At 37.5% G+C, this 288,358-nt stretch overlaps 1 protein-coding gene across 1 annotated transcript; it reads right to left on the reverse strand.

Annotated features, from left to right (window-relative positions):
• Window positions 1-19,200: 19,200 nt before the first annotated feature.
• FAT4 (FAT atypical cadherin 4) lies at window positions 19,201-145,147 on the reverse strand. Its single transcript, XM_063309751.1, has 17 exons — window positions 139,859-145,147; window positions 86,074-86,205; window positions 81,839-82,100; window positions 80,221-80,571; window positions 76,209-77,131; window positions 71,158-71,332; window positions 60,473-60,653; window positions 55,894-56,144; window positions 50,384-54,733; window positions 48,054-48,158; window positions 40,573-40,880; window positions 34,588-34,673; window positions 32,732-32,911; window positions 30,045-30,169; window positions 29,343-29,560; window positions 27,679-27,940; window positions 19,201-22,549 (listed from the first exon to the last, which is right to left on the reverse strand). The coding sequence occupies exons 1-17, from the start codon at window positions 145,145-145,147 to the stop codon at window positions 20,688-20,690; spliced, it is 15,060 nt and encodes a 5,019-aa protein (XP_063165821.1). The 3' UTR covers window positions 19,201-20,687.
• Between the last annotated feature and the right edge of the window lie 143,211 nt (window positions 145,148-288,358).

The raw sequence follows: 288,358 nt of genomic DNA on the forward strand, positions 1-288,358 counted from the left end.
GGTTAGCTCTGGGCTTGATCTTTTATTGAAAACAATAGAAACACCTGGGAACTTCTGATTGTGGTTTCCCACTGGACTTTGAAAATATGAAGTGTGATTCAGAGATGCAAAGACAGATAAAGTGATGTGTTGTATCCAGGAATGCAAGCAGAAACTCCTATGGTGAAATAATCTCTAGAAAATGTGTAAGTTGCAGAAAAGGCTAGATGGTTAAAGCAGACTTATTATTCAGGAATGGAAATCATACTTGTTATTTCCTTGTTTTACCAAAGAAAATTGTAAGGAAACTATCTGGCATTCCAAACCCTCTGAAATAATTGCCATAGTATTGCAGTCCCAATCCAAATTCCCCTCCCAACGTATGCTATCTCCATCCATCCACCCACCCATCAGTGGATCCTTTGGCAATAAAGTGTAGCTTTCCCCCAAATCCAAATCCAGACCAAAAGGGCATAAAGAGTTAACCCACCCACCCCATCTTCATGCTAGAACTCCAGTCTCCTGCACTGAAATGTGTAATTTTTTTAAAAAAGTCAGTGTTTAAGATTTTGTACACAGAAGGTTTCTTTTTCCCATAACCATAATCAAAGTTACTTCATGATCACATTAGGTTCCTTTTATGAAAAATGCCATGTTTTGAGCATTATAGGAGATGAATGTAAAAATTCAGATGGAATCTAAACAGTGAGAAATCAGTTTATATATTTTTACATGATATTACTCTTCCCTGGAATGATGAATAATCAACCCTTGAAATTATGAAACAGAATCTGTGTCTCTCTCTGGTAGCCAGGTATTACCTACACAAAACCCCAATGGGAATGTGGAGGGAATGAACAAAATTGAAATATTTGGGCCATGCCTTTAGGAAAATAAAATATATTGTGAGTTAAAACAACAAATAAAAATAATTATGACTTTTATATATTGCTTGCAGACTTTAGCAATGGAAATTCAGTAGAATTTGAGTAAGAAAGGAACTAAGCACTTGCTATGATATTAAAGGAGTCATATAATAACTTTCTAATAGTAGTCTTAGCAGCTTTTGGATTTTATTGCTTGGATTCCATAGAAAAATGCAATTCAAAATGTATGATTTGTCCAGATTGAATACAAAGGAGGAAGAGTCTCATGGCGGTACTTTTTATCATCTTTGGTGGACTTGTAAGAAAGCTAAGAATTATTGGGATCAGATATACACCTTAATTCAAAGGACTCATAAGGTGAATGTACAATTGAAGCCAGAAGTTTTTCTTTTAGGCTTGATGGACTAATACTTTGAAAGAAAATTTGGGACTTTGTTTTTATATATGACACCTATGATACAACAGCAGCAAGACTTTTGTATGCAAAAATAATTTGTCTAACTTCGTTTCTACCTGGAAACCACTTTTGGACTTTTTTCTTGAAACCAAAAAAAAATGAAGCTTTGACTTTGGGATTTGATGATTAGGACTGTATAAGAATATAGAAATAATGTATACCTTAGTTAAAAATAGAGTAAAAGATTAATGTACAGTAGTTTTACCTGTACTGAAGATGGTCAGAAGTCACTTTTTTTTCTATGTTTCTTTCTTTTTATTTTTGCACTTTTACATTTGTTGTTTTGTTTCTTCTTTCTTCAATCTCTTTCTATCTTTCTACGTTTTATTTGTATTTTGAAATTTAACAAAGTTTCTTTAAAAAAAAAAAATACAAAGGAGGAAGAAGATGAGAGAAACCTGTAATACCAAAAATATCTAACCCAGAATTCAGTTTCTGCTTTCCAACAACTATTAACTTTTTAATCCCAAGATACACGGAAACTCAATACTCATTCCTTTTATTGAACTAGATATCTCTTGTATTTGATATTTTAGCTGCTAGAGAATACTTAAAAGCCCAGCCTCAATATATTACCCAGGGATATGCTTCCAGCTGAAGCATTTTTTGTTTGTTTTACATGTGACTTTGCTACCACCAAATGTTCCTAAAACAAGACTAGATTAAGATATATGCCTTCAAAGAAACTAGTCTACAGGTTATCTTTCTAAAATATCTTTCTATCCTTTCTTTACTTGAATAAAAATATTGAAAAAAATGTCCCCTGTGAAAAATGACTAGACTTCATAAACAGCAAATGGAACAAGGAGCATTGACAAGGACCAGTAGTATCTGCAAAACTGTTTCATTGAAACTCTGAATCCAGATGAAAACCTTTCTCTGTGTGAAATTTAAATGTTCAGTTAAAGCATTGCATATGTACTTTACATTACCTATTACATACAACAGAAAATATTTGTCTGATTTTAATTAGAGCAACATTTCTCCAACATTTCTGGAAAACCAAAATTAGGTCAGTCTATGAAGAGAGAGAGAGAAACGCTGAAATCTGTCCTAGTTGTGGGGTGTAAAAAAAGTCTATATTGTAGAATTGTGAAATTTCAAACTTGCTGTTACAGCTAAGACTGGCATCTGTTACCATGGTCAAATGCAAGATGACACTATAGTAGTTTTAGTTACTATCCTGCTACTAACCCTGACCATTCAGGGGGTGGTGTAGTCTTTATAAATATTATTACATCATTTGTTAATAATTATTCCTTCTGTCATGTTAAAAAAATACGATTTGATAACTTTTAAAGATCTCTGTCACACTGAAGGCTTTCAGGATTCCATGCAATTCTGGAGTACTGTTAGTACCCCCTTGTGCCAGGCAAAGTATCTTCCTATTGTAATACTGGATTTGTTTTACCAAAAATGGATTGTTATCAGCTTAGCAGAATTTAGTTCAACTAGCACAGCAACCAAATACATTGGATTTAAGTGTGGGTAATTTGTACATTGTTTACTCTGGACAGAGAAATAGCCTCATAAAGTTCCCATAGGGAACCAATGGAGATAAATCATAGCTTACCAGAAAATGAGAGCTTAAAAAAAGAAAGAAAAAACTGAAAGGGTATAATAAACAGCAATTAAATACTAAGCAAAGAAGCCTCCCAGGAGAAAATACTAGTGGGTTAAGTGCTCTGTTTTTTGTTTTTACTTCAGAGGAGTTTGAGGGTAACAGAAAATTGCAATAGGTCAGATTAAGAAAATGGATTTGTGAGAAAGAAGTTGAAGATAACTTCATTTAATTGGCAAAATTACGCCCGCATAGCACCATTTAAGATTAGGAATATGGGCTGGTGCTGGTGTTTTGCTAGCATCTCCATAGTAGATATTAAGTTAGCAGCATGGCTAGCAAAATGTCAATACATATTCATTGTTTCAGACAGTATTTCCTGGAAGTATTTCCACCAATAAACAGCAGCCATGATAATCTACACTGTGTAACTTCTGTTGAGTTCTGTTTGAGATGATAATTCAATGTATGAGCAAATACTCAGGTACAGATATGCATGCTGGAGGGAACTCTAGCATTTTAGTACAATTCTGGCATTCAAAATCTTACACAGGGATGGGGATATTTCTAATAATAATCTCCATATGTATATTATTCAAACCTATCCCATAATCAATGCAGTGATCTTGGAAATGTTGTTACTGTTGTTATTGAAATACCATTTTTGTCAGCTTTCTGAAAGTGAGAAAAAATACTCCAGATTCAGATAAAGGATGAGTTGTTTTACCTTTTGATTTTTTTTTCGTGATTTTACTCGATAACATACTCTATGGTCTTTATTTTTAAGGGCTCATATTATCAATTCAAGTAATGATAGTGACCCTTGATCAGATCAGATATATAGCTGATTTGGGCAGAAAGCATTCATACCTTTTAAAAAACAATGATTGATTTTATTATCCATGCCACCAGAAAAACTTTGGAGAGAAACTGTGGTCTGATTTATGCCATGCAGTCAAACTTCCACTTAGTTTCCCTTCACCCCCGGCAAAATTTACAGTCCAGGATTGTAATGAAGTGAATGAAGATTTCCTCCCAAAATGGACACAGATCTTTATGTTGATTGTAACATGATACAGAAAGTTCCCCCCTGCCCCACAAAAAAATCAAGAGTGGCACTTGAGGGACAGCCTCAGGACAAAGAATAATCTGGTTTGATATTATCTCATTTAAATTTACAATTTAAAGCCTCAAATGCAGTTAATATTATAGTGGCTATCCTCATGCAATAATTATTTCCTTCCTTATCACATTTGGTAGCAACTTTGTGTGTTAGATAGAAGTACTGAAATCCTAAACTACAGGAAGATTAATGAGTGCATATGCACATTGTCCTCACTCAGAAATATGTATGATAATGATTGACAAGCTTGAGACACATGAATGAATCAATTGAATTGAAATGAAATGAACACTGATATTTGTCTCATAGATTGCACTTTACTACCACTATATATCTGTTACTATTTATTTATTACTATTTATTACTATTTAAAAGCATTTTTTTTTTGCATGTTATCTTGTTGAAAACCTGCCCTTCAAGAAAATATTCGCAACTTGGTGAACAACAATAACCATCAGAAAAGTAGTAAGTTATAGTTTCATGGAAAACAAAATATACAAAAGTTAATAATTCAATCCATAGCTAACATTCAGCCACTTACTCCTGGAGTTCAGATTCCCACAAAACTCCACTACTCAGTGGTAAATATAGAATTAGCCTACCACAATGAATTTATTGATAACTTATAGAAAGTATTTATTCACTCTTACTCCTTTTGCTCTTTTGCGTGAGGTTTCCTTCTTGTCTGGAGAACATATTATAATGTAGGAAAATTATAGCTAGGAGTCTTCCACCAAATCAAGCTGAAAAGCTGAACTAAGGGTTAAATGTCTGGAGATTTCCTGACAATCCTGGGTATAGAGAGTCACAGGTTATATTTGGAATACATCCTATCAGAAGAATAGGTCAGCTTTAGAACTGGATGTTACACATTAGATCAATGTTTAATTTAACACAGTTTGATGGAGAAATATACTCATAGCCTAAAACAGCTCTATTTGCAGTGTGCATTGATTTCAAAGAAGACTGTGATTTAATATCCAGGAAGAATTTTTGCCACAGACCTAAGTTGTATTTCAAAGACCATTGACTGTCCTTAGATATAAAGTATACAACAACTGTTTGACAGTAAGATGTAGCATGGCAGGAGATCTTGCAAAACCAATATCAAGGAAAGGAGGAAAGCATTTGTGTATTTTTGCCCTACTTAATTTCTAGACTAATACTATAGAAGGATTTTTAAGAAAAATAAACCATCACTTTCCAAAATTAGAAATTAAGTTTTGTTGAAAACTAACTCATTTTTTTCATCCCAAAGTGTTGGTCCCTCTAACCTCAGACTGAAAACTCTTGATTATCATGGGAGAGACAATAGAGGATAAACTGTTGTGCTACACATTCTCACTTGAGATCCTAACAACTTTGAGATGCAAAGTAGTTCTTTGCAAAGGATATAGAACCTGAGACTGAACAGAGTAGAATATCCATGGGGAAGGTGGTTGAGAAAGTGGTGGCTTTACAGCTCTGGAGGAACCTGAAGGAAATGGATTATCTAGACCCCTTTCAGTCAGGTTTCAGGCCCAGTTATGGGATGGAAACAGCATTGGTCGCACTTATGGATGACCTCTGGTGGGAGCAGAATGGAGGCAGTGCATCCATCCTTGCTCTTCTTGACCTCTCAGTGGCTTTCAATACCATCGACCATGGTATCCTTTTGGGTCGGCTCAGGGAGTTGGGGGTGGGTGGTGTGGTGCTGCACTGGTTCACCTCCTTCCTCCAGGGTTGGTCCCAGTCAGTGTTGATAGGGAGCAAGAGATCCAGACTTCAGCCCCTACTTTGTGGGGTGCTGCAGGGCTCGGTACTCTCTCTGCTCCTTTTTAACATCTACATGAAACCACTGGGCAAGATCATCCATCACTACGGGGTGAGGTATTATCAATATGCTGATGATACTCAATTATACATCTCCATCCTGGGTGAAGGAAGTGATGCCATGACCACCCTTTCCGACTGCCTGGGGGCTGTGGGGGCCTGGATGGGGGACAACAGGTTGTGGCTGAACCCAGGGAAGTTGGAGTGGCTGTGGATTAACGGCTCCTCGATTTCTAGGAAATTGTCATATTTAGTTCTGGATGGGGTCGCACTGCCCCCATCCAGTGCGTAACTTGGGAGTCCTCTTGGACTCATGACTCCTGCTTGAAGAGCAGGTGGCAGTCATGGCTAGGAGGGCCTTTGCACAAATTTGTGTTGTGCGCCAGTTGCGCCCCTTCCTGGAGCGAGAGGCCCTTCAATTGGTCACTCATGCCCTGGTCATCTCCCATATAGACTACGGCAATGCGCTCTACATGGGGCTACCCTTGAAGAGTATCCAGAAGCTAAAGGTGCAAAATGCAGACACATGAGCTATATTAGGTACCTCAAGATCAGCACATGTTACTCCTTTGTTCTACAAGCTGCATTGGTAGCCAGTATGCTTCCAGGTCCAATTCAAGGTGTTGGTTATCAGCTTTAAAGCCCTACCTGGCATGGGTCCAGGCTACCTGAGAGACCTTCTCATCCCCATCACATCAACCCATCCTACCCAGTCATGCAGAGAGGCATGCTATGGACCCGTCTGCAAGAGAACTCTATCTGGCGGGGTCCAGGAGGTGGGCATTTTCTGCTACAGATCCTGCCATTTGGAATATCCTTCCCCTGGAAGTAAGGGTGGCCCCCTCCCTCCTGGACTTCAGAAAACAATTAAAGACCTGGTTTTGTCACTATGCCTGGGGCGGGAGGAAGAATAGTCATTTCTGGGGATGGCTAGTTCCTTAGAGTGGCCCTGTTTGGCTTGTGGATTACAGAGAACTTTTAGCCATTGGGTTCCCACCATATTATATTTTGTTATGTATTATATTTATTTTATAGTTTTATATGGTTTTTATCTATGTTTTATTGTAAACCACCCAGAGCCCCTTCTCCGGGGAGATTGGCGGTGATAAATTTGATTAATAAATAAATAACTAAATAAAATCCAAATATTAAGTTAGGAACCCATCTGAATAGTTTGAAAGTGACTTTAATCAACTTATAGTACCTAAATATCAGATGATATTTTTGCTCTTATTGTTTAATATTTTAATTAAAATTTTAATTATAATATTTTATCTCAGCAGTTTTCATATGAAAATCTGAGAAGATTCCATATGTCAAAAGTGTATGCTATTCCTACTGTCCCATGTTTTATTATGTTGTGCTTAATGTATACAGTACTGTTGTCATGTGTTTCCCCTGGAGAACTAGATTAATTTTATGTACATCTTCTTTTGTCCACCTAATACTTAAGGCAGCCAAATTCTTTGTGACATCAAGCAGAATTCACCAGTAACTAATATCATCTATTTGAGGTATTCTATTCATCTTCCCTATACAACTTTTAGCTATATTTGACAATATAATGATATCAAAAGTTTTAAAAAGTAAACTGACCTATCACCTATCTCAAACTTCACTTATTTTGCTCTGTCTATAACAATTAGTATTTATAAAGCTGACATGTGACCATAATAATACAGAATTAATTTCAGCATTCAGAATCCTCCCTCAGTGTCTATCTTCTCACTCTGAAAATAAAATAAAGCAAAATACAAAGCAAAACAAAATATGACAGGCGTTCCCTTGTATCTTCCCTGGGAGATAGAAAAGTAAGACGACTGTAGACTGGTAGAGTGGCTACAAGAAATTCACACTTTGTCCACTTAAGCTAACCCATGAATACTACCTTTTCATGAAAATTTTAGTGATTTTTTTTCTTCTTTGAAAGAAATACCATTTTTCTTTCATGCAATTAACAGAGAACTAATGCAAGCAATTATTTTTTCTGCACAGTACTACTTAAATCCTAAATCCTAAAGATGAATGCTAATATAACTGGTCCTACTCTGTAAGTGTCCCATTCCTCAAGAAGGTATATATTATTCTTGTGTTGGAACATGTGCATAAAAGTTGTTAATTCTTTCTAAATTAAGGTGTCAATTTCAATCTTGATATGAACCTCTTTGGACATCAAGATCATTAAAACAGACTTGTTTAAAAATCCTCTTGCTTTCTGGTATTTATTCATCGGGCAAAGCTATGTTGCCCCCAAGCTATGAAACACATTCCCTTGGGAACTGCATTTGTTCTACTTTCAAGAAAGAAGTCAAGGCCTTTTCAGTTTCAGTTAGTTTTAATAGTGATAATAGTAATCTTAAGAGTTTTAAAAGATTGTAAATGTCTTTCTTTTCTGATTGTTAGTCACTTTGAATGCCTTATGGCCAGAAAGGAAGGACATACATTTTTAAATAATAAAGTATGTTCTTATTGCTTGGGCATCCATGGGGAGACAAGGAAGGAATGATGAAATGTGCATTGCAGTGTTATGGTGCAAACTCTGCCCCTTTAATCACACATAATACTTACGTGTTGGCAGGGCTGGCTCTAGATATTCTGGTCCCCTAGGCAAAGTCATATTCTGGCATCTCCTATGGTTTGGTTCATCTTCTGATTTTGTTAGTAATTTCAAAAAGTCAGGTTTTGAGCTTTATGCTTATGATTTTCAGATCTGGATTTTTTTTTCTTTTTTTGGACATTTTCAGTCTATTTACTGTGAATCACTGTGAACCACAGTCAATAATTTTAATTACATCAGCACCCATTGTTGTCATATGACAACAATTCTGCAAAATTATGTTTAACCCTCAAGGGTTATCATTTTTCTGGGTATAACTTTGATAAGCTGGTAATCACATGACTTGCTTGCTCAGTACCTTCCTATGAGACCTTTGTCTTGCTTCAGAAATATTAACAGCTTCCTGAGGTCCATAGCTGTAATAATAATTTTTTTCATTATTTGCAACATCTGGTTTGTGTGCTGTTCACTACCACTTGACCAACTTGGTGAGTAAATGTTTTTGAACAAAAATAGAAAAAGTTCTAAGGCGACAAGGAAATATTATCAGATTTTATACTCATATTGAGTATTTTGGAAGTCTTTTCAATTTTGGCACCTCCTAAAATTTGGTACCTAGGTGACTCCCTAGGTTGCTTAGGCCTAGAACTTGCCCTAGTGCTGGAGCTTGTGTCATAAAATCACAATACACATTTCATTATTTCAGAGAAATCTCAGCTTGACCTCTGCTTTTTTGACCCTTGGTTGTCATGATCAATTTCTTGTGGTTGACTAAAACAGCCTTCCCTTCTACTTCTGTTACCTAGAAATCTGAGGCAAATTCACATGAAAACATGTATAAAACACAAGGTGTTACTTGCAAGATAGGAACAGACTATACAAAAATTGCTTAAGTGTGATAAATATGCCTATTTTTGTTATGACAGTAACAGCCATTACAAAGACCATTGAGGTAACTAGGAAACTTAATTCTCCTTTCCTTACTGTACTTTCTATATAAATCCTTTTCCTAAAGATTTGTATTTGTAGGGATGGTAAAAAGCAAATAGCAACTTCCAAGAGGGCAATTTTGCTGGAACTCTTGTAAAGAAAGAAAGAATTAAAACGACCTTTTCTGCCTACAGTGATTCTGAGGCAGCCAATTATTGCATCATAATGAACTGAACATGAATTGCAATCTGCTTGGTGTTCCATAGCATTAACAAAACCAGTACATTAACATCAATATATTAGCATAAATTGAAGCAGTGGCATTATAGCCTTCCAATTAACTGTACCACATGAATTGGACCCAGATTAAAGTAGTATGTTGTTCAAAATTGTCTTACATTTTTAAAAATGTAATAGTTCAGTATTCACATTTTGAGTTTGGGAGTTTTCACAGCTTACAGTCTGACCTGTTGATTCTTACTTGTAGTTCAAATTGGATCTTTACAGTTAGGCTCTAAGCCCATTGTTAAGGCAAAATAAAACACACATACTATAGTTCTTTGCCAGTAACACAGCAGGATGCATTCTGAATTGGTCTGCACTATGTTCTTAACTGGTTCCTCTTCTAGTAAACAGACTTCCATGTGTCAGTGTTCCAGAAAGGACACATTAATTGCCTTTATCCATGCAGAAATCAAGTTCCCCTTTTCGTACGGTCACATGATCACTATTCGTGTGCTTCACAACCAGCTTCTGACAAGCAGAGTTAATGGAGAAGTAAAGTTTACTTGTAGAAGTAAAATCACAAGTCGAGGTAATGTGATGTCTCACTTAATGACCAAATGGGAAATGATGTTGTAATCCTATTATGGTCATGTGCTTTTCTACTTAGCAATGGTGGCATTGCTCCATAGTGATGGAGTTGCTGTTCCCAATTGTGGTTGCTAAGCAAAGACAACCTGTACAGAATTCATTAAACTGTACATTTTGCATTTCTGAACCCAGACTGAATGACATGCCCAGTTCTGATACTTGGCTTGTTAACAGTACTTGTGAAAACAATCCTGGAATGTGTGTCAGCATGTATGATGTAACTGCAAAAAAAGAATGCAGTTTTAGGCTGTGTCAACAGAAATCATGGGAAATAATAGCTCTACTTTTTTCTAGTTGGTAAGAGCCCATCTTGGGTAGCATATCAAAGAAACTGGAGCAGGTCCAGGGAAGGACAGCAATAGACTGGAAACTAAGACATAAGAAACAAGACTGAAATAAATGGAATATTAAACTTTAAGAAGAGAAGACTAAGAAGAGTGAAGGTGATATGGTAGCATCTTGAAGTATGTACAAGTATGTCACACAAAGGAAACTTCAAACCTAATTCTCTAGAACACAAAAAGAAGAACACAGCACACAATGGGCCAATGTGTGCTTCCAGGTGTGATTCAAGGTGCTGGTTATCATCTATAAAGAACTACATGGCATGGGACCCAGCTATTTGCAGGACCTCCTGTCTTCTGTGGTTTATGCTTGTTCTGTGTGATCTGGCAGAGTAAGCATGCTTCAGGTACCCTCAATTAAACAGTGTTGTTTTTTGGGACCCAGGAGGCACATCTTCTCTGTAACAGTGCCTGGCTTCTTGAATGAGGTCTCCCCTGAGATCCATATGACTCCCACCCTGATATTCTGGAAAACCTGGCTATTTACCCAGGCCTTGCACTTTATTGTCACCCTCTTTGTGATGTTTTATGTTTGCTGTGTTGTTGAATTGCCATCTTGTGATTATTTTGTAAATATTTTTGTACTTCTTTTGGTTTTTTTTTTTTGTATTCTGCTGTTTTTATGTTATTTATGTTGTGAGCTGCCCAGAGTCAATTGGAGTTGGGTGGCATCCAAATTGAATAAGTAAGTAAATAATGAGATAAGGTTACAGGAAGGTAAATTCAAGTTGAATGTTAGGGGGAAAAAACTTCCTATGCATAAGTACAGTTCAACCATGTAACTCAAACAGATGGTATGGCTAGCTTCAATGGGTATGTACATGTGAAAACAAACACAGTCCTTTATAAGGGATGCTTTAATCTGGATTCCTGCATTAAGCAAGGGATTCAATTCAGTGGCCTAAATGGCCCATTACGACTTTACTGATTTTACATATATATGGATCTGCTTTAGAGGCAATGCAATGATTCTTAGCAGGTTACTTCGTAACAAAGACAACCACTGCAAAATATGCTCAAATAAGTATTTCTGCAGGATATTATAATCCATTATTTTTTCATTCTTTCTCTCCTTGTATATCCCAACAGATTTCAAAATACTTACCTTCTCTGGTACTCATACAGTGGATGGTGGGAGGGAGGGAGAGGAGATTGTAAGATGAGACAAAGTAGTCATGAAACAAGCATTTGACCACATGTAGTTTAATGGTTTGATTTACGGAGGCTTCACTCTGGAATCTGTGTGTGTGGTTTTCTTTTTCTTGCTGACTTCAGTTTGCTGTATCGGTTTGCAATCTTGGCAAACTTTGAGAACATCCCCCCCACAAATAAAAGTAAATGTGCTCAGTAGGCAATTTGCATCTTGCTTCTGTCTAGTCATGAGATCATGATAATCAAGAAACAGGGTCCCTGGAAATCTAGGTCACTTGGATGCAAGTTATTTTTTCCAGCAGCAAGAATAAAAGAATGGCACAGCATCTTTTATTGCAGGCTGCAGCTGTGGAAACACAGAGTCTTTCATACTTTCAAGAGCTGAGTGCCACTGCAAACCCCCAAACACACTCCCGTTGAGTGATCTTATAATCACAGTATTATTTAGATTAATTGCCTTGAAATTGCACAGATTTAGCAGAAAACTTGATTAGGAAACGAAAATTGTTTGAAGAAACAATTGCAATGACAGAGATCCTAGTGCACTTAAAATACATTTTGATTTCCTGTTTCAGCCAAAGGAAGGAGTAAGTTTTAACTGGCCAATGCCTAAAGTTTGCTCATTTGGTCAAGGGGAAGAGTACATGAATCGGAACAAATCTATTCAGATTTGGTGTCTATATTATTGAGGAGCTATTTTATTTCCATATTTAGATTTATAGGGTTTTTTATTGTAAAAAATCAATATCCATTTTTCACACCTTCCCAATATAGACGGTTTTCCTTGCTACAAATTTTTAAATATAAGATTCCTCAACACACACATTTTAAATATAAAACATGCCTGTCTACTACAGACATATACACTTTTAACACAACCACAAATTATATACATTCTTAAGCTTTTTGCATACAACTGAGATACATATCTACGTACAGTATATACTCATCACACTATTCAGAGTAAGAAATGTTATGCAAAGTTTAGAAAAAAGTAAGAAAGAGTAAGAAAAAGGCATTAATAAATAAGAAAAATAAAAGGTAATATAGTTATATTTATACACTAAACCTTTCATTTTATCTCTCCAAACCTTTTCTCTTTGCAAAGAGCCATTGTTTCTATAGATCCATACACCACTTCATGAATTTTGCTCCTTATTTTATACAAATTTCCCAAGAAAATGAACATTCGATTATTATAAATAGATTTAAAAGGAGAACTTTATACAATTTGTCATCCTTAGGAGTCTTTAAACAATAGTATTTTTCTAGAAATTCTGATGATCTGTATTCTGTAAAGAATAACCCAACAGCGATATCTCCAATAATTAAATAATGCTCATTTGTCTCCAATAACTCTGTGAAAGTTCTTTCTCATTTTGATATATTGCATTCAAAACTTCACTGGGATGTTTCTTGGATGTTTAATCATTCACCCAATAGTTAAAACAAATTATTTAAAAAAAGTCATCTGTAAAGTGGCAATACAACACTGTTCTGTCAAGCCCAAATTATGTTAAATATTAACATTTTTAATTGTGGGAAAACCAAATGTGTAATTCATTCATTCAGTGAATGAAAGGTGCATGATAATTGTAAATAACTGTGATAGGTAAAAGTTTATCATTGGATGAAAGATTGATAAATTATACATAGAAACTATGCACCGAAGGCATAATATATATATATATATGACCTATAGTTCTATTTGCTGTAAGACCAGCCCTGGAAGTACTGCATTCAGTTATGTATGATACATGGAATATATTAAAGCTATTAGGTATGCCAGGACACTTAATTATGCTTCTGAAAAATCTTTATATTGAACATGAACCTAATATAAGAATTGAACAAACCTAAACACCAAAGAGAGTGAAACAAGGATATATATTGTTTCCACACCTAGTTAACTTATTCAGCAAATATATTAAAAGACAGCAGAACTGGAAGAAATAATAGTTCAACTCAAAATTGAAAGTCTAAATGTTAACAAATTAAACTATGCAGATGACATCATTTTATTAGCTGAAAGAAACAAAAGAGTTAGAAAAGCTCATTATGAAAATAAAAAATTAAAAAATCTGGGTTAATGTTAAATATTAAGAAACAAAGATAATGTCAATTGAACTTAAGTTAATGACAAAGAACTAAAGAATTGGTACTTTTTTTTCCTGGGCTCCTGAATACATAAATGTATTTTCTATCTCACTGGATAGATGAATTGAATATTAATTGTAGGGGAGAAGATAATGATCATCATATGCAAGATGATAAAAATAAAGCTATTTTTATGATAGCACAGAATAATTAAAGTAATAGCAATAATTTATAGCTGTGAAAGTGGACCCTTAGAAAGACAGAGGGAAAAAACATGCTTTTGAATAATGGATCTGGAGATAGCCGCTAAGAATACTATGGACTGTAAGAAAAAAACAATCAACTAATCAATCAATCATAGGTCAAATAAATACTGACTGCTGCACTGAAATTATGATTAGCAAAAAGAAACATACATACTTTAGACAAAAAATCTTAGCAGACAACTTCGGCAAGTTTCAGGGAAGCAGGAGTATCTACTGCCTTCAAAATGGTAGGTACAGCTGAGTAATTGAACCATCACCCCTGTCAATGTGCATGCAAAGCATGCAATTAATGCTAAAAAGGGGCGGAGCTTTGCCTAATCCCACCCACACCCACTTTTGAAGCCAGAGACCACTGCTGCAGATATATATATTCCTCCTTCAGACACTTGTTGTGAAGCCATTTGAAACAGGTTGTTTTAATTTGTAAAACAATGAAGTGTATATAGAGACAAAAGTTTCATGAATGCACAAAATGTCTTTAGTCTCTTCTCTCCAACTGCTTATATGAAACCAGGAAAACCAGAGAACACTATTACACTGGTTTCTCCTTTAATTTCTGGATCAGTTGCATGAACTTTTGCCTGAGCCAGTGATTCACATGGTATCAGTCACAAGGTATCAAAACAGTTCATACTAAATTGCTTTAGCTAATGATGGCTATGGACCATTGAAAATGGTGGCAGGGAGTAACATAGAACACATTGTGTTATACCACTTAGATAAATGCACATTCAGTTATGTAATAGTTGGAATGAAAAGGATCTTGCTGTCTGATGCACTTGCTGTCCTTTGTGGCTGGTTTCTTTTTAGTATTAAATGTCATTTGAAAGACAACAAATTGCCTAGTGTGTATCCAATTACAGCTATCATGGGAAATCATAAAGTCAAAACAGAAGCAGCTAAAATCATGAGGCAAAGGAAACATCAGTTGAAGTGAAGGAAAAAGAAACCCTTGTCAGACTCAATTATTTAGGGCCTCAGAAACTTGTATTCCACTAGACTTTTTTCATTGTATAGGAGAAAGTAAGGATGGAAAGTGAGGAGTTCTTGCAAAACAACGCAGCAAGAAGTTTTACTATACAAAGGATACTGATATACATGCATGCATGTCCGTCCTTTGTAATCCTTTGCATTTGTATTTTAGGAATATACATGAAAAGGATAGAAGATAACACAAAATGTAACAATATTTTGGAGTGGTAAAAAGGAAGGAAGATTTAATGTTATGATTAAATCTTAATCATAATTGGCACCCTTGGGAATACCAGGAACCCTTCCCAACTCTGCAAAGCATTTGTGTTTAGACGAGTGAATGTTAAATGCCAAGCTGCATATAAGAGTAGAGGAAAAAGCATATTGGAGGCTTAATATTGATAACCTGGATGTAAGAAGCAGTACAAAAATAGATAAAAGAAACAAATGAGTTATAGTATAAACAGTATTGTGCTAATATTCAAAGGGGTGCTTGATTTTGGAAAAAGTAGTCAGAAGATACATCTGCATACACCAAAAGTCTTTTCCAAATCTACTAGTCAGCTTCCCAACTTACAGCAATACAAGGCACCTGAGAATCATGTTGCCTTCTTATTTCAGTGATGAGAATGTATCACCTTGATGATGAAATGCCTCTTCGTTCAACCATCTTGCACAGAATTCTTAAGTAAGCTGTTTTCCAGCTACTTGGCATTGTTTGGCATGGTTCTAGCTGACGACTGAGGAAGGCAATGGCAAACCACCCCGCTATAGACTGCCAAGAAAACGTCGCGAAAGTGGCATCCCCCCAAAGGGTCAGACATGACTTGGTATTTGCACAGGGGACCTTTCACCATTAGGGAGACATCTTGAAAAAGACATATTAGGAATGGTAAAGTTAGAGTTTCCTTTGAATAAAGCCGAACTATTCTGATTTAATGGACTCATAATCTAGTTTTCTGGGCAGTATGAATACAATATGAAAGTGATTTACCATTGTATTCTAGGCTTTTTTTCTTCTACTTCACACTCTAGTTTACAGCCTAATATTCTCAATTTGCCTCCCATCCAACTACTAACCAGGCTTTACCCAGCTTAGCTTCCAAACTCAAACAATGCTGGCCAAATGCTGCCATCTATTGCCTGTGTAATGCAATATTGAGAAAAACGTCATTTTAAAAAAATAATCAGAGATTAATGCACATTCTAGCACATATTTTGGAATCTATTCTGGTACTTGGTGTCTGTATTGGAGTTAATGTAGCAGAATAGATACATTGTACAATCTACTAATTTTTTTCATTGTGGAACTTACTGCTTCCTTCATTCTTAATTGACCATTGTATGATTGGACCTAAAACAGATTCCTCAAGGCCATTCTATATAATGGTGGGTTTTCCTCATTTGCAAATCAGAAAAAGAATTTCTCATATTCACATCACCTTTTAAAACTATTTTTTAACTGAAGTCAATTCTTCTTTGGATGTCTTCTAATCTTTGTTCTACAGAGTCATGTTTGTATTTCAGTTGTACTCATGTTCTTAACTTTTTTCTTGCACAAATTGTAAAATACCATTAATGCATATGATGTATTATGAACCTACTGTAATTATATTTAATATTTATGATAATAAACTATATATTTTGTTTTAGGAAGCTGTACTTTTAGAGATTTTTGAGTAATTACCTTGATCATTTTGTATTTTCAATCCCCTATCTTTATAGACTGAAAAACTGAAATTACAAAAATAAGCATAGATTATGCAGGAAGAGGGCACTGTATAATCCTTCATATTGAACAGATGTAACATTGGAATTGAACCTATAAAACCCTACTAGTATGAGTCCAGAATAACAAATAAAACATGCATTTTTCCTCCAGGTCTAGTGTAAAATGATCCCTCACTTGGAGGCACATCTGAGGCTGGAGAGCACTGAATGTAGCAGATGAAATCTCTCACAACAGGTGGCACTAGCATTCACATATATGTCTGCTCTTTGTCTTTGAAATTAGTGCTACGACAGACAGGTAACAGCTCTGGAAATTTCCTAGAGAAAATTCTGAGATTGGTTCTCTTTAAAAAGAAAAAAAAAAACATTTTTTTCTATGACTTCCAAGGTATAGATCTAATATATCCTCAAGTACTGTAGGAACTTGCCAACTTCCACTTGCATCTTCAATGGGCAATCCAACTCATGAATATGTTTTGCTCATATATGAAGCCAAGATAAAAAGATATCGATGTATTGCAAATGCAAAAACAGAAACACATTTTATATTGTCAGTGCTAACAGGAATATTTTTCCTACAACAAAATAAACTGATAATCCTAGGCATTTTCTCTAGCACTTTGTAAGTGTTATGATGCCTGGGGTTAATTTCAAAAACATTAGTTCAATGCACAATCAATATTATGAGGACAACACTTGATCCAAACAGCAACTTTTAAAACAGGTACAGCAAGCCCTGGACCAATAGAGCGGTTGAGCTGTCCTGCTATTTCAGATGTAACCACTCAGAAATAAATGTACACTGTTTAGTTTTACCAGCTTTCAATGACATAGTAATTAATATGCAGCAGCATCCTGACAAGACATTTTTCCCCAGAAATTTATACCAGAGCAAAGAATATCCTGTTCTTTTAGATTATTCACAATTATACAATGTCACAGATAGGCACTGCTGACAATCACTAACAGCCTGAACTTTTCAAAAGCAAGCTTCAGACTCCTTGGATAGCCAAATGTTTGTCACAGCTAGTGGTGGGCCACTCAAACTCTAAGCAGCCACAGTGCTTCATCAGAATTCTGGCAAAGGTTTGTTCTGGATAAATACTACATTTTAAGTCCAGTGTAGTTGAGTAGGAATAAATAAATAAAAATGTTATGTACCACCAGCAGCAGTGCTCCCTGGTCAACCACACTAACAGAAAGCACATTAGATGATACATCACAACTCAGGTTTTGGATTAATTGTCTGATGCCACATTCTGTGCCAGACACTTGAATGGGACTTAAAAGCTATGATTTATGGTGATGAATGTGTACTACAATACCTGTCAGATGACACAGCTAAGAAATATTATCCCAATTTATTATTGACTTAACTGATGCACTTTATTATGCATGCAAGCATGAATCAAAATAGATTATTTCAACCACCTGATAGTTGTTCAAATAAATTGGACTGAATCCACAGGAAAGGTAACTGAGATTCCTTCCCTGCTTCCCACTGGGAATCCTCACTTATGAAATATGGTCCTGCCCAGCTCAGAAGCTGGTATATTTGTTGTACCCCCAGTGATTCATGACAGTTTGTGATACTGACCCAGGTTGTGGTGTATTAACTTTGCTTTCTATCCACCAATATTTATTTGCATGTGGATGTTACACTAATGAGTGGTTAAATGCCTATTGTCTGGAATTCTGTCATATACCAACATTCCCCAACTTTTTTTCTTTTTGATGCCTTCAAGTCAGTCTTGACTCCTGGTGACTGCCTGAATCAGTCCCTGCAGTTTTTTTGGCAAGATTTCAGAAGTGGCTTGCGTTGCCTGCTTCCTAGGGCTGAGGCCGAGTGACTGGCCCAAGGTCACCCAGCTGCTTTGTACCTGAGGTGGGACTAGAACTCACAGTCTCTGGGTTTCTAGCCAAAGCCTTAACCACTACACCAAACTGGCTCTTCCCCAACTTGTGCTCTTTATATATGCTAGGGGTACCATATTTGTGTTGCAAAACTGCATTAGCATTTTGTTTCCATTACTGCACACACTATATTTTAAATAAATATTTTAATTCTATTATTGGCATGTACATTTAAAAAGCATATGGTATGTTACAATTTTATCAAAATGTGAAAAAATGAATGTTACATAAGTAACAAATGTAAAAAGAGATTTTTTCTTACTTTCCCTGAAAGTAAGAAAACTATTCTGTATAGGAAAATATTGATACCAAAAACAGAATTTAGGTTAAGAAACAGGCAGAAAGAAAGGGAGAGAAAAGATTAAGAAGAAACAATCCACTCCCAAAGAACCCCACATTTTTTTACACAGTATAATAGAAGCTTCATGGAAACATACGGGCATTGTATGAACCCCCCTCCCCGAACTTAAAATGAGGATGTTTAAAATTATTACCTTTTATAAGTGACATTTAGGATTCCCCTTCTTACAGGTCAATTCTTAGGATAAACTTTATACTCAGATATGAATACCTGAGTAAAATACATATATGTATCATACTAATAAAGAATGTTGCATGCAAATACACTTAACGTCCTGCTTTTGTTTTTAAAATGCATAAAGGCAGCATCAGTTAGGGACTGTGCCCTCTTATCTGCATAATGCATTTTAAATATAATAGTTATTTCTGCAGTTCATAGCTGATTCCATATGTGTATCTTCCATACTAGAGTATCTGTACTGCGTTACTAATAGAGCAATCATATCCATCTACTCAAAAGCAATTCTCATTTAGTTTAGATGATTTTACCCCTGGGCAAGGAAGTGGGATTACAACCCGAGCTACAATTTTATACATGCTGAATCTGATGGAACTTGATCCTGAGTAGATACTTCTAGGATTGCACCATAAGTACATTTTTAAAAGTGGTCTTCTGTTCCAAGAGTGCAACAACTTATATTTTTAATAAATATTTTTATTTCAAATTCTTCTATCACAGAATATTCTGCAGTGTAACCAAAAGGTCACTTGAAGGTCCTGTAGGGCAGCAGTGCTTAGAATAATAACCATAATAAGACTTATTATAGTGCTCTATGGCTTTTAAACACTTAGGCAAACAACCCTCACTATGCCTCCTGTGAGAAAGAGTCATCATTTTTATTATAGCCTCTTACTTCTTCAGATGACAGAAATGAAATATCAGCAGGGTGGTTTGTCAAGGCCAAAACCAGTTTTCTGTTCTCACTTTGCATTCAACCACATTATCTGTTCTACAGATTCTGTTGTTTGTTCAATTTGATAATGTGTATCAGTTTCCATGCAAGCTAAAAATACTGCAATTTGGGGAAACAAGGAAAACAAAACATTCAGAAGTTCTCACGCATCCTTGTCAAAAATAATAAAATCCTAAAGTGCTCATGAACTTGAACTGGTTACTAGCACCTCTTGAATAGATAACAGTAATAAGCTTAAGCTTATCATTACTTGAAGTATTCAGATTTGAGCAACTGAGGGATGGGAAATATATTTTCAGTGAGAATACAACATTGTCATTCCTTCATTCAGAATCTGCAAAATTGCTTCTCCCAACAAAACAACATAGTTGATATTTTTACATTTCAGAACAACATATTCAACTTGTGTACAAACATACCCTTCACAACAAAACATTTTGTGGCCATTTTTAGAGCTAATCAGTCTTAATTTAAAAATCACAAACCAAACAAGAAATAAAGGATAAAGATCCAAATGCCACATATAAGATATTTTGCTTGAAAATATAATGCATGCAATAGAAACAAATTCAATCAATTGTAATTAAATTAAACAACAAAAAAAGTATTTGTCCTTCTCAGCAGCAAAATTGGGATTATTTTAAATGTGTTTAACCACTGGCCCTGGCTAAAACAAAGTGTGTCCTTTTCTTATCTACAATGATAAAATGGCTTGAGTATTTTATGCATTTGCATTTTGACAATGTCAGTATGAAGTTCTATACATACTGTTCAGCTTCCCCATCTTTTGGTTGTGTTGTACCATTTCTGCACTCTTCACTTAAATTTGCTGCTGTCTTTTCTGGAAGAGATGCTAAATCTTTAAAAACATCCACATAATGCCCAAATCCAGGGCCCCAGTTCAAAAGGTTGTCCCAGTTGAAGTTCCCTCCTTGTGGTCCAAGTTTTAAAGGGGAAGTATTATCATGAATGCTGGATGCAGGTGCAGGTGCTTGTGCTCCCACAGGACCACCACCCTCTCCTCTGCGGCCTGGATATCTCCTAGGCTTCAGTCTAGCGCCATAATTGTCTTCGTCATCAGCATCTGATTCATTAACTTGTGACAGTTTGGGCATTCTTGAAGTATACACCATGGGCTTTTCTCTATCATACTCCATCTCAGAACATGTAAAAGAGTCATGGGAATCACTGTCAGATGATGATTCTGGGGCTGGAATACCATCAGCTGGATTTCTTGTTCTTGACAGAGGCCTTCTGCAGTCTTCCTCGGAAGAAGATCTTCCATGATCAGCACTACAGATGCTTGGGTTTCTAGGTCGTGGAGTGTTCAACCTCTCCACCTCTTCAATAGAAAGCCCTACAGGAGGACCACTCTCAAGAGAAATTTGTCCTATTGGTTGCTTTAAGCGACTTCCAGGCCTTGTCATCATTTGAGGACTCTTGCTTCTTCTCCCTAGTCTAGTGGGATAATTAAATATACCAGTTTGGCAGACTTCATTGTGCATTTCTAAAGGGCTCCCTTCTCTTATTGAAAGATGCATTTCCCTTGCTGGACTATTTCTGTAGAAAGTGGATGCTTTGGAGAATGGAGCAGGACTATGACGAGAAAGATGGTTTGGTGTAGGCCCAGCAGAATGATTTAATGAAGTTGTCCTTAGACCCTGACTATATGAAGGCTGGTAGGTTAAGCTGCTTGCTCCCAAGGGCATAGGTGACTGCCTGGCAAACCCTAATGGACTGTGCCTCTGAATGGAAAATTTAGGAGTATGACTTCTGAACTGCTTATAGTGCTGAATGATGTCTGCATCTGAAGGAGCTATGCTGCTTGCATTGTCAATGTCATAGTGTTCTATCTCTGCATCTGGGGAAGCTAAAGGAGCACTGGGTATTGTCTCTGTGTTGTGTGATATATCTGTTTCATCAAATATGAGATAAGGATTTTCTCGCTCAATTATGTCAGGTTTGGGGTTCCCTTCGGGTTGCTTCCGGATGGTCATATCATCACCATAGGGAGGTATATTATCAGGATCATCAAATGCATCATTCTCACTGCCCTTCTTTTTCTTTTCCTTGGTTTTCTTATCTTCTTTTGGCACTTTTGCCTTCTTTCCCTTGCACTGATTGCACAGGATCAAGCTAAGTACAAGTAAAGCCAATAGAGTAGCACAGCTGCACACAATGGCTGGAACAGCCCAAAGTGGTAAAGAAAGTTCAGCTGGATAGAGCTGAGGGACACATACAGAGGCACCATTGATTCCTGCCTTGCATACATGTCCCTGGGAACACACAACACCAAGGCACGCTACTAATATTTCACATGTTGTTCCGGTGTGTGATTCTGGACAACTGCAAATAAATCTAGCTCTTTCTTCAGGTTCACAGGTGCCTCCATTCTGGCAGGGGTTAGATGCACAGGCTCCAGGATGGACACATTCATATGTATACCACTGATTAATGCACATTAGTTCTCCATTGCAAGGACTGCTGGCACAGACATTAGGACCTCGACAGCCAATCTTCACAGAGGGATCAGATTTGGATATGGTAGCAAGGCTATGTTGCCCTGTGAAGGGAAGGCTTTCTTCATCATATTTCATGTAGGCAATGCAGCCATCAAAATCTAAGACAATAGAAAGAAAAAAATGGATTTGAAAATTGTAGTTTAATTTAACAACATTTAATTGGCATTCTAATAGATAAAATAATAGCCTTATAAAAAGTAATAATCATCAAATATCACATCATTATACGTCACATCCCACACAAAACAAACCTACTAAACATACTTGCTATGTAAACTCTATTTATGCCAATTAGGCAGAGGTGGGAAATCCATCAGAATAACCTTAATCAAAATTGAATCTGAACATTAAGCACTTATAGAAAGTCAGCAACATGGAATATGCAGGTCCCTGGGTATCTGCTGTCATCAAAAAGGCATTTGTAGTTTCTCAAAACTATTTTAAATTTTCATTTAAATATAGAATAAAAATGAACAAAATGTCATGAAATTTTGGATGCTCTCTTTGAGCTTGTGCAGTTATATATGAGCCGGAAGAAGTTGCCAACCTTTGATATACACTCTGACTTTCTATTTTACATTTAGGGATCAGAATACATTTGGATGGTTATCATTATATTCAAAGCAACTACATCAGGTTTTGAAATATAAAACCACCACCACTTGTTCTCCTGTCTCTTCAGATCATATACACTATTTGCTTTTCCCTAGGATTTTTTTTTCTTTTTGCTTTAACTTAGCTACAATAAAAATGGAGAAAATAACCCAAGTGCGTACTTGCTATTTATTGATTGTCAGTTTGCAGCTAGAAATGAGATAAAACAATTTTACTTATAAGCTCAATTTGGAACAATTGTTTGACAAAGTTTAATGGACAAAAACTAGCTTTAGACAAATAACAATGTAATAAGAATTGTTTATTATTATTAAGTATCAGTCATACTGACCCTCATTTTCTGATGTTCTGATGTTATTTGTTTTGAATAGGTATCTACTTCCTTATAAAAGCAACAAAAGAAAAATGCAAATTCATTTAAAACTGTTGTAATATCTCTGTGTGTAGCAGGCCACATTGCTGTAGACTAGTTAAAGGCAATGGGCAACTTGGACACAGAAACCAGCTGGGTGACTTTGCATCAGTCATTCTCTGTCAGGAAAATTGCAATGGCAAACTCCTTCCAAAAATGTTGTCAGGAAACTGCAGGGACTTGTCCAGGCAGTCACCAAGAGTCAGGATTGACTTGAAGGAATAACAGTAACAACATATATACATACATACATTTGTTTTATATTTTTTTATCCCACCTTTATTATTTTTATAAATAACTCAAGGAACATACCTAATACTCCTTCTTCCTCCTATTTCCCCCACAACAACAACCCTGTGAGGTGAGTTGGGCTGAGAGAGAGTGACTGGCCCAAAGTCACCCAGCTGGCTTTCATGCCTAAGGAGGGACTAGAACTCCCAGTCTCCTGATTTCTAGCCTGGAGCCTTAACCACTAGACCGAACTGGCTCTAATGTATGTATATTGCATTGTATGTGGATACATGAGTAACTAAACTCTTTTTAGGACTGAAAAGTAAATGTAGGTATCCTTTCTGATGGAGACTTTGTGAAAAACTGGTATCTGAACAAAATGTTTCTGATAACAGAAAAGAAAAATTGTTACCTTCCAAAAAGAGTAAATTTGTAATAAAGCCCTTATTTGAACCAATTGGAAAATGCTGGTCAGAGTCCAGCACATCATCCTGCTGAGCAGTATACAACAAGAGAGGGAAAGAGCCCATAATTCAGCTCTTTGATCTCTATCATTCATCTTTAACTCCACTGGAATCCTCTAGCATCTTACTTCCATCAGCTTCTGTTTCTTTGGGAGCAGTGGGTAAATGCCCTTATAGACTCTGCTATTTGAAATCAATTCTGAGTAGGAAAAATTAAGCAGGAAATTTGAAATTATAAAATTTATTTTTCTTTATAGGTGAGCATGTTAAGCAAAGAAAAGTAATTTCATATTTGTGGCTTCCTGGTGTGGTTAATAAATGTCTGTGTGAGTGAGAACTTGAGAAGGGTGTAGAATCATAGTCCTGACAAGACTTTGGCTAAACATGATTAGCTGTGTTGTTTAGACAAAGGTATATTTCATGCTTTAGGATCTATTGTAGTTCAGCTAAGATATTAGCGGTGGTCATTCATCCAGGTTCTACAGTGTAATGATCCAGGAATGGTTTTCTGTCCATCCCACAAGTTGCAAATTATGTTGAGCCATGGGAATATGAACACTATATGGAGTAAAGGTATGAACTGATGAAGATTGATAAGATTACATAATTCTGTGACATTTGTTATTCTAAGTTGACTTTCTGTGCTTATCCTTTCCTGTGATGATAATTACGTGCCTAACTCATTATTGACTCTTAGTTGACCACGTAGATTTTCTTCAGGATGTTCTGTTCCCAGCCTGGCCCTTCATGTCTTCCAGCAGTGTACCCATCACCACTGCTGTCTGTCCTCTTTTTTTTCTTATTTTCCTTTCCCCTTTCCCAGGGTTATAGTTTTATCCAGAAAGCTATGTCTGTCCAAAGCATGATAATGTGAGCCTGGTCCTGTATACTTTCAGTGTGAACTCTGGATTGATTTGTTCTAAAATCCATTTTTGTTTTTGTTTTCTTGGTTTTCCATAGTATTGTCAGGAGTCTTCTCCAATATCAAAGTTCAAAAGCATCAATACACTTTCAATCCTGCTTCTTCAAAATCCAACCTTCACTTCCATATAGTGTCACAGGGAAAACCATGACTGCATGATCTGATCTTTGTAGGTATAGACACAATTTTGGCATCTGAATTTCTTTTCCAAAGAATCACAAACCTTGTGATTTTGACTCTGGACATGTCTGGCTGATGAACCTTCTACAGTGTTTGTACCCTTGGACTTTGCTTGGCTACTCTTAGGCCCACTGTTTTGGACTGGAACTCTTTAAGGCAAGCTTGCTGAACTTTGGGGAATTTCTTTCTGAACTGTATCTGCATTTGAATTTTCACTCACATTTCCTTTGCCACTTGTTTATTTACTTTACAAAACTTATCAGTAAAGCTTGCAACCACCTCTCTATGTGCTTGTGTCTGCTTGGCCTGGGACAGGACAATGTCTTCACAGATGTCATTGTAATATAGTTCTTGTCTTCTTTAACAGCTCTTTGAAATTCTTTGTTAAGTTCCTTCCTGAGATCTTTGTCTTTCTTGGGAGTGGTCACCATGACAGCTACATGCAAATGGGTATTCAATATGCCGACAAACAGGAACTACATAATATTTGAGTTGGTATCTGCATATATCGGATGCGGTGGCGCTGCGGGTTAAACCGCTGAGCTACTGAGCTTGCCGATCAGAAGGTCGGCGGTTCAAATCCCCATGATGGGGTGAGCTCCTGTTGCTAGTCCCAGCTCCTGCCAACCTAGCAGTTCAAAAACATGCAAATGTGAGTAGATTAATAGGTACCACTTCAGCAGGCAGGTAACAGTGTCCGTTTAGTCATGACCACATGACCACGGAAGTGTCTATGGACAAACGCCGGCTCTTCAGCGTTGAAACGGAGATGAGCACTGCCCCCTAGATTCAGACATGACTGGACTTAATGTCAAAGGAAACCTTTACCTTTACCTATCTGCATATATGCCTATATATGACATGAAGATGGCTAAACAAGTTCCATTATATGCTCTTTAGATCTTTCTGAACATGGATGGGGTACTATGCCTCTCATGGACTGAATCAACCCATCCATCTATCATTAAGGCTTCATAACACTAAAAAGAAATGTGATTTATTTTACTGAAGGCATTCATTTGAAGCTATAAAAATAGTTGTCAATTGAAAAAAACAGACAACACTTCCCTTTGAATTATGAATAAAATGAAGAATAATATCTCTAGGTTTCAGAGGTATTTCAAATAGCTTTAGGGATTTTCAATGTGATCTAAAGACATGGTTATGATGTAATTTTTTACTATGCAGTGGGAAAATTGCCCAGAACATTTTTCTTCAGATGTTATGTTTTTGCTCCATTATTTCTGTGCATATTTTGAATTGTTACATACTAATTTTTGCTTTATTTGTTCTACTGATATTTCTGAACATTCTGAAACATTCATACAGTTATAACCCTCTATAAATCTTTGTCATGTCACATGAAGCACAATATAATATTAAGACAACATAGTATGAAAAAATGGAACATAGATTTCTATAAGGCAGATTTCTACAGCTTCTTAATATCAGTCATTATATTAAAAAAAATCCTTGCCCACAAGCTTATTACCTGTTAAAGTAGTAGCTATAATTTGACTAAATAATCAATATATTGCATTACAGTAGGAAAGATAGTTTCATTCACAGCATACCTCACATGAATTGAACTTATTGCTGATTTGATTATTTACATTGTACCCAGTAAAAAAGATGAAGTATGAAAATACAATAGACAAGGTTCCTATATGTAGTAGTAATTCCTTAAAATAGACAATTTTAATATAAATAAATCTAAAACATCTATACTGCTTTTGTTAGCCCTTAACCTGCATATGAAATAATTTCTGTATATTTTAAAATAAACCAGGAAAAGAATGGAATAACACATGTGCCAATTTAATTCAGAAACTGGACTACATTTCTCCTTTTTATTTTCCTTTATTTATGTACTGGACAATTTAATTTTAACAAGCTGTTTTAGCCCAGTTTAGAAGACTGAACCACTAACTATACTGATATTATATACTGGTTAAAAATGACAATGTATACTTCTGGCTGAACAAGTTACTAGAAGTGAGTTACTGAAAAGACTAAGTGCAGTATTACATATTTCAAAACATCATAAAATTGAAAAAAATAATGGATCCATAAATTCTTCTCATTTTTTAAGATATGGGTTAAGTTATAAAGCTTTATGTTTTGTTATACTATTATGCAATTGAGGACTAGTACTATCTCAGGACTTCAGTTTTCCACAGAAATTCTGAGAGGACTGGGAATGATACAGCCAATCTTATATAATTCATAAATGGAGTCTGAAATTCTGGAAGTGGCTTGAAACTCTAGAATAAAAACATAACAGTTATGTTGCATGAGTCAGTCCCTATATTACTGTAAATTAAGGTAGCCTAGTATTAATTACTTCTGCATTATACCTCCTTATCTATGATTGACCATACATACTATTATTTTTCTTTTTACCTGGTTCACTGCTTCTAGAAAACCGGTTAACTGGGATTCCACCAAGAGAAATTGTCAAGACATTTAGTCCTCCAAAATCTTGTGTGACGTGTAGAATGGCTCGGCTATGGAACTTGTCAACCATTATCATTGTGGAAGTCCCATTCTTTTCAATTAACAGAAGATGCCAGTGGCCATCAGAAACATAAACTTCAGGAATACTTCTTTCTACCTTTCCACCTACTCCAGCGTCAGAAACATACTGCAGTTTGCCATTTTTTATCTGTAGTTAAAAAAAGAGAGAGAGAGAAATTTTAAAAAAGTAATAAAGTAGACTTAAATATCTATAGATTATATGTACAATAGTGTAAGTACAGTAGTAATTTTTAGTGTGATACCATAAGTCATTACAGTATAAAGCTACTCCAATTTTTCCACAAGCTATTATGTAATTAAAGTAATTATGCATTCTAGAAATATGTAATATCTTTTACTCAAAATGGTATTGATTTAAAATTTATGAAGGAAGATTATTTCCACATTTTTGTTATCAGAAAAGTGAACTCACATATAGAGTATTATACAAACTCTTAAGACTTTAAGAGTTAATTGTCTACTTGTCTACATTCCTGAGCACACCTACTCCTACTCCCTTTGATTTTTGATTTTTTAAAATAAGTCCACTGGAGCAATGTTTCATCATTTTTCAAGTCACTTGAGGTAAAACCTTTCTTTGTTGAGTTAGTGGAAAATTAAGCAAACAAACAAAAACAATAAATAGTGCACTGGTGAACACTAAAACAGACACAGAAACACACAGTCAAAAATATGTACCTCAGGCAAAGAAAAATAGTAATTAAAAAAATTCTGCTGTGTTTCAAACCAGCAACCTTCTGTTTACAAGGGAAAATTTATAACCATTCCTTATTCCATCATTCATTATAAAAGTAGTTCTAAAAATATTTTTTTAAGCTGATTGTTGGATTTACATGTAAAGTAATTATGTATTCCAGAAATATCTAACATATCTATCACTCAGAATGGAAAGGTGATTTCAGATTTATTTACAAATATGATTTCCATAGGAAGACATGGTAGTTTGTCTCACAAGCTTTTGCCAAAATGTTTCTGTTTGGGCAGAATTTTCCTTAGCTAGCTTAGAAGTGATACGAACATGCAGCAGGAACAGTTTAAGGGCACGGAGCAGATATGACCAAAGTAATCTTGTTAATTAATCACAAATCCATTTCATTGTGTATGAAACCTATCATACAGGTGTCCAGCTAGGACTCAATGTACCTGCCTTTACTGAAGACAAAGTCTGATATGAAAATTGACTTATGTGTTGGATGCTTAAAAGATTCTAAATTTGAACATGATGTCATATTTTATAGGAGTCTGAAAGAGGAAGAAAAGTTAATAGAAGAAAATGTTTCATTCTAGCATGCAAAGTTTCATTAAGAAGATATGCAACAAACATTGTTCCAGCTGCCATTCAAATACCTAGCACATGGAGTCAAGACAAGATGGTTACAAGCAAAATCATTCAGCTGTTTTGATAGCTGGAGTTCTGCCTAGCACTAGTCAACATTCTGGTATTTTTAAACTAAAATTATTAGGATGAATTCAGAACAGATGAAGACCACTTCACAGCAAGCTGCCTGATCAAATCTATTAAGTATTACCTTCACAGTAGTATAGTTGCTGCTTTCCTGAATATGGATTAATACTCCACTTTTACTCCTTGTCCTGAACTTCACTTCCAGAGTATGCATACTTCGAGACTCCATAATGGCATTTCCAGCATTATGCCTCATCATATATTCCCATCTTCTATTTTGCCTCATATGATAGTCAAGATGGCCTTTGCCTTCTAAGGACAAGGCAGTGTCAGCTGTAAGATCTAAAATAAATAAGGACACTTCATTATTAAACTCCTGTCATCGACAGTTTGCTCTCTACCCTTTCCCTGATGAAAAATTACGGATATTATTTTCAAAGACAATACAATTGTTCAGAAAGTAATGATTCTAAGTTGTTCCAACCCCACCCCCCCAAATCTGTTTTTACCTTTTAATAATAAAGAAAAAAAATAGGTTCTACCAAACTTACATTTTATTGCATAACAGCTTATCCTATTTTATCTAGTACTATTATCTTATAAACAGGTTAAATACTAGATTTAAAAAAAATAGATAAAAAGGGTAAAATATCTGCAACTATATATAATGTGTTTCTTTTGAAATTGTTGATTCCTTATACAATTACTTGTATAACATTTTATTTTTTTGTCTGTTTTTACAATGAATTCAATCATTATGTATTCCTTCCATACATAAAATTGAAATGCATATTAGCAAAAAAAAGGAAATAAACATTCTATTTACATTTCTCACAGTGCTTTCCTGTCAGTCCTTCTTTACAAATACACTGCTGCCATGACCAGTGATCCACACATGTGCCACCATGTTGACAAGGGTTAATAGCACAAGTTCCTTCCAGTCTAGGACACCTAAACAAATAAAATGATAATTTAATTGTCCATTGAGCCACACATATGTGCATCCACCTATGCCATTTCTTTATGAGATGGGAATGACACATATGGTCTCTTCTCTCTTTCCTCACTAGTCTGTGACATTTGTAGATTCTATAGGAATTTGAACTTAGATTTCCCCAAAGAGACATTTAATTAACAGGAAAAAGCATGTGAAATTCTTTTTGATTATTTCTCAGGTAGCATGTGCTTTATAATAAACTATTCTCCCTCAGAGGAAACTGTGCCAAAGGGAGATAATAATATCTCTTATTGAAGAAAAAAGAGAATAAAACAAAAAACCCGCCACCTCTGGGTCATCACATATGATGTTACTCAGCAAACCCAGTGCTCAAATGGAAGCCAAGCTAGGTTTATTCTTTTCTTAATACAAAAAATAATATATACACTTTTTTTTCCTGGAAACTGGGTGGGAAAGAGAAAGATTATATTGAAGCTTTTTTCAGAAGATCAATACTCTAAGGAAGAACATATAGCTCAGGTCACAGGAATTAAAATATTGCCTAAGAACCATAATCCATATTTAATACTTCTAATAGCAAAAACTCATCTGTACCGTTCTACTGAAAGTTTTGTTTGTTTGTTTGTTAGATTATTGTCTAGGTTCCTTGACCTCATATGTAGCAGTAATATCTTTGACTTTAATACACAGAATACTGAACCTGGTCCAATAAATAACTAATTCCTAGAACTCTTTCACAGTAGCTCATGGATAAATAACCTCTTGCCTTCCCTCATGTCATAAATCTTCCAGTACTCTCCAAGAGAAATAACATTTATTCAAGACATACTGATGCTGCCTCAGATATTTTTAGGATAATCTCTTGCATATAGTAAATTGTGCAGTAGTTCTAATTCAAAGTATTGATAGGGATTAAATTGCTTTAGTGTAAGATTATGCTCCAGTGATGATAATAGATCAGTCAACCACATTTTAAAAATAACTCTTTCTTTCTCTCTCTCTCTCTCTAATATGAAGTGGGGAAAGAAAATACATTATGAGCTCAAGTGTCATTCATGAGTGAAGTTCCAATGTTTGGCTGTCTATGAAAATGCAATTGATATTGATATCTATACTACAAAGATTTACAGAATGTAATGCCACAAGCTGAGATCATGAAAGACAGAGATGAGATAAGACTTGGACATTCACTTATTCCATTTCTAAGTTCAAGCAGCAGGATAGAAGATGCAACTGGCTTAATTAATCAATCATTTTGAGAGGAGTTGGTACAGGGGAAATACATTCATATTTTTGAGAAATAGGTAAGTGTACTACAAGGATGTAATTTGACAAAGTCTTACCACTATGGGAGAGGCACAGACTGGATTTCTTTAAAAATGCTTATTACTGCATAAATACTTATCACTAGCATAAATGTAATATATTTGAGCACCAACCTTTTGTAATAGCACTTAAAACTTCAGCCGCCCATCATAATTCAGTCTTGCACAATGATACAAATGAAATCTGAGACTGTTCTTCTGATTTCACATTTCCATTTACAGTGAAATGCAGTTGGAATAGTGTGCTATCATTTATAGAGAGAAGACTCATTTCAAGGGAGGATGAACACCCAATCTCCAGTTACAAAACCAGAAAGAGAACTAACATGTTGATGTTATGCACAGCTCTATGGCTGATTTAGAATATTCATGCATACAAGGTTGAATGATCTTTTGGTAATGGTTGAGAGTTGCACTTAAGGGATATGCTGTGGGACAATGAAGCAAAATATGAGCCAGTTTTGTGAAGCAATTGAAGTACTGGAATAGAACTCAGGGACCTACATTCAAGTCCACCCCCAACAATGGAAATTCACTGTCTAACTTTCTCAGCTCATCTCCCTTCCATGGGCTGAGTTATCTGAAGGCAGGGAGGGATGAAAGGAAATAATGACACATGTTATGACATTATAATGGAAATAATGTGACTTATGTACAGTACATACATCAGACATCATGATATCATTGCGGCATTTGAACAATAATATCAAGATATACAGTATGTGTCATTATTTTTATGTTATCCAAGCTTGTAATGGCCCTTTCTGTCACAGCGCTGTTTTTGTGGAAATAAAATGAAGGGAAAGCTTCATGTAAATTGTCTTGAGGTCCTTAAAGAATGGTAGGATATATAGCTTTTATATACATACATACATACATACATACAAGTTTTTTTCCCCAAATGAATGGAAAATAGGCAAGATTTTTGTTTTCTTGAACTTTTAGAAGGTTGATTAGTTTTCTGTAGTTAAAGTGTGTTCAGTTTATTTAAGAATTTGCTGCATTGTTTTTTTTTTTTTGTACTGCCATTTTGAGGCAGGAAATAAAGCTACTCATTTTTGACAAATGTGATTAAAAGGAGCTCAGAGGTGCAAAACAGGTGGGAGGCTGCATACAGTCCCAAGTCCCATATTACTCACCCCTGATTTATAGCATAATAAAGTTACAACCTACAACAAAGCATAACAACTAAACAGCTGTTATTTTGATACTGATCAAAGAATGACATACTGATCTAAGATGCCTTCAGCTGACAATGCTTGGCTTGGTTCTAAGGGACGTCCATTGACTGCAAATTCCATTATACAACCCACAAAATCATGACTTTCCACCTGTCCTTTTCTTTGAAGGACTGGTTCTAGGGATTTGATACCTCCAATGGTGACTCTGTTTGGCTGTACATCTAGAGTCCTATGGAGTGGGAAAAAATGAAATAATCAATGACAACAGAATATCTAACCATTATAATAAGAAAATCTGTAACTTTTGTGGCAAAAACATACCTTATAAAAAGCTTCTATCACTTATAAAATCAAATACACACACACACACACACACACACACCCATATGTATTTCAATCAAATACTAAATTTCTTCTATACATTTACATGGGGAGAAAGCTCCACTGACTATTTTTCAGTCAACATAAATAAACATTGACATTGCACATATGTAAATTTTATTTTTAATTTTGAATGAATTGGGACACTGAATAGAATTGGTGATTTTATAATTACAACAAACCTTTTACCAAGAAACACTCCTACCCTTTCCAAATCTGGATTCCTGGATATACTGCAAAAGATTCACAGTTATTTTGTTGCTATGCAGTGTCCTTTTGAAAGTATCATCATTTAGTTCAGGCATAATTTCTTGGGGACTTTTTCAACAGAAAGCACTTAGATCAAACAAGCTCAGTTGCTTACTAAAGAGTGGATATGTATGAAAGAACAGTTAAATAAACATGACAGTGAGCTTGTTCTTACAGTACAACATGTAGACAGCATAACCATATGGTTATGATATCTTTGGAATGAACACACACACACACACACACATAAAATTCTGGGAAACTAGCAATTAGATATGACATCATATCGGGCTTTTTGTATGATAAATTTTCATTTTTAGTTTTTGAAGATTTGCCCTTAAAATTTTTACAGAGATAATATAAAAGCAAATTGGAGCAGAGAAGATGCTTCTGATACGCAGAATATGAAAATGCACACTAATGACAGCAGGTCTTAGACATTGTTGGAAAGAGAAGCTAAAAGACAGGATGTCCGGAGGGGTGTCAAAACACTCAAGATGGCAGTCACAACCAAGCAACTGAAGCCCCACTCCTTTTTTAAGTACACACATAAACAAGGGCGGAGCTTTGATTACATGGTCTGTCTCCGTCTTGACTTCCTTGATCCCCATCCTGAAGACACCTGTGCTAAAAATGTAGCTTCTCTTCCTGCAGACCTGTATTTAATATAATATGTACTTCTGCCTTTAAATTGCTGTTGGCCTAGTCATGTTTCATCTTTACACAGAGTTTAAGTAAACATTAGCTCTTGGTTTACAAATTCACTTTTCATATGAGTAAGATTATGGACTTTTGTTCATTATTTTTAATCATGCTTGATTAACATCTATCAAGCACCTAGTGGATGTAACTAATTTGTAGTGATGTTTAATTAATACTCTATCACTGAGTACTCCTGATATAGATTATTCATACTTGATAAAATATATGTAACCTTGTTGCTAGCTCAAACTATTAATGCAAAACTTTGTCAGTCATACATATATTTTATCTATTTAAGTGGTTGGTATAAAACAATATCTATGTTTTGCATTGCCTGTAGTAGCTTGATAGTACTTCTGACATTGTCATGACAGGTATTAACTCTACTCATTTCTAAAAGAAAGGAATGGAGAAAAGGCAGTAGTTTGCTTTCTCCAACAGCTGAATTAATAATTCAGATGAGTTCAGATTTGTACCTTATCCTTACTCAAGGCAGTCTTTTATCTGTTGTGGATCAGACCCTATATAGATCAAAGCTCCTATTTGTGAAAACTGAAAGGAAATTATCTTTACCAATCATTAGACACAGCCACATTGCTAACAGTGCAGTAGCCTGGTTCCTGTTCATCAGTGCAAGAGTCCACCGTCAAGGATGCTGCCTGCAAAGTTGGAATCAAGAGTAGCATTTTTGCATTATGTATAACAATAAATCAAGTTCTGATTTAATTTGGTACTAAATATCCATTATTTAAGGAATACAATTGATATCTGGGGGGGGGGTGTCTGTTTCCAAAATGCATTTCTTTATACATTATGGAAAGAAATTATATAAATGTATATATATTATCACCTTTCAACAATGGATGGACTGTTCACCTGATTATTGTATGTATCCCTTTACTCCTAGAAAGCTTCCTATATAATCCTATACTTTAATGATGGATAAGAAGTATCCCATGGTTGTATGAAGTCCTCAAGCTCACAGCTTTCAGTGAATTTTATTGCTGAAAATGGGTGGAACCATTTCTTACCATTTTCAGCAGGAAAAAATGCAAAAACTGTAGTAGAAATCCTACAATATGCTGAACATACTTCAAAATGAAGCATCTCCTCAAAAAAAGAAAAGGAAAAAAAATAGCTTCACACATTTTACATCATTGTCTTGTTGTTCATGGCCTTCAGACTCTCAGAGAATGGTGCAGGACCTCTGATCATCCCTGCCATGCATGCCCATTCAAAGTAAACCCGTTCTGTGGAAATTGTTATTATTAGATGAATGTGCATTATGAAGTTACAGGCAGAAATGGAAAGAGAGAAGAAACAATGGCCATTAATTCAGCATATCTAGAGCATAGAACCTTAATGATTTGATAGGCAGAAGACTGTGTGTTTCCAGGAAACAGATTCATAATGCTTGCCTCAAAATTATGTCTATGTGTTTTTCTCTCTGTGATGAAGAGCACTTGAGGTAGGTAGTTTATACCAAAGACTCCTTAAATCACGTATGACAATTTCAACGCAAATTGAACAGGTCAGACATGCCAAGGATTTTGTTTCAGTGGAAGGATAAAAACATAAAATGAAGCAAGCATTTTATGTTTCTGCTTTTTTTATTATTTTCTAGAACCAAACTAAATATTCTCATATTCTAGCAGTCTATAGCACTCACATGACAAAGAGAAAAATAACTGATGTTAATTTAACACTCCACTGCTTTTTAATTTTTATATCAGTCTATATGGAGCTGTTTAGAGAAAGTGAAACATTCCACTAAGCTAGTAAATAAAAACCATTGCATGGTTAAATCTCGTTATACAGAGATGATGCAGTTAAGATTAAGAGTCTGATAAGGACCTTGATTCTTTTTTGATAGAATGATTTGCCACAGATTCACTTCAATAAAAGATGCAAAAGGCCAAGAAAGCTGATCTGGAGCAGCAGTGGGAACATGATGAGGCTGGGTGTGTAAATATCTATGTTGATTTTTTTAAAGTGAAGTATAATGGCCATATATCTTGCACTTCTCAAAATGTAGAAAGCAATATATCAAATATTAGGATTAAAAAGAAAGAAAGAGTAGAAATGGGGAATATATTCCCTCCTGCATTTAAACTCTTAAAGGCCAGGGGATCTCCTCTATGAGATTCAATTAAATCCATGAATTTATTTTCCTATGTTTTCTGTTATTCAGTCCAAATCTTCCTATTCCAGATGGCATGCTATCACTTAAATGTCTCATTCCACACTGAAACAGGGTTGCCAAAGATGATTCAAACACATGGATCACCATCTTTAATGATATTAAAGCTGTTTTTTATCAGTCCTCCTGGGAGAAAAGAATAAGGGTGACCTGCAACAATATGGATATCCTTCCAAGTTGCTGTTGGCCTTGGGCTACAAACAAGCTATATCAGAGCTTATGAAAATAATTCAGATTCCATACAGTAGAATCCACTACTGAAGTTGAATTAAGAACCTTGATGAATAGCCTTAAATTTGTTCACACCTTGATCTGCTTAATGGAATTCTGCAGTGCCTTCATGCTACTACATTTTACTATATTACCTTCATCAGTCTTAGAAAGTAAACTCAAGAGGATTCTTTATGGAATCTGTCTTTATAGAGCTAGATTTGCTGAATCCCTAGTTCATACCTTAAAAAAACTGTGATTTTTATAGATATTTCCATATTAGAATGATAGTATCCTTTATTAGTAGAATAGTAATTTATATGCATATTATATCTATTCTCTTTTGTATAATCAGGACTTGAAAACATAATTGTGAATAACTGTCATCAATTTTTCCAGAACATCTGGAAACATTAATCTGAATTTAACAACATTTTATTTTCTGTATGATTATTTTAGCTGGCAGTCTTAAAATTTGGTTACTGTAGAAAAGTATAAGTTATGAATATCAGTTGGCTTGCTGTTCATTTTTAGTACACTTAAATTTTCATTCTACTACTCCTACTACTGTGCAAACACTTGTATTTTATCTGGTATCTACTGTATGTTATCTGTATACAGGTCAATGGATGTGATGAAAAACTGAACTGAATGCAACTAAAAGTTAAAATTTGTAGATAAGGAGACCAAACAGAATATACAAAAAAGGGCCATCAGTACAATGAAATAATTACCAAGGTATTTCTTTGCGTGTCTATCCAAATTAACAAATGTGCTTTCATTTATGTTGAAATGAATTATGTTTGAAAAAACAGGAACTTTTTGTATTTCAATTGGACTAGAGAATGTTCAAGAAAAGTGTTGTAATGGTATGTGAAAATGACCTTGGGAGACAGGGCAAAGAGACTCAGCCAAGGGAACAGTTAGATTAAAGGCAACTTAACCCGCAGCAGGAATGTGGATGAGGCAAGAGGCTCAGAAGAGACCCCCCTCCCATTTCTTGGGCTGTAAAGGGAAGGGGGAGAAATGTAATTTTAGACTTGCAAGATTCTGTTAATGTAACTTTGCAATAAAGTGAAATTAGCTCATCTGGCCGTGTTTCCTGTCTGGTCTACCTCACAAGGCTGGCAAGTGTCTACAAAAGACTTTCTTCAGATAGCAATAGTAATATCTGTGAATTTTTATAATGCTAAATGTTCTGTAAAATGTATAAAAGGTTCCTGAAGGAAGAGTGATTTGAAAGTATAGTTTACTTGAATCTGATTTTGTAAAATTCAAATTTCTAGTGATAGTTAAATGTTCTTATTTATTTTTAGTTAATGCTACTGTTTTTAGTAACTGTTTAGTAACTTTTAGTAACTTTTTTACTGTTCAGTTTAATGTTACTGTTACTTATTTTCAGTTAATGTTACTGTTACCTCTTCAGTTATGAGTATGTACTGTGTTACTTCAAAGTATCTCAAACCTGACAAGTTAATGATTTTACCAGTTTCCCCTAAAATTCTAAAAGCTTTGTAGGAAATGACAGGTTTTAAATGCATTGGAGAGTTATTTTATACATTTTTGTCATCTAGATGGTTTATTTTTCATGCAGCAAAATAGATAAACTTGTATTTTGTACTTGAAAATGTAGGGAGGGGGAAAAGATAAAGCACAGAAATGAAGTTAGTTCAGAAGACTAGTAAATGGTGAGTTATTACTGTTTCTTTTTAATATTTTCTTTCGTTAAATTAAACCATGTTCCCAGCTTACAGATTTCTGAAGAAGGATACCAAGTTGTATCAAAATTATATTGTACATCTGTGGGCTGAAATTGCAAAAGGTTGCTGGGAAAAAGAGAAAGCCAGCAACATATTTTCCATTCTCCACTAATTATGGCTAGTCAAACAGAATGCCTAATCTCATTATGGTATTACTTATTTATTTATTTATATTTATTTTATTTTCTATCCCACCTTTATTATTTTTATAAATAACTCAAGGTGGCATACCTAATACACCTTCCTCCTCCTCTTTTCCCTACCACAACCACCCTGTGAGGTGAGTTGGGCTGAGAGATTCCAGGTTTCCCAATAAATTTCACTGGCTGAAATGTATCAGGAAGACTCTTCAGTCCAAACACTGAAACTGAATGACTGAAAAAGAATGATTGTACCATCTGCATATAGTAAGACAGAAACAAACCTATTTACCATGGCAGGAAGGTGAAAGCATGACTTACTTAATTAGTTACTGGGTTACTGAGGTTCTGAATCTTTTTTTCTGTTTGTGTGTGAAATAGTTTAATTACAGAACGAATATGCATCCTTGCTTTGCTCCTTTCTTTATAGAACTGAGAAAGACAACTGACCCTGAGACTCATAGGATACTGTTAAATAGTTATTTTTGCATAATCTGTGAATGTGTCAACAGTTATTGATCTATTGTGAAGATCTATTTCTTCCAAAGTCTTTTTTAAAATATTAAGTCAAAGGCAGACTTAGACTCTATAAAGACTGTGCATAAGGCTGCTCCAAGAATGGCACTGCTATCCTCATTAAGATGTGATAATAAGTTAGTGGAACACCACAAGAATTAGTTATAGGTTACTACCAAAACCGCCTTGTAAGGGTTACTCTTTCAGTATCATAGAGATGGAAAGTCATTGAGATCCTGACAAAAAACAAATACATTTTTAATTGATATGGCATTTAAACTGTCTTTGGTATAATTAAATTTTCTGATTTAAGTATAGCACATCTATTTTGACTTGTGAAATTTCATTTTTTAAAAGGTTTGCTTGGTTATATTCAGCTATATTCTTGAAAAGAATGACATCTCTCAGTTGTATGGATTTTTTCTACTTGTCCCAAAATTTAAAGAATTTTAGTCTCAACATTTTAGAAAATCTCAGCAATATTGTTGAGTACCAGCACTGTGAAAAATAATATTACTATTGAACATAGTGTCCTACACTGTATAAGCGTAATCTTTAAGAAGGACCATATTTATCATGCTGTTTGAGATATAATTTTATTGTTCAATCACACCATCTGGAAAATGTCAGATTAATGGGAAACTTTGTTCACCAAGGGGAAAAAGTTAGCAGTCCCAATTACATTCCATATTGAAATTGGTGATTATTTCCGAATAATCCATATCATGATATAACTGAAGCCATGATGGTTCCTGCCAATACACTATGAAGATTATATGATGTTCTATTCACACATACAAGTCAGGATAGGTTTATTCATTTTAACATCCCGTCAATATGCTAAATTTGGTTCAGCTGTACTATGTCTTGATTTTACACTAAAATGTTTAAAATTATTTATTTAAGAAATTATATCTGTGCAACTTCCTTCTGCCATACAAAGACATGACAGTGCACAATAAAACATTGGCAAATATATTATTGTATGCACAATTGCACTAATATTCTTTTTTTTTTCATTAATGGATATGTTCTGATTTGTTAGACATTTTAGTGTAGATGCTGGATTTCCTACTTGTTTTAGTTAATGAAAAAATCCAAAACTCATAGCACCAGTCTTAGTGTAGCTTGCCTTGTGTATGCTATGCTTTTAAATTATGCAGACTCCTATGGTATACATTTATTTTTAATAATATTAATTATTATTAATTAACGGGGATATTAATCCCTGTTTTAAAATAATAAAATGTGCTGTTTTGTGATATGGTTAACTCAGAGGGAGTTAAATTTAAACATTTTCCTAATAAAACTATTTTTTGTAAGATTGAAGTGGTTGGAGATATAATCCATGAAAAAAATAGTCGGTTTTACAATTTGTTCCAATTTATTATTGATTTCTTTTTTTAAATTAGATAAATGCTAATTATATAGCTTTCAGTTACAAGGGTTTGTGTTCTTGCATTATCCAAAGAATTAAATTTACCTCTTAATTAGACTTTGGTAATTATTCCACCCATAGTATGTACCAATTAATTAAAGCAGGATAGTCATTAATCCCCTTCATTAATTATTCTCATTTTAGATTTTTTTTAAGGAGGCATTTAAGACCATTCTCTGTAAAACAAAGAAGCTTGTCCAGTTTCTACTATAATTCTGCTTAAAAAAAACACTATTTGTACTTAGTACCCTGAAATAAATTGAAGCTTAAATTTTCCATTAAAACAATGCTTACCATTCCAGCCCTCCGAGCAATAACAGTGTGAAATTGTCCATCAGATACCTTCTTTGCTGTGGTAAGTTTATATGTGCCACTGCCAAGATTGTATGAAAATCTCAGCCTTTCTTCTGTTATTTCAAGGGCCAGGAATTCTGCCCGATCGCCAGTCTGGTTGTCATAATTATATAACATAAGAGCATTACTTTTGATAGTTGAAAACTTTATGTAAATATAATTGTTGTTTGGATCCATACTGGGAAATTCCATATAGGACAATTCTTCAAATCCATAGCTATTTACTTCACAATGTTTTCCAAAAACACCTGTAAAAATAAACACAATCATCAGCATCACCATTGTTGTCCAACATTCCAGAATTAGATAATTGTCATGGGCTGGAATTCATATCAAAAACTAAAATATTGGAAATGTTCTAATCATATTTCTTCCAGTTTTTAATATGGGGAAAAAAAAAACAACTCATGCATTTGAATCTATTATAAGGGGATTTTAGTAAGCTCATCTTTTTTCTTAATTATGATTATAGTATGTGAAACAAGTCCACTAACAACTTTGTATAGTTTAAGATACACATCAGGAACAATAATTTCTTTGTTAAATTTATTTAACCTGTTTCCAGTATTCCAATATTTAGTTTAAAAAGGCCTTCAGTTCATGTGAGATTTTTGTTGGTTGAATAGTTTAGCCTTACACTTAATTTATGTGCTCCCTGGTTTTTTTTTAAGGATTTTACTATTGTTTTATCATATTTAAATTGTTTTATGACTATACTTAATGATTATCAGAGGAAAGATGCTATTTAAACAAAAATAAAACTCTGAAATAAAGGTGTGAAGCTGAATTATACAAGGAATGGTTTTAAACACTATTATTTTTTATCTGAGTATTGTAAATATATGCTAATTTGGATGGATAAAGAAATTGATACTAGAAGTGATGACAGCCCTGGAGGAAGGATCTTGGGAAAAGATCCCCCAATCTGTGAAAGCCCAGGTTTCTGGGAATACCAGCTGTGTGCATCACCAAACAAAGTAAAGTTGCTATAATTATTCTTCCCTTGATCGCATTCCAGCTAGACTATTGTAATGGATTTTACATGGGAATGCCTGTTAAGAAGCTTTGAAAGCTTCCATTGGTACTAAATGCAGTGGCTTGCTTACCACTGGACCCAGTAGTCAGTATATCTTCCATTGGTACTAAATGCAGTGGCTTACTTACCACTGGGCCCAGTAGGCAGTGTATCTTCCATTGGTACTAAATGCAGTGGCTTGCTTACCACTGGGCCCAGTAGACAGTACATCTTATAGCATTCTTTAGAAACCAACTTATAGGATAGGAAAAGAGTAGAAGTAAATATTCGGATAAGGGAGAATTGTGATTAGGAGTGCAAAGAAGGGGGTTAGGGGATGCTGGGTCTGAGCAAAGAGAAAGGATAAGAACTGGAAGTAAAAGTGGGATGAGATCATAAAGACTAAGAGGAAGAAAACTGAGCTCCTTCATTGTTTCTGTTCTGATTAGCAAAGGAAGGATATTTTATAAATGATTCTCTTTCAAATACCATTTGTGACAATCGAAGTGAGCCCAACTCACAGAGCCCAGCTCTGTAACAATTATTTTGGGAATGAAGGGAAGCTGAGCCAGCTCAAACCCAGGAATATATCTAAATCCAACAATTCTATTTTATATGAACAGTGGTAATTTAACATGGATTTTAAGTTCATGCAACACTTGCATATGATTACAGCCAGATGCTGTATCTTCTTTTACATTTTCTATACATAGTAGCCTCACAGTCTAACCTAGTAATTTCTGACTTGTTTTATAATTACTACCATGTACAGCATTTGTCCTGCAAAATGTCTTTCTGGCCTTATGCTTACATTTTTTTAAAGGTTATTGTATCTCAATGCTTATAAAGGGATGCAACTGTGGTAGTGATTATATAGTTTGATGCTGCTATATCTTAAACCTGTTATGAGAAATTTCTGTAACTATGAAATTATAGATATTATTTTATTAAATAGAAGTCTTGTAGCACGATTTATGTGCACTTAAGGCAGACATGTTCCTTCTCACTCAGTTAAACTTTTATAGTCCAGAGTAATATAACAAATCCTCTGCTTGTACAACTTGTCTATCAGTTTATATCAGTTGTATAAGTTTCATTCTTCAGCAAAGGATCGTTACCTTGTCTTGGTGCTGGAGCTGGAGCACCTCAATGATGCCATGAGCTAAACCGTGAAGGGCCACCCAAGACGGGAAGGTCATGACAGAGAGGTCAGACTAAATGCGATCCCTGGGGAAGGTCATGGCAACCCACCCCAGTATTCTTGCCGTGAAAACTAAATGGATCAGTACAACCAGAGATATGTCGGTATACCATTGGAAGATGAGACCCCCAGGTGGGAAGATGGTCAAAATGCTACTGGGGAGGAACAGAGAATGAGTTCAACTAGCCCCAGACGTGATGACGCAGCTAGCTCAAAGCCGAAAGGATGGCTAGCGGCTGACGGTGCTGGTGGTGAACGGCGAATCCGATGTTCTAAGGATCAACACACCATTGGAACCTGGAATGTAAGATCTATGAGCCAGGGCAAATTGGATGTGGTTATTGGTGAGATGTCAAGATTAAAGATAGACATTCTGGGCGTCAGTGAACTGAAATGGACTGGAATGGGCCACTTCACATCAAATGACCACCAGATCTACTGCTGTGGACAAGAGGACCACAGAAGAAATGGAGTAGCCTTCATAATTAATAGTAAAGTGGCTAAAGCAGTGCTTGGATACAACCCAAAAAACGATAGAATGATCTCAATTAGAAGTCAGGGCAAGCCATCTAACATCACAGTGATCCAAATATACGCCCCAACCACAGATGCTGAAGAAGCTGAAGTAGAGCAGTTCTATGAGAATCTGCAGCACCTACTGGACAACATACCTAAAAGAGATGTTATTTTCATCACAGGAGACTGGAATGCTAAGGTGGGCAGTCAAATGACACCTGGAACTACAGGTAAGCATGGCCTGGGAGAACAAAACGAAGCAGGACATAGGCTGATAGAATTTTGCCAAGACAACTCACTCTGCATAACAAACACTCTCTTCCAACAACCTAAGAGACAGCTTTATACATGGACTTAACCAGATGGACAACACCAAAATCAGATTGACTACATCCTTTACAGCCAAAGGTGGCGGACATCTACACAATCAGTAAAAACAAGACCCAGAGCTGACTGTAGTTCAGATCACAAACTTCTTATTGCACAATTTAGGATCAGACTAAAGAGATTAGGGAAGACCCACAGATCAGCTAGATATGAGCTCACTAATATTCCTAAGGAATATGCAATGGAGGTGAAGAATAGATTTAAGGGACTGGACTTAGTAGATAGGGTCCCAGAAGAACTATGGACAGAAGTTCACAACATTGTTCAGGACGCAGCAACAAAATACATCCCAAAAAAAGAGAACACCAAGAAGGCAAAATGGCTGTCTGCTGAGACACTAGAAGTAGCCCAAGAAAGAAGGAAAGCAAAAGGCAACAGTGATAGGGGAAGATATGCCCAATTAAATGCAAAATTCCAGAGGTTAGCCAGAAGAGATCAGGAATTATTTTAAAACAAGCAATGCACGGAAGTGGAAGAAGACAGTAGAATAGAAAGGATGAGAGACCTCTTCCAGAAAATTAGAAACATCGGAGGTAAATTCCAGGCAAAAACGGGTATGATCAAAAACAAAGATGGCAAGGACCTATCAGAAGAAGAAGAGATCAAGAAAAGGTGGCAAGAATATACAGGAGACCTGTATAGGAAGGATAACAATATCGGGGATAGCTTTGATGGTGTGGTCAGTGAGCTAGAGCCAGACATCTTGAAGAGTGAGGTTGAATGGGCCTTAAGAAGCATTGCTAATAACAAGGCAGAAGGAGACGCTGGCATCCCAGCTGAACTCTTCAAAATCTTGCAAGATGATGCTGTCAAGGTAATGCATGCTATATGCCAGCAAATTTGGAAAACACAAGAATGGCCATCAGATTGGAAAAAATCAACTTATATCCCCATACCAAAAAAGGGAAACATTAAAGAATGTTCACACTATCGAACAGTGGCACTCATTTCACATGCCAGTAAGGTAATGCTCAAGATCCTGCAAGGTAGACTTCAGCAATTCATGGAGCGAGAATTGCCAGATGTACAAGCTGGGTTTAGAAAAGGCAGAGGAACTAGGGACCAAATTGCCAATATCCGATGGATAATGGAAAAAGCCAGGGAGTTTCAGAAAAACATCTATTTCTGTTGACTATTCTAAAGCCTTTGACTGTGTGGACCATAACAAATTGTGGCAAGTTCTTAGTGGTATGGGGATCCTAAGTCATCTTGTCTGCCTCCTGAGGAATCTGTATAACAACCAAGTAACAACAGTAAGAACAGACCATGGAACAACAGATTGGTTTAAGATTGGGAAAGGAGTACAGCAGGGCTGTATACTCTCACCCTACCTAGTCAACTTGTATGCAGAACACATCATGTGACAGGCTGGGCTTGAGGAATCCAAGGCTGGAGTTAAAATTGCTGGAAAAAACATTAACAATCTCAGATATGCAGATGATACCACTTTGATGGCTGAAAGCGAAGAGGAACTGAGGAGCCTTATGATGAAGGTGAAAGAAGAAATCCAAAAGCTGGCTTGCAACTAAACCTCAAAAAAACCAAGATTATGGCAACCAGCTTGATTGATAACTGGCAAATAGAGGGAGAAAATGTAGAAGCAGTGAAAGACTTTGTATTTCTAGGTGCGAATATTACTGCAGATGCTGACTGCAATCAGGAAATCAGAAGACGTTTAATCCTTGGGAGAAGAACAATGACAAATCTCAATAAAATAGTTAAGAGCAGAGACATCACACTGACAACAAAGGTCCACATAGTTAAAGCATGGTGTTCCCCGTAGTAACATATGGCTGCGAGAGCTGGACCATAAGGAAGGCTGAGCGAAGGAAGGATCGATGCTTTTGAACTGTGGTGTTGGAGGAAAATTCTGAGAGTGCCTTGGACTGCAAGAAGATCAAACCAGTCCATCCTCCAGGAAATAAAGCCAGACTGCTCACTTGAGGGAACGATATTAAAGGCAAAACTGAAATACTTTGGCCACATAATGAGAAGACACCTTGGAGAAGATGCTGATGCTAGGGAGAGTGGAAGGCAAAAGGAAGAGGGGCCAACCAAGGGCAAGATGGATAGATGATATTCTAGAGGTGACAAATTTTCCTTGGGGGAGCTGGGGGTGTTGACGACCGACAGGAAGTTCTGGCGTGGGCTGGTCCATGAAGTCACGAAGAGTCGGAAGTGACTAAACGAATAAACAACAAATAAGTTTCATTAAGTAATAATAGATTATGAAGAATTGGCAAATGGAAATTATTATTACTATCATTATGATGTCATTTTAAAATTGCTTACATGGGAATCTCCTCTAATTTTAGCTCTTGAATAAGAACCTTTTGAAGTAAGTTGGACCAAAAATATATTGGACTTAAAGTCATCCAGTGACTCTTATGGTGAATCCTTATGAAATTTATGTTTAGTCCTTATGAAACTGAGAGTAAAAACAAGGATGAATCAAGTTCGCCTGATTTTGTGGAGCTGAAGGAAATGAAAGTATGGGTTTAATTATGAATGAAAGGGCACAAAGGTATGTCAGAAAGCATGAACTCTGTGGTACTTTGAAGGCATATAAAAGTAGGAATGAATATAAAAGCTTGTTGACACTTGGGTATTAAAGTCCAATTAATACAGAAAAGGGAAGAATGACATATGAGTTTGGGAAAAATATTGGACAATATTCTAACTAAATGTAATCACGGCAAAAATATTCTATCAGGTGGTATGAACATATAAATGGAAATTAGACAAGAGGGTACATTAAAATAATTGGATCATTTAGAAAGACAAGAATGGATGAGAATGGTGACTAGTGAAAAAAATATCTCTTTCAAATAAGCGGTTTAAGGATAAGTCTATTCATATGGCATAGGAACAAGTATATGTTTATCTAAAAACATTGTTGATTTGAATGTTTATGATGAAATGTTGATAAAATTAATGCAGAATACAAGAATGATGAGAAAAGTATATGGATATTGGAGGAAAGATATAAGATGCATAATGGACTGAAGAAGTGAAAGAGGCTGAGGGAAACTGCATCTAAGGAAGTAATTGCTGCAAAAATGAGAATAAAATAAAAATACATGTGTATAGAGAAAAGAATACAGAAAAATAATATAAAGAATGAGATCAAGGTAAAGTTAAGGTTAAATAAGACTCCAGAGTGATTTTGATGGAATTAAAAAAAAATGAAAAGGACTGAAGGCAGTAAATAAGGAGACTCCAATGGGGGGGAAAAGTGATGAAGTGGTTGGCAGAAAACTGAAGTAACGGAGCGAAGGAGGGATTTCTATGTGACTGACGGTGAGACATCAAGAATTGAAGCAAATGCTATATTGATTCTATTGTAATTCTTTTATTGTTGTGAGCTACCCAGAGTCATAGAGAGTCAGTAGCATATAAATTTAGTAAATTAGTATTATTGTATTAGTAGTATTATAAACGTTAGTGTCTAAGAAAAAATAATAATAAAAAGTAGGTCACAGTGCTGTGAGAATGCTGAAAAATGGCAAGGCTGCAGGTGTAGATAGTACAACTGGAGGAATGTTAAATATAGACTGCATTGATATAAAATAGATTTAGCTATATTTCCTTTGCTTTTATTATGCCTTTTATCTATTGGTTTACCATTCCTTATCCTTTCTGCTCTCATGCATATGGTTCCTTATCCTGAAAGGACAAAGCATGATGGGCATGCATTTATGTTTTCCTATTGAATTTGCTAGTTTATGAAATTCCTTCCTAAGATAAATGCTTTTCTTGTAGTATACTGTTTTAGTGGTTTACTGATTGTGACATCTACAAAAATGATATTGTAGTTTTGGAAAAGAGCAGCCAAAGTAATCAAGGGACTGCAACATTCCACAAAAATCGAAAAACTTAGCTTATTAAAAATGGTAAAGATAATGTATAAAATTAGTTTGGTACAGACAAAAATAATATAGGGAAGAGTTTTTCCTTTTAATATTGGACATTGATGGTAATTTAACACAGGATAATTTAATTCACTGCCAGGAGTTAACTTAAAGAAGGGGTTAGACAAATTGATGAGCAAAAGGCTACCATATGGACTGATCAGGATGACTATATTCTACAGATTTAGAATCATATACAGCATGAATCTGAATATTGTTCAGTTGTTGGAGTACAGCAGAGGAACACGCCATTATGTATTGCTTATTAGCACCTGGCCTTGGATTTAGAATAACAAAATGCTTGGGTAAGCTGACTTAATGATTAGGGTAAAAATGGTAGAGTTCTCTGACTAAATCTCAATGAAGCAGAAACAGAAACATTCTTCCTCACCAAACGGACAATGACAATAATATCCTTCCACTCCATTTTGACAGGATCCTCCATTGAAACAGGGATTGCATTCACAATAATTGATAGTGGAGTCACAGCTTTTTCCTGAAATATTCAAGAGATCTAAGATTATAAATCTATTCTATGTGTAATTACATTTTCACTCAAAACACTCTCTCTTCCTCTCTCTCATATTATATCCTCGAGTAGAACAATCACCAAATTTAATCACAACAATCACAAACATTTAATGAACTTATGAGTGGCTCATCTTCAGGGTGCTTGCTCGTTTTGCCCATTTCAATTAAAATGGGAAGGACTAATCAACAGTTATTTCATATTGCAAATAGCAAAGTTTAAATGTGATAGTATGGGAGGAAAGAGCCATGGCTTTAAAGAAAGAAGAAATCAGATCTGTATCCCAGTTTTAAGTCTCAAATAGAAGTTGCACTGAACTCAATGGCATGAGTCATCTCCTCATCCATCCATAGAGTGCATGTATGAGGAATGTGGCAGGAATGGCATTACATCTACTAGTTAGCATGATACAACAGGGAAGGAAAAAGTTGACAGTTAAGACTGCAATGCTATACCTTGTTATCTCAGGATAGGTATTATTGCAATCATTCAGGCTTACTTTTGGATAGATTTGATTTTTTTCTCTAGTGAAACACAGCCAATGGGCTGAACACATATTCAAATACAAAATGAAATTTGAAGGGAACATTGATATACATCATGGCTTTCACATCTCTCTACCCCTACCTGATTCCTCATGAAAATCTACTTCCAACTTCTTTAATTTTGTAAGAGAAAAATATATATAACTACTTGTATCTTTTCTGAAGCAGAAATAAAAGCTGGTAGGGCAAGAACACTTTCCAGCCTTAAAATGGCAACTTAAGAAAGAATTACAAACCCTTGCTGCCCTGCAGTAAAGTTCCTTTCAAATTTCTACTTTTATTTGAAGAGCATTCTATTTCTTTAATTATCCCAAAATCTAAGTAGAAAAAGCACATAACCTATAGTTCTTCTCTTAAGACTTATGCTTCCCTCTCTTTTACCTTTTCACATACAAGTATTCCTTGCTGGGCAATGGAAAGGGCGAAATAGCATGCTGTGAATACTACTGCATACATACACATACATTTTAATGCACATATATGATGTAGATGTATATACTTCTAAAACTGTATGAAACGTTTTAACACACATATAGACATAATCATCTTCCAATATTTAAGTTTTTACAGATGAAGAAAATTACAGTGTTATAATGTAGAAAGATGGTATCTGTGCCAAGAAACAAGTATGATAGTCAGGTAAGGAAATCAGCACCTTCATTAACTACTATGCACAAACATGGTTATTTAACCTCTGGGGCTAATGACTGACAGTTGTGCTGTGGAACTGCTATGCTGCTGGACAAATAATCTGATCTGCTGAGTCTATGTGCAACACAATCTCGTATCATTAGATTAATTAAATCAGTCAATCAGTTTTGAATAATTACTTATGGCTTCAGGCTCAGCAGGCAATGCTGCTAGAATTTACACAGAAAAATGCAGCAGGTGTTTTTTTAATGCCAATAATGATTTTAGACAACATATGTCAATTGCAGCATGCTTTTTAAACAGAGTTGCAGTTCACAGCTCTTGCTGTTTCTCCTTTGAAATGTTACATGAAATCATTTCTGTGAATTAACACATTTCATACAGAGGCTGAATATCCTGATTCTTGTACAAAGTTATCAGATGGACACAGTGGAATTTTGCCAACACTGAAGTTAATTTGTTTCTGGTAAATCTCAGAACTCTAATTTCCAAGACAAGTCTCCAAATACTACAGTTTAATTCTTAAATCTGCAAATGGTATTATAAAACTGCATCTAAACTTCATGTGGGGACACATCTGATGGTGTTCTCCTTACTACAGTAATATATAATATGTCATGCATATGGAAGGCTAAATATCAGACAAAAGGTAAGACAAAGCTATCCCCTCCATGACATGCGTAGTTTCTTTTAAATTGTATATTTAAGAAGAAAGGTTTGTTTATTATGAAACACTCTAGAAACAGATCTGTTGTCTCACCTTTGTTTATGCAAATGAGAGATTGGTCAGGAAAGAATATAATTGATATTTTTAATGTTGATAGCATTTAGTGCTGATTTCTTGAGAAAGAGTGATAATAACATTGGGTGTACGGCTCAATTATCTTTAACAGAATCGGTGTTTTTAGAAAGAAGAGTAACAACAAAAAATAAGCCCATGATGCATACTTCTATTTTCAATTTATAGGAATTGCACATGCAGAAAGAATGTCTTACCTGTATAACCAGTTTTGCAAATGCAGTTGAAGTTTCCTGGGAAGTTCTGGCAGAGGGCGCCATTTTTACAAGGGCTGGACATGCATTCATTTACATCTCTCTCACAGGCTATTCCGGTAAAACCAGTGGGACAACTGCAAGAGAATCCTCCTATGAGATTGTGGCAAGTTCCGCCATTGTGGCAAGGGGATGGGAAACATTCATCGACATCAGTTTCACACAGTGCTCCATCATATCCTGACATGCATCTGCAGGTAAAAGGCTGAAGAGGTTCATTTGCCATGATAATGACTGGGACACTGTCATAGCTTCTTAACTTAGGACTCACGCCTAGTTTCCTCAAGCAGCTGCCTCCATTTTGACAAGGGTTTTGTAAGCAAGAATCATGGTCCACAGATTGTATTTGAACTCCACTTTGGCGAAAGATAATTTCTTTGATACTTTCAAAGAAAGTAGTCACACTGCCAGGATTCACATACTGGTAGTTTTTCCGCTTCACTGCTACCATCAGAAAAGTTTGATTGTTGTCCTCATACATCCCATAGAGTTGTACTGTAGTTCCCAATCCAGTTAACTGGGAGTTGGCAATCCGCAGAAAATGAAGGTAGTGATTAGTCAAAAATTCTTTCAAGGATTGCACACTAAGACGAAGGAGGATGCTGTTATCAATTGTGGTATTACTGAATCCAGAAAAGAAAACTCTAATGACATTAGTAACTGAGTTGTGCAAGCCATCATTGCTTAAGACTGTCAGATCAAATGTTCCATCTGTTGCTCTTGCCAGAGAATTCAAATCACAGGTATTTGGTGGAATATTGAAGAGACTTGTAATTCCTGATGTAAGAGAACATTGAAAGGTGTCTAAAACATCAGGATCCTGAGGTTTTACACTGCCTAATGCTCCTCCAGGGAACAGATTTCCAAAGTAGTGAACAAAGATCTCTACTGTTCTAGGTTGTGATGGGTTATCATTTTTGTCAATTACCTTTATATGAACTGTTCCTGTGGAAGACATCTGAGGGATGCCCGAGTCTCTTGTAATTACTGACAAATAGAAATCACTGATTTGTTCTCTATCGATTTCTCTAGTTGTGGTTAAAACTCCAGCAGTACTGAGACTAAAATAATTGGTAGCTGTGCCACTGCTAAGCAAATAATAAGAAAAGGGGCCCTGATTTGGAGGAAGATCAGGGTCAAAGGACTGGAGTGTCATCACAAATGTTCCTGCCCGATTGTTTTCCATTATTTCTCCTTCAGTGGTAGAAAGAATGGGACCATTGTCATTGATATCTTCCAAAGTTACTAATAAAGAGGCACTTCCTGTTGCTGATGGGGTTCCTGAATCAATTGCTAATACAGAGAGATTGTACACTGGCAATGCTTCTCGATCGAGTTCTGCAGTCACTGTAACTTGCCCTGTCTGTGGGTTAATAGAAAAGGCACCATTGTTGTTCCCATTACCAATAAAATAGGAGAATCTGTTCCAGCTAGGGAGAGAGTCAGAGTCAAAGGCACTTACAAATGTGACATGGGTCCCAACAGGAACACCTTCACTGATTCGTACATTGTAGGACTCCAAATTGAAGATAGGGGGATCGTTGGCATCTAGTATTGTGATATTCACAACAACTTCATCTATATCTGCACCACGGATGCTCCCAGCATTTTTTGCAAGCACCTTCAGAGAGATTCTTTCTTCCTTTTCTCTATCAAGAGGACCTGTGACATAAATCTGCCCACTACTGTCATCAATCTGGAAACCCTTTTTTCTGCTACTGCCAAATATTAAATAGTGGACATCTCCATCAATGCCTTTATCACGATCACTTGCAAAAATTTCTCCTACAACAGTTCCTTTAGAAGCAGCTTCGGAAATCTCAAAATAGTAAAGCTTTGATACAAATCGTGGCACATATTCATTTGTTCCTCTTAAATGTATGTTGACATTAGCAAAGCTGCATTTCTCTTCATCAGGAACATTAAAGGCTTTTATAGTTAAATGATAGTTCTGCTTGGTCTCATAATCTAGGAAGCCTTGAGTAGTAATAATTCCAGTGTTAGGATCAATAACAAACAAGTCACTGTCTGAAGACTGAACTGCATATGCAATCACTGCATTATGTCCAGAATCAATATCAGTTGCATTGAGATGAATAACAGTTGTTCCACTAGGAGCATTTTCTAAAACACTGGGAAAGTACTCTTCTGGGCTAAAAGTTGGAGAATTATCATTCACATCAATAATGTTCACAGTGATGCTACAGTACCCTGTTCTGGCAACCCATCCTCCATCTATAGCACTTACAGTAATCTCATGCTTTTGGCATAACTCATAATCAAGGGGCTTGGCGAGATATAATGCACCAGTAGATGAGTTAATTGCAAAGCTTCCAGCCTCATTTCCAGAAGTAATATTATATTGGATTACTCCATTCATGGCAGCATCGTTGTCCCCTGCTGACATAGTCCTGAGAATCATTCCAACAGCATGACTCTCAGGAACAGTAATACTTATATGTCTTTCAGAGAACTCTGGTGTATGATAATTTTCTTCTGTTACTGCTATCTTTACAGGCACTTCTGATGAGAGAGGGGGATTACCTTTGTCCTTAGCTTTTATTTTTATTAGAAAACTTTTATTCATATCATTCATCAATGAAGATGCTACTGAAATCCATCCCGTCTTACTATCTAAAATAAATTTATCCATTAAGTTGTCATTTGAAATAATGTAATCAATTTCTGCATTCAGACCAAAGTCTTTAGAATCAACTGCAGTTACTTTAATTAGTTTGGTCCCAATGGCCACATTTTTAGTAACAGGGGTAAAATATTGATTGAAGACAAACTGGGGTGCATTATCATTGCTATCCACAATATTTATTGTGACTGTAGTTTCACTCAGCAATGCAGGGCTGCCTCGATCTGAGGATATAACGATAAAACTGTGCCTGTTAAGATTGACATTGTTAGAAGCACTGGAGTTTTGGAACTTTAAAGGTTGCTTACTGCAAATCTCCCCTGTAGATGCATTAATTCTGAAAAACTCTGACTGGGATTTTATGAAATAGAAGACTTGTCCATTAGCTCCCTCATCTGGATCTGTGGCTGATATTTGGGTCACTCTGGATCCAACTTCATTACTTTCAGGATAATCCAAGTAGTAAGATGGTTTTGTAAATCGTGGAGAGTTGTCATTGATGTCTGTCACAAATATGGTCACATCTGTGCTAACCGTCCATCCAGAGTCATGTGCTGAAACTCGAATTCTGTAGTGATCTGTATCTTCTCTGTTTAGAACCCTGCGAACTGTTATATCTCCTGTGTTGGGATTTATAACAAATGGTATATTTGTATTCCTTATTGAATATCTGCTAATTGCGTTTACTCCAATATCTTCATCTGATGTTGTGACTCGTGTAACAGTGTAACCCAAAGGTGCATTTTCAGGTACAAGAGCACTAAATATCTGAGAAAATTTGGGTGCATTATCATTTTCATCTAATACATTGATAAGTACTTGGACAACTGCACTCTGCATGGGAGTACCTCTGTCTGAAGCTCTTACAGACAGGGTGTATTGGGCCACTCGTTCCCTGTCTAAAGGTCTGATGCTTCTAATTTCACCAGTAGTACGATGAATAGTGAAGGTGTTCTCTATATTACCATCAATTATTTCATAATTCAACTGTCCATTTGGACCACTGTCCTTGTCCACTGCAGTTACAGTCATTATTTTAGAAGGTGAAAGGTTCTCCAATACTTCAACAAAGGATGGATCTTGTTCAAATAATGGTGCATTATCATTTATATCTATCACTGTTATTTCCAGTTTTAAATAAGAAGAAAACGGTGGGAAGCCCATATCTCTAGCTTCAATCCAGATGATGTATTTCTGTACTGCTTCATAATCTAAAGGCTGGCTGATTGATAACTGCCCCGTTAGCTGGTCAATCTGAAAGGTACCTCCAAGGTTGCCACTAGCGATATAATATGACAAAGAGTCACCTCTAGATGACACCCCAGAAACAGAAGTGATGAAAGTGCCAATTGCTTGGTTTTCAGGAAACATGAAATTGTGCTGTTTAGTATGAATTTGAGGAAAATCAGCTCTATTTACAAATCTTACAGTCACAGTTGTAGAATCAGTCTTTGGGAGCAAGCCGCCATCATTCACATTAACAGTAAAGGTAATTTCAGATGTTCCAGAAAGTCTGTCAGCCATCATAATTGCTCCTCTTGCTGGATCAATGTGGAATTTTTCAGAATTCTTTCCCGAAAGAGTATAGTGAAGCTTAGCATTAGGGCCAGCATCAGCATCTGTGACTGTCACTGCAAATACAAAAGTACCTACAAAGAATAATAAAAAAGTTTGCATCAGTGCTGTAAAAATGAATATCAGTAATTTAATCAGTATAGAAATGTTATGTTTTAAATAGCACTGAATCATCTCGTATCACAAAAAACAAACTCGAGTGAATATGAGTGAAAAAAATGTTTTAGGGCAGGAGTTGGTGAATGTTTGTGGAAAAAAAATATTCCCCAACATTCAGGGCAGAAAACACAATGGCACTGGATTCTAAGAAATCATATTTATATTCAGCTGCCAGTTATACTGTAAGCACATGCAGATATTGTGTGGTATTTTAAAAATCTTTTTACTGGCTTAACAGTTTCTTATTTTGTTTCAACCAAAGATTGCTTTATGACAATACAACTTTTTTCCCCTTAAAAGCAAACTGTTGAAATTTGAAATGCCTCTGACAACATTACATTAAATCATTTTTGGTCAGGATTTTTAAGCACTTAAGTATAAAAATTAAACTTATTCACTATAACATATATTTTAAAAATTGGAACTACGAAACAATTTTTAAAGAGGGGATGAATTTAATTTTTTCATTACAAAATTTTTCTCCAATAAATATATATTGTAGCACATTGTGAACATGTTTATTACAAGGGACTCTGATCCTGTCCATATGAAATAAGAAGTAATTACCACTACGTTAAGTAAGGGCTATTCAGAGTTAAGCTTATATACAGTAAATATGCAATCTTAATTATATGTAAATACAAAGAATGATAATAAATCTTAATAACAACAAAAATTGAAAAAAATATTAAAATAAGAGAAGAAAATACATTTTTTTTTCTTTTTGACCACTACTTTTAAAACTAGGAAATCTCTAGGATAACCTCATTCATTTTGCCCATGTAACTTACAATGTAGGATAAATTTTAAAAAGTGTTTTTAGTAATTCAAATAGTTTACAGTCTCTTCTTGAATTTGGTAGACTAGAGACATTGTCTGACCATTGCCCATAATATTAGGGGCATTCCTATATGTGTCCATAGATATCAGCCTAAATCCTTTTTCCCAACAATCTTTTGAATTTTAACATTCTTGTATGTAAAATACTCAGGGACTGGTTTAATCATATTAACTTTTTTCCTTATTATCTCCTATAATTAGATGTTCTAGTATCATGCTTCTATTATTATCTTACCTGTACTTGTTGGTGAGGGTATATGAGTGACGTAAGGATGATGCTGAAATTTAGGGGGATTGTCATTGACATCTGCAATTGTGACAAGAACACTTGCTGAACTGGAAAGAGAAGTTGGAATGCCACCATCCTTGGCTACAATGATCAAAGTGTAATTCTCTTTAGTCTCTCTGTCCAACAGAGCACTTGTAATGATCTGTCCAGTGGAAGGGTTGATTGTGAACTGTGAATTTCCACCACTAAGACTATAGCTGCATAAATTCAAGAAGGAAACATTTTTCATACTTACTAGGTTGTGAAATCTATGGATTTATAATTTATATTTGAATACATTCTATAAACTGGTAATCTTCTCCAGTTCCCTATTACAGAGACATTCGTACTAGCCTTATCTCGCCATCACTGCATAAATTGTCCAGGGTGCACAGGACAATTCTACACCTCCCTGCCATGCCGCTTTCAGATATCAACTGTGCTACAACATACAATGTTGCCAGGTTCTGCACAGCAGTGCTTAAAATCCATCAGATGATGACCTCTGCTATAAACTAGGCTTAATGAGCATCTAGTTCACCATACTAGTGCTCTAATTTAAATTAGTTTTCTACATACTAACCTTTGAGCTCACCTACACCCATCTTCCTACCCCTCCTTCAGATTCTTTTAGACTATTTTTATATATACTTTCTGTTTTAATACATACTTTTTAAAATATCTTCTAACTTTTCATAATCTTATTTTAGACTCTGATGTAACCTCTGTGTTTTTAACTGACTGTACCCCACCCTCCTTATACTGGTCTACGACCATATTAAAGATTTGATTTGATTAATTATTTAAATTAATGTTTATATAGTGGAATACAGTCTATATATTGCCCATACAGGTATAACAACTTATTCTGTATATTATTTCATAAAAATAATATAAATAAAATAATAATAATCAGAATTGGGTAGTAGTATAATCATACCTTTCAAAACATTAAGTGCATATAGAGATAGAGATACATATATGGAGTTCAGCACAGTTATAAATCAAAGAATCATAGAAGGTAAGGAATGGAAGGAACTTTAGACATCCTCTAGCCTAACCCCCCCCCCCCCCCCTCTGTTCAGTGCAGAAATCCACTATGATAGCATCATTGGCAGATGACCATCCATTTAAACATTTCCAGTAAGGAGAGCCCACTGCAGCTCAAAGCTATCTACTCTATTGATGAACAGCTCTTTAGATTAGGAAAACAGAATCAAAGAAAAATTACTAAAAAAGTTATTATCAATACTGATAATTATTAAATTTCCTACTAATTTTAATTCAAAATAAGGTATGAAAAGAATAGTAAATGACTAAAATATTCCATGGATTATAAGAATGGTAACAAGCATGCCTTTAGGACAGTAATATATTCAATTATTATTAATGGAAACGGATGACTTTATAATGTAAAACTATTTGTAAAAAAAAGCACGTTAAACTAAAATCTGTGAAGAAAAGCATAGTTCTTGTGGTATAATATGCAAAACTTTAACAATTAAGATAATGCCACTAGCTTTCTATTGCATTACACTCTGTGTTCCACTGAACTGCAAATGGCAACCGCAATTGTTAGAATTTTAAGCAGTGGCTATGCTGAATATAATCCCCCAAGTTTTTTATATGGCACAAACTGTTACTCTTGGGAATTTTTCTTAAAGCAACAATTGGACATGATGTCATTTTTTTAGTTGGCAGAAAACTACAAAGTGAATAATTAAATAACTAAGAACTGAATTCATTTTAATCATAATCCAACACAACCATTTCCCGTAAAATCTACAAGTGCTCATCCTTATAACTTTTTGATGCTACCAAGAAGGACTGCCTGGTTGGGAGACTGTGGAGAGGAAATGTTCGATATGGTGAATGCTCTGTAGCAACACTTCCCTCCCTAAATATATCACAAAATTGATCCCATTCCTTATCTTTATCTTGATTTGGTCCCATTTGCACTCTCAATGGCTAAAAAAAGCTAAAGTGATAGGATTGACCCATCTACAGAACATAAGATTTATTGTTCATGAATATTTTGAGTTTTTCAGATGTACAGAAATATAAGAGTCCTACTATATCAGACCAAATGCTAAAGGAACTTGACTTCCTTCAGTATCTCACTACCATAGCAAGCAGACAAAGGTCTATCTTCTGCAGGTTGCCCAGCAATTCTTGTAAAGTGACATACTATTTTTAAATATGTAGGATACATATAGTAATTGTGGGACTGACAAATGGCTGTCTCAAGAACGAGTCCTACAAGCTATAAAGCAGCTTTTCACAGTTTCTGTAGGAATGAACTTCAGAGTGGAAATATAACCTATGAAATAAATGCCTAGGCTGAATTTTTTAAAGTCACAGCAAAAATCAATAGAATAGGATTGTGCAAAAATTTCTTTAGTAACACCAAAACAAAAAGAACACAGGAAATTAAAGTAACAAAACTCCATTTTCTAGTATTATTTCTGCATTTTCTACTATTAATTCTAGAAATAATTTTCTATAGATGAAATGATGTGTAATTAAAATTTCATTATACCACATTTTAGACAAACAATAGAGATGGCAGCAGTGCTATAGTTTTAAGCTTGTTGGCAAGCAAATAACAGTATTTTTATATTTTAAATTAACCATGCTTTATTCATTTTGTATTTTAAGAATGGGTTAGGGTTAGGGTTAGACTGATTACTATTTTGAATTTGTTTCTTAGAAAAGGATTTTACATGTTTTTTAAAATGAGGCAAGCATCTTAAATTCCATTTGTGTGTTTTTGGGAAAAAAACAAACTGATGTTTATATTGACTGAAATGGAAAAGTGCTTATTCTGGTTTTCTTGAGTGACAAAAATTATTAGAAACAAACATGAAGCTTCTCTGCATTCTATTAAAAATACATAATTCTACTGAGTAAAATGTTCAATCTGCTACTGCCACTTAAATTCATATGTATCCCTTCCCCCTCCCAGTAATAATAAATTACAGAAAGTCCCTAATTTCCCAGGAAAAAAAAAACATCAGTGTGAAAAGAAATGAATAAAACATTGGGCCATAAAACTAGCCTGGTTTATATTATACTGGCTATTAATTAGTATACTGGCTATTAATAAACTTTCTGAACAGCAGGGAAAAAAACCTTCCTAATTTGTTGTGCACAAATTTCTTTCTTCAAAATGTACCAACTGCTGTTGTCAACAATTCCAGAAACCTTTAGTATGTACAGATTATGACTTAAAACATAAACAGTCTATTTATAGTTTCTTATCCAGGTGTTGGCAAGCTTTCTCCCTGGCATGCATGCATGCATTCACGTACTCCTAAATTTTAATGATATTGCACTGGGCATTAACAAAACTGTCATGAGAACTCTCAAATAACTATCAAAAGCAGATGAGGTTTCAGTGAGAATGTGATTCTTGTGGTCTCATGTGAGAGTTTACAATATTATTTCATTGGGGTGGGGATGAGGGAGATCCTAAGTGGATCTGAGAGACAACTGCACTCTTTTGCCAACATCTATTCTTATTTATCATTCATTTATAATTTATTTCCCATTGGATAAAACCTTAAATGCCAATAAAAAATTCATTTACACTATTGTTTTAGTCCCATATATCAATTTAAAATATATATTAGTAATTCTCAACATGATTTTAATGTAGCAGCATGGTATTCACTAAGCCATCACTAAATGCAGGATGAAACCTTGTAAATCAAGAAAAAAATGATTTTCTTAAAAGGTATGAACATAATTTCAGTACATAAGAAATTATATTATCTCTAGCATTTGGAACCTTTGCTGTTTCTCAACTATATTTTTCAAAGAACATTACTACTGTAGATGCTTGTTAAATGCCATTGTAGTTTTCAAGGCAGAAATAACACTCTTTGCCAAACCGTTTCAAGCCTTATCCCTTTGTCCAACTCATTCCAAAAATAAAGCTTATGTTCATCTTATAAAGGTTGCTATTTTAGCACAGCAATTATACTAGTAATTTGATAGAACTAAGCACCTCAAAACAGGGTGAGTTCCATGACCCTAGAGATGACACTAACATGGCATGCTGCTCTCTCACACCATTTTGTAAAGTTGGTATATTGCCATGAATGATAAAAGTATTAAAATTTAGAAATATATATTTTGCATCATTTTATCAGTCCATTTCAGATTAAGGTAAGGTAGAGCAAAACTGTTTAGTGCAATACTGTCCTAACAACCAGGAAACACACTGAGACAATGAACTGGTCTCTAATATTTATTGCTAGTACTTAACAGGAATCCTAACAAACTGAAGAAGCGTGGGAAAAACCCAGACATATAACCCCCAAGGGTTAAGGCGGTCCCAATCTGTGTCTCTTTGAATGGCTGAACAATTCATCAGTGCTACGCATGCGCTTGACAGTCTGGATGGGAGCCCCCTGCTCGCCATCCTTACTCATGACAAATACCAAATCTTCAGGCTATATTAAATCAGTTCAAGGATAAGGACAAAGAAGTCCTAAAAGAACAGGCCAATAAGCATCAAAAGCACCGAAAGAACAGTTCATACCTGATGACAGCATTCACCGAGCCATCAGAATCTGAGGCATTTACTAGCAAAACATCTGTCCCTGTAGGTGCATCCTCTGGAATGGTTTTGGAATATATATTAAAGGCAAACTTGGGCATGTTATCATTGACATCATCTACTTTGACAGAAATAGTTCCAGTACCAGTAAGGGTAGGAATTCCTAGAGAAATAAATAAAAAAAAGGTTTAAAATGCTGGATGTTATGTAAGGTACAGTATTAAAACTGGATATGCCAATCCTTATTCATTATATCACATTTAACATGTCACAATTCACCATGTTATAAAGCTAAATCCATTCAAAGAAGAAGGTCCCTTTTGTTTTAAAGGAGGTCCTACAGCAAAATCATGTAGGAAGTGAAGTGTTTGCTGCCTGAAATTTAAATTAATGGATCTTTACTGACCTGTAGAACTCCAGGTTAATTTGCTGACTGAAACTGTTCACATCATAAGGTTGCATGCCAAGGTTTGTACATTTTGGTTAATGAAAACCATGCTAGAATTTGATGACTCCAAAGTGGAGAAAGGCAGGGAAAGGGAAATTTTGCTCAGAAGCTGCAGAAAATATATTTAAAAGGATAAAGTCATCTCTCAATCTTAGGGGTAGGGAAGGACAGAAATCAGGGAACTGGTTAGAAGGATAAGTAAGTGGCTTGATGGAAGTAAGAAAACAGGAAAGGATAAAACCTTCTCCTTCTTCTTTCCCAAATCTTTGTCCTCTTTGGCAACTCTGTGTGTGTGTGTGTGTATAATCTATACATATATAGAGATTATGTGTTTAGCTATGCTTTAAAACAAAACAAAACATAAAATAAAACACAACATTCCAGAGGAATGACCTGTTGTCCAAACAATTACTTAAACATTCTAAACATATTTAACATGTTTGTTTTCAAGTTTTGTCCTACACTACATTTTCCATGCCTCTCATCACTCTTGAACATATATAGTCAATCATGATTTAGTGAACTATTTAAGCATAGTAAAATAATCACATAACTCACCCCACACTTCTGACACTGAGTATGTTTTGCAGATGGCTGCAAGTCATTGTTGTTAAAACAGTTTTAGACAATTGCTAAAATGCAATAAAATTCAAGGGAAGTTCTTAGATGCTAGATTTTTAACATCTAGGCAGCTGCTCCTCTGTTTTCAGAAAACTATTTAGAACTGTTAATAGTAACAACAAACACGGAACCAAGTCTGGTTCTAGGTTTCAAAAGGGCCCTGACAAATTGCTTTCTAGTGGAGCCTTTCCTTGATATAATTGTTTATCTGAAAGGATTATTAATAATACTGGCCAGGAAGCATTTCCACCCATCACTTTAATCATACATACTGACTGACACAACTTTCTTCTGAGACACCATGGTAAATGCAAAATGAACCATGGTCCACAACTCCTCCATGGTCACTAGGAGACGGGACCCAAAAGAAGTAGTGCTAGTTCTCAACAGACTTCAATGCTGATATTTTATGTTATGCAGGAGTGTTGTTTGAAATTCTAACAACATATGCCAGGTTCTGATTTCTTAGCCTTAACGTGCTTTGTGTCTCAGTGCAATTTAAGTTTCAATATAGCTTCAGTGTTCTGAGTAGAGATCTGTGGAGATTGCACTACGGATCTCTTAACTTAATAGAAATAATTAAGATTACTTAAATAATATAATTAAATAAAATAATTAAATATAATGCCTTTCAGAATGAAAAAAAAAAACTCAGTAAAGTTGGTGCCAGTTCTAAAACATTAAAATGAAATGCTAGCATTTCAGTAAGAGCAAACTATATAGAAACTTACTATTTTATGTAGAAATATTCAATTATAAGAAAGTAATAGAAAAATGTAAACTACTGCGGAACAGTTAATTATAAGTTAATACTTATTATGTTCATTTGATCTATATACATAGAATACAATGAGGTGTTCTTCTGTAATTAATTATATTATTAACCTAAAGTATAGGAGCAACTTGACAGGATAAACTCTTTGATCAAAAGGACCATGTTACTTTGAAACAAGGCTGTAGTCAAATATCCACTGACTAGGATCCCAGAATGAAATTTGTATCCCTAGAAAGCTTTAACATTCCTATGTAATGGACCAAGCTCCATTACCATTGGAAAACCAAATCTTTATAAAGATTCAGTGCTTTATGGTAGTTAGAATTATACACACAAAAGTATTTAGTCATGTGTAAGAGATGAAAAATCAAGCAAACACTTTGCAAAATTAAGTGCCTTAATTTATTTTTATGTTCTACTTATTTGATACTTTCTCCAGGGGAATGAACCCACATTTTCTCCTATTTTCACCCAACTACTACTCTTTAAGGAATACTGGACTGAGAATAGCTTGAAGACACACAGTGAGCTTCCATGGATAGACTAGATCCTGGGTATCCTCAATACTAGTCCAACACTACACTGCACTGGCTCTCATATAACTGTCAGATTCATGTGGCTACCTTATCTGCCTAACTGCTGCAATTTTTTTTCAACTGGTCCTCAAGTGAATGTACTATGTTGAATTATGTACAACTTTGAATACAAAATAGATTTGTCAAATATGGTAAGGCCAAACCATTTGTTGGAACAACAATTGGTTCTATTTTGTAGGTGACTGTCACAAATGAGAAACTTTGGTCTGCCAGAGTTTGCAGAGAAGCCCTAACCATCACAACAGTAATGATCCTTGGAACTGTAGCTCAGCAATATTAGGAAACCACAAGCAGAGACATCCACAGAATTCAACAGTTTCATTATTTGCCTTTCCCCTGCAGATGGCCACAAGTGCCACAAAGGCAGTCTGCCAAGCCTATGACAATAGAGCATGACCACTGAGGCAAGGTTCACACAGCATTTCAACAATCATACTAATGTCAGGAAATAAAAGATTAGGATACTTAATTTAGAAAATGAATAAGCTCCCTTCCTCATTGATGAGTGAATTCATTAAGGTGGGATCCCTCTGTTATCTGCTTGCACCCCTTTTTCCAGAATGTGAAACTGAAGGGCTAGCTACATTGTCTCCAGATAAGCCTGGCATTGCAACATCCATCTGTTCTTTGGGAGTGATGTTTTAAAAAGCTCCCTTTTTTCCCAGGCTCATTGTGTTTTCTTTATTCCAAATCTCTTTAAAACTCAAAAACAAAACAAAACACTGGTGCATGGACCTTAACACTGCACCTGGACAACATACTGAACAGGTATGTTGGTCACTTTGTTTTGCTTTTTGTTTATTTTTCTGTAATACAACTGTCTTTAAAAAAAACACTGTTCAATTGTGTCCAATTCTCAGAGATTGCCTGAACAAGTCCCTGCAGTTTTCTTGGCAAGGTTTTTTAGAAGTAGTTTGCCACTGCTTCCTTCCTAGGGCTGAGAGAAACTGAGTGGCCCGAGGTCACCCAGCTTGCACTGTGCCTAAGGCAGGACTAGAACTTTGTGCAAAATTTTAATTCACATATTTTATTTGATAGAGAGAGATAGATGATAGAAGATATTAGGTCTTCTTAGTACAGACTTTAAAATGTGGTTGGATCATGTCTTTTAAAATATTTTATTCACTCTTTTGAAAGTGTGAATAAAAGATATCACTAGGAAATTTGTTTTGAGAATCCATTAACTAAGACTGTCTTATTTTCAATGACTCCTGAATACCTCACAATTAACTCCCTTGTTTTTGTTACTAAATTATATTTAGTAACTATTGCTGAAGATTATTGTTGACTATTGATTGTTGAAGATTAACTCAAAAATTAGATATTTCACCAAATGACATTAGTTTTATCCTACTGAATAAGAGCTAAAGAATTTGCTAAAGATTTTCAATGTATAATAATCTTTCAAGTCATTTTTATAGATACTGCTAACTTGTAAACAGGAAATTTTATTCAATATGTCTGCTTATTTAGCATCTGTGTCCATAGTATTTATCTCTGTATTAATGGTATATGAAGTTAAAAATATACAAATAATGTGTTCCTGAGATAAACACATTAGAATGCATAGGCTAATTGAAAGAAAAAATGTCTACAATCTATTTTCTGTGTAATGTAAAATAAACATTATTGGCTCAGGGTCTTCACTGCTATATTCCAACAACCCAAATAATAATAACATGCATATTCTAAAATCAATAGTAAGTTTAGAATAAAATAGCAAACAGATAGTATGATCAGAGTTCAACAGTGACAAGTGAAATGCACAGATGTTCACATTTCTTTCCACAGCAGGGCATTGAGAAGGGATGGGTTTAACATGGAAGGACTCACTTTTTTCCTCAACATGATTACGGTCTTTCAAAGGATCCTACCCTCATGGGCATTGTGGTATTTCTTATATTACTGTCCAGCCTCTGCACTTAAAACTAGTGTTCAAATATGTCTGTGTTGAGGCAACCTTTCATAACTTGATATGCTTGGTTGTATAGGGACTAAAATACAAATTGGATTTCTGAAAATTGCAATCATAATACAGCTAAAAGACACAGCTGGAAAAAATACTGCCCATAAAAGATTTGACTATATAACATCATACAAAACATTTTATAAGAGCTCTATCAACAATCTTATGAACAATTGTTGGCAGAGTGGTTAAGATGTGATAGCTTCTTCAAAACAATATCTCTTAAATAATTACATAATGAGATATACATAAGAAGCAGTATTGGGAAACAGTGCACATAATTCAAATTATTCCATTTGATTGATTTCAATGACTTTTAGTATCTTTTTGATTGTTCCAGATATTGGGTGGTGGGACTACTTCTATAGAAAGCTATGAAAAGGACATTATACAATACAGTACAATATATGTAAAAAGAATACAAATAAATATAATATCTACAATCTGACATAGTTTAAAGATTATCAATATTAAGTCAAATAATGTTACAGTAACATTGGAAAGACATACAAAATAGAGAAGTATGATGCAAGGGAAGGCACATAGTAGAAATATGCAAACATTTTAATTTTAACAGAACTCTTTAAAAGGAATAGTTACTTGGAGACCACAGCATGGAATGCACAGGGGGGAAATTAGAACAAGTTTTTTTGGAAATGTGTAATTTGCCAAACCACTTAATGGAACCAAGTAAGCTGTAACAAATCAAGATTGTGAAGCAGTATGGTTTGGGTTTATTTTAAGCCTACAAAAGTATGCCGGGAAAGCATGCTGACTCTAAATGTAACCCTTCGTTATACATAGAAGGACAAATGAAGCACAATATGATTTTGTATGAAAGGCATCACAAACAGAAAGACCAAACCATACTGCTTCACAATCTTGATTTTACAAAGTAAGTGTAAAAAGTTCAAGGTCACCCTAGAAACTATATAATCTGGTTAGCAACATTGTTTAACAAAAATACAGGCCAAAAATTAAGGTTTTCAGTTTAGAAGCAGTTCAAGCATTCTGTCTGAAACAATATTTTGGGTAAAATTCATAGCCATAAGTGGAGATAAAGAACCTATATTTCATTTCTGACCCTAGATGGGGTGGCACTTTCCCATTCAACAGTGGTATGGAATTTGGAGGTCTTCCTGGAATTGCAGCTCTGCTTGATAACCAGGTGGCAGATGTGCCCAGGAAGGCCTTCGCACAGCTTCATCTGGTGTGCCACTTCTGCCCTTTCCATGATCAGGGATCCCTTCAGATACTCACTCACTCACTCCTTTTTTTTTTTTTTACTAATCAAATTTATATGGCCACCCATCTCACGAAAAGTTACTAGTACAACAATCGAATAAAACAATAAATATATAACAATCATTACCTAAAACCATTAATAATTATTAAAAAAACATTAAAAACTATAAAAGCAGAACTAAAAGAGAAAAAGAAAATAATTGGTGACAGGATGTTAATAATGGACCACCTCACTAGTTCACCCATCCCCTGGGGTCCCCAGGCCTGCTGATATAAACAGGTCTTCAAGGACCTTCGAAAGCTCAGGAGTGATGAGGCCAACAGAAGGTTCCACAGTGAGGCTGCCACAGCAGAAAACCCCTGGCGCCTAGGGCCTGCCAAATGTAGCTCCCTAGATGGTGGAACCCATAACATGCCCCCTCTGCTGGATCTAGTGGGACAGGCAGATGAAATCACGGAGAGGCAGTTCCTCAAATAACCTGGTCCCATGTCTGAAGGGCTTTAAAGGTCAATGCCAAGACCTTGAACTGGACCTTGAAAAAGACTGGTAACCAATGCAGCCTGTGAAGCAGAGGTGCAACATGTGTTCTACCAGAAACACACATAACTGCCAGCGCCTCCACATTCTGCAACACCCCCCCCCCCTTATTATAGTCAAAGAGCAGCACACAGACAGTCATTCATGTTCTGGTCACTTCACGCTTGAGTACTGCAATGTGCTCTACATGGGGCTGCCCTTGAGGACAACCTGGAAGCTTCAACTGGTTCAGGCATAGGCAGTGATAGACACACCTTGGTATGCCCATGTAACACCTCTGCTTTGTGAGTTACATTGGTTGTCAGTTTGCTCCCAGGCATGATTCAAGGTGCTGGTCATTGTCTGTAAAGGCTTACATGGTACAGGATCTGATTACTTGAGGGAACACTTAACTCACTTAAGCTCCTGGCTTATTTGATCTGGCAGATTGGATGCACTCCAGGTTCCTTCAATTAAACAAAATTAAATTATTGGGACCCTGTAAGCGCACTTTCTCGGTAGCAGAGCCTGCACTCTGGAATGAGGTTCTCCCCCAAGATCTGAATGGCCCCCACTCTCCTCCTGTTTTGAAGGGCCTTGAAGACCTGACTTTTTGCCCAGGCCTTTGGCAAAGATGACTGAAGCCTCCTTTTGGAGTAGTTTGTTTCCCTTTGTTCCCATCTGGTTTATCATCCTGCCATCTTTAGCCTTTTTTTGGTTTTTCTTGTTTTTCTTGTTTTTAATGTTTTAAACAATTTATAAACTGTCCAGAGTGTCACTGGGAGTTGGACAGTATATACTGATGATGATGATATCAGACAATTAATAAAATAAAAAATGGATGTCAACATTTTAAGTCAAGATAAAAGCTGATGCTTTCTTAACAGCCATTATACTATTTTCCTCATATTTTAAGTTTCACTGTATGGATTATGATATGCTTCTCTTTCCTTGCTATTTTTTCCCCTAATACAGAAGGACAGTGCTACTCCAAACAGTGTTGCATGTATCATAACTCATTACATTTTTAATGCACTTGGGAATTGCATTCTAATTGCTGTAACAGTACTTCTATTAACCACATTTCCTCTTTGTGGCCTACATAAACCAGGAGAAAGAGTATTGGTGGTGTATTAATTATGAACAAAATGGACATATACCAAGCTTCCAACGTTATGAAGTTTATGACTCAATTTCAATTACTAGACTTCAGATTAAGGACTCATTTCAATAATAAGCAACATGGGGTCATCCAAATAAACAACAATACTCAACATCCCTGGCTAATCTGCTGTTCAGTAACATCTGGAAAGCTGCTCATTTCCCATTCCTGGCTTAGATGAATCATAGCCACTAACAGCCATGGGGAAAAGTCATCCCATGCTGATTTCAGCCACATAAATTTTATACAGGCAGACCTAAGAAACCACTCATATCTGAAACTCAGCTTGTTATGACATTAAGGCACCACAAATGTTTAGTGAAAGCTAACTGCAGATTGAGCTCTGCATTCTCTGGAGCAATTCATGTTAACTTTTTCAACACCTGACATGAGTTGAAATCACAAAAGATTATATATATATATATATGTATATGTATATGTATATGTATATTGTACATACACATGTACACACCATAAAGGCATGTATACCTGGATAGACATGCATTTATATATACAGAAACAAAAATATAGTTAAGAGGAGTGTAAGGACAAGAATAGAACTCTATAGATTTTTTTTAAAAAATTGCAACTCTCTTTATTGAGAGAGACTTATTATCCCACAATTCCAAAGACATTAGGAGTTACTGCATGTTTGCCTTCCAAGTTTTCCACAGCAGTCTCAGTGCAAGGAAGTAGGCAATAATTCTCTGAAGATAGTTTTGCAAAATGAAGTTGGACTATTTAAGACATACCTGCATCACAGTCTTATCTTGCTCACAGCTTCATGAAACAAGACGATAGCGGAAGTTGAAAATGCTTATGTAATTGTTACATCAAAAACAACTCACCAAGTACCTGACAGGATTGGCTACATAACCCTCCCATGCAGGGAGCCATGTGCAGGAGCAACAGTTTGAGAACTTACAAAACTCTCTGTGCATTAATGCAAATGGTGGATTTATATATTTGCATACTTGCTAAAGTGCAATACACCGTTTTGTGTAATCCCCCCTACACAAATACATACACAAAGCATATTGAATTCCATTACAGATCATTTTAACTGTGATCCACTTTGAGTACTTTTTAAGTAGGAAAGCAGGAAAAAAGCATTTAAAGGAAAGAATTAATTTACTGTATCTATCTATCTGCCTGTTTATGTGCCTTATTTGATTCACATCAAACAGAAAATAATAAACATTAAGAATTAGTTATCAGATGATGTGTTGATATGAATGTTTATATTCATATGTCAATTCTACTATATCAGTCACAGATGTACACTACTTAGAGAAAGAAAATAAGCTGCAACAAAAGCTTCCAAAGTACATGAAGTAGGCTCTATATAAGGAAAAGTACCTTGTGAAATAACTGCTCTGTTGAAAATAAACAAATGACATTTTTTACAGGTAGTAAAAACCAAAGTCCTTGAGGCAATATCCAGGGCTTGATTTATGTTCAGAGATTGTATGAATGAGTATAATTTTGACAAGCTCCTTAAAAAAAATGTTTTGGTCTGCACAGCTTTGCTTGCATAGTTGAAACTGAGACACATGTGTTTTAAAAAAAACATGTTTAAAGGTATTAAATAAATTATTTTCCATAATACTGAACTACTACTTTACAGACTTTGCATGGAAAAGCTCACAGGTTCAGTTACTGGCATGTCCTCTATCTAATCTGGAAAGGGAAATAAACCATCAGATAGTAATAGATATAGTTGGGGAAAAAAGCAAAGGTTGAGAGCAAAATAAGAAAAGGAAGCCCATAAATCCTTTTTTTTTTTATCTGTTATTTTTTGCTGCTCTCTTAATATTGTCAATTAGTCTATTACAATAAGCTAATTAGACAATGATAGATTGTAATACATTTATGTTATATAAAAGGTGATATAACTAAGCATATTATAATAACCAAGCATAAAATATAATGCAAATTTTTATCTCTTTCATAGTTAAAAAAAAATTAAGGATGTTGCTATCTACCTGCCAAAGGAAAGCAGTACATTTTTCTTCTTATCCTACAGAAAACTATTCAAAATTTAGCTAGCTTTATCTCTGGCTCTGAACTAGACTAAAAACATGGCTTGTGATAGATTTTAGCAATGCTGGAAGGACCTTAGAAATGGGGCAATGAGAGGACTATGCATCTTTGTAAAATGCAAATGAAAACATTTTTTATTTATCATATGATTATTCAAAAAATAAAAGCCAGTGTACTTTCTGCTTTTTGGGTTCTGCTACCAACTAATGAAATCTCTGGAATACAAGGGAGTTGCAATATTTCCCTAAACACACTTCTACAAAACTAAGTTGTATAGTTTAAAAGAGCTGGAGTTCAGCTGCATGAGATAAAAGGATTAAAAAAAAGAAAAATGAATCAGCTTTTCTTCAGTCTGAATATGGAATTGCTCTCAATCTATCTTTTTTTTAAAGTATAACCAAGGTTGGCCCAAAAATTCTTTTTTGTGGCTTCCAGAAGCTTCTGCTTATCTAGTCAAATTTCAGTTTTTTATCATTTTCAAATTCTTATCATTTCTCTCTTTCTCCTCAAAATCCCAAGGTAACATTTTAGCTAAAATCAAGTTTGGTGTAGACAGACTGTTTGGTGTAGCTTCCAATAGTCTGAAAAAAAAATTGAAATAAATACTATAGTTTATTTGATAAACAGCTGAGAAGAGTCCCTTTGTCAGTTTACCTTAAAACTAATGATTAGAATATTTTTTTAAAATATTCAGTTCATTTTATATGAAAATAAGAATTGCCAGCCAATGCCTTATCAATACCTTCCATATCGCAACACAGATTGAGCTCTGTGAAACAACCAATTTGTGAGAAGAGTTCTCCACAGTTTGTACCCATATAATTTCCTGTGAATCTCACCAACATAGCAAAAAGCTATCAAATGTTTGAGAAGGCATTCGGAAACATGATTACATGAAGCATTATATATGTTTTTGTTGCATACATTATGCAGGTCATAATCTATAATGGAGTCCCCCTATTTGTGGGGAGATGGGCGGTGTTAGAAATTGAGAAATAAATAAATAAATAAATTCTGAAGTACGGGACAATATTTACAGTGTTAATATGACTAACACTATAAATTTATTTGGCAGAGTTAGGCCTATGTTGTTTCTATTCTTTAGTGAAGAAATTGAGCCTTGAAAATAAAACAAAAACAAATTATCTATCCACTGTTATAGATATCACAGTATATCAGATTGAAAATAATAATAATATAATAATCACTTGCTTATTGAACTTTTTCATACCATTAAAATATAATAATGAAGGTTATTGGTCTATATTTTGTGTGTAAAATTGAGTTGGCTTACCTGAATCAACAGCTGTGATCAGCATGATATATTGCTTCTTTTTTTCCCTGTCTAAGCTCTGTACAAGGTGGAGCTCTCCATTTGCTGAGAGAGTAAAGGCACCATCTTCATTTCCATAAATAAGAAAATAGGTTAATTTGCTATTTAGTCCTTGGTCATCATCCCTTGCCACAACCTATAGGAGGAATGAAGCACAACATCACTTTGAATATAATGTCTCCTTGTTTATGTACTCTTTATCCAAACATGTTCATGTTTGTGGCCTTACATTGGACAAAAATCCATCCATTAAAAACTTAATTGATTTAAAACAAAATGTATTCAGGATGCAATTAATTACACATATTTTACATATATTATTTTCAGCTACTTATTTGGAAAACACACATTAAACACATATTTGTATGAAAAAAGCAAAGAGTTTATAATCAACATAGCCCCAACCCCTCTACTGAGATAAAATCACTGTAGGCTATGTATAATAATCAGCAAAGGCTAAAGTTATAATGGTTAAATACTGGTGACTTCATGGTCATACTCATAAAGCTTTCTTGGCAACAATATAAAAGTGGCTTGCTTCTTCTGATTCACACACACAAACTCACACAGAGATTTTTTAGTTTACCCTATAACACTTGGACTTCTTGATGGTCTTACCTCCAACTGCTAATCAGAAAGGCTGCGCAAAGATTTTAAACAAGGTCTTTATGTTTGGGACCATGAATGAAGTACCTCTCTTCAAATCATTAAAGCAGCCACATCTTTTTCAAGGCATGTCTGGCTGGTTCAAAAGCAGTTCCCATCTGTTTATGGATACTTTTGTGAAGTAAACTAGCTCTGGTGCACATCCTGGAGGACACAGCTGAGAACTGTTTCGGAAGCAGCCATGCAAGCCTTGCAAGACATCACTGTTTCAATGAAGAATGGCTTACATAAGCCACCCTGAGCCACTGTGTTTGAGTTGGGTGGCTATATAAATTTATTTAATAAACAAACAAACAAACAAACAAACGAACTGGGGAGAGGTGCTTCATTTGCACTCCAAATAGTAGAATATCTGCCTTGCATGTAGAAGTTCCCAACTTCACTTTCAGACCTCTCCTACTGGCACTGAGAAAACTTCATCTTGAATCCCGTCCTTTATTATCTCAGATAAGTGACATCCTAGTTTATGAAGGCAAGGAACAGCAAGTTTTCATATAAGGTAGTCTTTAGAGAGCCAAGCTTGCATAGAGCATGCCTGGGGTAAAAGTGGGCTTCCGATGCATTTGGGGAATACTTGCTAAAACGTGCTGGCATTGTGTCCTTAGTGGTAGCGGGAAATGTTCCATATTGCAATTAAGAGTTGCAATTAAGACTGGTAAACTAATCTTTTTCCAGCAAAGGATCAATACCTTGTCATGGTGCTGGAGATTGAGCACCTAATGATGCCATGAGCTAAAATGTGAAGGGCCACCCAAGACGGGAAGGTCATGACAGAGAGGTCAGACTAAATGCGATCCCTGGGGAAGGTAATGGCAACCCACCCCAGTATTCTTGCCGTGAAAACTAAATGGATCAGTACAACCAGAGATATGTCGGTATACCATTGGAAGATGAGACCCCCAGGTCAGAAGATGGTCAAAATGCTACTGGGGAGGAACAGAGGATGAGCTCAACTAGCCCCAGACGTGATGACGCAGCTAGCTCAAAGCCGAACGGACGGCTAGCGGCCGACGGTGCTGGTGGTGAACAGCGAATCCGATGTTCTAAGGATCAACACACCATTGGAACCAGGAATGTAAGATCTATGAGCCAGGGCAAATTGGATGTGGTTATTGGTGAGATGTCAAGATTAAAGATAGACATTTTGGGCGTCAGTGAACTGAAATGGACTGGAATGGGCCACTTCACATCAAATGACCACCAGATCTACTACTGTGAACAAGAGGACCACAGAAGAAATGGAGTAGCCTTCATAATTAATAGTAAAGTGGCTAAAGCAGTGCTTAGATATAATCCAAAAAATGATAGAGTGACCTCAATTCGAATTCAGGGCAACCTATCTAACATCGCAGTGATCCAAATATACGCCCCAACCACAGATGCTGAAGAAGCTGAAGTAGAGCAGTTCTATGAGGATCTGCAGCACCTACTGGACAACACACCTAAAAGAGATGTTATTTTCATCACAGGAGACTGGAATGCTAAGGTGGGCAGTCAAATGACACCTGGAATTACAGGTAAGCATGGCCTGGGAGAACAAAACGAAGCAGGACATAGGCTGATAGAATTTTGCCAAGACAACTCACTTTGCATAACAAACACTCTCTTCCAACAACCTAAGAGACAGCTTTCTACATGGACTTCACCAGATGGACAACACCGAAATCAGATTGACTACATCCTTTACAGCCAAAGGTGGCGGACATCTACACAATCAGTAAAAACAAGACCCAGAGCTGACTGTAGTTCAGATCACAAACTTCTTATTGCACAATTTAGGATCAGACTAAAGAGATTAGGGAAGACCCACAGAGCAGCTAGATAAGAGCTCACTAATATTCCTAAGGAATATGCAGTGGAGGTGAAGAATAGATTTAAGGGACTGGTAGAACTATGGACAGAAGTTCGCAACATTGTTCAGGAGGTGGCAACAAAATACATCCCAAAGAAAGAGAAAATCAACAAGGCAAAATGGCTGTCTGCTGAGACACTAGAAGTAGCCCAAGAAAGAAGGAAAGCAAAAGGCAACAGTGATAGGGGGAGATATGCCCAATTCCAGAGGTTAGCCAGAAGAGATAAGGAATTATTTTTAAACAAGCAATGCGCGGAAGTGGAAGAAGACAATAGAATAGGAAGGATGAGAGACCTCTTCCAGAAAATTAGAAACATTGGAGGTAAATTCCAGGCAAAAATGGGTATGATCAAAAACAAAGATGTCAAGGACCTAACAGAAGAAGAAGAGATCAAGAAAAGGTGGCAAGAATATACAGAAGAACTGTATAGGAAGGATAATAATATCGGGGATAGCTTTGATGGTGTGGTCAGTGAGCTAGAGCCAGACATCCTGAAGAGTGAGGTTGAATGGGCCTTAAGAAGCATTGCTAACAACAAGGCAGCAGGAGATGATGGTACCCAGCTGAATTGTTCAAAATCTTGCAAGATGATGCTGTCAAGGTAATGCATGCTATATGCCAGCAAATTTGGAAAACACAAGAATGGCCATCAGATTGGAAAAAATCAACTTATATCCCCATACCAAAAAAGGGAAACACTAAAGAATGTTCAAACTATCGAACAGTGGCACTCATTTCACATGCCAGTAAGGTAATGCTCATGATCCTGCAAGGTAGACTTCAGCAATTCATGGAGCGAGAATTGCCAGATGTACAAGCTGGGTTTAGAAAAGGCAGAGGAACTAGGGACCAAATTGCCAATATCCGCTGGATAATGGAAAAAGCCAGGGAGTTTCAGAAAAACATCTATTTCTGTTTTATTGACTATTCTAAAGCCTTTACTGTGTGGACCATAACAAATTGTGGCAAGTTCTTAGTGGTATGGGGATACCAAGTCATCTTGTCTGCCTCCTGAGCAATGTGTATAATGACCAAGTAGCAACAGTAAGAACAGACCACAGAACAATGGACTGGTTTAAGATTGGGAAAGGAGTACAGCAGGGTTGTATATTCTCACGCTACCTATTCAACTTGTATGCAGAACACATCATGCAACATGCTGGGCTTGAGGAATCCAAGGCTGGAGTTAAAATTGCGGGAAGAAACATTAACAATCTCAGATATGCAGATGATACAACTTTGATGGCTGAAAGCGAAGAGGAACTGAGGAGCCTTGTGATGAAGGTGAAAGAAGAAAGTGCAAAAGCTGGCTTGCAGCTAAACCTCAAAAAAACCAAGATTATGGCAACCAGCTTGATTGATAACTGGCAAATAGAGAGAGAAAACATAGAAGCAGTGAAAGGCTTTGTATTTCTAGGTGCAAAGATTACTGCAGATGCTGACTGCAGTCAGGAAATCAGAAGACGTTTAATCCTTGGGAGAAGAGCAATGACAAATCTCAATAAAATAGTTAAGAGCAGAGACATCACACTGACAACAAAGGTCCGCATAGTTAAAGCAATGATGTTCCCTGTAGTAACATATGGCTGTGAGAGCTGGACCATGAGGAAGGCTGAGCGAAGGAAGATAGATGCTTTGAAACTGTGGTGTTGGAGGAAAATTCTGAGAGTGCCTTGGACTGCAAGAAGATCAAACCAGTCCATACTCCAGGAAATAAAGCCAGACTGCTCACCTGAGGGAATGATATTAAAGGCGAAACTGAAATACTTTGCCCACATAATGAGAAGACAGGACACCCTGGAGAAGATGCTGATGCTAGGGAAAGTGAAAGGCAAAAGGAAGAGGGGCCGACCAAGGGCAAGTTGAATAGATGATATTCTAGAGGTGATGGACTCGTCCCTGGGGCAGCTGGGGTTGTTGATGACCAACAGGAAGCTCTGGTATGGGCTGGTTCATGAAGTCACAAAGAGTCGGAAGCAACTGAACAAATAAACAACAACAAACTAATCTTTTCCTATTCTTACTGAAAAGCAGTATGGGAAAGCCTTACGGCTTAAAGCCTTGATCAGCAGTAGAGATCAATATTATGGGTCCATCTGGTGATATAAAGAATGGTGTTGGCATAAACTAGATTTCTCTTTTTCTTTTATAATCTCTTGCTTTTGATTTATTTTGCTCAGTATTTCTCAATCCTTTTTTGCACTTTGCATAGCATTGCTGAACCCCAGCAGGCATAGCAATAGAGGTATGTATACACATGTTTGAAAATGGTACGAAACACCTTATTAAATGGATGCACAGTCCAACTAAGTGGGTCAAATCTTGCTTGACTTTTTCAAGTTAAGTCAAGGTCAGTTAGGGGTTGCTATATGCTATGTCATACACATACATGTACCTGTGTGCACACAGACACATACATACATACAGATACTGTAATGTATACATGCTGATCTTAGTACATCTTACAATCATTCATTGCTAAAATATACTAACCTGAAGAATGATCTTTGGTAATGTTTCTAGATTTTCTGGAACATTTACAGAATAGGGAGACAACTCAAATATAGGAATGTAATCATTAATATCCAGCAGGAAAATGCTGATGATGGTGGTATCAATCCGGGGACTGCTTCCACGATCAGCTGATTGGATCATTAATGAATAGGATGCTTTTTTTTCTCGGTCCAAAGGTTTTGCTATTGTTATTACTCCTGTGACAGAGTCAATCCGAAATTCATTATTTGTATTTCCACTAATTATAGTATAGCGTACTTGCCCATTGGAACCCTCATCTTTATCTGTAGCAAATACTTGGATTACATCTGTCCCTGTCAGAATATTTTCTGCAATCTCAACTTTGTATAATTTTTGAGCAAAGAGTGGGTTATTATCATTGATGTCAAGGATGATTACAACTACATCTGTAGATGAAGAGAGACATGGTTGTCCTTTGTCTGTGGCAATTATAGTCAAGCTGTAATTAGAAACTGTTTCTCTGTCAAGTTCTCCAATCAGCCTTACTTCTCCATCTATAGTTCCAATACTGAATTTGTTTCCTAAAGGATTTAATAAATTATATTCAATGTAGCTGTTTGGACCACTATCTGGATCCATTGCTTGGGCTTTGAATACAATGGTGTCAATGGGTGTATTCTCTGGAATGTATGTCAGTTTTGGAGAGATAAAACTGGGAGGGTTGTCATTAACATCAAGAAGAATAATAGATACTTGTGTTGTGCTTGTATATCTGAAGGCTGGAGGAGAAGCCATATCATGAACTTGAACAATCAGGCTATAGAAAGATTGGCTTTCACGATCCAATGGTTGCTTGATGCTTAGAACACCATTTCTGTCAATACTAAATTGCCCTAAGCTATCTCCAGAAGTAATACTGTAGGACAATTGTGAGTTAGAACCTAAAAAACAAAAGTCAAAAAGAGAGATTTCACAATTCCAGTCATTATGAACATAAAATAATGTATGTAGCTTGTATATGACTGCCTACACTGGAAAATATCTATATCTATCTATCTATCTATCTATCTATCTATCTATCTATCTATCTATCTATCTATCTATCTATCATCTATCTTTTTTAATTCAGAATGCTACTGAAGATGTTTTGGTCCAGATTAGTGAAATGATCTGAATTAGTATACTTTAAGCCAATATCTACTTTGGCAGTAGAAGCTGGAGGTTGTAACAAGTTTATCAGATCAGATATCTAAGATTGTGTTGAATCAGTTGTCCCTTTATCTGCCTACATCTAAAAATAACTTTTAGTGGAAAGGGTTAGCAAATATTTAATATTTACTTTACTAGGTAAGAAGAGTTGTCTATCACATAAGTCAGTTTCACAATCATAAATACATGACATTGATTTTGTATAGGTATCACTGATCATTCAAGAGACAACTCTTTTAATTAGCTCTCTAGAATAAATAAATTTAGAAAATACATCCAAGTCATTAATCAACACTCTTAGCTATCTTTAGGCTGTCTGCACAAAAACAATCAAGAAACATATGAATTCATAGTAGTTGCCTATGTTGAATCCAACTATACGGAAATTAGCTTTTTAGAACTCCTACTGGATTCAGTCTAGCCTAATTTTGTACTGGCAGATCTTGCTTGTCTGACTAGAATTTTGACATGGTGCATTTTCCAATTTTTATAACAAAATATTCTCTACTCTGTTAGATGATATTTCCAATAGCAGAAAGTAGCTTTATCAGGCAAAAGGGAAATTGAGCTGATAGAAGTAACTCAGAACTCATTCTAACCTTCTTCACACATAACCTTAGCTGGTTCAAGTCAAGGCAATCACTCATGAGTAAACTACTGCATCCTGAATAATTGCATTTCAAATTATTGTTGGAAGTAAATACTTGAAATTAGGCTTACATAGTTTCTTAAGCAAAATTAATTTATATTTTTAATAAATTTGATTATTAGGTGGGCAGTATCAACATGATCCACAGAAGTTTGTTTACTGACAATTGAATGTAGAAAATCTGTATTTCATTTCATACTTGTGCCATAGTCAAAAGCTACTATTGATGGTGAGTGGGGTTGACAGTTTATCCTTGGACACACAGAGGTGGGGGCTATGTTTGGTGGCTCATATCTTATAAGCCACCTAGAGACATTGTGTAAGATGGGCAGCTATATAAGTTATATAAATAAATAAATATTTCTAAACCGTAGTTAAAAATAAAGGTAAAAAAAGCTGTATATCCTAATTTCAGTAGGATTGTAGTATCCTTTGCACAACATTGCAGTAAAAGCTGGTGAATATACTACATATTATAAAAAATATGAGATGACATTTTAACTCATAATGAATAATGCAGATACCAATAATTCTGAGTTCAAACGTCATGTCATATTTTTACAATGTGTAGTATATTGAATGGAAACCGATATCCATTACTTATAGTATTACATTCTTATGTTAAAGGCAAAGTATTCAAAGTACTAAATAAATAATGCAGAAATATTATCTGCCTAATATAAAAAAGCTCCAGTCTGTGTTTAATGGATTTTTATTTTCTAACTTGTCTTTTCTAATTGTTCTATTTTTTTCACTTTGTAAGAAATATCAGATACCAAAAGAAACCAGTGTTTCTCTGAAGAAATCTGAAATATGAATTCAGCTTCTAGTATTCAATTATGAATCACTGCTATTTATTATTTTAAACTTTGCAGATGCTTTATCATTTTAGTGTAAGTATAAATGTATTAAAACTTTCTGAATACTTCTTATGCTAACTATAAATTAACTGATGCTTTGTTAAATATTCTCTATTTAGCACACTTCTCTACAAATAAAAATGGTATAATATATTAAAGAAAGGATTCTAAGTAAGTTACTGACATTGAAATCAGACTGAACATAAAGCAGTTTTGTTCAAATACATGTTTAGCCCTTAAATTAGATTAGTTGTAAGCTATCTATGATTATCATCACTGGCTCTTCATTATATTACTTTAAAGGGCAACACTGCTTTTGTATTTTTGACCTGATTTTATTGAATCTACCCAGAGCTCACTAGAAAGGTTATAAATATTGTAAAATAAATACAGGTAGTCCTCGTTTAACATCCACTCATTCAGCTATCATTCGAAGTCATGACAGCGCTGAACAAGGGGGACTTACGACAGGTCCTTGTAGTTGCGGCCATCACAACACTCCCGCAGTCACATGATCATGATTCAGGTACTTGGCAACCAGCTCACAATTATGATGTTGCAGTGTCCCACAGTCACATGATCACCATGTGCAACCTTCACTAACAGCTTCCAACAAGCAAAGTCAATAGGGAAGCTACCAGGAGGACCCAAATGGCGATCACTTGACCGCAGGACCATGCAACTGTGTGGGATTTGCCTAATGACAGCAACTGCGACTGCCAGAACTACTGTCATAAGCTGGTGTGGTCATATGACAATGCGCATTATGACCGCGTAGCTTAGCAACAGAGTTCCCAGTACCAATTACGGCTGGTAAGCGAGAACTACCTGTAAAGAGGAGAATAAGGAAATAAGACAACTCACTCAAACTGTACTTATACTGTACTTTTTGGCAGTGACAGTAGCGGAACTGGCATGATAGTTTTAAAGTTTCACTTAGAGAATATATATCTAGTTTAGCCACCATGAACGAAAAAAAAAGAATTCTTGCCACAAACTGGAAGGGAGAATTTCTCAGTGACAGACTGACTGCTTTTGCCTGGCTCAGTTATTATACTTTTCAGTTAAGAGATTTGGGGAAGAAGGACCAAAAATGACTTCTTTCTGTGGTCCTGCAGAGCTATTGTACTACAGAGTAGACAATATTGAACTAGCAAGTACCTTGTGTGCTGTCAGCACAGAACAGTTAGCATACCTGTAGTATAAATAACCACTGTGTTTGCCATGCCATGTGTACACTGTATTTGTGTTACAACATATATGTGCAAATATACTCCACAATAACACATTTAAAATATGAGAGAATACATACCGTCATCTGCATCCGTAACATTGAAAATAAGGATAGTAGAGCCCTGAGGAAAGTTTTCCATCAAAGATGTGCTGTAGGAAGCCATGCTGAATATTGGTGAATTATCATTTACATCTAGTATGTTAAAATAAACTCTATTAATGGTGGATTGCCCACCTCCATCTTGTGCACAAACCGTAAGGACATAATACCGCTGTGCTTCATAGTCCAACATGCAGGTTAAGTTAAAAACACCAGTAACTGGATTCAAAAAAAATGTCCCATCGCCATCATCTTCACTCACAATGTATGTGATTTCTCCATTTATGCCCGAATCTTCATCAGTAGCTAAGATAGCTGCTACTAAAGAACCTAAATAAAAAAAGGGGAGGATGAAAACAATGTGAATTATCCAATAGAAAAAAAATGGAATTAGAGCTTCTACCATTCTTCAGCTTTTCTAGATCAACAAAGTTTTTAAATAAATGGAAATGAAAGGGACAAAAATTACTGTTCTGCTATAGCTTCATTTCCTGTGCTACATCCCATGATGTTTGAAGTGATGGATTAAAATCTGCAGGAAGAAAATCTGTGGCAAGGGGACTGTTTGCAGCAGAAAGGAGTCAGCAAAAAATGCTTCGGTTTCTTTTGCTCACAGATGCCTCTTCCTTAAAAAAAATGCTTTTTGTAAATTGAAGGACTTTGTTAATACAAGGCCAAAAGCATTTACAGATGACCACTGACTATGGCCTTATAAAATACATTGTATCAGATTTATGGATAAAGATGACAAAAGTGTTCCAGGGTTTATTTCAGGATCACTTGGTCACTAATATGCAATGTCACTGAGGGGAGGAGGAACACAAATTTAATGTAATGGAACAGTCATTTTTGAGGATAACCCCAACTTGAGGAAACAATAGCTTTTCTAATATAGAAAAGGTACATAGAGAGAGGTTGAAAGAGAGAGAAACCAAGCAAGATAAATTGATCTAAGTGTGGGAATGAGATAAAAGAGGATACACATTCAACCCAGTGACAACTGTATTTCCTGTAACAATACCTGTAAGTCCAGCAACAATATTTTGAAAAATCATATTTCAAATTGGCTACTATCATATTTGCAAAGAGCCCTTAGAAAGTATAATTCAGAATTTACACAGCTTTTTTTAAAATAGAACGTGCTGGTTTTTTTATTGCAGCCTTCTTATATAATGAGAAGTTATGAAATATCACTGGCTATCACTGTGCTTCCTGCCTTTGAATTTCTTTCTGTGTTTGAAATAAAGGATTAAATTGTACTACAGAAACAATACATGTCTGTTTAGTATTTTTTATGCTAGTAAAATAATAATAATACAGTGAATTTGGTTAAATTTATTTCCTGCTCCCTCATAAAGCTCAGGCAGTAGAGATTAATTAGCTCAGAAGTTCAAGAAAACAACTAATCACACATCTATCTATCTATCTATCTATCTATCTATCTATCTATCTATCTATCTATCTGTCTGTCTGTCTGTCTGTCTGTCTGTCTGTCTGTCTGTCTGTCTGTCTATCTATTTTCATTTCTAAAAAATTATTCAGCTACCTCAACTAGTCAAAATAGTTGTATTAGTTTAATAATAAGTATTCTGTTTACCTGGAGTAGTATCTTCTGCTATATCAAAGGAATACCATAGTTTGGAGAATTTAGGTATATGATCATTAATATCACTAACAGTAATGTTGATTCTCATATCTGAAGACTGTAGCCCATCATCAGCACGAACAAGCAGAGAATATTTGGAACGGCGTTCTCGATCCAGCCGCTTGGTAGCTATCAATTCACCTGATTCTGGATCAATGTGAAAACTGTCATCTGCACCACTGATGATGGTGTAAGTTACCAGAGCATTTGCACCCTAAACAGAATAAATAAAGACTAAAATGAGTTATATTTCATCTAAATTTTCAGTAAACAACTGAGTTCTAAATTTTATGTTAAAACAGATTGTGAATCATTTAAGTTTTTCTTGATAAAGAAACGTAATCTGAAACATGTCAAGGATGAACTATACCTTTGGATCATACTAGCAGCTGTATCACCCTTGTCCTGGCAACAAAATGGATGAAAACACTGTGAAAAGATGTTATAAAGATATTTTATAGTTAAGCAGGTTCTTCAACACAACACAGTAGTATCGTGGATCCAAATCAGCATGAAGATATTGTGTAACTAAGTCAAGATCCAATCCATGGTCTATTTGATTCCTAGGTGGCTGAAATTTTCTCAGGAAAAATTGATTATGTACAAAGTACTGTAGTGTGTGTAATACAGTATGTACCATAACTGAAAATCATCTTGGAAGTACATACAAAAGGTAAGAATCTTTAAATGCAAGTTTTGCCACTGAAGATGTGATTTTGCTTCCACACACTTATGAACAAAATTAGGTGCTCATCTACCTTTTCTTATATCCAGAGATTTATTTCATAATATAAAGGAAAAACTCACATGACTACAAGGTGCTGTGCTCACCTGTAGTTTATTGTGTCACAATCATACCAGTCTTTTTCCTTGATTTCACAAGGCTGTCCTCATCTTATGCCCAGCCCATGACAGAAACAAACTAAATATGACATTAAGAATACCAGTATAAAAGTTAATATTTTCACCCTTAAAATGACACTTTCACCAAAACTTCAGAGTGTCAGCCTGCCCAAAATCACAATAAATCACAAGCTCCTGCTTTTACATGGATGTTAGGATTTGATGCTAGGACTTGGCAGGAGTTTCACAGACTTAGTTAAAAAAGAAAGTTTACTCCAAACAAGAATTAAGCCAAATGAAATAGATGATGGCCCGTGTGAGGGTGAAGCCTCAATTATATCAACAGTAATTTAGTCATTGCTTTTTCTTCCAATTCTCTTCTGAGATTAATGGAATCTTTAGTTGGCATTGAAACTGAGCAGTTGCTGGATTGCTAAATCATTCTGGCCTGAGAATGACTGGTTCTCACCTTAACTCTAATGCAAGGTGTGAAAACCTACAATTCTTTGTCACCTCTTAACTTAGAGGTAAGGTCAATTCACTTATTGTAGCTATGACCTGAGATATAAAGTATTTGGAGAATGTTGACCAGTCTCTTCTGATCACTAGTAGCCTCACTGACTGATTGAATAAGTACCATTAAGCTAGTGTCAACCATTAGTGATTGTGTATTCTCCAAGATGATCTGTCTTCAATTTGGTATTTTAGTTACTTAATGGTGCATTCATTGTGATTGTAGTCCATCTTGCTGCCAGTTTTTTTTTTCTTTTTCCTTCCACTTTTTCTAGCATGATATACTTCTTGAAGGATCTGGATCTTTGCATAGAGTTTCAAAAATATTACAGTTTGGGTCTGGTCATTTGTGCCTCAAGTGAAAACTCTGGATTGATTTATTCTATAATTCATCTGTTTGTATTCTTGGCTATCTGTGGCATTTGCAGGAGTCTTCTTTGACACCAGAGTTCAAATGCATAAATACTCTTTCTATCCTGCTTCTTCAAAGTCCAACTTTGTTTCCAGAAAGTGTCACAGGGATTACCATTGCCTGAACAATTCTGATCTTTGTAGGTATAAACACATCCTGGCATCTTGATACCTTTTCCAAGGCCTTCACTTCTACTCCACCAAGTGCTAGTCTGTGGCATATTTCTTGACTGCTGGTTCCTTTATTGTTGATCAGTCCTTAAATACAGAAGTAGTCTACCACTTTAATATCTTCATTGTCAATTCTAAGGCTGGTTGTTCTACCTGTTGTCTTTAGCTTGGTATTCTTTATATTTAATCATACAGTAGTACTGTTTTTCCAGTGTTCTCCTTGAACTTCCATTTGTAGAGCTTGCAGATCCTTTGCATTTTCAGCTGTAAGAGTTGTGTCATTAGCATAGCACAAGTAATTGATGTTTTTTCCTCTACTTTTAAAACAACCTTCTTCTTCTTACATTCTTCTTACAATATATATTCAGGTATATAGGTTGAAAAATAAGGGGAGAGTATACAGTCTTGTTTCACTCATTTGCCAACCTGGAGCCAGACTGTTTTGTCATGTTCTGTTCATACTGTGGGTGGTTTGTATATAGATTTCGGACGAGGACAAGTAAATGTTCTGGGACTCCCATTTTCCTTAGGACATTTCATAGCTTGACATGGTTGACACAATCAAAGGCATTTCCATAATCAGCGAAGCATATGTTGACTTCTTTTTGGTATCTTTTGGCTTTCTTAATTATCTAGCATGCATCAGCAATAACGTTTCTTTGTCAGCCTTACCAGGTAGACCAGATAGGAAACACGACCAGATAAGCTAATTCTATTTTATTGTAAAGCTACGTTAACAAAATCTTGCAAGTCTGAAAGTACAATTCTCCCGCCATCACCTTTACAGTCCAAGAACTTAGAAGGGTCCCTTCTGAACCTCTTGTTCTGCCCACTATGCAGCTCACTATGAGTTATGCTATCTCTTAAATGACTGTTCCCTAGGCAGCATCTCTCTGACTCGTCTCCCAAGGTCTTTCCTTCATACCATTACACTCTTGTTCCTCAGTATTTCTTAAAGCCAACTTGAACATCTGACACCTTCCTTTCCATGCAGGGTCTAATCTGCATAGACATCTTTATGCAGTGTATTGTCAAGTGTCAGTCATTCTGATTCTTTCTATATATTGGTTGGGAATGATTTTTTAAAAAATTAATATCTTTATTTTTTGTAACAAAATGATCTTTAATCTTAAAAAAAAAAGAAACTTAAAAGGATTAAACATAAAAACTAAAAACACAAACTAAGAAGGAGAAGGAAAAAAGTGTAAGTATATTTTATAGTTATCAATAGTCATTGGTTTATAATATGAGCAATACAAGATATTGTATCACAGAATATCTGCCATAATAACACATATTGCGGTATCCTTTGATTCGTAGAAAATATTGCCTTTTCCAAAACAGATAGATCACACATTTCCAACAACCATTCCTTGACATCTGAAATCATAACACTTTCCAATTTCTTAATATATTTCTTTTTGCCACCCCCTCCCACCCTCCCATGCTCGATACAACCACAATTCCTGATAAACAGTCAAATTCCAAGGCTTTGGTATATAATTCAACATTGCACTAACATTTTTAACATTTAAACATTTTCCCATAAAACTACTAACATACATTAACACACAATCTCAAAAAGATACTAAATGATGACATGACTATACCATGTGGTTCAGTGAGCTCTCAAATTCCTTACACCTCCTGCATACTGGTTAGGAATGATGAAAGTTCAGTGCAACTGGAAGCATCTGAGTAGGGAAGGCTGGTTTATAGTGAAAGTTAACCACTCTCCACACTGTCATCACATTCTGCCATATGAATATTTATTTTGTATATTTAAAGACTGGGTTTTAAGTTATCTTTAGCTAGTCTTGTTAATCACATCACACTTCAGAAAACACAGGTCAATACAGATATCAAGAAAGAACTCTGTTTCAGAAATTCATAACAATTCCTTTAAATTGCTTCTACTCAGGTGTGCATAGCTTTTTTGCCAATAGGAAGGAAGCTAGACAGAAATCATGATCAGCAAGGCCAGCATAAGAAAAGACAAATAATACACAAAAGGGGAGAAGTCTTTAAGCTTCCCTGTCTAATTCAAGCATTTGGGAGTCTTCAGCTTAACATATTTGTGGTAAATTCTAACAATCTCCATTTGCAATCAAAAACTAATCACACTTCTTGTCCTACTTCCCCAACAACTCTAATTTTTCATTGAGAGTACTGTAGAAAATCAGTCTGGAGATTCAAATCACTGTAATATCAACATGGTTTCACCATGCAAAAAAGTAGCCACTTCCTACCTCATCAGCATCTGTAGCTGTTAGCTGCATTATTTTAGATCCATCCCCTATATTCTCTTCTACAGTCAGATCAAGCATATCTGTAGGAAACACTGGTGGATTGTCATTGACATCCTGCAGAGTTATTTCCACCTATGGTAAAAGTAAGGAAAAACCAGAATTAATTGAATAAATGTATGTGCTACCAATTATTTATGTTTATACTATATCAATTCACATAAATAGTGCATCATTTAATCCTTTAAGAAGTTTCCCAAACAAAAATAAGAAACAAGACAGTGCCTATTAAAATTCCACATTGTTATGAAATCTTCCAAGAAAAGCCTCTAGCCCCCATAAAGCTAATTTGACTTGTTGATAGTAACTGAATATAAATGGTCTTAGTCTAGTTTACATTGGACATGGTCCACTGATTGACTGTCAATGTAATCCCCAAAAGTTGGCCTCTGGAGGACAGCTGCCAAGACCTAGGGCACAAGATCACTCAACCATTAAATGCTGCCTGACATAAAGACGAGGTGGTGTAAAATTCTTTCTGACTATTTATATATTGGCAAGTATCACAACTAAAACAAGGAATGCAACTCTTAGCATAAAAATGGGACATTATAGACTCTGCTGTATGGAAGAGCTTGGGAATCTTAAAAATTAGTATCAGAAGCATGTCATTTGAACATCCTTTTGGAACTACTCCTTCTCTCTTCACATTTAACCCAAACATATTTTACTTTTCACAAGTTCTGTTTATATTCTTTGGAGACATTAATAGTAGCATCTGAAAGATCTGCTGAATCTGTTTACTCTTTCTTCCATGTAAGCAAGTTTGTTTAGTTCTCACAGTATTGCTGATGCAGCATTTAAAAGACTTAGATTTCCATTCTTAGGTAGACACATACTAATTATCTTCCAATAAAGAACAGACAGACAACAGCTGGTTTATATCTATAGTGAAAGTAAGACAGTCTCAGAGGGCCCTAAGCAATAACTAGTCACCAAAACCTGAAGACCACCAAGGAGATAATGGCATAGTTGTGATAGAGCTGCCTTCAGCAAAGATAGAAAGCAAATACATTAGTAAATGAATAAGAAACCAAGTAAGGAACAACTCAAAAGTTTAAGAATAGAAGTAGACAGACTGAAAAGTGATTTTATTTCAGCACTTCCATCACTATTCACTTGAGATTTTCCTCAACCTGATTTAAAAGACGTGAGCTAAAATGACACAAATATATGTATCAGCACTCATTATCTTGTAAAATAATGTTTTTATATATTTTAGCCTTCAAACTAATTTATATACTTTCTAGTATGGGACACATACAGTACATATGACCTATAAGACAATTGATCAGTAAATTGTCTTATGAATATATAATTTATTTCAAATTGAATCAGATCTCAGTGGTATGCAATTAATATGAATTTAGTAAATACAAACTCAATAGGAAAATACATGTATTCCTTAATGCTTAATATTTTTATTTATTACTAATCTGGATTTCACCTTTGCTCCAAGGAGCTCAAGGTGACATACATATTCCTTTCTCTATTTTAACCTCATATTAACAATGCATGATATGTTAGACTATTATTGTTGACTGTCCAATGCCCCCAAGCAACGTACAGATAGACATACTGTACAGCAGTACCAAATGCACCACACCTGCCCTAGTTCATGTGCAACCTTCCTACCCCTAAAAAACTGCCTAGCCATAAAACAAAGTCTTTGGTCCAATCGGTTTGAATGTGATGGTGAGACTTTTTTTGTGGGAGGAGGGAAACATAAACACCACTGGACAAATTAAATGAGATACAACCCTCATTAGGCTTTATTCTCATATGCCAAATTTGTATCTGAAGACTTTAACAGGTTAAATCTTTTGAAGTAAGAGTTTGCCTTGGCATTATGGAATTTAATAAAACACTCCTAGGATGAACTCATGTATTAAACAGCTGTTCAAAGAATTAAATTGCCTGAGAGGTTCATTTAAAAATGAACTGCTATTTATAGTGATGATTATTTTAAAAAACAACAATCCATAACACATGATAAAAGAAAGCTAAAGCACTACTATGTGTTATAGTTACCAATCAAGTTTTGTCCTTTAAATTAACACAGAGTAAGAAGCCTATTAAATTTCAACATATCATGTCTTAAGGTGCAACAGCTGTGAAGCTCTTCAGTTTGTTTATTCATATTATAATATCATGCATAACTGATCACAAAATATCACTGATATTTTACCAGCAGGTTCCAATTTCACAATATCCCTTTTACTCTAAGGCATTTGTAACAAACACATTGTTATTATGTGGCAAAAATCCATAAGTACACAGGGAATTAACTGAAATAAAGGCTGACTAACTAGCACTCAAAATGATTTTAAAAAGGTAAGTATGAATAGCAGATGAGTGTAATGTAACTTTAAAATATAGTTAACTTTGTAATGTACAGCAGCACTGGAAGTCACATTTAAACTTTCAATTCATTTGCAAGGGAAACAAAAACCACTTCAGGTCATTTTGCTTTTTAAAACTTTTTGCTTTTTAAAAGACTTTCTCATTAGGCATTTAACTTTGCCTATTAATTAATGGGTGGTATAATTACATTAAACACTGCTTGGGTGGGTGGATATACATAGGTTAGCCTATCTGATATTTTATTTTCTATCAAAATGTAAAGCTTTAATTGCTGCCATTAAACTAAATCCCTTTTTCAGGAGTTCAAAGTGGCATAGACAATGCTCCTTTCTCCAGTTTTTATCCACAAAAGCAACAACATGGCATAGGGCCTTGTTACCTGAGGGGCTGCCTGGGTCCAATGGTATCTGCCCAATCAATTCAATCTTGCAGGGTTGGCGTGCTCCAGGTTCCTTCAATTAAACAATACCATCTATCAGGACACTGGACATGTGCCTTCTCTGTTGAGGTGCCTGCCTTTTGGAAAGAAATTTCCCCTGAGGTCCAGATCGCCTCCACCCTGCTGTTGTTTAGAAGAGCCTTGAAGACCTGGTTGTTCACCCAGGCCTTTGGCAAGGGACAATGAAGTCCCTTAGCTTCATTCCTGTCCAGTTCATCAGTCTCAACATCTTTTATTTTTCACTTGTTATGAATTATATTTTTCTTGTTTTAGTTGTTGTGATCTACCCAGACTCATTGGGAGTCAGATGACATATGAATTAGATAGATAAATAGAGAGAGAGTGTGTGTGTGTTAAGATTAAGAGTAACTGGCCAAATTCACTGCTTCCATGGTTGAAGGCAGACTTGAATCTAGGTCTCCCCAGGGCCAGTCAACACCTTAACCATTACTCAACACTGGCGCTTGGGAGCCTGAAAAAAAAATATTGGTAAATAAAAAGATAACATTATCACCAGAGACCATGAAATAAGTATTACTTTCCAACAGTAAATTGCACTAAATTCACTATCATATATGTTTGATCATCTTTCCCGTTAAGTTAACAGAGTTTGTCTGATATTCTCCAGTGAATACGTTCCAGGAATGGTTGTTCCCTAGACCAGATCTTCCTGAACTTGATGCTATCAATACATATCCACAAGATCAGATGTGCACAAGTCTTCCTCTGCTTTTAGCCCTTTTATTATTTTTTTGGTTTTCATGAAATTTAAGCACCAGGTCTCTTGCTTAACTTTGCTCTTGTCAGTCGTATCCTGCAGACTTTTAGTATTAAATCTACTGTCTAGTTAAAGCACACTTGATCATTTTACAGCTCTGACCTCTGCTTCTTCAGCCACAAAGCCAAAGGCCCCATCGTTTATCATCTGATCTGTCTTTATCAACTAGCACTTTCAAACTGTCACTGATAATTTATTCCAAGGGAATAAAATATACTCCTTACAGACTTTCTAATTACCTAGACCAAATTTGTTGACCCTTTGTTCTCCCCAAATTATTCTTTATCCTTGAAGATTCTTGTGTGTGGCAATATAACTAAGGCAGCAAACCTATACTAGGACAATGCTTAGCAGTCAGACTAAGTTCTAGTCTCCAAAGTTACATTGTAACCTTACTCAGTGGTCAGTCACAGAACACAGACATACATTGTTATTTATTCAGCCATAAAAATGCAGTGTTTTTCCCAATGTACAAAATTAATTTTCTAGTATCTTTGAGTATCTAATAGGGTAAATAAGACACTGAATACTAATTATAAGTATGAAATGCACAACCACAAATGCATTGGATTCAGGGAAAATCAAAGCAAACCACTCATATGACAGAGTTTTTTTTGTTTTTGTTTGTTTTGTTTTTCCTTTAAAATCATTTTAGTCCAAAACAAAACTCTCAAGGGTTGAAAAATTGAGGAAGGCCAAGTAGACCTGTTTTTCCAGTTGCTGTTTCACTTCACCATCTGCCTTGTACAACTGGAAAAAATAAGTAATTAAAATGAGATTCCTTTTGTATAGTACCACTGTTTTAAAATTCAGTCCTGAAATCTCTACTAGGATATACATTTAAAAAATAAATAAAATCCAAATCTGGTACTGCTCTTCTAACTCTCCATATCAATATTTCCATAGTTTGCTCTGCACTGAGCAAAATGGTGACATTCTCCACTTACGAAGTAGAAACAATACTCTTTCTCTACAATGTTTTCAACTGTCTTGTGAAAGCAAGAAAAAAAGCCGCAGATATGCTGAGCTAGCTTAAATGTGGTAAGTACAGTTTGCACTGGCAAGGCAAAACTCTATTTGATAATTCTTTCTTCTAACCACAGTGGTCTTACGCATGTGCCTCATCAGAGACTTACAGATGGATTGTGACTCAAGTAGAAAAAGGCCACCAGATGTCTTACATTTATTTGTTTGTTTATTTGCATTCTACTGGCATTCTGTTAGGGAAAAAGACAGTGTCTACTTAAATGGGAGCAAATTATTATCATTCCCTTCCACTTGAAGGCCTAAGCATCCACAGAAGAATAGAAGCCTGGCAGTTTCTAGTCAATGTACTTTTGCACAGAGTTATTAGAGGCCTTCAAGAGGCTAAGAGTTCGCATAGGGACGAACACAAGATAACTTGAGATACCTATACAGAATGGGCTGGATTAAGATTGGAAAAAAGATGTCCAAATCCTCACTCAGTCGATGCTTATGTTATCATAAATGGTTTGGGGCCCAAGGGCCTACAGAATCTTTCATATGTGTTCCTGGGCAAACTCCATAAGGCCTCTTCTTATTCTCTGTTTACCACAGGCAAAAATCCTTTCATTCTCCAGTATAATTTGAACTGTCTTCCTTCTGCTTTACTCATTTCTTGTTTCTTGCTATTGCCTCAGTTGTCTTAATTTATTTTATTTATTGTTCTGAATTTAGCTGTTTATTATTTGTCAGCTCCTTTTGCCATAATTATTTGAATAAAAACAAACAAAAAATAGGATGTTGAATTCTATTTCACTTATCCCAGTAAGCAGAATGTGATTCTACAAATTTGTTGTTGTTTATTTGTTCAGTCACTTCCGACTCTTCATGACTTCATGGACCAGCCCACGCCAGAGCTTCCTGTCGGTCGTCAACACCCCCAGCTCCCCCAGGGATGAGTCCGTCACCTCTAGAATATCAGATTCTACAAATACGGAACTAAAAATCTTCTCTTCATCCTCCATCTTCTCCTTCTATTTTATTATTATTGTTGCAAACCAATATTCATATTAATTAAGTAAACAACAGCAGCAAACAGAGAGATAGTCACATAAAATGAACTTGGTGCAAGAGTGAGGTTGAAATGAAAATGTGATGGTTATAAAACATTTTTTTTTAAAAAGCAAAACAAACACAAAAGATGAAAAACATGAAAAAAGACTGTTCTAGCCTCACTCTCTTTCTTTGCCCCGCTTTTTTCCCAGCCACTGATTGCTAGTTAAATAGTTTTATACTATACTTTGGACATCTGTGATTATTGCTCATTTCTATTTGGATCACTTGGGATGCTTATTTATTTTTAAACAGTTTCTCTTTTTCTTCAAAAGCCATATTTGAAGTGTCTACACTTGACTTGCCAGATAATATGTTGTATATAAGGGAACCATTCCTGCTAATATTTGGTTAGACTCCTGCTGTAAATGTATACAGTCAGTTTTTTCATTGCCATATATTCTTCAATTTTAATCTCCCAATCTGGTATTGACTAAAAACTAAACATATGGATTGTTGCAGCCTGTTCTTTATGTGTTCTTTGAAATCACTTCTGTTGCCAATCACTCACAATTTCAATGAAGTTAAAACTTCAGGAAATCTATTTTTTTTTTTTTTTAAAAATGTAGCATCTTCTTTTCAAAGACAGTATTTAGAGTTCAACAGTTTTGGATCTGGAATGTTTTTTTTCATTGCATCCAAAACTTTCATCATACATCTGTAGCCAAAATCTATTCTGGTTTATAAATGATCCATGTATGAGATATGAAAAAGCTATAAAAACATTTTCACACCAAAATGCCAAATGTTGGCAATGCAATCTTTATTTTAAGGCTATACCAAAGTTCTATTTGCTCAAGAAAACAGTAAAATCTAATATTAGTGATTAAAATGATTGAAAATAGGTGTTACAATTACATTTGTAGACAAAGCACTAAACTGTTTTGAAATGGGAAAAATGTGCTGTTTTTAGAAAAGCCATTTAACTTTGTACTTCCATGAATTTTAAAAAAAATGTAATACAGAACAATCACTCATTTGTGACGAGGGAAACCAAATTATTAGTAGATCAACAATATTTTCCTTTAGAAAAGTGTAGAAAAAGATGAACATCATACTATTATCTGCATCACTTCTTCCAACCATACTTTCCATAAATATGCAGGCTTGGGTGCAGGGTGGGGTGGGCTAGGGAATCCCAGTTTTGACACACTGTCTAATAAAACAAAAATGAGATCCAAAGACTGATCCAAACCTTCCTATCCCAGTGTATACTTCCTGATTTGAATCCCCAAACAAAGATGGACTTAGTATTTCCGAGCTTGGCTTCCCTGATTGAAACAAACTCATTTATAAGTGTAAATATTCTGTCAAATCGGTTTGTGCAAGGGTTTATATGGCAAGCAGGGGAGGGAAATGCAAAACACACAGTAAACTTAAGCATCGTGTCAATTTAATGTGAGCCAGAGATAAAGACAAGCTTTCCCTGAAATCTTGTCTAAGTTTCAGGCATGGAGCAGGCACTGCTCCCCCTCTCCCCACAAAATACAGTACAAGGATGCATCACAAAGCAGCCAGAAGCATGTGTTCCTGCAGCCTGAGCATATCTGTTATCAAGAAGAATGGAGCAGTGCAGGGGGGATGAGTGGGGAAGCCCTAAGAATGACAGGCAAACTGGGCAATCAGCCAAGAACCGCAAGAACAGCCACAAGTGTGGATAAGTAGTTAGCAATACTCTTGACACTGAAATGCCTTTGAAAGCCCACTGAGTGTGTAGTGATATAACAAAGAATGGAGTTACAGTATGTGTTTCTCATGTTGCTTGAAAAGCAGGAACTGAGTAAGTTCTTTTTCCTCCCCAAAGTCACAGCCCCTCATACTGCCCTGTTTAGCTCCCCTTGAAATTAATACAACTTCATAATTGTTTGAATCATTTGCCAAACATTCCAGAGAACTGCTGCCTTTTATGCAGCATAGGGAATCTCAAAGGCCTTTTTTTTTAAATTAAGAACACAAATGAAGTCAGTGGAGCTCTTGCTGAACATAGCAAGGAGGAGTAAAAATATATGGGATTATAAAGATCAGTCCATGAATGTGTGAACACTGGGGAAATGGATGTGTCTCAAACTGTATGGTGGAAGAAGCAAAAGGGACAAACTGGAAATCTAATGCAAGATTTCCCAGGTTCAATTTCTAGCAGAGATGCTGGTTAGATTGGGACACTATTCTTATCTAAACTTCTGAAGAGTTGCTGTCCAGTGAGTGCAGGCAATGATAAACTGTGATGTGTGTGTGTGTGTCTAACTTTTTTCTATGAATCATTAAGAATAATTTTGTCACTATCTTAAGACTTTTTTTTTCAGAAATAGCACTCATATCTGAACATGATTGACACTTCCTTATACAATAATTCTATTAAACCATTTAACATGTTTGAAACATTCTTGGGAATGGGGTTGATAAAGACTCTCATTCCTCTTAGAAACAAATATGAATCTTGGTTTTTCTTTAATGCTTGTTTTTCAGGCAATTAAATCTGTATTTGGTGAGGAGGTGAACTGCTGCTTGCAGCAACTATTACCAATCATAGGAGATAAACCTATAGGATTTCCTGAATCCTTAAGTAATATGTGTTGCATCTCAAAAATGTATACATTTAAAAATATATGTTTTCTGCATGTTAAAAGAAAAAAGAAAAAAGAAAGAATTATTTTAGGAAGAGATGTGACAGAAATTGTCAGAGCCAGCTCATTTTAAACACTTTCAAATTGGATACATTCTAGTCTGAATACAGCAAAATATTGATTTAATAAATCTCCATTTAAAGGATGCAATCAATCACAATTACTATTAGACTTAAACCTGAAATACTGTGTTTTCAAAGTATGTCCAGATGATTATTGGTCTTTAGGCAATTTGCATAATGGCATTTTTACATATGTATTATATGTAGCAGATATAAATTGATGCAAATTATTTAAAAATATCAATTGCATCATTACAAACATGAAGCCAATTTACACAAATGGCACAAAGATATAAATTACATTGTTATACAAATGAGGCAAATTGACGCAATGACTCTTACTATGTGTCAGCCCTTCCAGGTAAACCAGACAGGAAACATGACTAGATGAACTAATTCTACTTTATTGTAAGGCTACCTTAACAGAATCTTGAAAGTCTGAAAGTATAAATCTCCCGTTCTCCCTATTTATTGCTTTAGTGGTCAGGGTGGGTCTTTCCTAAGTTTAGACTGTTACCCTCTTGTGGACTTCCTTTCCTTTTATCTGATTGTTCCAGGCAGCATCTCTTCCTTCTCTTCCCCAACGTCCCCTCACATTCCTTCATACCTGGAACTTGGATTTAATGTGCATTTGGTTTTAGATGAACCTCGTTCCCCCAAATGATCCATTATATCAAAGCTTTATTGTAATAAATAAAATTTATTCTCCTGGAACTATATTACTTATCTGAAATTTATTTACCCTTTTCTCTTTACTGTATATCTCCTTTTTCACTTCTGTATGTATCTTGGTTTCTTCCTGTCAGAGTACTTAGTAAAAATCACCTAAAGTTAGTTTTATCATACTTCCACCAACCTGATATGTTTGTAATCCAGATGTTTAAGCATGATTAAAACATGTATTTCTCACACTGCTGAATCAATGGATAATTAATATTTAGTATACTAAATTAAAATAACACTGTAGTTTCTAATGGTGTTGAAAAAGTTAACTTGCAGTTTAGGTGTGGTATTATTTAAAATAGCACTAATACTAATTTCTCTTTTCTTGAAATGCTGCATTTCTGAGGATCATGTGGATAGTTTGTTTCCTTATCTGCATGAACTTAAGTTTTAGACACTTTCAGCTCATGGGCTTCAATGTTTTCAAGAGAAGAAGTAAGTAGACCCTTGTACAGATCTTCCCAAAAGGAATCAATGGGATTTTTTTGTATTTGGCCAACTATATAAAATTACTTGAAATAATGATGTGGAGAAGGCATACAACCATTTATTTTGAAGAGAGTACCTATTTAATTTGTAATTTTTCACATTATTTCTGAAATGTGTCCATTGACTTTCCTAGGGTCTATATTTCCATTTTAATTCTTCAAATTAGGCTATTGAAACAAAAAAGGTCTATTTAACATCTTTGATATTTTAATCAATTAACTTTTTGCTTTCCAATTTCTTCACACTCAAAAAAGGGTGGCTTTTATATTTATTTTTATTTTTATTACTATATTCATATTATATATTGGGCTGTACCAAAAATGTCATGACAATATACAAAATAGTACTAAGAAATATTTAATTAAGGTGGAAAATATGGAATAACTGAACAATTAAAATTATAAAAAGATATTTTGTATTTGTATTAACTTACACATTTTAAAAAAAAATATCCCCACCCAATTCTTCAATCTTCATCATTATTTAATCACTCTAGAGACACAGTATACCAGTGGTTCTCCTTTTGCTTTGCATACTAGTCATTCCCAGAGCAAATTTATTATGTAAAAAAAGACATCCTAGCAGTGAAATGTAATAGGCACTAATGATTTTTGTAGACATCTTAGTAGATCAGTAACAAATTTTATCAATGTCAACCTTTGAAAGAAAGCTACGATTATACTTGAAAAAGAATGCTGAGAAATTAATTATGTGAATGAAGGACATGTTTGGTATAATTCCTGCCCTCTCAGGTATTTCGGTTTTAAAGTTACTTCGCAAAGTGAGAAAGTCTTAATATTAAAATAGCATAAAAAGTCAGGGCTGAGGGACTGTAACTGGCCCAAAGTTGCCAAGTTAACTTCCATGGTTGAAATTTCCATGTTCCTAGTTCAACACCTTCACCCAACTGGTTCTAAGGGCAGCTGCAAAATGTGAGCTGCTGCTGGAATCTTGTTTTTTACCTATATATTTAGATACATATATTCCTTCTTCTAAATTGCATCATAACAGACTAGAGTATTAAAATAATGATGATCTGACAGCAATCTAATATAATTTTAAGAAGTATGAAAGGCTAATATTAAACAAAATCAGCTCAAATTTGTGTACATTTGTGTGCATGGAAAATAAGAAGAGAACTATTTGATTACTATTTGTGGTTCCACTCAGCCATAATAGAGGCTCTTCTAATTAATCAGTTGAGAATTCATGGAGGTTGGAGGACAGAAGAAAGCAAAATTATCAAGAGATTTAAATGTTCTCAATTATATAGATTAAAAGGAATAAAATATATAGCTAAATCTATATTTCTATCCACATCTATATCTATCTATATAATGTATATATTTATATGCATCACAAACACAAATATACACATACTCATGCAAACACACAGACCATTCCATTGGTCACAGAAGACTTTTCAGATATTGGCTGTGATTACCTTCATATTTCATAATAATTATAGCAAAGTTATTAATATACTGTACATTAAATATATCCTATGTTTCTCTTTCCTACTTCACAGCGTTTTTTTTACTTCTATATTTTGGAAGGTAATTTAATATATAAACCATTTAATTATGAACAACAACATTCAACAAGTACAGATGTTCTATGGCCATTGAAACAGGCAAGGGGTATTCCCATTCTCTCCAGAATCACTTTGTTTAACCCTTAACCATGAAAAAAATAAAGAAATGTAATCTAGTGAAACAGCTTATTTACGCTGTAATTCTTCATAATTATTTAGGATATGGCAACTTGAGAGCAAGAAACAGTTGAAAAGAAGAAAAATCTGTATGTTATCCAGTTTAGATCACTGAAACTTTAAATAAGTCATTTTGTATCAATAGCCTCAGATTACACATACCATCCTTCAAGTTCATGTTTGCTTTTCTGGGGAAGAAAAGGAAAACAAAAAAACAAAAAAGGGGGTAATCAAAACATGCTACAGGAGGAAAAAAAGCAAACTAGTCAAACCTGTCAAAATTAATGAGGATTGAAAGAAGGAAAAAATGCAGTTCTCCATTCAAGATTGCCATAGCCTTCAGGGTCTATATCAAGTTAATAAATGCTATAGAAAATCAATATTGTTCTTCTGATTGTAGTATTTATGTTTTATAATTTATTATTTTTAATACAGCTGGGAACCTTATATTAAACAGTGGAATCTTGAATGTGTCTCTCGGTATTCAGTCTTTAGGACACTACCTTATAAACATTCCTTTAACATTTTATAATGTGTCTTTGTGTGTATAAAATCACATACTATAAACATCAAAGGTCAAAGAAAAACTGAAAAAAAACCCATTTTGATTCTAAACCTGGTATATGAAGTATATTACTTGCCTAATTTTCTGGCTCCTGGACAGAACTATAACTAAGATGTTTGACTTGTAATTACAGTATTTCAGAAGGAAGTACCAATGAGCTTAATGAGAACTAAGGTTCAAATAAACAAGATTACAGATTTAAGAGTTGCTTTGTAAAATAACACTTTTTAAAGTAAATTATGCAAAAAAAAAAAAGGACATTGAACAGAATTTAACTTCACTGAGCATGAGTAATGTTTAGAATTATTTTTGAACCTGGAAATTGAAAAATGCCTCTCATAAGTGTTGTATATATATAATGCATTTACAAAGTAGCTCCTTTTAGGTGTTCTACTGAAAGGAGGAAAGGAGAAAGAAATCAACAAAATCTTAAATAATGGATGCAGTGTTTTTGTCTAACAGGTTTTTTGGGGGGTGGGGGGAATGGAGTTAACTGCTTCCCATACTTTCCTATATGTTGTCAATTTGTAAATTGGCATCAAATATTTTTCCTTCTTCATCAAGAAATCCACATTGTTTCAGAAGGATAAAGACAAGATCTAGTGATTTATAATGAATGAAAAACATTTTAAGTCTTCTTTTTTTTTGGCACCAATTCAAAGAAAACAACTACATGTAATATATGATGGATGTAAAAGAACAGTGACAGAAATAATGAAAATATCCTGAGTTCTATAAACTCCATCAGTAGCTTCCCAGGTCCCAAATATGCTCTGAAAACTCCTGGAATATATTACTTTAATTTCTGTCCCTCAAACAGCATATCTGAAGAGTTATGAATTCTACTAATTGGAAGGTAAAGCTGTCAACAACTGGGTTTCCATATAGAGCCAGCTTATAGAGAAATGCTATCAATGTGTACTAACATACAGAGTGCCCCTTCCCACACAGCATGCTTAACTAAGTTATTTGGGTGCAAGCAGATAAGCATGTTGTGTGAATATGCTACCCCAGATAACTTTCCCACTTACACAGATAAAAAAACCCACTTACATTAGTTATACCTAATCGCTTATCTTCTCAGAACCCAGTTTTTGTGACTTCCCAAAACTTGAATCATTAATAAAACTTCAAGGAGGATTAGATTGGATTTGGTATATCCCAAATCAGTCTGAATCAATTTAATTTAGTTCAAGATTCAATATTTGTTCAAACAAATGCATACCTGTAGAAATCATTTTTTCTACTTTTTAAAATTGAACAGTTGTGAGATCTTTTTTCTAAATCTGATCCACATTTCTTTAATTAATTGCTAAATATTGTTTTTCAAGTTCTATTAATCATTTTTTTCAATATTTAATTTGAATTTAACAATATTTTAACTAACATTAATGAGAAAGTCATTTATACATTTGCATTAATCATGCTTTTATTGATAGGCTGATGATGATGAACTGTTTTTAGTTAGGAGAAAAAGTTCCTTGATAAATTATTTAAATTTCTACTTATAGTACTTACGTATAGGTAGATAATTGCTTCAAAAATATTATCAGTGAAGAACAAAAATAGAAAATTTGTTATTTCTCTTGGAAATCATAATTTAGTGATCCAAATAATGCTACATGTAAAATCACTATAATGTTTAAGTATAGACCTCTATAACACAACAGCTAATATTTCCAGGCACTTTTTTATTAATTTGCTTTCAGTATTATTTGTACCAATAGAAGAGAATATCTGTAGCTCAGGGTTGAACTGTGAAGTTCTTGGTTTTCTCTGAGCTTGGCTGTTTGCTTGCAAACATTTCATTACCCAATGAGATAACATTATCAGTGTGAGTGAGAGTGGGCTTTGCTGCCTGTTTATATGCAGTAGCTTGCTATGCCAGTTTTGGTGGGGGAAAACTCCTTAATCTCACAACACATGGATAGATTCAACCACAGTTTCAACTGGAAAATCCTTAGCATTTTTTTTTAATTGGGTGGTGGTGGTGGTGCTTTGAGTCAGTCTTGACTTCTGGCAACTACTTGGACAAGTCCCTGCAGTTTTCTTGGCATGATTTTGGAAGTGGTTTGCCATTGCCTCCTTTCTAGAGCTGAGAGGGAGTGACTGGTTGCAATGGTAGGTGGGAATGACCTTGGGAGGCAATGGGAAGAGCCACAGCCAAGGCAACAGCAGGATAAGAGGCAATTTAACTTGCAGCAGGAATGTGGGCATGACAAATGTCTCAGAAGGGACCCTCCGTAGTTTCTTAGTCTGTAAAGGTGACAGGGCAGAAATTTACTTTCAGACTTGCAAGATTGATGTCAGCCTTGCAAGGCAGTCCAAACAGGAAGCACCCCCAGGTGAACTAATTCTACTTTATTGTAAGATTACATTAACAGAATCTTTATTACTCTAGTTGGGTAATGAAATGTCTGCAAACAACCAAGCTCAGAGTGCACCAAGAACTCCACAGTAATATTTGTAATACAATAGCACTCTCTCAAAATGCACTGCTTTCTTCACAAAGTTGTTCTGATATTCATGAACATAAAACAAATAATTAATGCCCATGATTTCAAATTACAAATGAAAAGAAGCAGTCACAATATTTCAGGATACAAATGTTCAAATTATGCCTGAATATTAGTTTGACCTGAATATCTATTGTATCAATTCATACTATGAACTCTGCATGCATCATATTTATATCAACCTGATTGTCCGTGGTACAGTCAAAGACTGTTTTAGCAGGGCATTTTCCTCTCCCCACAAAGCAACAGATATAATACTGAAAAGGTGATTTTATTTGATCTTTCAGGCACAGAAAAATCAAGCATAAACCTGATACATAAACACCTTACTATATCCCATCCTACACTTACAATATCATTATCCTTTATCTTCTTTGATTAATTTCATGCTTTTCACTGCCTGGCCAATACTTGTATATATAGTCATCAGTCAGGCAGAGAAGGCATGTTACGGATCCCATCCATGAAACAGTGCCGTTTGGCAGGGGCCTGGAAGAGGGCCTTTTCTGCCGTTGCCCCTGCCCTATGGAACATTCTCCCCCCAGAGCGCCCACTCTCCTGGCCTTCCAGAAAGGAGTGAAGACCTGGCTGTCATGCGCTGCCTACCTCTGAATAACGTTCAGACACTGGTTTGCAAAGCAGGCTCTGGTTTATTTCAGGGTAGGTACAACGTTGGTAGAAAAAAGCTGAGAGTGACAGGAGCGCGCCGGTGCGGGGTTTAAATACCCCGCGCCGGTCAGCGCCCCCTCGCTCTCGGTCACGTCACCCCCCTTTGTCCCATGCGTTGCCCTGCCATTGGTTGAGGGTTTCCAGGATCGCCCATCCTCAGGTTTTCATTCTTCTGCTGATTGCTTTCAGCTGGGCGATCCCCGTTGTATTGCCGCTGATGGCTTGGGTGGCTCCGTGATCCGTTTAGCTATTGTTTGTTAGCCGTTAGTCGTTGTGGGTTGATGGCTACTTAACTTGTACCCCTTCACCTATTTCCTTGTCATTGTCATGAGTGCCATTGCGCTGATGACTTTAGCTCAACGGCACTCATGACATACTGCCCCCTTTCCGAATAGTGTTCTCCCCCGGGTTTCTGGGTTTTCCCCATGGAGCTGTCAAAAGGCCCCTTTTTTTTTTTTTTTTTTCAAAGTTCCCGCCGGAGTAGTTGTCGCCCCTCCCTTTGCTCCTCCCTCTACCACGTGCCTTCCCAGGGTGTGTCCATGGTGCGCACGCTCGGGTTCTGACCTGGCGTGCGCATGCTCCAGCCACACCCTGTTTGTTTGGCTCAGTTCGGCGAGGCGAGAGGCGTGGCTGGTCGGGTGCTTCTCAGCTCCAGGTAGGGCCCTTCTTTTCTTATTTAGAGTGCGCCGCCTTTGTTGTGTCTCTTGGGCGTTGCCCCCAGGTTGCCCTGTTGACTTGCTTGCCACTCCCCCGCGGCCGGGGGGCGGGGGGAGGGTGCTGGCGATCGTTTGTCACCACCCCGTGGGCCCGGGGCGGGGGGAGTGAGTCCCGGGGGGGGGAAGGTCCACCCAAGTCGCGGGCTTGGGGGGGGCCCTTTCTCTTGGGGCACGGGAGGCGGGGGGAGGCCTGCGGCGGGGGGTTTGGTTTTGCTGACCTTGGTTGCGGTTTGTCGGGGTATGCCCGGTGAAATGCTCTGGTCAGGTCAGGCGCGTTAACGTTGTGCGCCGCCACCCATTCCGGGTGGGGGAAGTGTTTCCACCTGACCAGATAGTGTAGGGTTCCTCGTTGCTTGCGGGAGTCGAGGATGTCCCTTATCTCGAAGTGGTGTTGCCCGTCGATCATGAGCGGTGCGGGCTGTGGCGTGCTTGGGTGCCATCGGGAGGTGGTTGCCGGTTTTAGGAGGCTGGTGTGGAACACCGGGTGGAGCCTCCGGAGGTTGTGTGGCAGGTCCAGGCGTATTGCTACCGGGTTCACTATTTGCGTGACTCAGAACGGCCCGATGTACTTAGGCCCCAGTTTTTTCGAGGGTTGGGTTGACTTTAGGAACTTGGTGGAGAGATAGGCCATATCCCCCGCCTGGAACGTCGGTTGTAGGCGCCGGTGCTTGTCGGCCTGCTCTTTGTAAGCAGCCTGTGCCTCCTTTAGCCGCCGTGATTACTGGCCATGCTTCCGCGATCTTCCGTCCCCAGTCGCTGGCGTCCACCTGGGGTTCCGGGGGTTGAGGTAGCTCCGGGATGGGGACGAAGTCGCGCCCCGAGACTACTTCGAACGGGGTTTTCCCCGTGCTCGTGTGGACGGCGTTATTGTATGCGACTTCGGCGAACGGGAGCAGTTCAGCCCAGTCGTCTTGGTGGTAGTTCGTATATGATCGTATAAATTGCTCTAAGGTGGCATTAAGAACCTCAGTGGCTCCGTCCGTCTGCGGATGCCAAGCCGTAGATAGGGCCTGTTGGGTCCCCGTCAGCTTCAGGAAGGCCCGCCAGAATTTGGAGGTGAACTGTGTGCCCCTGTCGGTCACCACACGTGCGGGACATCCGTGTAGCCTGTACACGTGGATGAGGAAGAGTTTGGCTAGTTGTTGTGAGGATGGGACCGACGTGCAGGGGATGAAGTGGGCCTGCTTTGAGAAGTAGTCCTTCACCACCCAAATAGCCGTTTTCTTCTGGCTGGGTGGGAGGTCCACTATGAAATCCATAGAGATTTCCTCCCATGGGCGGGAGGGTTCTGCCACCCGTTGCAGTAGCCCCGCGGGTTTGCCTGGTGCCCGTTTGGCCCTAGCGCACGTTGGGCAGGACGCCACGTAGGTTTTTACGTCTCGCCTGAGCGCGGGCCACCAGAATTGGCGCCGTGTGAGGTGTAGGGTCTTGAGGAACCCAAAGTGTCCCGCTTGCTTGGCGTCGTGTGACCTGTGCAAGATCGCCTGGCGTTGCGAGTCCGGGACGTAGATTCTGCCTTCCCCCCATGCTAGGTCTTGCGCCATCGTTACCTTGTCGGGGTTTGCCAGGAACCAGGGGTCGGTTTTGAGGGCGGCGGCGAGGTCCTTGCGCATTCCCCCTGGTAGTTGCGGTTGGCTTCTTTCCGTCGCTGGTTGTCCCGCCGTCGGCTGCGCCGTAGCGTCGAGCTGCCTCCGTGCGCCGCTTCGGGTGGTCACGGCCATCCCCAGTTGCGAGGCGGATAGGACCGTCCCAATGGTGTCTGGGGCGGGCTCTTCGTCTTGGGGTAGCCGGGAGAGGGCGTCGGCCAGGAAGTTCTTCTTGCCCGGCATGAACTTCAGTTGGAAATCAAAGCGGCTGAAGAATTGGGCCCATCGGACCTGTTTTGGGCTAAGGCGTCTAGGCGTTCGTAGGGCCTCGAGGTTCCGGTGGTCCGTCCAGACCTCGAATGGTTGGGTGGTTCCCTCGAGTAGGTGTCGCCACGTCTCTAGTGCCGATTTCACCGCGAAGGCTTCTTTCTCCCAGACGTGCCATCGCCTCTCTGTCTCGGAGAACTTCCTTGACAGGTAGGCGCATGGTTTCAGGAGCCCCGTGGAGTCTTTTTGTAGCAGGATGGCTCCCAGGGAGAAGTCTGAGGCGTCGGCTTGGACCACGAACGGCCGTTCTGGGTCCGGGTGCGCGAGGATTGGCTCCGTCGTGAACAGCGCTTTCAGCTTGTCGAATGCGGTCTGGCACGCGGGAGTCCAATTCAGCACTGTGCCTGGGTTCTTGGCGCGTCGGGTGTCCCCCACCCCTTTGGTTTTGAGGAGGTCCGTTAAGGGGAGGGCTATCTCAGCGAACCCCCGGGCGAATGACCTGTAGAAATTCGCGAATCCCAGGAAGCTCTGTAGTTGCCGTCTGTTGCGGGGCCGCTCCCAGTTTAGCACCGCTTCGACTTTTGCGGGGTCCATTTCGATGCCGTCCCCGGAGATTCGATACCCCAAATAGTCTAGGCGCTCTTTGTGAAACTCGCACTTTGTAGGCTTTGCATAGAGCTGCGCCCTTCTGAGCTTGTCGAGGACTTGCCTGACTAAGGTTACGTGTTCCTCGTGCGTTTTTGTGTAAATGAGGACGTCGTCGATGTAGACCAGGACCCCTTTAAACAGATGTTCATGCAGTACCTCATTGATGAGCTGCATGAACACCCCAGGGGCCCCCGCGAGTCCGAAGGGCAGTACCTTGTACTGGAACGCGCCTAGGGGGCAGTTAAACGCCGTCTTCCATTCGTCCCCCTCCCTGATTCGGATGCGATAGTACGCCTCGCGAAGGTCCAATTTGGAAAAGACTTTGCCCGTGGACAGGTGGGCGAGCATGTCCTTCACCAGGGGTAAGGGGTATTTGTTGGACAGGGAAGCCGCGTTTAGGCCCCGGTAGTCGGTGCAGAGCCGTAGGGTCCCGTCTTTCTTCTCCCGGAATAAGACGGGGGCTCCGACCGGTGAGCATGCTGGCTCTATGAATCCCCTGTCTAGGTTTTTATCGATGAACTCCCGGAGGGTTGCCATCTCCTTCGGGGTCATCGAATAAATCTTTGGTCTAGGTAAGGGGACGTCGGGCAGTAGGTCAATCCGGCAATCCGTCTTGCGGTGGGGGGGTAGTTGGTCGGCTTCTGCCTCTCCGAAGACTTCGGAGAAGTCGGCGTATTGTTCTGGTAGGTCTGCTGTGGTAGCGGCATTGTCTTGTGTGGTCGCCTCCGCTCGTCCTACCGTGGGGTTGCTTTTGCCAGCTGGTACTGGTGCTCGATACTCGCCGTCGCCGAATGTGAAGGTGCGGGTCGCCCAGTTGATCCGCGGGTTGTTTTTCGCGAGCCATGGCATCCCCAGGACTGCAATGGGCCGTCCGATGGGCGTGACTACGAACGATGTGCGCTCGGTGTGCGTGCCCATTTGCAGGGTGACCGGCTCGGTTTGTAGCGTGGCTGGTTTCCCTCCCGCTGTAGAGCCGTCCAGCTGGTGGAATGCCAGCGGCGTGGGGAGGGGGAAGCAGCGGAGGTCGAGTTTGGCGACTAGGTCGGGGTGGATGAGGTTTTTTGAGCACCCCGAGTCCACTAGTGCCGCGGCCGTGGTGGCTCCGTTGCCGGCAGAGAGTTGAATTGCTGCCAATATTACGGAGCTTTTGTCGTTTCGTTGAGGTGGTCCGCGTTGCTGTCCCACCGCCTGCCTCGCCACGCGTCTCAGAGCAAGCGGGGAGCATTTCCCGCCGGCTGGTCGGGGTCGGTATTGTCCTCTTCCCCCCAGTAAGCGTCCCAGCCCTCTTCCGGTGTCGCTGTGGCCACGGTCATTCGGCGGTGAGGGGGCGGCCCCGGGTTGGGTGGTTTGGGGCTAATTTTCGGGGCGGGCTTGGGCGCGCTGGTCGGCGGTCGGTTGGCGAAGCAATCCGCCGTCTTGTGCCCTAATTTGCCACACCTCCCGCAGGGCTCCCGGTTGAACTTCTTTTTTGGGTATATGGGGCCGGCCATCCCCCCGTGTGGTGCGGGTACCTTTTTCCCGACATAGTTTGTGTCTTCCGTGGTTGTCATCAGGAAGGTGCGGTGCGCGTGTTCGGCTTTCCCCGCGAGGTGGATCCACCCGTGTAACGTTTCTGGGTCGTCGCGGTAGAGGGCCCATTGGAGAACGTCGCGGTTGAGCCCCCTTTTGAAGATTTCCAGCAGGGTGGTCTCAGACCAGTCGCAGACCTTTCCCGCGAGGGCTTTGAACTCCAGGGCGTAGTCAGGGACCGTGCGTGTGCCCTGTTTAAGTCTCTGGAGTGCGCTTTTCGCCCGTACTTTAGCTAGGGGGTCTTCGAAGTAGGTTTTCATCTCTTTGATGAAAGCAGGGAAGGTGGCGAGGGCGGGGGAGCTGGACTCGTACAGTTGGACGTACCAGTCCGCCGCCCTGTCTTGGAGTTTGATCGCCACGGTGGCGATCTTGTCGGCCTCGGAGTCATAGGAGTGTCCGTGCCTCCCCATGAACTCCCTAGCGTTGGTCACGAAAAACGAGAGTTTTGAGGGGGTCCCATCGAAGAAGATGGGGAAGTCCTTTGGGGCCCGGGCGTTTTGTGCGGCCCCGCCTCTCGCTTCCCGGGGTGTGGTGTCGGCCGCCTGTGCCGTCTGCTGGCTCTCCGCTGGCCCGTGTGGGTTCGGTGCTTCGCTCGGGGTGTGGGCTTGTGCGGGGACGTCGTTGGGTGGCGCGGGGGGCATGAGCGCCTGGAGCATGGTCCGGAGTTCCGTCAGCTGAGCCCGCATGGCCGCGAGTTCAGCTCGTGCCTCCTCGTCCACAGCCCGCGCCGCCGCTGGGGCCGGTTCCGTTGGCGCGTCCTCGGGGGTGGGTTGCCGGTGGGGTTCATCGTCCCTCCGCCGCGGGTCCGCTTCCTCCTCCGTCTGATGGGTGTCTCCGTCGTCCTCCTCCGTGTCGAGCATCGTGGGGCTGTCGCTCCACGCCCGTTGCTGGGGTGCGATGTGGGGCGCGGGGTCCTCCGCTGGTTTCGGAAGTCGTGCTGCTCCCTCCCGCGTTCGGGTTGCCTCCGTCGCCATCTCCCCTTGGGGTTGGAGCTGAGGCTCGGGTCGGGTGGGGTGGGCGTCCATGGCTCCGGGAGTCCGCGGTGCCTCTGGCCTCGGTCGGTCCTCCTCTGTCTCTTGCCGCGCGGCTCGCCCTCCTTGCCCGCGTCGTTCCGGCCTCATCTTGCTGGTCTTCTCGCCGTCTACTCCTCCCGCGGCTCGTTGTCGTCCGGTGGGGCTCGGCGAGGCTGAGTTTATGACTCTCAGCTTTATGTCATGCGCTGCCTACCTCTGAATAACGTTCAGACACTGGTTTGCAAAGCAGGCTCTGGTTTATTTCAGGGTAGGTACAACGTTGGTAGAAAAAAGCTGAGAGTGACAGGAGCGCGCCGGTGCGGGGTTTAAATACCCCGCGCCGGTCAGCGCCCCCTCGCTCTCGGTCACGTCACCCCCCTTTGTCCCATGCGTTGCCCTGCCATTGGTTGAGGGTTTCCAGGATCGCCCATCCTCAGGTTTTCATTCTTCTGCTGATTGCTTTCAGCTGGGCGATCCCCGTTGTATTGCCGCTGATGGCTTGGGTGGCTCCGTGATCCGTTTAGCTATTGTTTGTTAGCCGTTAGTCGTTGTGGGTTGATGGCTACTTAACTTGTACCCCTTCACCTATTTCCTTGTCATTGTCATGAGTGCCATTGCGCTGATGACTTTAGCTCAACGGCACTCATGACACTGGCTCTGCCATCTCACGTGGGGTGTAAGGAGGAGCAACCAACCCTGGGGGTGGTTAGCACCCTGAAGATGCTCCCATAAATTCTTTTTAACACCTCTGTCTTGGATTGTATTTCTATACTTTTATTAAGAATACTTTTTATGGCATTTTAATGATTATTTATTCTTGTTTTTATTGTAAACTGCCCAGAGTCACTCCTTGAGTGAGTTGGGCAGTGAATAAATTTGAAGTATAAATAAATAAAAATAAATATGTCACCATTCATTCAGATACATTGGCATTCTAAATCTAATCGGCAATAACATATCCCACTGTCATTATTATGAATGCTTTGTCTCTCTTATACTGTAACTAACATTACTCTCTTGTGTATGCACAAAGATCTTTAAGCAACCCCTTTTTGGAGTGGATATTATGTTTGAAAGCAAAATTTATCTGCTTCTCAAATTACAAGTCCTAATTTTAGAGAAGGACCAACCAATAATGAAGGGCTCATAATGTCGGTTTTGCTCTGTCTGAGTTACAGGTATACACATATTCCTTTCAGGATAAGCAATATTATGCAAAGAGCAGATAAGAAATCACATTACCTCAACACATGCACAAGAAATCCATGCTTGAAGAACTGGTAGTCCATTTAAATTTCAATTATGATAATCTACAGGGATACTGATAGACCTATCTTAAAAAACAAACCAAGTAATACAGGAATTTGGTGTAAAAATGGGCATATCAACTATCTTCTAAGGTGCCAAAAAAGAGGCAGAAGTTTTCTTACAGACATGACAAATGGCAATGGAATTACAATCCCTGCAGCACCCTTAGGCAATCAGTAGAATCTTAGGAGAGTGTTCTCCAGTGTAGCATCATCTTCCTAATTGAGCAGTCCTAGATTGTTACTACCAATAAAAGAGAAAAGAATAAAAAAAAAGAAACAAAAAACACTTTCACCCTATAATAGCTAAACATTACTCTAGGCTGCCTCCACAGGGTGCTGTGAGGATGAAACAGGGACAGTGAAATGAGGATATGTGCCTTAAAAATGGGGTAACTGGAACATGAGGATGAGCACATACCAAACAATAGATCAGATTGCCTCCCTTGCCACAAACAGTAAGGACTGTTACTGTTACAGGGTTGGTAATCAGGTTTGGTACACTTTAGCCAGCATGCATCCAATGCTCAGTTTTATCCCAAGGATGCTCATACTTTCTATGCACTTATGATCTCTAATCTAGCCACTACTTTTCAAGATCACATACTGTTGTCCACATCATACTAACTAGGAAGTATATTTACTAAATACTTTGCCAGTTCCCTCCTCTTCTTGGACTATCTTGAATCTGCTAAAAGGAGGGTTGGAAGACTCTAATATCAGGATAGTTGCAACCTTTGCTCTCAACCCTTCCAAACAGATTTACTTTTGAATTCAGTCAGTATAACCAGATTATGAATGCAACCCTATGCAATTTTTGAATAAGGTAAAATGAAGTATCTTTCCCCTTTAACATTGTAGACTTACGTGCTGACCTATGACAGCAATAAAGATTTTATTGATAGATAGGACTTAAATGTAAGCAAACTGTCTTTCAAAAAAACATTTTAATTTGCTTGTTTTATAAATTCACGAATACTTTGTTTAAGCTGTGAGAAATAAAACCCGATTTGTTTAACAATTTTTTATGAGGGGGAAAAAAAGAAGGACAACACAAGGGCAGCTTAAGCACAGCTTGTAGTCAAATGGCAAACATTTAGCCCATCTGCAAATGTTACCAGACTAAATCCTGAAGACTCAAACTTAGATCACAAGTGTTTACTTCATTTGCAAGCACATAGCAGCAATGGGAAACCTACATGAGTATTGGGCTTGGAGAAAGAAAAAAGATTTTTTATACACGAAAAAGAGCATGTATAAACAAATGAACAATAAGCAAACTAATCCAAAATAGAGATTGAACCTCATGGAAAAATAGTTATGAAAGGAATTGAGGAAAGCTTTAAGTACATCTAAAATTTAACCATTATCATCATATAATAACCACTCAGTCTGGCTTACACTTGCACCTAAAAGCCTGCTTGTGACTGATTCTTTTCTTCTCAAATGTTGGAAGACTTCACTCCATTCTGGAGTAGGTTTCTTCTTTCCTTCCCAAGGGCCACATTGTTCTTTCCTGGGGAAGACTCAAAGACAAAGCCTCAGACAAAAACCTCTGTGACTATTTGGCATCAACAGGAGGAGAGGAGTTGTGTTTACACAGGACTTTAGCCAAATGTTCCTCCTGAGTTTTACTAGAAATAAAGCTATAAGGTTACAGACACTTCTGTGCATCTTCTGATTCAACATGAAGCTCTAAGGGCTTACCTGGTTAGAGGTGCCTGTTACAACAGACTGAATATTATTCATTGTAGCCAGTCCAACCTCCCATTTCTCCAGGCTTTTTAAATATGCATCTTATAACTTGCAAACTAAATGGGGAAGTCTGTGCTTCCTAACACATTCTTTAACAGTAAGGTCTGTATAACTGTATTAAACTGAAAAGAGTGAAAAATGGTTTTTTTTCATATTTCACCCAAATGGATTTCAATATACAATTTATATGCTGTTCTTTTAAAGAAGTCCAGTTCCATAGTAATTTTAATGAGAATACCAGTATCCATAAGTTTTTCCTCCTTTGGGATACTGAAGTTATGAAACTATTGTTAACTTTGTATTAGAATCAGAATGAAGGTATTAATCAGGTAAAGCAATAATACAAATTGCCAAAATTAAAAAAATAAAGGTAGGAAATTTGACACTTGTCTTCCATATGTAATATTCCTTTCCCCCAAAGACTTAGCTGGTGGCTATTTTAATGCATTTTAGGACTCAGATTATAATATTTGGATTTACTCAAGTTTTTAATGGTTTGTACTTTAGACAATATTAGGAAGCTGATATTTAAGACATTGGAATGTAAGTTGAAGTTTTGTTATAGAACACATTCCTAAAATATACTTTCCCTAAACTTTATTAGGAATTCTACTTTGTTACTGAATGCTCTTGAGAACCACTATGGAAATCAGGACAAGCAACCAAACCTCTGGACACCATGTTATGAGTGCCCCTCTTCCAGAAAGTATCTACAGGACCTTAACATTAAATAAAAGTTTACAAAACTGTTCTTGTGTTGTATCCATCTGAAATACTTGGAAAATGCTTTATGATATCACACCAGTTTGTAAATTTTAAAATAGTCATGCCAGGGACCTCCGCATTAGCTGTCCATTTGAATTTTCAGAACTTTGTTGATGGCATATGTTATTAGGGTATTGCAATATGAACAAAGCTAAACGTAATTATTCTGAATATTAACCAGTAAGCCTGATACAGTTGAATTTTCTAAAATAATTTAGATTTTAACTAACCACGTGAAGTTTGCTACACATGGTACAGCTAAATGTGCAGCATTTGCACAGCAATAGAAAAGATGATTTACTGAACAAACTATGAACATAGTGTGAACATGAACATATAGCTTAACTCTTTTTGGGGGGGGTTTCTTTGAACTTATTTTTTAATCCTGTATTTTATTCTCCATTATTCTGTTTCTTATTTTGTGGGTATTTTCAAAATCAGAAGTACCTTTAAATAGCAATCTATAATTCTTGTGCTTTATCAGTGCTAGGAGATGTTATACAAATGGATCTCGATTCATAGTCTGTTGTTTTTCTAAACAGATTATAGGATTTTTCTCTGCTCCGTAAGAATTCTGAGTTGAGATGGATTTTCTCAGTGAACTTTATAGCTTGGGTGGGTATGAATTTGTAACTCCCAAGTCCTAATCCAGCATTCAAGCTACTATTGTTGGTAATAGCTGTTTTGAATATCATTTGTGATTTCATGATGTTCATATCATTACATTGTACCTGAATTAATGAACAATTCAATGTACCTGAATTAGTGAAAATTTTGCTTTTTGTCCTTATACATGTCTCTTTGGATAAACTGTCATATTTAAAAATAGCAACAATAATTCTGTATTCAGTCCACAACCTATTATACTGTCCATGAAGTTTTCTTGGAAAGGGTGCTAGAATGGGTTGCCATTTCCTTCTCCAGTGGAAGGACTTTTCCACTGGAAAAGACTCACTGGAAAAGACCCTGATGCTGGAAAGCCTGAAGGCAAAAGGAGAAGGGGATGGCAGAGGATGAGATGGTTAGATAGCATCACCAATGCAATGAACATGAATTTGAGTAAACTCCAGGAGACAGTGGAGGACAGGAAGGCCTGGCATGCTAGTGCCCATGGGGTCATGAAGAGTCAGTCATGACTTAACGACTGAACAACCACAACCTATGTGTTGTTTTCACTACTAATGAATTGTCTAATGATCTAAAAATCATACAGTTCCAGTGGAATATTTCATTTAGCTGCAAAAATAAATTTCCTTCAATGTATCAGGCTTTCTTGTGAATGGCTGTTCTTGGGAAGCCACTGAAGTCCTGCTGAAGAAAGGTTAACAATAAATTATATTTAGAAGTTTATGTTACAAAGTATAACATGTAAATTAATGGATTAATTTCAATTAACATGTCAGAACTACTACTGATAGTAATAATTATGCAGCAATCTAGTCAACCTCTCAATGTTTTTATCACTGAATTTGTACCAATTATATGATACTGATTCCTTCACTTAATATCCTGTCATTGCTTCCTTCAGTCCACAGCTGCAGGCATGAATAACCACTTTCCTTCATTTATTTTGTTTGGCTCAATTTTACTTACAGGCTGTGAGTAAGAACTGGCTGAATCTTCTCTTATGATCTATTAAAAGTATCCCTTTGTATTTTTCCATATTCTACCTATGTAGAATATGTAGAAAACCCACACAATAATATGTGATAGTATAAACTATTATGTTTTCCACATTCACTATAGAGTTCGATGTGACCTTAAAGTGGTTGTAGATCCAGATGTTTATTATATACAAAACTGAATCAATGAAAAATTATGCTTATACATGGGAAATGGATCCCAAGTTTCACTAGAGTACTTCTTGAAATCAGCTGCTCCATATTTAGAAGCTCCTATCAGATGTCTAATGAGACTGCATATAAACAGTTTATAGCATATGCCTTTCTTTATCCCATTTTCACACTGTCAAAGTCACCTTTAGAACCGTATCACTAATAAATGTCAAAGTCTTCATGAAGAAACATCTGCATTTGATTTATTCTTTCTATTGCTAACATACCATCACCACCACAATCATAACCAGACAAATTTGGCTGGACACACTGCCCTTTTATTACATTATTACGCTTCACTGGCAATCCTTATGACAACATAATATGCAAACTCAGGAACTCTTAAAAAAATTAACAGCAAAATAGTACTGAGCATTGTTCAGGAAGATTCCATTTGGTTATAGATACTGTCTGTATTTCCTGGAATTGTTTTTACACTAATTTCTTATTTAATATTATCATTACAAATGTGAACCTTCAACAATAATACATTTAAAGAAATATATCAACTTTTACTCAAAAGTAAGGAATATATTCAACTGGCGCTAACTTGTGATTCCTAAACTAACATTTTTTTTAATTTTGATTTCAAAAAGTATAAGATTATACTAATCTGTGCAAATGGAAATAATGAATACATTAGACATTTTGTGGTCACAGTTTTTGTTTCCATATATCAGAATATCAAACATTTTTTTAAAGAAATATCAAGGATTTTTGTTAACTAACAAATAATCTATAGGTGTGTCTCTTAAAACCAACCAGGTCATTCCAAAAAAAGGACAGGCAGAAAAAAAAGAAAGATAGGGAGAGAAAAGCAAATTACTATATCTAATTTGTTACAAGTAATAACAAAAGTTTCCCAGAAAAACACAATTGTTCCTTTAGTGCAAACCCATTCTAATCCCATCTCTGGGGGGAAGGGGGCTTTAGTTGCTATTGTGGCAGATTAAAAGTGAGTACAGCAGTTAGAAGCAGGCAGAAGGCTTGAACAAAGTTTATCAAGACAGATGAACATTCAGCAGAGACTTCTATTCAGCCTTAAGAGTAAAATCATTCAAACTTTGTTCTGTATATGGAAAATTTCCACAGCAGGGAAGAAAGAATGTGACTCAATTTGTGCTAAGCCCCATTCCAAATGGAGACCTTAACAACCTAACACCACTTGCAATTGCATGGGAAGAAGAGGAAATACATTTTTCCCTTAATAGTGTTTTATTTCCTGCAGTCACATGATTTTTGCAACCTAATCCCCAAATGCAAATTCTGTTAAGTATTTAAAGTACAATATACTGTTACAGTAAAGACAGAACTGTGGGGGTAAACAGATTGCAACCTATGAGCCACAGTATTCCAGGAAGAGACACTCAAAAGTTAACACTGGTACAGAATGCAATTATCTTTAGTTCTTTAGTTCTTTATTTGATCATTTATATAATTGTCTAAATTTGAAATTCAGCATGTATCTGATTGGGCCTGGACTAAGCTGGAAAAAGCAACCTCATGTATCGTGTTTAAGTATCATTGAATTGAAAGGTTCTACTTGAAGCCTAAAAATGGACCAAGATATTTAAACTTTTTCATCAGTAATCTACTTCTTAATATATACCCAGAAGCTATCAACATTATTTATTTACCCAGTATTTGCAAATGATATACCTGCCTCCCCATAGGTTACATTATGTGCTACATGAATATTTTAGCAGCCTTTGCTGTCTTGGTACCTGATATGTCTTGAGTGGCTTTTATATAAGGTATAATAAGACCTAGGCTGTTTTTTTACACTATTGTGTATCTCACTGAAATCAGTACAGATTTAGAATTCATAACTTAGTTCAGCTCTGCATAAAAATGTGATTAGAAACAGCATGTTTTAGTAGTTAGATTTAACTACTAAAATATAATAAATGGTGTAGATGAAAGATTCATAGTTGGTTATGGAATATTGTTTTATAATAATCATAAAAGAAAGATTACTGTATGTGTGTGTGTGTGTATATATATATATATAGAGAGAGAGAGATTTTAATGTTTATTTAAATACTAATCAGATATAAATGAGATTAGGACTGAGATAGAAGTAAAAATATTATTTCTGAACAGTGATCTGAAGCCTAATATACAGGTTGATATACTGTGTAAAATAATGGCTTAATTTTCAGTAGTTGGGACAGGACATACTTTGGGGCAAGACATACATTTTTCAGTGGAGTCCTTGGTGCTCTCTGAGCTTGGTTTCTGCTTGCAGATGTTTCATTCCCTGACTAGGTAACATCATCAGTGCGAGTGAGTGTGGGGTTTGCTCCCTGTTTATATACAGTAGCTGGCCCTGCCAGGGTTGGTGGGGGTGTGGTGGTTCCTTGATTAAGTTATTATTTTCTGTTTGTTTGTCTGGTGTTGATCCCTGCTTATGGGTGTTGGTTGCTTGAGAGGATGAGTACCAGTGTTTCTGTTTCCTTAGCTTTTTTATTATCTCTTTTGAATTGTGTGGTTTATCTCTGTGTGTTTATTAATGGCTGAATGCCAAGCTTCCAGGAATTCCCTAGCATTTTTGGATTTAGCTTGGTCTAGGATGCTCAGTTTTCCGGTTGAAACTATGGTTGAATCTGTCCATGTGTTGTGAGATTAAGGAGTTTTCATTGTGTCTTCTGACTGCTAGTTGGTGTTCATGGATGCACTCTGCTAGTCTTATTATTGTTTAGTCAGTATTATTGTCCCATGATTTACATTTAATCTATATAACAAAAGATCTCTGGCTATTATCTTTAGAGCAGAAGGTAAACCAGCAATATCACTGGCATCAGTTTGTTTAGACTGGACCTATTTCAATGTTTTACTACTTTGATTATTGAAAGGTTGCTGTAACAAGTATATATAACTGTACCCAAATAGTTTCTGACCCCTTTGGTTAGTGAATCTCTGCAATAAAAAGATTGGACTGTTTTTAATCAGTATCACATCTTCAAGGAAGACAGGTGTGATACCATTTCCTTGCAGACTAAAATTGATGAAACTGTTTTCCTTTGGTATATCACCTATTTTATGTTTTTCCAACAAACACTCATTTCACTATTTTGACTTTTTTGATTACTGGAATTGCATTCTGAAAATTAAAATTAAGCCATAGTTAATTTTATAACTGAGTGGCTGAGACAGTTGCTCAGAAAAGTGTTAGATTATTTGTTAGCAGAAATCTGTCACTAAGATTGCCTGTAAATATTTACCGATTAAATTCATAACTAGCCTTTTCATTAGATACAGAATAGCTGGAATAAAATCTTACTGGGAAATAAGTATTGGCGGATCAGAAGGTTTTTTTTTTTAATCTTCAAAGCCACATTAAAAACCAACAATGTATCCTAACAGTCAGAAATCACGCTGAGACGAGGAGTAGGTCTCTAGTGTTTTATTACTGCTACATTAGACAGAATCCTAACAAACGGAAGAAGCGTGGGAAAAACCCAGACAGATAAACCCCAAAAGTCAAGGCGGGTCTGATCTGTGTCTCTTTGAATGGCTGCTTAACTCCTCAGTACTACGCATGCGTTTTCCCCCCTGGATAGAGGCCCACTCCTGCTCACCATCAGTACTCATGACATCATGTCAAGATTCAGAATAGGCTGCATATAAATATGATGAAAGAATGAATGAATGAATGAACAGATAAAATTACACTAATCATATGCACCTAGGAAAAAGTTCTAATTAGCAACAAACTATTGTAGAAATGCTACATTTATCTCTATATGTACCTGCCAACATTACAGAAACAGAAATAGAGATATTAGTTCAGTATGCTGTACGTATGCAGGATGCACATTTTTATTTACTCAATATTATTGTAACCTCATTGTCAGAATGTCTACTATGTCTTTAATGCCCTAAAGGGATAGCCAAAAAGTCATTGAACACTTCCTTTTTTGTTTGCATTAGGGATTGAGAACCCTTTTTACCTAGTTCTGGAAGGTCTTGAAGGTCATAATACAACTATGATGAGAATAAAAAGGTAGCTTAAGTCAAAACAAAAGTGACTTCTAAAGTAAGCAAGGACATCAGCTGCATCTTCACTTTTCTGCAAAAATGAGCAAGAACATCAGTTATAAGCACACTCCTTGGCTTTCCTATGAAGATAGAAAGACATTCAATGTGTCTTACTTCCAAGCAGCTCATAGCTTCCTTACAGAAAATGCAACTCAACTGTCTATAGTACCAAGCAAATAATAGAGCGCAAGAGCTTTGAAAAGATCTTCCCCCATCCCACCCCCTTTTTTTTCTGGCCAATAGAAACTTTTTAAAGAATGCACATTATTCTGTGCTTTGTATTAATTTCTATTTGCATAGTCCAATCCTATACATTCCTGCCCTAGGCATGAAAGCTGGCTGGGTGACCTAGGGTCAGTCATTCTCTCTCAGCCCAACCCACCTCACAGGGTTGCTGTTCGGGGAAAACAGGAGGAGGAAGGAATATTAGGTATGTTCGCCGCTGGCAGAGCCAGGTCTTCAGATTCCTCTGGAAGGCCAGGAGCGATGGGCTAGCCTCACCTCCAGGGGTAAGTTGTTCCAGAGGGTGGGAGCTACTGCAGAGAAGGCCTGTCTCCTGGACCCCACCAGACAGAATTCTCTTACCAACGGGGTCCACAACATGCCCGCAACATGTTGCTGGATATATGTGTGCTTACTTCCTTATTACTATATTTTGCCTCATTGTAAACTGCCCTGAGTCCTTGGAAGTGGCATTATATAAGTGAATGGCATAAATACATACATATATTTTGGAAATTATTTATAGAAGTGAAACTGTTTCAAGGACATGTGCAATCTACATCTTATGGGCTATGATTCCCAGAATCATTCCCTATTGCTAATACAGGTAGTCCTGGCTTAACATCCATTCATTCAGCAAATGTTCAAAGTTACGACAGCACTAAACAAGGGTACCTACAATGGCTCTTCATAGTTGCAGCCGTCACAGCATCCCCACAGCCATGTGATTGTGATTTGGATGCTCAGCAACTGGCTTGCAATTATGATGTTGCAGCATCCCATGGTCACGTGATTGTCATTTGCAACATTCCCTGCTGGCTTCCAACAAGCAAAGTCAATTGGGAGGCCGGCAGGAGGTTGCAAATGACAATCACAGGACTGTGAGATGCTGCAACTGCATTGGATTCACCTAATGATGACAACTGGGACTGCTGGAACTGCTATCATAACTCAGCGCAGTCACATAATGTCAAGCAGTGTACAGTAGCTTAGCGACAGGGTTCCCAGTCACAATTACCTTTGGTAAGTGAGGACTGCCTGTACTTGCTAGAGCAGTTGAATCCAAAATAACTGAAGGTCACCAGGTTGCTCATTATAGCTATATGTACATTTATTTAAAAGAAAAAACATGCAAATAAATATATGGTATAAAGCTGCTGATGAGGGAACCAATGGTGCTCAGGCTAGACAGAAGCATTGTTTAAACACTGAGTAGTCCATTCTAAATGTCAAGGCTATGAAAAGAAATGTTAAAGGACCACTGACTCAAAAGGGCAGGAAGAAGATGCTTAGGATTTAAACCTGGGGGTAACATATATCCAAATACTTACATACTGTGCTATCTGTGTCCTGGAATGGCAGATCTTTTGAATATATATGACTTCTTTCTTTTTGGCTATTAAACAATTTCACTAAGTCGTGTCAAGTCAGTGAAACTTTCTCTAGTTAGCTACTAAATGCAGGGTAATTCCTGGATAGCTGAAAGTTTTAGCTATGTCTAGAATGAAGTCTGACAATAAAGGGCAGAATTATCATTTTAATTATAAAAAAAATCCTTTACACTAATTCAGCCATCTTCTGTGATCACATTAGAAACATTTGGAAAGACTAAGACAATTTAAGAAGTTTTATTCAGAAATTGAAAGGCAGAAGGGCATGTAGCCATAAACTTATCTTGTAGGCCTTTTGTTCTAGTTGAAAAGCAGTTCAACACATACAGTGTTATTTTAACACTAAAAAAAAAACAACCTGTACTTATGGCTAGCTGGCTTAGAGAAATATAACTATGCAAGTTCAATAACTTTTTATATATTCATACAGTGCCTGCTCAACATTCCTAAAGCTTTCATTTTGGCATATGATGGGCCTTCTGCAAACACATCTGTAATCTATTTGGGGCTTTGCTATGGGGACCATAAGCTAACCCTAGAACATTGGGGGGGGGAGGGAGCTATGAAAATAAACAATGTCCCAGGCTTAACATCCAAACAGACCAAATAACAATTACGCATTTGTATTACTGTAGTTTTACCATCATCCTTACTATACATTTACAGATATTCATCAGAAATGCGTATGTCATTCTAGGACAGGAATGGGGAAGAAGCAGAGAATTAAAAGCAGAGAGTAATGTTTTATTGTAAGAATTCCACATTAAATTTCAAAGATTTAAAAAACACACACACACAATATAATTCCATGAATACCTAATTAGAAATCCTCCTATAATTAGACTTTGGTAAAGAGGATGCTAGCCTAACTTTCTTACACAAAAATCATGGAGTTTATGGAGTTGTCCAAATTAGGTATCTGCAAATCAGTCAGTATCAGTATGACATGCCCTAAAGAATTAATTGTAGCATCAATTTTTTTCTGCAAATTAGGCAAAATAGACAAATGAAACCAATTAAATATATTTCCACAAATATTGTTGCTTTTAATTCTCCCTAACATATATTCTGTACTATTTTTATTAGTATATGAAATGTGAATATAACTTGCCCCATGATACACATTTTTAAAATGTAACTTTTCTAAATACGTGTTTAGTATGCAACTTTGTTTGAATTCAGTTAAGCTTCCAGACATTTTGTTAGAATCTCTAGCAAACTCTGAATTGCACATCCACTCATACTGTAACATGTTCCACTTTTGGCAGATCATTTTTTTTTTTTTTTTGCTTGAAAAGAAGTCTAGGACAGATTTCTTTTACATCTCTACAACAGATGTCAGTTACTATTATTATTTTCTGTTTCAACCTTATAAAAAGGTTAATGTATGGTTGAATTACCTATTATTTTTGAAGATAAGTTTGAAAACACTGCACAATAATTTAAAAAATCAAAAAGAGATATAATAAAGGTGTCATATACTGATAATTGAAAAATGAATAAGAAAGGAGTCCCTAAAAAGTGAACTAATTAATTCCTTTGAATTTAAACTATAAATCTTCTGTTTTCTTTCTAGTCACTGAACAGATAACTATCACGATTCATTTATTAAACAGACAGAAACCAAACTGTTTTTTTGTCAAAATACTTTTTTTTCCCTTTCATCTTTTGCATATAGTTTAAGACAAAATGTTTCTGAGTTCATAAGGCCACTATCCCTATTGTGTATGAACCTAGAATCCATAGTGAGTACTGATAACATTTGTGGATCAAACTAGAAAAAGACAGTTTAAGAAACTCTGATGTTTCATTGGTTGGCAACCTGATCATACAATGCACACCATTACACAGCATCATGGCCCTGCCATCAAAATTAAAAATGAAGCAATGTCACAAGACGTTGTTGATTGTATGAGGTTTAGATTTCTTTTAGAGAACCCTCCAAATATTTTAGACTTCGGGTATGCAATTTTGAGTTCTTTCAGCACCACTCTGCTGTAAAGCAAACAATTGTTGAGCACTCACAGTTCTAGATTTCTACTGTTTAAACTATATAATTTGCATACTGTGAAAATTCAGAAAGACTGTGATCATAAAACCAAAAAGCAAAGTACCAACTTCTTTTTAATCTTCATAGATGTCACTAAATTAATGTAATAAAAACAGGTACCTGGCCCCAAATCATATGCTTTGCTTTGTTTGTGAGAAACCATGAGGGTTGCGCCCAACAATCCCCCTGGAACAGCAAATTCCATGAAATGTGGGCTGCTATCAAGAAGGCCAGTTGCCTGATCCACAACCCTTGTATCTCATGAAGATGATAGACCTGCAGCTCTCACTAAACACACCAGATGGATGAGTAAATGTGATTCTGGCAAGGTGTTGCCTGATATATCTCAGTGCTGTGCTGTACAGATCTGCAAAGGTGATAGTCAGCACTTTGAATTGGGCCTGGATGCCTACTTACAAGCAATGCAGCAACTTCCAGTTAGATTTACTGTAACTTGCTGGAGTTCAAATTGATAGTAGAATACATAAAGGTGCATTTTTGGAATCAAATCTTCAATAAAATAATAGCTCTGAAATCATTAATTGAAACAATATATGTAAAGCCTGACCCTGACATGGAATTAAAAGTGATTTAACTGCATAAAGCAAAGATTAGAAACTTCTATAATATTAACAGAAATCATATTCATTTATTAAAGAGTCATGGTATAGCATATATTCCTGGAAATAAATTTATTTTATCCAGAGTACGTGCTTCTTTGAACAGAGAAAGATCAAACTAGGTATCATGCTCAAACAAATAGTTAAAAGTCTACTGATAACTACTTGAGATGTACCATAACTTTATGTAGAAGGCATAGGGAATGGCCTTGAAGGACAGGAAAAAGAGCCCCTCCCAAGGAAACAGTCAGATAAGAGTGGTTTGAGCCTGGGTGAAGAAAATTATTTGAGAAAACGTCTCATACAAGCCTTCCCTAGTTCACTCACAGATAAAGTGAGGGAGGGGAAAGCACATTTAGACTTGCAAGATTTTGTTACTGTAGCTGTTACAATAGAAGTAGTCATGAGCTATATGACATTGGTTTCTTAGTCTGGTCTACCTTGACAATTTTTAATATATTAATACAGCCTCTATAAATATGTAACCTTTTTTTAGCAGCACAATTCAAGAGATGATTAACCAAACAGCTATTGTATGCATATATGTGGAGTCTATCATATAGGCTTGCATTACACACGTTTTTCCTCACTTCAAAAAATTATCTTGTCTACTGAAAATAGTTTTGCAAACAAGTCTATTGGGTGTCTTGAAAGCTTTAAATATTAAATCTTACCAAATTTTGAACAGTCTGCAGTTGAACTCTACCCTTCTTGATTCTTGATTTTCTTCACAGAGGCTACTTAGAAGATTCCAGTTCATAAATTGGTTGGTTAATTCATTTGTTAGTTATGTTTGTAAATCAGGTAATTAGTAGCAACAGTAGTTTAACTAGTATGCATAATGCAGTACAGAATACAGCCTCAAAGTCATGTTCTGCAACCTTCTGTAGGTCTACCGTGTTTCTTGTATCGATTCCTCTGTGTCAGCCTTCCCTCACCAACTTATTATAATTTATTTCAAGATTACTGACAATTATGTTCCTGCAACTGTGAATAATTAAAACAAAACCTAGCCTATATGCATCCAAAAGATAAAGATTAGTTTACTGTTATTGGGAAATATGAGCCAGCACATTTGGGCTGCAGTTAAGTGCGACAAGCTATTTTTGCTATAGCACTTCTGGTTAGAGCTGGGGATTTTAAGGAAAGGAAGATATCGTTTTACAACTGAAAGAAAAAATATTTTCCCTAAGGAGAAAACAGAGGATTAAAGCTAATCTTAGTCTCCAATTTTACTTGACCTTTAAAAATCCTATAGTAATTTCATGCATACACACATCTTCACTCTGTAATACATTTACTCATAAAACATCTAATACTCAATGGAAGGAAGGAAGTCTATCATTTGTTATAGTAAACAACATGTTCAAAACCTGGGTGTGGGGATTCTTGATTTTCTTCACAGAGGCTACTTAGAAGACCCCAGTTCTGAACTTATTTCTGTCAGAAACAAGAAATATTTTTCATGTACTTATAGAAGATGATAGCTCAGCACTGAACAATTGGAATTAAACATTTTTCTTATTTTTCTTTGCCTGACTTTCTGAGTTTGTCCCTTATTTTCACTGGCTATTTATGAAAAGGATTTAACTGCAGAGATGAGGAATAAAAATGAAAACTAAGTCTGTTAAAAACAAGGATGTCAGAAATCATTTTATTCCCATGTCAACTCAAGGGAATATCACAGCTGGACTTTGTGTAATTTCCTAATATGTACACTTTCATGTTTCTGTCCTATTCCTGAATTATTTTGTCATTCTTCTAATCTAAGCCATAAAACACATGCAACATAAGAAAAGACAGGAAAACCTATTAGGAAGATCATGAACATTCCTTTAAAGAATGAACATGAATTAAGAAATGCCAACTTCAAGACTTTATAGACAGTTCAGACTAAAATAAAGTATGAAGACATAAATGACACCTACTTAGTACAGAATCATACAATTTGCAGTTATTAGTCTTTGGTTTTAGCATGCTTTTTCAATGTATTGTACAATTAGTAGCACACATAACTTCAGCTTTCTCCAAATGGTTACACTTCATACTGTATGTCTTCCATCAAGGCCAACCAATATATCCAGTGGTGATAAAGTTATAGTCTAGCATTTGAAGTACACAAAATTGCATTCATTCTCTACCACAGTAAAATACTGCCAACAAATTATGCTTATATACAAAACTCCACACACCTTATACCCACTTAAAAATGGCTCTTCCTCTGAGTTCTGTGTTTCAGAAGGTGCCAGTCTACACTGTAAGCCAAGCAGGCTTGTGTATGACTAGAACTAGGATGTGACATTCTGAAGGAATACTGATGCTATAAGCTAGACAGGAAAGTTGAAAAAAACATCTGGGAACAAGGCATGACAAGCCATTTGTTGCCAAGAAAACTATATGGACGTTCCTACTAAGTTACCAGGAGTTGAGCTTGATTTGATACCAGATTTTTTTTTTGATGTAGCCCATTTTGACGTTATATTCTTTTGCACTGTGATGGTGCTAGGGTTGTCAGGGATTTTACACTGTCACTGATGCGAGTGTGCTCAAGCTAAACACTAATGCTGTAATGCTTTGCATACTTATCAGGTATATATGTCCACATAGTGACTCTGGCCAGCTTACAGCAGGTAAAAACAATACAAACCAGAGTATAAAACACAGCAACACATGCAGGAGCCAAGAGACCAAACCAGTCAAAAGAACATAGCATACCACAGGCTCCACTAACACTCAACCTCCATGCCTGGGAACATAACCATATCTTAAGGGCCTTCCGAAAGGCTGGCAGGCTTCGGGCCAATCTAATCTCAGGGGAACAGTGTTGACAGTAGATCTCGACAGACTACTGATTAGCTATTTGGAAAAATGTCAGTTATAACATAGTACCGCACTGAACAAACATCCATACCCCAGTGGAATAGCAAGTTGCCAATTATCCTTTATGCTTGTGACCAGAAATTTGTGTGATTTTGCTATGGGGGAAGAAGCTATTGCTCTTTCTAGGAGCCATTATACCTCCTGACCATAGTTACCATTGGGCTGCTGGAGGACCTGCCACCAAAGGGCTACATAGTTTTTTTTAAGCCACAGATTGTTAAACTTCCTTTTACATTATATCCTCAAAATAACAGTTCCTCAGTCTATTTTAAGCTGATAATCCAGACCAATTATCCCACTGTGACTTAAAAAGCCAGTTTGGTCTAGTGGTTAAGGCAATGGGTTAGAAACCAGGAGACTGAGAGTTCTAGTCCTGCCTGAGGCATGAAAGCCGGCTGGATGACCTTGGGCCAGACTCTCTCTTTCAGCCCAACTCACCTCACTGAGTTGTTGTTGTGGGGAAAAGAGGAGGAGGAAGGAGTATTAGGTATGTCGCCAGTTTGAGTTATTTATAAAAATAATAAAGGTGGGATATTAAATGAACAAATAAATAAAGTATAAAGACTAACCCTGTTAATTACTATTAACTTAATAAATTAATCTCTTCAGGATAATGACACTTTTTAGATTATATAGCTTAATTTACATACATGTGTTAAACATACTTGGACTAAATTACAACTGGAATTAGTACCATACTCACTAATCTGGGAATAAGCTCCACAAAGTGGGTTTTAATTCTGAGGAGACATGTATAGGGCTATAATATTATATCTTTAACAATGTTAATCCTAGTACATATCTTCTTTTTTGGGGGGAAAAAATTGTAAGAAGACTTGAGTGCTGTGAAGTTTGTAATGGGATACAAGGCTTTTCACCTTGAGGTCAATATTTCAAATCCTTCTCAGGTCATTACTCATTCAAGGCTGTTACAACTTGACAACAGAGGATGTTTTACTTGACAACTGGAGGTAACACCCACGTTATTTCCAAAAACTTCAGTGCAATTGAATTAAGAGTATAATAAAAAAATTCCATCAGTGACTGAGGCAAACAGCAGCAATAAAAAAGCTAAGTTGCTGAATACAGAAATATTACCAACTGAAAAAATAAATCTATTGTTTGCTTTTAGATCAAGAAGGAAGGAAGAAATTCTATAATCAGTGAAGAGATAGTACCAATAGATACTCTGTAGTCTGTAACAATAGTAACAGGGGTATATTATCTTTGAGATAAGTGGGATATAGACAAAAAGTAACATCAATAGAACAATGACCTTGCATTCTAATTTTGCTCTTAAATTCATATTATTGAGAAATGATTTCATTAATACCTTGAAATACAATTTCACCTATATTCTAAAAGTATAGTTATCAAAACAATAATCCCAATTGTAAAGATGTATTGAAAATTTATTTTTTATTTCAATGTAACTTAATTTCATATGATTAAGGATTATATCTGACAGAACAATTAAGGCAATGACTCATGAGAAAAAAAAACCACAATGAATGCTTATAATTTGTTCCTTTAAATTGCTGATTGTAAGACTGAATGCTATTCTAAGAGTGCAAGAGGTATGCCTGGGAGTACCACATAAGTTTTTATGTAACATTTCAAGAAATGCTTTATTTGTGCTCTCATTATGTGAATATTCTAGACTAAAAAGGAACCATTACAGTGGCTATACATCTCCTATATATTAGCTAAATTTTGTGTTCCCACAGTGAAAACAAGCAACAGCTGGTGCAAAGCTGAACACTGTTGTTGTTGTTGTTTTCCTTTTTAATTATTTTTTTAAAAATCTAAACTGATGATCATTCAGTGAAATAAATAAATGGTTGTTGTGGCTACCAAGTGTATTGAGAGTATTGCTATGTTCATTAGTTAGGGATATTCCCATCAGGAAGTGTCTTAGATGTCCACAACAGCATGGAAAGAAGATTCCATGCAAGAACATTTACTGATGGAAATGCAGAACATTACTTCAAAACTGCAGGGTCTAGCTTGGTGCATGAAAAAGGAAAGAGATGAAAGAGATATAAAAAAGAATAGCAAGACAAAGAAGAAGGTAGGTATCAGAAAGAGAAAATGGAGTATCAGAAAGATAGAGAATGGGATACCAGGTAATTCTGAAAGGAATAGCATCTTATTATCCACTCTGGTATTACTAATATTGCTCTGATATTGCTAACACATTATAATGTTCTGCACTAACCGAAGAAATTGGAAGCATAAAATGGCATATATTGTAAATAAATTAAATAAATTTAACATTAGAATTAAAATTCAATGGCCTGCAAAACTGTGTGTTAGTGTTTGGCTGATTTTTGTTGCTCTAAATAATTCAGTATGGTCTCACTGTTCATAAGACATTTAAATATGATTCACCCCATGCAGTCAAAGTAAAGTTTTTGTCATAAAAAAGTTTATAAGGAATTGTTAACACATTTGGCCATTCTTTATCTGCCACTATTACCAGATAAAAGAAGGACTGTGCTTGAAGTAAATAATGGCAGACACCACTTTGCTTGAAACAAATTATTAGCTTGTGCAAAAATGAGACCACCCTTGATGTCCATGTAAGCAATAAGGCAGCTGTCACCTTGGCCTTTGAAATAATTCAAAGAGAGTTACAGTGACAAAGCAGCTTTTATCAGCAACACTTTTGTGCCCCCTGGAAAAAAATGCTGTAGATATACTGCTGACACACCCACAAACACACAGTTAAATCAGCAGGACCACTCATTTTAGGGAATTACTGTGTCAATCAAGATACACAGCTGTAGCACAGATATATTTCTTTTTTTTTTAACACATAGCTATTTAAGAATGACAATCCATGCTAGGTTTACCTTTAGCTGAAGTTTTGCAATGCTAGAAGTATTTAAAAAATAACAACTCTTAAGTCTCCAGGAAATATTTTCTCTATAAAGACAAACCTCTTTAGTTCACAATGAAGAAACAGCAATACAAATTTCTTTGAAAGTACCACAAATAACTAATAACTGTGTATTCTTGCTTTATTCTGTTGTGACCAAAATGTCTCTTCTGAAATATATCTTTGATCCTGGAATCTTTGCATAGAATGACATAACATTAACTATCACTGTGTTTAATTAGCAAGATCACTTGAAGGTCCAATGAATTGTGCAAATTTGACCCATGACTGATTACTTTCAGAAATTACCAAAATATCCATGTTTTTACATTGATTATATCTTTTACACTGATTTCTAAATAAATTTTAGCTGTATGTCAAATACTTCTTGAATTGCGGTCATTATCTATGTGGCATCACTCATATGATATTGGGCAGCAATTCAGCGTCCAGTTCTCCTTGAAAAAAAATACATAGAGACAAATTAAAAGCAAGAGTGATAAAGCAACAGGTTTTTTTTTTAATCCACTGGCTCATGCTGATGGTATTACAAGAGAATTTCTGTGCTATGAAACTTAAACATATCTAAACATTTTTATGGGCAATTGTTCTCATACTAAGTTATTACTATTTAGCCTCTATAATACAAGCCATTATTTCCTATTTCAGAATGATCTGTCACTTTCAACAGTGTAACTTCTTCATTAGCCATATATACAAAGGTTGTGGCATATTGAGTTGTAACTGACTTCTTGAAAATAGAGATGTTCCTTGGGGAAAAAGATAAAAATTATTGAAGGCATGTTTTTGCAAGATGTTATTGCAAATAAACAGAGATAATTTCTCAAGATTACTGATCAATTTTATTTTTTCAATGTTTTCTTGCAACAGGTATTTCAGAACTAATAAAAGAACAGTGGCTGGTTTCCTATGACTACTGTAGTATATGAGTTATACACTTAATACTATTTGCATATTATGTATCATCAATGCTGTATGAACAGCCCATTAATTCTGGCATCAAATGCAAGTAAGAAAAGGTCTTTATTCATGGGAATTGACTTAAAAGTCACCTTTATCCTGGGAAGTTCTATAGCTATGTGAACACAATAGAAATAAATAAAAATATTGGCTTAGTTCATTGAGATATGAAGTGTGAAAAGTGAGATACTGAGGGTTTTTGACACTGTTATTTTCCATATATAGTAGACAGATGGATTCATTTGATTAGAAAGAAGGAATGCCCAAACTAACACCAAGTGCCGATATATAAGGATTTATAAGCCATAGATAAGAATAAAGATTAAGTTATTTAAATCTATGAAATTTGTATGTATGAGTGTGGAAATTAATTGTATTTAGAAACACTAAAGTGAGAAATGTATGCGAAGGAAACCAGATATGTTTATGGATGAATTACTGTGGCTAACATGGAGTAAAAAATTGGGTAACCAACAAATGTTGCAAGGAATATTTTATAAAAGCTTTTTTATAAAAGAACATCTATATTTATAGTTTCTCTTCCACATTCAAAAAAATATACTTTAAAAAAAAATTGGACAGATTACAGCTTTTTTAGTATTTCTCTTTTTTTCTTCAGTTGATTAACTGGCATATTTTATTTTAATGATTAATATTTCTCCTGTCGGAATGCTAAATGACATTTCCACTAAGAAAGCAGAAGTCTAGTTCTGGACACTAGAACTATTGTTCTCCTTTCAGATCTTTCTTTTAAATCTTGCCTTGTTTTGCCTCAACAAACCAATGCATAATGCTGCTGCACATCACCCTCCCTAACCAGGACTGTCAATATCAGGTTGTTTAGTCACCAAGTCTGCGAGAAAGCCAGAGTCAGTCTTCCCATGAAAATCAAGTCAATGACCTGCATCTCTTGCTCCTGTGAACCAAAAGATGGCTATAATTTTTCTTTTTCTCTCATCCCAACCCCAGTTTTCACATGTTGCAATGGTTCCCTCAAGTCATTAGCCAATATAAAAATGCATCAGTTCTTGCAAAGTTAAGTTCTTTCTGAATGACTGCATTGTGGCTGATTAGGCACAGTTTTCTTATTTTGTCAAATTAAATAGAGAGAGACAATAATATAAAGAGAGGAAAATCAGGGAATGTTAAGGTATTTCTTCACTCAGACGATGTTCGCCTTACTATCTAATCAAGTGGAAAGAGCCTTTATTTTCTATTTTCTATTGTGAAAAAGTGCAGCAATAAAATGTCTAAAAGATTTTCCAACACTTTTGTTGTCCAAAAAGAGCAATGTTAGTCAACTGCTTTCTGATTTAAAATAAAAAGATAAAAAGAGAACAATTAGAAAGAAAGAAAAATCAATTTCTGTAGTAGTTCGAAAATTCAGACAATTGAGACTCATTACCCAACAGCCTTTTCACTTTCCAAAAGTTTGCACTTAAAAAAAAGTTTGTAAAGAGGTTTGAATAAGGGTTACTTCTTTGTGGCCATAGAAACGTTTTAAATGATGGAAGATGCAGTCCACAGAACTTCAAACGATTTTATTAAAGCATCGCTAATTAGCATCTAGAGTTTTAGTGTTAAGGCCAAAGGAGAGAATAGCACTCCAAAGTCTAATGACCTTCTAAGAACTTTTCTTTAAAAAACAAAACAGAAAACATACCTTTTTGTAGATAGTAAGATAAATATTGTTTAAAAATCACATTCTATTTAGAGATATTAACAACCTTTAGATCATATGTATCCAAATAAACTAGTACTGTTTTTGGGATGTAATATTCTATAGTGTGAGATGAGGTAGGAGGAGATAATGAATGAGGGGTGGAGAGAATGAACATTTAACAACCCAATCTATTAACTAAATTACCCATTTCATGATCTCCAGTACTATAAAACCTGAACACAATAGAAGAACAATCCAATGAAAGTGGAATGCTGTTTGGCTCCACTGATTTTAATAGGAGAAGACTAAGCTGCTGCTTAGCTTTCCCTTTGAAATTGATGTAATAAAAAATTATTTGCTAAATAGTAAAACTAAAAACTTTTGAGCTTCAACTGTAAAATGAATGTAGATCTTCTTAATTAAATGGTCTATCCCCAATTTGGGCTTGACTGTATGATGGATCTTGTCTCCTGCTATAAACATATCCGATTACTTGGATCAGCAGGATCTGCCCTTTTGTGGCAGCTCCACTGTTAGAAACACACCTATCTAGTACAGTGGTTCTCAACTAGCTTGCCATGGCATACAGGTGTGCCACAGGCTTGTTTCTAGTGTGTCACAAGATTTTTGTCTTATTTCTTAAATCCTAATAAAATTGTATAACTTCCCCTTGAACCATGCCTTACAGAGTATAACCTATATATGATTAATAATTTTCTGGTGTACCAAAGAACCTCACATTCAATATTGTGCCTTGGATTTAAAAAGGTTGTTAACCACTGATCTAGTACAAAAAGGTTGAGACAGCCTTCTTCTGTAAGAACTTATTAATTTAATTTAATTTAACCTTGTGAGTCTGTGTCAAAATTGCTTCTCTGAAAATTGATTAATTATGCATTACCATTTAAATAGGGTGAACATATTTGGGATGCAAACATATAGATCAAAGCAAGGAGGTTCAGAAAATTCTAACATTTTGCTGCCATCCCAGTGGTCATCTGAATTTTAGTAGTCCAGATGTAATAGCCCTACATTTAAGCCTGTTTCCAAAAATTATAGATGGGCTTCTTTGGTTCTCTTTTACAATCATCATAACTGGATTTTTAATCCTGATAGTCAGAGTTTGCTACTTTGAAAAATAAGCCTATAAAACAAAATTCCAATAAAACCTCCTATGACTGAATAAACAGTACTAAGTAGTAAAGTAAATAAAGAACCTGTAAACAGCCAGGTAGACCTATTTTCTCATTTATTCATATTTATTTATACTTATTTACTTATTTATTCATTCATTCATCCATCCATTCATTCTCATCAGGCTTTTACATAGTTTCATCTTGATTTTTTCAAAACCTGTACAAAATACTTATAACTGATCATATAATGGTTATGCTAATGCCCATAATCCACAAGTAAGAAACAGACTGGTAAAGACATATTTTGTAAGGTACTCTAGGAATGCCTTATATTATTTACATAAAGAGTGAAAGGACATCAGTAAAACCTTTGCTTGTTTTGTTCTAAAAGACTATTGTTTCTTGAAAGGTTGTACTATTAATAAATACATAATGAAAGGAAAACACTTATCTGCATTGTCTACAAGAATGTACAGTAGCTTTCTAGAAAACTACCTTATATAATGATAATGGAAAGACAAAATCCTGATAGCCAATGTGCATCCAGCTTTAGAAATCCTTTGGCAATATGGCTTGACGTTACTCAGAGCAGATGCTCCATTCTTCCAGTTACTATGTTGTTGCCAATTCAGTTGTCTCTTCCATTATGGTCAATAGAAACCATTACATTGCAGGCAAAACCTGTGAATCTCTTTCATTCTGTGCTGTTCTTAGGCTTGGAAAGGGCAGATGAATAGATTGTAGAACTAAAAGGAGAAGCTGCAGCAGCGTCCAAGGGATTTTGGTGCTGTACTGAGCTTCCATAGCATATGGATCTTGACCAAAGTTTATTTATACCATCAGACCCATATCATTTATATGTACTGCATATTGTATTATACAGTCTTACAAAAACAATTACATTACTTATTGAAACACTAGTGAGCAACGTGAGCTCCTTTTATTGTGGTCTCTGTCAATATGAAGTAGGAAATATCCCTCCCAAGCCTTATACTGTAAACCATAAAAGTAGATTTAGCTTAGTTTTCCAAAGCAAATAAATTTCCTTTATCTTCCTCTTCTTTCCCCCTGCCCCAAATTCATTTGCTTGATGCAACCTCAACCCTGTGACCCTAGAACATCTCCCAAATACTGCAGGTTCTAGTCACCAAAAGACTATCCATGCTGATCTTAGAGACTGGAGCAGAAATATTACTATGGAATTTATTAACCATTGTTTAAAAACATCTGTAACACTCCACAAGTTTGCACATTCTTTCCTGCTTCTCATCTCCAGCAAATACAGCAAATGTATGGTTTTATGATATTGTTCTTGCTATTGTTACTAGATGCTATTTTTAAAAAAAGTTATTAATTTTTCAATAGAGCATCAGATCCTTGAACTGTAAAACAGTGACAGGTAATATACAAGCATCCCACAATGACTTTGAAGCATATAAAACCACTCATGATCCAACTAAAAAATGTAAATTAAAACCATCACTATTCCCCAGGCTATGTGGCAACATTCAAACCAAACAGAACCTCAGTCAATCTTCTCCAAGTTCTTCTCCAAAGAACTGAACAAAGTTCTTTAATACTTGGCTGAACAATCAGTGGACTCAGTAATGAATATTTTAAGCCAAAGATCATAAAAAGAAATAATTACATGGTAGATCTATTAACAGAGATCAAATTCTCAAGGGTTGTTCATATACACAGTAAATATTTGTCTGGGTATATATTGCATATGGGAGATTTACTTGCCTAGAAATATAAACCCATCGATATAGTATATAAAAACAAGCACTGCAAATAGAAGTTTTATACATTATGTTGTAGATTTCCAAGAACATGGTTATTTTTGAAATAAAAAAGTAGTGAACCCTCCACATATAATCCAAATGGTATGTTCAGGCAAAGCTTCATCGTAATTTAATCTGTCAATTTTGATAAAATGATCTGGGATTCTTAAACTGAAGTAAGAAAAACCCAGTGGTTCAACTGGCAGAATACTTTAAGCTTCTGCAGATTTTCAGGAAGGCAAGTGAAAAAATTTTGAGTGCTTCCATTGTATTTTAATGAGACATTTGTAATGCCATTTTATTTTTTTCCATGATTGGTCTCAAGATTTACTATGAGGATATTGCAAGAGTCAAAAAACCTTGCAATAAGGCAGAGACAATAAGATGTGTTTACTGTTCATACAATCATGACAATTAGTTATTTTAACAAATCAAATTAATATAGAGAAAAAAGAGTTATTTCTTTTACAAACCCAAGCTGAACATTGATTTATGATAGTAATCACTCTTTCTGATGAGGAAGTTCCTATTATGGGAAATATACCTGAGTCTCAATGGGCCCATCCTAGCTCAAATATTTGAAAACAAAGAATTGAGTTTTCATGAGTTGCTCTTTATTTATGGTACCACTATTTGAACTCTTGAGAACTTAGTTGTTATTGTTTTTTCTGGAAAATATAAGTTATTTTGTAGTAGATTGCAAAGCATAATGAACATAAGGGGCAAAAAGCTAAATGGATAACTATCTTTCCAAGAAATGAGCCCATTTGGATGTTTGAAAACTTCTTAAGAATAACATAAAAGACCATCAGTATATATCCATTTAACTGAAAGCCAATGAGTGAGATGGATTTTTTCTCTTCTCTCCAGCCCTCCTGTATGTTCCCAACTCACGTTATGTTTTGTTTTATTTTAAAGAGCTGAACTTATTTCCAAACAAAGTGCTAGGCTGCAGCAATTCACCATTTTTATTTCCATAATGCCTCTGAGACTTAACATTGGAGGGTGGTGTTCTGCTTTGTATCTTATTGGTTTCTCATTTAACTGTAATGCAAAAAACATCATTAAGACTACTAATATTAATTTGCTAAAAATTCAACCTTAATTATAAATATTTTTCATGGAGTCTAAATTTCAAGGAAACAATGTTTGTCCTGCCTTTATTCATTAAAGCAGGGTTGTTGTGCCCTGCTGTTAAATAAAGTCACAGCAAAACAATGGATTCTAGAATTTGTTTTTATCTCTATTTATTTCTGTAATTGTTCTGTTACTATTTTACAATTATTCTACTGCATAGATGCTATGTATGAGTAGCCATATACACAGAACTCATCAGAGAAAAAATAACAGTAATAATAGTAATAATAATACATATTTATCAGTTACTGTCACCCAATGTCCTTTTGTCTGAGGCCAAGTATTTTGGCAGGTACATGTATTTCTCTCTCTTCTCCCACACACTCTAACTTTTGCAAAGCAAGTATTTTGCTCCCTATTCCTTACTACAAATTCATTAGACAATCCAGTGCTATAAAGTCAGGTGGTGTTTTATCCCTGTCAAGGATGTCATTTAAAATAGCTTAGTATTATTGGCTCTTGTTTAATTGTATTTAATTATAAGTTGCGGAACTGTTTGAAACTTTTACCTCTCTGACAGATAAAGAACACTTGTGCCAAACTACATGTTACATACAACTGTGTGGGTATTTTCCCCAACTTTTTATAAAAATGAAAACAAAGGCTATAATTGAAAACAGCCTTCTGACATTTTAAAATGCTTTCTTTTTTCTCCTCAGAGAAAAATGTGGTATTGAAAACTTACATCATTTTTCTGTGGCAGGGTAATGTCTTTTGCTTTTTAAAGAAAAACAAAATTAACAAACTTCCTTTAGTTAATATAACTTATTTCCCTACTATAAATATCAGCCCTTAATTATCTTGCTTCTTCTCTCCTATAAACTGTCATTCTATCCACTCAGAGATTGATTTAAACACATATGCAAACATATTTTTGCAGACTTCAATCATATTACACATACAAATACACAGACATGCACACACGGCAGGAAAAAGGAGGTAGATATGGATCATTTCCAACCTAATTTAAAGATGAACCCAGTTTATTAATGTTATCCTCCTTAGCTTATTTTGCCATCTAGTGATGGAGGGTGGACTAGAACTACCATACCTATACTTTAAAAAATACAACAGAAAACTAGATGGCAGCAGAGACTTTCAAGGTTCTATACCTCTTTGCTGCCATCTAGTGGTCAGGTGGATTTTGTAGCCCAGATCTGATAACCTTAGCGCGGACACTAAGACGCTTCAACAAAGATAATGGAAACATCAAAGAAAAGAAGTTTCAAAAATATCAGTAACATACCAAACATTCTCATTTACTTCATGGATGACAAAATGGCTTAAGAATCAGATCATTTCAATCAAAGAGATCTTATTGTATGGATTAATTTTCATAGGTTTTGACCATTACATACTTGGCAAAAGTAAACCAGTTTTTTGAATATAGCCCCAAATGACTCTAGGGAATACTTGCCTTGTGACTAGCATATTGCTATTACAGGATTCCAGGCATTTTACCAGAGAGAAAGGAAAAACAGAGAGAAAAGCTAAATCACAGAGGAAAATATGCAAATGAGTTAATTTGCTGCTTCTCACTGATCAGGAGTCTAAAGTTTTCACTTTGGAATATGGGTTGAGAAAGATGCCCTAAACCCAAAGCTCCATAATCTGAGAAAAAAGCTTAAACTGCTACATTCAAACCTTAATTCAGCAAAGGACGGTCTGACAACATTAAAAAAATGAACACATTTATTACCATTTAGAGATGAACTGAACCTATATTATGTAGGATTCAGTCCCACTGAAGTAAGCAAAGGGCTCATACTTGTATTAGATTGCACTGTTAATAATATTCCAACGGAATGCCAGTCTTTGGTATATTACATTCCCCCACCCCTTATTCAAGTCAATATTAAATGAAGTCACGAAGAGTCGGAAGCAACTGAATGAATAAACAACCACAAAGTATTTAGTGCAAGTAATACTGACAGAAATCAACTGCTTTTATGTTGACCTTACAGGGAAAGAGTTATATCTAGGACCCAGTAAAAACCAATCCACATATAAGTCAAAGCCAATAAACTATTAAGAAGTAAAGACAATCCTGTCCACCTGTAGTGGAAATATTTCTTTATCATTCATACAGCATGAGGCTTCATGATGGATTACAAAAACACCAGTGGAAGAAGTAAAATGATGAAACCAAAAGAACACCAGGGAACCTAAATTGTTATATGAAAACTCCAAGGAAAACATCAATCTTAATCACTGCAGAGGTATGTTTTTTTTTTATCTGGTCATCTTCTAGATCACCACAGAAAGTTTTTGATCTTGCATACTGTAAAGTTAGAGTAATAAGTTGTATACAACTAAATTACACATGCATATACAGGGGTATAGTTCAAGACTAAAGGTACCGTAGAGCTAGGCTGCAGAAATCCTAGCAGTAAATCTAGTGGCCTACAGATTTTTGCAGCCCAGATATGGTAGCTCTAAAGAGTACATTCAGTTTTACATAATTAAATTTTATTCAGTTACTCATGAATAGATTCCATGCCCTCTGCCTAATGGAGTATCATTTGCTATTCCAAATACAGAAGAACTGGGTGGGGGGCAGGGGGTGGGGAGAAGAGGGAGGGGACCTTCTTTGGAATCACCTTCTTTCAATTACTGCATAGAGTTGCAGTTGTGTGCTGTTTCTTATACTTAAACTCCTTCAAAATCAATGAACGCACATATCACTTGACTAACTCTTCTATTGTATGTATATCTATATATAATTACAAGAAGAATATGTGAGACATTAGCAGAACATTCAGTTGTGTGACAAAAAGGAGAATGTTCCCAATACAGCATGTTAAACAAACCTAACACTTCTGTTGTAAGCAGCCAAAGATAACAGCTGAAATCACTAAATCGGATTATTTTTCTGCAGCCGAGTGTAACCAAAATAATTTCTATAACTTAATATTATAGCCATCATAGCCTGAAATCTTTGTTTAAGACATCATTAGAAAGGTCTCTTGTTGAAATAAAGACAGCAGAGCAATCAATGTCAGTTAATAAATGCCCTCCTAGATAAAATTGCAGAGGAATTGTTCTAAATGGATTTGGAAAATACATAAGAAAAATAATGTAAAAAAAAAAAACAGTTTATAAGTTACTTTACCTGTTTGATCAGGAAACATATACTCTTCAGTGACTGAATCTTTCAAACTAATCCTGTTACTACATGGTTCTCCTACTTTAAAAAAGGGAATTATGAACCAAAAATCCTATGAAGATAGTTGTAGAATCTTTTCTAAATAATAATATTTATATTATTTGAGCCTTTATCCTAAAGCACACTGTTGCTAAGAACCAAAGCATGGATGAAACCCTAACCCTAACAGAGATATTAATATTGCCTGCTTCTTCACAGGGCAGCTTAAAAAATGTGAATTTCCTGCTCAAACACTGATATGGTTCTTCATATCTGCTTCCTCATTTAGTATCTGTTGTGAAACATTCTTTTCCAATTGTGTATATGTGCATCAAAAAAGTATTAGTACCATGTATGGTCCAAGAGCACAGTAGCTTCAGCAGCTACAAAGAATGGATGTGGGTTTTGTTCTGTACCACCTTACTGTAGAGATTTTCAGTGAAGCTGCTCACACTGCCATTTTCCTGAAATTAGCATCAGGCAGTTTCAGCAGGCTCCTCTGTCATAATGTCTAGAGCAGCCTTTTGAAGGTTTAAATAGGTCTCTAAGTTGTACTCTGATTTCAAAACATGAAAAATCAAACATAGATCAGGCTGCTACCTTTTGTAGTTAAAGTCTGGCAGCTTCGCTGTTGACAGAATATTAAGTAAAGTTTTTTTTGTTGCTATAAAGAGCATCAGTTGAAATTGATGACAATGAAACAACTATTACAGGCATATAACTCCTGCCAAGGAAGACAGGGAATAGGGGAAGGTGACAGTCTTTGGAGGTGGCATTGGGGAAATGGCATTCCTTTGTAATGAAATTGTACAACTCTTACAAAATCAGTATATTAGAGAAAGTCAAGGAACATAAAGAAATAAAAACCCGTATGAGTTCCCTCTGGTTATATGTCAGTTCTGAGGCTCGGTTGATCAAGTTACTTTTGCAGAATCAAGTAGCACCTGGGATGCATTTAACATATTATTAGGATTGGAATGCTATGCAGACTTATACAAGATTAAGTCTTATTCAACTCAATGGGACTTTGTTCTGGAAAAGCATGTGTAGCATTGCCAATATACAATAAGAACAATCTCACTCAAACAACAAATACTAAATTTGGGGAATTATATAATCAAATCATTTTTCATTCAAAACCATGTTTTACTGTTACAGTATAATATAAGGTTGAAATAATATAGTTATTTTGTTCAAACATTTCTTCCTTGCAATAATCTATTATTTTCACAGGAACTTCATTAATTATTTGAATAAAATAACTCTGATGCTTCACTTAATGCACTCTTTTCAATACAGTCAGATATAATTTTATCAGGATTTAAGTAGCAAAGCAAATTAATAATTCTATACAGTTCTATGCAAAAGCTAAACCCCATTAAATTTAGTGGGACCAAGCCAAGATAAATGGATATAAAATTACAACCTATCCTGAAATGTAAAGCTTATTTTGCCTTTGCTGCTTTGGTTGAACTGGGCTGAACTTGTAGGTAAAGTCAAACCAGTTGGTGGCATTCTTTTTTGTTACATTATATGCTAGTCACTTTGATCACCTTGATTGACCAGACTGTCACCGGACAGAATCCTGCTGGTTGCAACTCGCTAGTATTATATGCTAGTATTCACCAAATATATAAAACATAGCAAGATTCCTTCCAATAACAATAGTTAAATGACTACTTAGCTTAAAAATGCATTGATTATAAAATCATGCAAGAAATTATATGGTTAGACTTCCATAATTTCTCTTCTGATAACCAAAAAGGAACAAAATAAAAATAAACTAGACAAATTAAGTTAATCTAATTTTACATTAAGAATGTAAGTCTTCTTAGAATCTAACTTGACTTCTGGTGACTTCATGGACACATTTGGAGAAAAAAATCCAAGTATTTATTAGGCAAAAGAAAAATTACTACCCCAGAGTAAATAATCCTGTTATATGTACTAATATCCCAAACAACATATCCCAACATTTCAGAATTCTACAGCTTCAAATACTTCATCCAGAATAATAGGTTTCAACTGGTATCAAGACTATGCATATAATAACAAATATACTGTATGTCATGCTTGCTTCAAATTAAAAGGCAGCATTTTTTCAGTCCAAAACTCTGTATGTTTATAAGGAGGTGAGTTTCACTTGATTGCTCCTAATTAAGTGAGACTGCAGCCTTAAGGCATTATTCCTTGGCAGCAATTTCTGTACTGTCCAATTCTGTTTGGTTTCAGAGCTCAAGTTCTGAGACCATCACAGAAGCCGATGAGTCATTCTCCACTTCCGGCATCCCCTGCTGGCTGAGCGTTCCAAGATTTTGTGAGCAAAAACATAACAAGTCAGAGTACTGTGCAGAAATGAGGGCTCAAACAATGTCAAAACGGAAAAAGAAAAGCCCCACCTTGGTTGGCATTGTATTTTATTTAACTATGTCTAAGACAGAGCTCACTCTAACTGTATGAAAGATTATGTGAACAAATACACCCATGATACAAATTACCCATTAGGAACTTAGTACAACATTCTGAAATAATAATAGTAACAATAATGCCCTATGTAATGTTTTGAAACCCATGTAGTCTGAACTACTAATAAAAGAATCACTCTGGTATTCAGTGTTTGGCTTCTGTAACTCTCACCCTCTCTGTATTTCTTTGTAAAGCTGAATATTGGCAAGGCCAGAGAAATAGAAACGGGAAAGAGCGGTGAAGGGAAACTCATTTGGAAGAACCAGCTAAGTTTCCCTGGGTCTCATCCAACACTGTATTATTATACAACGATCAGAAAGAAAAAGTCACAGTGTGGTACAACAAGCAAAAAAATCTGTATTTAACAGGTTAAGCTGAAATCAAGCCTGAAGTGAGATTCTTTCCCCTAATTGCACTTGGCCTACACTGAGAAATGTCAGGTATGAAACAGGTAATGCAAATTGCAGGCCAATAGAGATAGAATAAAAAGAGGAACTTACACTGCATGCTAATCACTTAAATGGGTCAGACAAACACAAAAATCCCCAAAGCTATGCTTTGTTCAACTCTAACAGAACCTTTTGGACAAATACTAATTAGGCAGAAAAATCTTGTTTATATGCCATCAGACAAGTTGCTTCTGAACAGTGACAACACCTTGGTAATTCTAAAGAAAGTAACATCTCTGAGATTAAAAGTGTTCATGCAGAATTAGTAAATGCTGCATGCCATGACTGTTTAAGTTGGTAAGAAAAATCAAACACCAAAGATGTATTTTGGAAATTGAAAACTCTACGGAGAGAGAGAATGGGAGGATAAGAAAGGAAAGGAATGAGATAAATAAAAGACTTTACCTTGGCTTTCTGGGTCCGGGGCAAGGCCGCAGATGTTTCCATAGCGTAAACGTCCACCAGATACAGGTGTGCTCCTTGCTCCCTGTCCAAAACAGCAGCCGTCTGGATCACACCAGTGTGGCGGCCAATAGTAAAGAGTCGGCCAAACTTTTTGTCCTCACAACGTACCGATACAATGAAATACTCCACAAGAGCTTCTGGCCCTCTAGGACCAGCTGCTTCTATGGATATAACATTTGTCCCAATAGGTTCACCTTCTTTTAAAATGGTAATATATTTTGGCTGAGTGAAAATAGGCCCATCAAGTCCTCGTAGAATTACAGTCATCTCAGTGGTTGATTTTCTTCTCTCACGACCAAGGTCTGTGGCTGAAACGATGAAGCTGTACATAAGCTGGGATGGCACTAAAGCTGATGACACTCTCAGTTCTCCAGTGTAGCGATCCAGAATAAACAAGTCTGTGACCCCATTAATTATTTCATATTCAACCTCCCCATTTGCCCCTTCATCAGGATCAGCAGCTACAATTGTAGTTAGGACTGTACCAATGACAACAAAGGGATCTACAGCCAGAGCATTTGGGGATACAAAAGTTGGGACATTGTCATTTTGGTCAGTTATTAGAATAGTCACATTCTTCAAAGCAAATCTTCTAGATTCGATAGGCACAGCCTGATCCATGGCTTTGACTGTTAATTCAAAGAGATTAGCAAATTCACGGTCTATTTCAGCACTGGTATATATTGTCCCTTTGACTTCATCTATATGGAAATGGTTTCCCCTTGGCATCTGCTGAATGATTGTGTATGCCAACTGCCCATTAATATCTGCATCAGGGTCATGAGCTGTTACAGAAATGACTGAGCTCCCAACAGGAATGTTTTCAACAATAGACTTAAAAATGTCTCCAGCTGGAAACATGGGTGGGTTGTCATTATAATCCCTGACATATATTACAACTGACATGGTAGAAGACCGAGGAGGCCTTCCTTTGTCTTTTGCTGTTATATTTAGTTTATACAATGACTGTGTTTCAAAATCCAACTTTTTTGAGAGGAAAATACTGGCAGTGTTGGGACTGATGCTAAATGTTCCATGATTATTCGTTCCTGTAATGCTATAATGAAGGTCAGCATTGTCACCTGAGTCTGAATCTGTAGCAGTGGCTGAAGTTACAAGTTCACCAATTCTCATGTTCTCCAAGATATCAACAAATAAAGTAGTTTTAGGGAAGGATGGACTATTGTCATTTTCATCCAAAACATTGATATTCAGGGTAGAAAGTGAGCTGAGGGGAACTGTCCCAGAATCCACTGCTTGGATGGTAAGGGAGTAAAATGCAGTAGCTTCATGGTCCAGTTTCCCAATTAAAGTCACCTGGCCAGTGCCACTATCTATTGCAAATTGGTTTTCTTCATTTCCTTCAATTATAGAATAGTGGATTAGTCCATTATTACCTTCATCAACATCTGAAGCAGATACCCTTAAAACCTGTGTTAGGTTTGGGGCTAATTCTGATATTGTTGCTTGGTAGAGTTCTTTTAAAAACTTTGGCACATTATCATTGATATCCTTCAAGCACACCTGCACTATTGCCTGATCTCTTAAAGGCTTTGGCAACCCTTGATCTTCTGCAATAACTGTAAGTGTAAATACAGCAGCTCCCCTTTGTCTCATCAGGGATTCTCTGTCCAATTGATGGGTACTTGTTATTTCCCCACTTAGAGTGTTCAATTCAAAATCAGGCTGCATGTGTGCAAACAGATATGTGACTTCCCCATTAGATCCAGAATCTTTGTCAACAGCACTTATTTTACCTACAAATGACCCACCTTTCTGTTCCTCTTCATAATAAAAAAGATAACTGGTGCTGTTAAACAGTGGTCTATTGTCATTTACATCTTGCAGAATGACAGTAACATTCACTGTGGCACTGAGTGGTTCTACTGCTCTGTCAGAAGCCACAACCATAAGTGTATATCTGTCCTGAACTTCACGGTCTAGTTCACTTTTTATATACAGCTGGCCATCTGGAAATATGCCAAAGGCATCTCCTGTATTTCCTTCAATTATGTTATAAGCTATTTCACCATTTGTACCTGAATCCTTGTCAGAAGCATGCACGCTAAAAAATCTGGAATTCACAGGCTCCAGTTCAGAAATAGTGACTTCATAGGAAAGCTGGTCAAATACCGGTGGGTTATCATTTACATCGTGTACAGAGACGGTTAAAATGAAACTAGAGGAAAGCTGGGGAACTCCCAAATCTGAGGCCATAATCTCCACTTGATAAGACCCATCATTTACATCAAGAAGCCCTGTCAAACTGATAGTACCATTTTGTTCATCAACACTAAATAGATTCTTGGGATTTTGCTTTAGGCCGTAAACAACCATGCCATTCACACCTTCATCAGGATCAACAGCTTTGGCTTGGAAAATGGTGTGCCCTGTATTCCAGTTTTCAACCACATTCACACTTTCCACTGCATGAAGAAAATGGGGGGAATTGTCATTTAAGTCTCTAACTGTTATATTGACCAGAGCATCCCCAGTTATTGTTCCACCACTTGCCACTACCTTCAGCTGGTAAAAGGCATGCTCTTCCCTGTCAATAATACTGGCAGTGGTAATCAAGCCAGTCATTTTGTTAATTTCAAACATACCCTTTTGGTCACCTGTAGTGATAAGATACGTGATGTTGATGTTGAGATCCATGGTGTAGGCAGAAACACTGCCTACATGATAACCCAGGGCAACGTTTTCAAATACAACAAAGCTGTATATTTCCTGGCTGAATACTGGGGGGTTATCCTGAGTGTCCAAAACAGTGATTGTAACTATTGCCTGGTTCTGTGACTGCAAATTGCCACCATCACTGGCTACTACTTGTAGTTGGTAAGCAGTTTTTTCTTCTCTGTCTAGGATGGTTTTGGTGGTAATGGCCCCTGTCTGACTATGAATCTGAAACCTGGAAGTGTCTCCTGCTGAGATACTGTATCTAACTGTGCCATTGAGCCCTAGATCTGGATCACTGGCAGATACAGTGACAACATAGCTGCCTGCAGGTTCATTTTCTTGGATGTGGGCAAAATACTGGACAGGGTAGAATAAGGGGCTGTTATCATTCACATCAAGCAAGCTCACATTGACCTGAACCACTGAGGAGAGGGCAGGATTGCCCAGATCAGTGGCCAGGACATGCAGTGAGTACTCTTCCTGTTCCTCCCTGTCTAACTGTGAGATTGTGCTAAGTCTACCTGATACAGGATCCAAGCGAAAGGCCCCCCAAGTAACTATTGAAAAACCACCTGAATTTCCCCCCATCTCACTCTCTTGCAAGATGAATCGCACAGTCCCATTATCTCCCAAGTCACCATCCACAGCAGCGAGGACCAGCAATTCAGTTCCTGGAGGGGCATTCTCTGCTATGGACACATGATATCCGTCTGGCTTACTAAACTGGGGCTTTTCATCATTAACATCCAGGATATTCACTACCAGTTTTGCATAGGAAATTTTAGGCTGCACACCTTGATCGCGGGCACTGATGTTCAGTACCACCTGTGAAACTATTTCCCGGTCCAGCCCACCAGATGCTGCCATATCTTGACCAGAAATACCTATGAGAGGTGTAGCCATGACTGCATCAGAGATCTTAGTAGTAACTAGGCCACTGTGTTCACTAATACAAAACCAGCCCAGCTCATTTCCAGAAACTATGCTGTACTTCAGGTTGGCATTAAGACCAGAGTCATGATCTGTAGCACTTAAGCCCTGCACATAGCTGCCTGGTGGCACTTCCTCACTAATATTGACTTGGTACACTGACTGTCCAAAGACAGGTGGGTGATCATTGATGTCATTCACAAAGATGACTAGGCTAGCCACCGAAGAGCGGCTCACTGGGGCAGGAGCAGCTCCCTCTGGACTCAGAGAAGAAGGAACCAAACCAGGGGATGGAGGAGAACTTCCAAAGTTGTCAGTCACAGCCACGGTGAGGTTATAGGTGGGGATGCGTTCCCGGTCAAGAGCAGCTGCCACTTTGATGAGGCTGAGGTTGGGGACTTTGCTGCTCTGTACCTCAAAATGGCGCTGCTCATTTCCACCCAAGATGGATACAGAAATATTCCCATTGGCTGCTGGTGAATCAGCATCACTCACAGTCAGCAATGCCACAACTGTGCCAGGTGCTGCATTCTCATCCACAGAGGCAAAACGGGAGGTGGCAGGGAAATAGCGAAATTTGACCCGTGGCTCATTATCATTCACATCGAGCAGGCGGATTAGAGCCTCAGCACGGCCACTTAAAGCTGGTACTCCTCGGTCAATAGCCTGAACCGTTAGGGAGTACTGCCATTGAGATTCATAGTCCAGAACCTCCCGGATGCGGATGACCCCACTTTCAGGGTCCACTTCAAACGGAATCGCCCCACCTCCATCTCCACCAGCACTCTCTGCCCCCTCCAGCCGATACTGGATGTCTGCATTGGTGCCCTCATCAGCATCTGCTGCTGTCACTTGAAGAACACTGGCCCCAACAGGGGCATCCTCAGGCACTCGAGCTTGGTAGAGAGTCTGGCTAAAAACAGGTGGGTTGTCATTGATATCCTGCACAGTGACATTGACTTGTAGGAATCCATGTCTCTGTGGTACCCCTTTGTCATCTACCTGCAGCAGCAGCTGATAGGCAGAAGTAGACTCTCTATCCAGCCCACCACGAGAGACCAAGTGCAGGAAGGCTCCTTCTCCACTTGGGTTAAGCGTGATGTTGAGTCGGAATCGGCCCTCTTCATTGCCACCCACAATGCGGTATGAGCTGTGGTCCACACCATTGGTCCCACTGTCCGCATCAGTAGCTGTGTCCAAGATAAGCTGTCGGCCGCTACCTGTGTCCTCTTTGAAAGTCACCACAATGGAAGGTTCTGGGAAGACAGGTGCATTGTCATTGAGGTCTAGCACCATGATGCGCACCTCACTGGGATAAGTCGGCTGGCTGGAAAGCACAACAAGGTCCATCACATCACTGGTCAGGCTCTCACGGTCAATAGTGGCAAGCGTGTGCAGCTCTCCGGATGTAGCATTTATAGAGAAAAGAGCATGGTGCTCACTCAAGCGATAGGTGAAACCTGGGCGGGTGGCAATGGTGCCTATCCAGGTGCCTAGTGGCTGCTCCTCCAACACCTGGAAAAGCTGCCTGGGCTCAGTGGAGGCGTGAAGGGGCAGCAGCAGGAAGCAAAGGCAAGGAAGCAAAATGGAAGAAGCGCTGCCTGCCCCCGGGCAACCCATGATGCAGATGTGGGACAACGTGAAAGGTGAAGCAAACCCGTCTAGCAGCCAAAGTCCAGGCCAGTACGCAAAGCAAGACAAGCCAATCCAGCCAGGCCGAAAGTCCAGTGAGCGTCAGGCGCGCAGCGTCAATCCACATCACCAGAAGCGCTCAGGTGGAAGAGAGCGGCTGTCAATGCCTCCACCACCGCGGGCATCTCTCCCCCTCTGCGCGCGAAGGCCGGCGCAATGCGAGGAGTCGGCGGAGGGTCCGGGATCCACTGCTGCCTTCCAACAAGAGGCGGGCTTGTCCCACTCCCCCTCCTCAAGCTACTTGTGAGGGCGGGGAAGCGTCTGCATGCCCAAGAGCCCCCCACAGCTCCGAGGTCGACGCGAGAGGACGTGTAGCAGGTCACTTCAACAAGATGCCCGAGGCAGCAGAGGGAAAGGGCCGGCGACGGAGCAACTTGGCTTGAAAAAGTGCCAGTCCTTGAGCTGAGCTCCCTCCAGCCCCCGGGCTTTGCTCGCAAGGCAACTGAAACCGCCTTCGAAGGGGAAGAAATGCAGGCGATCCCTCCTTCACTTAGAGCTGCTGCTGCTGCTGCTGCTGCTGCTCCGCTTACTTTTCTTTCCCCGCCGCGCCGAAGCTTTAGCTGTCGCCGCCGCCGCCGCCGCCGCCGCCGCCGCTGGTTGAGACTTTTGGGACCTGCGCGCAGCCCAGGCTGCTGCCGAGCATTGTTAACAGAAGTTCCCCTGGGCTAAAGCGAGCCGCTCTTCCGCACCTCCTTCGGTGGACCAGCTCCGTTCCGGGTTGGGCTCTGACGGCGAGCCCCTTTTGCAGATTCGCTGAGCTCAGCGTTTTCTCTCGGAGGAAGGGGAAAAAAAGGAAAGGTATAAAAAAAAAGAAAGAAAGTGAAGGGCAGGGGTGCGAGAGAGCCAGAGAGAAAGGAAGCATGAAGCGGGGAAGAAAAGCAACGGTCCTTTGCGCTGCTAAAATCAGTTGCCCACTTTTGTAATTCCGAAGGTTGCTTTGGAAGACATTAAATGCAGCCCCTCACTTCGGCGTTGCAACCCCCTCTGGACCCTCGGAGTAGCTGCTCGATTCCGCAGGAGGAAGAGAAAGGAGGGGAAGTCTCCTGCCCGCACATACCGCACAGCAGCCAGCCGGGCAGAAACTTTGTACGGTACTCATTGAGCTCTTCCCTCTCTACTTTCAGAGGCGACTCCCCCTCCCCACGCGGGTCCGCGCTATCTTCATCTCCGCCTCCAATTGGTCTGTCATCTCCCACTCCGCCCACCCTTCTTTTCAATGAGTCGGGGTAGGTCGACTCTCCGCCTCTTCATCTCCTCCCTTCGAGAAGCTCTCCCCTCTTTTGACCTGAGCTCCAATGGCTCTACAGGGTGTCAATCAAAAGAATTGGCGGCGGGGGGAGGCGGGGCGGAGACGGGGAAATCTGTTCTGCCAGGCTTTTTGGCAGCAGCGCGGCTGGGTCGCTGGGGAATCTGTCTGCGTTCCTGCTCAGATGTCAGCTTTGCGCAGAGAGAAAAAAGGAAAGGATGGGGGTGGCTTAAATCCACGTTGAATGGCCGCAATCAACAATAAGTCCGAAAGGGATTATTAAGCAAGCATGTCTGGGAAGGCGCGAGGCGGATTTAATTTTAACTATTTCATCTCCTTTGGAAGGGGTGGATTGTTTTCCATCCTCCCACAGGACCCTCACGAGGCTGAAAATTTTGGCTGCAATTGCCTTCCTGCGCAGAAGTACGAGTTTTGCCCAAACTGGTTCCTCCCAGATGTGCAGGATTTCAAGTTCCCTTCATCCCTTCAGTGCATACACTCCTCTGTCAACTTTTCTTGCCTCCGGACAAGGATCAGTGTTTAGGAGAAGGTTTCTCATCCTGCCCTTGGTGGAGGGTCCCCAGTGGTCCTATTCACAGATCCCGACTGGTCCAGTTAAAAATCAGAAGGCCATGGCTGCTTATTCTTCCCTGTGGTTCCCTCTGAGCTCTGGGCAAAGAGCTGTCCACTCAGCAAAGGCTATTTTCTTGCTTGAAAGGTGCTGCAGTTTGGATTCTCTGGTGAGGGCAGGGGAGAGGAAGACAGCAGGTGATTGTCAAGAGCTTCTTCTGTCACTGATGCTCTTTAGAGCATCTTCTACCATACCTTCTCCTCAGAAGGTGAAATGAGTGTTGGGAAGCCACAGCAAGGCATCAGGTCTGCAGCCAAGTGAAGGGAGAAGATGGACAATGCTTCTGCTGGTGTTCCTTCAAGTGGGTGGCCCCACAGCAGGTGTGATGCCAAAGGACAGCTGCTGGTGGCAGTTGAGCACTCCCTCTTTCCCACAGTGCCACTCAGTGGGAGAGTGGAATAAATAAATTTAAAAAATGCACCTGCTCTTTTGATTGTCACTTGACCCTTAAGGACAGAACTAGCTTTAATGAATTGCAGGGGACTCCATCATGATCTATGGAGAGGTAGCAGGTAAAGAGCAGCTTGATTGCTCCTTTGAACTGCCAAATGCTTGCTGCTTTTGAAGGAAGAGGAAAGGCATGGGGTCAGTAGTGCTGTCCTCTCAACCCCCCCCCCCCCCGCCACCCAGTGTGACTGCTACTGCTCTGAAGCAGCTGGTCAAAAAGGCTGCACATTTAAATCCCTTTATTTCAAGAAGAAAGATTTAAGCATATTGGAACACTCCACCAAGCTAATCTGACTGAAAATTCTCCTTTGGCTGGTTCACATATTCCCTCTCTTATTACTGTGTATTTTCTGAAGTTGAGCCCAGCTGAGACAGATACTCGAAATGAATTCAAAGAAAGATCTTTAACCAAACATAGATATGGAAGGATATCAGGAACTCAGTGGAAATTTCCAGATGTGCTCTTGACCATTGTTGGTTGCAATCAGTGACCAATATTATTGTGTCTGTGTGAACATACACATATCCCCATCATTTTTGAAACTACAAATATATTTACAATTGCAACTAAAATGTGTGTGTGTGTGTGTGTGTGAGTGTCAAACTTAGAGGATGAAGCTATAAGAAAGAACAAAAGAGAATGGAAAAATAAAATAGACTGAGCTTGGGGCTTTATCTTTACAAGAATAAGAATAAGGTCCTTATTGCATAGAAAATGCTGTTGTGGAATAAATTTTTGAAGGAACCCTAACTTGAATTGAGGGGGAGGGAGAGTTCAAAAAATAAATGTTAGGGGTACAATCTGCACCTACAACTTAACATCACAGGAGAGGATGAGAGACAGAACTGGTGCAGTATCTTAGGATAGGTGATTTCTTAGTACTTGCTGATTATGTCATAGGCTGCTGCCATTCACCACCACAATTCCCCACTTGAAAGATCCCCCCCCCCCTGCAGTTTCCTTCCTCTTCCTTCCAGTTTATTGGGACTTTTCTGGAACAAGTGGGAGAACAATAGAATAAGAACAATTATTCTACCCCTGCAAAATTCTTTGGTTGTGTTTGTCTGGAATGGCCCTTTATTTATAAAAGCGCAGTACAAATCAGCAATTGTAAGCTAGATAGAAATATAGTTTCACATGTTTTCAATCTCCTTTGCAGATTTCTAGGCACAGGGTCTAATGGTGAGCAACTCAACAGTAGGTAACGAGCGCCCTCTGGTGTTCTTATGCCATTAAATACTGGGATTTCTTCTTTCGACTGTCCAATTTGGTGTCATTATTTAAATATATGTCTCTTTATTATAACGAGCTTTCCTTGAAATTGCCTTGGGACAAAATTAGTTGGAGGAATAGCCAATTTTGGAGATGGTATCATTTCTAGAATAACTTCAAATTGTATTCAACCAGTGGCATAGGCATCCATGGTGCAATTGACAATGCATGTAGCAACATCATGATCCAAATCTCCTGACTTACGGTACATATTTGTGATTGGTGTCAGGACACAAGTATGAAAAGCCAGGATGTCTGTTTTGATAGCGTGACACCAGATTCATCATTTTCTTGTCATTGTGGTTCGTACATACTAAACGCCTGTGGCTGCTGGTTATTTCCTGAAGAAGCTTCCTGGCAATTTCCAACAATCAGAGTGCCAGCTAAACAAACAAACAAACAAACAAACAAAATCAGGAAATAGCAGCAGGCAAAATATCTAAATAAATGGAAATGCTAGTAAAATAAATATTTGTGAAGCAGTGGGGTTTTTTCACACGCATGATAGTAAAGACGCAGGGTCCTAAAGTCTAGGTAGATTATTTAGGAACTGAAGAAAGAAACTTCAGCCAAAGTAACCCCAGTTTTACGTTTAACTTAATCAAATCCATATCTATAAGAATAAATAGCATTAACTTCGATAGAATCCTTCATCTTCCTTCCATCATATATTTGGAAGGGGCCATACAAACAGAAACACACATTCAATGTAAGTATTAAAGTACATGGCTGAGGATCTACTTAAACGCATTCAGCAAATCTACCACCACCTAAGTAATTTGTTCTCCTTGTCAAACTCCTCTTTTTCTGATGTTTGTATAACCACGATTCCATGTCTGAAAACCGGACAACAAAGAAAAGAACCTGATCCTCTTATCTGTGACAACCCATTTTGCGTTTGTTTTCGTCAAATTTCATTAGATAAAATGAAATATATATGTTGTTTTGATTTCCGTTTCTGTCTTCTAGTCCTAGCTATCCAGTTCAGGATTCTGTTATCTACAAATGAGATAAGCATTTCCTGCACTTCATTGTCCAAAGGAATTTAGAAATAACGTTCCAGTTTGAAGCACAACATTCTTCCTTAGACTCTTGTATAGATTTTGACCTCAGAAGATTCTAAATATAAAATTATGCTTCTATAATAGTAGAATTTATTTGGATGGGGGCGCGGAGTATATACTGTATATGTAATTATTAAATATTTAAACATTTTAAAAAATGGTTTGATATTCTGAGATTCTGGAGACAGCTGAAGTTATCTATGAACCACATTTAGGACACTGCTTAGTTTTATTTTTCTATTTTGTTTTAATATAAAAAATTACAAATTTTGCCCTTTTCGTTGTTTTCCTGTTAGCTTCCAAATTATTGATACGTAAATCAAAAGAACATGGGAATTTATAAAAATAAGTCTTCTGGAACAAAATTAAAATACAAAACTACACACCTGATAAGCATTTTCTCCATGAGAAAATGGCAACACAAGACAATATCATAGGACAGTGTTTTTAAAATAGTGGAGAGGTTTCCACTGATTTCTGGTTTACACCTTCTGTTTTAGTTTATTGTAAAATTGTTGAACAAAACAAATCAGCAAGTTTGATTTTATTTATTATTATTTCTTATGCAGACAAGTACAGCAAAATTAAGAAGTTTGTTTCATTGCAGTATACCGCCTTTATAAGCATAACTGGTGTTCCTTAAAAGGTGCACTGTTATTCTTCCATTGGTTTCTACAGACAGAAAGATAGTGCTGTTTTAATGTAGGAGGGCTCTGATGCAGACCAAAACTTTGTTCATGCAAGTGAAAAGTTACAAGTAGTGGATCTCCCAAGATTAGCAGATGAAGAGTCCCCTGAAATAAGATTTTCCATCCACAGAGAAGTGATAAAAGTAAACTACCACTGAATAAGTGAGTTTAAAGCCAATTATATCCCATACTGTACATCATCCTTAGAGATGGTACGTATAGCCAGGTTCTCATTAAATGGTTTGTAATGGGGTTTTAGAAGCAAGAAACTAAGGATCTGAAACATCTACAGAACTTCCCCACCACCACTACCTTAGTTGGCCATCAGGCAACCGACATTTGTAACTGGTTCAGGAATTAACATTAATTTTATATCTTTCACTCTGAGTAGGTCTATAAATCTTTGTCAGCAAAGGATAATTCTTTCTGCCAATGAAATATGTGCAACAGCAAAAATGTGTTAGCTGTCTGATGTCAAAAGAATCCTTTTGTTATGTTATGACAATCAGAAATGCTTGCCTCTGAGCTAATAGTCCATTCTGTTTAAAGTGCCTTCATACTATATCCCGTCTTATAGGTAAAGGTAAAGGTTTCCCTTGACATTAAGTCCAGTCATGTCCGACTCTAGGGGGTGGTGCTCATCTCTGTTTCAAAGCCGAAGAGCCGGCGTTTGTCCGTAGACACTTCCGTGGTCATGTGGCTGGCATGACTACACGGAACGCCGTTACCTGCCTGCCAAAGCAGTACCTATTAATCTACTCACATTTGCATGTTTTTGAACTGCTAGGTTGGCAGGAGCTGGGACTAGCAACAGGAGCTCACCCCGTCACGCGGATTTGAACTGCCGACCTTCCGATCAGCAAGCTCAGCAGCTCAGCGATTTAACCCGCGGTGCCACTGCATCCCTATCCCGTCTTATATCTTCAGGGAAACAGAATGTAATTTTGTGAATTAAAGCTATCTAATGGGCCTTTTTCTAAGAGCAAGGGAATAAACCACTAATAAATTCATGTTGTTGTTTTTCATTTTAGCAATTGGATCCAACATTTTGTCATATGAAGGCAAAACATAATGGAGTATTTCTGAAGAATGGCAAGAGAAAAGTGTTAAAGCAAATCCAAAGAACCATTGACTGCTTCTTCCAGATGAGTATGAAATGCCTAGTTTTTTCCCCCTCCTTCCTAGTTGTGGTGTTTTCCCAAGCTGCAATGAAAGCAGGAGATCAAATTACTATCAAATTACTTACTTATCAAATTACATTACTAGGAGTCTTGGCTGGAAATGCTTTGGATGAGTTTGCTCAGAAAACAAAGGGATATCACAGATCATTAATCCTTGTAAGTCTCTTTTCTTTTATTTGGCATCTGGCATAAATATAGGGCAGCAGCAGAGCCTTGAAGATTAGACTCTTTCAGAATCAGAAAGAGATAAATACATAACTGCAAAAGAGAAAAACTTTGATGTGAATTTGATTATTTTACCACCTCATCTCCTACAGCCTGGATATTACTGGTTCCTTTGCTCTTCTTGAGTCAAATGTCCTTTATAGAAATAACTCACACTTTTACCATCCATGTCTTTTGTAAGCAAAACAATACCATTTCAATAGAAGAAAGAAAATAAAATAATGTGTTAAAAGAAGATGGTCATGCAGAAAAGGACATTTAGGGCTGTTATCCCATGCAAACTCAGTTCCATTGAAAGAGACTTACTTTTAAATATGCCTAGGCTGGCATATCCCATAAATGAAAGCCATTTCAACTTAATTTAAAAAAAAAATCAGACAACATTTTCAGTACATATTGGGAGATATCCAGCAGTTCTTCAAGAAAATGTTCAAGTGCTACAGATCAGATACATGGATTTTAAATTACCGAGTCCGTTAATTATTATTTTTAGTTCTTTTAATTAGAAAAAAATTAAATGGGAAGCTGGCATATCACAAAGCAAGGCACAGCCACTACTTCCATACTTATTTACGGGAATGTTTATGCAAACCTACCAGGAGAAAAATAAAGTGTTTATCTTAGACAACAGCAAATAAAAACAACCAATAGAAGAGAAAATATGTAGCTCAGGGTTGAACTGTGGCATCCTTGGTGCTCTCTGAGCTTCTTTGTTTGCTTGCAAACATTTCATTACCTGGCTAGGTAATGAAATTGTGAGTAAGTGTGGGGTTGGCTCCCTGTTTATATACAGTAGCTTGCCCTGCCAGTGTTGGTGGGGGTGTGGTTTTCTCCTTGATAGTTCCTTGATTGGGGCATTGTTTTCTGCTTGATTGTTTGTCTGGTGTTAATCCCTGCTTATCTGGGTGTTGGCTGTGGAGAGGATGTGTTCTGGTCTTTTTGTTTCCTTTTTAGCTTTTTTATTGTCTCTTTTGAACAGTGTGTAAATGTGGTTTATCTTTATGTGTCTATTGATGGCTGATTGAATGCCAAGCTTCCAGGAATTCCCTAGCTTTTTTGGATTTAGCTTGTTCTAGGATGCTCACAGTTTCCCAGTTGAAACTATGGTTGAGTTTGTCCATGCACTGTGACATTACCGAGTTTTCATTGTCTTCTGATGCTGGTTGGTGTTCATGGATGCGCTCTGCTAGTCTTCTGCCTGTCTGTCCTACATAGTGGCTGTTAAAGTCCTTACATGTACTGTATGTTGTAGGTGACTCCTGGTTTTTCTTCTTGGGCTGCTAGGCCTTTTGCTTTACTTAAGATGTTTTGGAGGGCTTTAGTTGGTTTCTGTGCTAAAAAATGCCTGACCTCTCAACCCACTTCAGCACAACCAGCACAAGCTATGAAAAGATAACACTATCATATATCAAAAACATCTCAGAAACAACCAAGAGACTATTACAACCACACAACATCACCATAGCACATTTGAATAAAATGTATATTATCTTTTATTTGGATACATTTTAACACATATAATTAAATAATGCCTGTTTGCATCAGTAATAACTTGTACATCAATTGGAAATCCTTTTCAAACCAAAATGGCCACACCTTTAGCTGTCATCAAAGTATCTGTGAGGTAAACCTGTCCCACCCAATCTTTTATTAAAAGATTTATCCTGTTGTATTAAATTTTATAACCTGCACCATTTAACAAATATCTAATAATAAACTTTTCTATGTTTAAATATTTAACATATGTTCTAGTATTTAGCATTCAAATACCATTCTATTACATATATCTATATGTAATAGAAAAATGGTATAGAATCTATACTTAAGTATAGAATCTATACTTAAAAGAAAAAAAGAAAAAATGTGATTGAGTATAATAACAGAATCTTAAAAACCTCCCAGTTTCCTTCTGCCCCACCCCACCTCCCATACCATATAAAATCAAGGCATGGTTATTTTGAATCTTTTTCACACTTCTTCCTTTCTCAGAGCTGAAATGTCAGTTTTGTCTCTTTTATCTGCTACTAGCTTCCACCAACTTTATCTCTGTTTTCCTCTACAACCCCACAGAATTAGAGATCCTAGAAAAACTTACTTCAAGAAATGGAGCCAATCCAAAGTCCTTAGAAGCTATCTTTTGCATTTATATCCCTACATTTCCTAGGCCCACACCAACTGAGAGAAAATTCAAACCCAATAAAGACGTCTTTGACTAAGAAACACTTTTCCTCATGAGTAAAAACTATTCTGGGTTGAGGCCATATTCATCAGGAAGAATTCTTTCTAGATGGGCTTGAATTACTGTAACTGGGGTCTTGATATAGACCTGGACTAACTTAGCCACGATCCTAATTCCCTGGTATTTGAATCTGGACTAACTCTGACTTACATTCTGATTGTGCTTGCACTCTGGTGACCCTTCTGTGACTGACTCTGATTTGTTAATACTTGACCACATTCCCACTTCATCGTGTAAAGCTTTGCATTAATATCAGTGGGGTCCTGAGGGAGGTCAGAAAAGGCAGGGTATTTGTTGCAGCAGCACAACTGAAGCCCCTCTTTGTGTGTTTGAGTACACACTGCTGCTTAATATTACTGCAGCATACACCTTCACACAATGTCTCCAGGATCTGAACATGGCTGGATTCTATTTTGCCAATAGAAATGAATTCAGTCTTAAAAAATGTTCAGTGCAATTGTCCATCACATTATTATTATTATTATTGTTATTGTTATTATTATTATTACCTTTGTAAATATATAACTCAAGGCAGCAAACATACCCAATACTCCTACCTCCTATTGAATGGTCCCATTTCTTGGTTATATTAACATCCATGCATTGCTTACTTGGCTGCCATGTATATTTATTTTGTATTTTAATTGTTTTAATTGTAATTGCTTCAATTGTTTTATAGTTTTAATTGTTGTAAGGTGCTCAGAGTCACTTGCTGAGATGGGCGGCTAAAGATAACAAATAAATAAACAAACAAACAGTTTTGTAAGATAGGTTGGGCTGAGATCCTATAGGACATAACATGAATCTGAATTCTTCAACTTATACCTCGTATGCAGCTATAGGTATTATGGGTCTGCTGACAACCCATAGCATGTTTTTCTATTTTTGCTTGTTGCGGGTCTGTTGTTTCCCTTCTGTATGGTTGAGTCTGTTTAACTATATATTGTTACCATGTGCTTCAGCCAACTTTTTTTTTTTGAAGCTGATTGCTATACTTTCCAGTTCACAGGATGTTATTTCCAGAGCCATCAATAAGGAAATTGGCATTGGACCATGTGAGAGATATGCCTAAACCACTACATTCAATGCTTCTGAATTTCATTAGCTACCATAAATTGGTGGGTGGCACCTAAAGAGGATAGATTAGAAGAAATTAACTTACATAAGGAGGAAAAGCCTGGGAAGGAAGGCAATCAGAGAAAGTAGTTTTTTTGTTTATTCGTTCAGTCGCTTTCGACTCTTCATGTTTTATAAAAAAGATAATGGTCTAGAGAAATGACAAGATGGTGAATAAACGGCTTTACAACTTTGAACAACTTACCAATGTTTATCACAGCTATATGTCTAACACTTAATTTTTCAAAGATATAATGCCTGGGGAGGACAAAAAATGCAAAATCTTGAGCCAACAAAGATAGCTCATCTTCCCTGAGACACTAAAAGAGTTTGCAGTGTCTGCCCTCTGAAACTACTTGGCGTATTGCAAAGGGGAAGAATTTAGCTTTCAGGAGACAAATGAAATACTTTAAAAGTGCAGGCAACAGGTAGAACAGAGGGAAGACTGCCAAAGACACATGGAGCCAATCAGGCTGAAAACAGCTGTGTAAGACTTGTGGATGCTCATCAAGAGAGAGTTGCTGGTTCACCAAGACTAATGGCAGGATGGACAACTGAGAGAGAAGATGCATCCAAACAGGTGTTGGTGAAGTGCTTGTGTGCATGTGAACATTCCTGAGAGTGGGAATTTAACTTGAGAATAATGGAAACACAATGACATGAGGCAGATTATCCCAGCTGTTCTATTCCTTGCAGCATCCTGAGTTCTCCTGTCCTGCTGTGTTTCTATTGGTCTCTCTTTGTGTAGCCACAAAGATGATTCCTTCCTTGTTTTTATCATTAATGACCAGAGAGAGAATTCTGGTCCTCCTAGCTTCTGTAGAGGCTGAAACTTTTAGACTTCATATTGAATGCTTCCCATTTTCTTTTTGAATCTTTTTTTTTAAGTTGTTCAGGAGACTTGCCATTCCTCTCCCCTTTAGGGAACCTCTTTGCATCTTTAGTTCAAAGCCTATAACCCTGTTAGACACTGACGTGTTCTGTAGATGTGTGTCCTGGGAATGGGAATCTATGATAGTTAAGGATATGATAGGAAAAGCAGGTTTTATCACTATAACAGAAAAGGGATTTATTTTCAGGAAATACAGTATATTATAGGAACAGGCAAAAAACCATATCAAGAGGATAGTGAGAGATGTTTTGTGCAAGTGTGTCTGGGAAGAATGGTAGAAGGAAGTGACCTTAGATTAGCAACCTCTTAAACAAAGAGCAGGCAGGCTGGTAGGCAAAGTAGAGGCACAAAGTATAAGCCTTCTACCTACTCTAATTCCCCCTTATGGTCAGTTGATCATTACATGCTGATGAAAAGGTCCATTGATTTGAACCTCCATCAGTAGGAATAAACCCAAAGATAGGGTTAAGAGAGAGACAGAGAGGGAAGGAGAGAAAGAAAAAGTGGGGGGAGAAGCTATCAAGGGCTAGGAAGAATGACAGTCAACAGGTGTTTTACCGTCTTTTTTTTGGGGGGGGTATCTATGGTCTTATTGCAGGAGTTAAGACTAGGCATAGCAAGGCATCCAGATTTTGCTGGACTTATAGATATGGCATCACTCACCATTGGTCATGCTGGCTGGGCTTGATGGTGTTCAAATGAAGGGACATATATTGCTGATTGCTACTTTACAGGACTAATTTTCCTTGGCTTTTCCTCTATCCAGTAATATTATATGTACTGCTGTTTCTTTTAAATTGTGAGCCACTGGGTGAGGTGATCCAACAGTTCGGGGTGAGGTATCATCAATATGCTGATGATACCCAGCTTTATAGCTCTACCCTGGGCCACCTGCATGACTCCATGGACATCCTGTCCCAGTGCCTAGAAGCTGTAGGGGCCTGGATGGGGTGCAATGGTCTTCTACTCAACCCAAGCAAGACTGAGTGGCTTTGAGTATTTTGGCCTTCAAGTGAAAAGATGTTTCCATCTGTTGTCCTGGATGGGGTGGCACTGGCCCCAGATAGACCCATTGCACAATCTGGGGGTCCTCTTGGACTCACGGCTCCTGCTGGAAGAACAGATGGCAGTAATGGCTAGGAAGGCCTTTGCAGACCTTCGGGTTGTGTGCCAGTTGCGCCCATTCCTGAACTAGGAAGCTCTGCTCACAGTCACCCATGCCTTTGGGACCTCTTGACTGGATTAGTAATGTGCTTTACATGTATGATGGACTACAGTAAAGCAGCAAGTTCTCAGGAAGGAAGGAGCACATTCCAAGGAGGGGGGCAAGACAAGAGACAACATAGTCCTGAACGGGATCATCTATATGATGTAAGCAAATAAAGAACTGGACTTTGGCTGGATTGCTTCTGTGTCATTCTTGGGCTGGGCCTGACAACATGGGCCTGCCCTTAAAGAAAATTCAGAAACTTCAGCTGGTGCAGAATGCAGCTGTACAGGTAGTAAACAATGTCGGATATTCGACACATACAACGCCACTACTGCGTGAGCTGCATTGGTTGCCAGTGTGTTTCTGGGTGCAATTCAAGGTGCTGGTTGTCACCTTTAAAGTTCTTCATAACTTGGGTCCAGGTTATCTGAGGGACTGTCTTCTCCCGGTTGTTTCTACCCATCCAATTCTATCCAGCAGGTTGGGCATGCTTCGTGTCCCATCAGCCTAGGGGTGTCAGTTGACAGGAATTAGGAGATGTGTCTTCTCTGCCATAGTCCCTGCCCTCTGGAACATTCTCCCTCCAGAGATTAGGATGGCCCTGACCCTGTTGGCCTTTTGTAAGACCTTAAAGACTAGGTTATGTGCCCTGGCAAAACACATATACATTTTGTATTTGGTTTTAATTGATTTTATGATTGTTTGCCACCCAGAGTCATCTGCTTGAGATGGGGGACTATAAAAATAGAATGAATGAACAAATAAATAAGATAAAGTTAAAATACAAAGCAGCCAAGAAAACCCCAAATTTAATCACCAATTCAACCAAGAAGGGGGTCCCTGTACACGCTTGGGGCCCTAGGCCAGGACACAAAATCAGGTCTTCAGGGCCTTATAAAATGCCAGCAGGGCCGGGGCCATCCTGATCTCTGGAGGGAGGATGTTGCATAGGGCAGGCACTACAGCAGGAAAGGCAGGTCTTCTAGGTTCCGTCAACTGGCATTCTTTGGCCGATGGGAGGCAAAGCATGCCCATCCTGCCTGACTGGTAGGAACAACAGGGGAAAGACGGTCACTCAAGTAACCCAGTCCTGAGCCAGATAGAAGAGAAAGCATATGGGAAAACACTATCAGAATAGAATATACGGTCCACCTTTTCTTAAGCTCTCTCAGAGAGAGATTGTGTGATGTGAAACCCTTTCATGTTTAAGGGTTTTGCATGATTTCTACCACCACCCTTGGAAGGAGGTGAATTTCTCTATTTTACAGTGTATATCCTATGTGGTGTGTTTAATTACAGTGACCCACAGGCATCCTGAAGGTCACTGTAACTATATATGGGAAAGTGTAGAGGGCTAAAGAACTAAACTTGGTTCAAGGACACCATTCCATAGTATTGGGGAACAGGGGTGAAGGAAGGGGGAGCCTTGTACCCTGAGCTAATCCTATCTCCCTCTATAGTGCTTTATCCTGCAGGAGTTTGCTCAATGCTTGGAAGAATAGAGAGCATTAGAACTGCACTGAGAAAGACGATGTATTCATTTAATTAATTTATATGCCACCCAACTCCCAACAAATGTTCCCCAACGGTGATTGCATGATTTTAAACAGGGCCGTTGGGTGGCATTATGCAGATGCAATAAGGACGGAGAAGTATTGATGCTTCACTGCCCTTATTGCCACCAGGTAGGCCTTAATAGCGGCTCTAACCAGTGTTTGGTCGGATTCAGTCTTTGTCTTCCTCCAGCGGCACTCTAGACGTCTCTTAATCCTCTTCAGAACCCTCAGCTCCTCCATAAACCACGGGGAGCATTGGGTACGATGAGGTAAGAGAGGTCGCACAGGCGCGATCCTGTCCAAGGCCCTAGCCGCCTCTCTATTCCAGGCGGTGGCTAGGACCTCCACTGGACCATGCAGCAGATCATCGGGTATAACCCCCAGCTCCCTCTGAAACCCAACCGGGTCCATCAGTCACCAGCGGTGGACCAATCAAATGGGTCCAGCCTCCCTGCGGAGGGGGGCAGCAGAGGAGAATCTCAGGGTCACCAGGGCGTGATCTGACCATGACAATGGGGATAGCTGTAAATCTCCCCTCAGGTCACATTGCCACTGCTCCAACAAGAAAACTAAGTCCGGGGTGAGGCCACTGTCTCGAGTCAGGTCCCGAATAATCTGAGTCAGGCCCATAGCTGCCATGGTAGCCATGAACTCCCGAACTGCCTCTGAGGCACGTCCCAGGGAAGGCAGATTGAAGTCCCTCAGAACCATGAGTCTGGGGAACTCCACCGCCAACCCTGAGACTGCCTCCAGCAGCTCAGGCAGGAAGGTTGCCATGCAGCAGGGAGGCTGGTACAGCAGCAACATTCCCAACTGCTCTCAGGCATCCAACTTGAGGAACAGGGTCTCAGAGCCAGCCACTTGTGGCTCAGGGCCCCTGAAGGCCACCAGAGACTCCCGGATGACAACTGCCACCCCTCCTCCCCTGTCCTGAGGTCTCGGCTGGTGCCATACCGTAAACCCAGCCGGGCACATTTCCAAAAGGGGCACCCCCCCTTCAGGGCCCAGCCAGGTTTCAGTAATATATGCCAGGCCTGCCCCGTCCTCAGTGATCAAATCACATATGAGGGGGGCTTTGTTGTTAACAGACTTGGCATTGAGTAGCAGCAGCCAAAGACCAGGGCCCCTGTGAATCTGCTGACCAGGGCCTGGGTCTGAGCACGGAGGGCCAGAACACGTCACTGGTAACAAACACCGGGGCATCTTCCCAGAAGATGGCCCACCCTCTGGCTCCCTCTGTAATGTCCCCTACCTGACACCACCTCAATAGAATGACCCGCCCTACAACCCCCAGAGACTCCAAGTCCACCTAGCCCCACTCCTGCACCTCGGAGTCCCCAGCTTGGAATAGAGGTCCCTCCATCCACTCACACACCCTCACATATACACAGTTATCCAATGCTTTCTCTTTCTGAAAATATAGACTTGTTTTTATGCAGAGGGCCTCGGCAGAGGTTTTTGTTATTAGTTTGTTTTACTGATGATGCTCTATATGCATTCCCAACGTGTAGAGGAGTTTTCAGAGCATCTGCAAGACAAAATTGCTCAGATCCGTTCTACGTTAGATTCCAAGAGTGAGGCATGGTCTGTGGAGATACCCAGGGATCGTACTTACCATGTTATCTGGGAACAGTTTGATCCTGTTGGACCTGAGGAAGTGGACAGGATCCTCCAGGCAGTAAATGCCACCACTTGTCATCTAGACCCATATCCCTCCTAGCTGGTGAAAGCTGCCCAGGACGTGACATGCTGCTGGGTCTAGGCGATGGTCAATACATCCTTGAGGGAAGGGGTGTTTCCAACTGCCTTTAAGGAGGCACTGGTACACCATCTCATCAAGAAACCATCACTGGACCCTACTATACTGGATAATTTTCGTCCAGTCTCCCACCTCCCCTTTTTGGGGAAAGTGGTTGAGGAAGTGGTGGCATTACAGCTCCAGAGGGTTCTGGAGGAAACGGATTACCTAGACCCCTTTCAGTCAGGTTTCAGGCCTGGATATGGGACAGAAATGGCATTGGTTGCACTTATGGATGATCTCTGGCAGGAGTGGGATGTGGGTAGTGCATCCATCCTTGCTCTTCTTGACCTCTCAGCAGCTTTCGACACCATCGACCATGGTATCTCTTTGGGTCGGCTCAGGGAGTTGGGGGTGGGCGGCATGGGTCTATGCTGGTTCACCTTCCTCCAGGGCTGTCCCAATCGGTGGTGATAGGGAGTGAGAGATCTGACCCTTGACCCCTCTTTGTGGGGTGCCACAGGTTTCGGTTCTCTCTCCTCTCCTATTCAACATCTACATGAAATCTCTGGGTGAGATCATCCATCACCATGGGATGACGTATCATCAGTATGCTGACAATACTCAATTGTATATCTCCATCCCAGGTGAGGTAAGTGATGCTGTAGCTGCCCTTTCCAGGTGCCTGGGGGCTGTAGGGGCCTGGATGGGGAACAACAGGCTTCAGCTGAACCCTGGTAAGATGGAGTGGCTGTGCGTTAAGAGCTCTTCTGTATCCGGGACTTTGTCATCTTTGGTTTTGGATGGGGTTGCACTGCCCCAGACAGACCCGGTGCATAACTTGGTGGTCCACATGGACTCACGGCTCCTGCTCAAAGAGCAGGTGGCAGCCGTGGCCGGAAGGGCTTTGCACAGCTTCATGTTGTGCACCAGTTACACCCTTTCCTGGATCGGGAGGCCCTTCAAACAGTCACTCATGCCCTTGTTATCTCCCTTATAGACTATTGCAATGGCCTCTACATGGGGCTACCCTTGAAGAGTATCCGGAAGCTTCAGCTGGTTCAGAATGCGGCTGCGTGGGCTATTTTTGGCGCCCCTAGAAGGACGCACATAACACCTTTGCTACGCGAGCTGCATTGGATACCAGTTTGCTTCCGGGTCCAGTTCAAAGTGTTGGTTATCACCTATAAAGCCCTACATGGCATGGGACCGGGCTACCTAAGGGACTGCCTCTTCCCTGTTTTATCAGCCCGTCCCACTCAATCGTGCAGATACGGCATGCTACGGATTCCGTCAATAAGAGAATTCGTCTGGCGGGGTCCAGGAGGCAGGCCTTCTCTGCAGTAGCACCCGCCCTCTGGAACATCTTGCCCTGGGAGGGGAGATTAGCCCCATCGCTCCTAGCCTTCCAGCGGAAGTTGAAGACCTGTCTCTGCCACAGGGCTTGGGGCAGGGAGGAAAATTGCCATACTTGGGGCTGGCTAGTACCTTGAAGTGTCCCTCCTATACAACAACTGAATGAGACTGTAGCCATCTGGATTTTATTATATTTGGTAGTTCTGTGAAATTGTTTTATAAAGTGTTTTATATTGAAATTTTATTGTGTATTATTGTTTTATATTGTAAGCCGCCCAGAGTTCCTCCACTTGGAGGAGATGGGCGGTGACAAATTTGATAAATAAATAAATAAATAAAAATTATAAATGCTAAAGAAGAAAACTCTAACAAAAAGGAAAAGGAAGAAGGATGGTTTGTGAGATTGGTTAACAGAGAAGACCTTATGGAAAACTTCCATAAGAAAACTTCCAGTGGGCTGGATTAGGCCCATTGCCCAGAGATTTCCTGTTCTGCCCTATATCTTTTCTGCAAAAGCATATTCATTCACTAGAAAGCAAATGAAAGGAAAAACCATGGTGAAGTGAATCACAAGCTTTTCACACAGCAGCAGCACTTAGCTTTCTGTTTGCATTTGGGCAACTGTACAGAAGTGAAAAAGAAAAATCTTCCAGTGCTCTCTCTAATGAATAATCTCCACCTGGCCACCATCAGCACTCCTCCATCACCGCCCAAAATAAACAGTCTTCATGAGTCTTCATATTTTTTTAAAATTTGTATTTTAATCTATAACTAGTATTGTATATTTTAATCCAAGTACTTTGAAAAAAAATGTTAATGTAATTGAAACCTGCAATGTTCTTTAAGTCCACCAGGGGGCAGGGTTGACCTATTAGCTCATATTTTTCCATTTATAATTGAATCCATTTACAATTAAATGCTTTGTTTGTAAAGTTTGAAATGTATAATATAAATACATAAAACTGATCAATCTACTCTTCTTCTGCATCAGTAGTTAGATCATAAACCTGAATAATCTTCATATTAAAGGGTTCTCTACAAAAACTAATTCATCTCATTCTGTCACTGACTTCATTGTACCCAAGGACGATCTTTGCTGTATCATTCCTGACTATGAAATCAGCGCTGCTCCTTCTCTGTTTTTTGTTTCTTAAGTAAACAGTATGATCTTCTGACTGAAAGTGTTCAATTCCGGTCCATTTAAATTCACTGTTGCCTAAGATATTATTGTGAGGTCAATTTATTTCATCTTTCACTTTGTTGAGCTTTCTCATGTTCAGGCTTCTTGTTTCATGTTCCCACTCTAATTCTGTCTTTCCAGTTTTGATTTTCTCTTCCTCTATGGCAACATGAAGAACTAGACATCCTGAATGCTTGGATCTCGCCACGTCATAAACAGCATTGCTACTCCAAAAGATCCTTGAATATTTATAAAACAAAAGGCCTACAATTTCAGCATGAGATACTGCATTTTAAAGTAACCAGCAGTCAAGAAATTGCAGTATTCATTATTGGGTAATTCTGTAGACTTCATTTTAGAGAAAACTAAACATTTATATTGCTTATGTATGGAAGTTCAAATTCCAGAAATTAACTATTACAATGACTTCATATTAAAGGAAAAAGTTCTGGTTTGAAATTTCCAGTGATAGTATCTCAAGTTGCTGTCAGGGAAAATCTGTAAGCATAAGAGACATTATGATGCTAAGTTTGGATGTGAATCTAATTTACAGCAGCTCCATGTGTGCTCATCAGAACCAGAAACAGAATCTGAGACAAAAGGATATTCTAAAGTAAATATGTCCCCGTTCAAACAGAATGAGGGATGATACAAAAGTGTCTTGCTGCAAACTGAGTTGAAAAAAGTTACTGGTTCAAAAGTTATCACTGTTAAAGGGACAATAGGTAGAAGACAGTCCTTGTCAGAATAGATGTGGTAACCTGTTGGATCCCAGTCTTCTGAACTCCTGCTGTACTGAGTCCACAATAGTAAAAGTCCTTTTAATCATTTGCTTACTTCCCAGAGCCACTAGAAAGCACATGCATTATTTAGAGCAGGGTCAGGCAAACTCTAAAGAGAGAGAGAGATGAAAAGGTAATGACTCCCTCAACTCAAACTTGACTTCAACACAGGGAGACATCTGTCTAGTTCTATTGGAAGTAATATACAAGTAGTTGGCCATTGATTTCTTCCAGGATACATATATATTTTTAATTGCCTTATCTAGACTATGGATCTGGGATTTCCTGGTTGTCTGCCATCAAAGTATGAATGCAGGTTTTTTTTTCCCTTCAAGAAAAACAAAGACAAAAAAAGCAGAAACGGTCCAATTTGGGAACAGGTTGGAGTGCTGTAGATGCAACTCTTAAACCCCTTCTGCCCTATCAAATCCCCAGAGACCAAAAAAAGAAGTCTAAAAATGTAGCAACCCCCCCCCCCCCCATTTTGGGAATGCTTTAAAGTCTGCACTTAAGTCTTCCCATCAGGCCACATATAGCCTAGAGGTCATGTGCCATCCAATTTTTATCAAAAGGTCTTTTGTCCTGAGCACACTATTGCTAAAGATCCAAGTACAGAATGTAACACACTAATTGCAACCCTAATAATATTATTACATTGCCCTCTTTATTCAGTGGCTGGTAGCAAAGATACATGTGTTCTCAACAGATAACACAATATTGGATGATTTTTTCCATCAGTTTTTTCATGATTTTTTTTCATTTGGTATCTGTGAGATAGATGATAGACAGACCAACAGACAGACAGACTTGCTGCACATTCATGAACATATTGGCTGTACTATTACAATTCTCTTGATATCTCCTGCCTCTCCACAAATTTCACTTCCTATATGGGTCTCTTGCCATTTACATTATATATTAAAACAGAAATAAATGCCAAGGGCACATGAAAATGGAGTGTGCATGTTTGGTTGGCTGCAATATTTGTTTGTGTACACATGCTTTTTCTTGACCCTTTTATATAAGTAATACTGTAAGTGACAACTTAGTAAAACCAGTGTAGCATTTGATGTTTTTTATTGTAAAAATGAATTGTACAAAAATTATTAGCATGAATATATTTGAATTGGTAAGCCTCGTGTCGTGCAGAGTGGTAGGCGGCAGTATTGCAACCGAAACTCTCCCCATGACCTGAGTTCGATCCCAGCGGAAGCTGGATTCTCGGGTAGCCGGCTCAGGTTGACTTGGCCTTCCATCCTTCTGAGGTCAGTAAAACAAGTACCCAGCTTGCTGGGGAAGGTGACGACTGGGGAAGGCAATGGCAAACCACCCCGTTATAGTCTGCCAAGAAAATGGCATCCCCCCAAAGGGTCAGACATGACTCGGTGCTTGTACAGGGGCCTTTCACCTTTCACCATAAGCAAATTGACTCCAGTAAGTGCTTTTGGTACCTAAAAAGTTTCTATTTATTGCATAACATTCACCAGTTGATGATCCTATGTGCACAGCAAATTATGTGGGCCATATAAACTCTAATTTATATTTTCATTGCTGCACTTATATGCATATAAATGCATACAGTATAGGTTCCACTTATATTATTTCTTTACCAAGTTAACCACCTGCCAATTTAAACTGCAAGTTGCATTCTGGAGTGCTTTAATAACATTGTTCCAAGAGACATCATTGCTTAAGACTGTTTAAAATAGTAGTGTCAGTATATAATTTCTTATGCACACATTTTTAGTTTTTGGCTTTACCTGTGTATAAATCCATATAGAATTGAGATAGAAAGCTACAATTCTATACACATTTGCCTTAATTGGATTCACTGATCCTAATGATTCTTCCTTCTAAGAAAAGATGTAATAGTATGTTGCATGGATGCATTTGGTTCAGAGAAGTACTAATTAACAAATATTTATCTGGCTGCAGGAAATGTCTGCCTCTGCTCTGAAGTAATTAGCCTTTTATGCTTAGATATTAAAAGATAAATAGCATTGTTCCAACCCATTTTGCAACATAATGATTGTGCCTCGGTAAAGATGGCATATAAATAAGAGTTTACTCTATACAGGGCTCATTTCCAAATATGATCTAACACACTGATTCTCAAATACCATTCATTCATTCCACTCTTGAATCATATATATATGTGAGAGAATAGATCTTCTAAAGAGTGAGAATAGATGAACCTAACTGTCCATTGCAATCTTATTGTTGGTAGGTACTGTGTGTGTGTGTGTGTGTGTATGCAATACTTACCAACAATAAGATTGCAATGGACATGTAGGTTCATCTATTCTCACTCTTTAGAAGATCTATTCTCTCACATTCTGTTAAAACTATTGGATTGCTATCTTCCACTGTATTGACTTTTTCTTGTTGGACTACAATTTTCATTATCCCTAGCCAGCCTGATTGGCTTGGGATAAATAGGAGTTGCAAATGGTGAAGGCCATTTCTAGCTGTTTTTTTCTAGCTAGTATGTTCTAGCTAGTACATTTCTAGCTAGTACATTTCTAGCTAGTACATTCTAGTTATTTTTTCGCTGTACTTGATGTATATCAAAATCTTCCATGCATATGTGATCATAAAATATTATATGTTTCAAAGAACCACTATGTGTGTTAGAAACTGACCCAATATCTACATGCTAAATATGGCATCTTTATGAACACATGAAGGCATGATGACTATATATGTGCAGTTCTGTAAGATTCAACATTTTTTAAAAAGTGAAAATGGCAGGTGCAGAATTCTGGACATCCTTTTACTCTTTCCTCCAGCCAATTAAGTCAGCAAAGAAATTGAGTCTAAAAGATGTATATTTCAGCAAAACAAAAATCTGAAATGTACCTTCAATGCAATGCTGACAGGACAGAAAGGTAATGGTTTGGGAATAGATGGACTTTATTGAATATTATTAAAATCTGGAGACTGGTCCCAAAGTTACAGTGCATGCAAGGAGACTTAGGAATACTTGTGAACTAGAAGTGTTCTGCAAAATTCTGAAAACAAGAACTTAAAGACTCTTAGCTGGAACCAGGAAACACGTGGAAGCTGTTATTTGTAGAGTTGAATTTCTGAACAGAGGTGCTTCAACTTTTGCATGTAACTGTAAATAGAGCAGCTGACCTTCTTAGCCTTTCTATTTGTTTTCTTTTTTCTTTGAAGTACTGTAAGTATGTGGCGTTTCGAAGTGGATTGACACTGTCATTTGTTCTTTTCATTTTCTTTAAGAATCAAAACCTAATAAACATATTTCTGAAAGGGGAAGCACCTATCAACCTAAACACAAGTAAGAATAGTGTTTGGATTAGATTTAAGGCATAAAACAGACCCAGCTGAAAAAGAATGGGCCAGATAACAAACCCAGATGTTGTATATACAATGTACTTGTATAGACTGCACGTCTAAAGAGAAATTTACTCTGATTTACTAGAAATAACTGTAGTGTTGCATTTTAACAATTTTATTTGTAAACCACTGATTCCATGGGGAGTGAATATAATATATAAGTCACTCAGTTAATGAATTAGAAATCTGTATTTTTTCTAGTTCAGAAAAGAAAAGGAAATATTTGATGAATTACTACAAATAATACATGGTTTTACAATAGAGTCTTACATGCTGTGTGGCTGCTCTCATCCTGACCTTGAAATGAGACCTTTATTGGAAAAGTAATATGTGAATGCCAGCTTTAGTTTGTGCATGATTCTGCTAAAATAGAAAATCTTTTTTTTTCTCTTCTCCTCTCTTCTGCATTTTTACAACATCTGCAGAAGTCACATTGATTCTTTTTAATTAACCTTTGATTTGTCCATATTAAATCACATGAGCAGCTAAGCTGAGCACAAAATTGGATTCATCTATATATTCATGCAAAAACATAAAGCCTTTAATTGCTTGTCCTTGTCCCTCCTGGCTTGGGAATCCCACCTCTTGAGCATTTTATGAAACTAATATAACAGTAGAGGGTGCTCATGCCATTTAATTTTTAAACAGCAGCTCTACTGGCAAGTATTATGCAAACAATGATTTGATCTAAAGATGTAGCTATGTATCATTATCATCATCATCAAGTTTAATATTTATATATTTATCATTATACTCTTATGAATTCTCTAAAAAATCTTTGAACCCCTTGATATTCCTATACTTCTGTTTAAAGTTAAATAAAAAGAGTTATTTGTAACTTCACTTACAAGAAGTTCACGGATTTCTTACAACATACTCTCTTCTTATTGGAAAGAAAAGCATAAACTGTTCATTTCAGTAGTAGTAATAATAAACTTGATTTCTGTTTGCATACAAGAATCTTTAATGCACTTAATTTTTTTTAATACACATAGAAGAGTAAAAAAATTAAGAGCTAAGAGAGCCAAGCAAATTAGGAATTATCACAGGAAACTAAATGGAGAATAAATTCAATAATCATATATACTGTACCTCGTGTGTGTGTGTGTGTGTGTGTAACAATACATTTAAACTTTGATTTACTGTCTTATCTCTCTAAATACAAGCTGAAACTATTTTCTGTCACCCCCTCCCAGAACATTTCTGAGAACACTTTGGAATTAAGACTACAAGCATTGAGCTCGAAGAATTCTGATGACCTTGTAGTTGGCCAGTTTTTTCAGCTTACACAGTATGTATACACTATATATAGTACCCTAATGAAAACAGCTGCCATTATTCAAATTTCCATTAAGCAAATATATTCAGACTTCCTCCTAATCTCTGGGTTGAGCAATAGTTGTGTGATGTTGTAGACAATAGTCACATGACTGTCTGCCCCTACTTGACTTTAAGCAGCCTTTGCTTCATTTGCTACCCACAGCTAAGGTTATTTTGTTTTTGTTGTTGTTTATTCATTTAGTCGCTTCCGACTCTTCATGACTTCATGGACCAGCCCACGCCAGAGCTTCCTGTCGGTCGTCAACACCCCCAGCTCCCCCAGGGGATGAGTCCATCACCTCTAGAATCTCATCCATCCATCCTTGGTCGGCCCCTCTTCCTTTTGCCCTCCACTCTCCCTAGCATCAGCATCTTCTCCTTCTCTGTCCTGTCCTGTCTTCTCATTATGTGGACAAAGTATTTCAGTTTTGCTTTTAATATCATTCCCTCAAGTGAGCAGTCTGGCTTTATTTCCTGGAGTATGGACTGGTTTGATCTTCTTGCAGTCCAAGGCAGTCTCAGAATTTTCCTCCAACACCACAGTTCAAAAGCATTGATCTTCCTTCTCTCAGCCTTCCTTATGATCCAGCTCTCACAGCCATATGTTACTACGGGGAACACCATTGCTTTAACTATGCGGACCTTTGTTGTCAGTGTGATGTCTCTGCTCTTAACTATTTTATCAAGATTTGTCATTGCTCTTCTTCCGAGGATTAAGCGTCTTCTGATTTCCTGACTGCACTCAGCATCTGCAGTAATCTTCGCACCTAGAAATACAAAGTCTTTCACTGCTTCTATATTTTCTCCCTCTCTTTGCCAGATATCAATCAAGCTGGTTGCCATAATCTTGGTTTTTTTGAGGTTTAGCTGCAAGCCAGCTTTTGCACTTTCTTCTTTCACCTTCATCATAAGGCTCCTCAGTTCCTCTTCGCTTTCAGCCATCAAAGTGTATCATCTGCATATCTGAGATTGTTAATGCTTCCTCCAGCGATTTTAACTCCAGCCTTGGATTCCTCAAGCCCAGCATGTTGCATGATGTGTTCTGCATACAAGTTGAATAGGTAGGGTGAGAGTATACAGCCCTGCCGTACTCCTTTCCCAATCTTAAACCAGTCCATTGTTCCGTGGTCTGTTCTTACTGTTGCTACTTGGTCATTATACACATTCCTCAGGAGGCAGACAAGATGACTTGGTATCCCCATAACACTAAGAACTTGCCACAATTTGTTATGGTCCACACAGTCAAAGGCTTTAGAATAGTCAATAAAACAGAAATAGGTGTTTTTTTCTGAAACTCCCTGGCTTTTTCCTTTATGCATCGGATATTGGAAATTTGGTCCCTAGTTCCTCTGCCTTTTCTAAACCCAGCTTGTACATCTGGCAATTCTCACTCCATGAATTGCTGAAGTCTACCTTGCAGGATCTTGAGCATTACCTTACTGGCATGTGAAATGAGTGCCACTGTTCGATAGTTTGAACATTCTTTAGTGTTTCCCTTTTTTGGTATGGGGATATAAGTTGATTTTTTCCAATCTGATGGCCATTCATGTGTTTTCCAAATTGCTGGCATATAGCATGCATTACCTTGACAGCATCATCTTGCAAGATTTTGAACAGTTCAGCTGGGATGCTGTCCTCTCCTGCTGCCTTGTTATTAACAATGCTTCTTAAGGCCCATTCAACCTCACTCTTCAGGATGTCTGGCTCTAGCTCACTGACCACACCATCAAAGCTATCCCCAATATTGTTTACTTCCTATACAGGTTTTCTGTATATTCTTGCCACCTTTTCTTGATCTCTTCTTCTTTTGTTAGGTCCTTGCCATCTTTGTTTTTGATCATGCCCATTTTTGCCTGGAATTTACCTCCAATGTTTCTAATTTTCTGGAAGAGGTCTCTTGTCCTTCCTATTCTATTGTCTTCTTCCACTTCCGCGCATTGCTTGTTTAAAAATAATTCCTTATCTCTTCTGGCTAACCTCTGGAATTTTGCATTTAATTGGGCATATCTCCCTCTATCACTGTTGCCTTTTGCTTTCCTTCTTTCTTGGGCTACTTCTAGTGTCTCAGCAGACAGCCTTTTTGTCTTCTTGGTTTTCTCTTTCTTTGGGATGTATTTTGTTGCTGCCTCCTGAACAATGTTGCGAACTTCTCTCCAGAGTTCTTATGGGACCCTATCTACTAAGTCCAGTCCCTTAAATCTATTCTTCACCTCCACTGCATATTCCTTAGGAATATTAGTGAGCTCATATCTAGCTGATCTGTGGGTCTTCCCTAATCTCTTTAGTCTGATCCTAAATTGTGCAATAAGAAGTTTGTGATCTGAACTACAGTCAGCTTTGGGTCTTGTTTTTACTGATTGTATAGATGTACATCACCTTTGGCTGTAAAGGATGTAGTCAATCTGATTTCAGTGTTGTCCATCTGGTGAAGTCCATGTATAAAGTCATCTCTTAGGTTGTTGGAAGAGAGTGTTTGTTATGCAGAGTGAGTTGTCTTGGCAAAATTCTATCAGCCTATGTCCTGCTTCATTTTGTTCTCCCAGGCCATGCTTACCTGTAATTCCAGGTGTCATTTGACTGCCCACCTTAGCATTCCAGTCTCCTGTGATGAAAATAACATCTCTTTTAGGTGTGTTGTCCAGTAGGTGCTGCAGATCCTCATAGAACTGCTCTACTTAATCTTCTTCAGCATCTGTGGTTGGGGCGTCTATTTGGATCACTGTGATGTTAGATGGGTTGCCCTGAATTTGAATTGAGATCATTCTATCATTTTTGGATTGTATCCAAGCACTGCTTTAGCCACTTTATGATTAATTATGAGGGCTACTCCATTTCTTCTGTGGTCCTCTTGTCCACAGTAGTAGATCTGGTGGTCATTTAATGTGAAGTGCCCCATTCCAGTCCATTTCAGTTCACTGACGCCCAAAATGTCTATCTTTAATCTTTGTATCTCACCAATAACCACATCCAATTTGCCCTGGCTCATAGATCTTACATTCCAGGTTCCAATGGTGTGTTGATCCTTAGAACATCGGATTCGCCGTTCACCACCAGCACTGTCGACTGCTAGCCGTCCTTTCGGCTTTGAGCTGTCTGGGGCTAGTTGAACTCATCCTCTGTTCCTCCCCAGTAGCATTTTGACCATCTTCCGACCTGGGGGTCTCATCTTCCAATGGTATACTGACATATCTCTGGTTGTACTAATCCATTTAGTTTTCACGGCAAGAATACTGGGGTGGGTTGCCATTACCTTCCCCCGGGATCGCATTTAGTCTGACCTCTCTGTCATGACCTTCCCGTCTTGGGTGGCCCTTCATGGTTTAGCTCATGGCATCATTGAGGTGCTCAAGCTCCAGCACCACGACAAGGTAACGATCCTTTGCTGAAGGTAACGATCCTTTGCTGAAGTTACGATCCTTTGCTGAAAAAGTTATTTACAAAGGCTTAATGCTGCATCCAATAAAGAATCTTTAATCTATGTGGAGCATCTAGTATAAACTCTCAGTCTCAGATAGTGGACAGAAACTTGTCAGGATAATTGACAAACATGAGCAAAATGAAAAAGGAATAATTCTCTTTTCCACCGCCACCTCAGATATGGAATAAATGCATGAACACTTTGAATAGTGGGACCAAACTGTTAATGGCACATTTTACTCTGATTTACTCTTTGCTACTATCTAATAATCATCTGGATATTTGCAGCCCAGACTTGGTAACTCTAAGAAAGATGCTAGCTAATGCATTATTGATTTATTGATTTATTGATTTATTTCTTTATGTTTACCTGCTCTTCAATTAATTTTTTTTCCCCAGTGCTCATGATTGCATACAATTAATATAACAAGAATCTTCATGCCTACAAACTAGTTTATAATCTAAGAGGCATGGCAATAAAAATAGAGGTAGGGAAAGGAGAAGGAAGAAGAGGAAAAACATAAGGACACATTTTAAAACTTAAATAATACTACATATAATTAATGTTTGGATTAGAAGCAGCTCAGGGAGAACCCCAGTTCAGTGACCCAACTTCCCATTTCCTTCTTTATCTTCTGAGCAGTAGCAAGGATTCTGACTGTATGGAAAAGGTCCTAATTAGGGCTACCACACCTGTGCTGCAAAATACAAACAGCCATTAGATAGTAGCAAAGACAAACAAACAAGCAGAAAAGCCTGTGCTACAGCCATTTAGTGGTAAACCACAGTTTTAAACCTCAGTTATAGTAGCCTAACCCCATATATAAAATTGTTAACATATGTGCGAGAGAATGGGGTTCTTCAGATATTATTGTAAAATACATAGAATGAGAATCCCTTCTGAATATTCATTATACCTGCATTAAAACAATGCACCCAAAATTAATAAGTGAGAATTAATTGGAGCCCTTATTAAAAGCTGCCAGACCTGTTCAGTTTGGACATTGTTGTAAGTTTGTTTTTATAGTGTAAGCATTCAGAATAGTGGGTATACCCAACATTAAGAATTCTGCATGACTAGGCTTTTTGATTGCATGGAAGCCTTTGTGCATTCATCTGAACTCCTGAACACCATAATTCTTAATATTGTTCTTTATTTTTACTTACAAGAATAATTAGCCATAATATATAAATATCCACAAATAATATTTCTGACAAAAACATCGAATTTGTTAATTGCCTTCATACCCAGAAAATTGATTGATCATTTCTGATTTATTGCATAAAATAGAAATGCAAACTAGTCAAACAGCAAGGCTTCCAAATGAGTCCAGTCATTGTCAATGTAGGTTTATTGGAACTGCGAGATAGAAACACAGATGCAACAGATTATGTTGAAGGCTCTTGAACAAACTGCTAACTGGAATCTTTTAGCTGATATCTAAAAATAATAATAATAATAATAATAATAATAATAATAATAGCAAAAAAAATAAGCCTTTATGCTAAATAACCAGAGAGATTCATCAGTCAGCACACGGGATTATGACATATACTTCAACACATAAGAAAGAGATACTGAATTTTTTGGCAAATATCACAAAAAATAATAGATGGCTGCATGTGGCTGCATGAAAGTATCTAAAGGAAGGCTGGAAATGGCTGTCATTGTGATATAGATACATGGTTTTAGGCAGAACATCTGAGAACAATGATTTCATGCACAGCTTGTGAGAAGCATTATGCAAAACTCCTAACCATGGTTGACAGTGTCTTAGCACCTGTACGTCTGGCCATTTCTCTGGTATTCTACATGATAGGTACTGTACTGTTCTCTATACTGTAGTTTCAAAAAAGTAGAAAACTTACCTCCATATTCAAAACAGGCTATGAATAATTGCTGAAGAAAGATTCGAGCAACCCTCCACCTTTGTTTATATTCTTTGAAGGAACAGATTCATGTCCATGCCTTCTTTCTCCAGCTAGACAATTGTAAATACTTTTTTTTCTTTCCCAGATAGAAGAATGGCTGGTAAGGTACAACAAAGTCTTATAGTCCAAGATTTGGAATTATTAAAAGAAGAAGAAGATGTGGGACATTGATTTTACAAATCAACAAATAAATAAAGTGAGTTTAAGTCTCCACTCCATTACAAAGCTCAACTACTTCACAGGGTTGTTGTTTTGAGATGTAATTTGTAAAATAGAATGGAATTATATATATATCACCTTCAGCTCCTGGATAAAAGGTAGGACATAAAACAGTTGAATTATCATCTTTGGTAGAAGAGCAATGGCATTTGATCTTGCTACATAAATAAATCAGATTGCAGCTTAAGCCACCAGCTAATAGGGTATATTAATGTATAATTTTTTGAAAAGATGGTTCTGACATGAATTTGATCTGGCTGGAATGTGATTTACAAGTAGATATATGGCTGGCTCCAACTCTGTTGGCCTTCAGAAAGGCAGTAAAAACTTGTCTTAAATATAACAGGTATAACCCTAGAGTGCTCGTCGCATACATGGACTGAGTTATCATCTGCCCTCTGGATTCCATTTTTATCTATAATTACTGTTTACCTGTAAATGTATTTTTAGATATTGTATTTTTAAATAGTGTAATTGTATTGTATATTTGTTGTTTTATTGATTATTGTTGTAAACCGCCCAGAGTCCCCCTGGTGGGAGCAGATGGGTGGTGACAAATTTGATAAATAAATAAAAAATAAATAAAATAACATTTCCTAAGCCAAAAAAAAAAAAAGGTTTGCAAAGTCAGATGATTGATCAAACAATTTTTAAAATGCAGGCAAGTAGATAAGAAAGTAGGTCGGGGGAAACTGGTGCCTGGTTGTTGCCATATAATATTATAATAAGCAGATGTGATATGGTATGACATATGATATTAATAAGTAGGAATTATAATAAGTCGTAAGGAAAATAATCCATTCTAATAGTTTTAGTGAGGGTGGTGAATGCTACATGCTTCAATTTTGCTGTTTTCTAGCTACTTTTGCACACTCCAGGGATAGTTACCCTGAAAGGAATCTTTTTGCTCTGTTGTGATAAAGTGGGCAAAGGGAAAATTTGGAGACATGAATGGAGATGCAGCTGCTCTTCTCTGCTGATTCCTTCTCAGAGTGCCATATGTCAGGATCGCAAGCATGTAATATACTATTGGTCACTACTTGGGGAGAGCAATGTGAGAGAAGCAAGCAAAAAAAAAAGTCAAACTTTTAAAATAGCAAGAATTTGCACACAAACCGAGGAAATGATACCAAATGGATGGCTCAGTGACTCAGTAGGGAATGGTCTGCTTTTTAACACACTTTCAAAGTACTTCTCTTCTGCCAGTTGCCATTAGCTTTGGATATTAAGGTTTGTGGAAAGCAAACAAACCATCATATTTGCAAAAGCTTCTGGCGACTAAAAACCTCAGTTTAGAAGTGACTTTTTATTTCTGTATCCTATTGTGCTTAAAAGGAATGAACAGCTGTACCCAGGGTAGAATCTTCTCCTTATGGGGGTGGCTGTCCAATCTGCTTTAAAATGGTGATAATGAAATCATTTCTGAAGAGGTGACTGCTCAGCTCAGCAAACAAATAAGAACACCCAAAAGATTGAATAGGGATTGGCAGCTAATATCTCCTTCTTCAAGAAGGTACTCAGGTAAGTGATATCATGCTTGAAAAGTATGGGTTGTTTTTTTTTTTAGAAATCTTTCAGATGGAGTTTAAGCCTGGTTTTATATTATATGTGCTTCCCCAGCTCCTTTGGGATATTATTGCTGGGAAAGAATAGTATTATATTGATGTTCCACAACATCCCAGTAGACTTTGGCTACTAATAATGTGAGATCCTTCTAGTGGAATTGCCTGAGCTGGATATCATAATTGAACTCTACAAAGGTTCTTCGCATATAGGTCTGCAAATGCCAGGTCTGTGGACTTTGCATGATAGTCAATAGCTTCCTAAATCTCATTTCAGATTCAGCTGCACACTGATCAAAATGTGCTGCAAGATGTCGAAATTTGCAGCACACAGATCAAATTTGCTTCAAATGAAAATTTCTGATTGATACATAACCCTAATTAGCATATAACCATTTGTTACTGATAATATTGTTAGTTGTAACATTGTATGCTGACCTATTATAAAGAATAAAACATGTCTATAATAAAAAGGTATTCTGAAACACTGACACAAAACTACTGTATTTCCCCTTTTCTCCTTTGACTGCTTAGCTCAGAAAACAAATACCTCAATATTTTGGTAAATATGCTTCACCCTACATCAGAATTCAAATCTGAAATCTGTGATGGACATACAGTTATGAGTAGCATTGTGATTTAATTTAATCATAGCTATTTTATTCTCTTGGTTTAAATGGGGTTTATTCTTTGATTAATTCATTGATTATGTCTCATCAAAGCAGTGTTGACTCTTAGTGGCCACACAGACCTTCTCCAGAACTAATCTTATAAAAAAAGGAGATCTGATTCCATATATAAAAGAAACTTCATCCAGATTGGACATCAGATATGATTTGCCCTGTCATTGATGAACATAAGCAGGGTGTAACACATTGAATAGACACAATCCAAGACTTCATTAATTTTCATTAAAAATGCTTGGGGAGCTTTCATCAACTGTTTTATTTTCTTAGAAAAAAATAGTTGTATGTAATAAAATAATAAAATAAAATAATAAGAGCCTCATGTGGCACAGAGTGGTAGGTGGCAGTATTGCAACCAAAACTTTCCCCACGACCCGAGTTTGATCCCAGCGGAATCTGGATTCTCGGGTAGCTGGCTCAGGTTGACTCAGCCTTCCATCCTTCCAAGGTCAGTAAAATGAGCACCCAGCTTGCTGGGGAAGGTGACGACTGTGGAAGGCAATGGCAAACTACCCCGCTATAGTCTGCCAAGAAAACGTTGAGAAAGCAGCGTCCCTCCAAAGGGTCAGGCATGACTCAGTGCTTGCACAGGGGACCTTTCACCTTTCACACAATAAAATAATATGTAATAAGACAATGAAAGAGATTGTAGCTGTACTTATTCAATAAAATAAAGATATTTCTGCTATTTGTTGAAAATTATGGTGTGTTCAAAGCTTAATTTTCTGTGGGCCCTACATTTGTATCCTCCACCTGAGGAAAAATAAATAAATAAAGGAAAAATCCTTCTGCTTAAATGTATGATACATATAAATTGTTTGCTAATAAGCATTACCAGATCAGACTTTATGTTATCCAAAGTGGACCTTTGTAATCGTTTTTTTTTCATATTCTCATGAATTTACAGCACATACATATGCTTATAACATGGACATGAAGTGAATATACCTATAGCCCCTTCTTGGGCCAAAGGTCTCTAAAACTATATTCTAAAATGCTGGTGAGACAAAGAATTGAATGATGAAAGGACAAACACTCAATTTATTTTAATTTTAATTTAACTGCATGCTTCATAATTTACAAATGTGAATTCTTATAAGATGTTTGAAGATACTGTTCTAATGGTGTTTGTGATCTACTTTTTTCATTTGAAAATGTATTTTTCTGTTGTTGTTTGCTTCCCATCATATAAGAATAAAACTTACATAAAACTATATTAAAAATATTTCATAGTGATACATCACAACAAAATTTGCACTGATACAAATATTTATAAAGTGTATTAAAATATATAGGAGAGTCAGTTTGGTGTAGTGGTTAAGGCATCAGGCTTGAAACTGGAGACTGTGAGTTCTAGTTCCACTTTAGGCACAAAGCCAGATGGGTGACTTTGAGCCAGTCACTCTCTCTCAGTCCTGGGAAGAAGGCAATGGCAAACAACTTCCAAAAAACCTTGCCAAGAAAGCTAAGAAAGAATAATAAAGAAATAGTCACCAGGAGTCAAGATTGATAAGAAGGCACCCATATATATATATATATATATTGAAGGGTTATATATGGTAATACTACCTTATGTTTACCCTGAAATTAATCTCTTCCTTGTTCATTAGTTTTTGTCATAGCCTCCCTTATGGGCTCCAGATTATTTGGACTGCAACAAGTCTTTAAAATCTGTTTCTGAGTATGGCTAACATAACCTAACTTATTTTATCAATCACTCTACCAAGCACCAGTTGTAGGCTGTTTGCCCTCCTCTATCTCCTCTTCCTTAGGAAAAAATGTATTTCATACAGTAATTCTATTAGTAGAACTTTTAAGATTGCAAACGTATTTGTACCTGCACACCTATTTAAATCTTAAATGGGGGTTACCATTTAAAAATTGCAATTCTTTGAACAATAAAACTTACTAGATAAACTTACATAAATATAGACCTGATCTGGATTATATTCTATACTATTTGTTTGTCTTGCAATTTTTGTTCTTTATGGCGATGAATAAACATTGATGATTATGCTATCATAATCATGTATTGGGATGCAATATAATAAGACATTGCAATTGTGAGTGAATCTGAGATTATAGTCAATAATGCTGGTAGTGAAGCTAATGCATTGATTCATTTATTTGGTGTCAGTAAACCTAATGAGATCTTAACAGCTGCACATGAACAATAATTATGTGAATTTATAATTTGGTTGAATTATCCATAAAACATTCATACAACAAAATGAATAAAAAATCAACGAACAACCACTAGGCCATAACAATAAAAATAAAATGTAAAAGATGGCCCAGTAATGAATATCACTAGTACACTACAGGAAAGCTCAGTTTTTCATAACTTTCTGAAAGCCTGATCTCCATGGGAAATCATTCTACAACCCTGGCACGGCCACCAAAAAGCAGCTTCTTCTAGCCTTGGCTCACTTCACCTCCCTCAAGGGTAGGACCAGGAGGAGTTTCCCCTCCCTTTAGCAGGTGGGACCAATACAGATTGCAAGGGGCAGCCTTCAGGTATCCAGGTCCCAAGCCATAAAGGGCTTTAAAGTTAAAAACAGCACTTTAAATTGTAACTGGAACTGAATCAGTAATCAGTGCAGGACCTGCAGTATTGGTGTTACTTGCTCCCAGCACTGGGAGCCCTTTAACACATGCGCTGCTGCGTTCCAGTCCAGTTATCATTTCCAAGTCATCTTTAAAGTCAGCTCCATGTAAAGTGCATTGCAGTAGTCTATCTAGATGGTTATAGGGGTGTGAGTCACTGTGGCCAGGTAACTGACATATCAGCCAGCACTGGGCAAAGGCCCCCCCAGCTATAGTCTCCAACTACTGTTCAAACAGTAGCTGTGAATACAGAAATTGTAAATTTGCTCCTTCACAGGTAGTGTCTCCACATCCAAAAAAAACACTGGTGTCTAGATAACACCAATGTACAAACAGCAATTCTGTCTTGTTTCTGTTCAATTTTAGCCTGTTCTGCCCTATCCAGACCCTTACATTCACCAGGCACTGACATCAACAGCATCTCCTCTATAGCTTGGGGTGCCAATGTATAATTGGGTATCATCAGAATATTAATGATACCACACCTCAAACTGTCATATGACCTTCCTCAGCAGTCATATGGCAAATGGTACCCTAGTCACCATTAAAGATTCGACTCATGAGAACTCAAGATTTAGAAAATCTGAATGATTTTGTTGGCAAAACCCTGTGCAACTTTATCACAGCAGCAGGACAGATTTCTATAATGACTCCTCCCTAAAAGAGAGTTGGTTGTCCTAAATAAAGCTGATAACTCTGTCCTCCAAATTCCACTACCAGTTTGGTCTCATTTTGATCCTGAATTCACAGGTCCCAGTAACAGGAAGAAATGCTACAAGAACATTTAAGCATCATTGACTCTTGAACACTGGAGTGAGTTATTTGCCACTGGTAGGAACTCACTTCATCCTTCTTCTCCTTTGGCTTTCCCCATTCTCTGCTGAAGTTGATGCATCATGATGCCTTGCCACCATCTCACCATCAGAGCAAAGCTGTGGCTTTTTTATAACCATAAAAAAACATATGACAAAGCCAAGAGGAGGATTGTTTGTTGTATGTCATTGGTCAGTTGGAGGGAGTATTGGTCCACTTATGAAGACCACTGTGCATGGTAAGATTGACAATAGTGACACCATCTTAGTAAAGGGTAAAGGTTTCCCTTGACATTAAGTCCAGTTGTGTCCAACTCTAGGGGGCAGTGCTCATCTCCATTTCAAAGCCGAAGAGCTGGCATTTGTCCGTAGACACTTCCGTGGTCATGTGGCTGGCATGACTAAATGGAACGCCATTACCTGCCTGCTGAAGCAGTACCTATTAATCTACTCACATTTGCATGTTTTTGAACTGCTAGGTTGGCAGAAGCTGGGACTAGCAACGGGAGCTCACCCCATCATGCGGATTCGAACTGCCGACCTTCCAGTCGGCAAGCTCAGCAGCTCAGTGGTTTAACCCACAGTGCCACTGCATCCCTGTATAGACACCATCTTAGGGTCGCACAAAAATAATTTTGAGGATTTGGGGCTTAAAGCTATTGGTGAGTCACAGTTCCCTGAACACAGCAATGTTATATAGTCAAAGGGGTAACAATTTTTGGAATTGGGAATCCTGTTTCCCGCCAAAGCAGAACAAAATTAAGGCTTTTGATTTTTGTGTGGTACATTTATTTGACCTGAAAAGTCAGCCAGCATTTTGGTCTTATCTAAACACATTATATCTTATGCTCTTCCAATGAGTCATTTGTGTAGTGATGGACATATACTTCTAGCAATCCCCAAGACATTTTTTTTCAATCTGCAGAATATTTTGTTTTCCAAAATTTCTGAAGTTGGCATTTATAGATATCAAATTTTATTCACACGAACAAAAAAGATGCTAAGTTTATTGAACCAACATATGTTTCTTGATGATCTTGTTGGTAACAGCATTTTAGCTTGAATTTTGTCAACAGGAAGTATTGCAATGTAAGAAGAAAACTGTCTAATTTGTGACCATAAAAATATGAGGGATATCTGTCTGATTATGTATATATACAGTAAAGTATATATATAATAAAATAGAAATGAAATTCTTTTTATATGTAGTTTAATAAATCCTAGTGTGTTATGAGTTACTGTTAGTTGTAAAATGTATTTATCACTGCTTGGAACTCCATTCATTCTTCTATCTGCCCCACCCTGCCAAGTACCTGAGGCCTTACATCTTCTACTGGAAGTTCATGCAGCTCACTGATTTCTCAAGGAACAAGTGGACCTTGCTAAAGTTTCCTTGGCATGATGGGAACATCACCTGCCTGTGTACTTGTCTCTGGGGAAGTTTGATTGAAATTCCTCCCTATACTGGCTCTTTGGCAAAGGAGGGTGGAGTGCACATTCTTTTTCATAAATTTCTCCAGGAAGGGGGAAGGCACAGTAGTAGAGTTCTGCAGGTATGAGGGTGGGCAGAAGAATGATCTTGAAGGACACATAATGAGAGAGTTCTCACACAGTCAATAAAAAACAATATATAGTGAATATGATCACCGCAAAAACAAAGGACAGATGGCAACCAGCCAGCACTTTTAGATGAGGACATCAAGCAATATATTATGTAGAGCTGGAGGAAGAAAGAAATGCAAGAATGGTTGAATATTGTTTGTATGTACATATAGGGCTTATTCTTGAATCACAGAGGCTGCTGAAATTCTTAGGTTATGGCTTCCTATTTTTCAATTTCTTGTAAGCTTGTGTAAATGGTTCTTGTCTAGTTCTTGGATGAAATTTGACATAGATTGTTCCTTCTGCACTGGGAGTCCAAGTATACTCCATCTCAAATTCTATACTTCCCTCATCTGAGATGGGTGCTAATGGCAGGACAGAGGTATGAAAAAGGAAGGAGGCATTCCAGGATCAGGAAAGAAGATTGGAAACCAGGGCATGTCTTCAGTCTGGGTTGGTAACCATATGTGAAATAGTAACATCTGAGTAGAGGGATGAGCCAAGTAAGCATATGCAAATAAGTTGAGGACAGGCAAATTGTTTTGCTGGTAGTTAGTATAGCAAAAAGCACATTTGTCCTCTCTATTTCACCATTTAGCTGTGGATGTAGGACAGAGAATAGACTTTTATGTCCAATAGATTAATTTTAGCTTTTCAAGAAAGTGCTATAAATGATGGACCTTTGTAAGACATGAAATGATTGGGCAAGCTGTGGTCCTGGAAAGCTTGTTGAATTCTTGTCAATAACTATGACAGTCAAAGTTAGCTTAACTAATAGATGTTAATACTATGAAAGATTTTGTTAGGCTCTTGGCAACCCACTTAACTAGAAAACAAGATTTACTTAGAGTTTCCATTAACAGAATTTATTGAAAAAGGAAAGGAAAAAGTTACATAAATTTCAGCAATTGAATTAATAACATTTAGAATCCAAATTAATCTTTCAGGTTGCTAAGCAATTCTTTTTCAGACTTTTATTCATGGCTTCTGTGTGAATAGGTGAAGAGGGTCTTCTCTTCATTGATAAGCAAGGCACATCCAGGTGGTCAGCATGAGACTTCTTTCAAGCTCTGAATATACCATTACAGATTCATAGATAAAATTATTTCTTATGCTTTATTATGTGTGTGTGTGTGTTTAAAATGTGTATGAACTGCATTTGCCATTACTCCCAGTCACTAATAGCATGCTGGCTGGGAGTCATAGACCTTGTGATACATTATGATCACATCTCCATGCTGATAAATTCTTTCCATCTCATTTCAGAAATGCAGATAATGAACTAGATTTTGTTTTTTTAATTGTAAGCAAATAATTAAACATTAAGATTTATATACGTAAGATTTAAAATAACATATGTTATTTTAAAAGCATGTATGATATAAACTGAATGTCGTGGGGTATGGGCTGGTCCCCAAACACATATATACAAGCAGACAGATTGATAATGTTGTTTTTTTTCCTTATTTTCATTCTAGCCCATTATTGGAGAGGGTGAGCACACAGAACTGGAAACATCAAGAGAGGTATATATGTATAGGTATCAAAGTGTTTCTTCTAGTTAAGAACAACATAGTTTTCAACTATAGTTTTCATAGTTTTCAACATAGTTATCAACATACCTTGATATTTCATGGATATATATGGATAGTCACTGATCATTCTCTTGCCTGATAATAATGAAGTCAGAACTTAATTAAATTAATTAAGAAAAAAACCCAGTCCTGAAAAGCTAATTATTAATAATATAAACTGTCAAACTGAAGAATATCACAGTTTCATCATTAATGAGCTCTAGCACAGGCCCTGATTTAAAATTCCATTCTATAGTCATGAATACAATTTGATGAAGCCAGAAATCCCCACAGTATCTGCATACATTTAATTCAATTCAATTCAATTTAATTTAATTTTCTGTGGTGACTACTCTGTTGTCAGCTGCAGAACTGTGATCAGTTCATTAATTTCATTGTTTTTTTCTCATTTTAATAATACAAGCATTTTGTTCAGGGCCAAAGTTGGCCTGGTGATAAAGATGTCTGCAAACATCCTTGCATACCTACAGTATTTGCAAGTAGCAACCATGTCAACCATCCAAACAGGCCTGATTGGAAGAATTTTTTTTCTTCCCAATGCAAATTATTCCTAAAGGTAATGATTTGCTCCATTAAAATAAAAATGAGAACCTAAACGTGGGCAAAGTTAATGTAAATCTATGATGTAACTACATTTGGAATATCATGCACCATTATGAGCACTTCACCTAAAAAAGAATATTGTAAATTGTAAAATGAGAAAGATACAAAAAATGGTCACCAAAGATTATCAAGCAAGTGGAATAAACTTCCCTGTGAGGTAAGCTTATACAGTTTTTTTTTTTAGCTTTAAAAGTGAAGATAGAGTGATAAATATGAAATTATGCATAGTTTAGAAAAAGTACAGAGAAAGTACTCCCTTCCTCTCATAATGGTTGACCTGGAATATTCAATAATGCTAAGTGGGAAGTTGATCAGGACAATCCAAAAGAACTACTTTTTCACATGATACTTATTTAAAGCTGTCTTTCAATTTTCCTATGATTTCTCTCCTTTTAAACTAGGTGAGTATTAGGATATTCCACTCTCAGGTAGCTTTAGAATTGTGTTTTGTATTTTGAGCTTCCATTATTGTTGCAACATGGATGCTGTTGTTTTTTTTCCAGTTACATTTTCCCCACACTCTTTAATTTTCAAAGCTGTCTATACTTTCTGATATAAGAAAACCCTGTAGGAAGACAATCCAAAAAGAACTACTTTTTCACATGATACTTATTTAAAGCTGTCTTTCAATTTTCCTATGATTTCTCTCCTTTTAAACTAGGTGAGTATTAGTATATTCCACTCTCAGGTAGCTTTAGAATTGTGTTTTGTATTTTGAGCTTCCATTATTGTTGCAACATGGATGCTGTTGTTTTTTTTCCAGTTACATTTTCCCCACACTCTTTACTTTTCAAAGCTGTCTATACTTTCTGATATAAGAAAACCCTGTAGGAAGACGTTGCTCATAAAGTTTTCCCATGAGGTTTAAAGGAAACAGAGTGAAACTGGGGATTGAAGACCACCACATAATGAAAGAGAAGCCATTCATATATTGTATATTGCTCAAGTATAATGTAGTGGTTAAGACATTGACAATGGACTAGGAAAACTCAGGCTGAAGTTCTTTACCATAGAGCTCCCTGTGTAATTTGGGCCAGTTAGCTTCTCTAGCTTCTTCTCCAACCATATAGAGTTTCATTTTTTTTTCTTCCTAATATTTTTTCCTGTAGGTGCAGGGTCCATTTTTTCAGATCAACCAAATGTTGATCTGTTGGTTGCAGCAGGAATTAACCAACCAGCTTGTCACCCCAGCCTGACATTGTGGGCTGAGAGAAAGAGACTGGCCCAATAACAGAGAGTAAAATACAGTAATTAAAATTTTAAAAAATCACAGCAGAATTAACAAATATATTAAGAACAAAGAAGAAAGATTTAAGAACAAATCAAGATTCTAACAACAACTTTTGCATATACTGGGTTAAAGAATTGCTTTTACGAGGATAAAATGAAGAGAGGGGAATCTTTGTCTCTGTGCATACTAATTGGGGTATATAATTGTAATAAACAAGAATACAAGAACTCCCTACCGTACTTATGAGAAATACACTCATATTTTCTTCTGTTTTCAGGAGGAAATAAAAACTGTCTCTTTTCCATCAAATTAAAAAAAAAAAACTTAACAAATCACAGCACTAATTTAACATTTGCTTCCATGTGTAGCAATAGCTATTGTTTTAGAGTATAAAATTGTTAATGGCTACTAGTTTTAAAGATTATATATTATACCCAATAATCAAAGGAAATCTTTACAGTACCATTCACTATATCTCTCTATGCCTCTATATTCGTAACTATACTTGTTTCAACTACATACATGCAGCAAATCATATATTTTTGTTCTTTAATTTTCTCACCACTCTGTTTCTCTCTCTGTCTCTTTGTTTTTATCTGGAATGCTTCTCAGTACCAGTTACTCATAAACAGGAGTGGAAATATGCTATAGACATAGGTCTTTCATATGGCTTTCACATAACTATCAAGTTGGTCATTATTGGAACAAAATGTTAACTTATATAATCCTTTGGCATCATCCAGCAGTACTCAGATTGATTGATTGATTAATTGATTGTTGCATTCCATCACATTATATATGTTTTTTCTTCTGGGGTAACTCAAAGAAACCTATTCACTATATCTTTAAAATTACAAATATGTCAAATGGTTGGACTGAGAGATAGTGGCTGATTCAGAATCACTCTGTAATTATATAGGGACTTGAACCTGGTCTCCTGATCTCCAGTCCTGTGCTTTAATCACTATACCGTAGTACTGTGTTATAGTGTTTTCCATAAAAGGGGGAAAAAAGCTATCCCTTATATATCGTAGTCTTGGTCTGGATCATCAGTCTATCAGCATCTTAAAGAAAGTTTTTAAAAAAGAGAGGTCTGCTTTCATCATCACATCTTCTTCCATGAAGAGTTGATAAACTCTATCAGGCTTTCAGCTGATTAAAACTAAAAACTAAAATTTCACTCTGCTGTATGAGAACACCTATATGTTGTGGCTTGTACAATACATACCAATGAAATTATTTACCTGATTTTCCTCAGGTAGGTAATTTCCTTTGGAAAAATCTGCCATAAAATATGTGCTCTTTAACAATATAGTGAATGTTCTGACTGAAAATGTCTCCTGTCCCCCTCAAAGAAGAAAAAGGAAAAAAATCTCACTACTTGTTTCTCAAGGATTTATTTTTCTATTATGGCTCCCAGGCATCTTAATAAAGAGAGTTGGGATCTTTGAAGCACATGGGTGCAAGCACTCCTGAAAATTTGAGAGGGTTCAGTAGCAGGGGAGAGAGGAGACCTCTTAGGCTTGTTCCACCCTCTTTGTCCCAATGCCCAACTTATGTCCAGAGTCATTGGTAGTTGGGCATCATATGAATTAATGAAAGAAAGAAAGAAAGAAAGAAAGAAAGAAAGAAAGAAAGAAAGAAAGAAAGAAAGAAAGAATCAGGAGACAGGTACAACATGATTTGCATAGCAGGTCATTAAAACAGAATACCATATATTGGAAGAAAGACAGAGTGGAGTAGAATTGTACTGTTAGTTATATCACTCTCAATTGAAATAGGAGAGCTCCCTACCAAATGTCCATTTGCATTCGCAGAGGCATTTCATATGTGCTAACATACATGAATGTACTGTATATACTGTAGGTTCTCATTAAGATATAACAGCTTTGCTTAACTCTATAAGCATGGATAATTCTATACCTTTATTAACACTTTATCCAGCAGAGACAACTACCTGATGACGATTGATGGATCAGTGGAGGGTCTGTCCAAAGGAACCACTCTAGATCAAAGAGAAGACAAGAGACCACCCACTTGTGCTCTGAATGGCTGCTTCTCATAAGAAGACTGCAGGGTAGTGATCATCCCTTGGGTCTGATGGGAAAGCCATCAAACTCTCAACTGCAGCAGTGCCTTTAAGGACACTGAGCTCGACTACCTCATTTTCTAACCGCAATTGGATTAATAATTATTGTACAGTTAAAAGAGGTCTTCTAAACAACAAGTTTGAAAAACTACTGGTGAGTAAAACTTCATTCCAACATAGAAAAAAAGTTAACTAGCAGTTTAAAGAACTTAAAGAATATAAAACAAATGGCAAAATGCTGACTAAGAATTTAATTTAAGAAAGTTTTAAATGGATTAAGGGGCCAGACAAATTTGGAATATTAGGACTTTTGCCAAGATTTTTGAAAGATTGAGTAAACTAAACAAGATTTCCATGGGAATACCATTTGTTTAGTCTACCAGGAACAAGAACATTGGTTGAAAGAAAGTGAAGCAACAATAAATCCTGAGACTTTGTGAATATAGAAATAGGCCACTAGAGGGGACTAAAGTTCCAGTCAGGAAAAAGAAGTGAAATTGGTAAAATGACAGATAAAGGTATGATACTTGAGGCATTTTAAAGGATTTCTGAAGAACTGGGAGAGAAATTTATAGTAAATCTGGCAGCAATAATCTCTGTACCTGTAAATGTATTTCTTGAAGATTATAAAGAAGATGTGACAGATAAAAATATGTAATAATTTATGGATAGACAGGATAAAGAGGGGATTCAAATCCTAGCTGATGGAGAAATATTGGGAAATAAAGAAATGGAGGATTACAAGATAGAGATGACAGTCAGAGTGGCAACACAAATGACAAATCAAGAGATGAAAAGGGATCTGGGCAAGGACTTATTTCTGGATTTACAAGATAAGGTTTCTAAAACCTTGAAAAAATATTTGAGAAGGGAGAAGCAAAGTCTGCATGGAGATTCAGCCTTATGACAGCAACTTGATGAGCTAAAGACTAAGATTTTCAGAGCAAAAGAAAGGAATTTAAATTTGACTTGTTTGATAAGCATTAAAATATGGAATATTTTTATAAAATTCTGAAAACCTTTTATGGACTTTTTGCTGACATTTGGACAGAAACATTTTTTTAAAAAAAATCTGTGAATGGATAGTGGGGGGGGGGTATGGGAAGAAATGAACCATGTATGTAATCTCACAGAGGCTAGGGAACTATTAATTTGCCTGTACTTGTTGCAAGAAAGATCGGGAGTTGCTTCTTTAAATATTATTTTTTTCTCCTCTCCTTTCTTTTTTCTTTTTTTCCATTTTTTTCTTTTATTTTCTGATTTCAGGTTGCATTATCTTTTAGCATTGTAAAAATCTTTAATTAAAAAGTATTTTTTTTAAAAAAGAAATATCTAGTCTCTATTACAGTTGTAATTTATTGCTATCTTAACATCTATTAATTATCTTAATATATATTGAAGATTTGGTCTAAAATTTTGTCTAAATAAGGCTATTGTTGTGACTCAAATGATCAGCCATCAGATTATTTATATATATTGCAAGTACTTTAAAATGACTGAATTTTACAAATAGCTGCATTAATTTAGCAATCCAGTGGTCCATTTCATTTCATATTATGAAGTTAAGTCAGAGGTGAAGCTGCAGCACTTATATTATATGGGCCTCTTGGCCTACTTTCAAAAGCTTTTGGAAAACTATTAGTTCAAACCTTTGTAAAAGAAACTTGTGTGTCCCACAAAAGGAAAAGAGAAAGAGAGAGGGGTAAAAAAGAGGAGGTTGTAAATTCATCCCTATTTTGATGATAATAGTGGGGTAAGATCTACTATTTGCAAAGGAAAAATGTCAATACGTCATTTTACATATTTTGACTATACTGAGAAATGAGTTAACTCAGAACTTGAAGTAGGCTTTCATATGATGAAAGGTTAAATCTATTTCAAGACAATCTGCAACTTCATGGACACACTGACACAGTTTTCTTGGCAGCAGCGCTGAAGTGCTTTGCCATTGTCTTCTTGAAGCATCTTTTTAAAACGTCCCAAACTAGTTTTACAAATCAGGTATTCTCTGGTAGCTTCCCATACAAGAACCAATCAAGCCCAGCCCTGGCCCAAATAAAGTCAGCCAGAAGTTGCCAGTTATTGAGACTTTCATATGCTGAAAATAATACAATGAGACTAATCTTATTAACTTTCAATATTTTTGTATTTCATGTCATTTCTGTAATCATAAGAAATCTTTTAAAGCAGAAGCTGGAAACATTTAAACACGTTTTTTTCTATCCTAGGAAAAATCTGAGGACCCATATTAAGGAGAGTGTTTGTAACTTATGGACTGTTCTTGTCATCCTTCATTAATATAGCTGATCTCTGAGTTTATTATTAAGTTCTTTAAGTTCTGTCATATGTGAATATCCAATAAATCACAAGTCTTCATCTAAATATTTACACTTATGAATTATAACTCAGCAAATGCAAAGCAGAAAGATGATGATATTGTGTGCACATTTTCCAATCTCTCTCTCTCTCTCTCTCTCTTCACAGCTAATTGCAATTTATGACTTCTCTGGAAAACAGTTCTAGAGTGACCAAATTTATATCTCCAAATGGCAAGGTGTTCTGTTTTTCAGTTGCTTGATACAATAGGCATCCTGTGCAAGCAGAACCACAGAGTTATTTTAGGAATGAAATTAAAGTGAGGTTTCCCTCTTTTTAGTTAGCAGGGAACAACATGTATTTGAAGTCAGAAAGTAATTAAGCAGTTTGGAATCTCAACAAACTACAAAGGTTACCACCAGCCCATTGATTTGGAGAAATCTTATTCAGCTCTTAATAGCACAGCTTCTTCAAGTTTGATGCTGCTAACTCATGGGCACTGTTGTCTGAAAACAAAGGTCAGTTCTGACTACGCATTTTATATATTGAACAAATGGCAAAAGGTTTGTTTATCTAGTTTTAATTATTCAATATATGGGTTAGTTTTTATCATTTTGCATTAAGCATTTGTGGATTAGGATTACACATAAAAGCCATAAAAAAACCTCCAACAAATTATTGTTAAAATGTCAATTATGCACACTTCGTCAACTGTGCCTTTTTTTTTTTTGGAAGCCCTAAATTAAGATAAAAATTTCCAACCTCAGAAGTTGTCTGATGGTCAGTATTCCACAATTAATATATCTTTATCTCAAGTTTATGAACAAATGAGTAGATATTGGTAAATCTTTGTACAAACCAGACCAATTTCTCAGTTCAATACAATGTAGCTATTAACAGCATTGATGGGACCTTGATATACCTGCATGCCACAGAGATAATAAAGCAAGAAAGCTAAATAAGTGGAAACCTTAATTCAATACCACAAGCACTGTTGAATAATTAGACTTTCAAATACAATGTTTTAAAAGTTAAACACTTAAATTCTGCCTGGATGAACAAAACTCTCAGGTTTTTTTTTCTTCTACAGGCATAGTTGAAGTTCTTTGGAACTTCTTTATGAAGGCATTTGTTCCATTTGCTTATTGATAAAGAACATAATGAAATTCTCACCCATCTCTTTCTGAAAGTCTGTCAAGAAAGTGACACAGAGAATAACCACAGAGGGCTGTTCTCTATGTGTGTGTGTGTATCTGTGTGTGTGTGTATACATGTATGTATATAAAGGTGGGCTGTCTGCCAGGATTTAGCAGCTGAGTATGAGGGGAATGAAATCCAATGTCATGCAAATTAAGTGCCTGGGAAAGCCGCCTGGTGTTGCAAAGACAACAGCTGTTCTGTAAGCCCACAGGGTGGGGATGTGGTGAAAGGACACACAGTGAATGGCTTTTCCAATCTCCACAGCATTATATCCATATGCCATACATGGAACCCAGACAGAGCAAATCATTCTGCGTAATATGCAGTGCACTTTTAAGACAGGGGAAAGCATGTGGTATCCCTTCTTGTTGACTGATATTAACAGTAGGAGTTACATTATGCTAATAGGCATAGGAGAACAACAAGAGTCCATTTGCAGTAACATGGATTTAATCTGAGGGAAGGCTAAACCACCAGTAGCAAGCCCTAAAATGAGTGCTCAGGTACTGTAATGCATTGCAAAGTATGTCATTTTATCAAATGCATCCCTAGCAATATGACCCTTAGTTTTGGAGATCTTTATCTGAACATCTTTCCAGTCTCTCTGCCAGCATTTGGGAGATATATTAATATCATCTGGAAGGATATAATTAAAACATGATATTTTCTGATACAGCCAGCTAATAGAAATTCATATTTTTTTTTATTACAATTGTAGCCCTCTACATAGTCTTGATAGAACAAACAAGAAGGGGAATTCTGGGGTTAACTGGTCTATTATATGGTAATTTCATAAAAACAAAACAAAACTGAGTATCAGCATGAACATAATGTGCGTTTGTTTTCTAATGTATAAACATTTCAGTATAGATCTTTCCCTGGGTGCATTTGGTGAGAGAAGTTTTCTATTTTAAAATTAATAATTAGAATATTTTTTTTCAAAAATAATTGAAAATAATTAATGGAAATACCAAGGGAAAAGAGAAAAGAGAATACCAAGGGAATTTTTTTTTGTAATTGAAATGAATTGTGTATTAACATCTGAAAAGCAGCAACAGAATTTCTGGATTCATTTCTGACATTCTTTGAAAACACATGAAATAGCATTTCTACTTCCTGAGCCAGGGGGTGGAAGCAAGCAGAAAGTCAACAAATACATTTGTACATCCAAATGGATATTCAGAGTAATAGCAACTCCTTAATAAGCCTCATTTTCCAAACACTCTGTACCTTTTCTTTCCTCAAACATATTTTAAAATGAAAACATGAATAAATATTTTAAAATTTATATTTCAGTAACAGTCATATTAAATGGAACATTACTTCATTCAAACTTGTAAATATTACTACTTTATCAAAAAATAATTTGTTGTACTCTGATTTTTTAAAAAAATCATTGCTGTGATCCCCGCTTGTCATTCTAAAGTTATGCCACATAACTAACAGGGATACCATAACAGACAGGCCAAAAATCAGAGAAATAAAATTTTAAAAATAATTGGTTACATAAACATCTGTCATGAATTTCCCCAATTATCCCAGAGTGGGGTTTGGCTCTGACTCAGAGAACAGAGTTACTGTATTCAGATCTCTCTGGATTACTAAGTACAGATGTGGACCTAACATTGATTTGGAAAAGGAGCAGCAAGGGGCAACTAAAATGATCAAGAGGCTGGAATAATCCCATTTGGAGAGATTACAACATGCATATTTAAAACTATGGAATTGCTAGTTCAAGCTTAGTGGAGGCTTACAGATACTTGGATATGACAGCAGATATAATGCCAAGAGATTTAACCCTTTACCTTCCATATTCTGATTTAAACTGGCCTCCACTAGTGAAAACTTTTTGCTCATCCAAAACAAAAAGTAATATGTCACCACCTGAGACTGAAACCTTCTTGATTAAGGAACAGCAAATATTCAAGCCCTTGTACTTTCCAGTGTCATGTTCTTTGCTGGGCATCCTGCACCTGATATTTATTTTCTGAAAATGGTTCACAAAATTGCTAATTGTGTCTATGGAGCCTTGCCTGCTTTGATCCTAAATTCCAATGTCTTCCTATGTTTGTGTGTTGGCCTTAGGTTGCCAGAGAAGACTGGATACTTCCTTCTTATGAATCCTCTTGTTTTTCTCTGTTCATGCTATATCTTTTCTGAAAGAGGAAGTGAAAAGAAGTGAGTGATATAGTATTACCAGTCACTTACACAGAACACAAAACAATACAAGTCAATGACAGTGTATCAGCAAAAGACCAACACATTGACAGCAGAAAAAAAAGGACAAGGACTCCTGTCCTTGATTGATTGATTGATTGGATTAATATCATACTTTTCTATCAAATGATAATGTTCGAATTTCATTAAGGTTCCAGAGAAGATCTGCTTTTTAATATTTAATTTTTTAAGCTGTAATTGCCACGAAGGGTTGTATTAGTTGGGGATCTGCTGGACAGGAACAATCACTTGCAAGTTACATACATCCAGAACTTTAAGGGCCTCACATGGTTTCCTTTCTCACCTGCTTCATAAAATGTTAGAGCAAGATATATTTAAATACTATAAATGAAACCTTGTGGACTCCATGTAGTTAAAAAAAAACATGGTGAAAATATTGTTATTGTTATTGGAACAATTGAAGTCACATACAGTACATCTAAAGCTTCAACCCTGCACTAAAGTATGGTTTTTATTGTGTGATAACCCTGACATGTTCACTGACTATGTAAATAATATTGTTTTCCACTGGAAAACCTTTTGCCTTTTTTTTCCTACATACACAGAAAGCAAAATCTGTTCAGAGAGGAAAAGCAGAGTGGTAGCACGAGGAGCCATCCATTAGTAAGCATCCCAAATCACTGCTTACCCTAGAATTGAACTCCATATATAACAAAATGTGCATCTCATCATAGACAGTCTTGCCTTAATTTCAGAAGAATGTGAACTTAAATGTACAGCCTAATGCTCATTCTACTAAATGATTGCATGCAGTGGAACGCACATTTCTATAGACTTATAATCCATATAAAGCCACCTTTCTTTCCAAGTCTGTATTTCTTTTCAAGATTCTGCACTGTATTCAACTGATGCAGTTGGAAATTAAAATGTGTCATGTTTTATATTACATTGGTCATTTATTATGAATGCTGATATAGAATATTAAACCAGGTGTGATCAGTCATTGAAGCTGTGATGTTCATTCTCCATGGCATCTTTCAGAAATAATTCCTGAACTCCAGAGAAAAACATTCAAGATTCTATCTTGAAATTCTGGAGACAAAAATTAAAATTCAATTCACTTTCATATTACAGCAGGCTTTACAACCATGAGCACTTTATATGGTAATAATTTAATTAGAAAATTCTCCATCTGTGTCAGAAGGTTTCAGCCTACATGTGTCCATTGCCCCTTGTGCTATTCACTTTGTTTGACAGCCAATTTATGATAAATAATTTATATTCTGTAGATTCCCTTTCAACATGTTAAGAATTAAGAACAGACTTTTAAAATCTTGAATTACGCATTCACTTGAGAACTGATGGATTAGACACCCCTCTCCCTCAAACCCTTTCCTTGTCATGTTTCTCTGAACTGTAATTTGAAGGAGATTTAAAGCTAAAGCTTTCTAACAGATGATTTAAATTGGATTAGATTAAATGTAATATAATGAAGCCCCTTTTCTAGCTGCACTGGATATTTTGCTAGAGGGAAAGTCAGAGCTATCTCTTACTTTCAGAATATTAGCTGAATCATTCACCATTCTTCACATGCAATGAAATGACAGCAGGATGGAAACAATTATTTCAATTTAACATACGAAATATTATTTCTTGAAAGCATGGAATATGCATATAATATATTCCTGTGATAAATTACAATGCAATGATTTTCATCATCACAAAGACAGCATTTTAAATCCATTTAATCAGGATGTATGTAATGCCATATTTCATATGACAGTGAGAATGATTCTCATATGATCTATTCCAGACAAATTAGTTTCCATTCCAACCATTAAAAAAAAAAAGATAAAAATCATTGCTGGAAGCAGCTAAGCTGTAATTTCTGTGAGATCTTAACTAGATTCTCAATTTTCACAGTATGCTGCTTCAGAGCTATATAAAGTCAGCCAGAAGGAAACCAATGATCTAAGCGTAGTGCAGCGTAGCAGTCATTAGTGTTCCCAAATATTCATACATGTTGAAGGTTGAAGTGTTCTCTGTGTGCATGTGCACATTCCTAAGAGACAGAAACTGACCTGGGCAATGATCAGTGAAACATGTTTTCTAAATATAGCAGAAATAAATTTATTTTAAGAGGTACGTTACAGGGATAGACGAAGCCTAGTACATAGCTAGCTATATCCTACCAGGAGGAGACCCAAAGGCCATGTGACCTGTGCATATGTGCCTGGGGGAGGGAGAAAAGTCAATTGACTTCAGATTAGCAATTTCATAGCCAAAGACTAGACAAAGTGGTAGGAAAAAATACAGAATAAATCCTAAACTATTATGTACACACTACTAACCCCTTGTGTTCAGTAGTCATTTGGTACTGAAGAATCAGAGGCACTAGATTTAGACCTTCAACACACCTTCTCACTGGTTCATGAACTGATCCACATGTTCAAAGGCTCTAATGAGTGGATTCACCAGCATATCTTTCGGTGGGCAGTACTGGTATCTGTGTAGGTATCTCCTATTCTGCAGACTTCCTTCATCTTTCTGCATAAGTGGTTCAGTGTCCTTTCTCTTGTTCCCTCTTGGCAATGTGAGATAGTCTTTATGGTAAAAATCTTTTTTTGGACTTCTTGGAGCATCTGTGCTGTGATGCCTCAATTTCCCTTTCTGGCTGTGTCATGCAGTCAATTTCTGAGCTGTGTCATGAAGTCAATTTCTCCCTTTTGAAGCTTACAATCTCACAGAATCATGGAATTATGGAACTGGAAGGTATTACAATGATCATCAAGCCCAACCAATTAAACTATAACTGATAGGCATCTGTCCATCTACTTCTTAAAACCTCTAGAGATGGATAACCCACAACTTGCATAACTATAGATCAGGCTGTCTTTATTTAAACAAAATCTATGTAGATTCAACTTACACCTATTATTTATGCTCCTAGTTTCTGTGAAAAATAGTTCATGACCATCTTCCTTATAAAACCCTTTTCTGTACCTGAACAGAAATCAGTGTTCTTTTCTCCAGATGGAACATTCAAGTTCCTTCAGCTTGTTCTCATAAGGCATATTGTCAAATCCCTATATCATCTTTGTCACCCTCCTCTGAATCTGTCCATGTCCATCCAGAAATGTGGTATCTAGAATTGCACACAGAATTCCAGGTTGGATCATAACAGTACAGAGTAGACAATGACTTTGTGCATCTTAGATTCAATGCTTCTTCTACTGTAGTGCAACCCAGAACTGTGTTAGCCCTTCTTGCCCTGTTGGTTCATTAAGGTTAAGATTGTTGTCAATGTCCACACCACAGTGCTTTCAAGCTATCAAATCTCAAAATCTTTATTACAGCCTTTAGGCCAGATAACATTTCAAGCTATGAATCCCCTATTGTATCAGTGTTTGTGTCCTATATTTTTTCTCACTAAATGTAATAATAATAATTATATATATACACATGCATACATGCATACATAAGCACACACACACACATATAAACATACATACACATGCATATGCATACACATTCACATACCTGTTGAAGAACATTATCTTCCTTTTTAGTCCAGCCTTTCAGCGTGAGTTAGATTGCAATCTCATCTATCATCCTGGGTGTTAGCCAAACCTCCAATTTAGTGTCATCTGCAAATTTGGTAAGTAGCCCTTCAATCCCATTTATACACATCATTAATAAAAATATTGAATAATATTTGACCCATGGCATATCTCTACAAAGCCCAACTGGTTACTGTACAATATACCAAAGGGTATATAATTCCTGGGTTTACAAGCAATCAGAAAAGTTTTGACTTTTTTGGGTTGTAGATTGGGTTTTGATATTGATGCTCATGGATATTTAACTTTATAGAAATACTTTACGCTAAAAATAGGTGACAAAATGTTTTATTGGAAGTTCTGGGTGGAATCTGGAATACATTATTTAAATCAATTACTTTGTAATGACTATGTTAAAGATTTTTCTTGACTCTTAGTGGAATTTTGTCCTCCTAATTCACAACAGTGGCCAATCAACTCAAGCATGTTTTATAATTTAAAACTCAGTTCAGACTGGATGTTTGGCTGCATCTGAGACACCTAAGGTTTTAATACATTTAATGGAGTCAATTTTGAAATTAAACACACCTCCTTTTTGTCTAAAAGAGTAAAGAATAAAGAACATTTTTAATGTTTAAAGTCAATACTGAGGATATTTATGGCTCAGGGATTTATTGATTTATTTATTCTGTTTGTATGCTACCCACCTCCAATCAATTCTGGGCAGCTCACAACAATAAGTAACATAAAAACAGCAGAATAAAAAATTAACCCCAAAAAGTAAAAATAAAATAATTGCAATATGTCAATCCAACAATAAAGAAAACATTTAAGAATTGGAATATCCTATAATGGAGCATAAATGGTTGCAGGTCTTAAGAATGTTGAATATATATATATAGGCAAATTCAACATTATTATACAATATATATATATATATATATATATATATATATATATATATATATAATTTCAAGTTTACTGGACTTCCCAATGAAAGTATTGAAAAGGATGGATGTCAGATTTTCTCTGTTGGTAATATAAAAATAATTGAAGGATAATTGACTCATATGATTTGGTTTTGTGTGTCAGATCCCCCCGATCAAAGGTTTTACAAAACCCATTATCAGAGGATCTATGATCATTTCCTTCTCCAAGGCGTGGACTCCGTGTCGCCAGATGGGAGGGGGTGTGAAGTTGGAGTGTGAAGTGGTTTATTATGGCTATGGAAGACATCAAGGACATGGGGTTGAGATATGCCAGGAACACCACCTGGATGGGAGGGTGGGGTGACATGGTTTCATGGGAAAGGGGACTAACTAAGGGAATGTAGTTTTTAAAGTTAGGTTTGAGCAGGAACTCTTTATTCGCAGCTTGCCTTCTGTACGGTTCATTATGCTTCATTAAAACAGTTAAAGGAATCCCAGCCTTCTGTGATTGTGTGAATGCTCAAATGATCAGGTGCTGACACTGTGAATCACTGACATTTTTTTGGAATAATATTTTAATGTACTGTACATAAATAGAGTTTCTGGAGGGGTTTTTTGTTTTGTTTTTGTAGTTTTTCATGTATTCCTTTTCTTTTTTAATATTGTATTTCTTTCATATATATATTTGTAAATTGACAACTCAAATGTCCAGCTATTAATGTTGACTCTCTGAGTGTAGTTAGCCAGCCAGTTGTGGAAACACCTTATTTTAGTTCCATCCAAACCACACTTTCACAGTTTGTCAGTGAGAATGTCCTGTGGAACCATGTCAAAACTTTGGTTGGGCGGCTGCTGGCTGCAGTGCTGCTTCCCTGGGACCAGCAATTGGAAAATTGGACTGCTAGGTGTGTGGAGCAGCTGCAGCATGTGGATCAGCTATGGCGCACTGAGCAGTGTTCAACCACGCAGCAATGGAGGAAACCATGCTGGCAGTGAAAGAGGAGGCTTTTAGCTGGCTGGCATGGAAAGTGCGAGATCTGATGTGGTGACAACAGAGGCAACAAAGGTAATTTGGAGACTAAGCTCAAGGGATTTTGGGGGGTAGGGAATGGGCAGCAGCAGACTCAAGGATGGGCTGAGATGTCGTTTTCAGCTCTATCCTTGCAGCTGTGGCTCCCCTCCCCCCAGCCTACCCATGCAGCCATTTTGCCTTCTCTGCGGGTCGGAGAATCGAGCGGAGGGACTGGCAAATCTGCAGACTCTGTGGACAGATGGACTGGAGTTGTGAGCTCCTGCCATTTGAGTGAGAGTGGATTGGAAGGGGAAGGATGAGGGTTTAAGGTGGAGTGGGCTGTTGTCTGGAGGTGCTGAGTGCTAGAAGAAGCAGAAGCACCCTGGATTGATGGCCGAAAAGGAGGCTGTGTCTGGATGTGTATGTATGGTATGGCAGGGGGGCTGCAGGCTTGGACATGGATCAATTTAACCAGGGGGAAGGGGGAGGTCTTGGAGCAATGGGTGCAGGTAGTATGGGAAAAATTTGGCTGCAGACGAGGGCAGGCCGCCCACAGGGAATGGCCCAGAGGTACAGTATATTGTTCCTGTGGCATGTTCCAGCTCCTCGAGCTCACTCCCAGGCCCCAGTTGGCAAACTTCAAGGCCCTGGGTTGTTGGCTGCTGCTACTGAATGCCAGGTTAGTTTGTAACAAGGCCACCCTCATCCATGATTTGATCATGGATGAGAAAGCTGACCTAGCTTGTATTACAGAGACCTGGCTGGGAGATGAGGGAGGAGTTCCCCTTTCTGAGATGTGCCCAGCTGGTTTCCAGGTGGGGGAAGTGGGGTGGCGGTGGTCATCCGGGATACATGGGAGGCATCCAGGGGCACTGCTCCTCAGATTGCCGGGTGCAAGACCCTATTTGTTAGGTTGGGCTCTAAGAGGGATCAGTTGGGACTGTTGCTGTTGTACCAACCTCCCTGCTGCATAGCAACCTCCCTGCCTGAGCTTCTTGACTCTTGACGGGTTGGCAATGGAGTTCCCCAGGCTTATGGTCTTGGGGGATTTCAACCTGCTTTCCTTGGGGGCAGGGGGAGAGATAGCTTGGGAGTTCATGGCCACCATGACAGCCATGGGCCTGTCCCAAGTCATCCATGGCCCAATGCATAATAGTGGTCATTTGCCTGACCTGGTCTTTCTGTCAGAGCAGTGGCCTGAAATTGGGGGAGGTATTGGTTTTTCCCCTATCATGGTCAGATCACTTCCTGGTGAACCTCCAATTCTCTGGCACCACCCCACTCCAAAGGGAGGCTGGGCCTATTAGATCGGCCCATCCCAGGTGACTGATGGACCCAGTTAGGTTTCAGAGGGAGTTTGGGGTTGTTCTGGGAAGTCTGCTTCATGGTCCAGCTGAGGCCTTAGTGGCTGGATGGAACAAGAGAATGGCCACAGCTTTGGATTGGATCACACCTGAGTGGCCTATCTGTGCCCATGACTCCCATGGCTCCCCATGGTTTATGGAGGAGCTGAGGAGGCTTAAGAGGGCAAAGAGATGCCTGGAACACCACCATCCAGAATCAATCATGTGTCCTCTCCTGGGCAGCCTTGACTAGCCAGGAGCAGGGCTGCAACTAGGGGACAGCAAGCAGAGCATGTGCCCCAGGCACCGCGCTGGGGTGTGTGTGCCAAAATGAGTGCCAGGGGGCACCAAAATGGGCATTGAATCCATGTTTTCCTTGGGTGACACAGACCCTAGTTGTGGGACTGGCCAGGAGGAGCACGGATCTAACACAGAAATAGCCAAACTAACAGCTACAAGAACCCTGTTCACTTCCTCAGGTTCAACCAGCTCAAACTCCTCCCAGATAACCATGCAAAACTCAGACCCCATAGCCCCCACTGGCCTAGCATCAAGGCTGGAATTCAATGCAGAACAGATGCAAGTGACTTTACCTGCCAGATGTTCAGCATATTCCTCACAATGGCCCTGAAGGTAGACCCCCGAATTACTCCCTCCAAGGAGAGTCTGGGCCACCCAAAACAGGCCCCCTGGGTGGCTATCTGCAGATACAATAAGAGTGGAGAAATAACCACATTTTGCCACCCTTACCACCATCAGGTAGGCTCTAATAGTGGCTCTAGCTTGTGTTCAATTGTCTTTGCTCCCCATCTTCCACCAGTGGTGCTCCAGGGGGGGAAATGCATGCATAGTAGAGGAAGCTTCAGCTTGTACAGAATGCAGCTGCCTGGGTTATAAACATTGTTGGCTACTTGGCACATGTAACACCACTGCTTCAGGAGCTGCATTGGTTGCCGGTGTGTTTCCGGGTGCAATTCAAGGTGCTGGTTGCCACCTTTAAAGCCCTTCATGGCTTGGGACCAGGTTACCTAAGGGACCGTCTTTTCCCAGTTGTTTCTAGCCATCCAATCTGGTCCAGCAGACTGGGCATGCTTCAGGTCCTGTCAGCCAAGGAATGTTGGCTGGCGGGACCAGGAGACATGCCTTTTCTGCTGTGGTGACTGCCTCTGGAACATCCTTCATCCTGAGATTAGGATGGCCCCGACCCTTTTGGCTTTTCAGAAGGCCTTGAAGATCTGGCTGTGTGTTGGAGCCTGGGGCCCCAAGTGTGCAAAGGGACCCATTTCATGGTTGGGCTAACACCAATGGCTTTTAAAATCTCTTGGCTGTATTTTTACTTATATTTAATTTTTGGTATTGTTTTATTGTTTTATTTTGTTAGCTGCCCAGAGTCACTGGTTTGAGATGGGTGGCTATATAAATTGAATTAAATAAATAAATAAATAATACTATCCTCATTTTACTGTACTACACTAATTGACTGTACTATTCCTCATTGGGCCTGTACTATCCTTACTTTCCTTTCATGAGGTTCCTGCCAGCTACAATTCCTTTGCCTTTAAGGTTTCCTTCCCACTGCATCTTCCACACTATTTCTCTTGGTTAATAAGATCAGTCTTTCTAACATCCATAATTTGTATTTAATAATTTTTCACCAAGCTTTATGTTAAAGTCAATAAATCTAAAAACATGTGGGTGCTTGCACCCAACATTTCCACCACTTTAATATCTATAGTCAACTGCTTAGTAAGACCAAATTGCAGATAGCAGAAACCCAAGTGCCACTTCAACTTTGTGAAAGATAAAATTATTACCAAGACGAGTAAAAAATTATTTGATGTCTTGTGTTTGGTAGAATTAGTCTTTAAACTGATGTCTGGGTAACTGGCATTATAACCACTTCATTTTTTTAAAGAATAAAGTTATTTGCTTTAATAAAACTTTATACACCTCTTCTGACTGGTTGGTGGTCTCTAACAGAGTCCTACCAAGATATCCCTTATGTTAGCTTGCTTTTTTATCTTAACATAGATGCTTTCAACAATCAAGTTTCTCGTGATTGACTAGTGTCCTATTTGATACATACAATATTTCTAATCTCATTTCTGCTGAAACAACAGGTAAATTCATTTCTAACACAGAAACACACCACCTCCTCTTTTGTGTTGCCTATTCCTCTGAAACAAGGTATACCCATCAAGCCAAATGCTGCCCTGGTAGGATTCATCTCACAATGATTCTTTAATTCTCATTACGTCACGTTTGCTTTTGACTTTTAATCTGCGGAACTGCAGAAGCTCATGTCTTGTTTGATTCTTCTTCCTCCTCCTCCTCCTCCTCTTCAATCTTCTTAAGGTTATTATCCTTGTTGAATTCCTTGAACTTGTTTTCTTGAGCAGTATGCATTATTTATTTTCATCTGAATCATGTATGAAAATCTAACTGAAATATATCACAGATATTTGTTTTATGTCAACAAAAAAACTCAGTTGTCAGAATGAGGAAAAGGCAGCCATTTCAAATGGATAATTGCATCTTTCTCCATCTCTCTAAATTCTTCATGATTGACTCCACAGAGATTTGCTCTATGGTAACTGGACTGATAGTAATTTTAAGCACTGTGGAATTAATCAATTTTATTTTGACTAATGCCCTGTTTGATACATATTTCTAATCTCATTTCTACTGAAACAACAGGATTTAGAATTCCAATGTAACAGGAATAATGAATCTAAGCAGCATTCACTAATGTGGATAAGCCAGTGAATTATTAATGTAGGCGCTTCTGAAATGTGTGATTCATAAAAGACTTACAAATAACTCCCTTGCACTTAAAATAGGTCAATTGTATGACCAATAAGTAGTTGGATTTTAGTTTTTCCAGACTCATTGAAATCAGGGAGACTATTTAAACTTAATAGGAACACATAATTTCAAGATATATTATGCCTAATTATGTAATATCTTCAGGCTACAGCCTAGAAATACCTTGGGCCTGAGAGCTGCTATCTACATTATCTTTCCTATGTAGTTCATATTTTAATATATTTATTATTATAATATCATTCCTATTTTTTCTAAAGAAGAACCCACAGAGAGAATTCCATTCAAATCAGAACTTAGAGAGTGTTAACCCTTCTCATTTCAGTCCCAGTCTGGATGGAACGCACATTTACAATTTGTATTAGCAAGAATGGATCCATTCATTTCAGTGAAATGAAAAATGAAGCAGATAAATCAAGCCATTGCTTCTGCTTAATGCCCCTTTCTAGACTTTTTAAATGAAATTGCTTTTTTTCCATTCCTCCTTTCCCTGTAATGGCTTTATTTATAGAGTGCTCTGATTTCCATTTGGGTTTCTCTTGTAGCACCACCAACTTTTATGGTTTGCACACCTCCCCCACTCCTGCTTGGAATGAATTTTAAGTCACATAGTCCCTGAGACAGAAAGCTTTCAGCTGTGCAATTTGCAATAGGATCAAGTGAGAGCAGAAGGTGACAACATGCTGTTGCTTAGCAACATGGTTATACCCATCCCCACCCCCCATTATTTAGGATTAAACTTTCCTCACATAAACATCCAAGCAGTTTAATGTAACAATAGGACAAAGAAATGAACCTCTGGATGCTTTCTTTCGACAATAGTTAACATTTCCTTGCTTCAAGGTGCTCACCCATACTTGCTAAGGAATGAAAAAACACTTTGTAAAAATTTCCTGAATATGCTTTGAATATATACATGCAATAGAAGAATCAAGAGATTTTCCTCGCTTTGCTAGAATGAAACAAAATGAACAAATAAGTTCACATATGACACGTATTCTCCTCTTCTGCTCAACAGATGTAAAATCTGAGCTCTTGAGTGTGTGGCCCTGGCTGAAGAAAAGATTTCCTTCAAATATGCCAGATAAGAGATCTTAGCTTAAATTTTTTATCACCTGAGATCAAAGCAAAAATGAATTTTCCACCAAACTGTTAAAAGCTACAATTTTGTTGAATGTTGCAGGTTTTTTGTTTCTGAATATGATCTGCAAATGTTGGCAGCCCTTATAATTTTGAGGAATATACTGAGGAAGCATACTTTCATGGATGTGTATTATTTCTCTTGTTTTTACTGCCATCTATTTGATCTTCATTTCATATGCATTGGAGAAACCACATCAAAAAATAAAATAAAACAGAACAGAATTTAATTATCCATGTTCATTGCAGACTTCTTTTGTTTTTTGTTCCTGTTGTCCAAAGCTATCCCTTTGTGTTTTGTTTTGAATTATAGATTAAATTATAGATTTACAATAGTATGCAATGGGAATATGTAGGTCTGAGTATGTATATATGTATATATGTTGGGTCATGTATTTATACATGTTGGGTATGTATTTATGTATATATATATGGTATGCACATGGAACAGTAGGTCTGAGAAATCAGAGAAAATCAGAGAGAAAGAATTCTGCTATTTGAATATTTAACAAAAGAATGAAAAGAAAAATAGTTTTCTGAAAATATAATTTTCTTGCCAAATTTAAAATCCATTATTAATAGTCCCAACATACTTAATAAATGCAGATCATAGCACAGATTATCCCCCATCCATTCTCATTTTCCTCATATTCTGGACTACCTGTATATGACATCTATTTTATTTGTATAAACTCCCCATCTAGAACCTGGAAAATTAGAATTCTAAATTGTTGAAGAACTCTACCTGAATAAAACAGTATCTCTCTGATTCTAATTTTCTAATGTATAAAACATATTTACAGCAGTGGTAAGTCCTTTGAACAGTAGAGAATTCCTCCAGCTGCTTCTGGGATTGGCTGATTTTTAATTAAAAACTGGGACAGAAAATTGACAGTCTGAAAAGCATACAATTAAATGGAAAAGACCCACTGTAATCTCTAATCCTGAACTCCCACTCCCTTATACTGCATTTATATTTAGAATGTAGTTTCTCATATTTCTGCCTAATCTGAAACCTGTTACTCATTTTTTTTATTTAAATAAAAAACTTGTAAAGTTATTGGTGCAATAGCATTTCATTGTAGAAATTAAATATATAATTACATTCAGTTTATTTAATATTTTCCTTGGTAATATTTAAAAGTTCAGATTAATGGCAACTTTTGGAGGGACTGCAGGCCAGTATACAGCCTGCATGCTGGTTTGCCTGTTCCTGACCTATGGAATGATCTTTCTTTTACATCCAGATATCTCTTTAGAATACAGCTGGATATATCTAAGTGACTGAAGTAAAAAAAAATTCCTCTGTATTTTAAAGAGTTATAATGATATATCAGTTGTACTACCATGGAACATTCATACACCCATATCAGTTCTGGGACCAGTGTACAGGAAATAGGAAAGAGAAGGCTAAAGGTTAATGAGGATAGAGTAAATAGACTGTTTTTAGTCATGAAAGCATTTGCTGTCTGGAACTACCCTGGAACTCAAAGGAAGCCATTTGAAATATCTTACAAAACAGCAGCATTATGATGGCTATAAGACTAGTCATTGATAATGTTCAAAGGAATAAGATTTAAATAATTACTTACTAAATATAAAGAGACGAAAATGAGTTTTTCAAGATCTACATTAAATAGCACGTATTCTAAAGAACATTTAATGGGAAAATGAAGTTATTAGAGTAGAAAAATGTAAAGAGAATATGGACATGAACATCTACATATAAATGAATGTTGGATCATTTGGCCTTGGGTTTTCACTCAGTTTCAGATATGATTATAATTCTTATAAGTTGGAAATATTCATACTGACTTCAGGAAACATGAAAGGCAACAAAGTCTATTCTCTTATTTTTTCTGTTCTCTTTCATATGGCATATGAAAATCTTTCTCAATTTTGGGGGAGGAAATTTCTGGGGTTATGCATTTGAAAGGATTTTGCATCGACACTCAGCAACAGTTCTCTGCAAATTTTGTGCAATCCATACCTGAATGTTGAGAATGGAATGGTATATTGTGATCCTAAGTGCAAAAGCTGGGTTGCAGTTAAACCTCAAAAAACCGAAGATTATGGCAACCAGCTTGATTGATAACTAGAGGGAGAAAATGTTGAGGCAATGACAGACTTTGTATTTCTAGGTGCAAAGATTACTGCAGATGCTGACTGCAGCCAGGAAATCAGAAGACATTTTGGGAGGAGAGCAATGACAAATCTCGATAAAATAGTTAAGAGCAGAGATATCACACTGACAACAAAGGTCCGCATAGTTAAAGCAATAGTATTCCCAGTAATAACATATGGCTGCGAGAGCTGGACCATAAGGAAGGCTGAGAGAAGGAAGATCAATGCTTTTGAACTGTGGTGTTGGAGGAAAATTCTGAGAGTGCCTTGGACTGCAAGAAGATCAAACCAGTCCATACTCCAGGAAATAAATCAAGACTGCTCACTTGAGGAAATGATATTAAAGGCAAAACTGAAATACTTCGGCCACATAATGAGAAGACAGGATACCCTGGAGAAGATGCTGTTGCTAGGGAGAGCGGAAGGCAAAAGGAAGAGGGGCTGACCAAGGGCAAAATGGATGGATGATATTCTAGAGGTGACGGACTCGACCTTGGGGCAGCTGAGGTTGGCTTCGACTGACAGGAAGCTCTGGTGTGGGCTGGTCCATGAAGCCACAAAGAGTCAGAAGTAACTGAACGAATAAACAAGCAAAAATTGTGATCCTGGATCAAAATATTTTTCTGCTCAAAACATGTACAAAAAAATCATGTATTTAGAAATGTATGGAGTAAAATGTATCTATTAAAAAGGTATATTTACAAGTTAAATAAAATGAATTTTCATGTGTGTGTGTGTGTATGTATCATTAATTGCAGAATAATGTAGACATTTAATGGAACAGGTTAAAATGAATTCATAAAAAGCTGCCATGCACCAGATACAGCCTTTGTACTAATCAGTACAAAGTAGCAAGTTATATTTCCTTGACACAGGTGGCAGAAAATTCCAAAATGCTTCTTGTATTCCAGCCAGTAGAAAAACAAGTGATTAATGATAAATTAAGCTACAAGTAACCTTTTTTATTATTTTCCTCCTATCTAAAATTATATGAGATTATCACTTAATTATAAATAATAGTAGGATGGTCCTCAACTCTTCTTTTGTTTTGGATACTAAAGGTTTTTCTGAGTTATTTTCTCTATATTTATTTTAAATTTGTATTAATATTACTTATCATATAGTGCAATCTCAGATATGCAGATGATACCACTTCGATGGCTGAAAGCGAAGAGGAACTGAGGAGCCTTGTGATGAAGCTGAAAGAAGAAAGTGCAAAAGCTGGCTTGCAGCTAAACCTCAAAAAAACCAAGATTATGGCAACCAGCTTGATTGATAACTGGCAAATAGAGGGAGAAAATGTAGAAGCAGTGAAAGACTTTGTATTTCTAGGTGCGAAGATTACTGCAGATGCTGACTGCAGTCAGGAAATCAGAAGATGCTTAATCCTTGGGAGAAGAGCAATGACTAATCTCGATAAAATAGTTAAGAGCAGAGACATCACACTGACAACAAAGGTCTGCATAGTTAAAGCAATGGTGTTCCCTGTAGTAACATATGGCTGCGAGAGCTGGACCATAAGGAAGGCTGAGTGAAGGAAGATAGATGCTTTTGAACTGTGGTGTTGGAGGAAAATTCTGAGAGTGCCTTGGACTGCAAGAAGATCAAACCAGTCCATACTCGAGGAAATAAAGCCAGACTGCTCACTTGAGGGAATGATATTAAAGGCAAAACTGAAATACTTTGGCCACATAATGAGAAGACAGGACACCTGGAGAAGATGCTGATGCTAGGGAGAGTGGAGGGCAAAAGGAAGAGGGGCCGACCAAGGGCAAGGTGGATGGATGATATTCTAGAGGTGATGGACTTGTCCCTGGGGGAGCTGGGGGTGTTGACGACTGACAGGAAACTCTGGCGTGGGCTGGTCCATGAAGTCACAAAGAGTCGGAAGCAACTAAATGAATAAACAACAATCATATAGTGGTCAGCATTTAAGGAAAAAAATATTTGAATATATATTTGTCATGTCACATAGCAGGAGTATAAGGAGACATAGTAAAGTTCACACACAAAAAAATCAGATTCCATTTTAATTAGATAAAAATGTAGTGCTCTCAGCAGTAAACATTATTCTATTGCCCTCTAATGCCAACACATTACTATTCATCAGTCAGAGCTTAGCAATGCAGAAATCACTATCTGTGGCACTTTCCTTGTTCTGAATGTTCTATCTTCAATACTCTCCCAGACCCTGTTGCAATAAGGGGACTCATTTGCTGATCTGCTAAACTCTGTTCATTTTTGCATAGTGGAGAGAGCAGATGTAAGAAGAAAAAGATTGAAATGATAATAATAGCTTAATAGACTCCATTCTTCACAGATTTGTTTGATGGAATTAAATGTGGATGGCCTAACTGTGAAGAAAGTAAGTAGATTACAGAGGAACAAGATTCCCTGATTTTTCCTACTTTTTTATCTCTGTATCAAGTCAATATATATGACATTGCTTTTCTATAATTATACACCAGATCCTTCTGGTGCTTAATTTTTAAAGTACTATCTAAAATAAATGCTTAAAAATGTCTTTTGCTTTTCTAGTAGGATTATTCGCACATATATGCCTTACATGAATTTTAAAAGCTGTGCCATTTTAATGACACTATATTTATTTTTAGTATTATTTCTATATGACATATTTTATTCCATTTTTTCCCAGTAGATTAAAGAAGCAAATGTGATATTTCCTTTCCTTATCTGTCTAGAATAGCTTAGGCTGACAGAAAGCAACCAATATATCATTAATGGGACTTCTTAGCAAGTATGAAAAGAATTGTGTTTGTAATGAGCTTCATAGCAAAAAAGTTTGAACCATGCACTTCATAGTTTCATTTTTTTTAATCACAAGATAATATATTATTTATCTGTACTAATCGTTCCCTTAAAACTATTGCTCATTATATACTTATAGATCAAGATTTTTTATATATAGCTAGGTTTTTGTTACTTTAAGAATTTCATACTTCCCAAACTTCACTCTAGTAAGACCCCACTGTAGAACTACTGTCTTTGAACCATCACATGTTTAATTTTATCAAATGAATCTGTGAAGAATTTCTACTGGATAATTGTGAACAGTGAACAAAAAGGCAAAACTGAAGCTAGAAAAAGATAGGAACATTAATCATTCAAAGTCTATTTACTTTGAATGAATTTAAATCTCCAAACCAGATGGATTGCATCCTAAAATACAAAAGGAAACTCCTAATAGTTTGGGCAAACTTTTTTGTTTGGCTTCACACCAGGTCTTAGCTGTAAATTGTAGCTTCCTAGCCACTAAACTCCTTATTCAGTCCTTGGGTTGATTCAGAAAAAAGAAACAAAAGAAATGTCTTAGCTAGATTAGAATCTTTATTGCACTGTTTATACAACAGTTGATTGCCTATTGCAATGCAAAGAATTCAGAGCTTTTACATATAACTTTTAACTATGTTCCAAAGTTTAAACTCTAGGCTTTTTCTCCTGCCCATCTGTTATAATGCAAACTCAGCTGGCCTTTTGATGGCCTTGGGAGAAAGCTAAGATGTTTTCAAAATGGTTCTCTCTAAGCTCACCAGTCTTAGCCCTTAAACTTTATGCATTATGCACATTATGAAATCTTGGAAAATGAGTGAAATGACAGATGACTGGAGTATGTTATCCTATCTTCAGAAAGCTGAGGCATTGGGGTAGGGGTTGTAGCAAGGATGATACAGAGACCCATAAATCAGATTAACGTTAGCATCTGGGAAGGTTCTAAAGCATATGAAGAGTAAGCATTAAAAAAAACTTAAATGCAGTAGCTATGAAAAGGCAGCAGGGTTTTCACAAGGACAAGTCTTTTTCAAAATAAGATATATGTCATTTTTTTTTAATCAAGTAATTTTCTTAGTAGATAGTTGAAATGCTGTTGGGTTCACTGAAGCATTTGGCAATCTATTTCATGACATTCTGATCAGAATGGCAGATAAGTGTGGCCTGGATAAAAACTGGCTCAAAAATCATTCTCAATAACTGTTCATAAATAATTGCTCAGCAAATGAGATATTAAATAAGTGCTATAAGTGTCAATCCTGAGACTGCACTCTTCAACAGTTTTATTAATAGCTTAAATGAAGAGGAAAATCATCAATTTTCAGGTGCTAATAAAATTGGTGGGATAACCAGATAACAGACAAATAAAAATAAGAGGTTTTTATTAGAGAAATGGGTTTAGAATTAATAAAGGACATGTAACAAGTACATTTGAAATACATTCAGAAATAGAAAATACTGATAGGCTTCAAAACTATGTATTACAAGGAGAGAATAAATCTTGTTAAACTCAGTGGGACTTTTGAAGAGAATGACAAGATTGGGCACAAAACCTCAGAACAATAGAAAATCTATTATCCTTATATTTTGATTTTGCAAGAAGATAAGCTATAGCCTTGAAAATCATGTTTGTGTGTCCCATTTCTTTCTTTATCTTCATAAAAACTGTTACAATGTATATTTACAGTAAGTTTATATTGATTAATTATATGCCATCGAATAATGGCCTTATAGATAGATTTTCCCCATGACACTCTGACCCTAATCCTGTCTTTCAGTTTTTCCAATGGTGCACCTATTGCAAATGTAACTGAGTCTATCCACCTTGTTGCTGGTCATTCATTTCTTGTCTTTCCTTCCACCTTTCCCAATTAGATCCTTATCCATAGAGCTAGGTCTTTGCACAATGTGTCCAAAGTATGATAATTTGAACCTGGACATTGTGCCTTGAGTGAAAAGTCTGAGTTGATTTGTTCCATGATCCATTTGTTTGTTTTCTCAGTTGTCCATGGTATTCTTCTTCCAACACCAAAATTCAAAAGTGTCAATACTCCTCTCCTGCTTCTTCAAAGTCCAACTTGCAGTTCCATAGAGTGTCACAGGGAATACCACTGCCTGCACTATTCTGATCTCTGTAGGTATAGACACATCATGGCAGTTGAGTATCTTTTCCAAGGCCTTCATGGCTGCTCTACCAAGTGCTAGTTGACAGTATTTCTTGACTGAATCAAATTGGAATTTATCCATCTGACTAACCTTTTTAACAGGCATAAAATTTAATTTGTTAGTCAGAAAAGGAGTTGTCAAATTTCTTCTGATTTTTTTTTCTACCAGAGATTAACACAACTCTCCTCCTTCAAATTCACCCATGATAATAGCACTACATTTGCCCAGTATAAAAAATATTTTACTATTCCCTGTTGTAAAATGCTATCCCAGAATTAGTGGGTTGCTGTGGTTGCAGCTATAGAACATTTTGCTATAGTAATAGTAATAATAATAATAATAATAATAATAATAATAATAATAATAAAAAAATCTCATTTACTTTTGCCTTGAAGCAAGAATAGGACTATGTAGATAAAGGAAGAAAGCCTGTTAAATCTTCCTTTTAAAATGAAAATATGTAGTATGAGCAGCATTGAAGATCCACATTGCGGTTGATAAAATGTCTAATAAAAAAGATCATCCATATGTTTATGTGGAGCAAAATAACAATATGTCAAAGCTAAATGAGGAATCCCCAGCAATAGGAAACTGATCCATACCAACAATAGTTCCAGCTTCAGAAATTTCAGTCATGTCACCATCAGTTCTTCTAATGATAAAGTGTATCATTCCTTTGAAAGCTTTGATTCTTTTAAATAGTCTTTATTAAATTATTTACACAAATAATACAAACATAAAATGACAAATCAACAATAAACATTAAACGCAAAAACAAGAGAAAGAAAAAAGGAAAGGAGAAAGAAGAAAGAGAAGAAGAGGTTTAAAAGAAAGGAAATGGATTTACAACTCCCTAAGTAATACAATTTTATACCTTAACTAAATAATTTCTTTTCACAATTCACTAATTTGGTTACAATAATTCTACAGTTCTGTTGAGATTATATAAGTCAAATACATAATATTTACATCTTGTATTATATTCATATATTTTACACATTTGCGTTAATTTTTGGGTCGATTCTACATAGTTGAAGAAGGGGGTCCAGTCATTTTGAAAATCTTCCACATTTTTATCATTTAGCTGGTCTGTTTTGCCATCTGCACCAGATCCAGGGATTTAAATGTCCATTCTTCCATTGAGGGGGACAATTCTTCCTTCTACTTTGATGCATACGTAATTCTAGCTGCGGTGATCAAATATCGTAAAAGTTTTCCATGTTCATGTTCCAAATCCTTGTCTATGATGCCCAATAAATAGAGTTCCGGGGTTCTATTAATTTCTTTAGTCAGCATTTTACAAATTATATTGTGTATAGATGTCCAAATTTTTTTCGCCTTCTTACAAGTCCACCACATATGATAAGATGTTCCTGTTTCTTTTTTACACTTCCAGCAGACATTTGAAGTATTCTGAAACATTTTGGATATTTTGTCCAGAGTAATGTATCACATGTACATCATTTTGTAAAAATTTTCTTTTAAATTATAATGTAAAGTAAATTTCAGCCCTTTGGTCCACATTCTTTCCCAAACATCATAGTCAATGTGATATCCAAGATTTCTCTCCCATTTAATCATACATTGTTTAATTTGTACATTTGCCATTCTTATTTGTAATAACATTTTATATATTTTGGAAATCATGTGGTCATTGTTGGCATAAACTAAATTATCCCACCAGGTTAAATCTTTTGTGAATTTGTAACTTTGGGCATCAATTTTAAATTGTTCCTTTAATTGAAAATACAAAAACCATTGGCATGGATGTCCTTCATTTTCCAATTCATCTCTTCTTTTCATTTTATATATAGCCCCTTCAAATTTTATTAGGTCCAAATATCTTAGCCATTTGCAAATTCCTGTTTTTTTCTCTCCTACTATCCGCTTCTTGCGGGGAAATGCATAATGGTAGAATGGGTGTTAGAGTAGATTTATATTTTTCCCAAATTCTAAGAAGGGACTTTCTAATACAATGATTATTAAATACTTTATTTACTTTCAATTTGTTATACCATAGGAATCCATGCCAGCCAAATTTCAGACCATGGCCTTCTAGATTTAATAATCTATAATTTTGCAAAGTATTCCACTCTTTTACCCATAATAATCCACATGCTTCATAATATAATTTAAAATCTGGAAGACCCCAGCCTCCTCGTTCTTTAGCATCCTGCATTTATTTAAGTCTAATCCTTGGTCTTTTCCTTTGCTAAATGAACTTTGATAGGTCTTTTGCCATAATTCAAAAGTTTTGTCAGTTAATAATATTGGAATATTTTGAAATAAAAATAACATCCTTGGCAAGATATTCATTTTGATTACAGAGATTCGCCCCATAAGTGATAAATTTAGTTTTTCCCACTTCCCTAAGTCTTGTTGAATTTCCTTCCATATTTTTGCATAGTTGTTTTGGTATAGATCGTTAGTTTTAGCTGTAATCTCTATCCCTAAATATCTGACTTTTTAACACTAGAGAATCCTGATTTATTTTCTAATATATTCTGAATATTTTGTGATGTATTTAAGTTTATCATTTTCATTTTTTGTTTATTTATTTTGAAACCAGCTAATTCTCCATATTCTTGTAGAGTTTTTAATAAGTAGTCAAGAGATGTTAGTGGATTTTGTAGGGTAATAACTAAATCATCTGTGAACGCTCTTAATTTATATATTTCTTGTTTTACCTTTATTCCTTCAATCTGATTTTCCTTTCTAGTATTCTCTGTTAAGACTTTCAAATAGTAAGGGGGAGACAACCCTGCCTGGTACCTTTTTCTATTACGCATTCTTGTGTTGTATCTTCGTTTATCACAATTTTGGCTTTTTGGAATGTATAGATTGCTTTGACTGCCTTTATAAATGTGTCACCAAAATCCATAAATTCCAAGGTTTTAAGCATAAAATTCCAGTTTAAATTGTCAAAGGCTTTTTCTGAGTCTAAAAAGAGTAGCATAATCTGTTTTTCATTATGAATTTGGGCATACTCTATTATATTTATGATAGTCCTTATGTTATCTTTTATGTGTCTTTGGGGTAGGAATCCACTTTGGTCATGATCAATTATTTCTTGTAATATGATTTTTAATCTTTCAGTTAGAATTAATGTAAATATTTTGTAGTCATTATTCAGTAGCGAAATAGGCCTATAATTTCTACATAGTGTTGGATCCTGTTTCTCTTTCGGAATTAATATAATATTCATCTCAGACCAAGATTGAGGTATTGGATTTTCTGATACAGTCATATTCAATAAATCCTTAAATGGTAGTAGTATTTGATCTTGGAAATATTTATAGTATCCTGCAGAAAAACCATCTGGTCCTAGGGCTTTGCCTGTTTTCAGTTTTCTAATAGCATCTATAATTTCCTGTGTTGTAATGGGGTTGTTAATTGTTGCTTTTTGATCTTTAGTTAGTTTCTTTAAATTGTGTTTTAGCAATTAGTTTTCAATTTTGTCAATTGATATTTCTTGTTTCTTATATAAATTTGTAAAAAAGTTATAAAATGCCTTCTTAATTTTTTCATTGTCAATGAAAATTTTTTCATTCTTCTTTTCTAATTCTTCCCCATTTTCTCGAATTTTGGTAATGGTTTTTTTTTTCCTTATCTTTTCTTAATTTATATGCCAACCATTTACCCGCTTTATTAGCATGTTCGAAGTTTCTTTGTTTGATATATCTCAGTTTCCTTTCAATTTCATCTGTTGTAAGTATTTTTAATTGTTGTTGCAAAATTTTTATTTGGCAATTTATTTCCTCATCAGATGGCTTTAATTGGAGCTCTTTTTCTTTTAACTTAATTTGATCTAAAATTATTTGAGTTTTTTGTTGTGCTTTCCTTTTCAAACACCTATTTTGATACATAAAGAACCCTCTCATATAGGCCTTACTAATATCCCACCCAGTACCAATACTTACTTCTTTATTTAGATTCAAAGAATTCCTTTAGTTTCTTTTTGCAATCTTCTACAAATTCTTTCTTTCTCAGCAAAGTTTCATTTAATCTCCACCTATTATTTTTTAGGTGGAGTTTTATGTTCAATTGAATTGGGTTATGGTCTGAGAAGGATCTGGGGAGGGTTGTTACATCAGAGATTTTATTTGCCAGATTTTTAGATAGCCATATTATATCAATCCTGGAGAACGATTTGAATCTATCTGAGTAGAAGGTATAATCTCTGGCCAAGCCATTTTTATGTCTCCAGGCATCTACAATAGCCAATTTTTTGGTCATATCAAAAAAAGACTGAGGTAATTTTCCTTGATTTTTTAAAATTTGTTGTTCAGACTTTCTATCAATGATAGGTAAAGTAACCCCATTCCAATCTCCCATCATAATCCAATTATTATAGGGTAGTTCAGAAAGTACATTAAGTAAATTTTGATTTAAAAAAATCTGATTATCATTCGGGGCATATACTCCAACCACTTTAAGGCTTGGCAGTTCCACTTCTATTATTATATATCTTCCATTTTTGTCAGCACTTATCAATTTAGAGTTTAAATGAGACTTTGCATATATTACAATTCCATTGTTTTTTTTTTTCACTTGCTGCTATAAATTCATTTCCTAATTTCTTGTTTATCAAATATTTATAATCCTTTTTAGCAATGTGCGTTTCCTGAAGACATATAATATCTTGTTTCAATTATATAAATAATGAAAAAAAAATTTCCTTTTAACTGGGGAGTTGACTCCATTTATGTTCCAGGAGAGGCATTTTAGTTCATTCATTTGAGAGAAGTATTGTAAACTCTTTAGAGCTAGAAGCTAATTCTTCTACACTGGGGTCTTCAGAATCTAGACACTTTCCTTTACTTTCTTTACTTTTAAATCTGTCACTCCCCTCTGCATCTGTTTCCAGATCTTTCTTATGTTTTTAAAGAAATTCCGTGCTTTTGAGATAGTATTCAATTTGTATCTTCGTTGTTTAAACATAACATTAACTCCGTCCAGAATTTCCCATATGAAGGGAATTTTAATTCTTTTTAAGACATCAGTAAGAAAAAAGTATTGTCTTCTCTTTTTAAGTATTTTCAGTGGTATGTCCTTCAGCATCATGATTTCCTCTCCTTCAATGTTAATTTCTTTACCATAAGAGGCCTGCATTATCAATTCTTTTGTCTCTTTCTTGCAAATTCAATTATTATGTCTCTTGGTTTCCTATGAACCTTTGTATATTTTGAGTTAACTCTCTATATATTTTTTCTATATTTTCTTCTAATTTTTCTTCATCCCAGTCAATTAAATTGGCAAGCATTTGAATCACTATTTCTCTAATTTCTGGCTCTTTTTTTTCTGGTACTCCTCTAAGCCTAATACAGTATTCTTTTTCTTTTAACTCTAACACAGTTAAACGGTCTAATTCAGTGTCCTTTTCCCATTCTAATTTCTCCACTCTTTCTCTTACTTCTTGAATATCTGCTTTTATTATTTTGTCCATTGTCTCTAACTTATGATCTAATCTTTTCTCAAAGCCATCAATTTTCTCTTCCAATAAATGAGTTAAATTTTGAGTGATGTTTTGAATTGTTTTCTGTGTAAAGTCTTCAAACATGGCTTTCAACCATTCACCTTCCCCCGCTTCTGAGCCTCTCCTAATCTGTCTTCTTGTATTCATTTTGTTTTGTAAATATCCTTCTTAATTTTTTAGCTTATCTTAACTATTAATCCTAATACACTATTTGTTTATATGTTACAATATACAATATACAATATCTATTTCTACTTATACAGTACAAAATATGCTTAAGTATTTATATAAAGCTATAGTATATTACAATGTGGCGTGATGAATTAATTAAATAAATCAGTTTTCCCCTTATCGCAGCAAGGACTTATAATAAAGATTTCCCCCCCAATCGTAAAGTCTTTTTTTCCCCCCTACTTAGGAAGTTTCTTCTTTTTTCTTTATTTAGACAGTAATTACTGTTCCTTTCATCGAAGTGAAGGGGGTAGCAGAGTTTGCCTAGAATACTAGGCTACTCACGCAGGCTCTACAGTTCTTTCTTCCTGGCTTCCCGGCTGCTCTTTTACGGCAAAAGTGAAAGTGACAAGAAGAAAGTTGAAGCTTTCTCCTGCCGCTCCAAAGCCGCTGAAGCTCTTCGTCGGCAGAGCTCTTCTTCCAGTGCTGCCTCCGTGGTTTGCCTGTCTCTCTGACTCCGCAAAGCCACCTTCGTCCTGCGTTGTAGATGAGAATATTCTCGAGCTCTCACATGGCTCGTCCTGCCACCATACTCCTTCACCCCCCTCTCCTGAAAGCTTTGATTCTTGATTAGTATACAGTAATAAAGTTTAATTAACTTGCAGCTGAAAATGTCTTTGGAAAAGGGCAAAATTTTTCTGATTCTGTATTGGGATAAACCATATTACAACACATAAAAACTATTATGCCAATTTTAAATATTATGTAGGAATGTAGAAAAATCAAGGGTTCTTTTTCCACTATTGCAAAGTCCTGTCAAAGAGGACTCCACAGCAGTAGGGATAGGACCAACAGTCTGCTATCATCTGTTACTTCAATGGAAAAAGAATGTAAAGAAATTAATATACCTTTAGGAATGTTACAATAAAACAATATATATTTTGGAAAATTATTCAAAAATACATTAGGGCAAAGATGTGTTTAAACAAATCTTATAAAAGGAGATAAAGCCAGTCCTGAATCAGTCCTCTATCTCCATTTAGTGACTATCTCAGTGACCATTTGCAAATATGACAGTAATAAATGGTAGTAAATAGTGGCAAAAAAATATTTTCCAAACATGGGTGCACTTAAGCCCAAATTTCTGCACCTGAATACAACACATGCTGGCATTGCTGCAAGAGAGAACTTTATCTGAATGAGATGGAGCAACCAGCGATCTTCGCAGTCTTTCTCTCTCTCTGTCACCTGGTTTGCTTAGCAACCATTTCACTGGAATGAACTGTGGTCAAACAAGGAGAGACTGTAATTGTTTTAAAAAACATTTGGGGTAATAATGGAAGTGTCATGTTCGCCGTTCCAATGTTGCTGGTACATCGTAACGTTTCGCATGTCATTTCGCTGATACGTGTTTCATCTGGGAAGGGAGGAGGATTCCATCTCGTGGAGTTGTTATCTGTTGGCTGCTGGGTTGGAATGTGTTTGGGTTATCTCATGTGTTCAAGGTTACTTTCCCAGGATAGCAGTTGAAACGGTTACCAGCACCTGGGGGGGGGGGGGAGTTTGCAACGGCAGGGCGAGTGGAGGGAATACGTTTTGAGCCGAGGGATTTTAGTTTGTATTTGGCGCGCTTTTACTCATTCTCAGCTTTCTCTGTATTTGTATACTATTCTTCTAATAAATCAGATATCATAGGCAATCATTACATAAAGCTGAGAATCCAAAAATTTTTTCCATTAGCCCCTTTCCAGATTTATTTTGTGAGGGGAAGTGCTAGCGATGAGCAAACCAAATCCACAAACCATGGAAAGTGAAGAATCGAGTGAGGGGGAACCCGACTCTACAGTAATAAGGACAGAGAGAGTCCCTCCTTGAGAGACTTCAGACTTCGGGAGGGGTCGAGCTTCAGCCTAGGAGATGAGGAGGTTGGAGGTAAAAGAGCCCCTGAACCAACCGGCGAGTCACCAGGCGAGTTGATCACCTGGGATGAGACACAGGGAACCCTACCAGGGATGTCAAGAACGTCTTGGAAGCAGCGGTACCCGTTGTCCCCAACCATGGTGAGGCAGGACGGAAAGGAGGATTCCCAAACCCCTGATCATATAAAACTGGTGGAGGCTAAATTGGAGTCCTTAGAATTTATGTCTCGGAAAATGTCCATGGACTGGGGTCCACGGGAGAGGAGGAGAGAGGAGTCCAGTCATAGGTATTCGACTCCTTCTTCGCCCCCACCTTCCCCAGAGGAAAGGAGTAGGACCCGGCACCGAGAGGAAGTAAGAGCACCGAGGGTGAGAATTTCAAGGTCCCATCCTTGAGAGTAGAGATCCCTGGGGCTAGGAGGAAGCCCAATCATCCAGCTGTGGCGAAGGGACCGCCCGGAGTGGGGGTAAAGGACTTTACCATTAAATTTGATGGAGATCCAACTAAGCTGTCATTTTTCCTTACCAATGCAAGGAGTTATATGGACGAATGGGAACAGTGTTTCCGCTCAGAAAGAGCCAAGATTAATGCCATTGCCACTAAGCTCAAGGGGCGGCCGGCCGATTGGTACGTGCAGTTATGTCAATCAGAGGCCCCTGAGCTGGAGGAGTTCGAGGAATTCCTGTGGGCACTAAAATTACACTTCGAAGACCCGTTAGCTAAGGAAAGAGCAAAACGGGCATTGAGGGAGTTGTGCCAGGGGCCACGATCGGTGGCAGACTACGCTCTGGAATTTAAGGCTTTGGCTGGAAAAGTGGAGGATTGGTCCCAATCCACTTTAATAGAACTTTTTAAGGACGGTCTGAATACGGAGGTCCTATGGTGGTCGCTTGGCCGAGACGACCCGGATTCCCTATATGAGTGGATACAGCTGGCAGGGAAGGCTGAGCATGCCCATGAAACTTTTGCTCACCGGAAGGTGATAAGATATGCTAGGCTCAGCAAGGGTTCCCGCACTGCTGCATCCACTGGAAAGTCCAGCCAATGTGCTTGGGAAGAGGAGAGAGAGCACCGCTATGCGAAGGGTCAATGCCTCCGATGTGGGAAGGAAGGTCACCGAGTGGTGGCGTGCCAGAAAGGAAAGACCGAGGAACATCCGGGAAAGACCGAGGAACATCCGGGAAAGTCGTCAAGGAAATCTCCCTCTTTACCCAGGAAAATGAAGGCGGCTTTGGCTGAGACTGAAGTGGAGGAAATTCCTTATTTCGGGGACGAGGGGGAGCCCAATATACTCCAGCCGGCGGGAAACGCCAGCCACCTGCTTTAAAGGGCGCCTCTGGGCAGGTAGTAGAGGAAGGGCGCGACCATGTTTCAGTGAGTGGCAACTATCCCACATTGACAGTGAAAGTGAAGCTAGGCTCCCGCACAAGAACTGTTGAAGTGTGGGCTTTGATCGATTCAGAGTGTTCGCGTTGCTTGATGCACCCTGACGTGGTTGCTGCTTTGGAGTTACCCAGTTTTCCACTAAAACGTCCCATGATTTTTACCCAGCTGGATGGTTCTACAGTGGGGGGGAAGCCAGTCACCATTCCACAGGCATGGTGGCGTTGCAAATGGGCAGCCACCGTGAGGGGCTGCCATTTGTAGTGGCACATGTGGGGGGTCCTTTAGTCATTCTGGGGATTCCTTGGTTGGTCCAGCAAAACTCATATATAAATTGGGTGCACAGGACTTTGACTTTTGGGGATGGTTTCTATCAAGCCCCTGGGGAGGACGACACTCTGCAGGCTGCAGTGGGGAGGGCGGCGGCAGCAACCCTGCATTTCGCTGCCACCCCACTGGAGGGCTTGCCGGAGCAATACCAAAGTTTTGCAGATGTGTTTGATGAGAAGGAGGTGGACCAACTCCCACCTCATCGAAAAACTGACTGTGCAATAGAGTTGGTCCCAGATACACAACTGCCCAAACCAAAAATCTATGCCATGACACAAAAGGAACTGGAGGTGCTGCGGGAGTTTGTGGACAAAAATTTGGCCAGGGGTTTTATTGAACCAGCAAATTCGCCAGTGGGTGCCCCCGTTTTGTTTCGAGCGAAGAAGGATGGGACATTGAGACTTTGTACAGATTACCGTGGATTAAATGCGGTTTCGATATTAAACAAATATCCTTTGCCAATAAGAAAAGACATGTTAGCACATCTGGCCAAGGGGAAAATCTTCTCTAAGCTGGATTTGAGGGAAGCTTATTTCCATATCCGTATACAGGAGGGGGATGAGTGGAAGACTGCTTTCAATTGTCCTCTGGGCTCTTTCCAGTACAAGGTTTTGCCGTTTGGTTTGGCGGGGGCACTCGGGGTGTTTATGCAATTGATCAATGAAGTGTTACATGAGCATTTGTTCAAAGGGGTACTGGTCTATTTGGATGATGTTTTGATTTATACTGAAACGGTGGAGGAACATGAGCGCTTGGTGAAACAGGTGCTTAGCAAACTGAGAAAGGCTGAGCTTTATGCTAAACTTTCTAAGTGTGAATTTCATAAGACTCAGCTTGACTATTTGGGGTACAGGATTTCGGACAAGGGTATTGAAATGGACCCTGCGAAGATTCAAGCTATTTTGGAGTGGGAGCGCCCGCGCACTCGCAGGCAGCTCCAGAGTTTTCTTGGCTTTTCCAACTATTATCGCCAGTTCATTCAGGGGTTCACAGAAATTGCATTGCCTCTCACTGATTTATTACGTACCAAGGGGCTGGGGGACACACGAAAGGTGAAAAACCCAGGAGCATTGCTCAATTGGACACCTGAATGCCAGTTGGCTTTCGACAAACTCAAAAGCCTGTTCACTGCTGAACCTATTCTGCAACACCCTGATCCCACTAGACCCTTTGTGGTTCAAGTGGATGCTTCCGATTTCTCAATTGGAGCACTCTTGCTGCAGGGGGATGCTGCGGGTTGCCTGAAGCCCTGTGCGTATTTGTCCCGCAAATTTTCTGAGACGGAAAGGCAATGGCATGTTTGGGAAAAAGGCTTTTGCAGTCAAGGCTGCTTTGGATGCATGGCGCCACCTCTTAGAGGGGGCCAAATGTCCTTTTGAGGTTTGGACTGACCATAAGAATTTGGAAGTGCTTAGTACTCCCCGTAAGCTCAGTCCTAAGCAAATCCATTGGGCTCAATTTTTCAGTCACTTTGATTTTAAATTGAAGTTCATTCCAGGCAAGAAAAATTTCCTGGCTGATGCGCTTTCCCGCCTGCCCCAGGATTCGGTCCAGGCACCTGACGTTGTGGGTACACTGTGGACAGAACCCCAGTTGGGTTTGCAAGCTGTCACTCGCAGTCAGACTCGGGCGCAGCTGCCCTCAGCTTCAGTTTCACCGGCTAGGGGAAGAACGTCGATTCCTTCGCAATTGCAACAACAGTTTCTCTCAGAACTGAAATCTGACACTTGGTTGCAAGAGAATAGAGACAATGTTACATTTGACCAAGGCTTCGCATGGAAGCAGAACCACCTCTATGTCCCTGACAGTTTGCGAAGGGAGATTTTGAGTAGATCTCATGATGATAAAGTGGCTGGTCATTTCGGCTTTGTGAAAACCCTACACCTGGTGCGCCGGCAATTCTGGTGGCCTACATTGAGACGTGATGTCAAAGAATATGTTGCTTCTTGTCCTGTCTGTGCCATGTCAAAACGGAAGGGGAGCAAACCGCAAGGCTTGCTGCAGCCGGTGGCCAGTCCCTCCCATCCTTGGGAGGAGATCTCCATGGATTTTATTGTTGATTTGCCTCCTAGTCAGAGAAAGACTGTGATTTGGGTGGTGAAGGACTACTTTTCTAAACAAGCCCATTTCATTCCATGTGCCTCCATTCCGTCTGCTCAGCAATTAGCCCATCTATTCCTAGTCCACATCTACAGGATTCACAGGAGCCCCTCCCGCTCAGTCACAGATCGCAGAACACAGTTTACTTCTCAGTTTTGGAGGGCATTTTTAAAGCTGGTGGGCACTAAGCAAGCATTGTCCACTGCGTCGCATCCGGAGACTGACGGATCTACAGAGGCTCTTAATTCAACCCTTGAACAATTTTTGCAAGTGTTTGTCAACTATCAGCAGGACAATTGGGTTGATCTCCTGCCTTTTGTTGAAGTGGCTTACAACAACGCCGCCCATCAGAGCACAGGGCACACCCCTTTCTGTACTGTTTTTGGCCGGGATTTTGTTCCCATTCCTGATCTGCCTCAACCCACTACACTGCCTGTTCTGTTTCTGATTGGGCTGAGCACCTGGCCGATTCCTGGCCAGTAACAAGCATTGGCAGATGCCCAGTCCACCTATAAACTGCATGCTGATAAGAGACAGGCCCTCCAACCTACTTTTAAAGTTGGTGATAGGGTCTACCTTTCCACCAAGTTCATTAAGTCTCCTCAGCCCTTGAAAAATTTGGCTCCTAAATTTGTTGGTCCTTTTCCCATTGTGGGAGTTGTGAACCCTGTCACATTTAAATTGGATTTACCACACAATCTTAGACGTTTACATCCTGTTTTTCATTGCAGCTTGCTCAAGCCTGTCAACCACTCCGATCAGTGGCATCTGCAACCTACACCTCCTGCGCCAATCATGATTGACGGTCAACAACATTTTGAAGTGAAGGAGATCCTTGATTCTCGCAGGCTTCGTGGCACCTTGCAGTACCTCATTCGCTGGAAGCATTTCCCCCACCCTGAGTGGGTGGCTGCCCGCGATGTTCAATGTCCTGTTTTAGTTAGACATTTTCATCTGGCTTATCCTATGAAACCTGCTCCTTAGTATTTTTGGGGGGGCAGTATGTCATGTTCGCCATTCCAATGTTGCTGGTACATCATAACATTTCGCATGTCATTTTGCTGATACGTGTTTCATCTGGGAAGGGAGGAGGATTCCATCTCGGGGAGTTGTTATCTGTTGGCTGCTGGGTTGGAATGTGTTTGGGTTATCTCATGTGTTCAAGGTTACTTTCCCAGGACATCAGTAGAAACGGTTACCAGCACCTGGGGGGGGGGAGTTTGCAACGGCAGGGCGAGTGGAGGGATTACGTTTTGAGCCAAGGGATTTTAGTTTGTATTTGGCGCACTTTTACTCATTCTCAGCTTTCTCTGTATTTGCATACTATTCTTCTAATAAATCAGATATCATAGGCAATCATTACATAAAGCTGAGAATCCAAGTACCTGCTTGTGAGTCTGAGTCTATTCGGATAGGCAATAATTACAGGAAGAGATATGGAAAAAAACTGTGGGTGACAAGTATTTGATTAATATGTCCTCTTGGGTCATTGGGGAGAAACTGCTCCCACTGCCCCACTTTCAGGAGGTAAAGGAAGCTGAAGTCAGGGTGTGCTACTTCTCAGTAGCAGTGCTGTTTCTGTGGAATGGTCTCCTGTGGAAATCAGGCCAGTCCTCTCCCTGATTGTATTCAGAACTGTTCTGGCGGGTGTTCTTATTAGATTGGGTCATCTCTGTCTTACATTTTTAGTTGTATTGGTTGTTCTTGACTTGTTACTTTATTCTTTTACGATTTTACTTTATGCTGTTTTTATTTGTACTGTGGGTGTTTTAAATTGTCCCTCCCATATTACATTAATAAGCAAGATTATTTATTTTTATTACAGCAGGATAGAAATGTAATAAACAAACAACTACAAACATGCAAATTTATATTTACAATATGACTTGTCCAAGATTATTATTTTTAAAAATGTTTACTCAGAAACTAGTCAAAGCAGAATAGTACATTAATCCATGCTATGCATGGGCTAGATTTTGACTGATCGAGTTATACTTACTATTACAACTTTCTTCAATGAATCTTGGGAATTGTAGTTCTACAAAAATACTAAAAATCCTACCTTCCACTACTCCTTCAAAAATCAACCCAACCCAATAATTATCTTTATTTTTATTAAAATGGAATATCTTTGTATGCAGAGATATGCTTTCAAAGATAAGTTACTGTTAAGACAAAGCAGTATAGATATGCTTCATGGACATCTCACCGATTTCTTCCCAGGTAACTCCTGCAATTATATGTCAAGCCCTGTTTTGATTCCATTTTTCCCACGGTTGCACTCTTATCAAGTCTCAAATGCAAACTCGGTCAATCCAGTGTAACTTCCTGAGCTGGAACAGGAATATGTATTTGGATGCCTGTAGTCCTTGGTACCACAGTTTTCCTTAGAAAAGATCTACAGGGTAAAAGAGAATCTATGAAGTAATAGCAGCAGTGGAAGGAGAAGATTCAGCCTAGCACAGAGCCAGTATGAAGGAGTATTGGCAGTAAGAATATAACTTTTTAGTCTTGTCAGGTAACATTGCCCTATTGGGTTCCTTTGCTCTATCTTTGTTTTTATGTATACATCTTTTCATCCATTTTTAGTGTCAGAAATAACTGAAAAGCAGGGATTTTAAAACAAATGAAGCATAAGTAAGCTCTAAGAGTAAATTGTTGAAAACTAATATATGGCCAGCCCTGAATCTGTTTCTCATATTTTCCCCTTTCCCTTGACTCAGAAATCTTTCTGCAATAGCTCCTGTAACTATTATGCTCCCTATTCCATTTTTTCCAGAGTTTGTTGGACGTTCCATCACCCAGAAGTTAGAAGACAAATCTGTGCCACAGTACTTTAACAGTTCCAAGGATAGCTTACTGATTTCAGGTTCAGTGGAAGGCAGAGTATCCTTCACTTTTGTAACTATCAGTCAGTTTTCCATATAGAATAATGGGATGCCATTGTGTCTTTTGCTTCAGGCAGCCAAATGGCTTGGGTGTGGGATGGCTAATTATATGATAATTGCACTGAAGGAGAACCAACCCTGTTGATGACTTCTCTTCATAAAAAGGGGATGGAATGGTAAAGAATATTAAGTCTGTTGCTTGGCAACCAGACTACAGCCTTATTCAGACCTTCTCCATAAGTACATTAAATTGAATTGAACTGACAGAGATTTCCTTCTGAGTAAATATTCAATTGATTGGTCTGCAAGAATCCTTAATATCAACAGTATACTATTGTTGAACTGAATATTGAAAACATGATACATTCTTAAAACACAGAGAAAACCATTTTTTTAAAAAAAGGAAATGTTTCAGTAGTTACTTGGGAAAAGAGGCCAATACTTGAAAAGTTGTTCAAAGCAACTTGTTAAAATTCTTTATGCAACACCTGCCATCCCACAAATATGATGCATTTCAAGCATGAATCTTGTATGCCTTTGTCCATTAGAGGAAGTTAAAAGATGCAGAAATGACATATATTTCTACATTGTTCTATATATTTCATGAGATAACTTCCTATGAGAAAAATGATGATTTTTTTTAAAGTGCCACCAATCTATTGCTTTGGGGGATAGCTGGAAAAATCCTTTGGGTATACATCCAAGCATCAGTGGATTTGCATTCTAGAGATGTGTTTTTCTTACTATAAGTCTCAGAAGCATTTACTGCAATCATTCTCAGAAACAAAAGTAACCAGCTTCAGAACCCAATGAAGATGGATAGGCCTTCTCAGGAAGACTTTTTTCATATTTTATTAATAGGCATGTTCAACTGCAATGGGAGTGAAGAAATGGGTCCCAGGCTGACACTCTGAGCCATTTCTCTGAAAAAACTTAAGGTTACAGTTTTCATGTGCCTGTCAGTCTTATTGCTGTGGAGACAGATTCAGGAAAAGTCAAGCACCATAAATGGTACAGTTGTACCTGAGTTATATCACTTATAAATCTAGACTGGTATATACTGAAAGGCATATTCATCATTCCCCTCTCTACTACTCACTGGATCTGTTGGGAAAAAGACAAAGGTAATTATCCAGGCTATCTCAGCAGCCCACACCACTGCCTTGGGCATCCTAACTAAAGGGGCATCTGCTTGGCTTTCTTTGTCTTCAGATGATTGGCTTCCCTGCAGGGGAAACTACTGCTTCTTTAAGAGGGGCTTTGAAGGGAATTGGTCATATACTTTGCCTAAAGCCAAAAGAGGTTGGGGAATTGATTTAATGTCACGTTATTCTCACTATTTTAGAATGAATACTAGCCAGCCTTTTTTTCCAAGCACAGAGTTCTTCTTGACAAAGGATTCTGTTCACTATGACAGCTAAATAATTTTTAATGATTACTGAGATATTCCACAAGTCAGTACTATAAAATTTCCTGGGGTCTGACCAGAATGGCCTGAGTTTAAATTGCTGCTTATCTATGAAGCTCACTGGGTAGCCAAGTGTAAGGACCAGGTTTGTTGAGATACCAAATTATCCTCATCAGGCTATATTGTGGTCTTTGAAAGAGGATTGAGAAACAAACATAGTAACACCACTACTAGTAGTAGTACTTATGATTCACCTTAAGACTTTGGCTGGCTTCATATAATATGCGAACTTGTGGCAAAACCAAATAGAGTATGCTAAGATGAGTATAAACTCAGGATTTGTTTCTGTAGCAAGGATGGATACAGGACCTAAAAATAGTTCAAAGGGAAAGTTTATTCAGTTGCTTATTTTCTATTATGATGTGTGACACCATCTATCAATATTTTAGTGCCCTTTTGCTATATGCTCTAGTATTTTCTTTTTTAACTTGAGAAAGTATTTTATAGACCATATGAAATAAATATTCAGTGCTGGTGCTATTTGCTCATATTCATGCTTCATGAATGGTAAATGCTGGTGATTAATTTTGCTTTTAACATTTGAAAAGAACCCAGAATGTCTGTGTCATTCTTTATCAATGGGTTTAATCAACTGCAGCTTTTCAAATAATGCAAATCAGAAGGCTAGAGTACTTAATTCCAAAATGTTCATGGGGGAGATGTAGTGAATTCATTTGCTCAAGAGATAACTATACTATTTAATCTAAACAACCACTTTTAATTCCCCAATTGCATGTCAGTTGGTCATAGTGATTCAGTGACAACAGGAAGAACTTTGGACATTAGTCAAAGGCATCCTATTTAAATGGATGGCTGATGAACTTCCATGAAACCGTCTGGTTCTTAAAACAACCATTTGAAACCCTTCTAAGAATCCCTCTTGCACTGGAAATAATGGGAACAGCAAGCAAAACGCAGACTTATTTCAAAACAACCTTATGTTTAAATAATTATATGGATTCCTTGGAATGTCTTTATTTTAAAAGGCAGCATATGCATTTTGAAATAAATGAATAATTTATTTTTCATTATGATCAGGAATAGTAGTTTTGGTTGGAAGTGTTGCTGTGCTACTTTCTTCTTGTTCAGACAAGATCCGTCAAAGATGTACTTTAGATGAGAGTTGAAAGATAAACTTACATGGAATCCAAGAGACATATGACAAGTGGCTAAGACAAGTGGCTCTTGACAAGAAAACTGTCAACCTATGTGGTGACTTGGCTAAAACAATTTATGACAAAACATAGGTGGCAAGGGATCTGTATATGGCACTCAGTGGGAGAAAAAAAACACTGAAGGGTAGTATTTAAGTAAACATGAAAAGTGAGCCACTGGGGAATGGAGATTAGAATTAAATCATGGTCTGGTGATTTATTTGCAAAGGCCAAAAGGCTCATACATCAGGGAATGTGAGTGCTTCTGATTTAATTATGCGGTGAACATTGGCTGCTGAAAGAGTAGCATGGCTGTTTATTTAAGATGGATTTTGATGCAACTGAACAAGAGTGTCATGTATTCTTCTTTTATTCTACCCAAAACAGAAAAAGAAATGGTGGGATGGGATCATCTGAAGGTGGTATGCAAGAAGCTATTCACATTATGTCATTACTCCAGCTAGAGTTTGCAGCTGCTCTAACAGCATTTTACTACAGTGTGAAAATACCAAGTATCTGCAGAATTCCTCACAGCAGAAATTCTTTTAAGTGGTGCTTCTTTTTAGCTTCTTAATTATAGGGCACTATAAGAACATTGCTATGCCATTAAGTGAGCATCTGTTCTCTGTGCTTGTATATGTTTTTTATTTTCCTTTTCCTTTTTCATAAACAGAAAATATTTGCCACTTTCTGTTAAGAATAAGGCTATACATATAGCAACCAAAAGGTCTGAGCACCAGCATTTACAAGCAGAATAGGTTTTTAAAGTAGCAACACTATTGACTGAATCATTGATTAGAGCATTACAGGGGCTTTGTTCAAAAATTAATAGCTATGACCTTCAAACCAAGCATACATTTGCAACATAGTGGGACAAACATCCACTTTGAGCTGGTACCAGTCACTACAATTCCATAAGAAAAGGGACAATAATAATTCAAAAATGTTTTTGCTAGAAAACTTCCAAATTCTATGGTTTAAATATGCAGGGGGAGGGAAATCAGTCTGTAGGAATAAATGGATGGACACACTAGGTTGTTCTAGGGAAGAGGCCCCCAGAGAGCACTTTGTTCAAGGCCCATTCAAATCTGGCACTGGGTTGCATAATATCCCATTTTATATACATTTGCAGCACTTTTATGATTTGAATCTTCTGTTCTCAAAGAGAGAAATAAACTAAAGTGGGAAAATATGCAGCTAAGGGGAAGGAAGAATGGGAGAATGCTCAACTTAAAAAGAGTAAGTGTTATAAGGACAGAAGATGATTTTCCGATGTTCACATTACTCCCACCTCACTCCCTTTGTAGGGTATGTTGATTGGGGTAACAGGTGGAACGTAGCCTCTGAAAATAAGGTATTAAAAACAATGAAATGTTAAAAAATAGAAAAGACTACTTATTTCCATGTTATCACAAATACATATAAATAAAAGCCTGTGTACTTTTAACAGCATTCCAAATTGTCCTCACTGGATTTAAATAAATAAAGTCTTAAGACTTGCCTGCTGGAGAAAAAAGATTATACTGTCCTAGAGCAAACATGCTATCCTTGAAATATATTTGTACACTAATTACTTAACATGGTGTATTATGAAAGAACATGATAATCCCTAAGAACTTTGCTAGTTCTCTTCCATTTATCAAATAACACATTTATAGAGTTTTATTTTTGTTTTAAACTGAAATAATGTATTCGTCCTTTTGGGTTAATAAATGATATGCTAGATTATTGCACTTTAGTCCATATGGGTCTGAAGATTTAAAACCATCCTGGAGCTTTGGTTTTACAGAATGCAACATCCTGAATGCTCACCAGCTGTTATCACTGGAATCCTGTGACACCTGCATTGGTTGGTCATTAGTTTCTGGGGTAATTTAAAGAGCTGATGTTAACCTATAAAGGCCTTTATGCCTTGGTGCCAGGCTACCTACCTAAGGACTGCTTCTCCCTATAGAAATGAACCTGATCATTATGATTGTGTCAGGAGAAGCAAATGATAGCTCCTACTTTCAGGATTTGGGGCAGCCTGACAGTCAGAAACATAGTTTTTTAGTGGTGACACCAGCCCTTTGGGATGGCCTCTCACTTGAGGTAAGATATGCTCCTACCTTGGGTCACCTTCCTGAAGACGTTGAAGACCGAGCTCTTTTGGAAGGCATTCAGGTTGTGATGCCTCTTTGTTTGGTATTGCTAAATAACAATGGAAACAAGATATGAAGAAAATGTACTATAAAATAAACTTTAATTTGTGCAACTGTGAATTTTCAACTGGTGCTTTCAGCATCCACTCATTGCATAATTCCTTGGTCTTTGACCTTAATGATTGGAGGATCTTGGGAAGGTAGGATCTGTCTCTGAATTAGAAAACTTTGTTCCAAGCTATGTTAACAGAAGGATTCTGCTGCAGAATTCCTAGTCCACAGCCAGCGGAATGAATAGAATTTCAGGAAAGCTGACTTATCATTAATTGAAGTGAAATCATATAACTTATCAACTAAAGATGGAGTGTCCACTCATATGTCCATTAAATTCAGAATCTATACAACTGCAGCTTTGATGCATGCCTTGACCCACAGGCTCCATGGCTTGTAGCTCTGTGGAATATATTCCTGTTTCTGTAAAAATAATTTTCCAATTATTTATGGCAACATGGTTTGTGTGGATTTCAGAAACCAAATTGTTGGTCATCAATGCCCTATATCAGGCATGGGCACTCAAAGCCCACAAAACAAAACCCTATGTTTTGTTTTGTTTTTGATTGGGGCTATGTGACAGAAGAGGAACATGGTTCAAATTGCCATTCTGCACTTCAAAGGAGCTATGCTAAAACTGCCTGACTAGCACAGCTGTTGCCAAGCCAGAGCAGTCTCTCCTTGCCCTTCACAAATCTGTGCTCAAGCAACATAATCAGCCCACCTGTTCTCCCAGCTCCACAACTTGAACAGTACAATCAGCCATGGTTCTGACAGGAAATGCCACAGAGAGACAGCCCAACTATCCCAGCATGCTGAGAAAGCTGCGGTGGAAGAGAATGAACAGTCTAGTGCTCCTCCTCACTTGCAACCATGTTGACATTCTCAGACAACTGGTTAGGCACACCCAGCCCTTTGAGAGACACAGATGCATCTGTATCTGCCTGGTTTAGCCAGACTCTGGCTTTTTCAAGATGTAACTATGTCTATAGCTGACCAGTTGGTCCACCCAAAGCCCTCAGGGTAAAAAGTTAAAGCTACCTGGGGAGTGGGAGGTGTAGGCAGACAACAGAAAAAAATGGGGAATGGGGAAAAACTGCAAAAAATAATTAGGAAGTAGAAGTGATGCTGAAGCACCTTTGACAGAACAACTACTACTGTTACAAGAAGTAAGGCTGAAACATCCTTTGCTGGGACATCAGCTTCAGTAAGCAGTAATGTGTCTGGAACTCCCCTTGGGTGTTCCAGATCATCCTGATGCTCTGCAACCACCCTGCTTTGAATTCACCTCATAATAAAATAAAAATGTCTGTGCAGGAAAAAAGAGAATCCTTTAAATGATAGCATTGTTTAAATTATTAGATTAAACTATGGGAGAGAAAATTATCAGAGTTCTTTGCACACTTCTATCAAATTACAAAATACATGCTACTATGAATCTTAAAAAATAAATAAATCACTGATTAGCCTGAGTAAGCAACAGTACAAAAACATATTCTGTAGATTGTTAAAGAAGCTACCTGTCACAGTTAGTTCAGGAATTTAGTTACATATTTTATCAAGCCTGCAGGGCAGTATTATTTAGAGATTTTTTACTCAGTCATCTATCCAGTCAGAAAATACTTTTCAGTCATTAGTCAGCAAATCACATCAACGTTTCTTTTAAACCGGCAATTCCTAATACTTTACACAGACCATTGCATCTTCATTAAAAGCTTATTCAGACCATCACATAAGCAAACTATGTAAAAGATTTTTTTAACACAATCTGTGCCTGCAGGTCGAATATTTATCAATGGGTCTTTGAAATGTAACTCTTTTGAATAATGTATTATGTCTACTCATTAACACTAACTCAGCACAATAAATTTACCTGTAGAATAAATGTTATTATATTAGGTTTCTATGGACAATCTTCAGTACACACATAGGTCATCAGTAGTCCATAGAACAGATTAGAAATTACTGCTTTACACAATTTCTCTGCATTGAATGTTTATTTTGAATAACCAGCATTTCTTTTCTGCTTTTAATAATTCCATCCAGAAAAATATTAGTGGATGATATTGTTGAGATGGAAAGCAAGAAATGAACCCATACATCAATGACTATATGAAGGCTGAAAATATATGTCTTATTATTGCATGTTAAAAGGGACAAGGGCATAAGAAATTGGCTGACGCACATGGCAGCAGAAATGTTATCCAATTTGAAGGACAAAGTGAAACTCTAGCATAGATCAGAACCGTTATGTAGCACCTTAAAGCAAGGGACCTCATGTATGATTCATGATTTGAAGCAGGATCGCACGACTATTTCTGTGTTAAGCGACATGTTTGACCTTGGGGTTGTATGCTTGGCTATTCTCCAAAAACCACTTGGTGAGTTGAGGACAAAACTAAGTTTCTTTTAATTTCAATTTAATTAGATTTTTTTAAAAAAATAGTTATTATGACTACTTTTCAGTCATGTCTGTATTTTTCCTTGTGTTACATTAAAAATTATAACATTGGGGTATTTTTGGATCTATGCTAAGTGGGTTCAGCATTTCTGATTGAATGGGAAACCCTGCCCAAATTTAGTGCACCTATAATGCAGTCAGGAGGAATGGAACTTCTGCTTCCTACTCATTATCACTTTATGTCCATTGCAGCCTAGGAAACAGAGGCTTATGTATATACAGACTTATTTATTCCAGTAAAGTCCAAAGCCATTTTTATGTTAAATGCAAGAATTTTGGAATTTGGTCATGGAGATTCGATGAACTCACAGTTGGGGATGATAGGGCAATTTTGCATCTATTACCACAAACTGAGAAGTCTAACAATAAATGATATAAAGTGTAGTCCAATGCTAAGTGAGAACAAATAAAGGAAAGAAAATATACTTGTGCATATGTTCTGTTTCAAAGTCAGTGGGCTGGGAAAATGCCTCCTTTAGATTTTGGTGAATGAAGACTATTTAGGTTAAATTGGCTTAGGCATTCAATAATATTGCATTATTCTTAAAATGTGAAAAAAATTAAGTGCAGTAAATAAGCAAATACATGCCTCTGAATAGGTCATGTTTTAGGAACTTTCCATACTTGCACCAAACCATGATACAAACATGCTCTGGAAACATTTTTTCTAACATGTTCCTATCATGTTACCTTCATCTTGTCTCCACTCTATGAGTGAAACAGTCTTAAATCATCCTTATATTACCAGTATGAAAGTAACATTTCCCCCATAATTTTGATAGTATTCAAGGTCAGTCCCAGGTGTATAAAATTGGTTACGTTTTATTACCCAATGCCTTGGAGGTAAATCAGGGAACTGAAACTGACTGGGAAACGAGGCAATACAGGCAGGATAGGGATCAGCAATGGGTATAACAAATTTCATGCTGCTACAGTTTGCAGTCAAGTCAAGAAGAAATTGATGGCAGTTCAATTCAGCAGTTTGGAAAGGCTCTTTGAATGCCATTGCTGATTACTTCCTTGATATATTTCTGCTGATAGCTACTTTCTTTCTTATCAATTTAATAGTCTCTGTGTATAGATTTGTAAGTAGTTGAGACTATTTCATTGGAAATTATACTTGGCAGGATGTGGCCTTTAAACTCAGCCAGCTTTTTAAAAAGGTGTTTTATATATTCAGATAAAGCAGTTGAAAATAGTAAATACTCTTTGTGTAATTTTTATTTATTTTATTTATTTTTTGTAGACATTTGTCATTTGTTACTTAATGGCAAATTCATGTAATATTTTAGAAAACCTATTTAGCATTAACAAGCCTCACATTAGCTATTTTTATAAATACAAACCAATTTTATAAACATAGCTTTCATCATTCTTCTTGACAATTGGCTTATCCAAATTATGTTTAAATATAGTGAATAAAACAGTAAGAGCCACTTTTATAAAGAGATACTTCTGCTTTAAAAGGAAAAAAGCATGGGCTAAATTGGGGCTAATGTTTTGTAAATTGTCTGGAAGAAATTCTTCAGGCACTGCGTAAGTGTGAGCACAGGACTCTCATTACTCATAATGTAGGGTACTGTTTCTAGGTTGAAAAAATCTGGGTGATCACTAGTTGGCAGCACAATGACTCTTGTTGCCAATTAGTGCAAAACAATATAAGAAGGTAGAGTGAATGGACTGAAAAGGGAAGACCAAGAAAGTCATGGCTGGATGGAATTGATAACATCTTCAAAAAAAGAGTGGTAAAAACAATTCAAGAAGAAAAGGCAATATAAGAATTGGCATAGTGTAATGGAAACAATAATTTGTGAGGACAGATAACAATGGAGATGTAAAGTGAATGATATTAGTGTAAACTGATTTCAGCTATTTCTCTTTTTCTTCTATCATGTCTTTCATTCTTTGGCATACAGTTCTTTTCTGTCTTTTGCATAAAATTCTTGCCCAGTGTAATTAAAGCATGTAGGTATATATGTAGTTGATGGACCAGCTGAATAATGCTGAAAAAACTTGCAGATTTGGAGATTATATTTCAATCTAGTTCTCCACTGGAATTAAGGTCAGTTCCCTCCTTGAATGTTGAAGAGAATAGAAAGAGCGTTGCTCTTTTATGGCTCCTTCTTAGTGGGCGCGACTGCCGTCTGTGTTTGCTGGCATGAGCTTTTACAGATATAACATATTGATTGAGTTTGGCATCAGTGAGCAAAGATATCAAAATATTGAGAAATTTTACCTCTGGTAACAACATAATCACTCAGTAGAACACCAAGTAAAGAAGAATTCAAAGAGAAAAAACAGTTATTCAAAGCTAACTAGAAGTCTTATTTGTAGCCACTAAGGATTCCATTAAGCAAATTTCTACATCAATTTCTGAACAATGGAATGAAAACAAGGAAAGGTGGTTCAGTGGGGTGTCTTGCAGGGCAATTGCCCTGGGATTATACATGGAGCAACTTTCAAAGCAAGGTTTGCTTCAAAGCAAGGTTTGCTTTGAAATGATTACATGGCTTGATAAAATAAATTTGTTAAAATTCAGTTTAGTTTCCCCACACACTATTGTTTACTCTCCCATTGACTTCAGTGAAAAATAATAGGCATAGGATGCAGTAAGAAGAAAATGGGAAAGGACTATAATGAAGATTCTGCCCACGAGCTCTCAGCATCTTAAAAAGGTGATCCAATTTGATTGATGACAATGGCTTGTAAGAATTGCTGTGATAAGCTCAGACCATAATGAAGGGAAAGACATTTGGAAGTATTATTTTTCAACCATGAACTCAGGTTGTCAGAGTGATTTTAATTCATGTAGGTGCAGACTCAGAAAGCTTTTGATGTTATAATACAGTAACAACATATTGGAGCATGTAAAAGCACATTGTTTTCCTAATTCTTAGAAAAATATGTCAGTGTCTTCTAACAGGGAACTTATCCTAATTATTCAGTTTCCTTTCAAAACAATCCAACAACCACAATACAACTGCAGGATGTAAGAGCAAAGAAAGGATGCCCTTCTTTGCTTTAAAGGACCAAGACCTCATCCAGGATAGGTTGAAAGCTGATGTTCGAAGACACTTTCTTGGGAATTAGCAATAAACAATATTGTAGGTTTACTTCCCAACACACATAAAACTGAATTGTATAGAGCATCATACTTGGGGGCGGGGGGAGAAGTTATGAGGTTACATTCTTCCTAGAGGATGAAATTAGTTGAATGCATCTGGATCAATTTATCACTAATCGAATAAAATAATTACCCCCATAGTGATTCATGCCCTAGTAACTTCTTGTTTACATTACTGAAATACATTATGCCTGGGATTGCCCTTGAAGATGATTCAGAAACTTCAGCTGTACAAAATGCTGCTTCAATAATACTGATCAGAACTAGGCAACATTTGTTTATTTGTTTCTTTGCTACAATTGTTATGCTCTTCTAATCCCAATAAGCTTCTAAGACACTTATAAAATGATATAAACATTAAAGCAAAAACAATAGCAAAAAAAAAAAACAGTACCCCAAGGAACAGGCAGCAGCATCATACCCATTTTTTATAATCCTCACTAGCTTTCCATTCATTGCCACTCTTAATTCAAGCTGCTGGTTTTAACCTATAAAACCCTTTATGGTTTGTGACTTCAGCAGACTATATATGGTGCATTAGCTTAAGAGCTCAGCAGTTGCAGGAAGAGATATGTAAGGATCTATCAGAATAGTATATACTGCCCAAGCTCTCAGAGCTGAGACATATGGGTGTTACATTATGTCATGCCCCTGTGTATGTGCTTTTACATGACTTGAACCCCATATACATAAATATGCTGTATTGAAAGGTAATCAGTAGTAGCTCCTTCCTTCCTTCCTTCCTTCCTTCCTTCCTTCCTTCCTTCCTTCCTTCCTTCCTTCCTTCCTTCCTTCCTTCCTTCCTTCCTTCCTTCCTTCCTTCCACTTCTCAGGTACTTTTTAAAAGAATATGGCAAGAGAATGATCTACAGTGAGAAACTAGTTAATTCATGGCAGTTAAAACTAGATGCTAAGATCCCTCCTGAGTAAAGAAAGTTATAATTATTGCCTATTTTGTATACTATATATCTTGGAACACACTTAGCTAAAACCACTACTACTACTATTTAATGCTGATCTTAACCTTTTATACAGTAATGTGTTTCAGTGGTATTAAGCTGTAAGTCATTTGCCACAAGTGAAGCTACATTGATAATATATCAGGAAATACAGTATGCTAGGGTTTTTTTTTAATCAAGTACTGAAATGAGAGCTAATTTATTGTCAGACTTTGGTTCTACTTTAGATTAAGTAACTAGGCCACCTCTCTCCAGGTGATAGAAAATCAAGCATAAGACTTTAGACAATGCCATGCTACCATGTAGTATAGGAAATCTCTACTTTTATGTGCCTCTATTCAGGCAGCGTGATTGTTCACTTCCTTAAATAAGGAAATGAAGTTAATGCTGTTAACTGAAGTTTGCCAAAGATAAATTATTACAAAATGACCTGATCTAAATAAAGATTAAAAAGCCCCTAAACGACATCCTGTTTGCTTTATGAAAGAGAACAATTCATTCGTAGTCAGATGTAGTATAGGAATTAGTCAAGGCTATTTGGAAAATATTCTCTTAGAAAAAAAATCGAAGTGAAAATATAATAGCTGTTTCCTTCTGCTTTGATTTCCCCTTTCTTTTCATGTGACCCAGGCATTATGCTTTGATTTCTCCATACCCAAGTTTGATTTTGTGGTATAATGTTGCTAATTAATGTACCAAACAGGTCCATCACTAGCCTCTCTTTGTTGATCTGTCTCTAATATTGTTCTAAGCTACAGGCTGATCTTCTGTTGATTTACTGTTGATCTTTTCCTATGACGGATCCCTTCTCCTACCAAAGGTATTGCATTTTTGCGTGACAAGGTTCAAGATTTACATTTTTTATATTTATTTATTTTAAAAAATACTATCTGATTTATCTATTATTAAAAAAAAATCCCACAGGAGGATTGTAAATGTGAATATGTATAATCTCTCTGGGATGGTATAATACTAAACTCAAAGTCCTTTTGCAATTTGAGTTTTATAGTTAGAGAGAATTTCTTTGAAATTAATAGCATTAAAAGCATAAGAACACAAGTCATGCAGGATCATATCATTAGCTTATTTAATTCAAGATTCTGGACTAAGAATGGCCAATCAGGTGGACACATGGAGCCCATAAATATAGGACCTGAATGCATTATGACTGTCTTGTACTGTATATATCCCCAACAAATGATACTGGGATATATCTATCGATCAATATGGCAGGTAAAATATAACTATAAAATATAAATTCTAAAGTGATAGATGAATGTAAGCAGATACAGTCATAATGTTTCTCTCATTTACATAAAGTTAGATTCAGGGTTTTGCTCTGACTTGATATGATTCTGAACTCAGTATGACATAGGACAATTTGGGGTGTTTGTTAACTCAGTTGAAGCTTGACTTTGTCCAAATTGTTCTGACTTATCTTCAAATCCTCTATTATAGCTCCACTTCTGATATATAGTTTGCAAGCACACCACATTGGAAAGGGCAAGGTATCATATCACATACCAGAAAAGGTGAGTTTCTTTTAAAATAGTACATTTGGTATTTGCTCTTTTAATAGTTTGGTGAAGAGTATGGGATTCAGGGCTTCACAAGACTGTTCTTAAATCAGAAAGACCCAATCACAGCCTTTCAGAGGTTGTCAAGATCATAGGGAGAATGCTCCATAATTTGGAACAAATTAGAAATAGCTACCCTAACCCTTCACCATGCCAGCACAAATCAGTTAACCTTCCAAGCTAAGGTTCTGGTTATAAAGCAGGTTGGCTGGTTCCTGCCCAGCCCTGACCTGAATACGGACCCTTTAAGGCCAGGTTTCTATATTTTATATAATACTGAAATAAAACCCACCAGAAACTACTCTTTTCCTATCTCTTTCCTTTAGACTACTGTTCATACAGCTAAAAAGGTAAAGGTTTCCCTTGATGTAAAGTCCAGTCGAATCCGACTATGTTTGGAATAAGAGAGCAGATAAAACTAGTATTTAACTAAAGAATTTTTCTGAAAATTCTTAATTTTCAAGAGCAGAGTTCCTGTTTTGCCTATTTCAGTTGTCAACTTTCAGAACAGTGCTAAGTTGGAATACATTAACTTTACAGATAGTACTGATCACTGGGCCCTTGTGCCTCTTTGCTTTCATTGCAGCTACTTTTCTATTGCCTGGAATTCCTTTTAAAAATCCTTCTCTTCTATTAGCATTCCAAGATAGTGACTGTCAGAAAGGATGAAGTGTCTATACTCTGATATGCTATTGTCATATGATGTTATTTATTATCAGTATGTTTAAAACATTTGTTTTAACATGATGGAACATATTCACACTACAGTTGTGAAAAACACATTTTAATGAGCTAACAACTTATCACCCATATGTAATTGCAGCAAAATGATTTGATATTCAAAATAGCTTCAATTTATTTTCATTGCTGATCATAGTAATTATATCTAATACTGATGTCATGATTAACTTCCAATTTTCTAGCATGGATGCCTTATAATGGACCTTTTCTCCTTTTCCCTTTTTTATGTAAACTCAATGCAGGAAAACAGGAATGACATAATGTCCATTGTCTTACCTTTAAAAGCTAGCATAGTATAGTAGTTAATCTCTTGGACTGGCATTGGGAAGACCCAGATTCTAATGCAGCCTCAGCCTTAGAAGCAGACTGGGTGATTCTAGAAGTCACTTTCTCTCACTTCATAAGTTGTTGTGTGGACAAAGAGGAGGATGGAGTGGTATCTATACCACCTTGTACTCCTGAATGAAAAACAGGATATAAATCTAAAAAAAAAAAAATGAATCTCATATAACCTTCCAGAAAAACACTTAGCTGCATGTTTAGGGAACATCCATTTAGGGAATAGCTGCATGTTTAAGGAACATATGTGTCATGAGTGCCGTTGAGCTGAAGACATCAGCGCAATGGCACACATGACAATAACAAGGAAACAGGGGAAGGGGCTCAAGATAAGCAGCCATCAACTCACAAAGACAAAAGAACAAGATACAATGGCTAAACGGATCGCGAGGCACACCCAAGCTGTTAGCGCTAGCGCAACAGAGATCGCCCAGCTGACAGCAATCACCGGAGGAATAGGGAAACCGATGATGGGCGATCCCGGAGCGCCAGCGGGGCCTCGCAACCCCTCACCTACCGGCAAGACAGCATGTTGGACAAAGGGGGGGTGACGTAACCTCGAGTGAGGGGGCGCTGACCGGCGCGGGGTATTTAAACCCCGCACCGGCGCGCTCCTGTCACTCTCAGCTTTTTTTCTACCACTGTATCTACACTACGAATAAACCAGAGCCTGCTTCAACGGAATCAGTGTCTGTGTGTTACTCGGAGGTAGGCAGCGCATGACAATATGCATGTACAACAACATAAGCAAGGTTCTACACAACTGAGTTAGGAACTCAGAGATTCTACAGAATAAAAGTTTTAAGGTAGAGGTAAACAACCTGTGGCCAAAGGGCCTCTAAATTCCCTGGAAAGTCTTGGACGTGGCCCAGTGAACATGTTCATTAGCTGCCTCTGAACTGTAATATCTATTGTGCAGAAATGAAAGACTATTAATTATATGAAGAGTTATCATATGAACTGTATTCAAATAACTTGCTTTTCTTTTAATTAAATTTTAATTAAATCAAATTTAATTTTATCCTGGCCTTTGTTATCCTGATTCCATGGCTTATGTGTGTGAAACTGTATGTCTAAATTATTCCTTTTATATATAGCATATTTAAGATACAGATGTTGTAGTGGAGCCAAAAGGCCACTTAACAGGTATGGCTTCAGCAGAACTAGTTCTGCATACCAATTAGGGGAACCTAAGAAAAAGATTAAGTTATCCCTCCCTCTGCACCAGAAATATATGATGGAATCAATAATTTTCCATAAAGGTTTTCTTTTAATATTTCCAGTAGGTTGGTTACATCTCATAAATTTCATTTAAACACTCTGCTGCATCCTTGATCTAATTTCACTGAGGTTGTACAATATGAATTATGACAATAATTGGATTTAGAACAAAATGCTATTTGATTGCTCTAAAAAGTTGGCATTTCATCTAGTAATATATATAATTTGTAATTCCATAGAAAGGATAGCGTAACTGGAACTATATATAAAAGAAAAGAATTAAGCATTTGTGACTAGAGCGAATTCAGAATGATTCCCTGCAGGCTAAAATTTGATTTCTTAGTACAAACACTGTTTCTTGTTGTTTACAGAATGTTTCTTTTTTTCTTTGTGCATATATGTGTGTGTCGTGTATAAACAGATCAATTTTAATTCAATTCAAGCATTTTAAATAAATAAATATATTGTTTACTGTGTTTTTATAGTACTATTCCATTGAGAAGCAAACTGTTGAGCCATGTAAAGCAATAGCTACGTTTCCCCCCCCCCCTTTACAGAATTAACAGCCTGGAAAAGAGATGCAGAATGAATGGGAGAGAATAGGAGCAGGTGGGGAAAAAAACTGCAGGAAATATAAGACAAATATAAACAGAAGGACAAGGGAAGGAAGCAGATTTGCAGAGAAGAAGTCTAACCATCAAGAAGAAAATTTGAAAAACCTCAATAACATAAACCAGCTCCTATTTCAAAGATGTAATTGCCCAGAATCCATCTGGAGGGAGGAGATGGGGGGTGACAAATTTATTATAAATAAACAAACAAACAAATAAATAAATAAATGTATTATGAAGCAAATACAGCACATTAAAAAAGTTAAATAAGAGCAGCTTTACTGCTTAGTGCTACACTCCAGATGTGTTGGATTTCAGTTCTAACCATTTTTTGCTAGCTGGCATCATGTGAGAAAAGAGTCATAGCATGCTGAAAACATCTTTGATTTTTTTTCTTGGTTTGTTTGACTGTTAGCCTGAAGCCAGTTTAGTGGCCTGCTAGGACCAACTGAAATGGAGCAGAGCTTATAACACAGCTGAGAAGCTGGCACAGAAAAAGATTATCTTTAAAATAGCTTCAGTGAGCAGGCCAGAGAAACACAGGTTATTGATCTTACACATTCAGCCCTCCCAAGCATAAAGAATCACACACTTACACATATTAGGTTAAGAAGTAAAAAGAATCTTACTGACTTTATTATTGTTTGTGTTCCACCCATCTTGCTGGAAAAGATGAAGTTCCTTTGTTCTTCTTTTCTTTCTAAGTTCTTCGTTTTGCTCTAAACTCTCAGCCCTATAGCTGCCAAGAGCTCCATAGAAGAAAGGGGAATTCCAGGCCCACCACATGGTGCCCAGAATGGAGGAAAGCAACACACGTCCATGTGTTTCCTTCTCGTGGAGAAGAAGGAAGAAAGAAAGAGGAAATGGGAGTGGCAACAAACAGTTTCCTCAGAGTTGCATTGTGAGACAACTCAATTTACATGTTAATTCACATGCAAATGAGGCATTGCCAAAATTTCCAACATAGCCATCATGAGAATCCTAGAAATAGGAAGTTGTAATTTAAACTGAAACAATAAAGAAAGAAGTAGTCTGACTGGGGACGCGGTGGCGCTGCGGGTTAAACCGCTGAGCTGTCGATCGGAAGGTCGGCGGTTCGAAACCGCGCGGCGGGGTGAGCTCCCGTTGCTCGTCCCAGCTTCTGCACACCAAGCAGTTCGAAAACATGCAAATGTGAGTAGATTAATTGGTACCGCTTCGGCGGGAAGGTAACGGCGTTCCGTGAGTCATGCTGGCCACATGACCCGGAAGTGTCTATGACAACGCCGGCTCCAAGGCTTTGAAACGGAGATGAGCACCGCCCCCTAGAGTCGGACACGACTGGACTTTACGTCAAGGGAAACCTTTACCTTTACCTTTTAGTCTGACTGATCCCAAGAAAATAAGTATCAGAACAGCTTATCAGATAACCTTGGGTGATTTCCCAAAAAGGTAAGGAGGGTCATACCTGGTTAGTAGTTAGACTGAAAGCCACCAGGAAATCTCATTATATAGGCTGGATTTGGAAACTAAAAAAACATTCCAGGAGGAAAACCATTTCTGTATTGCTGATGTGCCCAGAATTGGGTTTGACTTGTCTTTTTAATATCACAGTGCCAGACCATATGCAAGTTCACTCTGAAAAGGGAGGTGCATCTTTGTGCACCTCTGTTTGTGTACCTCCTTCACCCAGCAAATAAAGTAGCACCCCACACTTCCTCTCAGTGCGTCACCCTTGCTTTTGCTAAGAGTGGACAAATACCCCTTGCTCAGGATGCATGCAAAGATGCTTCTCCCATACATTACATATATTCAAACATTACAAAGTGTCTTCATGAAGCATCAGTCTAACTGGTAATTAAGCTTATTACTGTAAAAAAGGTTTAGCATTATTATTTTTGGCAGGATGTATGAGATATATCATGGACAACTGACCACTGAAACTTTTCCCATCATTGTAGCACTTTCTGCATCTCATAACTTTATTAAAAACACAAATGTTTTTCCCTCACAGTATAAAGCAGGAGATGTCTTTGGGAAAACCCAGAGAGCAAATTATGCTGAAAAATTCTCACCCACCAAATAATAATGACAGCCAGGAAGAAAACAAAACTTGTTTATTGTGTTTCACAAATGGGAAAAAGAAATCAGCTGAAAAAAACATTTTTATTTCTTACTTACACCCAGTGGGACTATGAAAAACACAGGCCTATTTCTAAAAATTGAGTCAAACAGGTGTGGACATTACTTTAAAAACTATACTATTTTTATAGCAGTTGTATTCAGTTGCTGACACAAGCTTTTTTACATTGTATCATGTACTGATTTTGGCTTTAACTCATTCAGCACATAAAAAAGGAACTAAAGCTTTTAGCCCTCTCTCATCATTGACTACCATATCACTTCTGTGTTGTTTGCAAACATCTGACACCCAGCCCTCATCCCCCAAAATGATATATTGCTGGACTTGGAAGGAAGTTGCCCTGATTTATATTATGCTTTAGATCAATGCATGTTCCAGGATAATCAGACCAAGAGCAGACATGACAATTGTATGACAGCAGTTAACACGCGCATTTCTGGTATACCAGTAGCAACAAACAGAAATTCACTTTACATTGCACATACCTTCTAGCTGGGGATACATGGACAACAACATCTTTGCTTGCAGGGTAGTCTGAACACTAGAGATCCTAGTTTACACAGATTATTATAAGCATGCTTGGGATAAAACTGACCTTGGTTGTGGCTTTGCATACTGGTCAAATTATGCTAAATCTAAGCAGTATTATTCTTACCGTTAGTAGGGATTGCTGCATGTGGCAGATAAGGATACAGATAAGGTCTTGGGGAAATGGATGAAGAAACTTTAAGATGTGCTAATGCTCAGAGAAATGTAATGGTATTATGAAGTCTATGGTGAGGAAAGAGTGCTGAAAGAAGCAAAAATAGCTGTGTATAAGGCCACTTCAGTGCACTGTACCAATAAAAATACTTTAGTACTCTAGCCAAGGAAGAACTATGATTTACTAAAGACACATATTTTCAAACTTGAAAATAGGGAGGCAAGTTTTTTTAGAGTACCTGAATGGAGTATAAAGAGTATATCTTAAGTCATTTAATAGGCTTAGTTGATTGTTATTTGAGGAGTTACAACATAAGTAGCATTTGCCATAAATGGTAGAATGCTAATATGTAATACTGTATATTCACTTAAAATACTTTTTACATCTAATTATGACCCAGCATCCCTAAATGCTTTATATGCTAGTAGGTTTAATATGTATATAATTTTCAAAATTATGAATCCATAATTATTATTAATAAATATTAAAGTACACTAAATTAGACTTTCAGAAAATTGGAGTATTTGAGTAAATGTTAATGGAAGGCCATTTTTGCATCTATATTCCATACCTCTATAAAATCAAATTTAGAATTGAACAAAAACTATTTCACGGCTACTACAAAACTCAGCAAGAAATTGATGAATTCAGCTATGAGTTAAAATATGTTATTCAAAATGCAACATATGGACAGATGACATGATCTTGTACTACAAGAGGTTCCCTTCTGAACAGGAGTTATTTCAAAATTATCTATTTATTTTAGAATACTTGATTTTTTTAAAAAATAGATGTTCATGTAGTGCACAAGGACAACAGAAATGGATATGATTTGCTTTTATGATTGCCAAAAATGGATACTACAAAGTTGGAAAGAAACCCATTAGTTATACAATGATCTGAATAACATTTTTCTTTAGAGTCACTGGGAGTCAGATGGCATATACATTTTATAAATTATTATTATTATTTGAAAGAATTTTTGTCATGAGTATGGATGGTGAGCAGGAGGAGGCCCCTATCCAGGGGGGAAAACACATGTTGGCATTTCTTTGTTTTTGCTCAGAGCAAGCCACTCGGTTACCATGGTAATTGAGTACTTTCTTACGTATCAGCAGGGTGAAGAGGTAGAACTTAATTGTCCTCAGTTTGGGTGTTAATAGCTGCATTGCATGGGGGAGGAACTTGCCTGGACTTGTTTTAGTTTTGCTTTTGTAGCCTGCCAGCCCAGTTGCTCCTCCGGTCCTCTCTGAGCATGTGTGAATGCACAGCTTGTAAAATATGTTTTTATGCTTTCTGTAAATAAATTTATTTTTATAGAAATGCCTGGTGTGTATTTTTTCTGATCTCTTGGCCAAAAGCTTTCCAGCACACTCTGACAGGTTATGAGCCCAGTAAGAAACCCAGTGAACCCCCAGAGAGAGCAGAGAGATCAGCTCCACACCTCATGCACATTTTAAAGGCAGGTAGCAAAGACCTGTGAAGGTTTTCTTTGGAGCCTCCTGGAGTTTTTCCAGCTACTGCTGGTCTGCATGACAAAGAAGCCAGCTGAGGTGACTTGCAAAAGAAGGAAGAAGCCATGGCTACCTCCCAGTCCTCAGCAATGCCTCTTGAGCACCTATCAGAGACCAACTACTTGAATTGGGCCCTGAAGATGGAAATGTATCTTTGCAGAGAGAATCGTTGGCTGCCAATTGGTGAGCAAACTCCCCAAAATGCTGAATGGCTTAGGCAGGATGAGCAGGCTAGAGCCACCATTATCCTGGGAGTTGAAGACAATCAGCTAGTGCACGTGAGAGGCATGCAGTCTGCACAGCAACTTTGGGATGCTTTGAAAGACTTGTATGTAAGGGCAACAGCAGGGAGTAAAGTTACCCTGACAAAAAAGCTGTACAAAGCCTACCTAGGTTTGTGTCTTGCTCCTTAGCAAAACAAAGGGGAGTGTTGGCATTTCTTTGTTTTTGCTCAGAGCAAGCCACTAGGTTACCATGGTAATTGAGTACTTTCTTAAGTATCGGCAGGGTGAAGAGGTCAAACTTAATTGTCCTCAGTTTGGGTGTTAATAGCTACATTGCCTAGGGGAGGAACTTGCCTGGACTTGTTTTAGTTTCGCTTTTGTAGCCTGCCAGCCCAGTTGCTCCTACGGTCCTCTCTGAGCATGTGTGAATGCACAGCTTGTAAAATATATTTTTGTGTTTTTTGTACATAAATTTATTTTTATAGAAATGCCTGGTGTGTGATTTTTCTGATCTCTCAGGCCAAACGCTTTCCAGCACACTCTGACAATGCATGCTTTGAATTGTCCTTCAAAGAAACTCAGAAGAAAACTGTCTTGAGTTTTTGAGTTTATCTGTCTGGGTTTCCCATGCTCTTTCAGTTTGGTAGGATTTTCTGTCTACTAGAGCAGTTAATAAACACTAGAGACTAATTTCTTGTCTCAACATGGTTTTTTGCTTAAGGCAGGACAATTTTACAGAATTCCCAACTTGAACATTGTTTATAAAATTGGACTACATACAAGTGCTTATCCATTTAATTACCCTTATCTTTCTTCTCTAAACTGAATAAATGTTAATCATGACATACATACTTACATACACCAAAGACTAGTCTTGATAGTATAGGAGATCTCTAAGTTTTTGCAGTCTTTTTTGCCCTTTTCTCCTTTATACCTTTACATTTGTAACACATCTGCAACTGTGTATTAGATAAAAATACTATTTGACTTTCAAGAGAAGGCTCCAAATCCATGGTCCATAATGCTATGAATATTCAGATTACCCCATTGCTAACTATTTTCACTATAAATAATGGGCAACTATATTTTATTTACATCAGATGTAGTTTGTCACTAAGGGACCAAATTACCAATTAGTTAAGTATTTCAATTCTAACTTAAGGAGTGATTTATAGGACTGTCAAACTTATTCTTGTATAGCAGGATAATAAATAGATAGATAGATAGATAGATAGATAGATAGATAGATAGATAGATAGATAGATAGATAGATAGATAGCTAGCTAGCTAGCTAGCTAGCTAGCTAGCTAGCTAGCTAGCTAGCTAGCTAGCTAGCCGGACTGGTTTGGGTCTTTGATGGGAGCGCCAAGGCAACACTCTGAAAAGTAAAATAGGCCAGGATAGAATCTATATTTGTCTTACATTTAATTTAAACGTAATTATAGTTAAACCAAATTAATTTACTTCCTCTAAAGATTATTTCCTGGGTCCTTGTTGAGAGTGTTCAAAGGACCCTGAGGCTTATGTCCAAGATTTCACAGAATTGCATCCATACATCTCATTTCTCAACAATGTTGTTTGAGCTGCTAATTTTTTTTAAATATGTATGTGCCAGTGCTTACAGTATGATTTTGATGAAAACAATGTAAAGATGGTCCATTTATCTTATCTTTTCATTGGAGGAAAGATGGCTGAAGAATTTTAAAAGTGAAAATAACCCAAAATGGTATTTCTAACCTGGGTGCTTTCTAGATATATTTGGGAAGTTGTGGTCCCTTTGAATTCAGAGATCATGGTTGAATAAGGCTGGTCCAGAAAATCAGACAAAATATTTGGGTACAATATCCTTAAAAGGCCACATTTAACATGCACAAATAAGACTGAACAAACATTGCTCAACTCAGTAAAACATTTACAAATCATCAACCATTTAAACTTGAACTCATGTGTTAGTTTCCTCTGTTACAGCTCAGCATATTGCATTGCCAAAAAAATGTGTTTTCATTCATATGTTGAATAGGTTGATAAATATCAAAGGAATATACTTGGCAAATATTCATTTTAGGGGTTTCCTCAAAGGAACACAGTGAACTAAGAACCATGGTATTTTCTGCTAAATTCCTTCAGTAGAGTTTAAGGACATTAATGCATAATTAGTGTATAAATGAGAACTATATACTTGTTTTTCAGTTGGCATGGGAAATGACAAACGTTTAGCTATATTATAGACAATTTTGTGGCCAATCTAAAGCAGTAAAATTGGGCCATCCACAGGCAAAATAAATTTATTTTACTACTTTGCAGAGTCCTGCAAATATTTATAAATACTAGCTTGTACATTTTAAAATGGAAAACTTTTTTTTTTTTTTAAATGACAAGCACTGAGCATGTTTGGTCCCTCCAGGAAGCACAGAATGTGTTATCCTTTTCTCCAGAACCCAAGGCTGATAGGGAAACGAAGAAGCAGCAAATATTTTTCAGCAGAGTTTGACTGGACAGTATGTCAGGTAAAGTGAGTGAGAAAAGTGATGTCACAATAAGTCAAATCACGACAACTAAAGTTAAGATAAGGAAATGGTAACCTGGTTCATAGATTCATTAGGACAATATTAGGACACCAACAAGCCCTCTGAGTTTATACTAGCTAGAGCTTTTCCATTATTGTAGCCAATGGAAGGAAGTTGTCTCAGCAGAGAGCTGAACTCATCTGAATAGCTAGATAAGGCTTGCTCTGAATTGTCCTGCTTCCCTGAAAGAGCTACTTATGTTTTAAAAGAGCCCTTCACAATCTGTATCCAGTAGCATCTGTGAGATGAAAATGTCATTTCTAAAGTTGTAAGTGGTATTATGACAATAGATATGGGGTCATGGAAGGAGGGGCTTTGGATTATTAAGAAGGGGCTTCCAATCTTTTTGACAGTGGTAGTGTTATGGAGATCGCTGGTAAAGAAGGAGGGGGCCCTTTCCAGGGGGAAAAACACACACACAGTGTAGAAAGACTTGGGCTCTCAGCCAAGAAGATCAGAAAGGTTTAGCGTTCTGAAGTTTTTCCCTTAGAGTTTACTGGTTCTGTTCAGTTTTGGCAAGATTCTGTCAATAGGGTAAAACAATAAAGACTAGAGCTTCATTTCTGACTCAGTGTTGTTCCTTTGCCTTACTCCTGACAGGTGGTTACATCATAATTTCCTTCTTTCCATAGATACCCTTTCTAATCTTCAAACTGATAAATTGCAAGTTCATTTTTCTCTTTTTTTCAGCAAAAAGCCCATAAAGGGTTTCCAGTCACTGATAAATGTATTTGTTGATCTTTGTCTAATCAGACAAGCTAATTTTGCCATTTCTGCTAGTTCTGTCATCTTCATCAACCATTGCTCCATTGTGGGTATTTCATTTCAGATTCCACTGTGAATCTTTCCATTTTTGTGCATATAATAGTCCTGCAGCAGTACTCAAATATAAAAATAATCTTCTGTGGCTGTTTTCTAACTGACTGTGCATTAATCCTAGCAAGAAAAGCTCTGGATTATTTATGATCTTTTCTTTTTCTTTTTCTTTTTTCTATTTATTTCTATTTCTATTTTCTTTCTTACTTATTCACTATTCTTCCTTATTTTCTTTGTTTCTTTTCTAATAATTGTACTGTTTTTATCTTGTTAAATTTATTCAATAAAAATTATTTTAAAAAAAGGAACAAGGGGCTTTGAGGACATAATGCAAACAATTGCTTTGGGGCCAAGATATATAGTGAGCCACATACATGACCTGGTATTTGAAATTAATTCACAAATAAAAGATAATCCCGAGCATTATTAGTATTTTGTGTTTGGTCACATCGTTCTATTTTTGGGCCCTTGAATTCAAAGAGGAGTTAAAGAATTGCACTAAAATAGTATGCAGTAAGATGAGTGGGGGAAGTCAATGGAGTGATTAATTCCTGAAGTGACAATTGAAGGCAAATAAAGATACCTTATGAAAACATAATAGAACACATAGCAGAGGGAGGACACAAAATAGCTCAGTTAAACCTCAAATATGAACTGGAAAACACACTAATTTTAATAACTGGATTAATACAATTCCTTTTGGATTGTCATCAACTCTTTTAAATTATAGGTGGCAGACATGTTTTTTTTTTTTTCAAAAAAGGGCATCTTACATGAGTACAGTTGTAACGCTCATAAAGGATAAGGCTGGTAGAACTATATGGATTTTTGTAGAGATGCTTTGAGTCAGTAAAGAATTAAGTGAAGCCCTTCCCTAAGAATTGTTTTATGAATCATCATGGCTCCCTCACTTTGTGAAAGAAATGAAGTAGCCACATTGCTTAACTTTGGCCAACTTCTTTGATTGTTCTGGCTACTTGGAAGCATCAAGAAAACCTTTAACTGTGCTGTGCAGGAGCCTCTTCTAGCTATCGGAACTACCAGTCAAAGTGACATAAAGCACTTCTTTGAGGCACAGCATATTGCCTGTTCAATTCAGTGACAAGAATAACACCACCTCCACTGATACAAGTCCAAGCCACCTTTCATAGGCTTATAGTTAACCTAAAATTACCAGTCAGTCAATCCAACAGCTTTTTCTTAACCTATTAGAAGCCAAATTATCTTCTAAACAATTATCTACTACTAACCGGTCAAAGCAGATGGAGGAAAAGAGAAAAGAGTCTTCATTTTAATCTTGATGGATGAGCATATTTCTGTTTCTGATTATTACCTTTTAAAATCCTTGGCAAAATAAAATTCACTGCATTTTATACCTCTCCCTCATTGACTTCAGATATAGGGCAAGTTTTTCTTTTATTCTTTTTATATTTCTGTTGCCACATGAAAATGTATGCATTAGTTTCCAAGTTTCCATGAAGTCATCTATTGTCTATGTCCATATGTGGATTATACATACAGAACTCCAATTCTTAAAATGCCATAAATATTCTCAGTGCAAACAGGAAACTGGAAAGAAGAAGTAAACAGAATCCCCAAGCATAATACAGACAAAAAAATCTCATAGCCCGACAAAGACAAAGACTAAATGGAAAGGAAATAACTCTTACTGAACTTTGACTGAGTGATCTCACTAGTCCTGGAATTTGTAACTGTTCAGAGACTTGGGAAATGGTTTCTAAATTACCCTCTACCAGAGGACAGGATGTCAACGGTGTCATCAAGCCTGCAGTGAAAGCCCCAGCTGGAAGAAGAGAGAATCTTTTACTAACACCTCATTCCTTCCAAGATTTTCTTCATCCTGAAAAACTTTTCCTGCAGGGCCAGGAAACCCATGACTCTTGCAATAATATAACTTCCAGCAGCCCAAGCCAGTAAAGTGAATAATGAAAAATCCTAAGAGTGATGGTTTAGCATCCCTTGCAGAGAGAGACACAGTATCAATTAGGCCAGTGTGCCAGACACCTTTTGTCTTTAGTTTTTAAAATATTTTTACAAACACATGTTCAAATCGTTATAGTGAATTAGCAATCATTTTTCCCACAAAGAACAGAACTGCTGTTAATGAAATCAAAGTTATTCATGGTTGTGGCTTAATATCTGGGAAAACATTCCTCCAAAAGAAATTCCATATATTCTATCTGATAGGTATGTAATGACACTGAAAGCCTCCAAAAAGTTAGCACCAAATTACAATGTTTAATGTGATGGAAGAAGAGAATGATTAAATACATGAATTTAATGAAATGGAAATGAAATGTATTATGGGTTCTGATCCAATCCTGACATGAGACTCAGTCCATATTGTGCCTTGATCCAGAAAAAAAATGCGTCCTTATTTTATATGTTCTAGTGGATATTATTGTGCACTTCTCCATGAGCTGGGCAATAAATGACAATGTCCTATGCTAACCATTGTTTCACAGAATTAAAAATGCGAATGTTGATATCAAATTTTCTCTTTGCCAGAGCCACAGCTGATGGACTGAGGTGGCAAAAGGTCAACTAAGTAGACAAGCATTTGGACAGACAATTTTCTTTTCCTTCAGGTTATTCTAGTTGTGGAATTTCATGGGTGTAGAAAAGGAACCCACCCTTACAAGTGTTTTTCTTTCTGGCCTTCACTGCTGTTCTTGTTCTTGTTGTTGTTATTTCTGCAATACTGTTGTAATTCTCCGTAGCACCCCATGGTGGTCTTTGTATTGTAGAAAATAAGCAATATGGCCTTCTGTCCAGTTGTACCAGATGACATATACATTTAATGCAGAGAATTCAGTACAAGTTTTATTTTCTTTCTGTGATAGAAAATTCTGCAAATAACTACAGCACAGAAGACAACAGAGGTGGCTACAGATAAGTAGTTGGACTACAGATATTGTGTTATGCTACTCTTCCTCCTATGCATGTAGCTTTGGCTGTAGAGATGTATAGATTGATGTAAATTCAATGTATTATACTGACTACCTTGCAGGACTAATTTCTGCCTCAGTAGGTTTTTAATTAAAAATCAAACATAAATTTGCTAGTCTCTTGAGCAGCTGAATGACATTGTACTTACTATTTAAAACATTGTCTAAAGAATTACATGGTTCTATGGTCAGTCCACAAAGTATGTAAGAAAAATGCAGATTCTGAAGAAAGTCTCAGTTGCTGTTAATATGTGGACATTTTCCCCAAGAAATATAAAAAGGAGCCAAAAGGTTAGGTCATTTCGTTGGAATAAAAAATGGGTGTCATGTTCTCGTTCTAATGTCTGGTTAACATTGTAACGTTTCCCATGTCTTTTTCTGTTCCGTGTTCCTTCACCCGGGGGTTTTCCATTCCTTCGCCTTCCATTGTTTTGAAGGCTTGGAATGCATGTTTGGGTTTGCGCTCCTGTTCAAGGTTACTTTCCCAGGCGCGTCTAACGCTTCTGGCACCTGGGAGAGGGAGCGTCCTGACGGGCGACGGGGCGGGACCTGCTCACAAGCAAGGCTTTTAAGTTTGTATTTGGCGCGCTTTTGCTCATTCTCAGCTTTCTCTGTATTTGCATACTATTCCTTTAATAAATCAGTTATCTTTAAGCCCGAGCTTGTGAGACTGAGTATTTGGGTTTAGGCAATCGTTACATAAAGCTGAGAATCATTTTATCCATTTTCCGCTAGCCCCATCCAATCATTGGATAAGAGGGTACGCTAGCGATGACAGAACCTCAACTTCGCGCAAGTGAGGGAAGCGAAGAGGAGCGGGAGGCGGCCAAAAGCCGGCCAGCGCTAACCTCGAGAGCGCAAAGAGCAGCACGTCGGGAGTTGCGAGATATCCAATTGGACGAGCTGCTGATATCCATGCAGGAGAGTCTCAGGAGTGAACATAGAACGGTTATGGAAAGAGCACCGGGGAGGGGGTCTCCACAATTGTCCTGGGAGCACGAAGTCCCCTTGTCACCGAGGGTGGTGGTAACCAACCAACCCCTGGAGGAGCCGGTCACTCCGGCTCGTATGAGGGCATTAGAAGATAAGATGGATTTAATAGTGACGATCCTCAAGGATCTACCCAGAGAGGATCTACCCAGAGAGGCAGAGCCCACCCCGGAGGATTGGGAAGAAGAGCCGTCACAGTACCCCAGGCACAGTACCATGTCGACCCGGGGGAGAAGCAAGACTCGATCAGCCCGTCAAGGGGGGGAGCGAGAGGCAAGACCTCCTAGGGATCGACCACCCATGGGGGCTCGGCGCACGCTGACATTCGCGGCACCGCCACAGCCAGCTGAGCCGGCAAGAACCTTCCCACCATTTGGAGTGAAGTTCGATGGGGATCCCACAACGCTCTCCTTCTTTATTACTAATGCCAAGCATTATATAGAAGATTGGGGTCGAAACTTTCGGTCTGAACATGGCAAGGTCAATTTCATTGCCAACAAGCTGAGAGGAAGGGCAGCGGATTGGTATGTGCAACTATGCCAAGCTGAGGCAACTGAGTTAGAGGACTTCGATGACTTTTTGTGGGCACTTAAAGAGCATTTCGAAGACCCCCTAGCTCAAGAAACGGCCAAAAATGACCTGCGGAAACTCTACCAAGGGTCCCTCTCAGTTGCCAAATATGCATTGGAGTTTAAAGCTTTGGCAGGAAAAGTGGAAGACTGGTCTGAGCCAACAATCATCGAATTGTTCAAGCAGGGGCTTGAACCCGAAATCCTTCGATGGGCTCTGGGCAGAGATGATCCTAAAACGCTATATGGGTGGATTCAGTTGGCGGGAAGCGCAGAAAATGCCCTACGAACCTATGCCCATACCAAAGAGCTTAGACAAACACGTCTCGCTAGAGGAGCGCGCACATCTGGACTTGCCAGCCGCCCCAAACCGAAAACCTGGGAAGAAGAGAGGGAGCAACGGTTCTCCAAGGGTCAGTGCCTCCGATGTGGGAAGGAAGGGCATCGAGCCACGTCGTGCCCGAGACGCCGTCCAGAGGAACGACAGACGAAACCCACGGTAAAGACGCCTGCTCCTGCTCCACCGCGAAAACTGAAGGCAGCCCTCGCGGAACTGGACCCCCCAGACCTTCCCTTCGGAGAAGAGGAGGAAGAGTTGCAATTCGAGCAACCGGCGGGAAAAGCCTACCACCTGCCCTGAAGGGCGCCCTAGGGCAGGTGGAAGAAACCGGGCGTAACCATGATTCGGTGAGTGGAAACTTCCCCACACTGACTGTTAAAGTTAAACTGAGCTCAAAAACCAAAACGGTGGAAGTGTGGGCCATGCTAGACTCGGGTTGCTCCCGTTCCCTAATGCACCCTGATGTCGTAGCGGCTCTGGAACTGCCCACGTTCCCTTTGCCAAGACCCATGATTTTCACTCAATTGGATGGAACTATGGCGGGAGGGAAAGCAGTCAATCTTTCCACGGGACTGGTCGCCTTGCAGATGGGCTCCCATCAGGAAAAGCTGCCATTTGTGGTAGCTCCAGTGGGGGGTCCTCTGGTAATCTTGGGGATGCCTTGGTTTGTGCAACAAAACCCTTTTATCAACTGGCTGCATAGAACTGTGACGTTTGCAGATGGATTTTACAAAGTACCCGAAAAGGACCTACTGGAGGACATGGAGGGTGGAGGGGTAGCGTATACCACTGTGCAAACGCTTCAACCTCTTGAGGGACTACCCAATCAGTACCAAGATTTTGCTGAAGTATTTGGGGAAAAGGAAGCGGATCGTTTGCCACCCCACCGAAAAACGGACTGTGCCATTGAGTTTTTACCAAATGTAAAATTGCCTCACCCAAAAATATACCCCATGTCTCCCAAAGAGCTTACCATGCTAAGGGAGTTCATTGACAAAAATCTGGCTAGGGGTTTCATTGAGCCGGCAAATTCTCCGGTAGGAGCTCCTGTCCTATTCAGGCCAAAAAAGGATGGGTCATTAAGGCTTTGTACCGATTTCCGCGGGCTCAATGCGGTCTCAATATTAAATAAATATCCTTTGCCCCTGATCAAAGATATGTTATCACATCTGGCCAGAGGCAAAATTTTCTCAAAACTGGATTTGAGAGAGGCTTACTTTCGCATTCGCATAAGGGAAGGGGATGAGTGGAAAACAGCGTTCAACTGTCCTCTTGGGGCTTTCCAATATAAAGTCTTACCATTCGGTTTATCTGGGGCACCTGGGGTTTTTATGCAACTAATCAATGAGGTCTTGCATGACCACCTATTCAAGGGGGTACTGGTATATTTGGATGATGTATTGATTTATACTGAAACCATGTCAGAACATATCCACTTGGTGCGTCAGGTACTGGCTAAATTGAAAAAAGCAGAGTTGTACGCAAAACTGTCAAAATGTGCGTTTCATCAGTCACAAATTGATTACCTAGGGTACCGGATTTCAGCTCAGGGCATTGAAATGGACCCTGCAAAAGTAGAAGCTATCGTGGCATGGGAACCTCCCCGTACCAGGAGACAATTACAAAGTTTCCTTGGATTCTCTAATTTCTATCGGGCATTCGCCCAAAATTTTGCAGAAATCGCCCTCCCCCTTACTGAACTGTTAAAAACTAAAGGACAGGGGGATACGCGACGTTCAAAGAACCCAGGCGCACTCCTTCAATGGACTCCAGCCTGTCAGCAAGCATTCGAAGCGCTCAAACAAATCTTTACCACAGAACCAATTTTACAGCATCCAAACCCCTCTAACCCTTTCGTTGTACAAGTCGATGCTTCTGATTTTTCCATAGGAGCAATTCTATTACAATCTGACCAATCTGGCGCTTTAAAACCCTGTGCCTACCTCTCTCGCAAGTTCACAGAAACAGAGAGAAGATGGCATGTTTGGGAAAAGGAGGCTTTTGCTGTAAAAACGGCTTTAGAGACATGGCGACACCTATTGGAAGGCACTTCAAACCCTTTTGAAGTCTGGACTGACCATAAAAACCTGGAAGCTTTAAGCACCAGTCGGAAACTCAGTCCCAAACAGCTGCGCTGGGCTGAGTTTTTCAGCCGCTTTGACTTCACTCTTAAATTTATACCAGGCAAGAAAAACTTTTTAGCTGATGCACTCTCGCGCAGACCCCAAGATGCTGGCCCAGGGCCAACGGTCCAAGGCACCGTCTGGACCGACAAACAATTAAGTTTGGCAGCAGTGACTCGCAGCCAGACCCGAGCGCAATCAACTCCGCCTCCAGCCGCTCTGCCTTCCAGCCGCCCACCGCCCTTGTCAATTCCCTCCGATTTGCAACAACAGTTGCTTTCCCACCTTAAAACAGATACTTGGTTGCAAACCAATAGACACATTTTAACTTTCACCGATGATCTTGCCTGGCGCAACGATCGTCTCTATGTACCCGAGGCAATGCGGAAAACCATACTCCAGCGCTGCCACGATGACAAGCTAGCTGGACATTTTGGCTACGTAAAAACGTTGCACCTCGTTCGCCGCCAATTCTGGTGGCCAACTTTACTCAGAGACTTGAAGGAGTATGTCACTGCGTGCCCTGTATGTGCGGCGATAAAGCGCAAACCAGGCAAACCCCAAGGTCTCCTTCAACCCGTTGCCACTCCATCTGTCCCTTGGCAGGATATCTCCATGGACTTTATCGTTGATCTACCCCCTAGTCAACGCAAAACTGTCATTTGGGTCATCAAAGACTTTTTCTCCAAACAAGCCCACTTTATCCCATGCGCTTCTATCCCCACCGCGCAACAGCTGGCACGCCTCTTCCTCATCCACGTGTACCGCCTCCACGGTATCCCCGCCCGTTTGGTGAGTGACAGAGGCACACAATTTACGTCACAATTTTGGCGGGCATTTTTAAAACTTTTGGGTACAAAACAGTCGCTTTCCACCTCCTGGCATCCGGAAACGGACGGATCTACAGAGGCGGTTAATTCTACATTGGAACAATACCTCAGGGCTTTTGTTAACTACCAACAGGACAACTGGGTCGATTTACTCCCATTTGCTGAGGTTGCTTACAACAATGCCATTCATCAAACCACTGGTCAAGTTCCCTTTAAAACAGTTTTTGGACGTGAATTTGTTCCGATTCCTGAACTTCCTCATCCTCAACCGCTACCAGCCACCCTTGCTGACTGGGCAGACTCTCTCAAAGACTCATGGTCTAATATTCTACTCGCTCTCCGCCATGCCCAGGCTACCTATAAACGCCATGCCGATGCAAAGCGTTCCCCAGAACCATCCTTTGCGGTCGGGGATAAAGTCTACTTATCAACTAAGTTTATCAAGTCCCCACAACCCTCTAAGAAACTTGGTCCTAAATTTGTGGGTCCTTTTCCAATTGTTGCTCAGCTCAACCCTGTTACGTTTAAACTTGATTTGCCTCACAACCTTAAACGTTTACATCCTGTTTTCCATTGTAGTTTACTCAAACCCTACCTGTCGTCGGACCGTTGGCATCCGCAACCCATTCCTCCACCTCCCCTCATGATTGACAACCAGCAACACTTCGAAGTGGCATCTATCCTCGACTCCAGACGCCAGCGCTCTGCTTTACAGTACCTCGTCCGCTGGAAACATTTCCCTCATCCTGAATGGGTTGCTGCTCCAGACGTACACTCTCCTCGTCTCGTAACCCAATTTCACTCTGCCTATCCTGACAAACCGGCTCCCTAGTTTCTTTTGGGGGGGCAATATGTCATGTTCTCGTTCTAATGTCTGGTTAACATTGTAACGTTTCCCATGTCTTTTTCTGTTCCGTGTTCCTTCACCCGGGGGTTTTCCATTCCTTCGCCTTCCATTGTTTTGAAGGCTTGGAATGCATGTTTGGGTTTGCGCTCCTGTTCAAGGTTACTTTCCCAGGCGCGTCTAACGCTTCTGGCACCTGGGAGAGGGAGCGTCCTGACGGGCGACGGGGCGGGACCTGCTCACAAGCAAGGCTTTTAAGTTTGTATTTGGCGCGCTTTTGCTCATTCTCAGCTTTCTCTGTATTTGCATACTATTCCTTTAATAAATCAGTTATCTTTAAGCCCGAGCTTGTGAGACTGAGTATTTGGGTTTAGGCAATCGTTACAATGGGTGGTAAAGAAATAGGATTTGTTGTTTATTCGTTCAGTCGCTTCCGACTCTTCGTGACTTCATGGACCAGCCCACGCCAGAGCTTCCTGTCGGTCGTCAACACCCCCAGCTCCCCCAGGGACGAGTCCGTCACCTCTAGAATATCATCCATCCATCTTGCCCTTGGTCGGCCCCTCTTCCTTTTGCCTTCCATTCTCCCTAGCATCAGCATCTTCTCCAGGGTGTCCTGTCTTCTCATTATGTGGCCAAAGTATTTCAGTTTTGCCTTTAATATCATTCCCTCAAGTGAGCAGTCTGGCTTTATTTCCAGGAGTATGGACTGGTTTGATCTTCTTGCAGTCTAAGGCACTCTCAGAATTTTCCTCCAACACCACAGTTCAAAAGCATCTATCTTCCTTTGCTCAGCCTTCCTTATGGTCCAGCTCTCACAGCCATATGTTACTACTGGGCATACGATTGCTTTAACTATGCGGACCTTTGTTGTCAGTGTGATGTTTCTGCTCTTAACTATTTTATCGATTGGTCATTGCTCTTCTCCCAAGGATTAAGTGTCTTCTGATTTCCTGACTGCAGTCAGCATCTGCAGTAATCTTCGCACCTAGAAATACAAAGTCTTTAACTGCTTCTACATTTTCTCCCTCTATTTGCCAGTTATCAATCAAGCTGGTTGCCATAATCTTGGTTTTTTTGAGGTTTAGCTGCAAGCCAGCTTTTGCACTTTCTTCTTTCACCTTCATCATAAGGCTCCTCAGTTCCTCTTCGCTTTCAGCCATCAAAGTGGTATCATCTGCATATCTGAGATTGTTAATGTTTCTTCCAGCGATTTTAACTCCAGCCTTGGATTCCTCAAGTCCAGCATGTCACATGATGTGTTCTGCATACAAGTTGAATAGGTAGGGTGAGAATATACAACGCTGCCATACTCCTTTCCCAATCTTAAACCAGTCCATTGTTCCGTGGTCTGTTCTTACTGTTGCTACTTGGTCGTTATACACATTCCTCAGGAGGCAGACAAGATGACTTGGTATCCCCATACCACTAAGAACTTGCCACAGTTTGTTATGGTCCACACAGTAAAGGCTTTAGAATAGTCAATAAAACAGAAACAGATGTTTTTTTCTGAAACTCCCTGGCTTTTTCCATTATCCAGCGGATATTGGCAATTTGGTCCCTAGTTCTTCTGCCTTTTCTAAACCCAGCTTGTACATCTGGCAATTCTCACTCCATGAATTGCTGAAGTCTACCTTGCAGGATCTTGAGCATTACCTTACTGGCATGTGAAATAAGTGCCACTGTTCGATAGTTTGAACATTCTTTAGAGTTTCCCATTTTTGGTATGGAAATATAAGTTGATTTTTTCCAATCTGATGGCCATTCTTGTGTTTTCCAAATTTGCTGGCATATAGCATGCATTACCTTGACAGAATCACCTCACAAGATTTTGAACAATTCAGCTGGGATACCATCGTCTCCTGCTGCCTTGTTATTAGCAATGCTTCTTAAGGCCGATTCAACCTCACTCTTCAGGATGTCTGGCTCTAGTTCACTGACCACACTGTCAAAGCTATCCCCAATATTGTTATCCTTCCTATTCAGGTCTTCCGTATCCGAAGACCTTTTCTTGATCTTTTCTTCTTCTGTTAGGTCCTTGCTATCTTTGTTTTTGATCATACCCATTTTTGCCTGGAATTTACCTCCGATGTTTCTAATTTTCTAGAAGCGGTCTCTTGTCCTTCCTATTCTATTGTCTTCTTCCACTTCCGTGCATTGCTTGTTTAAAAATAATTCCTTGTCTCTTCTGGCTAACGTCTGGAATTTTGCATTTAATTGGGCATATCTGCCCCTATCGCTGTTGCCTTTTGCTTTCCTTCTTTCTTGGGCTACTTCTAATGTCTCAGCAGACAGCCTTTTTGCCTTCTTGGTGTTCTCTTTCTTTGGGATGTATTTTGTTGCTGCCTCCTGAACAATGTTGTGTACTTCTGTCCATAGTTCTTCTGGGACCCTATCTACTAAATCCAGTCCCTTAAATCTATTCTTCACCTCCACTGCATATTCCTTAGGAATATTAGTGAGCTCATATCTAGCTGATCTGTGGGTCTTCCCTAATCTCTTCCCTAATCCTGATCCTAAATTGTGCAATAAGAAGTTCATGATCTGAACTACAGTCAGCTCCAGGTCTTGTTTTTACTGACTGTATAGATGTCCGCCATCTTTGGCTGCAAAGGATGTAGTCAGTCTGATTTCGGTGTTGTCCATCTGGTGAAGTCCATGTATAAACCGTCTCTTAGGTTGTTGGAAGAGAGCGTTTGTTATGCAGAGTGAGTTGTCTTGGCAAAATTCTATCAGCCTATGTCCTGCTTCATTTTGTTCTCCCAGGCTTACCTGTAATTCCAGGTGTCATCTGACTGCCCACCTTAGCATTCCAGTCTCCTGTTATGAGAACAGCATCTCTTTTAGGTGTGTTGTCCAGTAGGTGCTGCAGATCTTCATAGAACTGATATATTTCAGCTTCTTCAGCATCTGTGGTTGGGACATGTATTTGGATCACTGTGATGTTAGATGGCTTGCCCTGAATTCGAATTGAGATCTTTCTATCATTTTTTGGGTTGTATCCAAGCACTGCTTTAGCCCCTTTACTATTAATTATGAAGGCTACTCCATTTCCTCTGTGGTCCTCTTGCCCACAGTAGTAGATCTGGTGGTCATCTGATGTGAAGTGGTCCATTTCAGTCCATGTCTTTAAACTTGACATCTCACCAATAACCACACCCAATTTGCCCTGGCTCATAGATCTTACATTCCAGGTTCCAATGGTGTGTTGATCCTTAGAACATCGGATTCACTGTTCACCACCAGCACCGTCAGCTGCTAGCCATCCTTTTGGCTTTGAGCTAGCTGCATCATCACATCTGGGGCTAGTTGAACTCATCCTCTGTTCCTCCCCAGTAGCAATTGACCATCTTCTGACCTGGGAGTCTCATCTTCCGATGGTGTACCGACATATCTCTGGTTGTACTGATCCATTTAGTTTTCATGGCAAGAATACTGGAGTGGGTTGCCATTACCTTCCCCAGGGATCGCATTTAGTCTGATCTCTCTGTCATGACCTTCCCATCTTGGGTGGCCTTTCACAGTTTAGCTCATAGCATCATTGAGGTGCTCAAGCTTCAGCACCATGACAAGGTAACGATCCTTTGCTGAAGAAAGAAATATGATAAATAAATAAATTTCAAACCTTTACAAAAGTGAGTCAGAGTTTTGGTTGGTGGGGAAGAAAAACACTAGCAGGATTTTGGTTTTGCTAATGTTTGTCTACATCTGTTGTTCCAGGAGTGAAAAGAACTCCCAGAAAGAGCCAGGGTGGAAATCTTCTAAGCTGAATATTTTTGTTTATTCATATTTTGATGGTAAATGATTTTTCCCCCCCTGAACATCTACTTAATGCAGGGAAGCACTCCAATATTTGGCATTTACCTCCTCTTCAAGTATGTCACAGAAAAGAAGTGGAAGTCTCAATTCTAGAGTCCTTTGTAAAACCAGTAAATAATATACTTTTTTTTTTTCAGAAAATGACATTAAATTTAAGATTGCAATTTTGCAGCTTCCTACACATGAAAATTATACTACAGAGTTGTTTCTGTTGGTGAGAAATCAAAGTGATGAGGATCACTTGTAAGAAAGGAAACTAGGAGAAGCTGAAACTTATGTATTGATTCCCAAAAGCCACACCGTTTTCTCATAGTTAACATTTTGCAGTATTTCACTGACTTGCATTAGCTAAACTTTCTGCCAATCATTGACTTCAGCACACTCACTGTATTTATTTTCCATTATTTAAGCTAGGGCTCTGTGCCCTTGACATCTGCTGCTGATTTGCTCCTACACAAGAAAAAGGGTTTTGAATCTCTGAGCAACAAAAGGACTCTGCAGACTCCACATTTAAATATTGTCGAATTTGGCTCACCTTTTCTCCCTAAGTTTCAATGTGCAAAATAGTTGCTCCACTGAAAACTTGGTAGGCTGCCAAGATTTCTTGGGCCAACATGTTGGTGCCACGTAAAAGGAGTTACAACTGAGATTTAGTATATAAAAAATATTGCAGTAACAGAATCACCAAAAAAAAAAAGAATAATCCACATATACAAGAGATTTTGAAAAGTAATTTTCAAATTCTTGGTAATATCTTATCCAGGTACAATTTAAGTCCAACCCTATTTAGTTATCAAGACCAAGAAAAGTTAGCTGTTCAGACAGCACATAGATACTCACTGGAAATAATTTACTTTTACCTCATCAGTGTCTTTTTGTGCCTTTTTCCTATGCATAGGTTTTCAAAAGTTGCTTTCTATTTAGTTTTATCTGCTATTTTCTTCAGTCAGAAGATCAGGGAAGATAATAAATTATATGTAAAATCTCTAAATATTATATGCTTCTAAGCAGATCATCTATACTAATATTGTTCCAGGTTTGCTTGATTGTACTCAGATAAAAGCACAACTTGTGCTGATGTACTGAACAAGGGACAGGGAGTCACACAGTTTCTACTACTTTCTGTGAAAAAGGGCTCCATTCCTGCACAGTGAATGTGTTTACAGAAGACAATAAGAAAAGGTAGAGATAAGAGAGGTAATCCACAGTGAAAGGCACATAGTTGCAACTAAATCTTCAGTCTCTCTTTAACAGACAATTACTTATAAGCTTATTTTCAAATTAGTAAAATAATACATTTAAATGTATTACTGTGACATTAGTGAAACAATAAAATAATGGTAATGTTATAAAAAGTGAAAATATTAATGGTGTGTGTATTTCCCCTTTTTAAAAAAAAATGTTAATAATTTGCTGCACAGGTATGATTTGGTTATGCAGACATTGTAGACATTCTTTATATATGCTGGATATAAACTTTTTTTAAAAAAAACCAATGGTACAGAATTTTTACAGAATGCCTTATATAGTGGTAGTTTATATAAGGGTTTTTATTGAAAAAATATGTTTACTCTTACTTTGAAGACTTTTATAAACATGCATATGTACATACCTATCACACTGTTTCTTTTCAGGCTAAGTAATATTATGCAAAGAACAAGAATGGAATGAGAACTGGTAGGCCAAAATAAAACAAAAAATTAATGTCATGCTATTATATGCGAGCTAGGATCTCTAATTTAGAGATTACCTTGCAAAACAATATATTCTTTTCCCACATCCACCAACGCAGAGGAACGTGCAGTACACTGACTCAAACATAGGATGTTTAGATGTCTCTTTTGTATCTAAACCAGATAAAATAATGGGGAATGATGTATGCATGCACACACAAATATTATCTTTAATATTATAATTAAGGATATTGCCATTTTTAATTCTGTAAAACTAAAGTTCTGATTGTTAAACACAGGAGAAATATAAAGTGCAGCCCAATATAATGGGACAGCAGTTCATAATAAAATATATTCCTATCTATTACCAATGTTATAAAAATGCATTCATATATCAGAACTGTATTAATAATCATGACTTTAAATCAATGATTAAATGATTTTTTTAAGGTCAATGAGATTTCCATATGGAAACATTACTCTTGAAACTATTTTTAAAAACCAAGCTACAGACTGGAACAAAGGGAAGAATTATTAAGCTATATGATACAATGAATTGTAAAGAAATTATTCCAGTATGCTCTGTCAGATAAAAGTAAACCTGTTAGTATTTCCAAAACTATCATTTAAAAGAGGTCATATTGAACCATCAGACTGTAATCAGGGCTTTGGAAGCACCCAACATTAATACTTATACATTTAATCGATTTGTGTGACACAACTCACAAGTTTTGTTACACACTATATTCCAATACTGTGTTTAAAAAGAGACTTGTTCAGCTTTATTTGTTCATTATTAGTCTGCTCCATAAGTGCTATGCCTGATACAATATATTTCACCAATGAATGTTCAATGACATATGCACCCTACTTTTCTTGGTCTGTCTGAAGAGAAATGGTCAAAAATATATTATGCAGCATGTAAAGGCAAATAATGTGTCTGAAGAAATGCATGTTTTCTTCCTTCTTTCCCAAAAATAGATTCCACTAAAATTAGAACCTGGCAAATGTATGTTTTTATGAGTGATCATTGACATAGTTACTTGGAAGTAATGCCTTTTAAAATAATGTTCCTCTTCTAGATTCCAAAAGTGCCAGAGAAGCTATCCATCTCTCTACTACGGGAGATGTTCCCCATGTTAAGATGTAGGGAACAGGAAGGGAAGGGCTGGCAGTAAATCCAGTATTTCCTCTCTCTCAAAATACTTGGTGCTGTCAGAACTAATAACATTGTTTATCCATGATATACAGTACATGGAGTGCAAGTAGGTAGGTAGGTCTTAGACGGATATTGGTTCTAAAGAAATATGCTTTGAAAAGAGGCTGGTAAAATACAAGCTGTCATGCATGACCAAAGTGATGTCTTTTAATAAAATATTTAACAATAAAATCAATGATGTGCCATAACTTTTAATCAAAATATTTAAACTAATGCAAAATACATCTGTCTCTTGTTATAAAGGAGAGCCAGAGGGTCCACAGCTGTATTCAGGTTTGAAGAGCCTTGGGCAAAATGTTCTCAGGTGTACTTGTCTCTTTCAGTGGGCCCTGGTGAATTTATCGGCTACAGAATTAGCAGCCAGCATCAGTTCTAGCAGCCTTTTTATTTTCCAAACTTTTATTTTATTTTATTTTATTTTATTTTATTTTATTTTATTTTATTTTATTTTATTTTATTTTATTTTATTTTATTTTATTTTATTTTATTTATCAAATTTTGTCACTGCCCATCTCCCCCAAAAGTGGCACTCTGAGTGGTTTACAATAAAGCTAAAAAGATTAAAATAGAATAAAAACAAGATATAGTATGTAACTTATAAACATAAGGTATAAAATAGTATTCAGGATGGCAATTAAAAGTTCTGATTCAGATTTATAAATACATGGGGACCACTTCAAATGCTTCACAGTCATGCATAGTTGGTTTCCTAGAGTAGTTGGAATTTAAAGGGATGATTCAGCATGCCGGGCCAGAAAATTATTAAAAGGATATTAGGCAAAGATAATGGGTATCCTAGTTTCTGACATCAACTGTGATAGAGACAATTAAAATGTAATATGGGTATTGCTGCTCTGGATCTGGATGCAACACTTGCCCAGAAATAGCTAGCCATGTGGATATCATCTGCACAGAGCTGAGCTCTTGTCCTGCCAAACCTACACATCAGCTAACAATGCTCACTAGTTGAGAGGTGGGGGCAGGGATTTGTTGCATACGGTTGCTTCTCATTTTGATTCAGCAGTGTTCTACAAACCAGCTTATGAGGTGCCACCAAACAGTCTTCAGCACAAATAACCATGTACTTCTGCTTTTGGACCTTTTAAAATGTTACTTTTGCTCAAAGAAAGCTGTATTTCCGGTCTCTTTCTCATTGGCATGACATAGAAAGGAATTGTATGCATAATGCCTCCATGAGGCATGGGAATAATAATCCACAAAGTAATTCAGGCACTTGATACAACATTCAAAGCTTTATTCTTAACCCGACGGACATGAACCCTGAACCCGGCTTCCAACTCATTGGGAATAGAAATTCTGACAGATGGCAGTGAACAGAAACATCCGTGTTTCTGTTTGGTTCTGTTTGTTAGACCAAGATTATTTCTACGGCTTGATCTTACATTATTTTCTTCCATTTTAAAAAATAACTATGATAGTTTATGATCTCTTCACATTACCTGCTGCTTGTGTGGAACTGAATACCCCTGGTTCAGATATGAAATGAAGCAGGCAATGTGTTTCTTGTCCCAAACTCAAAGTTTTGCAAATGTGACAGACAAAAGATGAACAACAGTTTTTAAACATAAATTATAATGTGATTTTCAGTAGAACATCCATGCATTAATATCAGATTATGACAATTAAAAATACTTTATAATTCAGTATTTTGTGCTAAAGTAAAAAATGCCCTATTTTATTTTATTTTATTTTATTTATTTATCATATTTTTATCACCGCCCATCTCCCTCATATGGGGGACTCTGGGCGTTTCACAATAAGTTTAAAATTAATAAAATCATAATAATATTAATCTACAAATATCTATATCAATAAATAAATATAAAATGTAATGAGATCCAAGTAATGGTAGATCTCATACCACCCAGAGGGGAGCAGCATTGGCCTTGGCAGGACTAGGGAGCCAACCAACCCCAGGAGTGGCTCTTCATCTCCCCACTCCAGGCATGGTGACAAAGCCAGGTCTTCAATTGTGTCCAAAAGAGAGGAGGCTAGCCTCACTTCTGGGGGAAGGGTGTGCCAAAGGGCGGGAGCTGCTGCAGAGAAGGCCCACCTCCTGGACCCCGCCAGATGGAATTCTCGTGCAGACAGGGTCCGCAGCATGCCCTCTCTGCATGAATGGGTGAGACGGGTTGATGTAACGGGGATGAGACGGTCCCTTAGGTAACCTGGACCCATGCCACGCAGGGCTTTTTATTTATTTATTAATTAATTAAATTTCTCTGCCGCCCCTCTCATACACAATGACTCTGGGCAGCTTACAAAGAATAAATGTAAATATATAAATACCAATACCAATATATAATATATAATATATAAAATTCAAGATGGGCAAAGGTCTTATCCTGGCACCATCATGGGGCCAACCACCTCCTTGAATAGCTATCACCTCTCCCATCCCAGGCCAGGTGGCACAACCAGGTTTTATTCCCTTTCAAAAGGCCGGGAATGTGGGGGCCTGTCTTACCCCAGGGGGTAGCTTATTCCAGAGGGCAGGTGCCATGGCAGAGAAGGCCCACCTCCTGGACCCTGCCAATCGGCAATCCCTCATGGACAAGGTCCATAACATGCCCTCTCCACCTGACCGGGTGGGATGGGTCGATGTAGCAGGGGTGAGGTGGTCCCTCAGGTAACCTGGACCCATGCCATGTAGAACTTTAAAAGTGATAACCAACACCTTGAATTGGACCCAGAAGCAAACAGACACCCAACGCAGCTCGTGCAGCAACGGTGTTATATGTACCCTTCTAGGGGGTCCTAAGACTGCTTGCGCAGCCGCATTCTGCACCAGCTGCAACTTCCAGATACTCTTCAAGGGTAGCTCTATGTAGAGCACATTGCAGTAGTCTATGCAGGAGATGACCAGGGCATGAGTGACTGTTTGGAGAGACTCCTGATCCAGGAAAGGTATAGCTGGTGCACATTAAAACAGATTTTAATCCCTAAAATCTGAAGGCAACAAAACTGCTTGGCTCTCTGTTATAAAGTACATAATATTTTTTCATCATTTCTTAGTATTAATTCTATAAAAAACATTCTGAAGTACTAGAAGTATATTTTATAAAAATATAAGAATACTTCACATTTCTTGCTGAATGTGGTTACAACATTTTTACATGTAAAGACTAGTAATGCAGTTTTCAGTTAGTCTTATTGCCCAGCATTAGTTAACTTGATTAATGGCTATTGGCATCTGTACAAATGATATTCATATATTTCTAGATTATCATACTTTAATTTTTGAGAAGCTTCTTCCTTTAAATTAATCAGATTTACAGTCAAGATAATGAGTGTTCTTCATGAACTGCAATTTTTTTTGGCTAACAAAATACCCAGATATAATGAACCTCAGAATTTTGGAAGAGCTATTTCTTATGAGTTATTACAAGATCCACATTCATAACTGTCATAGTTCTGGCTGCAACTCATGTTGATTAATTAATTGGCTTTCTAAGCTCCACAATCACAGATCTGAGGGAGAACCTCTCCCATTATATAGTTTCCCAAACACTAACGTCTGTTGAGGAGTCCTTCCTTGATATCCCACTGCATGATGATGCATTGCTCAGATGCATTATGTGGGAGCCCAGCAGCCAGTATCATCCCATGGAAGCCAGGCTAATGCTGACTTTGGTTATCTTCCAGTGCTGGGAGAATAAATTACTTCTTACTTTTGTATCTACAGCCACTATGTCTTCTGTTCATAAATGCCTTTCTGTTAGTTTCACTTGTTTATTATGGTTGTTTTAAATTAATATATAGTTTATTTGTTTGCACGTTTCATCATTTTTTACTGATTGTAAGCAACCATGGAGGGACGCGGTGGCGCTGCGGGTTAAACCGCTGAGCTGCCGATCGGAAGGTCGGCGGTTTGAAACCGCGCGGCGGGGTGAGCTCCCGTTGCTCGTCCCAGCTCCTGCTCACCTAGCAGTTCGAAAACATGCAAATGTGAGTAGATCAATAGGTACCGCTTCGGCGGGAAGGTAACGGCGTTCCGTGACGTCATGCTGGCCACATGACCCGGAAGTGTCCTATGGACAACGCCAGCTCTAAGGCTTAGAAACGGAGATGAGCACCACCCCCTAGAGTCGGACACGACTGGACTTTACGTCGAGGAAAACCTTTACCTTAACCTTTACCTAAGCAACCATGAGATCTTCTGAATAGGATAGGAAGTTGGCCACAAATATTTTAAATAAAAAATAAGCAATAAAACTGACAAAAAAACTGACAAAATGTTCCATAAAATCAAGCCATGCCAGCACATGTTGTGTCCACTTATTTCTTCATTCCCTAATATCCACACACTAAGCACATTGAGTCTTTGGTTGTCACAACCTGAACATCAGGCATAGATGGAAAGTTGCAGCTTACAGCACTGTATAGATATTTCTTAAACAACCATTGCAATAAGCCTGGGTGTTCTTAAGAGAGAGAAGATCTACAACTTATAGCAGCCAGACAGAGAGTTTGCTGGTGAAATTTATGCAAGGTGTTTTCATTTTATGGCTTCAGCAATGAAATAATATTATTCCTTTTGTGTTAGATTTGGACCTTTGATCCACAGAGGCTAAGTTTCAATGGCAAACCTGGAGATACTTTATTTGGGCAGGTAAACAATAGTAAATAAATTATTCTCTTTGCTTAACTCTTGCCAGATGAAACAGGGACTCAGAGTAATATTTTACTGACAGTGGCCATAAGCAAGTCAGGCTTGTTTATTCCAAAGATAGGCTGAGTCTATTGGGCCATGAATTATAGATGAGTAAAGACCAGGGCAGAAAGTGTGTGTGGGGGGGAATGGGAGAAAGAAAGAAAGGAAGGAAGGAAGGAAGGAAGGAAGGAAGGAAGGAAGGAAGGAAGGAGGGAGGGAGGGAAGGAAGGAAGGAAGGAAGGAAGGAAGGAAGGAAGAAAGGAAGGAAGGAAGGAAGGAAGAAAGAAAGAAAGAAAGAAAGAAAGAAAGAAAGAAAGAAAGAAAGAAAGAAAGAAAGAAAGAAAGAAAGAAAGAAAGAGAAAGGGGGAGATGTTCCCGGTTGACATATGACCTTCTTCTCTTGTTTCCCTAGCTAATGAGTGACATTTACAGCAATGAGAATCACACAGTACAAAAATCCCACATGGGCCCAAGAGTTTTAGTTGTTGATGATTTAGCACTGCATTGTCATTGCCACGATGCTTGTACAATTTGCTGATGTGGCATTTTGCATTCTCTTTAGCTTTCAGAAAAGCTGGATTTGCCAGCTTATTTGCTAAATGGTTCCTGTGGTTTGGTCTGTGTATGCTTTGTATCAAAAGAATAAACAAAGAGTGCAATGGTTCCAGCTGCTAGCAAGCAGTCTATGTTCTAATAGCCAGGCAATCATTGTCAGATCACTGCTGCTACATACACATCTATACTTTCTGCACTGCTATTTTTTATATCCATAGTGCATAGCAGTCCTAAGCACCTATGCTTCTGTCTATTATCAAGCCAAATTATATTGTCCTGCCAGGACTGTGCATATATAAATTTGAGAATAAAATAAATATTTTTGTTTTCATTGTAATAAATTAGAACTGCTAGGAAGAAAAGGCTTGCTAAGGACACATGCCCTGACCGTTGCTTATAATACTTCCAGATGTGCCTGTTTCAGACATTGCTGGGACAGATTATGAATGTATATACTGTACATGTACTGTACATATACATATACATGAATATGCCACTGCCAGAAGAATCAAGCAATTTGCCCATATCCTTATTTTCATTCTTAAAGTAAAAGAATAAGATATAGGTGAAATGAAGTGAAATGCTGGCAATGAAGAAAGAGGAAAACTAGGAAAAGGGATCAGTATGAGATGGTCCAGGGTAGAAGTTCTCTATCTCTGCTCTGTAGATTTAAGAGTAACAATTAACAATGGAAGGCTCACAAGGATATTATAGTGATTAAAGAAATCACTACATTGCAGGAACTGAAATAGCTGAATTTAAACTAAATATTCTAATATAAACAACCAGCAAAAGAAGTATTCAGGTTCAGCAATCTTAGAATATAATTAATAATTTATCAGGCCTAATATCTAATAAATTTGTGAGGAAGTTATATTCAATCATCTAATGCCAAGAATATAAACCCAATGGGAGCAGAGGTGGTTGAAATGGTTTTGATTTCTATGTTAATCTGTCAATCAACCTATTTATCTCTATCTCAGTGCTTTTGGCAATGATTTAATTTAATTTAATTTAATTTATTATTTATTTATTTACTTTATTATTGTTAGATTCATTCTGCTTTGAACTTGGAAGGTACTAGTTTTCTTCCTTGCTTCATTCTATTTCAGCTTGCTCTTGAACACCAGAATTGCCAGGTTCTGTGTCCACCTACTTCTCTGTAAAGCATTAAATAAGAATTATTTAGTTGGCAGTCTCTTTACTCTTCACAATAAACATCTTGTTGCAGGACAGTGTTGTGTTTAAGTCAAGACAGAATAACTCATTTTTTTTCCTTATTCAGATATACTTGGGCTTGAAATTTTTAATACTGAAATACAAATTGAGTTTTACATTCTGAGAATGGAACAGAAGTTAGTTTCAACAAGATAAGAAAAAAAGATTGGTGATTTTACCTTAACTTGACTTGAATAAATAATATGCATAAAGGTTTTCTGTTTGGCATTTATATTTATTTTGTTTAAACAGAATTTCCTACACATGACTCTTATTCTTATTTTTAGAAAATCATGCAGTAATATTCTGATTCTGTCTGAGTGACAGTGCATATGTTCACAAGAGCAGGGCTGTGCTGAAATTAGAGTTTAATATGCACTTAAATTAGCATTTTTGGAAACCAGGCTCTTTTCAAAAAGGACTGAACCTCATTGAGCAGTATTTTTCTTTTCTAGAATGCAATGCCTTTTATCTTATAGAAATATTTTGTTATAAATCTCATTGGTTAATGGTTTATGTATATGAAATTCAGTGTGAATAAAAATATATATCTGACCTGTAGGTCAAAATTTCTATTAGCTGTAAAGGTTGATATAGATTGAATCTGGTACCACAAATATTTGATGAGAAATACTAAGACAACACCTATTGCTTCTACCTCACTCTCTTGACTACATGCAGTTACAGTTCTGTCCATACATAGTACAATAAGGGTAGTATTAAAAAGAACAGAATGAAGAAGAGAAATAAATGAAAACCAATCATTGAGTCTGGATTAATATAAAGGCAGAAATGGGATGTTTCTGCTTATTTCATGAGAACCTGAATTTGTTCTTCAACATGGAGCAAATGATCTAAAGCAGGTAGAAGCACATAGGCAACTTTAAGATGAAAAAAACTGAACAGGATTGCACTTAGATGAGGAAATCCCAGGTTTGAGGAAATCCTAGTTCTATAAACTAGACTGGGAAGTTGATAAAAAAAAAAAAAAATTGAATCCATATCATTGCCTGAGGCTAAACTAATCAGTATCTATCCATAACTTTGTTTACTTGATGCCACACTGCTTTCATTTGAGGACATATTTAAAATTATACTATTCTCTGTGGCTGTTAATAGTGAATAATTGTCATGACTGCTATTTCATTGTTAATGCAAATCTAAGTTTGTGTCTTAGAACTTTTAGGCAGAAATAGCTTACTAAAGTATTCCATAATTCCACTCAATGGCTCAGTGTCATGAAGAGATTTTTTTTAAAAAAATGCTATCTACAATGAAAGAAACTACTGTATGTCAGAAGTACTGATTCTTGCTTTGCTTTGATATAATTTTGCAAAGTACACAGAATCTCCTGACCTATTTTCTTACCTTCCCTTTTCATGTTTTCTTTAGATTTTGCAGGTACATATCAGGAAGCTATCTAACCACAATAAACTAAAGCAGAAAGCAAGTGACTGGCCACAGATAATTGCTAGGAGAAATGTTTGTGCAGACAGAGAAGATGCAGTTTGTAAGAAGAGACAAGATGTTGCTGTATATACAGAGAAGTGTGGTAAAGGACCAATGGCAAGGATCAGTGGCACTGCACACAATGAAGAGATGCTAGCAAGAAAAAAAGGAAGCTTTTCACTCTTTACCTCTCAGAACAGTGGAGTATCCCCAGAAGTGCTTTCTGTATCTGACCCTGCCTTCAGGAGATCAGCAAAACGCTAAGAGCTTCTAGACTCTAAAAGGACTTTGCAACGGATGGTGAGAGTTTACCATCAGACTACAGAAATGGAACCACACCACTTTAGAAACATTGTTAATAAAAATATTTCCCCATGCCCTCCTTCCCTCCTTCCTTTCCCTCTTTAAATTTCCCTTCCCTGAGCTTGGAGTGCTGAATTTTGTAATAATATACTAAGCTTCAAATAAAGAAGCAGTGGTGTATGGAATATGGTCTGATTCTTACTTTTAATTATGTACAGGTTGCATGAAGAATATAAGAAGTGTAATATGTGCCGAGCCTTGTAGAACAAAGTGTGTGATTGTTTGGATACAACACATTCAAAAAGTCTTGGCAGAGATATTCTTGGAGGGTAGGGCCAACTGATGGGGCTGCTAAATATGGAAATCCAAGGATTAACTAACAAACCTACAAGGCATATAAGGTACCATGAAAGGGATTCCTAGAGGACCGATTGACTGACACATCCACAATAAATGTAGGAAACTCAGATGGGTGTTTGACAACCCTTGCAGGAAATGTAGAATATCTGGAAAGGGATATATCGACTGATTCAATTCCCTGAATGGAGAGGAAATAAAGTATACAAGTAAACTCTGAACCAGATTGGGCACAATGTAATTTCATTAATACATGAAATACATTATATTTGCATAATAAGTTTAATTCTTTCATTTAACTGCTTTTGTTTTAGGTGCGGGGGGGAGGTTTGAGGAAGAAAAAAAGTTGGTTTCCCTTAAGAAGCTGGTATATGGTAGTGCTGCTTTGAGAAGCCAGATCAAGTCAGATCAAAGGAGTTTAAGTTGCTGTCTGTCTGTCTTGGCAGAAGTGTCAGTGGTACCCACATATATGTGCAAAGGACTGTCAAAAGCCCTTGAAGAGCGTGCTTTGACACAGCTTGGTAGTACTTGGTATCACTTCTAGACAATGAAAAGAGCATAATCTGAAAGCTCTTACAGCTGAGCAAGTTTATCAGGCAATATTTGGGATTTCTATCTTGGTATTGCCAGTTTGCAGAAGGATATTCCCATGAATTTGAAAGAAAGAGAATTCCATTTATGTTTCATATTGTGCTCACAGAAACAGAACTGTGAATAAGGAATCACTTGAATAATGAAAGGTTTTTTCATGTGTCTATGTACATTGCATGTGCAATGAAAACACAAGATCCTTGAATTAAGGCCTGAAATTGACTGCTTTCAAAATGTAGAATACCATTTTTTTTTCCATTCTAAATTTTTAAAGCATTCCTGACCTGATAAAACCACTTTTATTTTCAACACCATTTTTGGAAAAAAGAACAGTGTCTTGAATTTAGCATTTGCTTTGGGAAAATTTGTTTTATTTTTCCTGCATCCTTGCCTTACACCATATTCTTATGACAGTGAAAAACACAAGTCATACTGCACAAGGCAGAAAAGAGTTGATCTATCTAACACATTCTGCAAAGCCATTTAAGGGCCCCTCAAGGACAATCCTGAGCATGGATAATTATTATCAAATATTTCTAGATGTATTCTACAATGGAACAGGCTAGGGCTGACATTCTCAATCTGAGCAGGGTGGAAAAAACTGCCCAGAGCCCCTCTTTTGGGGGAGATGGGCGGTAGCAAAATTTTAATAATAAATAAATAAATAAATTATAGTGTGTATATCTTTGGGAGAGAAAGGAATAAAAGCTCTGAATGTATGCATAGTTATCGAAGGAATGAAAGCTCTGAATGCATAGTTATCGACTCACCTGTGGCAATTCAAATTTTCAAACATCCTTGTGCAAAAAGAGCTATTCATTAATTTCTAAATCCTTGGAAAGACACATTATGCTTATGCAGATAAATATAACCAGTATATTTGGGATTTGCAATAGGATTTTAAAGGTCATGAATTACATATCTGGTGGAGGAAAATATTTAAAAATCCACAGGCAATAAATGAGCCCACCTGAGTCCATTTTTTTATGGTTGCAGCCCCAACACAAGAACTACAGTAAATTTAATCTCTTTATAAGAGGCATCTAGAGTCAACCATTTAGCACAGGATTTGGAGCAGTTTTATATGGCTCAAACAATACAATAAGGTTCTTTAAGGTTTATTTTATTATCTTCAAACTAGAATATCCTCACATGCTAATCACACAAGGGATGAATGTTATAAACCCAGAAAGACAACTGATTAATGTAGAAGAAGTTGGTTCACTTCTGGAACCATTGCATTGCCGTTGCAAAAAACTTCACCTTTCTGGTATATTACTGCAAATGTAAAAGCAGAATTAGTTGTCTTTAGAATATTTGGAGGACAGAGAGAGAATCATCAGGTCCAAACTCTCCCCCCTTCATATTTCAACATACCATCATAAAATCTCTAGCTTTTATGCTTAATTATTGTCAATTGATGGGAAATTTAAAAGTCTGGCTAAGTGGGCAATAAGCCAGTCATGCTTAGAAAGTGGCGGTTTCTCTACTCTGGAATAGCCTAGAGTATTGGGACCCCAGCTAGACATAATAAGTTCAGATAAGACAGCCACGTATGTGATTCTTCCTTCAGCATGCCAAACCTTTCTTTATGCTTGCTAAGCAATGCCAGTGTAGGACTTATATTGACTAAACTATTGCATCACCATCATAATTTAACCTAGAGTTCCAAATTACTTACTTGGAGATCTCCCTTCATTTTATTCCAACAACAGCAACCTAGGTTGGTGTGTGTGGGTGTGAGAGAGAGAGAGAGGGAGGGGGGATGGAGAAAGGGGGGCGGACTGATCCCAAGTCACCCAGTGAATTTCCTTGGTTGAGGATTGGATTGAACAGGTCATAGTACGTTAACCACTTTATCACACTCATCTCTACAAAATAATAAAACCAGTATCAGAGTCAGGTATGTATAAATCAGAAATCATGTCTTGGAATGTGATTAAATAAGCAGAGGTGTAACAGAAAATTCTCAGTAAAACTGGATTTATATGTTAATCTGGTTATAATTGTTCTTGGTTGTTGGCTGGACCATCTAAAATACAAAACAAATAAAATCTTTCTCTTGTATGGAATTCTCCTGCTTTAAGTGGTTTCATCAAGCCCCCCTTCCCCAGTGGAATAATTGAATAGAAGTGCTGTCCACTGCAAATTGTGTAATTAGTGCCCAAGATCACTTGAAATAGTATAAGTTATTTGAATTTATATATTGCCTTGATTCCTTTTAAGGCAAATCTGGTGATGCATGATTGTTATATATCCAATCTGTTTTGCTTCTCCTTTGCAGTGCAGACTTCTTCTTTGGCAGATTTTTGCCTGAATGTTCAGATAAAATACTCAGATTTAAATTTACTTAAAGTAAATTTAACTCCTAGGGGAAAGGGATGTATTTGAAAATATACAGGGTCTGCAACACTAACTTCTTCTGTCTTTACACAGCAAAAGTTCCTTGTATTCACAGTACTGCAGAGCTCTCCTCAGAAACTTATTCTCTATTTAGTGGTTTCTGGAATGATCTTGATTATGCTGTGTGGTTCCATAATCTGTCTGGAATATGCAGGGGAAAAAAGAAACAACCTCTACAGAGAGCTACATCCCTTTGGAAAGTGCTAGAAAACAAAAATAAAAACAGCAACTAAAGGCTTTAACCAATGAACTTTCTTCACGCTCACATTCATCTTGTCATGGATCCACTGGGAATGGAAAATCCAAACTCACTCCCAACTAAAATATAACCTTTGAAAATACAAAAGAAGGCATTCATAGTTCTTCCATTTTGTCCTGACCACATAAGTAGCCTGACTTGAATTACAAGATGCCAACGGTATGGAAAATGGTAGGAATCTTGACAAGTTATTGACTTTTTAAGCATTATGCTATTCCCTTTGATATTCTAAATGCCACCAGCATCCAACAGCAGCAGCAATTAAAAATTCCATAGTCTGAGGACCCTTAGGCACGAAGTCCATAGACAGAAAGAGTGACAGAGAGATTAACAATAATATTCAACCTAAGTACTGGAAAAAATAATAAAAACTTGTCCTCGTTGATTTCTGAATTGTATGGCAAAATATGTTGTATTGCACTTTTTTCAAAATTAATATAGGAAATCAAACACTATATCAGACAAATTGTTTATTTTATGATTGCCTTCATTTTTAATGATCTGGAAAAGTAAATATTTAACTAATACCTTATCCTTGTTCTGAAGGAGAGATGAAGGACCTGTGGCTCTCTAGATAATTTAACTGTGGCATTTGCTGTCATCAGATGTGGTGGGGGCAACCAATTTAGACAGTTCTAAAAGGAGATTGGGCAATCATAGAGGATCAGGCAATCCATGGCTCTTTATTACTTCTGAAATCACAGGCTGCATACCTTAAATACTGGTTGCTGGAAGAGAACTGTGGGGTTTACCACACATGGAGAATACTCTGCCATTGCAGTTTGACATTTGAGCCATGCTCAGACATTTACTGTTGCAAAACATTGATAGTGAGCTATAAATTCTGAAATATTCTGTTTCCATGGCATCCTTTAAAAATGAAGGTCTGGAGTTTCTCTTGTCTTTCTCTCACTGCCTCTATAGGAAAATGCACACTCATCCACTCTATGTGAGTCTTTTTTTTTTAATTAATTGACTGCCTGTCACATCCCCATACCCCAGTTCATCCTTTCCCAGTCAAGCCCAGAGATGAGTTTTAGAATGGATGTTACATTATCTTGTAGGCACAAGATTTGTAGGAAAAAATACACTAAAGCAAGAATGCTGATAATCTCATTAGTCAAAGAAAAAATCATAAAAAGCAAACTACTGTTTTGGAAACCATCAGACAAAAGCAGAAAAACACATGGAGACCAATTCATGGACATGTGTGCCAGGGAGGAAACAAGCTTATAATATTTTTTTGTTTCTCTCTTTATTGTTTATGAATTCATGGAGCATTGGAAGCAAAGGAAGTAGCTGCAAACATAAGTGGCATGTTTGAGATGGGAAGAGCAAGCACTGATTGGCTGATGTTCTCTGGTGAATGGGTTAGGGTGTTCTCCTTTCAGCTCAGCTAGCGGCCACAGTTGTACCAAGTTGTGATTTGGTGAAGGCCCTTTTAGCAAGCCACAGACTACATAATAGAAAGCTAAACGTGCTTGAAAATCACATAGGTTGGAATCAAAGAAGCAACGTCATGGTAGCAATACAGATCATTGAGGATAATTTCCATACTGAATACGCTATTGTGGTTAGAACTTTATTATGTATTCCTGTCCTGCATAAATATTGTTTTCTACTATGGTACAAAGAATGCTGGAGTACACTGGTCATGGAATGCTCCAGTAGGGTTTGTCTGATGTCCTTTTATTATTGAACCAAAAACTTCCAATATCCATTATGCTATCTTTGCAGGTCAAACCTGTTGGTAGTTGTGTCCAGCAACATCTGGAAGATCATAGATTCCCCTGCTTTGAATATCTACTGTCTTTTGAGATGTGTATACCTTTTATGGTTTTTCTTGTATAAATTGTTTCTGGATTGTTAACAGAGTATTCTAATTCAGTGCATTAGAAATGCTTTAGAAGGCTCAAGATATTCAAAGCAAAATACAATGTTTTAAAAGACTCCACTCATAATGCAGTGAAGATGTGTTATGTTGGAGATGTGTTATGTTCCTTCTTGTTTTAAAAGCTCTACAATTATACCAGTTCCTAAGAAATCTTCCATCAGTGAGTTGAATGACTACAGACCTGTTGCATTGATGTCTGTAGTTATGAAGACCTTTGAGAGGTTAGTGCTGGCTCATCTGAAAGCTATCACAGATCCTCTGCTAGATCCATTGCAGTTTGCTTATAGAGGAAACAGGTCAGCAGATGATGCTGTCAGCATGGCTATACATTATATTCTGCAACATCTTGAACCTCCAGAGTCTTATATACGAATCCTTTTTGTGGACTTTAGCTCAGCGTTCAATACTATTATTCCAGGAATTCTTTATAACAAATTGGTCCAGCTTACTGTGCCTGACCTTACCTGTAGGTGGATAATCAGTTTTTCTAACAGATAGGAAACAGCATGTGAGGTTAGGCAAAACTATATCCAGTATTCGGTCAATTAGCAGAGGTGCCCCTCAGGGATGTGTGCTCTCCCGGTTGCTTTTCTCCCTCTATACCAATGACTGTATTTCAAAAGATTCTTTTGAAGTTCTGAAATTTTCAGATGATACAACTGTTATTGGTCTCATTCGGAATAGGGATGAGTCAGCATATAGACGGGAGGTACAACAAATGGCCCTGTGGTGTAGTTATAACAAGTTGAAACTGACTACGCTCAAAACTGTAGAGATGGTTGTGGATTTTAGAAAGAATCCTTCTAACTCCCCTCTTCCTACTATATTCGATAGCCCAGTATGAGTAGTAGAGTCCTTTAAGTTTTTGGGCTGCATAATTTCTCAAGACCTGAAATGGATGCTTAACATCAGAACTATCATCAAAAAGGCACAACAAAAGATGTTCTCCCTGCGTCAACTTAGGAAGTTTAATCTATCTCAGGAGCTTTTGGTACAGTTTTACAGAGAAATTATTGAGTCTGTTATCTGTTCTTCTATAACTGTCTGGTTTGGTTTTGCAACTAAGCAGGACAAATATAGACTTCAACGGATAGTTAAGTCTGCAGAAAGAATTATTGCAATCCGCCTGCCTTCTACAGAAGACCTGTATAATGCAAGGGTCAAAAGGAGGGTGGAGAAGATATCTGCAGACCCTTCGCATCCTAGACATAAACTGTTTCAACTCCCACCATCAGGATGGCGCTACAGAGTACCGTATGTCAAAACATCTAGACATCAAAACAGTTTTTTCCCTCATGTCATTGCTCTGTTGAACTCCTAACTAATGTAGCATGATATAATGATTGATGATGTATGGTAAGACATAACTGCTAAGATGTGACCGGTAATGCTCTGTTAAATGTGAACATACGTTAGACAACAGATGCAGTACATTGTCCCTTAATTCTCGCTTTAAATATGAGTGTGTGTTAGTTAATAGCTGTAGTATTATTTCCTTCATTTTTTTTCTTTCTTGATTGTATAGTTTCAGTAAATAACATTATTACTTTACTATTGTTTATTTTTGATGTTATGTACTGTAAATATATTGAGAGCTCTTCCACCGAAGTCAAATTCCTTGTATGTCTAATCATACTTGGCCAATAAAGTATTCTATCTATCTATTATCATGAATCATGCTATAAACATGGAAGAAGACAGAGTTATAAACCAGCAAGAAAACCATGCAAGAAAATTGTCTTTATCCAATTTGAAGGCAATGCTGCTAAATTATATCTGCATTATGGATAGCCCTGCTGATATATATATATTAAGATTCTAAGGACACAGACGCGGTGGCGCTGCGGGTTAAACCGCTGAGCTGCCGATCGGAAGGTCGGCAGTTCGAAACCGCACGGCGGGGTGAGCTCCCGTTGCTAGTCCCAGCTCCTGCTCACCTAGCAGTTCGAAAACATGCAAATGTGAGTAGATCAATAGGTACCGCTTCGGCGGGAAGGTAACGGCGTTCCATGTCGTCATGCTGGCCACATGACCCGGAAGTGTCTATGGACAACGCCAGCTCTAAGGCTTAGAAACGGAGATGAGCACCGCCCCCTAGAGTCGGACACGACTGGACTTTACGTCAAGGGAAACCTTTACCTAAGGACACAGAATCTTCTATGTTACACAGAACATAGACCAGTATATTTGCTGAACGTATTTTTGGACCAGCAAACATAGAGATAAATGTTGTAAGAAGACATTTCATTGTGACATGATATTAGCCTCATTTCTGTCACCAGATAAAGGAAAAACTTGTGGCTGCTATAGAGATGTACTGTAGGCTTTCATGTTGTTGTTCAGATTTTGACTACAGTACTGGAAAGGATATATACTCATGATTTTGGCAGCTAGAGCTTCTGTGCCTGCTCTGTGCATGCAATCTGCTGAAAACTTTAGAGGTTGCTCTGCATTGTCCACAGAGCTGCAGCAGTGGCACATAAGAAAGACTTAAAACATTTTTTTAAAAAAAATAATCCTCTTCTTCACAATGGTGGCCCATGAGTTCCAGTGTTCCCAGGTGCCTAATATGGTCCCTGCTTCACCTGATTTTTTCAATGTAAAAAAATAAACTTGATTTCTAAAAAACAAGTGGAGATGGCACAATGCAAAGTATTGGTATTCAGCCTTTTAAAAAACAAATTACAACACCACTTCTGAATTCTCAATGGGCTCCATAAGCTTTTCTTACAAAATAAAAATTATAAGCATCTGCAGCTCAGGGCTGTGTTTTGCGCTTTGCCTAACAAAAAGGGCAACAGAGCTGGAAGAGTGAGAAGTGTTCTGTGCTAGGAACTAAAAGTAGGTTTGCAGAAAGTACTGGCAACATAATGGCTTATAATTGGACGCCATATGCCACATTTAACTTTTTTATTGAATTAATCAGTTGTTAAAATTTGCACAATACAGTGGATCATACATTAACCAGCTGGTCTAGTTTTGTACAACACATAAATATTAACCAAGATTATTCATAAAACGAATCAAGGTTAGAATGTTATGTAAATACAGCTTAACCTGACCTGCTTAAGCATATTATGTGAATCTATGTGATCTGCCATGGCTGCCATGATGCTCACCAACCTTAAAAGGTTAGTTAAAACCTAACATGTTCCTAATATTCCAAATGAGCCCACCAGTCCGCAAAAGTTTATTACATGTTTTTGATGTCTAGTTTATTACATGTTTTTGAACAGTTATTGTCTATCTCAAAGTTATTTTTAACCAGATTTTCTAAAATTTTAACTTTTAGATAGGTAGCAAGCAAAAGCATTAAAATAAAACCATCATTTTATCCCATGTGTGATGCACTACCACACTGGCATATCCAAATGCCAGTATCTGCTTCTGCATCTCCAACTGAGGATAGTACTGCATGACGAAGTAAACTTTATCCACAAATGTTTACACAACAATGCATTTGTAGAATAGTATAATGCTAACTTGTAATACAGTGAAAAGCTGAATAAAATAAAAACACAAACTGTGGAACCTAGCTAATGTCTGTTTAACTTTTCCCTATAAGTTGATAGAACTTTAATGTGCTTTACAGGACCCTAAGATTTCCACTGTATCATCTATATTGTATTTAAAATATAAGTATTATTTTATTTAAATATATTATATTTGTAGTACATTTTCATTGTTACAGTTATAATGTAGTAGCATTATTTACAAACATATATCTATTTCTGTTCAGATGTTTATATGTGGCCCCAATCTACAGCACATCATTTAAAATGTCTGCTTCTTCCTTTTAAACTTTATATACATGTCCCTTAATGCTTATATGCTGCCATTTTTAAAACAGTAGAGAAAAGAGATAGAATAAATATTTTCCCCTAACAAGCACTGACTATGGCAGTTGCCGCATGCTGAGAAACAAGGAAAACGATTAGATTTTCTGGTGAGCAGTGAGACCAATGGAATATAATCACGCTTATTCAGCTTTTAGTTCAGCTTCAAAACTGAAAGTTTCAGCACAATCTGCACAATCTGAAACTAGTTGTTTAAGAGTAGACTCTGGCAGGGGCAAGAATATCTACAGTAGAATTGTTATTTTCTAACCTTTGCTAGGCTTATATCAGAGGTAAGCATTGGGTTATGGTAGGGTTAAAGCATTTTTTTCATATGTTTCCATTTTTTAATTGCCTATGGCTTATTTTATTTTTTCTTTCCCAACATGATTGCTTTTATGGATGTTATAGAAAGAAAGGGAGATTACTTTGGGAGAAATAGGCAAGAGCTGTCACCTAAACAAAGAAGGCTGAAACATGATTTAGATCCTGGGAAGCCAGATAATATTTAGAAGCAATTCAGGCAAATGCCTCCCTGAATTTTTGGGCATAAGAAGGAGAGAAGGTAAAAGTTATTGACCCTAATAAAGGATATTATTAGGGGAGATGGGCGGTGATATAAATTTAATAATTAATAATAATAACAATATTGATTTTATTTATTACAGGCAATATCAATAAAGTATAGTTCTTGTCATTCTATGGAGTTTGTTCTGGTCTACCTAGTGGGTCTGCCAGGTGAAATGGAAGAAAACTTCCCTTTTTTCCTTCATCTGAGAAGGGAAAATACTTTAACTGGTCATGAAATGATTAAGCCAGCAATATACATAGAAGTTCCACCAGCGTGAAACTATTCTCTAACAAGTACACCCGTCTTTTCTTTTAAGAGAAGAATTGGGTGCTTAAGCATCTGCAAGGGTTAAAGCTTTCAATTTGCATTTAGAACTTCCAAATGTCCCAAAAATGGGGGAGCACTCTGAAGGCCACCCAAGGGATACTACAAGTTTGTTCAGTCTTTGAACAATCTTTATGCACCTCAATTTAAACTATGAGTTATTTATATCATTGCTTGGATTTTTAAAAATCTTTTACACTCATTAAATAGCTATAGGCAAGCTACTCAGCCTTACTTTTTATTTGTAATTACAAAAGCAAAAGCCAATTATGTACATATATTTTACTATGAGCATGTACATATATTTTACTGTATAGGAACTGCTTACAGCTTTACATGAACCGAAAGCTAGCAGACACAATCTTATTCTCCATGCCTATTTTGTTCATATCACCAAGTACATTGTATTATAGAATTCTGTCCAACTGTATTAGAAATGTTCATGTAGTTCTACCCACAGGAAGATTAATGGTGGGGGAAAACCAAAGGTATCCATTTCTAACCACAATTATGCCACAATTATGTTGTTTTGTTTTTGTTTCATCACTTTCCTCTTTGCCCCTCCTTCCATCTCAAATATCTATGGAAAAAACGTAAGATTTTCTCCATTATTTCTTTACTTTGTGGATTTTTAATTATTTTAAAAATAGTAGGTTGGCATATTGCAAAGCAAAGCATTTATCCCCAACTTCATCCTGATTTTCAGGAATGGATCTGCCCTCCTTTGGATACTATAGGCATTCTTCAAAACTAAAAATAGCAGCTGATTGGGTCCCAGTTCCTTGTTTTCAAATATATCTATCTTCACAGGAAAAAAAAAGATAAAGATAACCTTGGGAAAGATAGGGAATAGCTTGAAAATAAGAAAAAATCCCATGGCAGCTATTTTGTGAAGGCTCTTATGACATCTTTTCAAAATTCTATGTGTCCATATGTTATATACAATTACATTTCACTGAAAATAGAAAACTGAAGATTGCCAAGTATAAAGAAGTGGGAACTTTTGAAATGTTAAATAAATGCTTTTTCAAGTATTAGGTGAAGTGAAGTCTGTGTAAAAGGTCTATTTGTAACATAAAGTCTATTAAACATTCACATTTGGAAGAATTCATATATGCAGCCACATTGCCTCTACAATCTTCTGAACAAAATGCCCACTAGCCAGCACTGTAAATTTACAGCAAATCATTCTTCTCTGTAAGATCATAATTCAAATCTTCCCAATACTGTCTGCAAATATAATTCTGTTGTATGGAGTCAACAGAAAAAAGCATTAAAATGCTAGGTATAAATAGAAACTAAGATTAAAAGCTATGGATTTGCTTCAGGTTATTTTCCACTTGTATCTTTCCACCACTATCAAGGCCCTGAGTATGACAGAAGAAATATGACCTTATTTAATTTTATTTTCTTTTTGATGTATGCATTGCAGCATCACTCTCCTTTATGATTCTTACTGCACATTCTGCCAGCTTAATAGAAACACAAGGTTTCATGAAGCAAGTTAAGCTTTATAATTTTGTCTACTGCAGGTACCTTCATCATGACCGCAACAGTTAAATGAAACATATCCACTTAGGCATTGCAGAATGTTTACACTGTTGGATTTTGGCTCTCCTGGTCATGTAATTTCATAACTATATAATAAAAGATAAGGGAGAAGTACATATTTTATTAAAATGTTGTGACTTACTAGCTTAATGGTTCACACCCAAGAACTTAGATCAATAAGTTATGGCTAAATATATACTATTATGTATCTTTTAACATTTAGTATAGTTTGTTGTATAAGAAAGCTATAGGTTATAGATTTGCAAGAGGAAAACCAAACTAAAAAATATGGCCTGGTCACTTGCATATTTAAACATGTAGAAAATATTTATTTTTTGCTCTTGCCTTGCCCACTTCTTTGCCCTAACCCCATCCATTTGGGCAAGGATGGTCATCAGCTTCATAAAGACCATGAGATACACAGAAAATGGCAGAGGTGTAGAAAATAAATCTTAGCAGAAATATTGACAAGTTTCATGAGAAAAAACATAAGCGTTCTGATCTTTGCTATATAAATTGAGTCCAGCCTTATGGTCTCAAACAAGGTTTTGCAGCCCCCATAGGAATTATGAAGTGCCCTCTGCCTGGACAACAACAGGAGTGTCCATGGGGGGGGGGGGCGAAGGGGTGGGCAAATGACAAAAGTAACATTACACTAATGCAGTTCTTTAGCATGTGTGCCATGACCCTTGTTTTTAATGAATCGCAAATAGTTCACGACGATCCGGTAAGAGACGACGGGAGGTGGGGGACGTTACCATTTCCAAGCCACATTTGTAGCCTTAAAGGGACATTAGGTCAAGCCACCCCATTTCTAAATCACCAATTTTTTTTTTAAGTTTTCGTACTCTAAGAGACGCTTTCTACATCAAGAAGAAGCAGACTCTTTTGGTGCTTATCATTATTTCTGGATTAAATTTTTAATTTTTTTAAAGTTTTGGGTTGTTTTCCTGTTTAAAGATTAAGGAGGACTGAGAATAAATAATTGCCTTCCTGCTATCATTTTTGTACTGAATTTGAAGGACTGAATATTTTCCTACATGTTGGATTTGCCATTTTGAATCTTTAGCCTTCTGTTTACTTTCCCTGGGACCTGCTTGTTAGCAACAGAGGACACTCTTGATGGCAGTCAACAAAGCTATATGTATACATGGCTACCCATCAGTAATGATTTTGGGGAGGGAGGGAGGGAAGAATGTTAGCTTAGGAAGTAAAGGCAAGCTGTCTGGAATACTCAGAGGGCAGAGAAATTCCATTATTACCTTTACCACATCAACCAGCAACTACCACCCTATGAAAACAACTCATTTTTGCTTAAAGAAAGGATCAGTATGAGCTCTTATTTACTTATTTCACCATAGTTACAGTATATGCTGCTAGATCAAATGATTCCAGACAGAATTTGATCTTTTTGCTTATTTCTTCAAAACATTGCATTGGGATTGGCTTCAGCTTCACAATTTTAATCTTAAATATAACTTTTTGAATACTTGTCCCATCATTTCATGAAGAAGGAATGATCTCTCCTGAAACAAATGGACCCTCTACAATTGAACCTTGTACAAAAAAATACCTTTGCAGACATTGCCTCCTGACATCAGTTTTTCAATAATGCCACTGACACTTCCTACAGCCCTACAGCCTTCTGCAGATATCTCCCCTGGGTTTGAAGAAGCACATAATTTTTTCTCCCAATATTTTGTTTTACAACAATATCTCATTTGTTTAAACTAAACCCTACAGGGTAACATTCAGCAGCATCTGTATTTAAGGATTCATTACTCTCCACACAGCTTAGCCCAGCTGAGTTATATATAGTCAATTTATCATCTTAACATGACCTGATGAAGCTGGCTGTGCTGCAGAGGTATTGTATTCCTTATAGTTTATGCAGAATTCCATTTCCCCATTTTCTTGCAAGACAAAGGTTCTCCCTTCATTTTTCTTCATTTGCTTTGACATTTTCAGATTCATTTCCTTCCACATACTGAAGTGAACTATAGGTTGGGCACGAAAGGAAAGCTACTTCTCTTAGAAAGGATTGGAAATAAACTGCAGTGAATTATGTCCTTCAAAGCACTAACTTTCCTTAGCTTGCAAACTTACGTATACTTACCTCAGAATGGGCTGCACAAAATCAAACTTTCTTCAAACAAACCTTCATATAACTATGTTCTTTAGCTGAAATCCTGTACATAAAGCCAACCTCATGGTTATGAACAAAACTCCTATTTTGCTAATATATTCCATCTATTTTACAGAAATAGAAAATCAGTTGAAACACAAAAGAAAACAGAATTACTTGAAACAGTGAAACTCTAGTGCAACTCCCACCATGCTATTGTATAAACTGGACCAAAAGTGATGCTAAACAATCCTGTAATGTACTCATACCAGAGATACAAAATAGCTATCAGGGGACAATAAATTGATCTCTTCTTCTTCCTAAAGTCAGAGTTCATGGAAAAGTAAACTGCTATCCAGTGCAGATCAGGTGGTACAGTTGTTCGGGGTTATCCTTCCAGTGGCTCTTTACCCCATAATCTTACCATCTGAATTTATTTTGTGCTGAAACTTCTCCTGGGCCTGTTTGTCCAGGTCTGATTTAGCTTCTGCTCTCCCCCTTTCCCTCACTATTTTTTTCCTACTCATGTTGCTGTCCTACTGTCACTTTCCATGCTTTTTTTTTTTGTCCTTTAGCTCCTATCTCTTGCTTACCAACTCTTGTCATATCACTCATCTCTTGTCCTCATTCTCATTTTTGCTGTCATATCTGTTTTCTCTTGCCTTTCACTAACTCATTACTTTGTCTCTTGTGTCTTGTGATTCATGGTCTTTCACATCTCTCTGTTATCATTGTCACTACCATTAGCTCTTGCCTCTTATTTTTCCTTCCTTAGCATCTTCTCTCACATTTCTCCTGATTCTTTTGTACTCCATATTTCTCATCCCTTTTCTTCCATTCTTTCTCATCTTCACACCTGCATCTGGCCTCCCTTGATCTTTTGTTTCTTTTGAGTTCTCTCTCCATTCATGGTTCCCTTTTATTCTCCCATACTTCCAACATATAGTCTTTCTCTATATCTCTCTCTGATTTATGTCCTTCCACCTCTTTGTGACTCAGCAAAACTTTCCACTTAATCCCTCTTTCTGCTTGCTTCTCTGAATGCCCTCCATTCTGTAGTCTCCCTCCTTTCTAGCAATCCATAACCCTCCATCTTGCTTTCTCCAACCTCCTCCTCTCTTCACACCTTATGAAAGCAAGCTTCTCCCTTTTTCCATTTTTTTTCTCATCTCCTCCTTTCTTTACTTGTGTTTCTCCTGCTCCATTTTGCTTTCATTTTTTCCTGCTTGATCTCCTTTTAGTTTCATTTCTCCTTGGAAAATCCCCTTCTTCCTGAAAACCTTCATTCCATAATTCTTTCCTCCCTCCACAGTCTTCCCTTCCAAAATTCCTTGCAACGCCCCTAATAGATGGTTGAAGAGCTGTATAGGATCTCATAGGAGCAAAAGCAATCCAATTATCAGAAGGGAAAAAAAGAGATAAAGGAGCTGATAATTTTTAGCTATGCTTTGCTAAATTCAAGTTGGGAAGGCAGAAGAGACTCAGAAGACTCTTGCTTTCTTCTCTGTTTCAGCTGGTTCTCCTTTCTTTTGAGTTCTTTTCACTGATTTGAATGCTAAGCAGAAAAATGCTCTTGGATTTTTTTCTACCAGTTCTCTTGCAATTGGGTGAAAAAGAATGTGCTTTTAGGATTTCCTTCAAAGAGAAACAAATTCTATGTGAGATTATTGTCCTAAGAATGTAATGTTAAATTATTAAGAGGAATGTTGAACTTCCTTTCACTGGGTGTGTTCAGAGATCTGGGGGAATCATGCAAAACTGGTTTTGAGTCATCTGTATGATTCAGCAAAATTGATTCAACAATCCAATTTTCAGAAAATCTATCTAATTCAATGTGTTCATTCAAATCAAATAATCAGGTCAAATCAATGTGATTTAGATTTCTAAACCAACCAAGAAAAAGCAATTTCTCAGAAGTCAATTCAAACTGGAAAATCCATCCAATTTGAGTTAACAGTTCAACTCCATTTGAAAAAATCAATCCGAATGTTGGATCTTAATCAATTCAGAATAAAAAAAGAAAAGTCATTTCTATGCATATACATGAGCATCAGAAATTGACTCAAATAGATCAAAGGCAGCCAATTTGACTTGGCCTTCAAACTGAATCTCCAAATCAAATATTCACATTGCCTTACCAGAAAGATAAT

Source organism: Candoia aspera, chromosome 8 (genome assembly GCF_035149785.1).
Source record: "Candoia aspera isolate rCanAsp1 chromosome 8, rCanAsp1.hap2, whole genome shotgun sequence".
In the NCBI taxonomy this organism is placed as follows: Eukaryota; Metazoa; Chordata; class Lepidosauria; order Squamata; family Boidae; genus Candoia; species Candoia aspera.

Excerpts from the sequence above, each read along its gene's own strand:
- FAT4 (XM_063309751.1), bottom strand. The coding sequence starts at position 145,147 with ATGGGTTGCCCGGGGGCAGGCAGCGCTTCTTCCATTTTGCTTCCTTGC. Across the intron at positions 56,145-60,472 it reads TCGGTGAATGCTGTCATCAG|CTATAGTCTTAGTGGTGGAA; the intron begins GTATGAACTGTT and ends GAATTTATGCAG. Across the intron at positions 22,550-27,678 it reads TTCTAGAAGCAGTGAACCAG|ATTTTGATGGCTGCATTGCC; the intron begins GTAAAAAGAAAA and ends CTATTGTCTTAG.